The sequence below is a fragment of the Zootoca vivipara genome, chromosome 2, assembly GCF_963506605.1.
Source record: "Zootoca vivipara chromosome 2, rZooViv1.1, whole genome shotgun sequence".
Lineage (NCBI taxonomy): Eukaryota > Metazoa > Chordata > Lepidosauria > Squamata > Lacertidae > Zootoca > Zootoca vivipara.
In genome coordinates this window covers 66,876,042-67,126,691 of record NC_083277.1, presented here as the reverse complement: position 1 = coordinate 67,126,691, position 250,650 = coordinate 66,876,042, and the positions used below count along the sequence as shown (strand labels likewise).

General features: G+C 42.5%; 3 protein-coding genes across 6 annotated transcripts; 1 reads left to right on the top strand and 2 right to left on the bottom strand.

Annotated features, from left to right (window-relative positions):
* Nucleotides 1-18,705: 18,705 nt before the first annotated feature.
* On the top strand, nucleotides 18,706-34,359 carry SMAD5 (SMAD family member 5). 4 transcript variants are annotated; one of them, XM_035105497.2, is made up of 7 exons: nucleotides 18,706-18,793; nucleotides 21,023-21,553; nucleotides 22,606-22,857; nucleotides 26,448-26,567; nucleotides 27,626-27,847; nucleotides 28,389-28,645; nucleotides 29,769-34,359. In XM_035105497.2, exons 2-7 carry the CDS (start codon nucleotides 21,151-21,153, stop codon nucleotides 29,910-29,912), a joined length of 1,398 nt encoding a protein of 465 aa, XP_034961388.1. In that variant the 5' UTR covers nucleotides 18,706-18,793; nucleotides 21,023-21,150; the 3' UTR covers nucleotides 29,913-34,359. The 4 variants fall into 4 exon arrangements, with proteins under 4 accessions (XP_034961388.1, XP_034961391.1, XP_034961389.1 ...); XM_035105500.2 differs by lacking the exon at nucleotides 18,706-18,793 and adding an exon at nucleotides 18,818-19,027; XM_035105498.2 differs by lacking the exon at nucleotides 18,706-18,793 and adding an exon at nucleotides 18,818-19,031.
* A 15,221-nt stretch (nucleotides 34,360-49,580) lies between these two features.
* Nucleotides 49,581-53,567, bottom strand: SMIM32 (small integral membrane protein 32). The gene has a single exon (XM_035108025.2). It carries the CDS (start codon nucleotides 52,268-52,270, stop codon nucleotides 51,950-51,952), a length of 321 nt encoding a protein of 106 aa, XP_034963916.1. The 5' UTR covers nucleotides 52,271-53,567; the 3' UTR covers nucleotides 49,581-51,949.
* Nucleotides 53,568-116,006: 62,439 nt separating this feature from the next.
* TRPC7 (transient receptor potential cation channel subfamily C member 7) lies at nucleotides 116,007-218,055 on the bottom strand. The gene is made up of 12 exons (XM_060271662.1): nucleotides 217,293-218,055; nucleotides 179,866-180,048; nucleotides 153,991-154,155; nucleotides 148,637-148,853; nucleotides 144,181-144,414; nucleotides 139,838-140,102; nucleotides 134,320-134,515; nucleotides 132,601-132,822; nucleotides 128,359-128,436; nucleotides 122,174-122,227; nucleotides 117,507-117,582; nucleotides 116,007-116,692 (listed from the first exon to the last, which is right to left on the bottom strand). The coding sequence occupies exons 1-12, from the start codon at nucleotides 218,043-218,045 to the stop codon at nucleotides 116,550-116,552; spliced, it is 2,586 nt and encodes an 861-aa protein (XP_060127645.1). The 5' UTR covers nucleotides 218,046-218,055; the 3' UTR covers nucleotides 116,007-116,549.
* Nucleotides 218,056-250,650: the final 32,595 nt, after the last annotated feature.

Below are 250,650 nucleotides of genomic sequence, written 5' to 3'. Positions count from 1 at the left end.
GAAGGCTTAATTGCCTCATTTCAAAGCAGGGAACATCAGGGCTGAATAGGGCATTTAATGACTACCCTGCTTGATCATGTGCTGCACAAACGTAATAAGTTGTATCCACGATCCAGACTCCTAATTACAATGGAAATGTGTTAAAAGCCCAAACTGCATCAATTAGAGCATTAGCTGCTACTATAACCTCAGTGTGCAGTGCAGCTCATTGTGGGCCTCTCACAATCTCTCAGGCTCACCAGAGATATATAATTACAACACATCCTTACCTTTTAAGCTTCCCGATGAGATATTTTCTGCTTGGAATGAGCGCCTGCCAACACGCCTCTTGAAATTTCCTGAGGAAGTCGTTAAAGGAGCGCGATGGAAATGGGGCCAATTTGTAAGGCAAAAGAAATCGTGCTCTTGCTTTCAGAAAATCCGGTGGCATCAAAGGAAATCTTAAGAGACGGATCCCCCAAATGTTCTGCCAACACAATCCTCATAAGAGCAAGTAGGGTGGGGCACGTTCTAAATTAGAGGCATCTGTTCTGTTCCTACGTGCCTGGGTCAGTTGGGGAAGAGAAAGGGATCAGGCAAACAGGAAGAAAGCATTTATATAGAAAACAGAGCCATGGCATCTCATTTACAGATAAGAAACTAAGCAGCAGAGCAAGTCCAAGGCATTTTGCAGCCTGAGGGGAGAAGGTAGGATGATAAGATGCCCCTCTCCCCAACAAATTTCATGTACAGAAACTAGCTGGACTGGCAATTCATCCGTACTTCAACACTGCCAAAGGGACAGCATCCTCTCCTGTATCCGAGAGGGAGCATATGGATATAAGAAGGCATCATTTTTCATACTGATCCATGTTCAGCACATGCAGCGCTGTTTCCGTTCTGCTGCAGGTCAGCTTCCAATAAAAAATGTTACGTTATTCATCTTGCTGTCCACCGTGGCAGAATTTTATGTAAGTAATTACATAATTAAGTATGGAATACAGTGGTACCTCGAGTTACAAGCACCTCAGGTTACAAACGCTTCAGGTTACAAACTCCGCTAACCTGGAAGAGTTACCTCGAGTTGAGAACTTTGCCCCAGGATAAGAATAGAAATCATGTGCCGGCGGCACAGCGGCAGCAGGAGGCCCCATTAGCGAAAGCATGCCTATAGTTAAGAACAGTTTCAGGTTAAGAACGGACCTCCGGAACAAATTAAGTTCGTAACTAGAGGTACCACTGTAATTACATTGTTCGACAACATTGCTTTCAATGAAAAGCCCATTCATTTCAATGCAAAGAAAACACAATGCAAATGTGGGGAGAGGACTGATCCACGGTGAATATTGACTGTGTTCACTGGACTGAATTCCATTGCAGACATGGGACAAATAAGCCAATGTTGGCAAATTTTGATCCCATTTCTGTTTCCAGAGGAACTCTCCCAAACCCATGGAGCGGCAAACTAGTTCTTAAACTAGTTTAAGTACAGAGGAGACTGTGTGTGGCACGTACAGCTCTGTCCTCAAAACTATGCCACTATTCCACAAACACAGCCAACATCTATAATCCACCAAAGCCATTTATCACGTATAACAGCTGCCTCATTCTGTCCAAATCAACACAAATGCAAACACAACACGCTGGCTAATAACTGGTAGTGGATATATAATAAATTACAATGTCATTCAAAATATACTAATACGCAACTTCAAAATAATGTATATATCATACAGTACATCTCACAAAATATACAACTGACTGTAAGTTGTTGCATATATAGGAGTCAAATGAGGAGTCAAACAAGTCAATGAATGGCGAGGAACGCCAAGCCGTCTCTCAAAAGAAGACGTCCTATAAAAGTATCAAAGGAAGTCGTCTCTCAGAAATTTAAAAGGAAGCCTCATGAGGACAGTGTGTCCGGAATAGTTTACTGTTTCGGAATAAAGTCTTCATCAGTGAATAATTATCAATGAATTTTTGTTCATACTAGTGGGAATCTTGCTAGTGGATCAGTGCTATCCAGCTCACTATCCAGTGAGCACTGATCCAGCTCCCTATCACTGGATAGTGAGCTGGATAGCACTGATCCACTGAGACTTCCTTTTAAGGTATCAGAAGGTTGTGGACTCTGCTTAAGAACCTCCAGTGAAGAAGAGGTTGGATGGCCATCTGTCATGGATGCTTTAGTTGAGATTCCTGCATTGCAGATATTGGATTGGATGACTCTTGGAGACCCTTCCAACTCCATGATTCTAGTGGTTAGAAGATGAGACTAGGACCCGGAGGACTACGGTTGATATCCCTACTCAACCATGAAGCTCATTGTGTAACCTTGAGCCAATCACCATCCCTCAGCTTAATCTACCTCACATGGTAGTTGTGAGGATGAAAGGGGGAGGAAGCGTGTCACCTTGAACTCCGCGTAGGTGAGTTTAAACTTTTATTGATGAAAATTAAACTCTTCAGCATAATTAAGTCTGTCATGATATTAACACGTATTTTCATTTTAGGCAGGCTAAATCATTTTGATTACTGACACAGCACTCCCTGTCGAGAATCCCAGCAAAACAATTTCTGCATAGGTCTACACCACACATTTCATTAAAGTGTGTATCCAGGGAATTCCCCTCCCCCCCAAAAAAGTACATAATCATAAAAGGACATCGTTTTTATTCATCAAACTAACGAAACAAAAACATCACTATTTTTTAAAAATTAACAACCAAACTTTACTTTAAAAATACAATCTTAAGTGAGACACAAATTACTATCTTTTTTTCTTTTTTGCTGCAGTACGCAAAGATGCATTAAATTTTCATGATCTTTATTTTTAACCAGATAATGAGCTAACCCAAATTGACCAAAACTCATTATGGTTTCTACATCCTCCTGCTCTGAAATATGAGACTTCACTCACCAGGTGTTGTAGACTTAAATTCCTCAAGCACATCATTGTAATTAACTGAGGAAGCCAATTCTTGTTCAATGTACAAAATCAAGAGAGAGTTGGGAGGCTGCTGGGACGTTGAACTTCTTAGTTTGTTTTTTTACATGTCCTAGTTTTGAAAAGGCTCTTTCTCATGAATAGCCTGCAACAAATAAAACTGCAAAGCACTGAATAGATTTATAAAAGGCCTGGAAAATGGAAGACCAATCTGATTCCGTTAGCCCAGTAGTTTGGGACTACAACTCCAATCATCCCTAGCTAACAGGACCAGTGGTCAGGGATGATGGGAATTGTAGTCCCAAAACAGCTGGAGGACAAGGCTTGGCCACCACTGCTCAGCCAATCCAGCCACACTCTGGTGGTGTTCGTAAAGCTACTTTAAGAACAAACCCGTCATAACACCAAAGCAATCTGGGGTTAAACTCATCCAAGGACACTTCAAACTTGTTGCCAATGATTCTCATATCATCCCTGCCGGTATCTAAGCTTAGCATTTTTTAAAAGATCTCCAGACAAAGAGAGGGAAATCACGCAAGGGGATCCCCCCCCCATTTTTCATTCAACGATGGAAGAATGGAGGCAGGGAAATGACAAGTCAGACAAATAAGGACAAGGAAGAGGCGAAGAGGCAAAAAGCTAACAAAACAGCCACAGCAAGTAGTCATGAAGCCAGAACAGGAGATTTTTCCTGCTGACAAAAAGCCCCATGCCAAACTGGGCTGATCTGGAGAGCTGAGGGACAGCTGGCTCCTCCTCCTCCTTGCTTGTGCAGCATGAAAGTACCCCTTGATCCCTACAAATCTCTCTCCATAAAAGGTGACGAGTGGAGCTTGAACGGAGGCAGATCCATGAGACTAATCCAGATTTGCACTTGTCCCGTGCCTAGAAACCACAGGCCCAAGATAGTTTCCCATTGGTTCTGTGCCTCCTAGGCACAGGTCTGAGCAGTTTTTCCCCTGCTTGCGCCCAGAAAACCCACTCTTTGGCACTAAATCAGAGCAAACATCGATGGTGATTCAGCAGCAAAGATAGGGCTTCCCTGGGGGAAAGCAGTGGGCCAAGGGCAAGTTTGGATGAGCCCAGAGACAGATGCAGGCAGAAGGAAAAGGCTGGAGTGAATCTGCAGCTTCTGCCTGTGTCTGACTCTGGAAGTAGCCTCCTTCCTTACTGGTAGCGCTGAAACCAACCACCCCACCACTGCTTCTGAGACAGATACAGACAGAAGCTACAGATCCATTCCAGCCTTGAGTTTCTGCCTGCATCTCTCTCTGTCTGCTTCTCTTCTCCTCCTTTCTTCCCTTGCCTCTCCCGCACCACTGTGGGTCATGGCAGCTGAGACAACCAGGTTGCCATTCCGTACTCTCTCCTCTTTGCCACATTTCCCGTTTTTCGGTACCCGCCTATGAATTTATAGCTTGTTGCTCTGTTGCTCAGGTTGCAAAATATTTCACTCTCTCAGTGCATCCTACACAATGATGCTATTGTAGTCCAAGTTTATCCAATAACTTTCCCTTTCTTAAACCTTTTATTCTCCTGTTCACTTGGATACTTGTCTGTGCTATGGGAAGACACACAGGGGAGCAACCAGTTACATCAAGTCGATCATTCCAGAGGTGCTCAACTAGATATTTACTGAGACATAGCAAAAGGATATGAATAAGCACCATTGTTTTGGAAGTGGTACATGACAGGAAACATTTTCTTCAAAGGGACATTTGACCTATAATGAAGAATGAAGCAATTAGATTCAAATACTGTACAAATAGGAGTAAGAGTTAGACTGCAATGCTAGCCACACTTACTAGGAGTAAGTCTCAATGAAGAGAGTAAGATTCATTTCCAATTAGAAATGCACAGGATTATGCTCCAAGGCTGAAATATAGCACAGAGCCCTTGTTTGTAAGAATCAATAGGGCCCAGAGAACCTTTTCTACCTCAGTCTCTCTTCTAGAAAGAGAACTGGCTTCATAATTGCTCACTGGGTTATGCTAATATGGTATTTACAATGTGTGTCCCATTATTAACATTTTAAAGAGTTTGGAAATGCTGTTCTGACAAATTAAATTTGTGCTGGCATCCAATGATTTTTCTAAAGAATCATTAGATACGACTCACTGCACATTTTTAGAGGACTGGGGAAAATAAAAGGAAATTTGCGGGAGAAATTAAGACACAATACAGGCTCCTTTATTAAATCACATGGTACCTGGTTTAGGAACTTGCAACGCTAATTTGTCTAACATTTCTCTTTCGGCTGCCTAATCATTATAGAAACTTTTCAAAGGCTCTATTAGTAGACAGGAATGTCAGGTTCCTTTTTTAATTCCTCTAATTTTCCCTTATGAATTTATATTTACCCAGGGAAGAATTTGTAAAGGTTTTTTTAACCACTAATCACACGCTCCAATATTTGTGACATTTGACTGACATAATGCATTACAGTGGTACCTTGGGTTAAGAACTTAATTCATTCTGGAGGTCCGTTCTTAACCTGAAACTGTTCTTAACCTGAGGTACCACTTTAGCTAATGGTGTTGCCGCGCTGCCGCCGCCGCCGCACAATTTCTGTTCTCATCCTGAAGGAAAATTCTTAACCTGAGGTACTATTTCTGGGTTAGTGGACTCTGTAACCTGAAGCGTCTTTAACCTGAAGCGTACCACTGTACTGAAATGCTCCAACTAATATAGGTGGTTGAAGTAGATCAGAGTGCAAGGAAAGGAGGCCTATGGTCCTCCAGATGTTGTTAGACTCCAACTCCCATCATCCCCAAGCTGCATGGTCAATGGGCAGGGATGAAGGGATGGAGGGAGAACATCTGGTTCTGCAAGCCTGCTTAATAAATGGTACTTTCCCCTTAGAAGGATAATGGGTATTGCTGTTAGCTTATATTTCAGACACAGATTAAGAACTTGCTCACACAATGGCTTGAGCTACTTGGGTGAGAGCATTCTACTGCTGACCATTAAAGACCAGAATGACTTCCCATTCCAGTCCCATTCAACTCTAACCATAGATTAACCCTTGTCTTCGCTCGCCTATCTCTTTCTGCTTCTCACAGTGCTGAAAATTATGGGGTTTGGCTTTCCGTAATAATTGTATACATAACTTTGACTTCGGATGGCAGCAGAACTATTGGGTACCGGTATATTTTATTTCAACAACAATCTGTGGAAGTACCAAGCATAATTTGGTCTAATCCTTTTTTTTAAAAAGGATGTTTGACTTAGTTCTAGTCCAAGGAGAGTTGGTGTCAAACCTTTGCATCATCTCTGTGCTTTGCCTCCACAAAAGGTCCAAATATGCAGGAAAACGCTCCAGCCAAGGTGATTTTCTAACCCCATCGAGATAATTGCATTTAGTTTTATGTCTTCACTCTTCTTCTGAGAAAGCACAGACCTTCTGACTCTAGAAATTGCAAATGACAAATTTTTAAAATGAAAGGGCATTAAAGGACAATTTCTCCTTTAAGAGAGCACATAAGCCCGTGAAGGTCCAAAGGTAATTGTGAAATGTAGTCCAAAGGAACATTCCTAATTACACTTGGCATTTCAGATTAGCTGACTCTTGCTAAACCAATGACATAATTTGTGGCAGTGGCTGTAAAATGTTGACTGTAAACAAAAGCGCATTATGCTTTTTTATCATTCTGACTCAATCAAGAAAAGAGAAAGGGGGGAGATTTGATATGACTCAGCATCAAAGTTATTTGGTATATCAAACAAATTATGCCCACAGATTGTTGTTGAAATAAAATATACCCAATAGTTTCGCTGTGGTGCAAAGTCAAAGTCATGTATACAATGATTATGGTAAGGACAAAAGTTCATCTAGTACAGCATCCCACTTCCCACAGGAGCTGACTTCAGAAAGTCCAAAAGCAGAGCCTGAAAGCAATGGTCCTTTTCTGGAAAGCTCCAGGTGTGGTCTGAATGCTCAAGTCACTGAGTATTCTCCAAATATTTGTTATCTGTATTTGTATGATAGATGTGTTCAGTTTGAGAATATCTGAAGCTAGAGAAATGCTACTGAGTGACAGAGAGGAGGTGGAACTGCTCAATACCTACTTTGCCTCTGTCTTCACCCAAAATTAAACCAATGCCCAACCTGGTGGTAAGAGAATAAATGATGCATGCAGGGCTGGTGCTAGGGTTTTTCGCGCCCTAGGTATGCTTTGCCTGGATCAGAGGAGATGGAGAGGAGAAATGATAGGCATTTTCAAAGATCCAAAGGCTGTCATATGGAAGATACAGCAAGCTTGTTTTCTCCTGTTCTGGAGGCTAGGACCTGAACCAATGGCTTCCAGTTACAAGAAAGGAGATTCCAAGGAAACATCAAGAAGAACTTCTGCCTGCTGTTGCGAGCGGGAGGGACAAGCGGCGAAGGGGGGAAGCAGTACGATTTCGGGCTGCTCCTTCCTCCCCCGCCCCTCAGCTGCTGTTGGAGGCAGAGGGGGGGGAGCAGTCCGATTTGGGGCTGCTCCTCCCTCTGCCGCCGCTGGGAGCCATGGCTCTGGCAGCAGAGGCATCCGTCCGCAGGGCCGTCTTAAGCACCTTTGGCGCCCTGGCGCCATGGTGCGCCGGATCCCTCCGCCGCCCCCGCCGTCCCATTTTCCAGCGCAACGGGTGGGTGGGCTCAGTGCGCAGCGCGGGCGCCGAGGGCGCTGCTGTGTGGCGGAGCAGCCGGCGGGCTGGCACGGCTGCGTGGCACCCCCCCCCCCGGTGGGCCGGCGCTGTGTCGCCCTGCGCCACCCAGCCTGGCCGTAGAGCCGGCCCTGTCCCTCTGCTCGAGGGATCCCGCTGCCGTCCAATGTCTTCTCTCCATAAGATGCACAGACATTTTCCATTCGTTTTTAGGATGGAAAAAGTGTGTCTTATGGAGTGAAAAATATGGTACATTGTGTGTATAAAGCTTCGCTTGCTCGAGGTGATTCATTCCTCCCCCAGCAGCTCCTGTGTCAGAGGCCACTTTGTTCAGGAGAGGCCATGGGCTATGGTGGTGGTGGTGGGGGGCGGCAGGAAAAATGCATTGCAAAAATGGCCTTCTGATAATAACACAACTTTTGGATACCGCCCATTATGCCTAGATGCCTTTTTCAGATTTCCTCTCAGCACAAAATAAAGCCACTGAAAATACATTTTTGAATGGAAGGGGTGTGTGTGTGTGTGTGTGTGTGTGTGTAGAAAGGAGCTTCTTAACACCTTCTTTATGTCACTATATATTAAATGCCCTCCCCCAAATGTTTTCATTCTGCCAGGTATACAACATGTTTTAAATCCTGCCAACCTGAGATCTGAGTTTGGGCAACTGGGTTATTAGCAAGACATATCCTTCAGGTGAGACAGACTCACTGGTGAGAGAAACATAAACAGATGTGGAATTTGGCACTTGAAACCGAAAGGCAGTTCGTAATTAAGTAATGTTGGCACAAAAACCATGGCTGAGGATATTGCTTCTCATGAAAGAACAACTATTCTGTTCTGGTGCCACACCCAGTACAGGCCTTAATGAGCCCAAGCATCAGAAACATTCTTCTCAGGTATTTGTGGTTCCTAAAAAGAATTGTTATTTCTAATATTTATAGGAATAAAAACTCTTTACATGCCACATATCATATACATTAATTGCACCCTCGTATCTGAGCTCTTCAGAACCACCTAAAACCGAGGTTGAGCCACTCAAGATTTCCTGGGCCTTAGTCAAAGGCATTTCATAGAGCAGCAGTTGACTCATAAGCCCTAAAATGGTAGTAATATTCGTTAGGTCCACTGATTTAGAAATATTAATAGCACTTGAAATGTTCTCTCCTATTCCAAAGTCCATGATTGCAAATTACAGTGGTACCTCATGTTGCGTACGGGATCCATTCTGGAGCCCCGTATGCAACATGAGCAGTACGCAACATGAAGTGCTGCATCTGCGCATGTGCGCGGTATGATTTGGCGCTTCTGCGCATGCGTATGACGTTATTCATCGCATCTGCGCATGCGCAAACCTATTCTGGTACTTCTGGGTTCAGCGCATACATATCCCGTGTCGTACGCGACCCACAGCATTCATAACAAGAGGTATGACTGTACTGTAACTTGTTCAGCAGAGTTGTCACATACCGTAACCAGCCTTTGATAACTTTGACCATCTTCCAGTCTCTAAGGCTATGTACATGTTGTTAGGTTGTTCTTTTTCTCAGTTCAGATCAAAGCTGGTTTGAGGGGAAATGCAGCATTTCATAAGAAATGACAGGATACATATGGGTGGGTTGTGGTTAATGTTACGTTCACATAGCTTCCCCAACCAGGGGTGGGAGTACACCGCGTGCAGAGTAAATGGAAATGTGTACACAGCTGAAGTCTGCAATACTTACTTACCTAGGAGCAAGCCGCATTGAACTCAATACTTACTGCTGAATAAACATGTATGGGATTGAGGGATTTTCAATATGACTGGCAGCAAAGTATCCAGGATTTTAGCCCTACCTGGAGACACAAAAAAATTGAACCTGGGACCTTGTGCATGCAAACCACGTGCTTTGTCACTGAGCTACAGCCTTCATGCCTAAGCAGCAGCATTGGGGAACAAAAGTGTCCATGAGCAGAGCCGTATTAAGCATATGCAGTGCCAGGGTACAAAGATCCACTTGGCACCCCCACCCCAGGTTCCCCAGAGTTGTCAACCTTTTTTTAGGGAGCTGACGCCACACTTCTCTCTGCTCAGGAAAAGAGAACAGGATCACAAGGAGCCCAGCGCAACAAACCAGCCCGAGGCCTTGGTGTCTGCATCTGAGTGAAGCAGTGTGTGCTGGGCGGGCCTCTCCACGGCCCTACGCCAATCCCAGATGCACAGGAGGGCAGAGCCGGCCGCCGCCTCAGCACCTCGCTTGCCCCTGAACTTGCAGCGCAGAGCCACCTGCAGCAGAAGAGCCCACCACAGCGCTCCGACTGACAGGCGGGCTCTTCAACTCTTGGGCCCCAGACTCTCGGCCTGGCGCCCCTGAGAGCCTGGCGCCCGGGTGCCCCACACCCCTGTCGCCTATAGTTAAGATGGCCCTGTCTATGAGGGTAGGTACAGCTGTAGATGAATAGAAAACAACCTTATGCCTTGCTGCAGTGTGAACAGTAGACAGGATCTGGGACAAAATAATAAATATCTTATTAAGATATTTTATAAACAATTTTTTTAAAGGCCATCTTTATGTGTACCAGCCTTGAGCAAAGCCCAGAAACAGGCTTGGGGGGTGGCATTCTATGCAGTTTGGTGCATCAGCAACACGCAGGAAAATCTAATGAGTGTTACTGAGTTCACTGCATACACACACAACAACAAAATCCAACATTGCATGTTTGTCTACAAGTACAAACACCCAAACCCCACCCACATTCCACTCTGGAACTGCTGAAGTGGCATGCAGAGAAGTGCTACAATAATTATAGTTTATAACTCTTCTGTATATTAATCTGGCATCTGAGATCTAATCACATGGTTTCGAAGGCTATATTTTCCCAGGGTATTTGAACATGGTGCAGCATTCCGGAATGTACTCTTCTGTTGGGCCTTCTTGTGGTTTGCACTACTTATGGGCCAACGTGATGCTGTCTTTTTATCAAACCTCTTTGCTTCTCTAAGAGCACCCTACTTCTTCTTTTTTGAAATGATTTTTATTTGATTTTGCAAACGTCATTTTGTAACAATCCGAATGCATATCCATATATAGAGATTACTCTGAATCTCGAGGTGTCCCCCCCCCATCCCCTTCATGGATCCTATTGTCAACATTTACAACTGCATATTATTCCATAGTCTATATTTTATATCAATCCATATTGTCCATAATGTTTGTTACATTGTTGTTGTTGTTTAGTCGTTTAGTCATGTCCGACTCTTCGTGACCCCATGGACCAGAGCACGCCAGACACTCCTGTCTTCCACTGCCTCCCACAGTTTGGTCAAACTCATGTTAGTAGCTTTGAGAACACTGTTCAACCACAGGGCCGTCTTAAGCATATCCGGAGCCGTGGTGCAAAGCTCCCTCCGGTGCCACCCCCCCCCCTGTTTCCCAGAGTTTTTTTAAGGGAGGACGGCGCTGCTGGCGGAGCTGGAGGAGGCAGGCAGCGGCTGGAGGGCGGCTCCTTCAGCGGGGAAGAGGCGGAGGCTGGACGCAGTGCTTCCTGGCTCAGCTGGCCGCTTTGTGCCATGGTGACCACGGCAGACGGAGGCTCTGGGCACGGCACTGCTTCAGCATTGCATGGTGGAGGCGGGTGAGGGCAGCGAGCTGATGCCAGGAGACACCACGTCCAGCCTCGGCCTCTTCCCTGGTGCCCTCCAGAACTTGATGCCCTGACGCCCCGCACCACTAGCCTCTATGGGTATGCCGCCCCTGCTTTTGAGAAGATTATAAGGCACATATTAAATCCTCTCTCCTCTACAGAGGTAAACTTGTCTCATAACCTGCCTTACAATAGTGTCTGTCTATGACCATGGCTGATATAATTTGGAATCAGAGGGTTGTGAAGTGTACATTTAATTTAATGAAGTTAAATAACTATCCAGACAATGGTTCTATTTTATAAATCTAAACTGGGGGAAGTCTTGCCAATAAATCCCAAGGTGTGTCCATATCTTAAATTCTGTATTTAGTCTGAGTTTTGGCAGACGAGGGCCTTAGCTAGATTAAACAGAAAACCACAATGCCGATTAAACCTACTGACTACATACTACAGCCAAAAATCTTTGTCTAAGCTTCTTTAAAACAGACATGTTCCCCAAGACAGATGGGAATTTGCTGTTTTCTGTAAACTGTAGCTTGATCCAAAAAAATGTATAATGCAAAGGTTCCTAAAAGCAACAGAACATTCTCAAGTCTCCACCCTAAGGGGAGGAGGGTTTTCCCCCCAGAAAGATCCCAGAAATGTCATTTGAACAATTTCAAGCTCTTTTGTATTGTCCAAACACAAAATTCTGGTACATCAACTTAGGGATGACCACTTATTTTTTAACTGATTGCATGCTAAAGTGAGGGGTGATTATGGCACTGGCTGGGAACCAATTCTCATCTAACTTGAGGACATTCTGCTTTGAGCTGACCCAGAAAGGTGTGAGAGGGCTGAGGTGGGTTGCTGAATAACCTTGCAAGTGACAATTTGTTGAGAATGATGTATATGAAGACAACAATGTGTCTTCAATTTTAAAATAGAGGTGCTTCATTAGAGGGAAGGAGGCAATGGCATCTCAGCAGTGGTAGGTTTCTTTGCTTTTACAACTGTGCCATACTGTATGTGCATTTCTTACAACTACACGGCCTGGAAAAGTAATCCCTCCCTTTCTGCCCCTTTCTCCTCAGCCAACCAAAGGAGTGAAGCATGAATACTAGACTGGAGAACTTGGGTCAACACCTCCATTCTCTTCCACACCAGAGGCATTTGGGAACAATCTTCCATCATTTCCACAAGCGAAAAAGAAAGCTCTACCCCTCAGATAACTTTTCATTTTGTAATATAATTACGGCTTTCCTGGCCATCACAAACAGAATGAGGTTGGATGCACTGTGTAGGGTATATGTTTTAGAGAGAAAGAAGCTTGCTCTCATGCTCAGAAAAATAACTTAGCCACAAACACATAGATTAACAAATGACACATTGCATTAAAATAACAGGATATAAATGTTCTGAAATAAATAACTAGATGTTCATCATATGCTTGCGTCCACATATCACTGTCCATGCAACAAATATGTAGAGAACAGTCAACATTTTTGCATGAGGTGGGAAGCCAGTGTGATGTTTGGCTATGCTTAGGGAGTCTTGAATTCAAATCCTTATGCAGACAGACATGAGGCCCACACTAAATGGTATTGAGCAAATTCAGCTTAAAATACCGTGCAGGAGGTGTTTAAGGATAAAATGGGATAGCCCTCTATCCAATCTTGAGCTCTTTTCAGCAATGGTAGGGTCAACTGTGGTTCATTTTTAAAAGGCAGGGGTCCAAAGGCATGCACACAAAGTCCTGTGTGCACACAGGGGGTGGCTGTTCTTTCCTTCTGGTAGCAGTGCGCCCCATTTCGGCATTGAAAAGGAGTAGTTAAAAAGCCCCCGTGTATGTCTAGAACAGCATATGCAACACTCTGGATTCCAGATTACATATTGCAAAGCTTCTTGCTTCATCGCCCGCACTAATAGAAACTGATACGTAATGAAAAAAAGCAACGAGTTTGGTACAACCACATAGTGACTTTCTTATAGCTTCAAAGACATTAACACCTTGGAAAATCGTTGAAAGATCTTTGTGTTATGAACATTATAGTTCAGATTCTCCTCCTCCCTTGCCATGCTGAAGATTGACACCCATTGACACCCATTGAAGCTTTGTGATCAGTGATAACTGCTGATAACATAACTGCTGATAACTGAACTGAGCTGTACAGATGTTTACCGTATATGTGGTTTACAGCTCAGTCAAAGAACACAGAAAGAGATTCATGGTATTAAGGCTAAAGTACAAGTAGAGCTACATACAAAGTGATAGGAATAATTTCCCCCCATTTTTTGTGATCTTCAGTAAACCAGTCATTTCCCTTATATCTATCTATTAAGTGAAAATGCCTCCTAGAGTTATAATTCACAACTTGCAAAGTGTTCGAATATCACTTGATTAATACACTTGAAAAATTGCTTCATTATGATAATACATCCAGTACATCAGTGACAGAAGTCTGACCTGTAATAGCATTTGTAGTGGAAATCACGCTTGCAAAACTTAGGTGGGTTTCCCATCTCTCCCCCCCCCCAATTTTCCATTACACTGACAATCTGTTTCCTCTTAAAGCACAAGTAATGTGATGTAGCTCACTTAAAAGCAAAAATATCATCGGCCTTATAAACAAAATGTAAGCATTCTCCAACATAATATTATAATAAACTCATGGCATTCTGGTTAAAATTAAATTAATTAACTATTTTAAATACAGAACTTCCATCTAGTCACTTCTATGATATTTAAATAAAAAATGTTGTCACATAGGGGAAATGAATGTTATGAAGAGTACAGAGGAGAGGGCAAACAAGTACACAAACAACGATCAGATGGGCTGGGAGGAGAAACCCTCTTTGCTAATATATGTTGGATGCTGCAACAAATGTCATACCTTTCAATCTTCTTAATCAACTCATATGCATTTACAGTCCTAAAAAAAACGAAGCATAACTTGGGTTCCCATCTCATATTAGTTTTCATTTCAATATTTATCTGTGGAATATAACATGAGCCTATAATTTTATCACACTGCTTCAGCTAGTTTTATCAGGAATATTTGTGTGAGATTTTTTTAAAAAAAAATCAAAAGCTTCTTGTGACAATGCAGTTATATACTGTTAGCACTTCCTCTGCTTGGCCAGTGATTATTGGCAAGGTTGAAGGCTTTGTCTGCCAAATTTGTATCCCTATTGATGGACCAGCAAGCTTGAGCCTGCTAGGAACTGTCATCCTTAACAGAGGGTTTTGTTCTTTTCTCATCAGACAATGGTCTCTACGCTATTTATGAGGCAGTGTCTCTGTGTTCTGGGTCAATGGATTTTGAACACTGACAAATCCAGAATGTCTTTTTTTCATTCTTTATATTGCTGGTCTTCTCTGAGGTATGTTAGAAGGCTTACCTTTTGCCAACAATCTCTGTATTTCCTCACCTTTAAAATGTAGGTGTGCTTGTGTCTGATCAGCACCCAGCTCTGCTGTGTGTTCCCCACAATTCTGTGAAAATGCTTAGAAATAATAATGTTTTGGTCTTTGCTGGTTTGACATGTTTTGCAAATGTATCCATCTTGTTTCAAAGATCCTAATACCTTTTAAATGTATTGTTGCATGCCACGAATCTCTGAGTGGTTGTGAGATTCCAGGGGTTCCAGGCATGCATTAAAAAGGGTAAAGGGGCCCCTGACCATCAGGTCCAGTTGTGTCCGACTCTGGGGTTGCGGCGCTCATCTTGCTCTATAGGCCGAGGGAGCCGGCGTTTGTCCGCAGACAGCTTCAAGGTCATGTGGCCAGCATGACAAAGCTGCTTCTGGCGAACCAGAGCAGTGCATTGAAACGCCGTTTACCTTCCCGCCGGAGCGGTCCCTATTTATCTACTTGCACTTTGATGTGCTTTCGAACTGCTAGGTGGGCAGGAGCTTGGACCGAGCAACGGGAGCTCACCCCGTTGCAGGGATTCGAACCGTTGACCTTCTGATCAGCAAGCCCTAGACTCTGTGGTTTAACCCACAGCGCATTAACACCCCCCAAAAGGGTCTTGTTTCTTCCATAGCATAGCCTTGCATTCAAACAGAAATAAACCATTGTGCTGCCTCTCTGCTTTCCATCTTTCTGTTTTTCCTCTCGGTGACATCACACTCCTTTACTCTAAATAACAATGTAAACAGTACATAAAATTCAAAACCACATGGCATGTGGTATGGCTAAACTTCTAAGTAAAAGGTATGGAGTCGGTATTGTCTGAAAATCATACTTGGGGCCTCTTCCATGGGATCTATTTCCGTGTCCATACAGGTAGAGAGAATAATTGATTTCTTTTAGAGAGGGAGGAATCAATGCACTCTGCATAATGGCACACTTTCCTAAATAAGAGGCTGTACAGTACAAGCACCTACTGCAACAAAAACTTCTGTTATGGAAATTACGGGGGGGGCACATCTTTAAAGTTGTTAAATGTTACAAATATTATGCATAGATGTATCCTTTCGACTTGACAGCTCAAGGAAGTTACCTAGCTTTAAAAATCATATAAAATCAACTCCTTGCCAGTTCCCTCCATTCCAAAGCTATTTAGCCCTTGAAAGTGGGACTCCAGGAAGTGCCCAGAGGTGACAATTGCTGAGCTGATTGCTGGCCAAGGAAAGCTTAATCCCATCACCAGACTTGCCAAGGGGTCCAGACATGCAAAGAAAGTTCTATTGTACTTTGGGTGGTGGGACTTCAGAGGTGTTTGCCTACGGCCCTATGCTAATCTTATACCTGGGTCTTGCCCTGACATATCTGCTTATGCTAATCTGGAACCAAGGACTTGTCTGGACATGTTTGCCAGGGTTGAGCTGGTGTGGCTCCTGTCTACCCCTCCCCTTTGGTGACATGTCAGTGATGTAAAGATGACGTATCTATCAATGATGCTGTGCGAACTGTACCTGGGGGGTGGTCTTGGACAACACCCCTTCTGTGATGTATGTATGATGCTTCTGGGGGTGGTCTTGGACTCCAGGGTGGGCAGTTTTAAATGTCTATATAAGGGCAGGCACACCTTTGTTCTATTTTCCTTCTCTTTTCTCTTGTGTGACTGAGAGGGTTGCAACAGTTCAATAAAGATCAAGCTTACTAGCTGTTTTACTTCTCAATATTCTCTGGTTGGCCTCTGTTTCCTCCTACCAATGGAGAACCAACAGAAGGACTCTATGAGGGCTCTTGTATCTTCTTCTTCTTCTTCTTCTTCTTCTTCTTCTTCTTCTTCTTCGATCACTCGTATCCGAGTAAAATTGTCTTCCATAAACATGGTTTTAACAATGGGTCCATAAGTGACTGTGGAGGCCAATTCTGGATCCACACGTCCTTCCACAGTGGGGACATTGGTTTCTGGGAGGGAGTTGATCACGGTGTGGATTTGCCAAGCGTGCCTTCCTCTTAGCATGTCTTAGGCATACTAAGAGGAAGGCTCTTGTATACCCCATAAGGGAATAAGGGCAGATTTTGTTTATAACACTTCCAAACAAACTGCAGCTACCGGTATACCAAGTAAAAAATATTACCAGCCACCACTGTCTGGCACTTGTTGCTGACTTTTCACAAGCCAGGGTTGTTATGCTTGTGAAGCTGTGCCACACACACAATGCTATTTAGAAAAAGAGGTACCAGAAATATAAATGTATATGCAGGTGCCAAAATCCCAAAGGAGCAGAAAAGAGTATTTATGTATGTGACCACAGTTGTGCAGATGTTATTGGCCCAGAGATGGAAAAAGGACAAAGTCCCAACCAGAGAACAATGACAGATTAAATTGATGGATTACGCTGAAATGTCAAAAATGACTGGATGAATCAGAAATCAGGAAGACCAAAATTTTAATAAGGGAATGGGGGGAATTTATCATTTACCTTAAAAAACATTGTAAATAGTTTAAATCGTTAGTAAGATCTGAATAACACGATTTCTGGTCGGGACAAGGAGCCGAGAGGAGCCAGGATTCAGCCCTTTGGAGAGAGTCTGGATTCTCACAGGAAATAGGGGTATTTGCAAGGGTGCCACAACCCACTGAAAACCCCAAAGTATTGTTTTGGGGACTGGGTATCCAGCAGTGCCGAAGAGAGGTCTCTCCGCCATCCGAAAGCCTCAATCGGGGACAAGAAGTCCAGCAAGATTGAGGCGCTGGCACGGGTCAACATTTTCTACCTGTGAGCAACACAGTCTCGAGTCTCCACGGCTCAGCGACCGGTTCTCAAGTAAAATTTTGTATCAAATTGGATTTAAGAGGTTAGTTAAAATATTTTAATTGGAATTAAAATTCGGAGGACAATGGGGTAAAAAAGGAGGTCAACCCCGACTGTGATTAATTGTATATATACAGCAATTTCACAAAGCGATAAATGGGAGTTAATTAAATCCTACAATGGAACAGTGTGGATTTGGGATTTTTTGCATATGTCTAAGTGAGAAAAGAAGACGGACTGGTTTCAGTGGTTTTTTTTTAATTAGTGAGTTATTTCTTTGTTGAACTTTGGAAACCTGCTGGAGGAGGAACTTTCCTTTTACTTTCACTTTATTAGAACTAAATACACTGTAAAAAAATTCCTTCCAGTAGCACCTTAGAGACCAACTAAGTTTGTCATTGGTATTAGAACTCCAAAAAATACATTGTAAAACTTTCCAAACTGATAACAGAGTTGCCTTGCAAGCAGCAATAGACTTGTATTAACATAGTAGCAAGATTTCCTGAGGAACTTGGGCACTAAACAGAATTTTATTTTTGCAGTATTCTTGGAACGTCAGTAAAAAACGGAGGAGACTATTGTGTTACAGTATCAGTGGCTTGCCTCCATTCTTGCCATTTGTAAAGGATTTGATTATAAAAGATGCAGGAGGAAAGGATTAATACAGGCATCCCCAAACTGCGGCCCTCCAGATGTTTTGGCCTACAACTCCCATGATCCCTAGCTAACAGGACCAGTGGTCGGGGAAGATGGGAATTGTAGTCCAAAACATCTGGAGGGCCGAAGTTTGGGGATGCCTGGATTAATAGGACCCACAAAGGGGAGGAGGGAGATTCACTGGAATCTTGTCCTTCTGTTTTATGTTGTATGTTTGCGATTGTAAAACTTTAATTAAAAAACCAAATGAATAAATTTAATATAAATGCATATGCAACTGCGAGTACTGATCTAAACAAAGCGCTCAAGGTGAATCGCCTGTTGCTTTCAAACGTTATCTGTCCAAAAGCGTGCGGCGGCAGCTGCCCAGCTCTCGAAGCGCCCTCGACCTTCTTCTTCCCAACACCGGCGAGAGGGCGTCGGTGCTGACAGACGCCCGCGACCCCTCCTCCGCCCTCCCGCGTCGCGGAGCAGCGAAAGCCAGCCGCTTCTGAACCCACCCACCCGCGCCCAACTAGAGCGAGCTCCCGCCCTCCCATCCTCGCACACCACTGGCTGAAGGCGGCTGAGTGGCAGCGCAGGCCTAGCCAGCCAGCGCTTGCCTCTTTCTGGTCACGTGAGCTCTTTGCTCTCGTAAGCCTGCCCGGCTCCTCCTCCTCCTCTTCTTCCCCCCTCCCTCCCCTCCTCCTACCCGACCGTGGTCCCCTCGGCTTGGGGCTTCTCGTGCCCTCCTTCGCCGCTCGTCGGGCGGTAAGTAGGTTCATTGGAGTGACGGGTTGGGGTGTGTGTGGAGGCAGGAGGAGCCTTCGTTCCTTCCGCTCTCTCCCTCTCTCCCCTCCCCCCTTAACTCTGCTTCCGCGGAGGGTTCTTCTCGCTTCAAGCGCGACGGGCTGGAGACCACAGTTGGGTTGGGGAGAAGGCGGCGGCGGAGGCTCCCTTTGTGTGTATGCGCGCGCGCAAGGGAAGCAAGAGAAGAGCCTCCTCGTGAGTAAGCAAACAAGCAAGCCGGCAGATTCTAAGCACTCCCTTTCCAATCCCCCCCCCCCCCACGGGTGGGAATTGGAAGCTGGGGCCTGCCTCCAGCCTGGCTGCGCGGCCCTGTGCTAATACCAAACAGGACTACGTTATGTGGGGCTGCTGCAACGTAGAAAATGGTTTGGGGGGGGGTGCGTGCATTGGCTGGAGCTTTTTCTGCAGCAAATGGGGTGCAAAGCATGCTCCAGGCCTGTGCTTGGAAGTTTAGGTGGGGACTCTATCGCGACTGAATGGATTTCCGTTCTCTTTCCTCCAGACAAACACATACCCCACGTTTTTCCACATGCAATGGTTTTTTGTTTCTGGGTACAGGCGTGTGAGCCCCAAAAGTGCACCCCTAGGACCGAGGCATCTTGTTCTCCTGTGGAAAGCTTACAGGAAGGCTGGATGTTGGCTGGGGAAATTGCTGCGTCGCTTTACCCCTTGGGTCCTGCATTTGGTTTGTTGTGGTAATGCGATAGGAGGAGCAGCCAATATGGTGTCCTCCAGATGTTGGACTCCAACTCCCAGCAGTCCCAGCCAGCGTGGCCAGTGTTCAGAAGTGGTGGGAGGTGTGTACTCCAGCAACGTCTGGAGGGCATATTGCTCATATGCAGTGTATGCTTGGGATTGGCAGCAGCCCTGGCACCCATATCAGTTTTCTTAACTAAGGAAGCATGGTAAGCGATACAGGTGAGTGCTGCTTCTGGGTGCACTTTGTGTGCATCTTGTCTAGGCATGCAAACTTCAGTCCTGCTTCTGGAGAGATGAAGGTGACAGACTGCAGATGTTGGATAGTGGCTTCCTTCTGATGAGGAAGGGAGCACAGTGCTTTGCTGTGTTCCCTTGCCTAGCAGAACAGGTAACTGCTGTTCCTATGTGTTTTTTCATATGTAGCAAGGTAGCTAACAGAGAAGCACCTAGCTTTCCTTTGCTGAGTATTACCGATTTTTGGGGTGGGGTGGGGGTGGGATTGAAAATGTTCCAGAGCAGGCTAGCTGTTTTGACTTGCTATGGTTTATCAGAAGTCCCAAAGACAATATTTGGCAGTTTCTGTAGCAGAACCGGAACTCACTTTGTTATTGACATCCTTTTTCTTTGTTTAGTGCTTGCTTTTTGCCAGCTGCCTATTGTCTGTGTCTGTACTTGTTGAGTATTCTTCTGGGATTTTATGAGGTCTTATCAACATGTTGCCACAGCACACTAGTTCCGTTTGTCATCATTACTCCCCTTTTATAATTTTTTATTTTTTTTAGTTGCAGTTGGTCCTTGTTGGTAATATAAAAGGAGCAATTTGTTACTGTTACCTGTGTAATATAACTGTTTTGAAGCAACGAGCTATTGGCATTTATTCCAACATGTCTCTTAATATATGGTACATTTCTTTGGGTTTGACACGGGACTTAAAACACAAAAGGCGAACAGAAGTGACTTTTAAACTGGCTCTTTCACATTGTACTGTACTAGTTCTGTTGCATAGTGCTTAGTTTTTAATTAAGTCTTGCATGGAACCCTATTAATGGCAAGTGTTCTTCTGAACCACCAATGTATTGAAGCTTTCCTCCTAATAGATGTAACTGTCCTAATAAGGGAAATCAATCTTTGGGTTGGTTTCAGACTTCCAGCACAGTCTTGACCATGACTACTCAGAGCTAAGATATGCTGAATTTGGTGGGCTCACTCCCAGCTAAGTGGGGTTAGGACTGCAGTCTTATTCGTGCTTAGAGAAATCATGACTTAACTTAATTTCAGTGGGTCTCCTGTAAGCATGACTGAAGTAGATACAACCCTTTTGGCTTGTATGTAGTGTGAAAATGGGAAATATTAAAAACCAATTGCTGAATCTACTTTATAGTGTGTGATATAAATGGAACAGCCTTTAAAAGTTCCTGGTTAGCATATATCTCTTTGCCTTAGTCTCTGGTAAGATGGCAACAACTAATGGATTGTAATTATTTCTAACAGGCCTAAGAAGAAACTTCACTGGATTAAAGAAAAAAACTCAGTTGCTGCTGTACAACAGCAGCTACCCAGCTGCTGTTGTGCCTGAGAATCTTCAGTTTAGTTCCAAAACTTGCTTGAACACTTGTCAAATGACGTCAATGGCCAGCCTGTTCTCTTTTACTAGCCCAGCTGTAAAGCGTCTTTTGGGCTGGAAACAAGGCGATGAAGAGGAAAAATGGGCAGAAAAAGCAGTTGATGCTCTGGTTAAAAAACTGAAAAAGAAAAAAGGAGCCATGGAGGAGCTGGAGAAAGCACTGAGCAGTCCTGGACAACCTAGTAAATGTGTTACTATTCCTCGTTCGTTAGATGGGCGACTTCAAGTTTCTCACCGCAAAGGCCTTCCTCATGTTATTTACTGTCGTGTTTGGCGTTGGCCTGACCTGCAGAGTCATCACGAGCTGAAGCCGTTGGACGTTTGCGAATTTCCTTTTGGATCTAAGCAGAAGGAAGTCTGCATCAATCCATATCATTACAAAAGGGTAGAGAGCCCAGGTGTGTTTGAATGTTATGGCATTGCTTTCATCACAAAGTGTTCAAACTGTAATGTGATTTACAGTGCATGTCTACTTAGAATTTAGTCCCATTGTGTTGAGTAAGACTTGACGCCCAGGTAAGCATGTATAGGTTTGCTGTCAGGTGAATATGGGGAATATTGGGGGAATCTGAACTGAGTATATAGTTTATTTTACAAAGTGGTTTTTATTTATTTATTTATTTAGTAAATTTGTATACTGCTCTTCATCCAAATATCATGGCAGCTCACAGCATAAAAATGCAGGTTAAAAACATAAAATACACAATAAAACCAAGAACAAACTAAACAAATACTCCCTCCCCCCAAATCCCCACATTTAAAAGGATAAAGGATGTTAATCAGCCAAAGGCCTGATTGAAGAGGAACATTTTAGTTTGGCACCTGATGTATAATGTGTATAATGAGGGCACCAGGTGAGCCACCCTGGGGAAGAGCATTCCACAAATAGGGAGCCACTGCAGAAAAGGCCCGTTCTTGTGTTTCCTACCCTCTGGACCTCTTGTGGAGGAGACCTACAAAGAAGGGCATCATGATGTTTGCAGGGTCCTGGTAGGCCCACATGGGGAGAGGCGGTCCTTGAGTTTTCTTTTGTCTTGGGGAACATTGATGCCATATGTCTACCTTGCATTGTCCATCTGTTAAACTCTATGCTTTTTGAAACATGATTTCTGATGATAAACGAAGAAGCAAGCTTTTTTGCTATGACCCTATCCATCCCTGGCATGTGGTCCCCCAGTGTGCTCAGACTGGAGTGTGCCCCATGGCCTGGAAAAGTTTTCCCACCCCTGCTGTTCACCATTTGTCAGTGAGAGGTACCTCTTGCCTTGTTGGATTGCTATGGGACATGCAACCAGATTTTTCCACTGTTTTGACAGTTTGTGCTTAAGGCACGTTCTTCTGCCTGCGTCTTCAGCACTTAGCACTTCTACTGCTGTAGGCAAACGGACGTCTTCAGGGCTGTTAACTAAAAACACTAATCTTAGGTTTATGTTGTTTTCTTGCTTTTCAGTTCTACCTCCAGTATTGGTGCCAAGGCATAGTGAATTCAACCCACAGCATAGCCTTCTGGTTCAGTTCAGGAACCTAAGTCACAACGAACCGCACATGCCACACAATGCTACTTTTCCAGATTCGTTCCAGCAGCCTAACAGCACTCCATTTCCCATCTCTCCAAGTAGTCCGTATCCACCTTCTCCAGGCGGCAGTACTTACCCAAATTCGCCAGCCAGTTCCGGACCTTCTAGTCCATTTCAGCTACCAGGTAAAAGCTTATCTGTGTGATGTTAATTGAAAAGTAAAACTTGTAGTATGAAGCCAGAGGGAGTTTGCATACACTTCTGATTTGAATGTGGAGTGGGACAGAAGACACAAGACGAAGAGTTTGGAGAAAGCATAAACCAGGGGTCAGCAAACTTTTTCAGCAGGGGGCCGGTTCACTGTCCCTCAGACCTTGTGGGGTGCCGGACTGTATTTTTTTTTGGGGGGGGGGTGAACGAATTCCTATGCCCCACAAATAACCTAGAGATGCATTTTAAATAAAAGCACACATTCTACTCATGTAAAAACACACTGATTCCTGGACTGTCCGCGGGCCAGATTTAGAAGGCGATTGGGCCAGATCCGGCACCCGGGCCTTAGTTTGCCTACCCATGGCATAAACCATTCTATTGTTATTTATTTAGTGTGACCCATGTGCATGGTGCTACACAAACAACGAGAGGAAATATCTCTGTCCCAGAGGCTTAACGTAGACAGAGACACTAGGGAGACAATTGAGGGAAAAGAGGGGGAATGGAATTGAGGCATGCATGAGAAGATTGTATGGTTATTGCAGTTGCATGTACTTGGGCTTTAGTTATGGAGAACATAGGAACTAGGAGGTTGTGCCTAAAGTGTTCATGGAAAAGGTGGGGCTTCTGAGAATGTGTTGTGTTTTGAATGTAGTAAAATAGGTGATATCATGGAAGCATTCTGAGAGGCGGTTCCTTGCATAAATGTGAGGGAGAAAAAGTTGTGTTGGTTGCTTCCTAGGTTGGCCAAGCATGGTGAAGCTGAATGAGTGGGTAACATATGTTTGTTGGGATATAAAAGCAAAAAGATCAGGTGATGGAAAGGTTTGGTGGGGTTTGAAAATAAAGGGTGAGAAATTTATGCTGGATCTAGGAATAAACAGGAAGGGAGTGTAGAAATTCAAGGAAGGGCATCACATGGTCAGAGAGGTGAATGTTTTCGATAACAGTTTTGGATAAAGGTTAGAGGACAAAGTCGAGGCAATAGAAAGTCAGGAAGTAGTAGATTTCCATAGTCTAGGCCAGGGGATCCCAAACTAAGACCCGGGGGCCGGATGCGGCCCAATAGCCTTCTAAATCCTGCCCACGGATGGTCCGGGAATCGACGTGTTTTTACATTAGTAGAATGTGTCCTTTTATTTAAAATGCATCTCTGAGTTATTTGTGGGGCATAGGAATCCGTTCATAATTTTTTTCCAAAATATAGTCCGGCCCCCCACAAGGTCTGGGGACAGTGAACCGGCCCCCTGCTGAAAAAGTTTGCTGACTCCTGGTCTAGGCAAAACCAGAGCCTGCACATTAGTTGAGGATTCCCATGAATGGTTTCTCCACAAACTCATGGGTGCCTTTGAAATTTGTTAGTGTTAGTATTGAATACCAGTGGATATGAACTGCTAAAACTGGTGTGGGGAACCTTTCAGCCTCCAGATGTCAGTTAACTACAAGTCCCATCATCCCTGGCCATTGTCCATGTTGGGGGTGGGATTGATGGGAATTGTAATTCAGTAACATGTGAAGGAAGCGGGTGGTGCTGTGGTTAAGCCACAGAGCCTAGGGCTTGCCGATCAGAAGGTCGGCGGTTTGAATCCCCATGACGGGGTGAGCTCCCGTTGTTCGGTCCCTGCTCCTGCCAACCTAGCAGTTCGAAAGCACGTCAAAGTGCAAGTAGATAAATAGGTAAACGGTGTTTCCGTGTGCTGCTCTGGTTCGCCAGATGCGGCTTAGTCATGCTGGCCAGCTCCTTTGGCCAATAAAGTGAGATGAGCGCCGCAACCCCAGATTCGTAATAATAATAATAATAATAATAATGTTGGTTTGTTGTATATGCACTGTAATGTATGTCTCTTGGAAGCACCCCCCCCCCCAAAAAAAACCTTCAGAAAATAAAATAAAGTCCAGAGCATGGACCAGAATTTTTGCTGAGGTGACAGAGAAGGACGACTCTTGTTTGCTTGTTTATTCTGTAATGTTTCAAAGGGAGCACTAACATTGCAGAGCAGTGATACACTGAATTGCCAATTGTGTGGTAAAGGAAAAGAGAAGTCAAAGAGAAACCCAAGGAGGGCTTGAGAGGAACGATAAGAAGTTTTGCCTCCACATATTGAACTTTAGATGTTGACAAAACATCCAAACCGAAATATGAAAAGTACTTGGAGATGTGAGCTTGGATGAAGGGAGGAAGTTCAGGGTAATGATGAAGTGGTACTGAAACTTATGGAATGGGATAAGCTCACCTGGTGAGAAGGTGGGGGGGGGACAGCAAGAGAGCCAAAAAGCAAATCCAAGAGGAAGTGTCTCCCCATATGTAGAGATCAAAATGATTACCGTATACAGGTGAAGAGATAACTGGGGACTTAGGGCAAGAGTCGTCAGCTATATATCACATGCTGCAGAGATGACTAAGACTGCAGAGATAACTGAATTGGTAGGCTATTTTTTTGGCAAGGGCAGTTTTTGAAAGTGCTGGGAGGAAAAGCAAGTTGAAGTAAGTTGAGAGCAGAATTGGAGAGAAATTTAAGGGTGGGGATGCAAAGAGGCATATTTCAGGAGTTTGGAGATGGAGGTAAATTGGGCAGGAATTGACAAGGGAAGATGGGTCAAGGTGTGTGAGATTTTGTTTGTTTTAGAATAGGAGAAAAACAGGGAAGTTACCGCAATTGGGAGTTATAGGCGCGATGGAGGTACAACAGTGCCACTTCAGACTGCGATATGGGGATCGGAAGCATAAATGATCCTCCACATTAAACCTCAAGCATGCTCACACACACATGAAGCATATAGGGAGGGGAAGACCAGATGGGGAGTCCTCTTTTTGGCTTTACAGTGCAATCCTAACCAGAAAAGAGAAGGGCAGGGAACTAGGGAGTGGTAAATCACTGCAATGGCAAATTTGGAAGCAACATCTTATAGGTGGTTCTAAATACGCTGATTTTTGTTTGATCCCATTGATGTTGGTGACACTGCTTCCAAGCATTTTTAGTTAATAGTCTCAGCGTGAGAACCTGACCAAGGCTGCCCTCCTGATGATGATCACTAGAGCAGGAAGAAGGAGACGGGCAAGACTTACTGGTTAGGTTGTGGCCCAGAGGGCTATAGAGTGGGGAAAGCACATGTGCACATAGGGGAAAGAAACACAGACAAACTGGTCAACCAACTACAGTGGTACCTTGGGTTAAGAACTTAATTCCTTCTGGAGGTCTGTTCCTAACCTGAAACTGTTCTTAACCTGAGGTACCACTTTAGCAAATGGGGCCTCGCGCCGCCACTGCACGATTTCTGTTCTCATCCTGAAGCAAAGTTCTTAATCCGAGGTACTATTTCTGGGTTAGCGGAGTCTGTAACCTGAAGCATCTGTAACCTGAGGTACCACTTTAGAAAGCAGTTTATTTATAGAGAAAGATTTCAATGGAAGCAGAAAAATGGAAGGTGGAGAGTGAGGAGGTAGTAAGGAAGGATGACACTGAAGTGGGAGGAAGAATTGATTTTGTAGGGGTAACAGGAGCTGTGATTAGGCTGGATTAAATGTTCTCACTTTGTTCAAATTTCCTATTTTTCTTTATAGCAGATACACCACCACCAGCATATATGCCTCCTGAAGATCAAATGGGGCAAGATAATTCACAGTCTATGGACACAAGCAATAATATGATCTCTCAGATAATGCCAAATATTTCCAGTAGAGGTGAGGTGAACAATGCATTTTGTAGACTTGTTAATATTTTGCAGTTGAAATGCTATAGAGAAGAGAATAGCCTAACCATCAAAAGTGATTCCCCCCCCCCAGCTGCCACTTATCCCTGCCCCTTAAAAGCACTTTGGCACTGAAGGCTTTGGATGGCAGCATCCAATTTTGCTTTCCAGCCATGGGTAATTGTGTTATGGGTTGAGGATATTGGTGTTTGAGGGTTGGATATGTAGTGAGTTTGCATGGATGTGGACAGAGCAGGACCAGAGGGACCTTTATAGGTGGAGCAAAAACACACAAATTTGGTTTCAAGAAACATGGTTATTCATTTATTACCGTACTTTTTCGTGTATAAGACTAAGTTTTGTTTTGTTTTTTACCAAAATTAATGTTTAAAGGGGGGGGTCTTATACACAGGGGCAATCTCCCCCCATTTCCTTAATTTTGAGTCCCCCAAAATAAGGGGGGGATCTTATACACAGAAAAATACAGTAAATTTGTAGCCTGCCCTTCCTCCCAAAGGAGCCCAGGGTTGGACCAAGTTATCAGCATTTCAGAGTAAACTACTGCATGTATTGAATATTTCAGTGTTCAGTGAACAACCAGTCAGGCAAACTAATAACTTTTAATTGTGTATATATAAATACTGTCTTTGTTTCTAAGTGTGAGCACTTTAAATGGCCACGTTCTTGAAACTCCATTCTTTATGGACTTGAGCTGTGGCCTAAAGAAATAAGTAATTCAGCATGACTAAAACAAATTATTTTCCATGAAGTCCTAAGTTGGCGTATTGTAGTGCTTGTGAACATGAGCTGGCGATCTCTGGTCCACAGCTCAGCTATGCTATGCCACTGTCATCAGAGACTTGGTTCCCCATCTTTCTTGTGGGACTAGCTTACTCAGCAGAGCTGTTGGAATATTTTGGAGGGGGGTATCCTTGAAACTCTTTGAGCTTCGAGGAATAAAGGCATCAATACTATTAACTGTACGGGAGAGACTGTTGCTTTAGGTGTTATTGAAATATTGAAATCCCTATGTTTTTCTTTTGTTCATAGATGTTCAACCTGTGGCCTATGAAGAGCCCAAGCACTGGTGTTCAATTGTGTATTATGAATTAAACAATCGAGTTGGGGAGGCATTTCTTGCATCTTCCACTAGTATTTTAGTAGATGGTTTTACAGATCCTTCTAATAACAAGAACAGGTTCTGCTTAGGTTTGCTCTCCAATGTCAATCGCAACTCAACAATTGAGAACACCAGGAGACACATTGGAAAAGGTAATATAGAAACGTGCTTTGTATGATCGTAAGAAACCTTCATTCACCTAACTTAGTCATGTTCATTAATTTCAGTGGGTCTACTATGAGTAAAATGTAGCTGAATACCACCTAATGTTTCTAAAAGAAGCATTTTCAGTGAACAAATCTCCATACCCACATATAGCGTGATTCTACAGATTGCACACCAAAGACAAATCAAGCAGCCTTCTGATCAGATGCTTTGATCTAACCTGCCAAATGGCTCATGATTCTGAATAACAGTTTCCTAGTAATAGAATTCCAGCAATATTTAGGTAATCTCAGTTAAAAAAATTATTTGTTGAGGAATCTTATTTTTTGATTCCTGGAAGAAGGACATCTAGTGGCTGATAACATATTCAGTGGTAGAAATGCAAGTATACTCTGATGTGTTAGAATAACTGGAAACCATTCCTACTGGAGCCTTTTAAAAATAGGAACTCGGCTAGACTTTCTGACATCTGTAACATTTCTGCAAATAACCCTGTTAAATGTGTTTCTCACACTCCCCTGGCTCTAGGTGTCCATCTCTACTATGTTGGTGGTGAAGTCTATGCCGAATGCCTGAGTGACAGCAGCATATTTGTACAGAGTCGGAATTGCAACTACCACCATGGATTTCACCCTACAACTGTCTGCAAAATTCCTAGCGGCTGCAGCCTGAAAATTTTTAACAATCAGGAATTTGCTCAGCTTCTAGCGCAGTCGGTCAATCATGGATTTGAGGCAGTATACGAGCTCACCAAAATGTGCACAATTCGGATGAGTTTTGTGAAGGTAAGGTGTGTGTGTGTGTGTGTGTGTGTGTGTGTGTGTACACCTACTATAACTTGTGTGTTTGAGTGATTTTTTAAGTATATTCCCCAGGACGATAACTTCAATGGAAAAATCAAACTTCTGTGGCTTTGAGGGCTTCTTCCCCATATGTAATCTAGAAAAGTCACAGAAGTAACCCACCGTCCCTCAGAATGGGGAATGATGCGGAGGTAGTTTGGATGCATTATTACAGATGACTCCCCATTTATGCAGGGGTTCTGTTCTGGGGCCCCACACATAGGCACAAAATTGTGTAAAACAGGGAGCACCCTAGAGCAGTGGTCCTCAACCTTGGGCCTCCAGATGTTTTTGGCCTACAACTCCCATGATCCCTAGCTAGCAGGACCAGTGGTCAGGGATGATGGGAATTGTAGTCTCAAAACATCTGGAGGCCCAAGGTTGAGGACCACTGCCCTAGAGAGTCCTCCTCAACTAAGGTCCCTTCCACCTCTCCAGCTTGTGTGAGCCGGATGGGCAACAGAGCTTGCACAGCTTCCTCCACACGTCAGCTGGGCCGGTTAACTGAGTAGCGCATCAGCTGGGCCAGCTCTGCTGCCTCTCTGGCTTGGGGGAGCCAAAGGGACTGTGGGGCTTGGCTGACCAGGTGACCATGTTTCCGGGTACCGCTTCTGGTTGCATGCGAATAGAATGTGCATAAATGGGGAGGTGCCTGTATTTCAAAAAACATGTCCTCCTTGCCGGTGTAACAGGCTCTGAAGCAGGTGTCAGTTGGAGAGATGCATTCTCTCAATCGTCATTTGCAGGCCTTTCCAATAGGATAAGGCTTAGTTTGAATAAACCGTCAGTCTTCTCCATCTGCAAAACCTAGTAGGCAACGTATACTGGGAATCCTACTGAACAGTAGGATTTTTTCTGTGGGAGGAATAGAAGCATATGGTATCCAGTCATCCCTCAATAAACCTGTACAGTATTCCCTTTTCTCTGATGCGTCACACTTCTTCTTTTTTTGGGGGGGGGTGTTACTCATTTTTAAATTTCTAATCAATTTACTAGACTAATCAACACTGGCTGTTTTAAGAGCGATTCTTGGATATACACTAAATGTCTGCCCATTTTTTTGTAGGGATGGGGAGCGGAATATCATCGGCAAGATGTTACAAGCACTCCTTGCTGGATAGAAATCCATCTTCATGGGCCTCTGCAGTGGCTGGATAAAGTACTCACCCAGATGGGATCCCCTCTTAATCCCATCTCTTCTGTTTCATAGTGCCAAAGAAGTTTTTTCAGCCATAACTTTAGTGACCATTTTCTAATTCTACAGACACTTCCAGTGTGGATACTGTAAGAACATACTACACATTAGCTTTCTTCTACCAGTGACCAATTCCAATGTTTTTTATCGCTCTTCCTTTGAGTTTTTGATATTAAGGCAACAGCCAAGTTGGGAAGAAAACATAATTCAGGATTTTATTTTTCCTTGATACGCATATTTAATAATCATCAACTCCACTGAAAATATTTTTATGTGTCTTCTAGGAACACATTTTTGAACTGGTTCTTTTTTTTCCGGGGGGGGGGGGAATAGCATTTATCTTTTTCCTAAATTTGTTTATTTCCAGTTTACAAGTTTTTAATGTTGTATAATGGGTAATGTCCATAAACAAAGCTAGCTTTATTACACCCAAGATTGCCTTTAGCTTGAGTAAATAATGTGACTTAAGTATATACATGTTAAAAACACGTTACAGATAGCGGTATTAGAATGCATTACTGCAAGTTCTGTGGTAAATACGGTTTTATCTATACCCCAGTTCAATTTAATACTGCCTTTACAGTGCAATCGTATGCATGTATACTCTGGAACTTACTCCCAGACAAGTGTAAATAAGATGCTGTCTTTAGTCATTGTTCTTAAACATTTGATTTCAAGACACTCTGTTTTGCTTAGACTAGTCAGTATTTTCCCTTGACTTACATTCATGCTGTGGGCTAGACCTTGAAAAAGTGTAGCTTTTTAGGAAATCCACATTTTTTTAAAGTGCAAAACAGTGCCATTTTCTAGGTAACGTTGCGAGGCATGGTTCACCTTTCCCTTTTATTTTGCCTCTCTGTAGCTGGTATCCTGGAGGCTTCCTAATGTCACTGCTGGTTTTAATACCCCCCCCCCCCCGGTATTAATTACAACTTTACATTTATAACCAGAATATCAGGACTCTCACTTTGCTAAGTGATGCAAAATGTTTGCCTTTTAGATTACTGAGGCAGACCAGGCCTTTGATAACAAAAATATCATTGCCATTTGGTGCCTGGAGCCTCATAGGAGAATACAACACACCAGCTCTCCAGCATCATCTATCACATGAATTGTCAGTTTTATGGCATTTTGTTAATAAGCCTACTAAAGGGCTCTAACTGATGCAGAGATGAATGGTAGGATTTTGGTGAATATGGAGATGAATATGGAAGTCCTCCTTTCTTAAGAGGCTACTGTTTGTGTCCATTCAGGCATATTTCTTCATCAGTACAAGCGGGGGGTGGGCAGATGTATGCCTAGGTAACCAGCCATTACCAGTGCAGTTAATCTGATAAAGATGAAGTAAGTCTGAAGTGTGTTTGTTTATGTCCAGCAGCCACGCTCTGCTAGCAGAAATTTACCCCTAGCCTTCAGTTACTTGGTCTCCCTCAGAGTAAGTGTGGTAAGTAAGCAAATGGTTACACTTACTTCAGTGCTAACTTGTGGAAGTTCTCCCTTCCCTCAGCAAACCCAAGAAGGCCTGTATTCTTTTGCCATGTATTTTCGTTTGCTTTAGGATGCTAAAGCCAACGCTAAGTACCATACTAAATGCATTGACTTCTGAAGATGTAGTCTACCAAAATTAGTTCCCCAGTGACAGCAGTTAAAGCTACTCTTTCTCAATGGGATCTACCCGTTTCTAGTCATATGTTGATTCTACCCAAACTACAGGTGGTGGTGGTTGCCTTCGTTTTAAAGCTTAGCATTCTCAGGATGCTGAAGCCTTTACCCAGAATTGATGGTGACAGAAAGCAATTTCTAGTTCCTATGGCTCTGAAGATAGCCTTTTAGCTTACAGAGTTTGTAGGATTTCCAGTGAAGGTCGAGGCTTTGATGCCCTTGGCTTCCCACTGAAACAGAATAAAAGGATGCAAATCCGAAGTCTGGCTTTACTGGGATGGGATATGTTTTTTTCCCTAGCCAGCTTTTGATCAAGATGTGATGTCTGGCTATTCCTTTGGCTATAGCTGGTGGAGGGGATATTGTAGACTGTCTTCCTTGGTGGGATTTCTCAGGGGAACAAAATCTAGAGAGAGTAAATGGAGCAGGCTAGGTAAGCTGTGATCTGGGATTCTTGCAGAAAACATTGGTTGGCTGTGATCTAATCCAGCAAAGCACTTCTTATGTTAAGTGAGTGTATACTTGAGATCACTGAACACAGATAAATTATTCCATAACAGTTGAGACATCAGAGTATGTATTTCTGCTTTGTAAATTTTAAAACCAAGATGGGGGAAAATAGGCCACACAAGACTGAAGTTGACTTCTCCCAAGTTTAAAAGATCAGATATTTTAAAGACTCCTGGAATTGCTTCCCTGATCACATAGATAAGCTATCTGTAGTCTCTGGTGAGAGGAGTGTTAATCATGTTCCCACAACTCCTAAAGTGCTGGTAAGCTCAGTATTGGCCATAGTCACTGTCCTACTTTATCGTAGGAAGTGAACTCTTAATTGTGTATTCTATGGTGACATGTTTGTGAAGAAACTTTCAAAACTCTAGAAGACTATGAAGAGGCTACTTGGTTATTAGCAAATGTGATTGTGTGGAACATCTGGACATAACTTAGTCACGTTTGTAAATTTAAATGGATCTACTCTGAGTAAATCTTGGTTGAATGCCACCCATCAATGCCATGGAAATTGTGTTGTGCTTATATGGTAGTCCTGTCAGGGTCTTCAAGAGTTTACATATTATAATAAATACTTTAAAATTGCCTTAAAGGGAAAACAAATATGACTTTCACAAAGTTGCACCATTCTTTTGTATACATACTAGTTTCTACTTGATTTTCGAAGCAAAAAAACCCACCCTTTTCTAGTCTTTCTTTCTTTCTTTTTTTTAAAGAGAAGTAGATGGTCTTATTTTGTTGCCTTATATTTTAGTCAACTCCTTAACTTAAAACTACAGCCAATATTTGCCTTTGCTGGGCATGCTGCTAGCTAAGCAAGATCTGCTGGGGTCTTCTCCTGTGAAACCACACTGAAATTAACAGGAGCTGCACAGGGGGAATTGCTCCCCAGAAGTTGTAGTGGTTCCAGATGTTCTGTGCTTGCACTTGACCGCATTGCCTGTATAACACTAAAGACATTTCATTGAATTAAAAACAATAAATGATTTGCAAGTTAATTCTGGTGTCTTAAAAGATTTGGCCTTTGTAACTAACTTCCTGAAGATTCCTACTCTTTAAGCCATCTAAAAGCCTTAAGTATGTTTGCCAGGTACCAGTACTAACCAGACCTTCTGACTTTGCATGCAATCTGAGCAATATTACTCTGTGTATGTAGTAAAAAAATGTATGTATTGCACTTTTGAAGAGCAAGAATAGTACATAAATTGCTAGTGCATTTTTTGGGACTATTACCAGCAATAATATGAGTAAACTTGCTCCTGGTTTTCCCTTTATCCTTTGGAGGGACAAACTTTTTAAATGCTGATACATCATCTTGCAATTTTGTTGTGATTCTCCATCTCTAAGATTTACTTGTATATTCAGGTTGAGTTGCCAATTATTTAGTTCTGTTTCAGTGGATGTGTAGGTATCTGACATAGGTTTCACAACAAGTTGCCATGCTTGCATTATGGTGTATGTAAGAATGGGAGGAGATTTATTTGTTTCCAGATTTAGCTTGAGTCACGGTGTTCTCATTTTTGTAGAAACTGAGTGGGTTATCTCATTCTTGCAGTTTACCACTTTTTATGCCTATCACTGGCCTCTTTTGGCCATCTCTTTTTGGGGGAGAGTAAATGGCGGTGGATACCATCCAACCACCCATGGAGGATGTATGCTTTGACTTTGTTCTCAATAATGCTTCTGGTGGGTATTAAGAGGTACTAGACAAATTAACTTCAGCATGAATTGCAAGTTTTTATTGGAAAATTGATTTAACTATATTGTGCAAGATTGTTGTTGCATCTGGCTAGATTGCTAACTTGCTGAAGGGACCAAAATGTGCCTCAGGATTAATTTATTTTAAAAATTATAAAATGCTCTACTTTGTTTCTACTTTGTCTTCACAATATCTAAAGTTGGCTCCACAGCAAACATGGATGAATTCAGGTTTGAATCTTCTGGCTGAATTAAGAATTCCAGACATCCCACATCCAAAATTTCTGTTCTCTTGCGGCATCACACTTTCTACTCTTACAGATAATCTATGTAAAACGCTGTTTCACAAAAGTAACTATGTAACAGCCTTGTAATTTGAATATATTTTTTAAAAAACCATGCGTTTATTTCACAGTATTACTAATGTTTACCTGGTAAAAACAGACGGTCTTGTAGTCTGTGGCTGGAAAACATCTAAATATGTCAAACACTTTCTCCCTCAAGCTTTCTTCCTCCAGTTAATAAAAAGTTATTATTGCCTGAATTGTTGCTAGATAGCAGTATTTTAAAATAAAAACAACCTTTTTGGGCAGCACAATGTTTTGACCTGTCTCTGCCTGTATTGCAAATAATTCCTTAACTCTGGAATGGTGACATGTGGTGGGATAACGACAGGACTGCTCCCGAGGGCCCTCTTCAGTTAAGTGGAGTTCAGAAGGCACCGTTGTTTTCCAGATTGCTCTGGGCAATGAAATGGGACTGGGTGATGACCATTGCATCATTAGTGAACTGCCCAATTGAGCTTTTACACATGGCAATGGGGCTGGTTAGTATCCATCATCCATGGGTATTAGACAGCAGCCTGCTGTGTCCATTCCAAACTCTGTGCCATGTTGGAGCAGACCTTGGAAAAGCTATTGGAGCATTGTCTGTTCTATGTTTGTGGGATCAGTTGCAGATCTTGCAGCCTGAGAACAAGGGCAGGATGCTTGCAGGAATTAGACTAAGCAACCATGTGTTCTCTTGACCCTGCCCATACTGTGTCGTGAAATCTAGTGGGAAGCAGCTGATTTGGGTGGGTGCAGGAGTAGTTGTTCCCTTACTAGGAGGGTGTGATGCCCACCACTTTGAAGAAAGGGGTGGTATAGCCAATGTCCCTTTTGGGGGGCAAGGTGGTTGCAATGGTTGTGGTTGACCAACTGCAGGCGTATTTGGATACAGTGGGCTATCCAGACCCATTTCAGTCATGGGGTGAGATGTAGGCCTGGTTTTCCTGCTCTGACCTTTGCTTCAGAAAGAATTGCGGGGAGTGTACCCTCTTGATTCCCATTAATTTCTTTGCAGCTTTTGATGATATTGGTATCTTCCTGGAATGACTCAGTGTGTTGGAGGCACTGTATTGCATTGGTTCTTCTACTGCCTGCCATGTTGTTTTCAAAGAGTAGCATTAAAGGTGTACGTAAGTAAAACACAAGCCATAAAGCAATACTGGTGTAATACTCAAATCAGCAGGCACATGCAAAATGTCCCCATTCACAATTTTCTGCGGCATTTTCATCCTTGGCAGCCAGTTTTAGTGAAGCTTTATTTGTAAATTCCATGTAAATTCCATGTTAACAGCTTTTGACAGCTGTTCTGCTCAATTTAAAAACTGCAGTTTGTAGAACAAAACATAAAATGTTTGAGGTAGTCTTATTTATCTCTGTCTCTGCACGGCTATGTTGTAACAGGATACATTTCATGCCCAGTGATCAATAATTCTCTGCTCCCTGAGCAAAGGGGCTTTGAGCTGACACCTTTTTAAAAATAATAACAATGCAGAAGGGATGTTCCTGCCTTGGAAAATGAAAGTGAGCATATATAATGATATAGAAGCACTGATGAATGACTATGCATGGTAGAAAACTAGCAACCCTTCCATAGCTTTAGGTCTGGAATCAACGCTCAGCTCCTTGAATTAACAACAGGCATGTACATTTGGAGCAAAGGCTCGGACCCCAAAAGCTTCAAATGTGTAAATCAAAAGAATTTTGATGCACACATGGGGCCAGTCGTTCTTCCTGTCCAGGGGCAGCCCCCATGCCACGTGGTGTGCTGCTGAAGTGGGTATTCTGCCCAGAAGGGTGGGCGACTCATTTGCCAGAAGAAGCAATTTCCCTCTGCCTGCAGGCCAAAAAATTCTGGACTCTCACGCTGTGCAGAGGACACATCCCCACTGCTCATTAAAAACATGGCTTTCCCTCAAAGAATTGTAGGAACTGTAGTTTGCTAAGGGTGCTGAGAGCTGTGGCTCTGTGAACATTTTGTGGGGGTGGAAGCAATGTGCTTTAAATATATGGTGTGGATCGGACCTGTCCTGTCTGATGAAACGTGCTTTTCAGTGACCGCGCAGGAGAGTTCCTTTTGCACCAGCGCCTGCTGAAAAACTGGTTTGGTACACTTGCTTTGTTAGAGCTGGTGGTCTTCATTAGATGCATGGCAGAACTCTTAAAACTGGACTGTTACCATGTCAGGCTGCAGGTGGGTATGCCACTTTTGACTGCCTCCAAAAAATAATAATACAGTAGTACCTCAGGTTACAAATGCTTTGGGTTACAAACTCCACTAACCTGGAAGTAGTACCTCGAGTTGCAAATTTTGCCCCAGGATGAGAACGGAAATCGCGCGGCAGCAGGAGGCCCCATTAGCGAAAGCGCACCTCAGGTTAAGAACGGTTTGGGGTTAAGAACGGACCTCTGGAATGAATTAAGTTCGTAACCCGAGGTACCACCGTACAGAAAAGGATCCAGCACACCTGGAAGAGAGTTTCTTGCCATGATAGTTTTCTGCCCTGCATCCTGACCCACGAAAGTAGAACTCTTGCCACTTCTGCAGCCCATGTTAGTTGGAGTCTTTTGCCTTTGTTCAGAAATGTGGACAGGGCTACTTCAGCACCAGTGAATGGAAGCAAGCAAACCTGAGCTGTGCCCATGGATGTAAGGTACTGGGGCTTGTGGCTCCTGGTTGTTGTTTTTATGATAGCAATTTCTGTGCACAGATGCAAGTATGAGTCTCCAAGCAAATTAAGATGGGGGTTGGGGTCTCTCTTGCACTGTGATTAGCAGCACACTTGGCATCTCAGTTCATTTAAAATAAAGATTGCAAGAGGCAGGAGATTTGGTGTCCAGCTTAAAAGTCCTGGGGGTTGTGGCCCCCTGCTAACAGCACCTCTGGCTGTAGAAGAATAAATGTGTGAGCTTGTTTTCATCCCTACCAGCACCCATTGAATGCTCTCGGGCATCTCAATTTTGGCCAACGCTCACTTGTTTAAAGAAGGGGAGGGGAGTAATTTAAGGTGGAATTTCTGATGTGACAGCAAATCCCTTTGCACCCCACAGTGGGTGTTAACTCCTCAACACCCGGGTGGAAGTGCCATCAATCACAGGCACTTCATGTGAATTGAGTAAGTACAGCAAATCTAGAACGATTCCTACAGGAAGAGCGTTTTGTGTGGGTCTAAAATATTGAATTTCCCCTTTTAATGTGCCAGTTTCAGTAAGATTTGGAGCTGAGTTGACAAAATATTTACTGGGCTTCGTATTCATCTTGCTTAAGCCACGGTTGGCATATAAAACATTTTAAAAACGCAGCCTGTCGGTGAAACAGGGCTTGCTAGCAAATCAGTTTAATTGGGTTCTTAAATCATCCAACTTCAAGCGTATCCAAGGCATTTCAACTCTCTGGCAGTGCATATTTTTTTAAAAAAATATGAGGGTTTCAAATGCAATATTTATCTGAATTGTGAAGGGGAGTAGAAGAGTGGGTGTTTATGAAGCTCCAGACTCAACATTTTTGCTTAATTGGATTCTTTAGTTTTTTTTAGTACTCTTTTTTATTGGGGTAGCTTTTGTTAATAATTCTATCCCATAATAATAATTAGTCAAAAAAAATGCCTAGCCCTAGAGCAGCTAAAGTGAGTATATATATGCATGTAAACAAGTCAATGGGTAAGACCATCTCTCTCCCCTCCTCTACCTATTCTATTGACTTGGGGTGGGGTGGATGAGATATAACATGACCACTGGAACCTCTGAATAACCCATGGTCCAGTTTCAATGGTCTTATTGTACTGTGAAAGATACATTTTTAATCCAACCCAAAGTTTTAATGCAGAGACACCTGGAATTAAATTCCATTGAAATGAATGTGTTCAGGCTTGACTCACATGGATCTTTGATAGTCCACAGCAGTCATTTGCATGCATGTGTGGATTGCCTCATTCTTCCACGCTTTTCAATTGATACAGTTCACAAGTTCAGTTACCATTGATTAAAAGACTTCTATACGGCCCTTTGTCAATAATACCAGGGTGGTTGACAATGCAGTTCAATGCCAATATATTCAACACATTACAGTATAAGCAAATCCACAGTAGATCAGCCAGATACCACCCAGGCTCAATTATTTACTGCCCATAAATGTATGTATTGTACATGTGTGTATAAAGTACTATGTATAAAGTAGCCGAATGTAGCAGACTCCGTTGAAATTTTGTTTCATAAAATTTAAGCACTGTGTGATTGCAAAACAGACAAAAAACCTCAAAAGTGGTTTAGAAAAAAGATAAAATGATAAAATAGTCACTAAGGAAAATCAACAATAAATGTTTTTCGCAGGCGCCAAAATGAGTACATTGAAGGTGCCTGTCTGATATCAATAGGCAGGGAGTTCCAAAGATGCTGCCATTTTCATTTTGTGAGTCCATAAGCACTCAGATGCAGGCCATATCTCTGTTGATGGCAGAGCAGGGCTGCACTTTTAGCCCCAGCCCATCATCAGCTTTTCATGTACTATGCAAGTTTGTCTGCAGAGGAATTCAAATGCTGGAGCACCTACCCATTGGTTGTATACAGTCATACCTTGACATCCGAACGCTTCGACTTCCGAAGTTGACAACCCCCGGAAGTCCTTTCGCCGTGCATGCCTGGCGTGAGCATTCTGTGCTTGTGCAGAGCGGCGCGCACGCAGAAGTGCGAAATCGCGCTTCGCGCATGCGCCGTAGCAGCACTTCTACATCCGAAAACCTCGACTTACGAAGATGGCCGTGAAACGGATCGTCTTCGTAAGTCAAGGTACCACTGTATATGGAACTAGTTTTGCATGGTGCTTTGTGTTTTATAACAGTTTTGTTTGGTTTTGCTGCAGCCAGCCCTGGGACCTTATGGTAAAGGGTAGGTAAGAAATTGAATAAAATGACAAATAGATAAGTAACACATGAACAGGCTACAGTGCCACTGTGCATCCATAAGCCAGCACTTATTTTCATGTACTGTACATACATCCAGGACTGCATCCGCTTTGTTGCTTTTGGAAGGTTATTGAGCTTTCTCTGGTTGGCTTGCTTACAAGCTCTGAAATTTTTTTTGTTTCAAAAATAGCAGGTTTATCTGTGGAAGAAATGTCCTGGCATGTGTTCTTCAGAAACTGTTGGCATGAGTAATCAGCAAGCAGTGCTCTACTTATAGCATTGGGCTCTAATTTTAAGGAAGAAATGAAAATCTCCCAATTCTGTGATGCCACCAAAGGTGTCTTCTCCATCCATTTGCAAAAATAGAATCCTAAAAATTACTCAGGCAGTTCAACTCCGCTTGGCAATATTATTGAACATTGTGTTAGACTAACATTTGTACAGTATGTGATGGTGTTTGTCTGTGGGATTGCTGCAGGGTTGAGGCTCAGGGAAAGTTAAAACCATTTAAACATAGAATATTAAAACCAGTTGCAATCAAGAGGGTAAGGTGGGTATTTATAGCTATATCCCTGGGATTAATAGTTACCTCTTCTGCATACAATGAATTTACAGTACAGTGGTACCTTGGTTGTCGAACCTAATCTATTCTGGGAGTCCATTCAACTCCCGGAACCCTTCGAAAACCAAGGCACGGCTTCTGATTGGCTGAAGGAGCTTCCTGAACTCAAGCGGAAGCCACAATGGATGGTTGGCTTCCAAAAAAGTTCGCAAATGGGAACACTTCTGGGTTTGTGGCATTCGGGAGCCGATTTGTTCGGAAGCCAAGCCATTCAACAACCAAGGTACCGCTGTACTTCCTGTTGTATGTCTGTCAACATAAATATATTGGGTGGTTCTAGAGTTGCCTTTCTGCAGAGGGAAGGGTTCCTTCTGTTCTTACCGGAGATTGCACTCTAGTGGAGGCTCCTGAGGGAGAAAGGGATAGGAAGTGAGAATGCCCTGCAACCACCACCCTTTCACCATTGGTGGAATGGGCAGAAATGCCACCCCACTTCAGTGTGAGTGTCCCATGAATGGAGTTGCACTCAGCTGGAATGAGAACCAATAGTAGGAGGGAGGTGGCACCTTCCTGTTCTGCTTCAGGTGGCTAAACAGGTCAGGTCGCCTCTGCTAGTGTACCTCTCAGTTTACCCACTTCAGAACTGAGAAATAAGAGTGGTGAGTACAAGCCAAGGTAGCGACAAGTGCTCAACAGCTGTATTCTCCTTTGCATTGAGGGTAGAGGGACATTTGCCAGCCTAAGGTTGGGTTAAGCTAGGCTGATTTGGACCAGCAAATCCCATCAAACCTTGACCTGCCTACAATTCACACAGGGTAACTGTCTCCATTCTATCCTCCCGGCTCCCTTAAATAGGTTTGCTTATTGTGATCATGCATGCCCCATCCTTTCAATGCATTTGCATCATTCACGGTGACTCACAATGATTAAAAACAAAGCAATCCATTAAAAGAAGTAGAACAAAAGTGTAAGAACAGAGATCAGCTTGGTAAATAGCATTCTAAAATGATAGCCTACGACCATCATATCAAAAGCATGACAAATCTTTATCAGGAGTGTTTTAATCAGTTAACAGAAACCCTGGAAGAGCAGGGTGCCATGAATCTCATGGGGAAGGCATGCCACAATCTGAGAGTGGCCGCTGAGAAGGTCCTCTTAGCATGTTTCAGCCAGTGATGAGTGATGGAAAAGAAAGATCTTCCTGATAGATCTCAGGGAGTGGGCAGGCTGGTAGAGGAGGAGATGGACTCTCAAAGATCTTGCATGAGTCAAATATTTGTTTGTTTTTTAATTTGTATAATCTTAGCAGGGGCTTCTCATGTAGAGTAACTGCACTTGAGAATTTACCCTACACCACTGAGAACAGGTGCAATATGAACCTCTGAATGGGTATAATACATACTTTGGACCAACGGTAGCCAGCAAGATCTCCCTCTCCCTCTCCCTCTCCCTCTCCCTCTCCCTCTCCCCCCCCCTCTCTCCAGGTAAATGAGGAAAGTGGGTGATGGAGATAACTCAGGGACAGAACAAAATGGACAGCAACTGCATCCTGTCTTAGGGTTGGGCATCTAAGAACTAAAATGCATGAGTGCCATGTCTGATTGAAACCTTGCAGTCTTATTTACAAAATCAACAATTTGGCTCACAAATCTGTTGTAGCAAGATAACATTGGCGATTGATGCTGGCTAAATAATATGAATCTGTGTGGGATTAAATTAGCTGAGTCCACGTTTTTGCTTTAGATTTGTATCTACATTTTAATACATATAGACAAAATAAGATGCAACAAAGAAATTCATCATCCTCAATGCAGAATGGCGGCTATGTGGAGGTTATTCTATTTCTCATTGCATTTACTTGGGGCACCCTTTTTATTTTAAACATATTTTATGGGCTGGAGGAGGCAGATTATATCTTTACTCTCCAAGATAAGCCATTTTTTTTAAAAAAACAAAAAAACCTATGCTCCACTTTTTAGCTTTGAAATAAATATCCGTCTCATTTTAAATCATTTTCTTTCACTTAAGCAAAAGAAATATCCTCAAATAGGTAATTATTGTTGAGAAATGGGTGGATGAGGACATGCTTTTCATCTCTCTCCCTCTCTCCACTGTGGGTATTTTAACCAACCACCCAACCATCAAATACACACACACACACACACACACACACACACACCCCACATTTCTAAAATAGGCTTAACCAAGTAATTGAAACTCAAAGGAGTAAATGGCTTTAATTAGTAGACTGGCACCTATCCAAACTAGGGAGCTCTTTTCACAGCCTTTACATATTTACTCCTAGGCAGGTGGGGAAAGGATTGCAGCCTTGATAACTATAGCCCTGGTAAAGCATTAGCAAAGTGTGTAGGTTCTTATGTGTAGGTGTGGGTCATCTGTGGGGATAAACACACCAGCCTGTGGAGGGTGGTGCCCATTGGCGATGATAGGGCAGAAGTCTAGAAGGCCAAATGTAGGTGGAGCCTACATTTGTCTCCATTGCCCTCTGCTGAGTCCTACAAGAGTGAAATGGAGACTTAAGAAGGAGGGAGCAGACAAAGACCCCCTCCGGACTGGTTGCAAGTTAAGAAGGCAAGTGGACTAGGAGGAATCAAAGACTGAGGTTGGTGGGGCAGTGACGCATTTGCCCTAAAGGATTAGCTTCCACTGGCCCAAGCTCTGTCCACCTTCCATGCCTATTTTTGTCTCCCCCCAAGGAGCTGGAAGTCTGCACTGAGGAATTGCTTGTATATGTGGAGGCTCCCCGTGCATTTTGAAATCTGGAAAATCAGTGTGTTCCTCCCCACTGACCCTCTCCTACACTATAGTTTCCATGTTTGCTAACACCTGATGAGGGCAGCACTGGATTGTAACTTGATCTTGCTAAATTCAGCAGCCTGCATATAGTATATAACACTGTCTGCATCTGCATTGGAATTGTTTTCATAGCTTTTGAACTGTTTCATTTGTTATATCGCACTTCTTTTCTCCACTCTGGGCATCTTTGGGAGGAAGAGCAGAATATGAATTTAATCCATCAAAAATAATAGTAAAATTAATGTTATGATGTGCACCTGAAACTCAGATGCTGTACCCTAGATATAAAGAGCTGGCAAGTCAAGCCATTTGATCTATCCAAGTGCTTGTGTCTATGGCTCAGAGGAAGCCTCTGAGCAAGATCTGATAATGTGACTTGGTCACGGTGCACTTGAAGAGCACAGGCTGTGTGTGTGCACCAATTCCATGGTGTGAATCAGTAGAGAGTTCTGTGAGTGCTTTGCTTCATTGTCACAGCCCATGCAGATGTGTGAGTCATTACTTAATGTTGCTGTACTGTTCAAGGAATGAGCCCAAGATATGAGCCAATCTCCTCTGATTGATCCGTCTGGCTCCTGGAGCCATATGGTTTATGCAGGGTTGTTAAGTGCCAAGAATCCTGGATCTGATAAATGCATTTAAGGATAGAAGCAACAGGTAACTTGGCTGAGAAGGTAAGGTATAAGGAGATGGTAGTTTGAGTAGCAGGATTTTGGAACTTCATCATTGGTACTTAACACCCATTACTGAGACAGGAATTCATACCTTTTTCTGAACAACTGTGATTTATGCTTAGGACCATGGGAGTAGAATTGAAGAGGGCAAAGCTGTTTTAGTGCAGATAATTCTGAACTTTCAAACAAGGCAGCCTATGGGATTCAATGAAATGGGAATCTCAATCATGATGAGGGCTGGCCCTACCGTTAGGTAGAGGGAGGCAGCAGATGTTGGGGTTGAGGAGCTGCAGTGAGCTGGTGGAGGGCAAAGCTGTCTCGAGGACAAAGCTGTCTTCCATTCACCCTCTAAGCCAGTGGTTCCCAACAGGTGGTCCGGGGACCCCCAGGGGTCCGCGAGCTATGCCAGAGGGGTCCGCAAGATGCTATTAGAATAAAAAAATATATTAAATATATTTCGTATGATAACAGATTTTTTGTTTTGGCCGCTTCCTGCATGAGCAGAGTCTAGCACAAAACTAGAATTAGATAGAGGCATTAGTTCTGCTGTATGCCGCAAGGACTACAAGAAACTTGGAGATAAGGCAATGAAAAAGATCCTTCCATTTGCAACCACATATCGGTGTGAGCAAGCATTTTCTTCCATGTGTTTCATGAAAAACAAATATAGGAATCGGCTCGACATGCGGTCGGATTTCAGAGTGAAAGTTTCAAGTTTGGAACCTAATATTTCAGAAATAATGGACTCAAAGGACAGATTTAACTCATCTCATTAAGAACTGAAAATTAAAACTAACTGTATACTGATGGAGTACTCTGTTGTAACTGTAAAAACGTATAAATATAAAATATAAAAAGACTTAATTTGGCTCTCACTTTTTAATTTTAGGATTAGGAATTAATGGGGGTCCTTGTCACAATAGCGGTTCGATGAGGGGTCCTCGAGAAAATTTTGTTGGGAACTCCTGCTCTAAGCTGATATGCTGTCCTTGAGAGGATGTTTTCCTGCCACCAGTATTGAAATAAGATTTAACCGCCCTACTGGTTGGCTTCTGTGGAGCGGGGATTGTGGCAACTGTGGAGCGGGGATTGTGGCAACTTGAGTTTTGCTTCAGGCAACCAAATGTCTTGGGCTAGTCCTGATCATGAAAATAAAAAGCCAATGGGCTATTGCTGGCATGGGTCCCATTGATTTCAACGGGTCTGCTCTAAGCATGGTCTACATCTCAGCCCAATCCATTCTTTCACTTTCTGTGCTATAATGATAACAAGACTAATGTGATGATTATTATTTTTTTAATATTGTAAAAATGTTAGTATATAGATGACTATTAACTTCATTTTAATGAAAAGAAATTGCCATTAAAATCAATGGGATTAAAGCAGGTTTTAATGACAGTTGTTTCCTATTAAGTAGGCTTAAAATTGCCTGCAGACAACATATCCTTGACTTATTAGGGGTTAAATATATAGTAACCATTAGCAAAGGATTCTGTTTTCTGTGTCTCCATTTGAATTTGCTTAAAATCACCACCTTGCACTGAGATGGGGGACTGCAGTATGGGCTCTTCATAGTCTAATGAAAATGGTTCTCTTAGAATGGAGAGGTGATGCACAGAAATCCCGATGAAATAATTCAGTGGATTTGTTTTGGTTCCACACTATGATCTCATCATCTCTTAAGATAATTGCATTTGTACCAAAGGGTGCATAAAAGTATTGCTCTAGATATTGGTAGAACAAACAAAAGGTTACAAGCACCAAATTTCCACAGCTAATTTGCATTATGGGTTTGAGGAAAGCAATAACTGAAACTGTACTGGAAATTTAAGTGCTTAATCCAGCTTTATTTCAATACATTAATCTAGCTCCAACGACTATTGGCCACAGGAAATGGCTATAAAATATCACTAAACCAAAGCGTGCTCTGGTCCATGGGGTCACGAAGAGTCGGACATGACTAAATGACTAAACAACAACAAAACCAAAGCTTGTACCTAAAGAATGTAGTTTCTGATGCATAGATGGCATACAATACCAATAGCCATTCAGAGCTGAAAGTTTTGCCTTCTGTGCTGGCTAGGCATGCTGTTCTGGGTTTTCAGGGCTATGTGGGGAGGCAAGAAATAGGTAGCCAGGAATCACATCAATTTGGTTACCTTTGGAGGGCAAGAACACTGGAGACAGAGCATGTTTATGCAAGCTGAGTGGAGGCATACAGACAGAAGATCCAAAATCCTTTATCTCCTGCAAAGCACCCAGCTATGGCTTATTGTCTTGCCTTACCCGGGACAGTCCTTTGTTTGAAGGCATCCTCTGAAGAGCTGTCTGGTCCAAGTATGGCTTAAAGGTAAGAGGGAGGTTTAGGCCAGGGCCTTGAAGGTGCCTGTCAGCAGTTAGTGCCTGGACAGCAGACCATCTAAATTCACGGTACCTTGCCAGTACCTTGCCAAATAAACACAAGTAAAATACAATTATCTTTGTTTCCCATTCCCAAACAATGCAAAATCTCGCCATAACTGAGAGTTAAGTAAGACATACAAAAAACCCAACAAATTTTAGGTCAGTTTAGATAGTTTGGGGTGTAGCAGTTTTAATGTGCTGCTGGAGTACGATCTCTAAAGATAAAGAACAACTGAAAATGGCTGGCCTGTGGCCTTCCAGGTGTTGTACTAAAACTCCCACCAGCCCCAGCCAGCTTGGGCAATGGTCAAGGATGATAGGACTTGTTATCCAGCAACATCTAGAGGGCCACAGGTTAGGGACCCCTGGCAGATTCAGGTATATCACCTCACCTCAATGAGGTCTTGGATTTCTGTACAGTTTTCCAACCAAAAGGAACAGCCTCTTTGGTTAACATTAATTCCCTGAAGTAAAGAGTGTTGCTGTAGTAAATGAGTTGAAGTCTTCTTCATGTTACCTTTAAATATCGTCCACAATGCCCCCTGATATAGCACTTAGCGCATGTAGCGATCAGGGGTACAATTCAAGCACTGTTCTAGGTCTGCATTTTTGTTTTATTGCACTGTAAGAAACCAGAAGAACCTTGCCTTTGTCACTGAAGAGCATAACTTTTGAGCACCGCCACAAATGTTTTGTTTATTTCCTCTTCTTTTTGCACTACAGTCTTTGAGGTTTCAAAGCACAAATAACTAGGTATCGAAATAGACCCACTTTTCACAGGATCATTAAAAAGGAAGTCCTTCATCAAGACAGCATCCAACAGAGCACTGCTGTGTGTTGTGATGGCGAAGAGCTAAAATCCTCCTCCATTTCAATGGGGCCACCCACTCCTATATAAATACCAGGTCCCACTGTACAATGTATCTCTGCAGGAAAGCGGAACTCTTCCTCTGGTTCAGTTTCTCCAGCTGCTAGTCATTGAAATCTGCTTTTGTAAAAGTTGGAAGGCAAGGAACACCCCCCCAAATGACCCCACTGACAATTGATTCTCCCCCTCTCTATTTTTAACATTCAGTAAAACGTTTACCAAAAGCACCTTTTTGTATAAGTCATTAAATGAAGGGGAAAATACTGAAATCTCGAAGGTACATTTTGAAGCTGCATTTTTGGACAATGGCTTTCCCTGCTTCAGAAGAGGTTGTCAGCCAGTTTCTGATGTGTAGGGTTTCCTGTTTCACTAACTGATCATTATTGGATCATGTGGTTAAAGATATACTCCTTCTTAAAGAGTCTGTTTAATTCATCCAGTACATCTAATTATTATCATCTTTGAAAGCTTTTCCACCTGAGATCCTTTAACACAGCCTTTCAACAACCTGTTGCCCTTCAGGTGTTTTTGGACTACAACTCCCATCACCTATCTGGAGGGCAGCAGGGTGGCCAAGGCTACTTTAACAGGGGCCCTGAAGTTGCGGCTTCCTAAGCACAAAACATATCCACTCAGGGCCTCAGCTGTGCCTCTCTAATTGCATCTTGGGTGATTGAGAAGTGACAGTGTGTGACACACCTACCTATTTGCAATTCTGCTTCTGTTATTTCCCCCTTTCCTCCCCTGCATAATCACTGCAATAATGTATTTTTGCTTAAAGCTACAAAGGCCAGAATAGCACCACTGAGTCTAAAACTGCACAGACATCCTTTATAATAGAAATAGCTTAAAAGCTGTGACCCAGGAGAAAGAAAATATACAAAAGACCAGAGATTTAGTTATTTCCTTACATTTCTATCCATCTTTTTCCTGTTATGGAACATATATTTGCTTTCCAGGAGGTCTCCCATCCGACCACTGACCAAATCCAGCCTTGCGTATATGCTTTCATACCCATTTGTCGTATGAATGTTAAAAGGTAAAGGGACCCCTGACCATTAGGTCCAGTCGTGACCGACTCTGGGGTTGCGCGCTCATCTCGCATTATTGGCCGAGGGAGCCGGCGTATATCTTCCAGGTCATGTGGCCAGCATGACAAAGCCGCTTCTGGCAAACCAGAGCAGCACATGGAAACGCCGTTTACCTTCCCGCTGTAGCGGTTCCTATTTATCTACTTGCACTCTGATGTGCTTTCGAACTGCTAGGTTGGCAGGAGCTGGGACCAAGCAACAGGAGCTCACCCCGTCACAGGGATTCAAACCGCCAACCTTCTGATCAGCAAGCCCTAGGCTCAGTGATTTAGCCCACAGCACCACCTGTTACCTGCTGTTAAATCAGGGAAAATATTGCTACACACCATCCCAATCTCAGAGTGGTGAGAGATTCCAGGGGTTCCAGGGGTTCCTTTTGGAAATGAGGCACAGTGAATACTGTGGTGTCTTTATTATATATGGTTTATTTATGCATATATACAACCTGAGCTTACAATGGAGGGGTTCACAAAAGTGTCTCCTTTCTCCTATAGCCACAGCCTTGGACTCAAACATAAATCAGCTGTGGCTTTTCCTCTTTCTTTCCATCCTCTCTAGCTTTTCAGCTGGCTGCCTTTCTTCTCTGTGACATCATTCCCCCCACCTCTACTCTAAACTCTGGCTTTATCTGTTGAGGGAGGGAAGTCCCCCACCCATTGGCTGCCTCTCACAAGCTCTTTGATGCTTAGTTCTCTTAATGGCCCATCACCTAGAAGGGCTGAATCCAGAGTAGTCCAGTACTTGGCTTAACACCCAAACCTTAATTAAATTCTGACACTTAATGGTTCCAGGAATTTAGAGGAGCCTGGCACCCACAAACTTATTAACTGTAGGCTACATTGCAGGATGATGTGAGGTTGATATCATGCCGGACAGTCCTTATACTATCAAAACTCAGGCACTCACTGTTGTTAAATTTCTGGCGAAGATCACATAACTCTGTTGTGCCTTGGTTTCCAAATGGCTCAAGGTAAAATATGGAACACAAAAGTCAGTGGTGCATCAACACACAACCAGTCTGGCTTTTTGTTGATTCAGCCCAAGGCTACATTTATGTCGGAACTCACTAGCCATTATGTCATTGCTGATTTCAATAGCACTACTATGATATTGATTCCCACAAGATCATGGCTATGCGAAAGAGAGAGAGAACAAATGTGCACACACACCAAAACAGAGAGAGAGAGAATATGCTGTCATGCCCAGCACTAGAGCCTCCTCTGCCTTCCTGTTCCCCTCCAGTCCTCCCCTCAAAATCTGTTCCCCATCCTAGAGCAGATTTGGGTGGTACATGGGGGGGGGAGCAGCACTATGTGCGTGGAAGATTGTATATAAACCTGTTGTTTTACAACAGTGGCCATCCTGCTGTCTCTAGGAAGTCTACAAGGAGATGAAGGCAAAATTTTTAATCTGGTCCATCCTAAGAAAGCAAGATGAAGAGAGAGAGCTCACAGATGCAGTGATAATGTTTTCATTGGCCTCTGGGAACCTCTGACATGTTATTTCATGTCCCCAATGCATTGGTGCCATTTCTTTTCCCCATTGCAATGGTTGAAGCATCGAAGGGGAAGTGAAAATGCAACAACCCACAGAAGTTGCTCAGGCAGGCCATTTAGCTAGTCATTTTGTCTCTTATGTTCTTACTGTAAGTGCTAAACTACCTTGATTTATACAGGTAGCTGTTATTGCCCAAAAATGTCAAGTAAATTTTTTATTTTTTTATTTGCATAGCTTCTGTTGATGGTTTACTTTTAAAAAAATTAAAAAGAGTACAATACATATATTTGTATTGTGCAAATTTACTATTGCATCAGTGTAAACTACTCTAGACTATTTTTTATTGGTGTGTTCAGAATTATGACCCTAGTGTCTTAAGTCAGAGGTGATTTAACTCCATGTTTAGGCTGAGTGAAATCTTGGTTGATGATTTAATGGACATCCTATACAGAATGATAGCTTGGAAGTCAAACCATTATTAAATAAGTGAGAACATAAAAAAATAGAAGCTTGTTCTGTGTCTGCAACTACCAAGATGTATAAACAATGGAACAGCCTGCAAGGCTTTTCAGATCCCACCCCCCCCCCCAATCTTAACACACAGATCAGCAAATGCAAACACATTTTAAGGCACACACTTTTAGCATCTTACACAGTTTGGTTTTTCTCTGAGTTTAGCTCATCACTGTTGATCCTTAGTAGCAGCAGAATTCAAACCAACACTTCCAGAATATATTCAAGCCTTTCTGCCTGAAATCCTTTATCTGAGTATGCCTAGAAGGAATCTCTTATACATGCAAACTGTTACTCTCTGCAGAACACTATCTTTATATAGTTCCCAGAATCAACAGCAAACCTGACACCTGTGTGTCTTGTGGAAAAAGTAGAATTCCTCACCACTGCAGTGCTTGCGAGTGAGAAAAGCCATACAAAATGCTCCCTTATTTTCTAAAATATATTACTATTGCTCAATAAATGGTGATCTGCGGCAATCCTAGATTAGTTGCCAGCTTGTTGAGGTCTAGATTTGATTTAAACCCTCTGCACTTGTATGTATGTTGTCATTTTGATGTGTAGACCGACATATCCAACAGACACACCCACTGACATTCTTATCACTGTAGCCTCCTCAATCGCTAAGGAGCAACACAGGCACAAGAAGCTGTAACAATTGTACTTGCATCTTATGTTTGTGCTGCTTGATATGCTTATCACATATATTGATTTCACACTGGAATAGCTGAATTGACACCCCATGTGTACTACGTCAGCGTATTGAAATGTGCTCATTCATGTCCATGTCTTGGCAAGGATCTTTGAATCCTAGTGATAACAGGTCATCAAAATGCAGGTTTATGTTAGAATACTTGAGGTTACAGATCAAAGCCCGAAATAACTCCAGTGCCCTCCACGGTGCTGATGAGCAAGTTAAAAACTCACTTGTGGTTTGTGATGGAAGCAACCTATCTATCAGCTAGTTATAGCAGTTATATGACCACTGACGAGTAGGCTGGTCTGTTTTAATAATAATCTTGTGCCTTAATCCTGGAACAAAAAAGGGGCCGGGGTGTAATCCTAAACCTATTTAGCTGGGAGTTAGCGCTACAGAATGCAGTGGGGCTTTCCTCTTGCGCTGACATGGTTAGAATTGTAGCCTTAATAGTACTGAATTAACCAGTTTAATATGTTTTTTTTCTTTCTATTTTTTGAATTTTGCACCAGTGGCTTAACGTTCTCCCTCTCTTTCCTTAAAAAAACACACCTCACTAGGTGACAACATACTTATTAGTCATCCTCCTCCAGTTCATTTCAATTCTTAATTGAGTAATTTTATGCCCTTGTAAACATTTAACCATTATTAGTTTAAAGTCGCAGATCTTTTCCTTGGCTTAACAAGGAAAAGGGCAACATATGTAAGATAAAAAGTCTGAACAGACTTAGGGGGAAATGTGTTTGTGCAGTGAAACAAACTGCAAAAAGTTATGGAATTCCCCCTTTTCTTTAGTTAGTTAGACAGTGGTGGATAGTCATGGTTTGTGGGTTTTATATTTTATTCCTTGGAGGCCTTATCTGTCTCATTGGTTTGACATGCTTGAGCTCAAGTTGCCTTGCTCAACACCTTGCAGAATAATGCAGAGAATAACGATACAAACCTAATTATAACCTCAAAATTTAACACCATAGACAAAGGTTCAGTAATGCCAGTTGATGTAACCATAGCAGGCATCCAGCCAGACCTGAGATTTCAGAATGGGCTCTCTCTGCCCCCTCCCCCACATATGAATACTAGAGAGTTCTGGGTGAATGGAAAAAAACCCCCTAATTTCCTTGGCGGAGAGCTGCTAAGAATATAGTTGTATCCAATGTTGGTCCTACTTGAGTAGACCCATTGGATCCATTAATTTCAATTGGTCTACTCTGAGTAGGACTATCACTTGCTACCATGGGCATAGCCATGGACAGTAGCCCCCCAAATCAAGTAAATAAATAAAAAATACTTAACTAACCAGTTGCATCACAGATAACTTGGTTCTGTTAAATCTTGCCTACGTTCATGCTGGCTACCACCCATGTTTCACAAGCATAGTCAGTAATGCCATCGCCAGAGGGTAACTGCATGTCTTTGTAATCAGTGCAAGCATCACTATATGAAAACTGAACTTTGTCAATGTTGAAATTTGCATTCAGGCTTTTAAGCTGCAGTCTGAAATACCGTGGTCTGTGTACCTTGAGATACATCACAACACCTTACTCATATAAATCCACATTAGCTCTTTTTATTTACATCCATTTGTTTGCCATGCCTCAGACAGTCCACGTTATTATCTCTTCCCTCACCACCCGCCTTCGGACAATGTTTCCTCTTGCTTGCTTTAAGAAAAATCATATTTATATGTGGCAGGATTTTGCCCGGGGGCAAATGAAAACAGGATGCCATTATACAGTGCGCTGGGTTCACAAGACCCTTGTACTGTATATCGCAACAAAGCTCATATCAGACTTTCTCTCTCTCTCCCCCTCCCCAATTTCCTAAGTCTGAGGATTAAACAGCTTGCGTTTTCCACGGGCTCCTCGCTTCTCTCAGCGACCTGTCGTAAGGTAGAGAGGCGAAAAAAGAATTCTTCAGCTGGCAGTTAATGAAAAGTACAATGATGGTCACCGCCAGGAGCAGGAAGAAGAACAGGACGATGTAAGTCACCAGATCCGGCTTATTGATCTCGCCTTCTTTTAACGCCCGGGCGGTCGACATGTAAAGAGCCGACGAGCTGACGGGTCTCTGGGTGCTCCCGACGTAGGGCGTGTTGGTCTGCATGAGGAGGTGAGGGTCAGTCATGCTGGTGGAATTGAGAAATTGCCCATACATTGTCCTGTTCAGAGCTCTTCCTTAGGGCACATCAGGGAAGTCACCGGGTGGGCTTTTCGTGTTTGCTTTTCAAGCCAGGCAGCCACTTTCTGTTCTGGGGAAAGGGTCGGGTTATTTCCTTTAAAAATATTCCATGAAGATCGCATAAGGCAAGAGCCAGGCTCAATCAGAGGCAACAAGTTTCTCTCGCCTCTCAATCTTCTTGCTGCCCTTCCTTCTCGGTTCGTCTCGAGAGGACCGGTCGCGTGGAGAGGCGGAAGTTGGCAACTCCAGCAGGAAAAGCCCGACCTGCCCGGGGAGGCCAAGACCCAAGAAGCGGCGGAGGTAAATCTCTCTCCCCGGCCCGCCAAACAGAGGCAGGCGATCACTCACTTGCTCCGAAGGGAAGTGGTCCTAGATCCCCGCAGGGCTTTCCAAGGAGAGTTGCCCCCAAGATCATGACAAATCCACGTCCGCCAGAAGAAGCGACTTCTTCCTTGACATCTTTTTGGCGGTCCGGCGACGGTTCCCTTCCTTGCTGTGGAGCGAGGGCTTCTCTGGAGCATCGGTTGGCTTCTGGGCGAATCCTAAGCCGAAAGTGTTTTCTTTTTTTGGAGGGTGGGTGCTGATGGAAGGAAAATACAAATCGGGAACTTCTGACTCCCCCCGCACTCCGCCGCGAAGGAAGCCTTTCCCTTTGATCCTCCCGCTAGGCTGGGGTGAGGAAACGGAGCCCCAGACGGATTTCCAGACGTGACTTTCTCTCCCCAGTCTCTCCGCGGAGACTGGACTGTCTGCGGCAGCGCCGCTCGGGGAAAGAACTGCACGCGCGCGTCGCCTCTTTCCGGGGTCTGCGATATTTTGCAGGGAGGCTCGGTGTTACAAAGGCAAGAAGAAACAGGTCCGCGCCATCTGGCTTTGGAGAGGCTGCTTTGGGGACGAGAGAGAAGATAAGCAGACAAACGAATCAATCAATAAACCTCCACAGAAGAATCCAGGCAACTCGGCGTGCTGGGAGATTTTCCTTCTCTGCCCTCGACTTTCTGCTCTTGCGCAAGGGACTCTCCGCGGGACGCAAGACGCGTCTCTCTTCCCTCGGGAGTCCCGGCCATGAGCGCGCTCATTCTGTGTCGTCGGATTGGCTTGTTGGAGGGGAATCAGCCCCTGGCTCTCCACCAGCCTCTCTCCCGCGCTCCGCCTCACGTCGAGCCATCCGATAAGCAGCGCTAAGCCTTCCGTGGAACGCATCGCACAACTTCGAACACATGAAAGGGGTGGCGTCACCTTTAGACCTCCAAGGCGGGTCACAACAATGTGGACAATAATAATAATAATAATAATAATAATAATAATAATAATAATAATGCGAGATTGTAATCAGTTGAAGCCATTTCCAATCCATGGAATTGATAGTGGCTCCTAATTAGAGAGCTAGGAGTTCGAATCGCCACTCGCCCAGGAAGCTCGCTGGGTGACCTTGTTTGGGCCAGTCACTGCCTCTCAGCCTAAGGGTTGTTGTGGGGATTAAATGGGGGGGGGGGAGAGGGGAGAACCAGGTTTGCTTCCTTGAGCTCCTTGGAAGGAAAATGTGGGATATAAATGTAATTGAGCGAGCGCGCACACACACGGAGGGGGGCGGGGAGAGAGAGAGCTTTCCACAAAAGCTATAGCTACAACAATGGTGTCGTGTGCACCTCTATGGGGAGGGAACTGTTGCTTAGAGAGGACACAGAAGCCCCCCCCCCCAAATGATAAAACACTAAGAAAAAGCATTGGGGAGAAGGCTTAACAAACTCCACCAAAGTTTCCCTTCCAGCCAGGATAATACCCTACTCCCAAGCCTCGAATAGCCACTCTGCATCTTTGCTCTTCTCTGCACAGCTCAAAGCACTTGACACAACTTCACTCAGTTATTCTTCACTCAGTTATCCACACTTTGTTGTTGTTGTTTAGTCGTGTCCGACTCTTCGTGACCCCATGGACCATAGCACGCCAGGCACTCCTGTCTTGCACTGCCTCCCGCAGTTTGGTCAAACTCATGTTCGTAGCTTCGAGAACACTGTCCAACCATCTCGTCCTCTGTCGTCCCCTTCTCTTAGTGCCCTCAATCTTTCCCAACATCAGGGTCTTTTCCAGGGAGTCTTCTCTTCTCATGAGGTGGCCAGAGTATTTATCCACACAGTACTGTATACCGTATTTAGACTGGGGCAGGGGGCTTGCCTCCTGGCCATCCAGAAAGGTCAGAAGTGCTCTGCAACTTCAGCCAGGGTATATCTGGACTCCTAAACCACAAACTACAGCCAATGAGATTTAAAGGAGAGTGTGGAATAGAGGCTAAGTGACTGAGCTAAGAAGAAGGAAATCCCCAGAGTAAAGGCCTGCATTGTGGGGAAAGAGACAGTTCTGGCCTCAGGAGGATGGGTAATGGGTGGAGGGACATGAGAAAGGAGAGCAGCTAGAGCAGGGTTGTCAAACTTTTTGTGCCAGTCTGCACATTTGGAAATTTGGAGGAAGCGCCGTGGGTGCCAGTCACAAAACAATCACCCAGGACACACAACACAAAACAAAATGGCTGCCACATCTGAAAAGAGCAGAAAAAAAAGAGATGGCTACATTGTGATGTGGGCATATCCACCCAGCCCCCAAACAATGGGGGAAAGGTACCTACGTCAGCTACTTACAATGCTTGGTCTCTTTGCATCTCTTCAGAATGGATGGGAAGGTGGGTGTACAATCCTGACAGCCACTGAAATGTGGGCATGGTTCAATGTTTGAGAGGCCTTGTCAGTGCAAAGAGAGCAGGAAGAAGAGCACTTTCTCTTGCATCGTGGGGTTTCCAGGTATTATTTCCTGAGACCTTTTGTGGGTACCATAGGAGCTGCTGGTGAACATACTGGTTCCCGCAGCTGCCATGTTGGTGACTGCAGAGCTAGAGTCATGCCACCCAGCTGAATCCCACCAGTGTCTAAGTTTTCAGACTACAGGTGCATAGAACTCTTCATCAGATTTATTTATTATTAATTATTTTTTTGAATAATTTTGGTGATCAGGAGGTGTTTGGGTGGAAAACTGCCTGTCTCCCCCTTCTTACTCTTGGTACCCAGTGGCAGGGGGTGCCTTGAGGGGAGAGGGAAGGGTGGAGGGAAACCCAGACACAAAAATGGAACCTTTTGACTGCTGGACTCCTTGGGCTACCCCAGTGGCAGGGGGGGGGCTCAGAGGGGGACAGCATGAAGAAGGAGAAGGATTGTGTTAATATTATAAGAATAAGATTCTGAATTGGATTAGAAAACCCGCCATAACTATGTAAAGAGGTTGGGAAATCCAGGAGGAGGAGAGTCGTGGAAGCCATTAATATTTTTCCTTTTTCCTTTTTTTTTCCTTTCCTTCCCCCCCCCCTTTTTATATTTTTGTTTTTTTCCCCCCTTTTTCCTTGTTTTTCTTTTTTCCAGTACAGTGAAGAAATAGCTGGGGGATAAGCCAATCCCCAGAGATCCTCCGCCTTTGTCCTCTCAGTGGCAGGGGGGGGGATGAGGGGGGAGGAAGCTTAAAATGGACCCCTTTGTTCCCCAATACCCATGGGTCTCACTGGTGGCAGAGGTGGGCTTGTGGGTGGAGGGAAAATGAAGGGACAGAGTTTATGTTGTATACTTTGTATGTGTTTTCTTTTCCTAAAAATTAATAAAAATTATTATTTTTTTTAAAAAAAGAACTCTTCATCAGATTTAACCTTTTATGTGCTTCTTCCCCAAGTGGGAAAAAGAAGACTTTACCAATAGGAAAACCTAATCTCGGTATTATGTATATATAAAAAGAGAAGAACATTGTTCTACTACTCACTAATGTTTCACTATACCTGCTTCCTTGCCTGCATACTTTACAGTAGAAAAAAAGGTAAAGAACCAGAACTGGATGGTGTCTCTTAGGAGAATCCTAGCTCTACCCCCATAATAATACTAGAAAATATGCTACTGTGAGCGAGCCGGAGGAATCTATCCCTTGCGATCCTGCCAGTAAATCTGTCATGCACATATGCATATAGCAAAAAGCAAGTCGTTCTGCCCTTTGCTAGCAAACATTGTATTAAAGCTCTGAAGTCCTTTGCTTGCCCTACAGCTATGCCAATTTAGACAAACTCATAGTCATTAAATGGAACTTGTTCATTGTTGTGGTTTAGCCACCAAACCGCATTCTGGGATAAAAATGAGAGTCGTGAATTACAACGAACCTGTCTGAACAGAATATACAAAGCATATTAATCTCTTTCTGACATGTTCTTGCCACCTACCTATTTATGATATACAAGCTGATGAGAAGCCTTTAAGCATGCCAGATATAACTTGGGGTAATGCCAATAAATTGCCAGCTTAATTTCAGAAAGCTTAATTGACCATAAAAAAACATCTAAATGAAAAGGAGTAAAATTTAAAAAACACAGAAACAGAAAAAAAAACACCAGGAGCTTCTTTTTGGCTTAGAGTAGCTAGTAGGATTTTTTTGAGAGGGGTATTTCCATGTAGTTTGTTAATGATGATGCTGTAAACCTGTGGGGGGGGGAACCCCACCCATTGTGGAATTTGTGATATGGTGCCCAAGTTGGATGGCTTTAAAAAGGGATGATACACTTTCATGGAGGATAAGGCTATAAATGGCTACTAGCCATGATGGCTATAACCAACCCCAGGATGAGAACCTCCTAATACAGTCGTACCTCGGATTACGAACTCCACAAACCCAGAAATATTTCCGTCACGTGCGTGGTTTGCGCATGCTCAAAATGGCACTTCGGTTTACGACCATTTCGGGTTACAAACTGCATCCCAGAACGGATCGTGTTCATAACCCGAGGTACCACTGTACCAGTTTCTATTTGAGGCTTTCCAGGAGTGCCTGGTTCAAACAATGTAAGAAATAGGATACTGGGTTAGAGAAGTCTTTGGACTGATCCAGCAGGACTTTCCTTATGCTTTTAGCTTGTAAGCATTACCAGGGTTTCAGGACTTAGATCATATCATGGGATGGGGCAATTTAACCCTTCATTCCTCAATGTGGTCCCGAACAATAAAACTGGCTATAAAAGTGTACTGGGCATATTTCTTTATTTTTTTAATCACTTGACTCCAAAAAGACATCAAAATTGATGTTAGGCTCCTCAGAGGAGGGAATGCAATGTTCAATGTACCACAATCAATAAGATCCTCTCTCTCTAGCTGCCCACCAATGAGATTTCACCCTCAGCAGAGCGTCATTACAGCAAAGTGTTGCTTTCTGTTATTTAAGAAGTTTCACCTGTGCAAGAGGTGAGAGACCGGGGGTGGGGGGAGGGGGAGAGGCAGGGGAAAAAAACCATATATGCTGAGAATGTGACCAGGTTGTATGGATAAAGATCTCATTAGAAATCATTTGAATCTCTTTCAGATAGATAGATATGGGGTAGGTGTAAAATGAACTCTGGTAGATATTGGACTCTGGGTCTGGTAACTGCCTGGATGGGAGATCAGGTGGTCTCCACTCAGACATCACCTTGAATCTCATCCTAGGAGGGGCTGGGATGGACTTAAGAATACCTAGCTCTGTGCCGGATTTAGACCTTAACAAATAAGTTTCTTATACTCTCTCCTTCCAAGGAAATTGGCTTGCACAGCACTCCCCAGAATGCCTTACTGTTCAGGGAAGTGGAAAACACAATGCAGGCTTGCCAGTATGTGTCGTCTGCTAAGTTTGTCTTCGGTGGCTGGGTGAACTGCTTAGTTCATTCTGCAGTTAGATGTGATAATTCATGTGAAGGAAGGGGGAAAAAACCCCTCAGTGATAAGGTTACCACCACATTACTACCTCATAAAAATGCTTGCAAAGCGAGCTCCTTTAAATGGATGAACTCACTTGACTACTCTTCATTGCTTTGCTACTTCTGCTGCTGTGAGGGGGAAATATGCAATCTTTGGAAGTACCAGTACAGATAAATAGCTAAGCTGGGAATTGAATGCAGCCATCCATACACACAAGTATTTCTGGAGCAGGTCTGCCGCCCTAAGGACTTGTGAGGCTCAAATGCTCCTCTTGCAGACAAGATGCTTCAAGGCGCTATTGATTGAAACCTGCTATTATATATTTTCCCACAGGCTTTCTATTAAAGCGGATGCCTGACACCATGTTTATCAGCCACAGTTTTAACTTTCAGCTGCATACCACACACTTTGGGTTCTTAGAGGAGATGTCATGCATAAACAAAGCTGGGAGGAGATAAATTGACTTGGCAAGGAGAGGGATTTCTTGTGATGCTTTCATGCTAAGGACTAAGTTTTGATTAAACTCTTGGCTGAGCCAGACCCATGACTCTTATTTTAAGCAAGTGGCATGAATTTGCAACATTAGAAATGGTTACAGAGAAGGGGCATTGTTTGTGCCATGTAGCGCCCGTAAAGCTCTGGGACTCCATCTCCGGCCTTTATAGTTAAAAGCTTTTGGGTGGCAGGAATAAGGCAAGATCTCCACCAAAGACAATTTCAGAGCTGTTACCAGGGTCATCCCAAGTTACTTTGGCACCTGGGGTAGAAAATTCCACAAGCACTGCCATGCATACAGAGTCCTGATAGCTGTTGTTATCGGGAAATCAGGAAACAAAAACAAAACAATAACTAATAGTTTTCCGCCCTTTCACAATGCCCTAAATCAGCTGGCTGAGATGGCTGCTTCACTATGCCAAATGATAGGACAGGCCGACTAGTGGTCTGGGACCTGGGTCACTGTAAGGAAGCTCATGCTTGTATCAACTTCCAGAAAAATGTGTTTGGATTGGGGAAAGGAAGGAGTTTTCTAAAAGGTGGCCGGCTGCCTCCACGCTTGGAAAGTAGCTATGGACCCCATTGGACTTGCTCAGTGGGACACACATGTAAAACAAAACATTTTCCATCCCCCATAATACATCAATATAGCCCTACATACATGCATGAACGTGGAAAAGATGCCTATAAAGCCACCAAATTATCCTGATGCTATGCCAAGTTTATTACATGGGCGGAGTTCCCCTAATGAGCCCTGAAGAAGAACTTCTGCTTGTGCAACAGGGCTCCCCCCCATGTCCATTAGCCCCACAAAATTGGATCTGTGAGGTCTGGAGAACCCCTAGAACAGCGCCTAAGATTTCAGATTAAAACTGCAGAGTGGAAGGAAAGGAGGACCTTTCTCTGCCTCCCCACTTCCAGCTACTCTCTGAAAACTGGAGAAGAGACCCTCTTAAGAATATTAGGGGGGTGGGCAGGGGAAGGACTCGACCTTGTGAAAAATGAACATAATATTTCAGCTGCAGTTCATTCATTTTCAGCTTTGTATTCTCGTTATAAAAAAGCCATGCCTAGACATTCGGTTGTTGCGCCCATAACCTAGGTTTAAGGTGCCATTTAGGTCCTAGCTTTCATATCTCAGTTTCTAACATTGCCCCCTCTGTGTCAAATAACTGGGGTCAAATAAGTGTTGTTTACTTTTTATGAGACATGGAAGATGGATCTCCCTCAGGAGGTTCTGGACTCTCCTTCCTTGGAGGTTTCTAAGCAGAGGTTGGATGGCCATCTGTCATGGATGCTTTCGATGAGTTTCCTACATTGCAGGGAGTTGCACTAGAAAGATGACCTTTGGGGTCCCTTCCAGCTCTATGATTCTATTTTCTTCTGCTTCAGCAATGTTTCATTTTCATTTTATGTAACCATATTTTGTAAAAGTTATAAGGACTGTAAATAAAACATGTTCTATCTACAGGCAAACCATTTAAATAGCTACTTTTCTACCTGTAGGGCAGGGGAGGGCACAGGAAGGAAACAAGGTCAGAAAGGGGCCATGGTCAGAAAATGGTTGGGAAACACTGCTCTACATTGTTGGACTCTGAGTATATTTTGCTTGCAAATCAAGGTTTGCCAGGTTGTGGCTCCATCTGCACTGTAAACTTGCCGTGGCAGAGTGTGCTCTAATCTGATCATCTGAGCATGGGGTAAAACCAATCAAGAACCACTTTGCTGCATATTCAGCGCTGCTAACCATGAACCTAGCAGCTCACCGACATCACTCTAAAATGTTTATGTGAATTGCACCAAATAAGGACCCGCACTTCGCTGGACTCAGCAATTGCGTGTGCACAGTGCACGCTTTGTTGTTTTTAAAAACCACTTTTGTCCATTTGAGGAAGAAAAGCATGTTTGTGCTAGGTCCTGGCCGGTTAACATCGCCCAAGTGAAATACGCAAAGAAAGAAAGAGATATTAAATGAATTGCATTAATAGTTTTCCATTTGAGTAAGTTAAAGAAGAAACGCTGTTTCCCACAGGGAGCTATTATTTATTATTGTTCCCAACGTGAGTAGAAAATCCATTTGCTGGTAAAGCGAGAGAAGGGGCTGGCAGGGGGAATGTTAATCTGTGGACTTTTCCCCATCACTCCGCTACTTTATGGACCTGTCTCCACCATGTTGGCAGGAGTAATAAATCGAAGGGTGGGAGTGGCAGTTCATCTTTGTCCTTGTAAGCAAAGCCTCTTGCAAAAACTGGAAGACACATTTCCTTAGAAAAACCTCACAAATACTGAATGGGTTTTCTAGTGGTTCAAACACATTTATTTCTTTATCAGTGGCAGAAAATTGGGCATGGGGTTCTTTTGCAGGCAAAGGTGGACACCTGCCTTTAATCATCCACGGCTCTTTCCTAAACATATTGTTTGGAAATATCTTTTTTAAAGGTTTTTTTTCTAGTCTAGAGCTGTTAAAAATCCCAACAGTGAAGTCCTGGGCACCTCTGTTCAGAAGTAAGACCTACTGTACTTGAGTTCAGTGGGACTTACTCCCATGTAAGTAGGTGTAGGATTACAGCTTGCAGGGGGGGGAGGGCTGTTGGAACAGAAGACCAACTGTAGATGAGCCAGAGCCAGTAACATGCAGAGCTGCCCCCTGATTGGCAAATTATAAGAGCGGCAGATGGTGATTGGTTCAAGACAGACTGAGGATGCTAGGGCGATGCCTCATTTGGCACTCATGGACCACCCTCCACTGATAGAGCATTTAGATCAGGCTTCCTCAACCTCAGCCCTCCGGATGTTTTGAGACTACAATTCCCATCATCCCTGACCACTGTCCTGCTAGCTAGGGATCATGGGAGTTGTAGGCCAAAAACATCTGGAGGGCCAAGGTTGAGGAAGCCTGATTTAAATACACACATCTCTATATATTACAGCCCAGCTAGTGATGTCCAACAATTCAGATGGCCCTTGTGGGAAAATAAGAGCATATGGATTGCCTTCTTATAGATTTTCTGGGCAGCCGGCAGCATGTGAACCGCCATGTGCAAGAATACCTTCTGGGAGTATGTGCAAACTTGGAATCTGTCTCACCACCACTTCCAGTTCTACAAACACAAGTGATTTGTGCTGCTGCCTGCAAGCACTGGGTGTAGCTCCCCAACCCCTCACTCTGGCCAGGAGCCTTTTCTTTGTTGGAGACATTTCTTATTCCAGTCTTCAATGAACAGCAGGCAACAAAGATTTATAAGCAATAAAACAACATGATAAAATCAACACAGTAAAAATGAACAGAGCAGCCAGAGCAACAGTGTGGAAACTTGATCTAAAAATGCCTGGGCAAAAAGAAAAGGGGGGGGAGGGGAGGGGTATTTACCTGGTTTCAAATTTGACACCAGGCAAGCCACTGTGGAGAATCAGGGCATGGCAATTGGAAGGACACAGATCACTAACTGCCCCACCTCTGAAGGCTTTACTCCTCTACTGCCACCACTTCCAGTCTGGCCTAGGCCAGCCATTTAAGGGAACCCCACTTTATGTTCCCTCTAACCTCAAGTAGAAGTGAAACCTGGAGGTTCAAGGCATATGCTGATGAGGGGAAACAGAGAAAGCATCCAACTTTCCTGTCCCTCACCAGAACCTTCTCTGTAAAACCCATGGAATATGCACACAGCCCGATGAAGTCAAATGATCTAGACATGTGCGGGGAAATATCCCTTTGAGACTGCCACAAATGCACAGAGAACCCCAACAGCTAATATTAAGTGGTTTTGTTAAAAGGTTTAAGAAAGCTCAAGGGGAAAGGAAGCAATTCAAGCCTACCTGTCCTATTGCAGGTACTTATACACAGGCTTCTGGTCTCGTATGTAAGATAGTGGCATTGAAGGTCAGATGGAGATTGCAGGATGAAGGACTGTTGGCAGCAGGTGGTCTCTCATTGACAGGTGATCGTGGCTGTTACCCAGAAATATTTCCCCCTTTCCTGCTTGATGGAATCATTCCACAGTTGTGTACTGAAGGGGAGATGTGGCACCTCCATCTAGTCAAGATGGAGGACCAGAATACTGAGTAATGTTCAAGTGATGGGCTGGTTCAGGGCAGGACACTGTTGAGGGCAGGGAACCATTTAGGGCTTTTAAAGATTGAAACCAGCATTTTCGGTTGCACCTAGACATGACCTGAGAGTCAATGTTCAAATCAATAATCTAGCCACTGTCTTTTGAACCTATTGAAAAGTCAAAGGCAACATACAATTTTGTGGTGATTCAAACAGGACCCCAGCCTTTTGTCTGCATGATTCAAACAGGACCCTAGCCTTTTGTTGGACTAGATGACCCTTGGGGTCCCTTCCAACTCTATAATTGTATGACTCTAGGATAAGGTATGCCTTCAGACCTCATTTGGGGCCAGTACATACTATTTCTTAAGTTTACGTTGCCACGAATAAATGATTTTACCCATTGTGCCCTTGAAATATTTCCCCATGCTAATGTACATCTAGAACAGGGGTGTCAAACTCAAATTCATCGGGGGCCGCATCAGCAGTTTGGTCACCCTCAAAGGGCCGGTTGTGTCTGTAGGACTATGTGTCCACTCTTTATTATCATAAATTATTGTCACTGCATTCAATTATTACTGTTTTTTGTAATAATGTAAGCTCATTCCCGCCCCCACGCGGATCACATTCCTGCGTCGTGGCGCGTGTGTGGGAGGGGATGTAAACGAGGGAAATTTGAACAAAAGGTGGGGATCGACGGCTTCCGGGGGGGGGGGCTCAACTAAACCTTCGGCAGGAAGGAGAAAGCCACTGCTGGGATTAAAAACCTGCAGATGGAAAGAGGGCTTCCCTCTCCCGCCCTGCGCACACCCAAACCCCGCTAGGCAGGATGCCACACGCTGCAACCCACCCCATGCTTTGGAGAGGGGCAGGAACATGCGGTGCAGCACCAACTCCCTGCTTTGCTTTTGCATCCTCCCTCCTCAGCGCCAGAGTCCCTTCCCCTCGCGCTGAGGGAGGGCAGCGGATTTCCCGAGGAGGAAGGCGGCGGCAGCCCCAGCGGACGTGCATCTTCGCCTCAGAGCTGCTCTTCCCCCCACCCGCGCTGTTGTCGTCTTCGCCGCCGCCTCTCCCTACCGGGACTGCAGGCAGAGGAGGCTTGAAAACCTCCCCCCCCAAAAAAATTCCCCTCCCACCTACTCAAACCGCGAGACGACTCCATCTGGAGCCCTACATCACGAGGTGCTGAGAGGTGGCGGCGACAGAGCGGGAAGAGCAGGAACCCATGCCGTCGTCGCCGCCTCCCTCCCGGCCGCCCCCCAGGGAGCAGCTCCACCGGAACTGAGAAGCCAAAGGGCGGCTCGGGGGTGGGGGGCAGAGCAAAAGCCAGGCACCCTCCCGAGTGTCTATGAGGAGAAAACGGGGGAAGAGGGAAGAGAAACCCGGCTCCATTAAGAGAGCGACTGTTGCGCTTCGCCTACTTCCCCCTCAGGCTCACTCTGCGTCCCTTTCGCCCGCTCGCTCGCCCACCTCCCGGATGCAGCCGAGTAGAGGAAGGGAAGCGGCGGGCGGCGGCTCCCCAGTGCCGCCTCACTCGTTCTCGGAGACAACAGCAAAGCCTGCAAAAAAAAAATCCAGCGCTGCTCCGTCCCGGCACCAACTTTGCCGGCAGCGCCTGTAGGGCTTTCCTACCTCCTCGGCGGGCTTCCTCCTCCTCCTCCTGCATCTCACTTCCCCGTCTGGCCGCTGTGCCACCGCCTCCCTCAGCCTCATTCGAAATTGAAATTCCCTGGCCAAGGCAATCAGCGCGGCTCCACCGCCCCGGCCTCCGCCTGCAGCCCCGCCCCCGGTTTTGACCCTTGGCCAATCGCAGGCTCCAGAACTACTGTCAGCGGTTATTGTCGGCGGCGGCTACGCGGGCCACATGACGAGGTCTGGCGGGCCGGATTAGGCCCCCGGGCCTTGTGTTTGACACCCGTGATCTAGAAGAAAGCAAAAACGCACAACACAGAGAATACTGTATCTGTTTACTATCCAATGTTATTGTTGCTTGGCAGAGAAATGTTTGGCAGCGGGGAACATTTTTCTAATTCTGGAGATATGATTCTCTATTTTTTTCCACGAGGAAGTTAGATCCTGTTCTCCTGGGGCATATACAACACTGCTATGCTATATTAAAATTTTATAGCATAGATTATTAAAGGATGAGCCAATATTGCTGAGAATAGCCACCGTGGGGCCTTTAACTTTGAGGAATAGGGAAATTACTGATCTGTGGCTATCTTCTAAATAATTTTTGTAAGAGGAAATCTTGTGTCATTGTTGTTGCTTTTAAAATGGCTTCTTCCTTTAAGCTAAACAAATCAAATTGCTATGAATACACAAATCAACCGTTGAAGCACTGAGTCAGGCAGAAAGCCTTTTTAATTGAATGGCCTAGTAATTAGCATGGTGTTTGTTTGTGGGTTAAATATAGTAAGCTCTATCAACCACAGTCCCAAATGGCTGCCTGGTGATCTCTGCGCAAATATGACTCCTACCCCAGATGCACTGGATAACCAGTTCCCTAAATTTCCATAACAGCTTTGGGAGTGGATTCTGATGTAGTAGTCATAAGAATTTTTAGCATCTACATAACTCTTCTGAGAGTTCAAAGAACAGTATGCAGACCACATTAGTAATCTTTACAACAACCTTGTAAGGCTTTGCAGATGGGTGCCCTCTGAGCTAAGGGCTGAGTCAATTGCCTAATGCTAGTTAATGACTTCACTTCCTGATTTGCCCTCTTGTAACTGTTGTTGTTGTTTAGTCATTTAGTCGTGTCCGACTCTTTGTGACCCCATGGACCATAGCATGCCAGGCTCTCCTGTCTTCCACTGCCTCCCGCAGTTTGGTCAAACTCATGTTCGTAGCTTCGAGAAGACTGTCCAACCATCTCGTCCTCTGTTGTCCCCTTCTCCTAGTGCCCTCAATCTTTCCCAACATCAGGGTCTTTTCCAGGGAGTCTTCTCTTCTCATGAGGTGGCCAAAGTATTGGAGCCTCAGCTTCAGGATCTGTCCTTCCAGTGAGCACTCAGGGCTGATTTCCTTCAGAATGGATAGGTTTGATCTTCTTGCAGTCCATGGGACTCTCAAGAGTCTCCTCCAGCACCATAATTCAAAAGCATCAATTCTTCGGCCAAATGGCTGCCTGGTGATCTCTGCGCAAATATGACATCAATGCCTTGTCGTGGCGAAGGGGCTTGAGTAACTCTTGTAACTACTATGTGCCAATTGTTGATTTTGGTTTGATGATTTACTTAAAAATCAATGGGCAAAATTCAGTTCCAATTGCCCATTCATCTCCCTCAGCCTCCAGGCCAATAGTTGAGGAACAATTGCAGAGATTTCAGAAAAGTCAGATATTATTATTATTATTATTATTATTATTATTATTATTATTATTATTGCATTAGAAGAAAAAGGATTTATTTTTTGGTATCTGGAATTCTAGCTGAATAATGACAATGTTGTGTGGTGCCATGCCAAAATATCTGGGGGAAATCCCAGCAACTGTACCACTACCGGTATAACTGGTAAGTACAGAAAGGACCTAAAGCATGGGTGGGGCAGACTAAGGCCCGGGGGCTGGATCTGGGCCAAATAATAATAATAATAAAAATAAATTATTATTATTTATACCCCGCCCATCTGGCTGGGCTTCCCCTGCCACTCTGGGCAGCTTCCAACAAACATTAAAATACATCAAATATCACAGATTTAAAACTTCCCTAAACAGGGCTGCCTTTAGGTATTTTCTAAATGTCAGGTACCGGTAGTTGTTTATCTCTCTGACCTCTGATGGGAGGGTGTTCCACAGGGCGGGTGCCACTACTGAGAAGGCCCTCTGCCTGGTTCCCTGTAGCTTTGCTTCCCCCGCAGTGAGGGAACCGCCAGAAGGCCCTTGGCGCTGGACCTCAGTGTCCGGGCAGAACGATGGGGGTGGAGATGCTCCTTCAGGTATACCGGACCGAGGCTGTTTAGGGCTTTAAAGGTCAGCACCAACACTTTGAATTGTGCTCAGAAATGTACTGGGAGCCAATGTAGGTCTTTCAAGACCGGTGTTATGTGGTCTCAGTGGCCACTCCCAGTCACCAGTCTAGCTGCCGCATTCTGGATTAGTTGTAGTTTCTGGGTCACCTTCAAAAGTAGCCCCACATAGAGCGCATTGCAGTAATCCAAGAAAGAGATAACCGCTTGGTTATCCGGCCCGCAGATGGTCCGGGAATCAGCGTGTTTTTACATGAGTAGAATGTGTCCTTTTATTTAAAATGCATCTCTGGGTTATTTGTGGGGCCTGCCTGGTGTTTTTGCATGAGTAGAATGTGTGCTTTTATTTAAAATGCATCTCTGGGTTATTTGTGGGGCATAGGAATTCATTCTCCACCCCCCTTCAAAATATAGTCTGGGCCCCACAAGGTCTGAGTGACAGTGGACCGGCCCCCTGCTGAAAAGGTTTGCTGACCCCTGACCTAAAGCCTACCCAGTAGATCCATTGGAATTAATGGACCTCAGTTAGTCATGCCCATTAATTTCAATAGCTCTAATACTGGTAGGACTAGCAAGGGATACAACCCAGTATTAGCAATGCTGAGCTAGACACGCCAATGTTCTGACAGGAGGCAGCTCATATGTTCCTAAGAGAAAGTTAGGTCATGTTAGGCGGTCACCTCAGACAGAGCATTTGGGGTGTTGTGAAAGGGAAGACTTGGCTGGCCTTGCGTATTGTGCACCATGGCAGGCTGGGTGGGGGCAGGGAGAACATCCGTAGCTGCTCTACCTCAGCTAAATGCCTCTGGAAGTCCCGATTACCCCTCATGTGAGGGTTTATTTATGCAGGTAGGCCGGCTGCAGCAATGCTCTCAGCTGACTCTGGGGCAAGATGCATTGTGTTTGGATGGCTTCTGAATGGAGGATTTAAGACCCAAAAGCGTGTGTTTACTGGAAGCAAAAACATTAAGCGAGAGTTTATTTTAAATCAAAGCCACGCTGCAGCCCAGCCGGGATCTCTCCTTTGGCCTGCCTTTCCTGGAAGCCACAAGGCATGTGGGAAAGGGGCAGTGTGGGCCCACACAATTGATTCCCTTTCATGCATCCATGTCACCCGTTTCAATAAACTTGGAGAAAGGAAGCAGGTGGTTTCAGATCAAAAAGCTGCCAGTTGCCTATTACTGTATGGTATTAAAACTGTGGATGGTGCCCAGGTGCCTGTAGGAAGTCAATTTAGACACGTAATTGCTCTGGCAAATTCATAATTGAGGGCAGCTCAGAATAGAAGCCCCCCTCAGAAGCAGGTGACGGTAGTATCCGCCTGAATACCACTTGCTGGGAATCACAAATCGGGAAAGTGCTGTTGTGCCGATGTCCTCCTTGTGGGCTTTCCGTAGGCATTTGCTTGACACTGTGAGAACAGGATGCTGGACAATGACGAGCCTTTGGTCCGATCTACTAGCGGGACTCTTCTTACATTAAAAGGTAAAGGAACCCCTGACCATTAGGTCCAGTCATGGACGACTCTGGGGTTGTGGCGCTCATCTCACTTTATTGGCCGAGGGAGCCGGCGTACAGCTTACGGGTCATGTGGACAGCATGAATAAGCCACTTCTGGTGAACCAGAGCAGCACACGGAAACACCGTTTACCTTCCTGCCAGAGCAGTATCTATTTATCTACTTGCACTTTGACGTGCTTTTCAACTGCTAGGTTGGCAGGAGCAGGAACCGAGCAATGGGAGCTCACCCCGTCGCGGGGATTCGAACCGCCAACCTTCTGATCAGCAAGCCCTAGGCTCAGTGATTTAACCCACAGCGCCACCTGCGCCACCCGCGTCTTCTTACATTGCACACACACACACACAAACCCACCTCACACCACTATGGAGCTTTGTAAAATCAGGGGTGGCTTGCACAATTTTTTTGTCTCTGCCCCACCACTTTCCCTTCCCTTGGAATTATCTTATTCCAAGCAGGGTTCGCTGGAGGCCTTGACCCTTGGCACCTAAACACACCCATGCTTTGCCCCATGTGCTAGGATGCCAGGGGAACAAAATTCGTATGGACTCAAGAGCCCTAAAGAATCACGTTTCCCAGACTTCCTGTGCGTGCAACAGCAACAGCTTTGGATTCAGGGCGAGGCAGGCAGTTCCCCTGCACAGGGTGCCGAACCAAAGGGGGTGCAAAATTGAGATGATCCATAATTGAGAAGATCCATTTTGGCCTTGTACAAGGGCGCCATATTACCAAAGTTTTCTAAAGTCCATCCCTAATTGGAGGAGCCAGAGTGGGATGGGATAGAAAGTGAGATAGACAGGGGGGTTGGTGGCAATAGACTACAGCTGTGCTACCATTGGGCAAGTAGCGCAGCAGGTGCCAGCAGTTTCCAGCTTCAGTGGCACAGAAGATGGCAAACCCTGAAAGCAGAGGAGCAACATCTCAAGCAGAGCAAATGGGCTTTTCAACATCCTTCTAGGTGTGTACTTGCCTTCCAGGTTTTTTTTTGGGGGGGGGAGCCTGCATGATAAATGGTCCCTAGTTCCCACTCAATACCTGCCAGTTTTTGGCAACTCCTAGATCTGCTTATTATACTGTAGCCACAATGTTGGTCACAATGTTAGCAAAACGACCCTTGCCATCTATAGCTGCAATCCTAACCCGCTGGATTCAATAGGACTTACTTTTGAGTAGACGTGGTTAGGACTGCACTGTAAGTTGCTTACTTAATCATTTCTCATGGGACTGTAGGTGATCCATTGAATGCAGTTCTACTCCGAATGGGAAACAGAAGACAGCAGGTTGATTAGAAAGGAGTGGACGTTATTGCTGTCAATGGTGGAGCCGAACTTTTAGTAATGAAGCTGGTTGGATATCTGAAGGCAAAACATTTGTGTGAACACAATTTCAGTGGTTGCTGATGTCTGGTGCCAACTAACAATAATTTCTTTACATGCAAATCTTCTCCTCTGTGCCATTCTACAGTATCTCCCATTTGCCGTTTGCCTCTCTAAGCTTCACTTGCTTTATTGTGGCAATGATTGCCTGCCCAGCATTGCCAATTACTTCTGTCAATTAGATTCTGAAGTACATTCTCACTAAACTCAACTTGCATCTTGCTCGCAAACATTACTGCAGCTTTTCTTTCTAATAGAATTCTGGGTTGGATTGTTTCCGTCACATTAATATGCAGCTCCTGGAGTGATTGCCGAGCTTTTCCTAGCAGTGCATGCAGGAACATTTAAAAAGCACTCTATGACAAAAGAAGTTAACCACAATACACAGCTTCTTGTGCCACCACAATGAATATGCAGCAAATGGTAGGTGGCCACAGGACTCAGGGAGGCTGGCAGAGTCCTTGATTTCCATCAAAGAATTTGTTTTCATGTTCAGGCGCTTCAAAGGTGGTAGTTTTCTGTGTTTTTTTGGTACCTTTGTTTGTTTTCAGACACCACTGCCATGACTGGCTCCAGGTTTGAGGGGCTCTCAGAAAAATACCCACTTGTGGCTCCCCCACACACATCAGTGAAACCCCTCCTGTGTAAAAGAGGGTATACTTGACAGCGTTTGCAGCTGGGGAATGCCATTTTAATTTCTCACCAGGCCACTAAAGTGCTTGGGAAATTAAAATGGTGACCCTGACACCTGGAATTGATAAGAACAAGGGAACATTAATTTTCAAAAGGACTCAACATAGAAGTTAGGTGTGGTCCCTGCTAGAGTTCTGGGAGTCTGAACAACTACCCAAAGATGGTCTGTGCCTGACTCCTCTGCCACCTCTGGGAAAACAGATTGTTTATCTATCATTTATTTTATAGCATCTCACATTATATCCATCTCAAGGCAGGGCATAATGTGCAGGAGTACTCGTAAAAGTATTGACAAGGTGGTCTAAAGGCTGCAATACTGACCACCTCAAAGGTACTATTTTTATTTTATCTACATTTATATTTCCACAGAGAGACACACAGAATCCTGTCCCCATGCAGAATTGGGAGGGGCTGGACTTTAATGAGTCTGTCCATCCTTACTTCAGAGCTTCCCCATGTATTTCTAGCCAAGACTCTGCAAAGCAGGAGTGTTGTGGCCTCTGGCTTCTTCTTGGAGACCATGGAAAGTTATTTCTAAACAGACTCGGTAGAGAGTACTCACTATGTGGACCTGAAGCCATTATAAGGCAACTCATCTCCATCATTTTTCCCCCAGAACATATTCAAACCTATACTTGTGGGTTGTTGTTGTTGTTGTTGTTGTTGTTGTTTCTGAAGACTCAAAGAATGGGCAAGATAGCAAGGACAATCATCTACAAGGGATGAATGGTGGATATTTAATGGGTTTGGATTTTTTTAGTGAGGAAAGGCAAAATAACATACACAAAGCCTAGGGGAGAGAAAACTGCTGTCTGGCTCCAGTGAAAAATATAGAACTAGGAATGTCAAAGTAATCATAAAAAATACCGTTTGTAAGGATAGCCATGGACACAAAGCAATTTACAATGGCATATCCTGTGAAGATTGATGCTGTGCATTAGTACATGTGGATTGGGTGGTGGTGACAACAATGTGTGGAGGTTCTGTGAAAAGGCAGAGGTTAAACTAGATTATTCTATGATCCAATAGGTACAAACTGTTATTGTAAATTGCAAACCTCTTGAGCAAAACAGCCTTGCTTTTATTTATTTTCCTATTTCAAAATAGCATTGCAAAAAAAAAGAGATCCTACATCAGATCCTTTTGAAACAAACATTGTAAAGGACTTTGGAAACATGGTGTTGTTTTGTTGTTAGGATGTAGCTGCTAGAACTCTGTTTCTCTGATTTATAAAGTATCGGCTCCAATATTGAATCAAAGAGCCCCTCTTCGTAGCCTGTGCAATTATTTAGAAATGGCAGAAAGCCATCGTGAAATGGCTCACATTGTTATGTGTGAATTATTTCTATCTCCTTGTGCCTAAACTTTCGAATGGATTTGGCTAAGCAAATTGATTGCAAAAGAAAACATCCCAGAAGCTATGAGGTGAAGTCACCTAACCCATTCCACTAGTGGAAGCCACTGCATGGACTTCTACTAGCGCCATGAGGAATCCTCCCTCTCTTTGTCCCTTGCACCGCCTGTGTCTTCTCCAACTGCATTCTGAATGGCTGGGAGAACCCCAATAGCAGTGCATGCAGGAAGCACTGTGTTGAATTGAACTCTAATAGCCATCCTAGTTTAAGATGGCAATCTGCCTTCCCTGCTGAGCTATGAGCCAGTCCTTGGCTTGCTCCCTTCACCATCCTCTTACTGATTTTCTCAAGTCTGGGGATGCAAGTGTATCAGGAACCCATTGCTTGTGATATTTGGGAAATAGACTTGGACTGAATAGACTGTAATTCTGGCAAATCATTCTGACAGACTTGGCAATGCTCAACTCCATTCTGAAAAGTGAGTCATTTTGAAGGGCTGTGTTTCTTCAGGAAGCTCCCATTTCCACCTTGTTCAGAATGCAGTTTTTACATGTAACTGCCTTTGATATAGTATGTATGTACCTATCACAGGGCCAGGAAGATTACGGGAAGAAATGACACACCATGACACATCTTCAGTTGCCTTTCTTCCTCACTGACTAGTAGTGCCGACTTGAGCAGACAGCAGTGGTGCAATGATATATAATGATAGCTGGAACTGGTAAAATAAATCCTTTGTTTAACAAATGTCAAAATACTTGAAGTTCTCCGTTTCTGACTTTCTCCCTCACTTCCTTCCTCCTGAGTTTCCAACCCCTTCTCAAGCATTATTCTTCCATGTGACTAATTACCTTGAACTTTCTGCTTCGTGATATGGTACCGCTATATGTTCAATTAGTTCACATTTTTGATAGCACCAGATATTAAGAAGATCACATTCTGAAGCTTTAAAACCTCAATAATTCATTGCCCCTCCAATAATAGAATTATAGAGTTGGGAGGGGCCTCAAATATCTTCTTGCACCAAACCCTGCCGATACAGAAAATCGCTGCTATAGCATCCCTGACAGGTGGGCATTCAGCTTCTGCTTGACAACCTCTGATGAAGGAAAACCCAACATGTTCCTAAGCATTCTGTCCCAGCACCAGCCTGAATTCTTTTTCTTGTAACATGAACCTATTGGATTGGGTCATGCCCTCTGGATCAACAGAAAACATATGTGCAGCATCAACTGTGTGAAAGCTCTTCAAGTACTTGTAAGATGGCGATCATGTCTTTTATCTGGGCTAAACATAACCCAATCCCTTTAAATTTTCCTCATAGGAAACATTTTCAGTTTTAAAAGTCAGTATAGGAACATAGGAAGCTGCATTATACTGAGTCAGACCAGTGGTTCATCTAGCTCAGACTTTGTCTCTACACTGATTGTCAGTGGCTTTCTAGGGTTTCAGACTGGGGTCCCTCCCAGCACTTAACTGGAGATGTTGGAGTTCAAAATCAGGACCTTCTGCATACAAAAACAGTTGCTCTGCCGCTGAGTTGCAGCTTTCTAAAAGCGATCTACTGCGCTAGATTTTTGTTGTTGCTCCTTGCTGTATTTCACACTTGGATGGGCCATTCACAGTTCATTACTGAAAAAAGCTCTTGCTTCTGCTGCCAATATCATCACCCCTCATGCTTCTGTGCCTGGCTCTAAAGAGATTAAAACCTATCTCCTGCCTGAGCATATTTACTCTCTTTTCTTTGGAGGAATATAATGCAGTCATGCTCGTTAGAAATACGTATTAAAGGAGCAAGGGGGAAAGGCCGCTACGAGAGCTAGGGGAAAGAAATGTCTTTCTCTGAAGAATATTTAGCCCAGCAACGATGACTCAAGAAAATCCAAATGGTGCCTTTCATGGCTGCATGAAAAATAATAAACCCCAATAGCTGGTAATAGCTGGCTACCTCTTAATAGTACTCCAAAGTCTGCCCTCTGAGCTGACCCACCTTACCCTGCCCAACTCCAGAGCTATATCTGTTAAAGCTAAGGAAAAAATTACATGCACTCCATGACTCGATTGCACAAATGCAAATTATATTATAAACATTTATCAGCCAGTCCTTGGGTTGTGGAATGCTCTCCTCAAGAGGTTCACTGGCTAGAGATGTGAAGGCCTGTGGGAAAAAAGCAGTTTTTTAAAAATAAAAAAGGCACCCTCCCCATCTTTCTGTGTGTCCCCATTTTTTTCTGGGTCTTCACATCTCTATGCCTGGCAGCTTTTAAGTGCCAGGTGCATTCCTGTTTTCCAAAAAGACACATTCTTGTTTCCCCTTCCAAATTTGATATCCCATGATGAAGTGACATCTGTCAACAAAGAGGTCCACATATCTTACATATGCACCCGAGATATCTGATGTAGGGAACAGCAATAAACCTCCCTACCTTGTCCAAAAGTTCTCTTCCTCACCTCCTTCAATTAGCTTTCCTCTAATTCTGGTTGTTGGTAGTGTGAATTGCTAGTCTCCTTAGACACATATTCAACACCGACCAACTTAATGCTCTTCTTCCCTGGTGCTCCACAGTTGAGCTGATAAAGGTGGTTTAAAATGTTCTGCAAAACCATCTGGCATCATTTCAGAGAAAATGTGGGATTGTATATATGCACAGTGGGACAGATATAATTACATCCTGTAGTCTTTAATATTTTAATGTTTTCATTTCATGGATCAGTTTTATGCCGCCTTACTAAGAAGTCTGGTTTTAGAGGGTGTTATCTATGCACCACTTCCCTAGCTTTGTTCAGAGCATGCCATCCATTTCCGAAAGCTGGTTTTGTAAGGGTGTGCATTTTTCATAATGATTTTTGTGTTGCATCCTTAAGATGGATTTTCAGAACTCAGTGCTGCATATAAAGAAGGTGTTGCCTGCATTCACTTGAGGAATAATAATAATAATAATAATAATAATAATAATAATAATAAAACAACCACAATCTATTGTTCAGTTTTAAATGGATGTTTTGTGCTCTGAAGTTTTCAATACCTTTCTGAACATTTCAGCACACATATGCTTCAGAAAGGAAATGCTGATTGACTTACGGAGATAAATGCACAACAGACATCTTTTCTCTATATCTGAGGTACCCTTTTAGATGTTTCTCCTAGCCATCCCTTTGCTTGAGAACTCCTGCTGAGTGCTGGAGATCCTTCCTACTGAGTGGTGCCATGTGGGAAAGATCTACACAAGACTCCCTGCATTTTTTTTAAAAAAGTTAACATTAGATTTACATCCCAACTTTCTTCCAAGACTGGCCACATGGGTCTGCAGCAGCATGGCAGCTGCTCCTGTCCAATGGTACCTGAACTATATTCATAAATGGGCACCTACTGAAGTCCAGAGCCAAGGGCCTTCTGGAGGTTCCCTCGCTGTTAGAAGCGAAGTTACAGGCAACCAGGCAGAGGGCCTTCTTGGTAGTGGCGCCCACCCTGTGGAACGCCCTCCCATCGGATGTCAGCAATAAGCAACTATCTTACTTTTAAAAGACATCTGAAGGCAGCCCTGTTTAGGGAAGTTTTTAATGTTTGATGTTCTATTGTGTTTTTAATATTCGGTTGGAAGCCACCCAGTGTGGCTGGGGAAACCTAGCCAGATGGGTAGGATATAAATAATAAATTATTATTATAAATATTATTATTACTGTATTTTTCCATGTATAAGACTAGGTTTTGTTTTTGTTTTTTACCAAAAAATTAGGTTTAACATTGGGGCTCGTCTTATACACAGGTAGTGTTGAGGAGGTGTTTTCTTAATTTGGAGTCCCCAAAAATAGTTGGCATCTTATACACGAAAAAATACATACAGTATATACCAGTACATTTTCAAATGTTTGCGTGTTAATTCCTCCTGCACACTCACATTCTTCATCATTTGTACACACCCATGCATGCACAGTATTCCCATTTACTCTCACACAATTCACATTCAACACTCATATATTCAAATTAAGCACCTTTTATTCTCATGCTATATTAATACATATGCACAATGTTGACATACACAGATACATCTCAAGGTGACCTGCTGATCAGCTATCTCAGAGTGCTAGCTACTTCACCCATGGCTGAACCACTTCCCATTAAAAAGATGCCTTACATTTGGACAGATTTTTAAAAAGAATATAAGCAGCATTTAAAAATTATAAAAGGTTATTAGGTGTTTTTTTAAAAAATAAATAAAGATGAACTCAAAGTAACTTATAGAAACAAACATTAAAAACAAGTATAAAGACAAGTTAAAATGCTCACCAGTAGTTTCATATTACTTCAGTAGCTCAACCAATCACCGGGCCTGCTTATTTCAATCAACAGACTCCACAGCTTTTACAACAAACAATAGCTATGGAGGTTTCAAAGGCAAAGGTTTTTTTTTTTGTCCATTTAATTTGATTTTTCACCTCCCCTTCCAGGTCAGCATGCTCTTTAATGGATATGTTTGGCATGTTCATTTGTGTGGCCATGACAAACAACCTCACATATGATCCAAAGCAGGCTTTGACTTTGAGAAAAAATGATGCAAACTCCTTTATTGCCCTCAGAGATGAGTCACCCAGGGATAATGTGAATTGTGTGCTATGGCAGGGCGCCTGTAGGTCTCCAGCAGCTAAGCACATCTGCTCAGCAATTCAAACTGCAATATCTTCTTATTTGTTTGGAGGTTCTAGCAGGGGAGCGCAGCTATCGTATACCCTTGACCGAAGAACGGTACACTCCTTCTATCTGGGAAGGTCGTCCTCTTCCACCGAGCGCGCAGCTTCGGGAGGGTCGCACATGGAGCGGTGAGGGAGGAAGGGGACACCCGCCTAGCCAGCCAGATCAGCCGAATCAACCCTGGCGATCAATGGGGTGACAGATGTCGCAGCCAGATCGCCCTCACATCTTCAAACCAGTTGGCCCCGGCCCTCCATCTTGCCCCGATTGATACCGGCACTGAATGGCCCCCTGTAACCATCAATGAAATTACTAGCCTTATCCATTCTCTTAAATCTGGGAAAGCTCCGGGTGCGGACAATATCACACCAGAAATACTTAAGGCAAATGTTGAATGGTGGGCCCCTGTGCTAGCTGCCGTGTTTACCAGCATAAATGAAGCGGCTCTTATCCCCGAGGACTGGGGTTTAGCAATTATCATTCCAATATTCAAGAAAGGGAACAGAACCGAGCCTGCAAATTACAGACCAATCAGTTTACTAAGTATTATCAGTAAACTGTATGCCGCCCATCTACGTGTTAAATTAGTGGAGTGGATGGAACGAGAGCATATTCTAGCAGAAGTCCAAGCTGGTTTTAGAACTAAGAGGTCAACTATAGACCAGGCATTGATCCTCCAACATCTGGCGGACAAATACTCTAGAAAAGGGGGGTCCCTTTATACAGCTTTTATAGATTTCAAATCCGCCTTTGATCTAATTCCTAGGGACAGACTCTGGGAAAAGCTTGGCGCCACAAACATTGATAAACGCTTATTGTGTCTTATTCGTGGGTTATATGAAAACACCAGGGTCAGGGTAAGGTGCGACCGTTTGGGCCACCTAACCAAAGAAATCCAAACCCACCATGGGGTAAAACAGGGGTGCGTCCTTGCACCAATTTTATTTAATTTTTACATAAACTCTCTAGCAGAAAATATGTTGATGGAAAATGCCCACCCCCCCAAATTGGCAGGTATCCCCCTTCCAGTACTCTTATATGCGGACGACGCAGTTCTACTTTCCTTTTCCTGCGTTGGTTTAAGGAAACTCCTGAGATCCCTTGCTAACTATTGTAAAACTGAACAACTTACAATAAATTACAGCAAATCTAAAATCATGGTGTTTTCAAAAAAAAGAAGGAAACACAAATGGAGAATTGATAGCCAACCCATTGATCAGGTGGAAACCTATAAATATCTGGGTATAATGTTTCAGGAAAGGGGCTCATGGCATCATCAGATGAAAAATGCCATTGCCAACGCAGGAAGGACCACCAAAGCCCTAACAAGATTCTTCTATGGGAAAGGGGGTCAATATGTTCCAGCAGCCTCCCAAGTCTTTGTCACAAAAATACTCCCTCAACTTACCTATGGTTCCCAGGTTTGCACTTTTAAAAATCTCGCGCCGGTCGAGGCATTCCAAACCAAATTTTATCGCTGTCTATTGGGGATCCCCCCCTGTGTAGCCAATATAGCTGTCCGACTGGAAGTCGGACAATTATCCATCAATGCACGGCTGTGGATAGCAAAGATCCATTTCTGGCTAAAACTTATCTTCTTCCCGGCCGGGTTGGCACATTTAACATTGTTAGACTCCTACCACTCTACCTGGAAAGCCTCCCTGTTTGAAAAGATAAGAAGCCTGGGACTCTCCCCGCAAATCTTAATTGCGGCAGGATACGAGAGAGCCAGGACTTTAATTCGCCAGCGAATCTGGGACGTAGAATTACAATGCCACATGAGTGAAATGACTAAATATTCTGTAATAAGGGACCATGGGAGAGGTTTCGCCCCAGCAAGCTATCTGTCTGAAATTCAGATCCCCAAATACAGACGATCTTTTACCCTTGTCAGATTCAATGTTCTCCCTTCTGCCTTACTACAGGGCAGATTTGAGGGTAAACCATATACTGCACGGGTCTGCCCTTGCGGCTCTATGGAAGTAGAAACTGCCTCACATGTACTTTTACGCTGTCGTTTGTATGACGATATACGTTTGACTTTTATTACACCTGTCTTGCAAAAGTCCATGAAAGAATCTGATCATCATAGTCTAAAACTACTGCTAGAGGACAAGAATTCCAAGACTACATTAAATGTAGCTAAATTTTGCTTTTCCGCAATCAATCGCAGGAAGCAAGTGATATCCCATAATGACCCAACCCCTAAATGTCAACTACAGGGAGTCCGTTAAGAAGTGATTTTAATTTTTGTATTTAAATCCTCGTTATTTTCACACTGCCTTTTGCATTTTGTTATGCTTTGTGCTGATCTGTATTATTGTATGTGTTGATGCTGGTCTGCGACCGTATTAATAAATTCATTCATTCATTCTTATTTGGGGCTGGGGACACTATGCTCCTACTCTAGAATCCCACAGAACAGTAGCATAAAAACCAGCAAGGCTATGTTTCTTTCTCCGATCCAAACACTTGAGTACGCCACGGAATACATGTTCTGCTCTTAGTCACTTGCATGAAGTATAGTGTCCAGATCAAGGGAAGTAAAAGTACCACTCTATTCTGCCTTGGTCAGAGCACATCTGGAAAACTGTCAGCCTGGGAAAGAGGAGTCTAAGTGGAGATATGACAGTCACAAATACAGTGGTACCTCGGTTTAAGTACACAATTGGTTCCGGATGTCTGTACTTAACCTGAAGCGAACTTTCCCATTGAAAGTAATGGAAAGTGGATTAATCCGTTCCAGATGGGTCTGCAGAGTACTCAACCTGAAGCGTACTTAACCTGAAGTATGAGTGTAATTGGTTCTGGAAGTCCGTACTTAACCTGAAGCGTACTTAACCTGAAGTGAACTTTCCCATTGAAAGTAATGGAAAGTGGATTAATCCATTCCAGACGGGTCCGCGGAGCACTTAAACTGAAAGTACTCAAACCAAAGTGTACTTAAACCGAGGTATCTAAAGGGCTGTCACATGGGAGATGAAGCAAGCTTGCTTTCTCCTGCTCTGAAGGGTAGGACCTGCACCAATGAATTCAAATTATGAGAAGGAAGATTCTGACTAGCCATCAGAAATAACTTTCTGACAGTAAGTGCTGCTTGACAGTGTAATGGTCTCCCTCAGAATGTTGTGGACTCTCCTTCATTGGAGGTTTCTAAGCAGAGGTTGGATGGTCATCTGCCATGTATAATCTAGTTGAGAGTCCTGCATTGCACGGGGTTGGATTAGATGACCCCCGGAACCCCTTCCAGCTCTACAATTCTATGAGTGTTCTAGAATTGGGAAAGTATGGCCTTGCTTTGGTTGATCGTCTCTCCTAAGGCAGCAGGTGGAAGAAGGAACTTGGCTGTTTTTCTCTGCACCTGTGAGATGCCAACCACGGACCCTGACACCTTTTTCTTGTTTATCAAGAGTTAATTTGAAGTTTATTTGTATTACCAAGGAAAATGTAGACAAGCATTCTTTCATATTGAGGGCCTCCAGTGGTTGGAGGGAGAGAGGCTGGGGAAGCATTAAATCTGATTTGTATTGCCCAAGGTTTGCCTTCAACCCAGTGGTGTAGAAGCTGTGACCTTACAAATGTTGTTGGACCCCAAATCCCATCAGCCCAGCCAGCATGGTCAGGAATGGTGGAATTACAGTCCAGCAACATCTGGAGAGCCACAGATTGCCTATCCCTGCTTTAGTCCTGCTCCTGTGTTACATTGTTGTAATGGCTGTTTCCTTCTTGATTTCTTTTGAGGATCACCAGGGTGGGGGGAGGGGGGAGTCAGGTAGTAATGGGAGAGGGTGGGTTGTTGGATAAGATAGAAGACTTGTCCTGAGTACTGAAACAACTAGGAATAGTCTTGTTACCTTTAAATGTTGGACCTTGGCTTGTCCTTATCTTTTTTTAGTGAAATGGCAATATGCTCTAGCAAAGCAACAGCTTATGTACAAATTCATATTTTGTGCTCCATAACAACCTGAAGTATCAGGTTTCTGTGTGAAGCAAAAATAGGACCTAGGGCTTAGAAATGTAAATATTTGCATGCAGAGAACAGTCTGTTTTTCCTCCTGCTCTTTCATAGGTTGAACAGAACGCCGAAAAAATAAATCAATGTTCTTTATGCTTGTCGACTGGTTTTCAAAGGTTCTCTAAACTAATTTGGACTCTGTGCATTCCATGGTGTTTCTTTCTGTGCACTGTGACAAATTTTGAAATTAGCAGTTTAGGCTGAAATCTCTTGTCAGGTTCAGAGGTTCCCAGGTCAAGCAGGGGGTGTGGGATTGCAATCCTATGGAGTTAGACTCTTATGGAGTTCTCGGTGCTCTAATTATGGGACAAGTGTTTTTGGTTTTACAAACGTGTCCCCAAATTCTTCCCAAATCTGTCACTTTAGAACAGAGTTTCACAGAATGCAGTACTGTACTCCATTGTGGAATAATTTGCCTGGAATAACTCCAGTCCATTGGTCCTGTTTTGTCATCCCTCAGAGATGACTCATATAATTTCTCAATGTGAAAGTTCCCTCAACACTACAGAGTGCATGGCTTTGCCTCCTCTGCACATGGTAAAGGATTTGTGAACCAGGACTCTCATGTGACATCATGTGCCCCCCTCCCAATTTCAGCCACCCTTCTTCCCAATTAAGGGGATAGAAGAAGCATGGAAGATCACAAATACGGATGAACGGTGTGCCACAGACTCACTTGGGAAAGGGCCATAGTGGAAGAACATCTTCTTTGCATGCAGAAGGTCCCAGAAGGACCCTGGCATTTCTGAGTAGGGCTGGGAAAGATTCCTTGTCTGAAACCTTGGTGGGAATGACGAGCATCCATGCACCTCTGACCCACTCAGGTGGGCAGCAGGGATGCTGCTGTTGGGATGGCAGCTCTGCAGCACTGACAGTCACTGCTGACAGTACTGACCTAGATGAACCAATTGTCTGACTCAGGATAAGGCATCTTCCTATGTTCCTATACACACTCTGCCTCACTTCTTAGTTTATTTAAAATATTTCTCTCCTGCCGTTTAGGGTGGCGCTGTGGTGTAAACCACTGAGCCTTGGGCTTGCCAATCAGATTGTCGGTGGTTTGAATCCCCGCGGCGGGGTGAGCTCCCATTGTTCGGTCCCAGCTCCTGCCAACCTAGCAGTTCGAAAGCACGTCAAAGTGCAAGTAGATAAATAGGTACCACTCCAGCAGGAAGATAAATGGCATTTCCGTGTGCTGCTCTGGTTTCAGGCTGGCCCCATGACCCGGAAAAACTGTCTGCGGACAAACATTGGCTCCCTCGACCAGTAAAGCAAGATGAGCGCCACAACCCCAGAGTCATTCACGACTGGACTTAACTGTCAGGGGTACTTTACCTTTACCTTACCCTCACAAGGCAGTTTTCTTCTTCTTAACTGTCAGGGGTACTTTACCTTTACCTTACCCTCACAAGGCAGTTTTCTTCTTCTTCCTCCTTCTCCTCCTCCTCATCATCATAATGCAGGAGGAATAAAATACCCTATCAATCTCACTAAGTTATTAGATGCAGTCGTTCAAAGCTGGAGCATGTGCAGATGTGCTAACTAAGATGATCAAGGGTTTAGGAGTCAAGCCTTATGAAGAACGCTTTAAGGAGCTAGATATGTTTAGCCTGGAAAAGAGGAGACTGAGAGAAGATATGATAGCCATTTTCAAATATCTTAAGAGCTGTCACATGGAAGATGGAGCAACCTTGTTTTCTCCTGCTCTTGAAGGTATGACTCTGAGCCAATGGATTCAAGTTACAAGAAAGGAGATTCTGGCCCAACATCAGGGGAAACTTTCTGACTGTATGAGCTGTTTGACAGTGGAACAGACTTCCTTGGAAGGTGGTGGAGTCTCCTTCACTGGATGTTTTTAAGCAAAGGTTGGATGGCCATCTGTCATGGATGTTTTAGTTGCGATTCCTGCATTGCAGGGTGTTCGACTAGATGATCAACTGTACAATTCTCTGATTCTATGATAAGCACAGCACATTGAAATATGCCAAACGCAGACTTTGAATAAAATATGTCTTAAATAGTCTTTTGATGGGGCCATAATTATTTTCCCAGGAAGGAAGTTCCAAAGGTTTGGGGATACTACTAAAATGGCCCTATCACTGGTATCCACCACTCTATAACAGCATTCACTAGCTGGCTAGAGAGCAAGGCCTCTCATGAGGATCTTAAATCTTGGGAAGGTTTATATCACTGCAGGTGTCCCATCAGATAATCTAGTCCCAAGCTATTTAAGCCAAAACCCAGTACTTTTGAGTTGGGCATAGAAATGAGTAGGCAGCCAAGGTAACTATTGCAGTTTTGTTGTACATGTAAGGTATCCTACAACCAGAGATTAATAAGGCCTGGAATGACATTTGGGAAGCTGAACATTACATGATTTTCCATTGTCTGAGACATAAAGACATAGCCATCATGTTTAATTTCCTTAGTCTCAATAAAGTGTGTTTAAAGGGTAAAAACATGTTTCTACAAGTATGTTTCAAATTAAAAAGTCTCCAGTTGCTGCCAATTCACACTTATGGTAAGCATTCTTCATTCCATTGAGTTCTTTGACATTTGATTTTGCAAAGCATGTAATTGAAAACTCTACCTTTTTACTCATTGCCGAAGCTTGAAGCCGCACAAGTTAATGCTGAATTATTTTTAGTATATATTTAAGTTTATTCACGCTGAAAGGTGGCACTTATCCTTTGTAATTTTAGAGCAGCGATTTGAATAAAAACATGAGTATAGTTCCACTTTGAATGCCACGTGACAGGTGGGAGCAACATTTGATCTATTCTGAGATGACAAAATATATGTGTGTGTTGTTTTTTTAAAAAACATACCTATAGACTCAAGTATCCAATTTAGATTTCTGAGGCCTCATGCATGGGTTGGAGTGCAAATGTTTATTTCTGTGCACAGTCCCAGGCCAAATGTTTTGCCCATAATGCAGTTGGTACCTGGCTGAGCCCTTCATCCGTCACCCACAGCCACCTGCAATGCCTGCCTGCCAGTATGTTTTCCTCAGGCCAGGAATGAGAGTGGCAGTGGAGGAGAAGTGTTTTGCAGCCTCTGAGCTTGAAGCTGGACCAGGCAGCAGTAGCTGGTCGATGGCAGCAGCATCCCATTGGTGTGTGTGCATGTGAGAGGAAGGGGGAGGGAAGGAGGCAGTCTTTGCGTTGCATGTAAGAGTGAAATATGCCATTTGTGTGCATGTGGATGAAAGGAAACGAGGCAGCTTCTCTTTGGGTGTGTTTGTGGGAGGAATGTACTTTAACTGTCATGGGGGGGGGGCCCTTCGCAACCTGCAACAAGGTCTTGGTACTGATGTTATCTTCTTCAGTGGAGTTGTTCCAGTTCATCACACCTTTACAAGGTGTGCTTGTTGTTGTTGTTGTTGTTGTTTAGTCGTTTAGTCGTGTCCGACTCTTCGTGACCCCATGGACCAGAGCATGCCAGGCACTCCTGTCTTGTACTGCCTCCCGCAGTTTGGTCAAACTCATGTTCGTAGCTTCGAGAACACTGTCTAACCATCTCGTCCTCTGTCGTCCCCTTCTCCTAGTGCCCTCAATCTTTCCCAACATCAGGGTCTTTTCCAGGGAGTCTTCTCTTCTCATGAGGTGGCCAGAGTATTGGAGCCTCAGCTTCACGATCTGTCCTTCCAGTGAGCACTCAGGGCTGATTTCCTTCAGAATGGATAGGTTTTATCTTTTTGCAGTCCATGAGACTCTCAAGACTCTCCTCCAGCACCAAAATTCAAGAGCATCAATTCTTCGGCGATCAGCCTTCTTTATGGTCCAGCTCTCACTTCCATACATCACTACTGGGAAACCCATAGCTTAAACTATATGGACCTTTGTCGGCAAGGTGATGTCTCTGCGTTTTAAGATGCTGTCTAGGTTTGTCATTGCTTTTCTCCCAAGAAGCAGGCGTCTTTTAATTTCGTGACTGCTGTCACCATCTGCAGTGATTAAGGAGCCCAAGAAAGTAAAAGGTGTGCTACTGGCTCTCAAACTTTAGGATTGTTGAAATATGTACAGCAAATTTTTTTTATCAATTTGAGTTGTGCAACTTAAATTGGATCTACTAGACCCAAACTATTTAAGCAACATGGACTAAAGTTGCTCCTAGGGCCACTCTGGGATTAAGGGCCCTGAAGCATAAGCTTCAATAGTTTCATAGTAGATCTGCTCCTCATTCCCATGCAAACACACACAAGGAAGCTGTGGAGCAAGGTGTGGGAAGGAATTTGGCTTGAGGGGAGGAGTCCCGTGGGCCAGTAAGAGAAGCCCAAAGGCTGCATTTGGCTCCCAGGCCTGAGGCACACCAACCCTGCTTTAGGACCTGAGGTCCTAAAGCCACCTAAGGCTTATAATCAGCCAGCCCTGATTTTTGGCTTTCTACCAAGCAGATGATTGATAATCTTGGATCAAGAGCCAATGCAGAAATCCCAAGCCATGTTTGGATGTGCTGCTTCTTGATGGAATGTCAAGTGGCACCCAGTACCCAAATACACATAGTTCATCGTCAACAATGTTTGTGCCAATGGAACTCATTCAGTTTAGTATACTGTACTGTACATTTGTGCCAAGAAAAACCTTCTGTAGTGTTTATAGGAAACACATCTGAAGAAGGATAGCTCTGGGCATCTGGTTTTCTTAGACAGAAGAGGCTCCCTCTTTTTCTCCCTTCACAATCTGTTCACTCAACCACTTTCTTCTATCATAAGGCACAACATAATTCCACCCAGCCTTCATCCTCCCTCCCTCCTTAGATGTACAATCCCATAAGCAAGTTGGGATAAGGTATATATACCCTGTCCAAACTTGCTTATGGGATTGCTACTACAAAATGAAATGTTAAACATATTTCCTAAAAACCGGGCTCTGTTAGGATGTTGTTTGCTGTCTCTAATGCCAACTTTTCAGCAACTGCAGCACTGAGAGGCTTATCACTGTAGGGAGATTTCACTGTTAATGGAATTAGGTACAGGCAGGTTGTAATCAAAGGCAGGTTGTGATAAAGACAATAATTTATTGGAATGAAACTTGGGAACGGAGAGAGGGAAGTTAGCTTCACTTCCCATCTTAATTACAAGATTTGGCTCTCATTTGGATTTTTTTCAATGAAGAAGCAGAAGCAGAAAAAGCTCCAAGAGAGTTTAATATTGGGTTGTTTATTGTTATCAGTAGAGAACAGGAAAGTAAAGAAATTGGTTATGTAAATGAGAGAGGCATTTTATGAATTCTCCTGCTAGAGATGGATGTGGGGGCTATTGTGCCCAGCTTATTTTCATTCCAGCTTTGTTCTAGTTCTATACCTATTTACTTTTAAGTCAAAGAAGATTATTATGTTTTTCTCTCAAGATTTTATTCCTAGGGAGCCTTTTAAAAAAAGAGCAGATCTTTTAATTTTTCACAGAGATGTCTTAATATTTCAGTTTTAGACAATAAGAAAATGATTGCATATATGAGTTGTTCTCTGTACAGATTGAACATGTTAAAATATGTTTAATCTGTACAGAGACCTGTGGGTATAGGGTGATATATGAATTGTTTGTTTCTTGTTTAAAATGTAAGGTTTGGACAGAATAATGAAATGGATGTTCTCTCAGTTGCTAGAAGGTATAGGCTTACACTATTTCTTATTGTAATCAATGATATGTTGGCTGGACTTGATATAATTCATATGCTTCTAAACTACTCCACCCTTTGTGTACTTATACCCAGCAAGAAATAGCTAAAATACTAGTCAAGTTCACACACTATGTGTTCATCATGTAATGGCAGCAATGCTGAGTGACGTATTGCAGGTGTGAAATGCCTGTCATTGACTAAACACTACAGATAGAGCATTCATATATATCTTGAAATCACTTTGCACACATGCCCCCCCCCCCAAAAAAAGAAGGAAGTTCAAAGATTCATTTTCACGCTGGCTGAGCGTTGAGTTATTGAGGGATATGACATCGTAGTGCACAGGCATGTCCGAATCAGGCTGTGAATATCCACCATGCATGACCTTAGGCTTGTTCACAGGTTATGCTGAACACAGGTAGGAGCTGTCCCTACATGTGTGCAAATATTTGTGTGAAAGAGTGTACAGTTGTTAATTTGTACAGCTTGGCTATCATGGACAGAAGTACACAGACTGTCTAATTGTTGTGTGTTTTGTGTGAATAACTACAAAGGGAGTAAAGGTAAGATGGAGAATACAGAGTGCATGCGTCCTGACTGCCAGATCCTGCTCAGTGTCACTTCAGCCTTTTTGAAGAGAAAGCACTGCTCTTGTCCCTTGAAATAGCAAACTTCAAGTTTTGAAGGAGTAAAACTTCAGCTCCTTATCATTTCTGCAGATTTGCAGCTTTCTCTAATACTGGAAAACTTGTTGTATTTTTCCTTGCCTCTGATTCTTTTTCCTGAGGCTCTGGCAACTGCTACATAGAAATTCAAACACCTCCCTCTGGCAAAGACAGACACTCTTTGAGGCCGAAGGCAACCTAATCAGCAGTGACCTTCCCAGGCTGTAAATGAATAGGGTTGCTATTTGGCAGTGTGTGCCTAGGAGTGGGAACAGCAATGCAGGGACAATACAGTTCATGCAGGACCCACCAACTCAGTGGCCCCCCAATACTGCCACACCTGTACAGTGAATTCAGGCTTGATGTAAGGTATACCTGCAGTCCTAAACAAAGGGAATTCCAAGTAGATGTATTTAACCTCAACTGAACATACCATACATGTGTTCCTCATAAACATACCCAGCCAATTGTTTTCAGATTCCTTCAGATTAGTGGCTGATGATGTGTTCCCCCAGCTTCCCATTTCCAATTTGGAAGCTGCTTTGCATTTCGATCCACCCCCTTTGTAATGCTTCACGCTCAGAGAAAAAAAAGGGCCAGGTACTGATTTTGAATTCTATATGAGGAAAAACAACAACACATGAAGCAATTTAATGGAATCAGTATACAGTAATGGAAACTGAGATGGAAGTTAACATTCATGGCATATTATTTAAGGCCATTGTAGAAATCTGTACTCTGGGGTTAACAACAACAACAACCCTGAGAGAAATGAAAGCGGGGGGGAAATCAAACCAGCCTTTCCCAACTTAGTGCCCTCCAGCTGTTTTAGATGATAAGTCACATCAGTTGTGCTGGTTTGGGATGGTGAGAATTGTAGTCCAAAAATCTCTGGAGGGCACCAGGTTGGGAAAGGCTCAGTTTTCTAGTGGTGCTTTTTAAATTAATGCTTCCTTGCCTTCAATACCTACCTCCTATTCCTCTTCCCGACTTCCGAGAAGGATTTAAATACAGATGAAGATAAACCATCTCTCCAGAATTGCCTCATCCAACAAACAGGAGAAATTTATATAGCACCAATACCCTGCTGTGTTTGCTTCTCTACAGGGTGGAGTTGTAGTCCCGTTAATTATCTTTGGGAAAACACACTAGTCTTAGTTGTCCATAAATAATTGGGCTCTTTATTCACAAGCTCAGTGCTGCATTTAGAGTTAGTTGTAAGGCTAGAAAGAAAACAAAGGAGGAAGTGGTGCTGAGATCATAGAATTACAGAGCTGGAAGGTTGGTCATCTAGCCCAACCTCTTGCAATGCAGGGATATGTAGCTGGCCCATACGGGGATCAAACCCGCAACCTTGGCATCATCAGCACCACACTGTAACCAACTGAGCCAACTGGGATAGGAATGGTGCTAAGGCAAATCCATTCCATTCTGAATGGCCACTGCACATATGGACAATTTAGACATATGGACAATTTTAGACATATGGACAATTTAGATAACATGAGCATACCTCATGTCATGAAAGGGGGATGTTGGCCATGTGGGATACTCAAATGATGCAGAACATTCACGCATTATGAAATTGGCATGGGATCCAGCGTTGCCGTAGCAACTGTTGCCACCACGGTACATTGTTATAATCAATTTTAATACTGTATTAAAAATCGATTGACAAAGCAATTGAGATATTTCAATCCAAAGTGCCACATTTTCTTAAATATCTTTCTGGTCATTGAAAATTCTCCATGACCACACATTTAATAATAATAATAATAAATTATTTATACCCCGCCCATCTGGCCGGGTCCCCCCCCTGCCACTCTGGGTGGCTTCCAACACACATTAAAATACATTAAAATATCAGAGATTAAAAACTTCCCTAAAGAGGGCTGCCTTTAGGTATTTTCTAAATGTCAGGTAGCTGTTTTTCTCTTTGACATCTAATGGGAAGGCGTTCCACAGGGTGGGAGCCACTACCGAGAAGGCCCCCTGCCTGGTTCCCTGTAGCTTTGCTTCTCGCAGTGAGGGAACCGCCAGAGGGCCCTCGGCGGTTTTAATTTAGAAGATTATATATGGCTTGAAGAACATAGACATTTCTTTTTTCAGACATCTTCACCTCAGGACAAGTAAAAACCATCTGTCTTTCTTGAGGAAGCAGAGAGAGTTCCAGTGCATAGCCCAACTTGAAACACAGCAGTTGGGTGTGGGCTGGTCACACTTGCAGGCCAAGGCCATATACCTTTTGCTTCACTGGTGGCCACCTGGCATCATACTGTGATTTCTGTAAAAGAGTGTGGCTGGGTTTATTTCTACTTTTCATCGGATCACAGCAAGCTGGCTATATCTAATGTGCCTGGTCCCACAGTGCAACCCAGATTCACCATGAAGAACCCTACCCACAGAACCCATTCCAATATTAGGAAGTAAAGTTCTGGCTCTTTTTTAAAAAAAAGTTATGGAAGTTTTGCCTTTTCCAAAAATGCCAGTCTTATGAGGAGTTGCTTAGGCATTTAGGGGATGACAGCCACTCTCTAGGGAACAATGTCTACCACATAAGGCTAGTTACAGGTAGCCGTCATAGCTGCCAAGTTATCCCTTTTTTACAGGGATTTTCCCTTATGCTGAATAGGCTTCCTCGCGAGAAAAGGGAAAACTTGGCAGCTATGCGGTAGCCGTATTGGTCTGACACAGTCAAAACAAAATAAAAAAATCCTTCCAGTAGTACCTTAGAGACCAACTAAGTTTGTCATAGGGACACTGTAATAGGGATACAGGATTCTTATCTCATTATACATGATAAAGCTTTCTTTAGCACCTCAACCCTTGCTTTTCCCTGCAAGACCAATTACAGTCATTAACAGTCATCTACGGGTTCACCACTCCTATCAGTCAATCACCCATTCCCACCACCCTTCTGAGTAATACATAAGGGTCTGGTGACTTCTGTTTCAGTGTATCTGAAGAAGTGTGCATGCACACGAAAGCTCATACCTATGACAAACTTAGTTGGTTTCTAAGGTGCTACTGGAAGGATTTTTAAAATTTTGTTTTACCACATAAGGATCACTGATAACATTGCACAAGTTTGTACAGCTCACTTTTTTGGGGGGTAAAATATCATATCTGATTTTTTTGCACAGTCCACATCAGATACAAATGATGTAACATTGGAATAAGTGCACACCTATTATTTCAGTAGACAAAGGGTATTTTTGTGAACACCACAGAAGACATGCAGCCCTCTGCTATGCTTAGAGCAGCAGAGCAAGTTAAGAACACAAGAGGAGTCTTGCTGGATCAGGCCAAAGGCCCATCTAGTCCAGCATCCTGTTCTCAGTGACCAACCGGATCAAGCAGGACCTGAATGCAACTCATTTCTAAAATTCAATACTTTTGGAAGCAATGGTGGGGGTGAACTGTGGGTGGAGGAGAAATAGAGGGAACTTTATAATCTGGGACCTTACCGAATAATAGAACTATGCTTTGCCAAAGATGACAATGCCGGATATTTTTAGAAGTATGGTGGGCAGTATCCAGAGCCCTCGCAGGCGGCTCTATCAGCCGACAGCCTTAAAGAAAGGCATGCTCCTTTGGGTACTTGTAGGATTACCAATACATCCAAGTGGGATTTCTGACAACCCCTCAACGTGCCTACTTGAGATTGCCCATTGTCTAATATGCCTGGATGAAATGTGGGGAAGCGTCGAGAAGCTTTCGTAGAAGGAAGGAAACTTGATTGAACGTGATCAATTCTCTTGAATTTCACATGCTGTGAATTATGAATAGAGTGAGCTGAACTGTCTGAACAGAAACAGATGGGGAGAGAAGATGATTAATCGAAACATTAGCGAAGCAAGCAGCCTTGTGAATTTGCTAGTGTTGTTTATTGCGAATGTTGAATACTAAAAATGGGATGGTGCAGCAGATGGATGCTGAACTGCAGAGGAATGGGTGTGAAAGGTTAAGACAAAGGACACTTTGCAAGCAGGGAGAAGGTTTAAATGCAGATGCCTACGGAATCCTACCATGAATGGAATTACAGAAATATGTATTGGAAGTTTGCAAACTTCTGTAACTGTCGTCACAAAAGGAGCAAATATAGTGACTGTATTTGTGGGCACATGCTCTATTTTAGATTCTGGCAAAGTACTCATTACTCATTAGCAAGGGGAGAGGAAGAATTTGAGTGTGATCCACTATATTCAGCAATAATTTTTCAAGTGTGGAAATGGGGTGGTTAAAGAGTGCTTCGAAGTGCACATAAAACATGGTCTCTCCACTGCTACCCCATCCTTTCTTCAAGTGAGATGCAGGCCTCACTAGGACCTTCTTAAAATTAGTTTTTATTGTGAGTTTTCGTGTGTTACAAAACAAACAATTAAACAGGGAAAAGTAACATGTGGTGTCTCCACTTTCAATTCATAGTATCTTTTTCAATGAAAGTAGATGGAATGCTTTGCTGGAACTCCCATCTTAAATAGTATTCTCTTCCCTTAGGGCACTTTCAGACTGTCAGCAATTTGTGGGCAGGATTCAAGCACATTCCAGGAAAGTTAAGTTGGTGCTGTTGAAGTAGATTAAAGTGCTCTGTCACTGTAACACAACTAATCCACTTTAAAAAGGAAAAAAGACCTTTTTGCAGCTTGGAAAGTGATGCAGAAATGCTTTGAAAAGTACGGGATGAATGAATGAGTAGCAGGAGGATGTATAAACACCCTGCAAGCAAATCAGGATGAATGCTGATTGTTGTATAACCTCCCTGCAAATAGATCGGAAAGATCATCAATAAAGGCTGGATATAATCTGATTTCTGCGCAAGCTTTGTGCAAGCAAACCAGGAGAATGGTCAGCCAATAGATGTCCTAGAGGAGCTCTTAGTGATGTAACAGCATGGAATATTTTTCAAGTATTTCAGATCTGCCAGTTGGAAGAATTCCTTCTTCTTCTTCCTCCTCACCCCTGGGATGGCTGCTTCAAAGGTACAGACTGTCGGGCAACTTTAGAAGAAGGCAACCCAGAGGAACAAACCCAGAAATAATACAAAACAGCAGTGCAAATGGGCTGAGGAAGAATATTTGGTTATTTTGTTTTTTTTAGACTAGAGCACCTGTATTCAAACAATTATATTTCAGGACATAATTCTGTCTGCACATGACTATGCACATGACTAGCCAATAGGACTGCAGAGCTGCTGGGAAAATGGGGATTCCAGAAGCTGAGCACCAACAAGCAAAGATTGCAAGCTTCAGCATCAATCAACTTAGAGCAGGCATCCCCAAACTGCGGCCCTCCAGATGTTTTGGCCTACAACTCCCATGACCCCTAGCTAACAGGACCAGTGGTAGGGGAAGATGGGAATTGTAGTCCAAAACATCTGGAGGGCCGAAGTTTGGGGATGCCTGACTTAGAGGCAGGAAGAATTGAAGGTGGGCCAAGGCAGACCTCATTCAATTCCTTAACTAGAGGCCCAGTCTAAGCTAAGTGTAAGACATTCTTGCAAATATGTTGTGTGCATGTGCAGTGGCAGGGAGGCATAATGGAAACAGGCAAAGTCCTCAGCTTGAAGATCTTGAGGTGCATGTGGTGTGTTCATGGCTGCTGCAGAGTGAGGGAATTGAGTTTCCAATGGCTATGGAAAAAAAGCTAGAAGGCATTGAAAACTCTTTCCCAGGTCTCTATCAGCAATGTATGCTCCACACATGTGTGCAAGTTTTAAAGATGAAGCTTATCAAGAAGATTTTGCTCTATGCATTATTATTACTTTTTGCCTTAGTAAATGCATAAATACTGAAATGTCAGAACTCCAGAGGTGTGGTGTGGTCATTTTCTGGAAATAAAAATTGCTACAAAAACTAGAGGATTGAAAAATCATTAACAATCCAGTGTATCATAGCTCTGAATCTCAGAAAGGGAGGGGGGAATGAATTTAACAGAACCCAGACAAGGGGTGAAATTAAGGTTGACCTACTCCAGATGAACCAGTAGGTGGCACTTGAAGATTCCTTTAAACATCGAGGTCTCTGACAGGTCTTCAGCCTTAAAATATAAAAACAGCAAGGTATCATGCTTTCATGAGCACCACAGAAGGTGAAACAAATGGTCAGCCATGAACATGGTGTACCGTAGGATACAGAGGGGAGTTCATTTCTATGAAATCAGAATGCCGGGCTGATCTTCCTTTGTGTAGGAGAAAATGGCAGAGAGCAACTGCTGTGGAGAATGATTAAGAAATATTTATCGCGATGAAATTCAGCTCCTATATCCACTTCAGTGTGAATGAGAAAGCATATTTTAATAGTGTGTGTGTGTGTGTGTGTGTGTGCGCGTGTGTGTGCGTGCACGTGCGAATTGATTCCAAAGACATGCCACCAATTAGACTACTAGTCTGTGCAAATGATGCTAAACAACAGTGTGATCTGGCAATCCTGGCATATGAATAATACCTTTGTCTTACTCATCTGAAGTCCTATTCATGTATAATGTTTTAAAGTGATAACCAAAAAAGTTCCATGTGAATACAACAGTGCATTTCCAGACCTGTGTATCATACAGATAGAAGCCTTTCAGACATTCTAAAACTGAATCTGCGTAGGGAAGTGGGGCTCTGTGTGCTAGTCCTGTGCCAGCCCCCCACCCCACCCCCACTGCTTGCCTTAAAAACTTCGTTCATGCTATTTTATAAGTATTCTGTTAATTTGTTTTGTTGTACTCATTTGAAAACTGGTTTTCAGCTGCAGATCGCATCACTACATGCTTTTCATATACATTTCTCAGTCAATGGACAATCCTCTTTATTTTTACCAGAATTAACTTCAGAAGAAAGAAAGAGGTATTTCCCCCTCCCCTTCGAAATGTGGCAGATTAGCCGTTCTATTTTGTTCAAAAATACTGCACACCAAGGTTAAATCATCCTACCTAGATGGATCCCTTCTTTGCCTTGCCAATTATGACTTTCAAAATATGTTTTATGCTGATAAAGCTTCTTGTCAATTTTGCTTTATTAAGGAAAGCAGTGCTGACACAGGTACTTTCAAATGCACAATATGCTCCATCTTCTTGCTATAAATAGACTCCAGGTTTGTCCCCCCCCCAACTTTAAAAGGAGTTATATGTTGATTATCTAACTAGTTGTGGGAGCATTAATATGGCTGCACAGAGGAGCAATTTGCTGTTTTAAAACTAGTAAAGCCCGCAGATTCAGTATACATTATTATAGCACTTAATATTGTGCAACTCAAAGAAAGAAACAAAATATCCCCTGCCAATAGCTGACCATGAGGAAACAGAGAGACAAAAAACAGAGAGAAGAGGGAAGTGACAAGTAAAATAAGATAACCAGGAAATTTCTGTTTGTGAAAACTGCGCAGAATGAAGGAAACAAATGACATGAAGATTCTTGCTGTAACATTTGACGCGCGAGGGTCAAAAGCGTAATTTGCATTAGTATAAAAGAGGGGTGCATGGTGGACTGAAGAATCTGGAGACCAAATGTGGCCCCCATGGCTCTCTGGCCCTCAGGACTCTCAGGTGACATGCCATTTCCAGTCATATACACACTCTCCCTTGGCCACATACCTCACAGAATTGCTTTGTACCACCCTCAAGTGATTCCCCCTGTCTGGCCCATGTCTTTGAACTCTGACAATGCAGAATAACACTGCATGCTTGGCCAATTGAGATAAACAGTTCGGAAGCCATGCTTCCACCACTGATGAAGACTGAGGTGACAGAGGTGCACAATGTTCATTTACCCTTCTGGGCAGACTTTGTGACCTTCTATTGGGCTAAAGAAAGAAAAAATACCACTGGTCCGAATGGGAGTGTTACGAGCCCCATGGAGACTTCTTGGCAGGGCTTGTCAGAAAGGGAGGGGCGAGTCTGGATGCCAGGGCTTGGGTTGTGTGTTGTGTGGAGAGCCTTCCACTTCAGTGTCATCTGATACCCCCTACGGCATAGATGCCAAGTCTCCCGTATTCCCCGGGAAATCCCTGTTTTTCCAGCTGTTCCTAGCTGAAAAAACTGATTTTTTTTGTTTTCCCCTGGTTTATTCTGGCGCGACGGCCATTTTGGAACTGGGCGGAGCATGCTCAGAAGCGACTTTTGATGCTGCTCTGCCCAGTTCCAAAATGGCTGCAGTGCGACTTCTGGTGCGACGGCCATTTTGGAACTGGGCAAAGCAGCATCAAAAGTCACTTCTGAGCATGCTCCGCCCAGTTCCAAAATGGTGTCAGTGCTACTTCAGGTCTGCTACTTCCGCCCGGTCCCTTATTTCTCTGACAGCAACTTGGCAGGTATGCTACGGTGGCAGCAAAACCACTTGACATGACTCCATCACTGCCTCCTGCCAGCGAAGTGCTTCCCACACCCTGGGGAGGCACCTGAGACCAGTTTGGACAGCTGGCCATGTTAAGTCCATCTCTGCTGCCAAGGATACAATGATGACTGTGACAGTGTGAGCAGACCCAGCCTCCTCGCAGGAGTGCTTGCTTGCCCGCTTGCCCAGTCCTGAGGCTTGGGGCGACAACCGGGCGTACGACGTTGTGTGCCCCCTCTTCAAATGGAGACCTGGAGGGGGCATGTCAAGGGCTGGGGCAACATCTTAGCTCATGCCTAGCCATGCGCCTTACAGCTCTGCTGCGAACAGTTGAACCACATAATCAATAGCTTGATTGATTATGGAGATTGCAGTGAATTTTGGAATAAAGCCACTGGGCAATAACAGAGCTGAGAGTGGGAGCCAGGGCAGGGAGGGGAAATAAATACACCAGTCTTAACACCTCTGGTCAAAAGGGGTATGTGTATCAAGGGAATGGGGGGTGGGAGGGCTTTGTACCAAGCAGACTCAAAGATGCCCCCTCAAATATGCCCCCTCCTGGCACCATTCAAGCTCTGATGGTGGTGGAGGGACTGCCAGGGAAGTTTTTACAGCTGCAACAAGGAGACTTCATTGAGCAGACTTTTTGCAATGTCCTATGGCACCTGGTATGCATTCCAGGTCTATAGGATGGCAGGCAGGCAGGCAGGCAGGCAGGCAGGCAGGCAGATAGATGATTTAGACACACACACACACACACACACACACACACACACAGAGAGAGAGAGAGAGAGAGAGAGAGAGAGAGAGAGAGAGAGAGAGAGAGATTCATTTATTACAGTAACTGCAGTAATTTATTACATTTGCACATTTGCACACTCTTACTGGAGGCCCTTACAAGAAAGACTATGGCTGTCCAGTACTGCGGCATACTTAACAGGATACATATTACTTCTTAGACTAGCTGTCATTGGCATTCTCTTCATGCCTCTAATTTGAGTGGGTTCATTATTAAATGGGTGACCTTTGCTGAACATATTGTCAAAAGTGATGGCTGTGGCTTGTAGACGCCTGACTAGAAATGTTGTACACAGAGCCTCACCTTGTTACTCAGAGAGAGCAGAGGTTTACGAGTATATCCCTCGTAAATCCCACTATTTATTCTGTCACATTAAAGCAGAGCAGAACCCAATCTTTCTGGAACGGTTTTCAAAGGCTTGGGAGAGATTGCACCATCAGATTTCTAGTGCACTGAATGGATAGCGTATCTATTTGTTTATTTCGCATCAGTTGGGCTTCAACTGGTTTCTTGTTAATTTGTTGTTAATTGCACATTGCTGTGATTGATTTTACACTTGCTTACTTTGCATTATAAGCTGATCATTAAATGGTGATAATAAAATACAATGTTTTATTCATAGTTATTGTTTCTCTTGGTACCATTAATGTATGCCCTTAGTTCCCTCCCCCCAGTGGGTGAGGATTTCTTATTTTTTTTAAAGCAACCATTGCCAGAATGTATCTTCAAACGACAAATGATATTTGATGCAGGTTTGGGCTAATGGGAATCCAACGTGATCTGAAGTGTTTAATCACCAGGGATATGACAGCTGCTAAAAAGGATTAATATTTGGTATCCAAATCTTATCTCTTGGGGGAGAATCATAAATCTGGAATCTAGAAAATATATCTCATTTAATGGAGATTTAGCAAAGAATAAATTGTGCTCCCAGAATAAAACTGCTCTTCTGCTCAAGCAACCTCTTATTGTGGAGTATCTTAATCTGTGGCTCATGGATGGAAGCAAGGCACACTGTTAGGTTGTCCTAAGGCAACAGAAAAAGAAAAAGTAGGTTATGTAAATTGAATACTGATGCTTGTATCAGCAAGGGGGCATTGCTAGGTGTTTTAAAACAGTCAACGGACGCAGGTCCATGGCACAAATTTGCATTATTATTATTTTTGCATATGCTGACATATAATTGCCTCTGAGCAAATTAAGATGGTGGTGGGTAACTGGGGTCTCACTGTCCTCTGCAGTACACCCAGGGGTGTATAAGTAAATTAAATTAAATGGGAGGGGAAAGGACAGGAGATTTGGGACCCAGCCCAAATGGTACTTAGGCTGCATATGTCACCTCCTGACTTCTCCTCTGTCTTAGAATTCAATTTGTCCTGATAATGGTATCTGTTAATGGCTATGGTCCGGATCAGATGGGGATTTTTTCCTAGCTTGTTTGACACTAGGGCATGGGGCAGGGACCCATATGCTCCACACACCCAGCTTTAAGAGGTCTCGGGGACAGTAGCTTAGGTCAAGCTTGGTTTGGAGGCCTTGGTACATGCTTGCTCAAAGTGGGTTGCATGAGCTAGCTTAAGCTGTCTGCAGCCTTATACCTGTATGTCATGTCAATATCCATCTGGAATCTGTACTTTAATGAAGTTGTGGCCTGATTTTCCAGCTCTCTGTGCCCATTCACCTGGGTAAAGCTTTGCAAGAAACATTTCTTTTAAAGTTCAAAAGGAAACACTGACAGAGCTTTAGCTAAAGATCTACTCCAGTAATTTTATTTTTTTCTTAACATGATGATCTAAGTATATTTGTGATTTATTTTCATTCTTGAGCTGATGAAAAAGGCAAACCTTTCTGTTGACTAGGCAAAACATCCCCTGTCTAACAACATCCTGTCAGAGTGAAGATAATTTTAATGCTAGGTCAGTAGGCTCTCACTAATTAAAAGAAACATTCAGTGCTTGCTTTTAGGATACCTTCCAAGAAAGAAAAGATGTTTTAAGCAGGATTGCTTTCTCCTGCTCAGCTAGTGTGCTATCAGATCAGCATAAATCACAGAATCATAGAAGTGTGTGTATGTGTGTGGCAGCCCTACTATTAGACAGACTGAGGAAGCTGGCCCAGGCTGCAGATTTTGGGCGTCAAGAAAGGGCAACAAAGTCTATGGCTGCATACACCCCCTACATTTTAAACATATTTTAAAAACAAAGAATTATGGGGAGTAGCTTGCTATGGGTGCTGAGAATTGTACCTTTGTGAGGGGTAAACCGCAGTTCCTAGAATTCTCTGCGGAAAAACATGTGCTTTAAGTAGATGGTGTGTATGCAGCCTACTACTATGATATTTGGCTACCAGGGAGGGGAAGAGGTGCTTGTGGGATTTTCAGGTACCAGACTATCTTGGCTGGCCTTGGGTCTGCTGTACCTTGACTTGGTGGTGCTGGAGGGGCATCATTTGCTGCTTTGACTTAGGCAGCAAGATGTCTTGAGCATGTGGGGCTAGGGAGCCAGATAAGAGGAGAAGATGAAAAAGGAGACAGATGTAAGAATGATTATTCTTAACCATCTCAAATAGGATTGTTTTTAATGACCTAAAATAGGATATCATACTAGGAAACCAATTACTGTCGGAAAATAGAGCGCAAACAGCAGATTGCAACACAGCCGTGGGTAATGTTAATCTGACAGGTGCCGCTCCACTACAACACAGTAGAAGGCAATTTGCAGTGAGGAAACTTTTGCAACATTTACGTTTCATCAGAGTTTTTATCATGTTACTGAACTAATCTCAGCTCTGGGAACTGGTAGGAGTAGAAGTAGCTGATGCCAGGGGACGGGTAATTATGGACTCCTACAGTTGACGCAGGTGGCGCTGTGGGTTAAACCACAGAGCCTAGGGCTTGCAGATCAGAAGGTCGCTGATTTGAACCCCCACGACAGGGTGAGCTCCCGTTGCTCAGTCCCAGCTCCTGCCAACCTAGCAGTTTGAAAGCACCTCAAAGTGCAAGTAGATAAATAGGTACTGCTACAGCAGGAAGGTAAATGGTGTTTCCGTGTGCTGCTCTGGTTTGCCAGAAGCGGCTTTGTCATGCTGGCCACATGACCTGGAAGTTGTACACCGGCTCCCTTGGCCAGTAAAGCGAGATGAGCGTCGCAACCCCAGAGTCGGTCACAACTGGACCTAATGGTCAGGGGTCCCTTTACCTTTACAGTTGACACACGTTCCTGATCTGCAGTGGAAAAACAGCCACCAGGCGAACATTATGCCTGGCTCTATGACATCAGGTCCCATGGTTTGTTCTTGGCTACAGCTCATGGTCAGCGATGACAGAGCTTAACCATGAGTTCAAATTCAGATGGCAGATTAAACCAAATCTTGGCTTAGCCCAGTGAAGAGCTGCAGAGGAGCCAAGCAGTTGCAAGCTCCCCACGAGCCTGCGCCATTACACAATCTTGCAAAAGCATTGCTTTGCTTATGGAAGCGTGTAAAGAGCAAAGAAAAGCAATTGTGAGCTTTCTAGGGAAACGATGAATAAAAGATGACGAAGGCCTGATTCTTAATGAGGTGCTAAAACTGTTAGTCCAAGAGCCCATGTTGAGATGGCTGATCACCTCATTGAGTAGGGAAGGCTTGGCTAGTTGAACATCTCTGAAAAATCATGACTTCCCAGGCAGCCCGGGTACTTAGCTATTGGAGTGCTTCAGTGGTAAGCTGAATAAAGATGTGGCTGTCCAAAGGACCGGATACATCTTCATAAGCATTGTGACACAGGATAAACATTACAGACCTCTCCTACCGGTAGATATTATCAATGAATTGACCTGTCTTGGTATTCACAATGGAAACTACCTCAAAGGTTGTTAGAGGAAGTAAAGGCTACAAACATAATTTTATAAAAAGAACTGCAGAACCACAATATCTGAAATCTGAGACCTGATGGAGCTGGCAGTTCTACCTTGCCATGTTGAGACATTGTTGCTGTTGCAAAGGTCAGAGCAGACCAATCTCTTGTATAATTGGACAGTTTAAGTGGCAGCCTCCACTGCTTAGATTTTTTTTAATTATTAAGTGGCATATACTGTACATGCTTTTAAATAAACAGACATATTGCTAGGAGTGTATGTCTTGTCACTGTGCTCTTCTATGTTTAATAGTTTCTTCCGTGTGGTATATTTTGTTAGTCTTTTGCTTACCAGTGCTAACTGATTATGATAACTTCTCCCTATAAAGCCCATTTCCCCTTGTAATTTACTTCCATTAATAGCACTTTCTTACCATCAAGAGTGGAGGTCTTTATCACATAGTCCTGAATTCTTAGTCTTCTCACTCAGAGCCTAGACTGTTAGAAGGAAAAAGAATAATAAAGCAGAGACAGGCTGATAAGGATTTATGTAGGAGGTTCTTTCCCCAGTCCCTTTGACTTTCCCCTTTCTTCCTTTAGCTTTGTGCAATAAATGCCACCAGCACAAAAAGTTCCCTTCGTTTTTACTCAGTGTCTTTATCACTCTCTCTTTTCCACTTGTTTCGTTGAAGGAAGAAGGGACAGGTTGTTTCATGCTGCCAGTGATTGGTCTGTGGAGTTTGGGGAAATGCTTTTGCTTTTCTCAGGCAGATCCAGCCTCCATTGTATCCATTTCCATTAGTTCCTTTCTTTAGGAAGAAAGCATCTTCTGCAGTGTCATTCTCTTGCGTTTCCTCTTCAATGGGTGATTCTGCAACTTGACAGGAATTCTTTTTTCTCGCCAGATAAGCTTTTGTTAAGCCTTTTGGTTCTCTGTGTTACCTCATCTATGAGCCCATCACTCACAAGATCCACATTTGGATCTAGCCATATTCTCAATGCTCTTGAGTTCTCAATCTGGGAAAAATGGAATTCTAAGGCCTCTTTCACTGATCTCTGTAGATGATACCAGCAGATGCTAAAAACCTGGCATGTGATCTATTGAGATTTATTAGACATCAGTGGTGTCATGCAGGTTGTTGTTTTGTAAATATGAGGTGCCATATCTTGATATCAGTGCCGAGGGTCCCACCCAGGGGTGCTATGTCCCATTTCACTCTCTCCCCAAATGGATGCAATCTTGCCCCACATGGGCGCTGCTGGCAGAGACAGTGGGACAGGCCTATAGAACTGCCACCTAGGGGTTTTTACTGCCTGAGGCAGCAGTCTCACCCTGCCTAGTGGCTGGGCCAGTTCTGGTGCTATCACAAAATGGCTGCCATGGGCAACAGGGAAAAAAAAGGTGACAGTATTCCATACCAGCAAGTAATGTCACCAAAAAATCCTGGTGTTGTATGCCAGCTGAACCTGCCAGTCAGGCCTGGCGATGCTTTTGCCAAGCAAATTCCTTGCCTAGTGACCAATAGTCATTGTTTAACTACACAGGAAGTCTAAATCCAAATCTATCTTGTTGAGTTCCATGCGAGACTGAGGCTGTGTACACATCATACCTACCCCCCTACCCCCAATTGCGGGAATTGTAGTTTACAGAGCTACGATTCGCTTGACAAACTACAGTTCCCAGGGTACTTTGGAGGGAAGTGTACTTCAGATGTATGGTGTCAATGTAGCTTTACTTTCAGACAAGTCCATGTAGCTTTGCAGCCTACATAAATGTAAAATGTAAAAAATCACAATAAATAATATTTAGAATTTCACACACAAAAAGTAATCCTCTGTCAGGGAAATCCTGACGTTGGTGAGAGTTACCCAGGAAACCAAGTAATTGTCATGGAAACTGAGCACCTGTTTCTGTTGGCAACAGCAAGTTGCTACGGTTTTGGGGAAGTGTTAACAGTTTTGAAGTATATTGTATTTATGCTATAAGTTTCAGGGATCAGATAAACTTTGACAGATATCAGTATTCAACTCCTTACTAGATCAGAACTCTTGTTTTTAGTACCTTGCCTGAATTAAGGCACCAGCTTCAGCTATCAGTGTGTACGTTGATGTGAAAGTCTTGAGGTGTCCTTCTGCACACACATGAGTTTATATTGATTATTGTGTCTTTGCTGATAACAATGATTAAAAAATTATAGTTCCCGTATAATAATAATAATAATAATAATAATAATAATAATAATAATAATAATAAATTTATACCCCGCCCATCTGGCTGGGTTTCCCCAGCCACTCTGGGCGGCTTCCAACAAAATATTAAAATACAATGGTCTGTTAAACATTAAAAGCTTCCCTAAACAGGGCTGCCTTCAGATGACTTCTAAAAGTCTGAAAGTTTCCAAGATTTCTACAATTGGGAATATCACGAGTGATATCCAATATAAGCCCTAAACAGAAGTGGAAGTGTGGGGGGCCTGGGGAGCAAGAGTGCTTTAGGGTTGGGGAGGGCTGGTGGGCAGGGCCGTCTTAAGTATAGTGGCACCCTGGCGCCATGGTGCGACGGATCCCGCCCCGCCCCGCCCCGTTTCCCAGCACAGCTCCGTGGCGGGCGGGCGGGCGCAGCTCTGTGGCAGGCTGGCGCCCTGCCGCCCTGCGCCACCCAGCCTGACCGTAGGGCCGGCCCTGCTGGTGGGGAAGAAAGCCAGGAATTTAACCAGCTCAATCTGAGGCAGAGAAGAATTGGGGAGCTTTCAAAGCACACTGCTTCTTTCAAGCAGGTTTTTATAAGCCCCACATTTCTTATCCGAGGCCTTTGCTGGCATCTCTAACTTTTGTGCAGCAGGGGATGAAATCAAAGGCAGAAGCTGGCTTCTACATGCACGCTGGATCCCCGGTCCCCTCAACAGTTTGCTGGGTTGATGTTGATGTACTTGTGCAGGGGTAGCCAACGTGTTCCTCTGTGATTTCCATTATTTTGACCATTGGCCATGCTGGCTGGGTGGCTAGTGAATTACTTTGACACACATAGAAAACAAGTAATGCATAAGTTAATACATTTCAGGGTTTGCATTCATGGTTGTAATTTGTTGATTTTGCATCCTAATTACTAGCAAAACCCCACAAAAATGTATAATGGTTTATAAAATAATCATATTCTTGAAGTGCCCAATGGCATTTTGTTGTATTCTTCAGGAAGTAAATTAGACATTCAAATACTGTAGTGAATTACATTTTTTTTATATAAAAAAGCTAACATTCAATTACTTTTATCTAGCAGAAACAGATGTTTGAAATAGTATATAATACCTTGAGTTATAATTGCCTGTGTTTCAGGTCTAATCTATTAATACACCGTTAGTCCAGATGAATGTATTTCTGTTGCTCAAGATTACGTTGGGTTTTCATGTTCAGTGAAATTCAAAGGGGTGGATCTATTTAGTAATCATTTCATGACTGCTCGATAAGAAATGGGAAATGTTTTGGATTTTTAAAGTATTTTATGTGGGATATAAAATTGTAGGTAAAGTGATGAATGGTGGGAGGGAACTCTCTAAAAATGGTTTGACAGATATATTTAAATTGTTCGCTTCGAGTTATACTTTGGGCCAATTCCAATTACATTTTCTGAAGTGGATAGAAGTTTATGCACTATCCCAAATGATAATTCTAACCCAGGCAGTAATTTCATTACATGAGAGAAAAAGTATTGACCTTTGAAGATTGATTTCTCAAACTACAATGTAAGAACATTCCAAATTATTTAAAAAATGAATTTAACAATAAGGGGTTTAAAAAGTATTGCATTAACTTTGAATGCGACTTCCAGCTTGGCATGCAACCTAATTGTAATTCATGTTTACAGGGAAGTAAGTACCACTGTCTTCATTGGGGCTTTTCTCTGGGGGAGCCAGAATACACATTCACTTGAAAGTTCCCTTCAATGAACTAGGACTTATTTCTGAGTGAATGAATAGGCTCAGGCTGCATATGATCCCTTGAGTTTGTTTTTAGAAGACACATGTAAACTCTACTCCTTTCAAGCATTTCAGGACCATAGTAATGTGAATGAACTAGCATTTGCCAAGATACAATCCCCCCCCCACTACAATTCCCATTGTTCTTTGGGAGAAGCCATGACAATTAAATTGATTTCAGGTTGCTTTAAATGAGTGGCAAATGTGCAGGCTGAAGGAACAAGTTATATGTTTTTCTTTGTATAACATCTCATAAATACTACATCCTTTCTTTTGTTATGGAAGGTCTTGCCCCTACACCAAATCCTGGCACTTGGGCAGAGGTGCAGCAATCCTTCCCGCCCCCAACTTTTTCATTATCCTATAGGGCAGGCATGTCCAAATCTGCAGAGACTGTGATCTTCTACCAGTATAATAAAACTGGCAGTGAGCTACCCATTGTCTTTTCCCATGGTTGTTGAGCTTCTTTTTTAAGGGGGGAGACCAGGGTTGTTGAGCTTTAGCGCCGGGGTGGGGCGTATCACGATTGCTTAGGAAAAACCAGGCAATCTCTTTTTTAACTCCTGCGATCAACCTGGACAACCCCGGTGATTTACCTGTTGATCGCGGTCGACCGGTTGGACATTGCTGCTATAGGGTTTTCCTGAAATCCAGACACTGGAAACAGGGCATTTAGCCTGCAACCTCAGGAATGATTTTGTAGCATGTTCAGCAGCAGATGGCTGTGCTGAAGCACAGCGGGATGGAGAGGAGTGGGTGAATGGCAGGGTGCAAATGTGCTGGTGTAGCCAACCCAGTGCTCCTGCCCATGTGTTCGCACCACGCCAACCTTCCTCTCTCTGCCCTGGTGTGCTTCAGTGACCCAACCAGCCAGAGGTCAGCTGAGTGGCACAGCCCCACCAAGCTGCTTCCTGCTGAGCATGTTGAATGTACAACGAGCTTTACAAGATCCCTATTCTTTCTTTGAGACTGGTGACAAAACAGAAGCACCGGTGCTGAAGAATATAACTTTCCGTCTTCTTTCTTTGATTGCATCCTTTGCCAGTCTTTATTTCCAATTTCTTTTACAGTCCCAGTGACATCTCAGTTTGCACACTTGCCAGAACAATGAAAAACTTGCACTTCCAGCATCCAGGGATGTGTGGGTGGCGGCCTGACATCCCACTTCCCACAATTTCCACTGCTATTAATGTGCAGAGGGAATTAATAAACACTCTTTTCCTTCTTACACCAAACTGTCTGATGCTACAAGCAGTGACAATTGGGACACAGCAATTAAAGTTAAAGCAACATTTTATAGCTCACAAATAGGCAGATCAGTGGTGCATCTGGTAGACCCTGGACTTGGTCTTGTTTGGTGGTTGGAGGGTTTAGATGGCGATGTGTATTACTTCAGTTGTAAAGTGCACAGTTTTCCATCTCCCCCTTCACCATTCCATCCTTTACGACCCTAACTCGTAAAGTTAGGTTAGAGGGAAATGAATTCTCCCATGTCTGATAACTTTTCTGGTTGCTCCTCAGCTGTGCTTTGCAAAAATCTGATCTTACCCACTGAACTTAAACTTGGTTAAGCAAAACCTCTCTTGGGGTTTTCCATGCATCAGATAGTATCTGATTCAGTAGGTAAGATCAGATTTTCTCAAGGCATAGCTGTGGATCAAAAAGAAAAGCTTTCAGACCCAGGTGAATTAACCTGTACACAAGATAATCAAAATAAAGGTCAAGTGAAAGTGTGGATGTGCCTATATTCACTAGCTGATGTACAGTAAAAAGCATAAGTTGCAAGTGTTTTGCAATGGCTGAGACTTAAGGGAATCATCAACAGCAACAACTAAGAGAAATGCAGGACAGGGGACACATGGAAAGCTACCATGCCAGATCAGACTATTGTTCATCTAGGTAAAAAAGGTAAAGGCAAGGGACCCCTGGATGGTTAAGTCCAGGCAAAGGTGACTATGGGATTGCGGCGCTCATCTCACTTCAGGCTGAGGGAGCCGGCATTTGTCTACAGACAGCTTTCCGGGTCATGTGGCCAGCATGACTTAACCGCTTCTGGCACAACGGGACACCATGATGGAAACCAGAGTGCACGGAAATGCCGTTTACCTTCCCACCACAGTGGTACCTATTTATCTACTTGCACTGGTGTGCTTTCGAACTGCCAGGTTGGCAGAAGCTGGGACAGAGCAACGGGAGTTCACCCCGTTATGGGGATTTGAACCACAGACCTTCTGATCAGCAAGCCCAAGAGGCTCAGTGGTTTCACAACGCCACCCACTCCCCTAATGTTCACCTAGCCCACACTGGCTGAGGCTCTCTACAATACCAGTCACAGCAGGGTCTTCTCCATCATTTGCTAGCTGATCCTTTTAAAAGGAGATGCCAGGGACTGAACTTCTGCATGCTACAGTCCATCCCCTTTGAAGGTCAAGAGGTTATTGCTTGTGGCTTCAAGCAGAACCAAATAAGAAAACCAAGAAATACCTTCTGGCTTCCAGCTCCAGAAGTGTCTGTGGGATAAGCAACTCCAGACCATCTCTCACCTCTTTCCGCTTACTATGTTTGGTTCCCCCCACAGAGCACCCCTTTCTGCATTATTCACATTCTCAACTGTCCTTGCATTTGCGAGGGCTTCACAGTTCATCCACATACCTTGACAAGAATCTCAGGGGGGTCGTTTCAGAATCAGGCTTCTGTAGCTTGCTTGTCAATTATCTGGCAGAAACACATTTCATAGGAAGGAGGTCAGAGCAGCTTCACACATAATACGGCAGCAGTGACAGCAGTATGGCATAAGTGACATGTATCCACTATACAGTACATACTTTCTGTGTCATACGCGGAAGGGGCATTCCCCCCTCCGCATGGTGACATGTATAAATTCTATGTGCATTTGAAGGGCACCACAAGCAGATGCTCAGCTTTCCTCTCTGTATACCACACAGGAAGTGCAAATCACATATGCACCGGATGATGCTACTTTTATGTACCATGCAAAGCAGTCCATAGCCCCACACAGAGGAAGCAAAACGCTCACTTGAATCTGGGACATATTGCACCTGTTTGCACAGGGACTCCCATTTGGGTCATTTGGGTGAAGCATATGTTATGTAGTGAAGCTCAGTGGCATGCAAACCACCCAGCTGTAATATGGCACACAGCTCATAGGCAGAAGTCAATTGGCAGGGTCATCTATATTGGCATCAGAAGTAGCTTCAGTAGTAGAAAATCCAAATAGTAAAATATACCAATGAACTAGATGTTTTGAAAGGGGCCTTGCTGAGGAGGGCTGCACTGAGGAAGAATGGTGTGAGTCACCCCCTCCTCCTGATCCTGAATCTTCCCAGCAGCAACAGGACAATATAGATTTGGAATAGTGGTTTGCAGAGGGACATAGTTCAGAAGGCAGAAACTGGGAAATGCTGGATGGGTAACAGCTAGGAGAAGAAACACTGGAGGAGAGAGGGTTAACAGATTCACAGTCTCTGGAAAGCATTCACACACACCCCTCTCCAAAGTCACAGAGAGCTCAGAAAGTGGCAGAATAGAAGCACAGAAAGCACAGAGTCCAAGGATATGCAGATGGAAGCTCAGTTAGACAAGAGTCATATGGCAACTCTGGCATGGCGACTCATTTGTGCACACCTGAGTACCATGTTTGAAGGTGGCTGTGGGCAGGAGAAAGCACATCAGCACAGTCCTCAGGGGTCATGATAACTGCCTCTCAGCTCCGGCTGCTGTCATGCATACAGAAGCTGCCATGCACGAGATGGTTGTGTTACATGGCCCTACACCTGTTCCTAAATATAAGCTTATCAAACACCTGCCAAGGCCACTGTATTGTGGAATTTGACAGTTTAAGAGGTTCTGTCACTGCTCAGTCTCTAATGATAGTTGATGCTCCACTGGGCTGCAATCTTTAAGTGTTCACAGGTAGTAAGGAATGAAACTAAAGCTCTCGTAACCTTGCATGTTAAAGGACTTAAGATGATCCCCAGGGATGACAGTGGTGTTTTAGATATTTCTAGTTAATAGAGTGTCTGCAGCATTGTAACTGCTACTATAGATATTTCATTTCTCTCTCCCACCAAAATAATAATAATAATAATAATAATAATAATAATAATAATAATAATAATAATAAACACAGGTGTTTAGAGCAGGAAAGGGCCACTGGGAAACAAAAAGGAGACATGAGCATGCTGGAGCGAACAGAAAGGTTTGCAGAAGTACAAAAAAATTGGCAGGGGAGAGGAAAACCCTAGAGGGGCAACCCCATCATAGAATCTTATAATTGGCAGGGATCCTGAGGACTATCTATTCCAGCCCCTTGCAATGCAGAAATATGGGGATTGAACTGGCAACCTTGGCATGATCAGCACCAGTGCCAGATTTATGTATAAGCTAAACAAGCTTACCCCACTCTCTTGGGCCCCCCTCAAAAAATTAAAGGAAAAAACCTGAATGTCCATTTCCAAAATATAAGATATAAAACAAATGAAATAAAACCTACATACAACAACAGTGTTTTGTGTTGTGTAGGCTCCTATTTGCTATGTGCAAATGGCTTTAGATACCTATTAGGTCCAGGAATTACCATACAGCATATATTCAACACACAAAAAAGCGACAATTTGTGGTTGACAGCTGGACATATTAAGGGCCCCATTACCTTCAGTAGCTTAGGGCCTCATCAAATCTGAATCTGGCCCTGATCAGCACCATGCTCTAACCAACTGAGGCCATGCTCAGAGGCCATGGGATATTGAAGAGGAATTCAATGTAGTGTTAAGTAGGTAGATCACTCCATCAGCACAAGCATTGCTTCTTGCCTGATGGAATGACCTGACCTCCCCCCTCCCCCGCATGTTGTGTTCTAGGAGTTCTCCCTACCCCTCCCACAAGCCAGCTGGGAGCACAGGAGGCATGGGGAGAACAGCCCCATTGCACCAGCAGAAGTCCTTGTGTGGGCTTCTGCTGGTAGGACTTGTTAGTTGAATCCAGCTCTATGTCTTGTGGAACCTTAAAAACTTAACTTTTTTATTGCTGTGTAATAAATTATACGGACTGTTGAGAGTCTCTTGGGGGTGGGGGGATAGAAAACCAAGGCGGGAGGGGAAATGGAATGAATATTCTGGTTGCTTGGTAGGAAACCTCAACAGACGCTGTTCACATTGGAACACTTCAGTAGTTATCAGAAAACCTATTAGGCTGCAGGCATCTTTATGTTCGTATCAAGAGAAGCCTCTGGGGATTGGAATAGCTGCTCTCAAATCCAGCGCCCAGGCAGAAGACAGATAATGATTGCTTCATGAAAATGTCTCAAGTTCCTGCCCTGTTGTGTGATCATCATATAGAAAAGCATTTTCCCAACAGGAAGGTTCTTTTTAAACCTGGAGGGAGATAAATGAGGGAGAGGGAAGCATGAGTTGAAGGTGGAACCAGTGGGAGGGTAATGGAGAAGCGAAACACTCAGTCTCTTGCTACCAGGGCTCAGGGCTCCTGCCTTTGTTTTTGAATAAATTCTGTACTGCCCTTTCCAGGGTGGTGTACAAATACCTAATAAAAATGCTTAAAAGAATTCATTGCTTTTAAAGCAGTGCTCAAATTACAGGAGATCCAGAGTTTGCCCCTATACCTTTTGTGGTGGCACCCTTACCTACTGTTTTTGAAGGCTATTGGGGCCGCAATGTGACTCATGTTGCAAGGAATCATGGGACAATAATTTGAGTGCTGCTTTTCAGGATAACGAAAGATCAGTCAGTAGAGCATGAGACTCTTTATCTCAGGGTTGTGGGTTTGAGCCCCACATTGGGCAAAAGATCCGGGGGTTGAACTAGATTGGGTTGCTTTCCAACTCTACAGCTTTATGATTCTACGGAATGTGATACAATTTAAAGTTCACCAAACAAAAGCTACTTCTTGTCATCAGAGAAAAAACTTCATCTATTCCCTTAGAAAACAGGGTTGCCTACACAGGGTTCCTACTGGTCTCCCACCCAAGCACGGATCAAGTCCATGACAGCCTACCTTCAGCAGTCTGGACCATTCAGGACTGTTCTTTTTGCCCATCACTACTTGACCCACATTAAAAGGCTCTCAGAACTTCTCATCTGCCATCATGAGGAAACTGCTTGGTGCAGCTACGCGTGGAATGAAAATGTCAAAAATCAATTCTTGATTATTTTTTTAACTTACTTTTGCTGCTGTGCGATCATCTAAAGTGCTTCTAATTAGTGGTCAGATAACTATTGCTTCGTGCATTAAAGCTTGTTTTCTATATTGCCTAATTAACCTATGAGGAACCTGACAAGAGTTCAGCGTAGAGTGAAGCATTTTGTGTGATGTGGCTTGTGTTCCCCTTTCACAGAACAGCCACACTAGCTGCTCAGAGCTGGATTATTGACTCGTGAGCACAGCCTGCAGGCTATGAGATAGAATAGATGGAAAATATACTAAATTGACAACCTGGTGATTTCTTATGTTTTCAGGCAGATCTTTTCTTGTTTAAATGTGCTACTATTTCTGATGATGATGATGATGATGATGATAATATGAGTACAAGAATACAGTAGAAGTAATCTGACAGCACAGAAACATAATAATAAAACAAAAGACATTTTTCTTCCAACAGGCTTTCCCAGCTGGATAAATTAATCTTTTCTGTGAGTGTTTTTTTTTATTGTTTTGGTTTTGCACAAGAGACTAGTTGTCTGATTATTTGGATCCCGAACATGACATTATTTATTCCATCTAAAGAAATCACCACAGAAGTCAAGGCAGTTACTAATCCACAAGTTCTCCCAAACCAAAGGTTTGTGAACTCCAAGTCAATGATGGTCAAAAGTCAGCGTACTTCTTTCTAGTTTTGTAGGAAGCACCAGGTATTTGATCAGCTCTTTCCTTTGTGTAATATGGAAAGCAAGTTTCTGAGTCAGGTATTGCTAAGACGTGTCACACACAAGAGATAGACCACCCACAATTCTGCATTGAAGGAAATTGGCTCTCAGTCTAAATAATGTCACACCATGGTGTCATCTATCTGGGAAGTTTCTTGATTGATCTGAGAGGAATGACATGTTCCTTTGACAATACTCTGAGATGTAGTAAAAGCCCTGCCAAATGGAAGTTGCTGGAAGCAGGCTCAGCCAGTGATCTGAAAAATCCAAATATTGGAGATCCACATCTAAAGCTATCTGCTTCAGGAGATAAGTGCAGATACCCCCCCAGAGCGCTCTCTCTCTCTCTCTCTCTCTCTCTCTCTCTCTCTCTCTCTCTCTCTCACACACACACACACACACACACACACACACACACACACACACACAGAGAGAGAGAGAGACACACACCCGAGTTTTCTGCTTTCCTTGGCAGGATGGGCACCTAAATGATGTAAGGCTGAAAAGAGGACCCCCCGCCCCACACAATTCCTAGAATTCAGGTCAGCAGGGAGAGCCATTGGGTAGATACAGGAGGCAAATCCCATTTGGAATAAGATTGTCATTCTGTTAAGGTTTGCAATCAGAGCAAGAGAAGGCAGTGATAACACACTCTTCAACCACTGCCACCGCCAATATGGGCAATATTCATGCATTTTCATTCACCATCTGGGATGATGAACCTGTGACACTCCATATGCTTTTGAACTCCAACACCCATAGTGTGCAGTGCTATTTTTCTAGAAAAAAGAGGGGTGCCTGAACTTACCATGAACGCCTCCCTTTTTCTCTTATAACAGCAATGGTGCCCACCTGGGGGGTGCCGGAACTGAGTTGTGGAGAGTTCCTGAAAAAAAGCCCTGGATACGTGTCTCTCCGCCATAAATTTTAATGGGTCCTTCCTGCTTTACTTCTACATTCTCATTCTCTCTCCCTGTCAAACAAACACACACACATTCACTTCCCTCCCTTATTAGTCTTGTTATCAGGCTGCATCTCCTCAGCCAGAAAAATCTCCTTCTCTGGGATGCTGTGAATTAGCATCAGCTTCGCTTCCTAGTAGTAAGCATGCATAAGGTCGTCTTGATATTCCTGGTAATCAATTTAATGGGGTGATGGTTCTTATTTGAAGATTGCATATTCTTATTTAGCATAAATCTTCCCTAGAAATTTGCCAGCTACTCTTAGCCCCACATGATGCCTGCCTCTCCCTTTTTATGGAGAATGTTAATAAATGATGCTTTACAGTTGCTTTAGCAACGCCTGATGCTCCCTTAAATCTTCGCCACATCTTTTGATTAGGCTGGCATGTTTGGCACACTGAATGGCATTCATCATTCGCATAGGTTTAAAACACAGCCCTGGTCTTGGACGTCTGCATGCTATCAAGCTCTAATCGAGCCACAGTACATTTCTCTTTAGGCCAAATGTCATGCAAATGTTTCTTTTTTAACTTACACACATCAGCAAACACCACTAAGGTTTCTTCATCACCGTGTCTTTCAGGGCCTGGAATCTGTGACTAAAATACATTTAATAACAACAGCCTGATGAAAAGTTTACCTTGACTTACAGCCCTAAAAATTAAAGTGTGGGAAAGCTACTGAGTCAAACAGGGTGATTTTTCTTTTTTGGAGGGTGTGGGGTTACTGACCTTTCATTCTTAGCCAAAACACCCCTAAGCTCATTCAAATTGTAGTTATAAACCCCCATCCCCCCCCCAGCATTTGGAACCCTTCAGTTTCTTAGATACTCCCCCCCCCAAATTGCTTCAATAATAAAGTGTAGCAGAAACAGAACAATTAAATTCACAAGCACAGGGGTGCTTGATTCCAACACCCTCCTCTTTTGATTTCCCCCTTGTATTTCAGACCAGGGTTCAACATCATGAGTGCAGAGCAGGTGCTGTACTGCAAGCATGTGCCCCAATGTGCTGGATGGTGCAAGGCAGGGCGGGTGGGGTCAGGGCCCTGCTGTTGTCCTCACAGGATTGTCAGTTGCACGAGGAGGAATGCCCAAACAGGGCTCTTGTGAAATGCTTCCCTAAGCACCCTGCTTTGATCCAGCACATCTGCTAAAGTTAGCTTTTAAATTCCATGCTAAATTTGGGCCCGAGAAGTAGTGGAATGTTGACAACTGCTCTGGCATCTTCACATTCGGTCTGGGCAAACAAAGAAGTCACTGTATAGATTTAATCCCCCTTCCCCATTTTGGGGGTGGGCATGGGGGTAAACAGACCCCAAACACAGATCCATAAAAATCTAGCAACAGCCAGCCAGCATCTGTCTGCCTTTCTTCCTTTTTTTAGTTTTCAGCTAGCAAACCGGAGACAAAGCATGTATTCTGTTACCCACTCCATCTCTGAGGATATTTATAATGAGACTTTTTGTCACATTCTTCAGGCTAGATTGGGTTGGCTCAGCCAGATTCTTACGATGCAGTCTATGAAGAAAGGAGGTTTACTAAGAGGAAAGGGGGCAAAGGTTGGGAAGGAAAAGATGCCTGCTAGAAAGATAGGGCTACCAGGTATTTCAGGACCAGTGCATTCTTCATCGAAACACACCCTCGCTGTAAAAATATATAAAATTTTTTTAAAATTGTCCAGTAGCACCTCAGAGACCAACTAAGCTTGCTCTTGGTATAAGCTTTCGTGTGCATGCACACTTCTTCAGATACCCTTGCTGTAAGTAAGGATAGGGAAATAAATTTGATTCCATGTGCATTTGGAGGCAAATCTATCAAATTTGCACTTTCCAAAACAATGGTGGGGTTGATGTTGCCAGCGTTCATGTCGCATTTGTAGAGCAGAGTTGGTCTGCCAATGGGCCTGGTGCCTGAAGCCAGCTCTCCATAGAGCACACCCCTGGGGATCCTGTCATCTTCCATTCTATGGACATGACCAAGTCAGTGTAGACATCACTGAAACAGGAGTGAGACTATGAGTTCAAGCAAGAGTGCCAGGTAGTTTAATAAAAAGCTAGATTTTGTGCTACAATTGGAACCTGCTGGCTTTTTAAAAAAGTTTTTATCAATATCACACTCAATACACAAGAAAATATTCTGAGGTAATTTTATTTTGTTGTCATTGTTTTAGGTAAAAATATTACAGTATACAAGATAAAATTATTAAAGGTAAAAATACATTATTCGATTTTTTTGTCTCTCTCTAAACAGTTATGCCTACAGTACACATTTTTTTATTTTTTTATTTTTTTAAACAAATATAGCTATTAATCTATTAGGCTATCTGTGTTCTCATCTGGCACTTAAAAACAGGTCACAGGTCACCTTCAGGTTCTGCTTATTATTAATCATTATTATTAGCTGAAATCTAATGTAATTGTATAGGTGCATCTTGTAAACAAATAGTACAGCTTTCTGGTACCATATAGTAGCAAGGTGTGCTTTGACCAACTGAAATCATACTTCTGCCATCAAAGAAACAAGCAGCTGAGTTACCAGTTCCAAGAATGTAGTTTAATTAATACTTACTTCCACTTGGAAGAGTGCAGTATGAAGATGCCACTACTGAGGACTGTAAACATTTAATTTTGAAAAAACAACCACCACCTTTTGAAGTGAATAAATTGCAGCAAACTGCTTTGCTAAGAAATTTCACATTTTGTTGGAATGTCTGATGGGGATCACAATGCGATCAGAGGTGCTGCTCATTTATGATTCTTTGACGGCAAATTTCACGAGCTCACATTTATTCTATGGCTTTCTATTCAAGACTCGCTCAATAGTAGGCATGTTGATTTTGAAGCTGGCCTCGCTAAGTTTCATAGAGTTCACTTCCAAGTACGTGTGTATGGGTTACACTCACCATTTTCCTTTGACTTAGACCAAGGGCCCTCCAGAAGATTTGAATTATAACACCCATCTTCCCTGGCCACTGGCCATGCTAACTGGGATGAATGGGAGCTTTTATTTATTAATTTGCAGTCCAAAACATCTGGAAGGCACCACATTAGCTATTGCTGACTGAAACCATTTTTGATATATGGTCTAGGATCTGGGAGGCGAGGATTCAAATCCACACTCAGTCATGAAGCCCATTGGGTGAGTTTGGGCCAGTTACTATCTCTCAGCCTAAGCCACTTCACTGGGTTGTTGTGAGGATAAAATGGAATGTGAAGGAGAAGTGTGGATGCCACCTTGAACTCTTTGGGGAAAGGTGGGATATAATAATAAACACCCCAATCTTTGCCTCAGGCAGCAAAATATCTCGGGCCAGTGGCCCTGTGCATGGCCAATCGAAACTCCACACCATGATAGTCAGATGACTTTGTTATGTAAGTCAAAGCATTTCCCTATGTCCCAGGTGGCTCTCTTCCAATGCAACTTGCTACTCTGGGTCAGGTGGCAGTACAAACAAGAAGCCCTTTGTTTCCTTCTATAGTTGCACCACTGTTGATACAGCCTACAGAAACTGGGTGAAATGACGATATGGAGCTCTTTCTCTTGTGTTGCCATGTCCTTTAGTCTCAGCAAGCTCACTGGCCGAGGGGATATTCTTCCACCGATGCTGCTGCCCTCCACTTTCACCCAGATACAAAGAAAGGTGAAAGGCAGGAAGCAGGAACAAAACCCACTGCTTCCCCACTGCCCTTGATCAGCTGGCATAGAAACCTCACTGCAACCCAATGGGGGCAAAGCAGGTAGGGCCCCAGGTGAGGACTGTTTGGCCATTTGGCCAAGGAGTGGACCTGAGGGAAGCCTTCCTGCTCCATTGGCTCCACCCTCTGGCCTAGCCCATGTCTTAGCCTGCATCCCCATTTGCCAATCTGGGATGCAGGCTAGGATATGGCTTCTGATATGGGGCACATGCCCCGCCCCCTATCTGGAAGGAGCTCCGATGCTGCGATTCCCTTGTTGGGGCCTTGGAGGAGCCTCTGCCATCCCGCAATGCTGCCGCACCTGAAAGGGTGAGTGGACTTATTGCAAAAATGGTTTCTCAGTTGATTGGGCTATGGTACCTGTAAGGTACCTGTAAGGTAAAGAGGAAAAAAATGCCTTTTAGCACAAATGAAAGAGTTGACTGGAAACAGATAAGCAACGAGGCATGTTCAGAACCATCCCGTTCCTGCCTGCATGGCTATCTCTCACCCACTAGTGTGGATGAAGATATGCCCCTAAGTATGGGAAGTCAACGGCAACTCTGCATGCATGTACAACTGAAGAGCAGCAGTGTATGGGTGCTAAGGCTTTACTACTTACCTGGCCTCTGTCCGGCTGAGCTGTTGCAGTGTCCCAGGAGATGGGGAAGGGTGCAGTGGTGGCAAAGTCACTGTGGTGCAAACACGCTGGCAGGATTGGCTCAAACTGGTGCATTTACACAGCCTTACTGCCTCACCCTACTCCATCTCTGTATGGTGTAGCAGCTCAGCCAGCCAGAGGTCAGGTAGGAGGAAGAGCTACACCACTAGGCTGCAGTGGAAGGGTAATGTTTAGGTAGTGCTAGCAGTCATTGGATGGACTGCACCTCCCCCCCTCTGATTCACACCTCACCCCATGTCGTTTTATACCATTTCCCCTCCTAAACCTAGGCTTCAACTTGAACTAACACCTGTTGGGGAGAGAAAAACAAATGGCACAGAGGAGAATTGGTGGGTGCAGAAGAGCTACACACTTACCTTCCCACACCACAGTCATGTTATCTCAGCAAATAAAGAGTTTTGGAACCTGTGTCTGCCAAGATAAAATGCAGCTCTGCCCCGGGGTGAGATTTGAACTTAAGGACTTTCCAGCCCAGTAGGGACACTCAAGTAAAATATATCAATTCTCAGTTTTGTCAAACACCTTTTTTTTTTGGCACCTTCTTTCGCTCTTGTTTCCTCCTGATGCTTCCGATCCCCATTCAACGTATGCTGACACATCGCAATGGAGGACCTGGCTTGTTTCCAGTTTTCAAAAGTTGCTTTGGGTATCTAGAACAACCAAGCTTGTCTTCTCAAGTTTATGCATCTATATCCGATGTCAAAAGGCTTGATTTTATACGAAAAGGTCACCTTTATATCATAAAGGAATTAATTGATCATTGGCTTCACCCAATAAACCAAACAAATGCACAGTCCCCATAAAACAATTGATAATCTGCAAAAGATACAGTTTTCGATGCTCCTCTCTTGCACAGTTTCTGCTCCTTTAGAATGCTGGTTGAAATAAATAAAAAAGTTTTTTTTTCATTTGTCTGCCCTCAAATGTCCTTATTTAAGCTCTTTCCAAACTTGTCACTTAGCTGCTGTATTAGGCTTGCCAACTCTCCTGTTGCTTGTGACTTTTCTTCAAGAAGTTCATAGCGGAGACTTGAAATGTCTTGCTTAATCTCCTTAAGTTCTCCTAAAAACAACAACAACAAGGTAGGGGGGAGAGTTATTATTAACTGGAATAGATAACTATAACAGCCGACAATTCAGTTGCCCTTTACATCCTTCTTCCTCTCTCTTGTAAATTCCGCTTTTGTGGAGGAGTTTTGTGCCACTGATCTCCCCTCTCTCCCTGTGAGTGGAAAATCTGCAGTCATGGGACAGTTGAACACATCTAATGTTGCATGTAAGACCCCAACTGGGTTGAGACCCTGTGAGTACCCTATGATGACTACTTCAAAAGGGTAGAGCAGTGTTTGACCATAATGAACTTAATTCCAATTATTGTTAAGCATATATTGTCAAATCCATAGCTTTCTCAGAGGTGCTGAATTTTAGGAAACAGCAGCACTTGCATGTGAAGTTGGTGGATCTCATTCTTGTTGGGAATCCTGTGTGTTGGGCCCAGAATGGACATTATATCCTTCAGATTTCCTGATATCTGCCTCTGCATATCACAACTGAGTATTCTCATGCACTGGAAACGAATTAGCTTTGGCACCTACAACTAAGCAGCACAAGCCTGTTGCTATTTCCAGCATAAAAAGAAGAAATGCAAGACAGGAATGTTGTACTTAGGTGACCTCGGAGATGTCAGAAATTTCAGACAACATATTTTCCCCTTGCACCATGTTTGTTTGCCTTTGTGCATATGAGAGAAGCCGCCTCAGAAAGTGATTCATGCAAGATTCAACTGGGAAGTGAATGTGCTGCTACAAAAGCTGTTAAAAACATTACATGATTCTGACAAGGTTCACAACAATAATGGTAAGTTTGAAAGAACTTGCCTTCATTAACTTCATCATTCTCTCGATCCACCTGAGCCTTTAGGACATATCGTTTAATAAGTCTCTTCATTATTTTCTGAAAATTCAATTAAAAAGTTTAGTGGATTGATGTTATCTGACCACATCCCTACAAATACAAGAATCACATATCAGTACAGAGTTTGACACACAGTATAATTAATTTCAGTGGGTTGGATCCAATGGTGAAAATTCATCTACTGATGAAAACTTCTTTGATTCAGTGGAGTTTCTGTGAGTGGAAAGGGAGGAGGCAATTTTCATTAATTCCCCTTTCCCTCTCCAATCTCCTGCATCCCTCCCTCTACTCCAGGAGGTTGTGTGCCCTCTGAAGCATCATGGGAGGTAGCACAGGAGGCTGTAGGAGAAATGGGTAGATTTGCTAAAATCTATGGGACAAATGAAAAGGAAGAGAAGGTGGAAGGCCTCCTCTGGATCAAAGAGCCTTCAGTCAGTGGAGGGAGACAACTGGATGCTACCCAGGAAGTATAGGCAAACTAACCCTTTTGTTGAATAGTGGTCTAGAAGTTTGAGCTTCATTTTTTAAAATTGTAATATATATTCACTTGCTATGAGGTGTTCACATTGTAAAATGTGAAAGATGAACAGCAGCATGTGCAAATCATGAGTGCTGCTTTTATACTTTTCTGGATTGGCACAGTTGTCGCCACCTCCCTGGTTGCTTCTGTACAGTGATGTCAATATCTTCTGCCACCCAAAAAGATGTGGGGAGGGCTGTAGCTCAGTGGTAGAAAATATGCATTATATGTAAAACATGTCAACATCAATCCACCAGCATCTTTTGGTAGAGATGTGAAAGGCTCCTTTCTGAAGGGCTACTGCCAGTTAGTATATCGAGTTAGATGCAAGCAGTTTCCTATGTTCACATTTTGCTATAGATTTGGCTAACTGTTTATGTTGATCCAATCTGGGTGTCAGAATGGTTACACTTTCCATTTTTAAGTTCGGAATAGAGTAGTTGCTTTGGAAGGCGATAATCAGGCATCTCCACAACGTGACCAGAAGAAGACAGAATGGTTAGTTGATATGCCCTAATGACACTGGGACTAGTTACAGGTAGGTAGCCGTGTTGGTCTGAGTCGAAGCAAAATAAAAAAATTCCTTCAGTAGCACCTTAAAGACCAACTAAGTTTTTATTTTGGTATGAGCTTTCGTGTGCATGCACACTTCTTCAGATACCATGCACACGAAAGCTCATACCAAAATAAAAACTTAGTTGGTCTTTAAGGTGCTACTGAAGGAATTTTTTTTATTTTGACACTGGAACTGTTATCTGAGCATCCGTAGAGGTGGGAGGAACCATGCCATTCCGCACAACATTATACTGCAATCAGCATTTACATTCCTTAAATAAATAAATACTTTCATGGTATTACCACTGAAGCCAATGGGATTATTTCAGAGTAAGTAATTTAAGAACTGTGTCTATTGCATCCACGAAGGGCCCACTTAAGAATTGCAATATTCACATTTCTAACACTAGAGTAAATTCCTGACAAATTGTCAGCTAAAGAAAAAGCAGGGAGCCCATAATTTGTGTGTGATTTGCCATAGACACTGGGTGGATTCAAATGAAGGAATGGGAATCAATTTACTTGGCAAAAGACACTACACAGAACTGTATCAGGGAGATACTGTTGCCTTCCATGAAATCTTAATTTTGCAATCTCTTCATTCAAGTATTAAAACCTGCAAAGAGAAAACAGGAAGTAGCACCACACGATTGAGAGAAGCATTAGACATGGGCAAGAATGGTTTTAGGGAAAAATGTGAGAGATGCATATATTATTTAACTTTTTTTTTTTTAAAAAAAGTCTTTCCACTTTCAATGACAACAGAAAGACAAATTAACAACAACCATATATTAAAATAAAATGCTATTCAGAAGCAATAAATGACATAGCTTGTAATGACAGCAAAACAATATCATGCGTGTCTACTAAGAAGTAGGCCCCACTGAGTCCAATCTGGGTACTGGGATTAAAGCCTGAAAGAGCACAATGATAACTAGATAACTAGATTGATATTCCAAACTAGAATATGCTTGCAATCCATAATACCATTAACAGTTCAATCATATACGTCTCCTCAGAAGCTCCATTGACTTCAATGGGATTTTCTTCCAAGTTACTGTATATATCATTACTATAGCCTTGTGAAGGAGTAGGGGAGGCAGCAAATTGTAAGATTACAATCATAATCAAAAGGAGTTGGTCCAATTTTAAAAGGAATCTTTTGTAGAGAAATGATATTAATATACCTGTCAAATGCTACAAGTTTTAGTTGAGCACTTTCCTTCTCCTTTGACAGCTAGTCATTTAATTGGTTAAATTTAAATCCACACATCACTCAGAAAATATTCAGAAAGCCACTTCATGATTTCCCCTTTTCCTTTTCTCTTGAGAAGGTACTTCAAAAGCAAATAGTTTCAGAATGGAAAGTGTTCTCTTTACTTTCAAGTCTAGCCACTAAACTTTGTCCTCAGTTTAAAATATTCAACCTAATTATAGGGTTGCAGCCCCAGAAATTAGGTACCTTCATTTTCTTAGTGTGCAGGATATGTGGGGCTTCGACAGGCTAAGTCATAGTAACTGTTCTCCTACCCCTGCAATAGTACAGCCTCCAATGCTACATAAAAATCTCTCCCTCCTCTTTCCAAACTGTAAAGGAAGGGTAATTCTCAGGCAGCAGAAATGTACAAAATGAACCGGAGTTGCAAAACTTTAAACTGGGTGGTAACCATTTGCCATAAGTGCCATAAACATATGGAATCAATCACCTTATGGATTGGCAAAATTATTTTGCACTTTTGTGTTTGGTATAACAGGATAGCACACCTAAATCTCAACTTATTTACTCAGGTTATTGGCACAATTTTGGAGAAAGCAGCCTGCGTTTCTTTTAAGATACGAGCAGGGTCCATCCAAAGCTAAGCTCTTTTAGGTCCCAATTATTTTAATAGGGGACTAAGGTCCAAGCGCAAATCCCCTCCCTGGAAATAAATGATTAATTAAGAATTTGATTTCTTGACCCTTGTTCTCCAAGCATCTCCACTTTCATCTCATAATCCAAGATTTGCCACCCCAAATATTTGGGGTAACTCATCTTCAGTGTTACAGATTATTTACTTTGTTCATGACTGACTGGTGCAATGTGGGGACCTCTTCTCCAGCAGGCTAAAAGCTGATTGCACCCATTCATTGATTGCATTATCTTGTGAACAACCCTGAGATCTTTTCATGATGGGAGGCATATAAATCTAATAAATTAATAAAATAAAATAAAAGGTATCTGATAAAGGGTCCCTGTCACAGCTGTGACATAATTCCCATGAGTGTCTTTGAATTATGGGAAATGAACAAAAATGAAAAAGTATTAATGTCAAAATCTCAGCAGATTGTCACCTCCAGGAAAGCCACTGAAGAATATTTACTTATCTGTTCAAGTTATATCGTTCCTTTCCTGCCGGAGTCAAATACTTCAGAACAACAATCTACACTTCACCTTGTTCTCCAGATAGTTCTGTGCCTAACGTTTCTGATGAAATATAAATCTTGTGTTTCAAAGCAACTACCCCAATCTAACAAGGGCTGTCGTCACATCAAGGTATTTCTGGATACCCCTGATACCCTTAAAGTATTCTGCTATGTTTGCATGCATAGTGTTCCAGGTTCAAACACAGAAACACAGTTCAGAGAGCGCCATTCATTTCTTGTAAGTTTGAAGACAGATCACTAGTAGCCCCCTCTCCCCATCTTTCAGGAGTATGGGCTTTGCAGGACGGGGGCCTCCTAAGTTTGTTCTGGAGAAGCAAGGCGCAGCCGCTCAGGTGAGGCCACTTGGTAACTCACTGCACCTGGTGGCAAGAGCCAGGGAGGGATATAAGCTCGGCATTTCCCTAGGCCCTTTGCCACACCAACGCGTTCTCTACTTTGCTGCATCTGGCCCCTTGCCTTTCACCTTCGTGACTCCTGCCTCCTGACCTTTGGATCCTTGCCTTTGTGACTCCTTGCTTCTCAACCTTTGGACCCTCACCTTCCTGACTCCCTTCTTCTCTTCAGACCCTTGACTTCACGACTCCTGGCTGCTTGATCCTCAGCCCCATTGCCACCCAGACTCTTGGCCCTGCTCCCGCATCACCATCTTGCCCCTGGTCCTGACGTCCTCAGCCGGGGCTTCAACCACCCGCCGACCAGACTGTGACACCATCTATTGACAGGTAGCCATCACTGTCAACATGTGGTTGCCAACTATAGCTTGGATACTAAGGTAAGTCAACCTAAGTAAGTTCATAAGGGGAGTGTTACTATCCTGCTCATTTATATTATGAGTGAATCAACAATGATTTGACATTACAGTGCAATTGTTTCAACATATGTTCTTCTTTGAAGGTAAGGAAAAACATGAACTACCAGGAAATCTATTCTAAAAAACAAACCTTTCCTTGTTCAGTCAAAGAGATATATAGAGAATACTGACAAAATACTTGGAACCAATAAAAAGAGTGAAACCTGTATATATCATGCATATACAGTTTGCATAATAAATGGAGATATATTATGCAATGTGGCATGTAGAAAAGAGACAGGGTTACTTCTGGAAGAATACATGAGGTACAATACACATACTATGTGCTGGAGATGACCATGATGGTAGAATCCATTGGGAAGAAGTGTTGCCACCTGAGAAAACATAAATTGAGGAAGAAGTTTTGGGAAAGTGGGGAAATAAATGAATCCCAAAGGAAATACTACTTTTAAAGGAGGAGGCTAAGGAGTGGGGTGCAGAGCAGGAAAACAGGGAAACCGCATGCAGAAAAGCCACCATCTCCTTGTCATTCACAACAACCTAACACACCTTTTACCACAGTATTTACAACATTGCCCAATAAGAGTTGAATGCCTGGAATTTCATTTACTATGTAGTTGTATTTATTAATGTGGTTGATATTAAGATCATAGAGTATTTACTATGTCCATCAAACTAACACTTTAAATAATAAATAAATAACTTAAATGAATAAATAAATATTGACTATTATAAATGCAACCATGCCTGGCTTTCCTTCCATGTGTTCAGCAGTATTTGTAATTCTGACACAACATATTTTTGTAGGCTTTGATCAGTTAATTTTTCTTTCTTGGGTTATCAACAAACATAGTCACACATATAGCACCCTTGTTTTAATGGGTAATCTTCAAACCTCTAGATGTTTTACATATTGACGGGCAGTCTTCAACTGAATTTGTAAGTACATGATTATTATTTCTATTCAATAGATCCATCAGACAACCTAGCACCTTTCAGGGTCCACTTCACAAGCCATTCCATTAGCTAAAAGATTGTCACAACATGGTTGTAAAGATCATAATTCTGACAGCAGTTTTCTGGAAATGTCATGTACAATCATACCTCAGGTTGTGAACACTGCGGGTTGCACGTTTTTGGGTTGCGCTCTGCGCCGAACCTGGAAGTACCGGAAGGGGTTACTTCTGGGTTTTGGCGCTTGCGCACGCACAGAAGTACAAAAATGACACCACGTGCATGCACAGAAGTGCTATATTGTGTCACGCGCGTGCACAGATGCAGCACTGTGGGTTGCGAATGTGCCTCCCGCACGGATCGTGTTCGCAACCTGAGGTATGCCTGTATAGGTGTAACTGTAATACATGCAGAACACATTTTTTTTTGTACAACACAATTCTGCATTTTAACTTATACAGTATAACACTAAGCAAAATAAGAATCAGAAGATATGAGCTTTCTGTTTAAATAGCCGTCTAATGGTAACACAATCTTTGTGGAGCATAGATTACAAGTAAATTGATGTGTCGATAAGACAAACTGTCCATTCTGGCTCACACAGAAGGGCATCCTTCCTTTAAGATGGTGTTTGTCACATGGCTCTTAATATATATAAAAAATATGCTCCTAGATTAAATAAGTGGCATCTTTATAGTCGATTCAAAAATTTCATAGATTAATTTAACTGATTAAATTAACCCTAATAAACATTGCCAAATGTGTCTAGCAGAGGGGGATAATCTCTTTTAGCCCAATAGCTGGATTTGTACCTGAGGGCAAAAAAGGGGCATGCTGGAGGCAAGGTGTGTGGGGAGAGGGGGTCTATAGGGTATTATTTCAAAGCAGATAGCTGTTATCTATTAGGCAGCTTTGTTTTCCTTTGGAAGTGACTGCACTGGCATTTTTGTAGTATTTGTTCTATATAAGACAAAGAGATCCTATTCCATATGTGATCCTGGAGGAAGGTCCTGAATGTTCGAAGTGCCAATGGTTTTCCCTTAGTTGGGATGCAGAGAATACTTCCTCCAAGCTCTCGTTCAAAAGTGGAAAGAGATTCCAAAGTTAATTAGTTCCCTTTGATCAGAAATAAACAGAATGATCACCCAGCAGCCCATAGTAGCCTTTGTGTTTATGCATTTATTTATCCTCCTCCTCCTCCTCCTCCTCCTCCTCCTCCTCCTCCTCCTCCTCCTCCTCCTCCTCCTCCTCCTCCTCCTCTATAGCACAGCTGCTCTTGTGAAACTCCTTTTCAACAGGGTTCACCTGGAAAAACTGCTCCAAAATGGAATCTTCTCTATAACTCGTGGATAAACTAAGAGGATTTGACATGTGAAAAAGAGTGCAAGGAAGGAAAACTAAAGTCATCGAATGAGAGCAATGAATGATGCAGCTATTTGCTCAAGATTCTTAAGCATAACCCTATTCTGGGACAGAATTTGCTGTTCTTTAAGCAAATCCCTACAGGGGTGTCTGTTCTGGGAAAGACAGGAGATTGGAGAACATGGGGGAAAGGCAGACTATACGTGGCTTTGCCTCATGTTTTGTTGTATTTTCCATATTTCGTACTGGTTCTGATACATACCCACGGGGGGAAAAGAACATATTACCTCAATATTTCACATTAAACAGCTTGAAATATTAAAACATCAAACACCAAAGTAACTTTTGGATGTATAGATACACACACTAGCATGTGGGTTATTATCAAGAGATCGTTCGAGTGCAACCACATTCTGCGGTCCTATTATTACTGTTCCCACCTTGGTATCACAGCGCCTGTATTTCTGCACTTTCATTAACTTCCACATGGCAGAGATGCATCACTTTAAAAAGCTAACTAGACAGAACCGAGCAGGGAGTCATATTAGTAATTACATTACACTATCCCGTTGTAGCTGAAAATAATTACTGGCCAGACAACAGAATTGATCGCTGCTGCTTGTTCTCTCTTTTGTCTAAGTATGCTTGTCCAGTGTGTTATGCTTCCTATTATTATTACTTTGTTATTATTCCTCTGGGCAGAATCTTGACGTTTTAAATAATGTATCTTTTGGAACCGAGCCTGGTAAGAGCATTATAGAAAGCAGAGAAAAAATGTTATTGCAGCTGTCTCTTTTCCGGTATGATGATGGTGATGGTGATGATAATGCCTCTGGCTTCAATACTCTTAGGTGGGTCTCCACCTATCATGTACTATAATTACTCCCTTTTGAAAAGAATAATTTATACTGCACAATTACTCTGAGCTTAACATGATTCATGCAGAAGGTGACATGGCTTTTGTAGTTTGGGCTGATTTCGTTGTTTTAAACCTTTTTTGGGGGGTGTTTCAAATGAGATACACTTAGCATGGAGATTGAACTCAAGAGAACAAGGGAGGGTGACTGGTCCCCCCCCCAAAAAAAGTGTGTTTGAACTTTGTTCTTTTAGCAGAGTAGGATATGGTCAAAAAACATTTAACATCTGTTTGTGAATGTAAGGTTAGTGCAGGCATCCCCAAACTTCGGCCCTCCAGATGTTTTGGATTACAATTCCCATCATCCCTGACCACTGGTCCTGTTAGCTAGGGATCATGGGAGTTGTAGGCCAAAACATCTGGAGGGCTGCAGTTTGGGGATGCCTGGGTTAGTGTGTATCCTGATACAATTTGTGGGTCACCTTTCTAGGTTCGACCCTAAACTATGAAATGCAGCTATTAGATAAACCGTCTTTTATGGGTATGTACAGCCACTGCATGTCTATCTGCTTCCTGCAAGCATTTGCTGTTTTGATTCTCTTAAATATCTGGTACCACTTAGCTCATCTTCACATATTCTACATTTTGCCCAGAAGTACACCGAGCTGGCAAAGCCCACAAGTGCAGCACCAGCGTGAAAGAAATTTCCTGTTGCTTCACATGTTTGTAGGTACAAGGGGGATGGACTGGGATTGTCCCCTCCCTACCTCACATAAGGCAATGGGTTTAGGACAATGGCAGGGAGAATTGATGGGTGGAAAAGCGTCCTTAACCCTTTCCACTCTCTCCAATTATCACATGTATATTCTGCTCCTTGCCAACAATTTTAAATATGTTTGGAAGGACAGATGGCCAGAAAAAAAATGTTGTAAGGGGCCAATGCAGAGAGGTGATTTTTTTTTGGGGGGGGATATTCTTCCCAGGGAAGATAGGTCTCCCAATGCCTGCTAGTCATGATGGTTATATAAAAGCTCCAGGTTTAGTGATGACATACCACTGAATGCTTGGGGAGCAACCAGAAGGTAGGGTGACTACCTTCATATCTTGCATATCTGTGGCTGCTGGACTAGGTGGACTTTTGATCCATCCAGCAGTAGTGCATGGGATGTGTGTGAAGGCCAACTCAGACTTCCAGTAATCTTGGCATCACCATGACTCACCTTGCCCTGAACTAGTGAGCAGCAGTAGTACCACCACTGTATGGTATGTATGGAGGGCAGCACTACCCCTCCAACCATTCCCCCTTCAGTGATGTTCCTGGATCCATCAATGCTCCATCTTTTGCACAAAGCAATTAAACTAGAACTTTCTTCCGCATTCACTTCCCTTAAATCTGTCCCGTGTAGTCTGTTTTTCAAGGTGTTGTCTTCCAACTCCATTTTTTTCCTGCTTGCAGTGATGTTCCCAACCTGATCTCGTGAAACTTCATCCTTGGACCTGATTTAGTGAAGATTCCAGTTGCCAAATATCCACTCCTGACTGCCGGCCACATGGCCTGTCATCCTGGTTTGGCCCAGAAGCAAGTCAGTTCTATCTTTCTCAAGTTTTTCCCTCATAGCTCAAAATTCTGGCTCGGCTTTTGGGGAGCTTCTTTTGAAAAACATTATCTGTTCAAGACCATCTGGAGCCAGAATGGTAAATGACTTAATAGCTGGCATTGGTAGAGAGCCATGCATCACTTTCCACTATGATTGACTAAAGCCTCATGCAGATGAGTAAATTATAAGGCTAGAAGTAAAAGACCTACAAAGAGCCTTGATGGATCAGAGCAAAGGTCCCTTTAGACCAGCATCCTTGTATTGACCAGACAGACACATCTGGGAAGCTTCTGATATTCTGCCTTTGATCACATAAAGGTTCCATTTTGCTATCACACCAAATAATCAATGATACCCCCCCCCCATGAATTTGTCTAATCCTTTAAAAAGCAATCTTAAGCTAGTAGCAAGTCTAGCATCAGCAGGGTCTAAAAATGGTTTGTGGCATCTATTTGTCTTCCCCTCACTTTCTTTTCTAGGGTGGTAGGGCAGCGGTGTAAAGCACAAGTGCGGATGCAGCTACCTGTCATCCTCATTTCCTCAGGATGCATTTGGTTCTGTAATTCCAGTACAGTAGTTAATTGCACTGCAAGGGCAATTCTGTCTGAAGGAAAGGAGCAATTCTAACCAGGCATTACTAGAGACCCCTAGCAGAGTGTGGCAGAGGAACACTGCTCCATTCTAACTCATTACCAGCAGCATGAATCAGGGGTTAGGATTGCTCTGGTAAACTTTTGCAAATTTTGCAACAAAAGAAGTTTATTTTGCAATGAGTCTAGATTGTTCTTCTATCATTTCCATCCTGATTATTATTTTGCAACACAGTCCACTGAATTTCAGTTAATATACCAGAGGCTACAAACAGATCAGAACAAATCCAAAACATTTAGCATTATATAAAGAACAAAACAATTATGTGAATGAGAGCTTGTGGAAGTGATTCTCTTATTAATATCAAAAGAGATTGCTTATTCCATGTAATTTCCAAAATAAAACACTGCAGTCCTTTCTTACTGTGTTTTAATGTACAGTACAGTATTATATAACTAATATACCTGAGGTGTTTTGAATGGTACTGTGCAACCTAACATTTTAACATTTTGCTTGATTTGCTGTATCGTGGGAATTAAATAGACAGTTATATGAGCTTGATATTAAATGAATGGTCACCTCTAGACCCTCAGACATGCATAGATATACAATCCATTAGATTGGGATAACTGAGGGTGTCATATCTGCTGCTAGTACTTGTACACCATAAAATGTAATATAGTCTGCATTGCCTTGGAATGGCCTTTAAGTTGACTTTTGTGCTTTTTCATGAATGAAGATCATCTACAAATTACTAAGGTTGAAATCTTAGGCATAGTTACTAGGAAGGAAGGGTATGTTAAAGCTTAAAGAGTAACACATTTGTTATGGCATAAGCTTTCGTATCCCACTTATGAAGTCTACCAATCCCACTTATGAAGTCTACCAAAACATATCCCACTTATGAAGTCTACCAAAACATATCCCATAAGAAATTTCATAAGATGTCACAAGACCCTTTGTTTATTTTTCGAGAAACTGATGTGACTATTGCTCTGGAAACAGCTAAAGATTGGTTTCCTTCTAAGAGGACATGTGTAGGATCAAAGTGTAGACCACAAACATGTAAGCAAACCCTCTTCTGACATATTTATCTTTTCCTATGCCACATCTTTCTTTCTTTCTTTTTTTGTATTGTCATTACCTGGTATCTTGTGGGCTTGTTGTAGGCATTCTTCACAGTAAAGTCTGAATTTTGAGTACTGGACTCGAAACGGACTTTCTGAAATGTACAAATGTAGAGCACATCACCAATGAAGAAATGTTCTTATGAAAGCAGTAGAAGTGAAGTTCTAAGAAAAGGATGGCTAATAACACCTTGCAAGGGGTGAGCTGCATGGTGCAAAGAAAAGCCCTGATATTATTTCATCCGAAGACAAAGTCTTGTATTTCAGATGACTTAGCTTCCTTTTGCTTTGTGCTTCTGGCAATTCACACTTTTACAACAGTTGAGAAACTGTTGAATGCATAGCACTTTGTGAAAATAGACTCTGGTCCTAGTGTTTAAGTGAGGTATGAACTCTTCAAACATACAGTTTCTCATACAAGCCACTGTTTAATGATTGTAGGGACATCAGTGTAGATTTCAATAGAAGGGTATTGGAAAACATTCACCCACTCAGTGTGGCCTTGTACAATTGAAATCTGAAATCCTTTACCTACCTGCACTGCCCCCCCCTTCGCATATGAATTGTGTGAAGGAGAAACATGCTCAGTAAGGGGCTGTGGGGCCATACTGTTGGCCCTTCCAAAGAGATCGTGTGTTTCATCAGGCCCAGCCCCTAGGCCCCACAATAGACAGCTGTTGTTATAAAGTTTCTGGGCTGGTGTTGGTTTGTTTATTATTTTGAGTATTTATATACTGCTTAATACTGAGAATTGCTAAGCGGTATACAAAGAATAAGAACAAGTAAAATTCATCCCAGAAACAAAACACTACTTTAAAATGCCCGGTGGAGTAAGAAATTATTTGTTGTGCTTGAAATTCAGGAAAGAGGATGCCTGCCAAATCTCAGTCAAGCAGAGGGTTCCACAGGCTTGGATCTGAAGATCTCTGTGATTGTGCAGGGATATAAGGGATCAGGTGTCCCTTAGGAGATCATGGACACACATTGTTAAGGGTTTTCTAAATTAATATGAGAACATTGGACCTGGCACGGGAACATATGGGCAGCCAGTGCAAGCATTTGAGCATAGGAGTTATGTGCTGGCAGTAGTCTATCCTCATCAAACTGGTGCATCTTGAACCAGCTGGAACTTCTGCACCAGGCACCAGGGTACCCCACATGATGCAAGGAGTGCATTGCACTGCAGCTTTCATATCTAATGACCTCTCCCCCCCCTTTTTTTTATGGTGATGACTTATTGTAGATAATGGGATGACGTGAAAATGGAAAAGAGAAAAACCCATTTCCTCTCTGCCTTTGTGACTTTTCTTTACTTCAAGGATATATATTAAGGTGGAGGTTTAAGTAGATTACGTAAGGTACTTTACAGATGGGTGAAATTCATAAAGCGAAGGGTTATTCCAGAATTGGTATCACAGTTGGCTGCACCTAGGAATGAAAGGATCCTCCTTGTTCCATCCCATAACTACCCTGGAGATTTGCACATTCAGGTGTTCTGCTCCACCACCTTTTGCTGACCTGCTGCAAATTCCTTTTCAGTTCTACCAGAACTAAATAAGGTATTTGATTATGTCCCCTCATCTGTTTTTTTCTTCCCACCCAGTGTGCATTATTATGTTGCTGGCTGGCTGTTTACCTTTCCTTCATTAGACACATTGCTGGTTAACAGCCCAGAATGCTAAATAGTTGGGGCTTTCTGCTTCATGAAACACCTAGTGAAATTCTCTCTCTCTCTCTCTCTGTATATGCCCAGTACAACCAGTAGTGTAGTGGAGCAGGGACAGGCAGGGACAAAGTGCAACCACTTATTTCAGAGCATAAATTATGTGGTTTATTCATTTATTTCCAACAATAATCCCTTTCTATGCTGTCTGTAGATACAGAGGCTTCTGGGACATGTGTAGGGTGCCTAGTTATTTCCCACAAACTGCTAGCAATAATTCTATTGGGCCACTCGGTTTTATGGGTGGGGGATTTCCCAGAATATATCCAACAGTCCCTATGGCTCTACAGCATAGGAGGAAATCAGTAGGGGGGGGGGTGAGCTGACATTCAAAGAAGCTTGCCCTTCATTATTGATTTTCCACTGAGGGGAAAAAATCACTGTTTTAGCTGATTGGATGGCCTTGGAAAGGAGCTTGAAAATCCTTTGAAGCCACTTTTTCAGCTGATTATGCTCTGAAGGATCTACAGTATAAAGCTCTTTAAATATGCAGTATTCTCCTCATGCATCAGAAACAGAAAATTACAGAAATGGTAATCTATCCCTACCATATTTTGTTCTTTTTGTACAATGGAGCTTGAGATGCTCTGTTGCTTACTTGGTTTAGATGTCACATATTCTTTAGTGTGTATCCAAATTCTCTTTCTGGTTCCTTCCCCTAACACAGTGGTTCCCGAAGCTTTATGTAACCTACTGTTGTAATAAAACTGCAAAACAACAACACTACAGTGGATATGGTCCTGTTTCTCACCCCCTCCAGATAATCTTTTCAGTTGATAACGGTGAAGGACACCCTGCCGATACAGCTGCTGTGTTCAGGGGGAGGCTTATACAGAGATGAAACTTACATCGGTAAATGACTGGAAGTCTATTTTGACATAGTCTAGTTTATTGGATTTTACTTTGGTTTATTTTTGTTTAGTTAGAAAGTATAAGAAAAGAGTATGGAGCTTAAATCAATATTTAATGGTATAATTATTTAAGGTTATTATTATTAGTTTTACCTTTTCTTTGTACATGTATTTAAGATTGTGTATGATATCCTTGGATGTTAATTAATAAAAAAATAAAAATAAAAATAAAATAAAATACTGTAAAATAAAAAGATTTAGATGGCTTAGACAGCTACATTCCCCAGGTTGTTTCCCCCCCCCTTTCACCTGGGACACTGCTATAGAAGCATTCAATGCACAGGACGGATTGAGAAAACAAAAGAGCAGGGAAGACAAGCACCCATCTATAGAAACAGACCTGACTGCCTCTGTTAGGAACATTCTGGAAAAAGGAAGGAGCAGCGGAGCAGGACCCAAGGTTTCATGGAGGTTGTGGAATGGACTGAGAGACACAACTGGAAACCTTGCTGCATTCTCCGTGACATCAGCTTGAGAGGGTTTTTGAATTTGGAATTGGTCAGCGGGGTGTGGGGAGAGAACTGACTTTCTTTTGGAAAATAGCTCAGTTTGCCAAGGCCAGTTCCAAATTAAGCCGAAAGGAGCTAATTCATCACTAAAAAGAGCAGTTTCTATGTAACTGATATTACTGTAATTATTTGCAAGTTTTCTTCATCAAACCCCTGGGGAAGGTTGTGCAGGTTCAAAGCCTATGAGGTTTTGAAAGTCATGGTCTGAGTGAACACCTGCAGTTTAATTTTGTGGGGTGGAGGGGGGGGGGAAAGAGAGCGCAATGATTATTTTGCTGCTGAGAAAAACTATACATTGGGATGTGGGGGTCAGGTCACTGTAATAAAATTCTCTTGTTCAAGCACCAGTTGGAAGTTTTGTCTCTACCCAGCCATGCTCCACTCCACCCCCAGCTTCATAAACTTTGGACAAAGAACCAGCAATAGGATGACATTCTTGAATAGCAGCTGATGAGTCTGGCTATAGCACAGTGCAGCCGCATGACCAGGAAAGCTGTCTGTGGACAAACGCCGGCTCCATCGGCCTGAAGCGAGATGAGTGCCGCACCCCATAGTCGCCTTTGACTGGACCTTAATCATCCAGGGGTCCTTTGCTGCCTGTTCTCCTTGTTGCACAATTGCTTTTTCTATGACTCTGCAGAGCAAACACAAGCCACACCAATGCACAGGGAGACTGTGGATGTGTTTTAGCTTTAGCAGGCACGAGAGCAGGCTTCCTCAAACTCGGCCCTCCAGATGTTTTGAGACTACAATTCCCATCATCCCTGACCACTGGTCCTGCTAGCTAGGGATCATGGGAGTTGAAGGCCAAAAACATCTGGAGGGCCGAGTCTGAGGAAGCCTGCACTAGAGTGACGCTCTCTCATATTGTGACACATTTCCATAAAGGCTGGCCGCCACATTTTTAAAGCAGTGTTCTTCAGCTTAGGGTTCCCAGATGTTGGCAGACTTCCATCAAACATGACCATTGGCTAAGCTGCCTGACGGCAATGAGAGCTGTCATCCGGCAAGATCTGGGGACTCAACGTTGAACACTGGTTTAAACAAAATGATTAAATGAAGGGATGAATGAACAACCCCCTACCCGCAACTTTTGTTAGAAATAAAAGGACATACCCTTAGCTTGGAATTCAGCATGCCCATCTCGAGATCATTTTCACAGTTTTTGGCCTTGGATTTGCAGAGTTTTATGAGGCACATTTTAATTCTCATTATGAGATAATAAAACGACTTAGGGCTTGGCACTAGGTTAAAAGGAGCAGGTAGAGTCCTTCCCTCATCAAAATAGGAAAGCCAAAGCTTGGCACGCGCAAACTTCCATTCGACATCTGCATCCTCCTGCAAAAGGAACAAAGCGGGGGGGGGGGGGTGCTTTTTAAAAGATGGCAAAATTACCATTTCAGAAGACAACTCAGTTTATATCATTCCACAGATGGGCAATACCTTTGTTGGGACCAACCAAAATGTCACAAAAGCGCAGCAAGCTTTTGATTCTCCAGATGTCTTCCTCATCAAGATTTTTTTTAAAATAAAAAAAATACTAAGCAGGGTGTACATGCTTTTAAATAAATAAGGGAGGGTGGGATGTACAAAACCTAGGCTTATCTTGGAGGCATGAGGTTGTTTATAGACTCAGTCCCAGATGGAGATTGCAGGCTGAATTAGTCCCTCCCAGGAACTACAGATGTCAGGTCACACACCTAGGAATTCTGGGATAAAGAAGCAATGGTTGCCCCTCATCCCTGTAAGTTAAAGTCTAGCTTGCAAACCAGATTTTTTCCCGAACTTTAAACAAAACACACAGGCTAGAATGGTCTTGAAAAGGTGCTTTTTAAAAAGCACTTTCGATTTTGATCTCCTTTCACAGGTGCCAAAATGTTTTGTCCTGAAGTCAACCACCTGTAAAATTGCTGCTTATAACTTCCTTTTGCAATTAGCCATGAATCAAATGCACTACAGAAATATCCAATTCTTAGGCATTTGATCCACTTCAGATTCTCACATAGCAGTTTGGACATCTCATCCCTTCTGGTAGGATTATAATCAAACCTCCCCCCCCCCACCACCACCTTGATATGGCCTTATTCCTATAATGTGGTTCTTCTTCAGACGTAGGATGTGCAAACAAGTTCATTTCTCAGTTTAAAAAATTCACCGCCACATGACTGTCAAAGGAGCCAAGACACAAATAACAATTGTGGGAGGGCAATTCAAGGTGAGCACTGCCTGTTTTCATCTAAATGGCATCTTTCTTCTGTCTTTCCACTTGTACCTTCGGATCTTCAGATTAATTATTGTTTGCTGAGTGAAAACCAAAAAGCTATCAGCGTCGGTAAGAGAATGTGGCACCTGCTGACAGTCCATTCTTAAATCTGTACCATGATAAATGCAGGATGCTTACTGAGTTTTTTTTAAAAACCTCTCTTCTGGTGTAATGTTGTGTTTTGCAGGGAACCAGATATAACTACATTACAAAGAAGTAGCTGCAAACAATCATCCTATTTTATGGTTAGTAGGCTGGGGGCAGGTTTAGCCATATTGTACCCAACTGCAGTGCCCCATCATCCAAACCCAGATTAGAAATGTTTCCTCAAGTGATCTTGAAATCATTTGCAAATTAAATAGAGGAAACCCACTGGCTAGAAATAGATTTTGCCCTTAGAGAAAGCAAAGGCCACAGTGACGGAACTGGGCTCCTTCGGGAGGAAGAGTGGGATAGAAATTTAATAAATAAAAATAAAAGAAATGGCCAAGTGGGGAAAAGGGATGATCTTTCTTTTCATAATATACAATCGCCAATTAAATTTGCTACACCATCACATTTGTTTGCCTTACCTCAATTTCCTGATAGGAATTGTTGATCATGGCTATTAACATGTTGAGGAGCACAACCACCATGGTGACGTTATAAACTCCATAGAGCACATATCCAATGTTCTCAATAAACTTGTGGTCGTACTTCAGCACCACTGATATTACCTCAGACAAACCAAATATGGACCAGAATAAGGTTTTAAAACTTTCTTCTACCCTAAAGACAAAAAAGAGAGAGACTTTAGTCCTCCATAGATAGGTTGTCTCCATTTTATCAGAGGAGCTGCTATCTGTCACTGCAAGTACAACTAGGCAATATCCTCTGAAGTGATAAAGATGCATGATGTTCTAAGAGGCTAAGAACTGACAAACAATATTGGCTGATTTTCCTATTTCCAATTTTAGTCTGGATCTGGACTATGCATCCATACAGCATTTCAATATTTCTATTGGCAATTCACTAAATCCTCTGCGGATCACTGATTAAATATGAACTGAACACACCTTCCCCCCACATCTTACCTTATGCATGAGAACACAAGCTGCATAGCCAAGGCGCAGTTATTTTATTTTGTTTATTTAAAACATGTACACTATGTGAGGAATTCATTTCTGTTTTCCAGATGGAACCATCTGCCCACTTCTCTCCCCACATGGTGTTCTGAGGAGTCTCCTGATTCCCTGAGATGATAAGATCTAACCGAAGGGTGAGAATCCTTAGGCCCCAGCCTAAGAATGTGTCCTTGAACTGTGATGATGCCTTCTGCTCACCCAGATAAACGGAGAGATGTATACTTACTTTTGTGTACCTTCCTATACACAGGTAGGCATCACACCTATTGCTTGGCATTACTCTACAGCAAATGAGCCAAACTAATGAGTATTATTGCACCCTTACGCTGCTTTTCCTTTTAACAGTTGAAGGGTTTTGAAAACTACCTATAAAGAACTGTAAAACACTTGTTCATATAAGCAGAGGCATGGCTTCTGTTCTTCCATTAAGCAGAACATTTCCCAGTAATAATACATTTTATAAATGTTTGAAGGTTGTCATCTAAATCACTTAGCCAACTGAAATAAAAAACCTTGACCCCAGCAGTATCCCTCTATTAACCTTTTATTTTAATTTGGAAGGGTGCCACTATTTTTCCAAGCCCTCCCAGCAGTGTTAATATATTAGTGTCAAATCTGCTGTTTCCCCCCACAACTTAAGCATTAACCTCTGTTTTGGTATGCTGCCATATTTCCCTTGAAAGTCTCATTGTTATGCAGGCATTGTGAGTCTGTCACCACAATGGTCCGAGACATATTAACTGAATGAGGTAGAACAGAAAATGGCACCCTCTTCCCAAATCAAAGTGCTTTCTGTCCAAAGCCTGCCAAATTATTTTGGCACTTGAGGTAATAAAATAAAATTAAAATTAAAAAATAATAATAATAAGCCCTCACATCTCTTCCCCCAGCCACTTCTTGGCAGTAAAAATATATAATAATAATAATAATAATAATAATAATAATAATAATAATAAATAATGTAACAACAACAACAACAACAACTGATGATTTGTTGCCCTTTCATAATTTCTAAACATAGCTGCTTGAAATGGCAGTCTGAGGTTGTGGGAAACCTATGTTTAAGTTGTACCGGTACCACTTCATGAGGCAGGTGGAGGTTCACATGGAGAAGTCTACCACCAGCACCCCAGTTGGACAGCAAACTGAGGACATGACACAACTGCAGCATATGAGAAGTTGGCCTCAAGCGCAAGAAAGATGGGAAGTTACATGGACTGATACATGGACTCTTTAGACAAAACTATTTATTTGAATGTCTGACCACCAGATGCCCTCCCCCTCTTTCCCCTCCTGCCCCTTCCATGTGTGCACAGAACACAACATTTTGATTGATTAGGAAATATTTTGTGTTGTTTGACTGTATTTGCTTTTGTTTCCCTTTGGAAAATTCAACAAAACCTCCCCGATTAGTTAGGTCTTTCATCCCAAAGCTGTCATCCACATAAACTACTAGATGTCAGAAAGGAAGGGTTTTGGTTGCTGGATTTTGATCTTCCTGAGATCCAGTTCAAGGTTTTCTATAGTTTTTATGGAGGCACATTCATATGGAGCCTACTTTCTATAGTGACACAGGTCAGGGGCTCAGAGTTTGTCTGTTCCCTGCTATAGGCTTCACCCTGTCACACCGACTTCCTCTTCCCCCACCCAACCCAGCTTTGATCCCACTACCTTCACCCCTTCTGACTCAACAGGAAACAGGTCTGACCAGCATCCTAAGGATCCACTGACACCTGCCCCCCCCTACTGTGATTGGCCAGATTGTGGTGGTGGTGGCAGCTCCACATGGCAGCGAGAAGTTTGGATTGCTCCACAAGCCATGCTTAGAGTAAACCCACTGAAATTAGTGGCAGTTGAGTTTGCTAACTTAAGCCCCGTAGATTTCAGTGGGTCTGTTCTAAGCACGGCTGAGTCTGGATCGAACCTGTTACGTTTGGCACCGTGGTAATGATAAGATACCCTCCTTCTTTGGGATTGAACAGATATTTATCCACTTTACAGAAGGATAAACTGCAGAATGGGGGAAGTGAAGTGAATGATTCAAATTTATCCAGTGAATTAAATCCGCAAGCCGAGTCTGAAGCCTGCTGGCTGCTTCCCTCTTGATGCAATATACACAATCTCCCTTACTACAAGGCATCTACATACATATCTGGCTCCGGAGGGAGATGGGATTTTTCCATTACTACACATCACAAGCTCAACAGAGGATATTATGTTCTTTCATCAAACAAAGAATTAACACCACATAGTAATATGTGACATTAAAACCATGCAGGGAAAAAATGTGACAGACAGCTGAGCTGCATGCTGACTTCTTCCTGTTTCTGTAAGCATGAGGCTTATTTCTAGGAGGACACATCACTTATGTAAATCTCTCCTGCATAATTTCTCTCCTGTCTGAAAAAAGCATTAAGGTATCTTCCCAGATGAATATTTTTGCCTTAAAAATTTAAGTGTTGTATATATCCAGAATGCAGGGGTGGGTAAGATCGTGGGACTGAGCCTGTCTCCGTATTTGAGACACATTCTCTGTGGAATCTAACCTTTCTCCAAAATATGCTACATATCTATGTGCAGGGATAATAAATGGTGCAGCCCCAAAAGATCTGGTCCACATGCTTCTTCTGACAGGCTTTCAGCTGATGTATTGGGGGTGTTTTGGTGCTACAGCAATCTGACATGAGAACCAACTCTTGCTCAAGCAATTCTGCTAGTTAACTAGCCTCAGTGGCGGAGCTTCATGCTCCGTGGGTGGAGAGCAGGCGGGGGTGTGGCTGGTGCGCATCCCGGGGGCGTGGTGCATGTCCTGGGGGCATGGTGCGCCACCTGCAGGGGCGTGGCATGCACCCCGGGGGCGTGTTGCGCTGCCTGCGGGGGTGTGGTGCCCAGCGGGGGAGGGGCAGCCACAATGGTACCCCACCAGGATTGTGGTGCCGGGGGCGGTGCGCTCCCCGCCCCCTTCTTCCTCTGCCAGTGACTAGCCCACAGCTAAAGGCCTTTAAGTTAGCTCCTCCCTATATCTATATACTAGGGGCTGCACCTTTGCTTGCTTTGCTCACCCTTGGCACCTATTCTACCCCCTAGACACTGCCAACTTTACCCTAGACCAGGCATGTCAAACCTGCGGCCCTCCAGATGTTTTGGCCTACAACTCCCATGATCCCTAGCTAGCAGGACCAGTGGTTGGGGAAGATGGGAATTGTAGTCCAAAACATCTGGAGGCCCGCAGGTTTGACATGCCTGCCCTAGACCTTGCCACCCCCCCAAGACCTCATTGATCACCCCACATTAACCCTTTAGACCTCCTGCTTTCCACCTTATGCCACCGCAGCAAAGCAAGTTGACGAGTCAGAACTCCACTTGTGATTTGGAATGGGCATTAGAACGGATTATTTCCCATAAAATTGGGAAACATGCCATATTGTTTCTTAGCACACTCTGAGATTACGATCCTCACACACTCGAAACTGTGAGCCAGGGTTGGAATTCAAAGGCAACTTGTGCTCAGCTTGTAATGGACTTGCGATTTCTAGACTGGGGGATTTCATTCTCCCTGTTTCCAAAATTGGCATCATCACTAATGGAAATGTGTAAAATAGGATTATTACTTGCAGCCATGTGACAGTGACCGCTGCATTCCTTTACATTTAATCTCTCAAAGACAAGGAATTCAATTCAGCATAAATTCAAATGTAAATTGCATCTATCTTTTTTTAAAAAATGGTGAATTGATGCACTAAGAAGTGAAATACTGACAGTTGCAACCTGAAATCTGCTATCTTGTAGAGCTTCTTTAGGCCACAGACTTTAATTACAGGATTAGATACTATTTTTCACTTCCAACATCTGTCAAAGGATGTGTGCACTTGAGAGCAGAATTAAGGGCATACAGGCAGTTGAAAATCGAATGATTCATTCTGCTTGACTGAGCTACAAAGCTTTATATTCATGTATATTGTTAAGATGGTACCCAAATAGCACATAGCATTGGGTGGCATAATGAATATGGAAATAGCAGAGGTCAAGTCCAAATAGCCTCAAATCTAGGACTTTTTAAGAGGTTTTTTTTTTAATGCCCACTCCTGCTTCAGATGTTGGCTCTCAGGAAAGTTGTAGAAAAACATGTTCAATACACTGATAACACTCATCCCGGTATCATCAGCATACGGAGAACCTTGAGCTGCAAAGTCCCTAAGGATTCCTCAACTGCCAGGATTGTCTGGGGTTTGAAAAGAGAATATTAGGGAATGTTTGCTGATAATTCTTGTGATTCAGCTACTCAAAGCTGCATAGCACCCTATAAGGAGAAGGGGACGACAGAGGATGAGATGGTTGGACAGTGTTCTCAAAGCCATGAACATGAGTTTGACCAAACTGCGGGAGGCAGTGGAAGACAGGAGTGCCTGGCGTGCTCTGGTCCATGGGGTCACGAAGAGTCGGACACGACTAAACGACTAAACAACAACAATAATAATAATACAGAAGACAAGCGAAGAGAAATGGCTTGGGGAAGAGAGGGGCAAACATAGTAAATCAGTGGTTACACCCCCCCCCCAAGCATCATACTTCAAGTCAGGGCTTTTTTCCAGCCAGAACTCACCAGGACTCAGTTCTGGCACATCTCAGGTGGGCACCATTGCCATTCTAAGAGAATGAGGAAGGAGTTCATGGTGAGTTCTGGCACCTATTTTTTCTAGAAAAATAGCCCTGCTTAAAGCAAAGGGCGTGATGTGTCATCTGCATTGATCAACCACCAAAGTAAACAGTACTCATGTTCTTAAATGTGGCACTTTTGCATAAAGTCTATTTTACTACTTCCAATTATTACACAGCATAGTCCAGCGCTTGACCTATCAAAGTGGCATGTAGTTTCACGCAACCTGTGGTTCTGTAGAGAACATATACAAAGGCAATCTGGAGAGAAAGCCAGTTGCATCACAAACTGCCCTGAAGAGATACTCACGTCGTAAATGCTGGGTTATATTTTGCACCAAGGTAGTAGGAGTAAAGGTTGAACATTCCAATCATGAAGGCGAGAAACACCATGATGAAAATAACCATGAATTTGAAGATGTCTTTCACAGTCCTTCCCAAAGAGATCTGGAGAGGACCAAAACTTTCATTGGCTGGGAGGATGTATGCAATCCGGGAGAAGCTGAGTACCACTGCGATTGCATATAGTCCTTCTGATATGATCTGAGGATCTGAGGGAAGCCACTTGCTCCTGGCTAAAATGAAACACAAGAGGTGATATATATTGTTAATGCGAACAGAACTAAGGTTTAAGGGGAGGGTGAGAGGACCCTGCACATTGCAGTAGGAAGTCCCAAGATATGCTTTCTTTCACCAGGGGTTTCCTTTGGATTTCCTAGATACTACTGTCTTCCCTTCTTACCCACTTCACTTTACCCTCCCAGTTTCTTCTATTACCTTTCATTACTGCAGTAGTTCATCTGCAAGATTTCCAGAACAAAACCGTGGGCTTCGGCCAAAGCAGAGGCACACTAAAGAATAACCATTAAACTAGAAGACTTCTGAAGGCCACCCTCTACAGTGGTACCTCGGGTTAAGAACTTAATTCGTTCTGGAGGTCCATTCTTAACCTGAAACTGTTCTTAACCTGAGGTACCACTTTAGCTAATGGGGCCTCACGCCGCCACCACATGATTTCTGTTCTCATCCTGAGGTAAAGTTCTTAACCCGAGGTACTACTTCTGGGTTAGCGGAGTCTGTAACCTGAAGCATCTGTAACCCGAGGTACCACTGTATAGGGAAGTTTTTAATGCTTAATGTCTCATTGTGTTTTTATGTTTTGTTGGAAGTTGCCCAGAGTGGCTGCAGCAACCCTGTCACAGGGGCCGAGTACAAATAATAAAAACATTATTATTATTATTACTATTATTATTAACAACTAGTATCACACTTCAGAAGATCAAGTTGCAGCCTCAACTGGCTGTGTCACAACACCATAATCTAGACCATAATCTTAGAAGATGTCTAAAAGTATATATAAGAACACAGGATATTGCCTTGCAGTAATAATAATAATAATAATAATAATAATAATAATAATAATAATAATAATATATTATTTGTACCCCACCCATCTGGCTGGGTTTCCCCAGCCACTCTGGGCGGCTTCCAACAAAAAATTTAAATACATTAAAATGTCACACATTAAAATCTTCCTTGAACAGGGCTGCCTTCAGATGTCTTCTAAATGTCAGGTAGTTCTTTATCTCTTTGACATCTGATATCAAGTCAGACCACTAGTCTGTCTAACTCAGTACTCTCTATAGCAGACATGCCAATGGCAGTTAAGACTGTGACAAATGTGCACTATCAGGGCCGGCCTGGGCTGGCCCAAGACACCTTGCTGATTGAGGCAAAGGACAAGATGGTACTCCCCGCCCCATTCTACAGATTTACTGGCAACAGAATCTTACTCCAACACTGCCAATGGGATAGTGTCCTCCATCACACCTGAGGCAGAAGGTTAAGAGTTTTTTGGGGGGGAGGGGGGGAAACTATATATCTCTACTCTCGTAACACTGAGGACTAGGTGGCAGGAGCGGCGGAGATCAGGAAGAACAGTCAAGGTGCTGCCGCCATTGCTCCCAACATCTGCCGCATGAATCCATCACCTCACACTGCCTAATGGTAGGGATGGCCCTAGATCAGGGATACAGGGAAATCACAGCAGATCAGCCACGAGGTTAGAAACAGAGAGAAAGGATGGGCTCTTTTTATCAGCTACCAGAATGAAAAAAACATTGCAGATGACATTCCCCCTATAACTTACAGTGGTACCTCTAGTTACGAACTTAATTCATTCCGGAGGTCCGTTCTTAACCTGAAACTGTTCTTAACTAGAGGCGCGCTTTTGCTAATGGGGCCTCCTCCTGCTGCTGCACCACCGGCACATGATTTGGGGCAAAGTTCTCAACTCGAGGTAACTCTTCCAGGTTAGCAGAGTTTGTAACCTGAAGCGTTTATAACCTGAGGCTTTTGTAACTCGAGGTACCACCACATTCCAATTTATATTATCTTTTTCCTTTACTTAATTTTTTCTTAATCTAGTGTAGTATTTAGAGGCTTCTGTTGTCATTTTCTTTCACTTAAATTTAGCAAATATATTTACAAAAAGAAATGAGGAAACTCAGCCATCCAATACTATGATTATTCAGAACAAAGGGGCTGACTGAACTATTACAAACAGACAGACAGACAGACAGACAGACAGACAGACACACACACACACACACACACACACACACACCCATTGTCTGAATTTCTATTTTTATGGTAACTAGTTTGATATTTTAGTATTTCCATTTTTGTGTAGAATTCTGTGAATCACATTACAGGAAAATCCTTTCTTGCTGGTTCACTTTGTTCTTCGGAATAACGCTGATTACACAGTAGCTCCACAAGAGGGAGCACTTACCCCACAATATGTAATAGCAGAAAGGTAAAATGGTCTAGCAGTGTCAAAAAAGAATATACTGTAATCCAGTGTTTCTCAACCTTTTTTGGGCCACGGCACACTTGTTCCGTGAAAAAAATCACGAGGCACACCACCATTAAAAAAGTTAAAAAATTTAATTATATTATAATTATGACTGTAAGAAACACTTGCCAAATATTGCTTTCCGGCGGGTTAGTGCTGTGTATTAGTGGCCGCCAGGCACGTGACAATGCAAATCGCCCTTCTCGTCGCCGCACGTCGCGGCACACCAGCCAGCGTCTCGCGGCACACTAGTGTGCCGCGGAACAGTGGTTGAGAAACGCTGCTGTAATCCATATGCATGCCCTGCTTAGTGACTGCTTTACTATGTATGTGCGCAAAGTTTATCCTGACAAATTTTCTTAGGGAAAATGTAAACTATTTCCAAATGTTCTGCATCTGGGTGTTATAAGAAATCAGCGTTGCTCTTCTAAATTCAATAAAAGTACATTGTATCACATCACATCTGAATATTATTTCCCGGCTTCCCTGTTCTGCAGGTCTTTTTCAGGCAACTGTAACAACAGAGCCCGGAACATGTATGGCTCAAAATTATGGCAACTTTGTGTGACAGAAGAAAAACATTTCAGTCTACTTTTGGTGACCTGGTCCTGAAACAACTACAATCCTGTTTCTACAATTGATGACAAAAATGCATTAACGCATCAAAATCTAAAACTCTAGAATGGATTATGGAGGCCCAAACAGATTCTGCTGTGCATTCCAAAGATGTATATTGGAATATAGGGGTTGAGATCAGGCAAAACCCAGGGACGCCTGCACACAAATCACCCCTTACATTTAAGGAGGCACTATTTAAGGAGACACAATTTGCAAGACTGAGGGGTGTAGTGCTTAACTCTCCACTTTCCCCTGCAACCTCCCAGGTGCTCTCCCCACCCCCATGAAAGCTCTGCATGCATATTTGATATATCAGACAGGGAAAACAGCTTGGAAAGCAGGGAAAAAAATAAGGTTAAGCATTCCCCTCTTTGTACCTGCATGCTTTTGCCTGCAAATCACCACCATCACTTTTACAGCACAGACATGCTGCTGGGTTTCCAAATGCATGTTGGCCACTGATCATTCAGTTTTGGCCTCACTTGTATTTCCTCATCTGGAGGAATCTGTCTCAATACATTTTGACAACAAGCTCACAGTGTGGGAATGGTGCCTTGAATTGGGATTTCAGTTTTGCAAATCCTGATTCTGGAAATTGCCATCTGCCATCAGACCAGACAAAACTTTGATATATTTTTGTTTTAACCTAGTGCCCTTTTACTAAGGAGCTGCTGGCAGCCAGTGATAACTTTAGCCAAATGTTTCTTTTCCTTTTCCCCCTTTGAGAAATACTAAGGGGTCCTACCCTAGCAGTGAGTCATATGCCATGGCTTCCCCAGGAGTTTCACCTGCTAAATGTACATACATATTATCAAGATGTGAATGCCTCGTTCGCTAGGCCTCTTTTTCTTTGGGAACACAAAGCAGATCCCTTCATCTGTAGGTTACCTTTTGTCTGGTGAACCTCGACAATGCAGAGGTTCTTCTCCTGTGCGGCCTTGAAGTTGTTCATACAACTGCGTTCAGTTTGATCTCCATACAAATCTAGAATTTCATTTTAGAGCAGGCTTGTCTGATTCTGTATTAGTCGTTTTAACAAACGGGCTCAATTGGACACATCTAATGAATAATTTGCAAACATCCCCTGACGTTCAGGAGAAAAACTTTGCTGCTTCTGCCTCTGGTAAAAACCTGAGCCGGAGCAACAAAAAACATATTAAGTAACAACCCTCTCTTACCATATGTGAAGTAGGCAACCTGAGGAGGAAGGGTGACGTTATTGAGGTCATCAACGGGAACATACAGGTCCACGTATTGTTGTGCTTCTGATGCTTTGAGAAAAGCCATGAATCTGGCAGTGAAAGAAGCTACAAAGATCGACAGCATCCCAAAATCCAGCAGGTTCCAAAGATGCATGACGTATTCCCGCGGGCCTTCTTCCCAGATTTCTTTGCATTCGGACCATATCATACCTGGGGTGGGGGGGAGGGGAGGGCAGACAAACTTGGCATCATGTCATCAGCAAGATTGGCAAAGTTGTGTCCCTCAAAATCCTCAGTCATGCCCTCAATGCCCAGGCAGCAGACGTTGCATTAAACTTGCAAAAACACTGTCTCTCTGCCCCTCTCCTCTGAGCAACATGGCAAAGGCAGCATTTCTTCAGCTCCACGCAAAATGTGGTCCCTCCTGGAATGCAAAAGCCTAGTGGCCAGAGCAATCTATGTTCTCTTATAGCTGCCCTTCCCAATATTCACTGACTCTCAGTATAATAAATCACAATCATCATCAACAACAATAGTTCTGTCAAGTGCTCAAAGCACTTTATGTACATTTTATAGCTGAAATCCCCACAATAACCCTGTAAGAGAAGTTTCCTAACTATCACTGTTAATCTCGCCAGGTTCATAAACTCTACCAATTTGATAGGAAAGCCCCTAAACAAAAATGGGGAAAAGAATGGAAATACGTTAAAGATTACCTTTGTAATGAAGGAATAGATTCCAGATGGGTGATTTGCTTTAAATAAGTTCGTACAAATTTATTAGAGCTAGTATATGTATGGGAAAAATTGAAATATGAAATAAGGAATTGGTTATATAAGAGGAAAGCATAGTTGATGTTTCTTGTAAATAGGGAACTGATATGGAAAACTGGGAAGTTTATTTAGTTTTATGTTTGTTTGTGGTTTTCTTTTTTTGTTCCTTTATTTTTTTCTTTTATTAGTTTTCCTTCTAATTTTGTATAGTTTTGTATAATTTTGAATTTGTGTTGTGTTGTGTTGATTTATGTTACTTCTGTTTGCTTTGTTACTTATGTTATTTTTGTTGCTTTGTATTTTATGTTATGTACTAAATAAAGATATTTTTAATATTAAAAAAAACAACCCTGTAAGAGAAGTTAAATTAGGGTGCCATATTTCAAGAAGTAAAATCTGGACATTTGCCGATTCCCCCAAATTCTCCCCAGATGCTAATTCCATCACTGGAATCCTGGACAGGTCCAGGAAAATCTGAACGTATGGCAATGCTAAGTTAAGTGGTGGTGGCTGGCCTAAGGCCACCTAGTGAGTTCATGGCAGAGGAAAAATTCAAACCAAGGACCTCACCCAGACTTCCTTTTGTGCCACATTTCTAGGCACAGGCCCATGCTTTAAAATGCCATGTCTGAGCACTTGGGTTGTTGTTTTGCCCCTGGCATTTCCCCCACAAAAGACTAGTCTATACTGCTGAGTCAGAGTAACTGGCAATCCTCGGAAAACCCAGATTGCTGTTTATTCTGATTTTGGGTCAAAGCATGGGTTTTCCTGAGGAAAGAGGCAGGTAAGAAAAAAGACGAAATGCTCAGACATGGAGCTTTAAAGTGTGGACCTGTGATTAGAAAGTGTGGGGCAAAAGATGGCTCGTAGCCACTATGCTACACCAATATCAACCAGGAGAAATCTTGCAGCTTGATCACCTATGGGAACTGTAGTAATTCATTATTTTCCACCCAAAACTCAGCTAAGAAGAATTCTTAATGTCCCAATACCAGTTTTCACATCAAATGCAGTTTTTTTTCATTGAAATTCAGTTCACTCTGCTCAATTCCAAATATTATCATCCTGACTGAGTGCGGTTTCATTTTTGATGTAATTGAGAAAATAATTGGGAGGAAACCAGAAAAAAAAGTGTAGCAAGATATAAAATGTTATATTCTTTATCTAGGCTGCAGAGAGAGCTTGCACAGGTGGTGGGCAGTTCTTCTCAGAGAACAGTAGTGAAAATGGAATATATATTGGGGTGTGCGGAGAGGACAAACAAATAACCTGAATTTTCTTCACTTGTCATGCACCTGTTACCTAAAAAAGCATTCCTTTTTCAAAATACAGATCTTCTGGGAGGCATTTTAATATGATTTTTTAAAAAAATTCATACTGTCATTCATGAATTTTTTACAGCTTGTCGCTTATTCACTTTCCCAAATCTAATATCCCACACAACTGTTGTTTAACGCACTTTCATTTGGGATGCACAAAGACTGCATATCTTTATTTGCACTGTAAATGAGCAGGCTTAGAGCCAGGAGATTCCATTGCCTGAAGGACGGTATCGGCTTTTGACAAATAGAACTCAGCTCCAATCTTCAAGGCAGAATTTGGAGCACCTCTGCAAGGGTGGGTTCCTTGGTTTCACAGAACCATTTCAGCCTGGGGCAACCCAGGGAAAAACACGGGCCCACCTGCTGCCATGTCAGGTACAGTGCAGCAGATGTAGAAATTCAATTCAGGTATGCAAGCAGGTCCTGAGCGCTGCAGCCCTTTCTTCCTGCAGTTTCCAGGAGCTGGGATTCAGAAGCATGCTGCCTCCAACAGTAGAGGGGGAACAGAGTCATTGTGGTTAGTAGCCATGCAGCAGAGCAGAGTAGTAGAGCAGGTTCAATCCCCAGCATTGCCAGGGAGCTCTGAGAGAAACCCAGATTTTAAATTCTGCAGAGCCACTGCTAGTCTGTGTGCATAAAACTGAGCTACATGGTCTGACTAAGTATGAAGCTAATTCCTATCTTCCTAAGGAGGTACCCAGCACTTGCTATTCCCAATGGGACCTTTTCTCTCATTGCTAGCAGCAGGTGTATAAACAGCCTCAGCCCAGTATACCTGAAGGAGCATCTCCACCCCCATTGTTCAGCCCAGACACTGAGGTCCAGCACCGAGGGCCTTCTGGTGGTTCCCTCACTGTGAGAAGTGAGGTCACAGGGAACCAGGCACAGGGCCTTCTCAGTAGTGGTGCCTGCCCTGTGGTACGCCCTCCCCTCAGATGTCAAGGAAATAAACAACTACCTGACTATTAGAAGATATCTGAAGGCAGCCCTGTTTGGGGAAGTTTTTTATGCTTGATGTTTTATTGTGTTTTTAATATTCTGTTGGGAGCCACCCAGAGTGGCTGGGAAAACCCAGCCGGATGGGTGGGGTAACAACAACAACAACAACAACAACAACAACAACAACAACATTTTTTAGGAGGGTGGATTCTGGTTGGGTCCATTGCAGGGGCAAAGAGCTACACTTCCTGCCAATACACAGTGGACCTAATCCAGTTTGGGCTTCTCCATATCACATCTAGTATTTATTTATAAAAAATACCACATCAAACCACAAGTGGTTTGACCTTCAGCCTAAGAAAGTGAAACGGCACCCAGTAAAGCAGCTGGGTGGGTGGGTGGGGGGCTTTGTGCATTGTTTCTCCCATGTAAACTTTGTTCTCTCGTGTCAGTGCTATCTGCTATGATCTTACTGATTTTCTCAGACTGCCATATAATTCACTGGGGAATTATAAGATCCATGCATTGGCACAATTTGGCTTGGAAAGATCAGGTGTATTATACAAGACCACCAAGGCTGTTTGGAAAAAGTAGAGACAGTCTTAGTGTTTGAGTTCCAAGATAATTTGCTTACCAATGGATAGCAAGAGAGAGGGCAGTTAATCATGTAGGCAAATGTTTTCTCCCCCATAGGACTTCAAGAACCGCTCAAAACAAATGCAACTGAGCTCAGCTACACTGTTTGTTATCAGCCCTCGAAAACATTCATAAAGCTGTATCAGAATTGGCAAGCTATTAAACAGAATGGTATAACTTCCTAGAAGCGTTTTAAATGAGAAAATCAAACAACGCTCTTCTAGAAAGTCGGATAAAAATAAATAAGTGAATAAACCCAACATCATTATTCCAGAGCGTCTGGAGCAGGAGTGATTAAGATTTCTCTGATTATGAGCGGGGTACCAAAATCTTCACATGGATACACAGACAGGGCAGATACCAATTCACTTCTTTAGCCGACAGCCTCACCACTGGTTCTTCATGCCTTCCTCGTAATTCCTGTTGGCAATAGTCTTTTTTTAAACACCAAGGATGGGGAATCTGAACCCCTCCTAGATGCTGTTGGCCTCCAACTCCCATTAGCCCAACTCCCATTAGCTCCCATTAGGCCAATGGTCAAAGAGGGTGGTAGCTGTAGCTCGACAACATCTGCAGGACACTACTTAGGTATCTCTGATGTAATGTTACTGTCAGGGGATGAAAGATTCCACAGAGAAGGCCCCTTTCAGAGGCATCTCTGAGCTCCAGCTTTTAGCCCTGACTTTTCTCTCTGCTCTTCACCTCCACCGGTCTGGGTCCCCTTGACCTATGAGAACAATAGGTGATAGCATTTCCACTTACCTAGAACCCATTTCATGATGAGCATTTCTGTCCATGAGAACTGTGTCGTTTTTACTCTAAATATTTGTTTGGGATGATCCATGGCAGTTTCATTGGGAAGCAGTTTGACTCCTTCAAATCGGTCTGAGGCATTCACCACTAAGAGTCCAAGGAAAATGGTGAAAGAAACGGCGTGCGCCACAAACTTCATGAAGGGGCTCCGGAGTGTCTGTCCCAGCTGAAGACAAAGGACATACAAAGGCATGAAGTTGACTACAACATTTATTAGATATGAAAAGCAAGGCTTTCTTTAGGTTTACATGTCACAATTTCAATGCCCGAAGGCGTTATTTAATAGCAAGGCATAGATTTCAGTGGCATCTACTTCTAAGTAATGGATTTGAAACACAAATACTTTACTTCCAGGTATTCTAACACAGTTACATGTGAAATTTCCAAAATAAGGGTCACACAGAAAGTTGTACCTCCTGGGACCTAAAAGTAGGGTTGCCATATTTCAAAAGGTTAACATATGAGCTTTTTTGGGGGGGGCAAAGTTGTTGGGTTGTTTTTAGCTTGGGGGGGGGGCAAAGTAGCAATTTATTTGCCATTTTTAAGCTATTTTTATTTTAAAAAGTGTCAAAAATGGCACTGCTGCCATGGGCTGCCATACGTCTGGACATTTTCCCCTGGACATTTTCCCCCAGACATCTTTTCAGATTTCTGCCCAGACACTGCTAAAGAGAGCTGGATTCTGGATATGTCCAGGAAGTCACAAATGTGTGGCAACCCTATTAAAAGTATATATTAGAAGCCCTGAATCTAACAAAATAAAGAATGTTAACGCATTCAGTACACTGAAAAGTCCAACAAAAATGCTAAAACAATATGGCATCAGTGTGCCAAAAATGGACACACATGCATTTGTTCCATGCACATCTCCCACCTGGGTGATGAACCAATGAAATTGCTTTAGGTGAACACCCTAAAAAGCTGGATTAAAAAACCTATCAAACATAATTAAGCAATAATGCCAGAAGCTTCATCCCTAAACACTACATATGTGATCAATAATCCATGCATTCTGCCCACATCATGTGGAAAGGGAGTTGTGAGAAGGGTGGGTTTGATTTTAAGAGCAAACACAGTGGGTGGACTGGGCTGGCTAATTCCTCCTACTGTCTCTTCTGTATTTCTCAACAGGTACAAATGCCCCTGCACATTTTCCTCCTCAGTGAAACTTTAATATTAGAAGTGAGGTCACATGGGAAAAGGAAGGAAGGGTCATAGCTCAGAGGTAGAACATCTGCCTTGCACACAGAAGGTCCCAGCATCAATCCCTGGCATCTCCAGGTAGAGATGGGAGAGAAACCTGCCTGAAACCCTGGAGAATCACTGACAGTCAGTCTGGACAGTACTGAGCTACATGGACTAATGGTCTGGCTTCATATAAGGCAGCTTCCTTGGGGAGAGAGATTGCAGGTTACTAAGCCATGGACAAATGAGAGGACCTTATAGTCCTCACCCAAGTGTCCCTTTTTGCTGGCCTCCTATCTCTCTCTCTGTATGTGAATGGGGCATATCTAGGATAAAACAAATTGATCCATGGCTGTTTTATCTACTTTGGTCCTTGCCCACTCCACCATATTGTAACAAATTTTCACTATGAAGTTTCAACATTTTAAAGTTTCAACTTTGCCAATAAACCCTTACAACAATGTAAATGTTCAAGAGAGAAATATTATCTTTTAAAAAGAAGAAGAAAGAGAGAAAGAAATAAAAGACTACAGTACAAACAAATTTACAAACTTGTCACACTTCTGAAAAACCTAGGGGACATCATAAAGTCTTAAATGGTTTTCTCCAAATGTAAGATCAAAATCTGTTATCTTTATGCCAATATTTCCAAAGTGCTTCTATATTCACTTTAATCATATAAACAAAGGATTCTTTGAAGCCAGAACATCTCTTTTAAAGCTTAAAGCACACACAGATACTTTTGCCAGACCTGAAACTTAGCTTCCACAAGACTAACATAGCAAATTCACAAAATGTTGATATAATTGGAAGCACATTTTTTGCATAAACAACTCAGCATAAAGGTCCAAACACCTATGGATCGATATTCTCATATTGAGTACAGAAAATACTGTCCTGAGGAAAGTTTTTGAGAATTTTATATTACGTATAGGCTGGTTAATATTTAAAAAAACACCTTTCCTCTCATTTCAACACTGCTGGCCGTGAAAAGCCTGAAGGAACCCCCAAACTACCCTGCTTCCCCTATTTTAAGACGTAGTCATAAAATAAGCCATAGCAAGATTTTTAAGCATTCAAGGAATATAAGCCATACCCCGAAAATAAGACATAGTGATAGGCGCAGCAGCAATGCCACCCGCGGCAGGAGGAGGAGGAAAAAAATAAGACATCCCCGGAAAATAAGCCATAGTGGTGTTGTTGTTTTGAGGAAAAATAAATATAAGACGGTGACTTATTTTCGAAGAAACATGGTATAACATACATCCCTTTCTCCCTACAGCACACAACTTGTAAAATGTAAAACACCTCACTGAGATTTACCAAGCCCCGACATTATCTGCCTTTAGGCACCTGTTTAAATTAAGACTAAGGAGGCCTTTGGTTGAATAATCTTTCTTGAATGGGTATAACTATGGTGCTTTGTTTTGGTTTTGGTTTTACAGTTTTCAGCTTTCTAGACTTTTCAGGTCCTATCTTAACTATTTTTATTTTGACAGTGGTTTACTGCATCTTGTGGTTTTGTTTTTATGTTATTGGAAATTTTAGTGTTGCGAGACAGCTTTATTCATATTTTTAAAAATAATAATCAGGGTGTGAGGGGTGTGTGTGTGCCCTTTTAGTAGCCACAACTGAAACTTCCCCATTTAGTGTGGGGAGGAAAAGTAGTTTTGCTTTTTTAACCTCATCTCCCTGTCCTAATACCTACTTTGTAGATATTACAAGCTGTTGTTGGGGGCTCAAGCAGGCTGTTTCTGCTTCTCCATATTCCTTTGCTCCCAAATTATAACCCTTAACATTCTGTAGCTTAGATGCTGTCAGGATCCTTTAGGCCAGGCATAGGCAAACTCGGCCCTCCAGATATTTTGGAACTACAATTCCCACCATCCCTGACCACTGGTCCTGTTAGCTAGGGATGATGGGAGTTGTAGTCCCAAAACATCTGGAGGGCCAAGTTTGCCTATGCCTACTTTAGGCTCTGGATGGCACTGTCAAGCTCTTTATTGGACATTTTTTTAAAAAAAACAACATTTAATTTACAAATGAATGCACTTTCATATACCTGGGGTGTGCCCTTAGTGTGCGGAGTCCGCTACCTTATTTTTTTTGAATATTTCACTTCCAAAATGATAGGCATGGGACCACTTGGCTTTAGTATTGAGAGGGTATGGTGATGATACTTGCAGTGTGAACACTAATTGTGAAAAGTCAATCCAGTGATTAGAATTTATTCTAGCCAAGGTACTCTGGCTTCTTAGTTCATAACATTTGTTCTGCAGTATCTACCTACAACAATATAGGGAAGAACTGCTACTTTGCCCTAATGACTTTTTGCGTGTGTATGTGGTGGTGGTGGGGATAACATTGACACCATTTGTCTAAGCAGCTATATGCAGAAGCAGCACATCTCTGGATTTGTGGAATCTGACACATGTCTACTCAGAATGCCCATTGACTTCAGTGGGAATTGTAGGTAAGTAGACACTGGATTGCAGCCTAAACCAGAAGACCCAGGTGTACCTTACACAATCAAAGTATTGCATGCATTGTCGCTGACATAAGATGGCATAGAAACTCTTTTTCATATAACTGCTCTTCTCCAGTGATGTCGAAAAAATCCATGTTCTATCAGGGCTGCATCAATATTTTATTTTCTTTGTTAGTCTGATGAAAGCTGTAGAAATCGTCCTTGGAATGACAGCTTTCAAAACTTCATAAAAATATAATTTGTAGAAAGATAAATAATGCAGAACCTCAGACCTTCGGAATCATATCAACGCTTATTCCTTTTCCAAAACCTAATATTTTGGAGATCTCTCTAACTCATGTCTGTTCAGCTGGTGCTTGGGCATGAGTGGGTTAGCAGGTTTCAGTTACTGCCTGATTTTTGTTTCTGTTTTTTTTCCATTTTGTTAAATGCAAACTATGCCTGTGTGATTACGACACCCAAAATGTTGCCTTCCAGATGCAGTCTGGCTCTAACTCCCATCAGAGGCGGTTTTAGGGCACCGCTGGGTGCTGCCCTGCAGGAGGCACCAAAACAATGCTGTAGAACAGAGTGCGAGAGGCACAAGGGAGGGAGGCACATTGAATTTTAGCATAGCACAGGGTGCCACTGAAATTCAAGACCCCAAAGCATAGCTGCCAAGTCTCCCGTATTCCGGGGGAAAACCCCATTTTCCCAGCTGTTCTCAGCTGAAAAAACGGATTTTTTTGTTCCCCCCCGGTTTATTCTGGCGTGGTGGCCATTTTGGAACTGGGCGGAGCATGCTCAGAAGCGACTTTTGATGCTGCTCTGCCCAGTTTCAAAATGGCTGCAGTGCGACTTCTGGCGTGGCGGCCATTTTGGAACTGGGCAGAGCAGCATCAAAAGTCGCTTCTGAGCATGCTCCGCCCAGTTCCAAAATGGCGGCAGCGCTACTTCCGTTCTGCTATTTCCGGTCCGATCCCTTATTTTTCCGGCAGGAACTTGGCAGGTATGCCCCAAAGTCTGCCACCGCTCCCATTAACCTCATGATCAGGGATCATGCGAGCTGTATTCCGGTAACATCTGGAGGGCACCATGTTACCTACAGTGCCTTACAGTGTCACCTTCTTCATGTGACAGTTCCCTTAAATGTACTGCATGTGGCAGCTCAGGTTGATAGCAGTAATTAGGCCTAAGGGAGAGATACGAAACCTGCAGTCATCTATTTGTTTGGCTACTCAGCCTAAGGGGATATGCCTGTAGTAACAGCAGAAACAAGGTTTCTTAGCTGCTCCTTCTAAAATTGCATTCACACACGACCCCTAATAACTAGTAAAATTGGCATTACGCCATCCCTTATTTCCTATTTTCATTTGTGCTTTCCCCACCTGTCTCTAAATAGTGTTCTTCTCCTTCTCATCTCTAACACTTTGGGGAACAAATTTCAAAACAATTTCGGAGCTGGCTGGCTGGTTTCTTCCTATCCCTCTGTCACCCCACAGGAAACCCCTGAGACTTCCTTCTAGCCCTCTTGCAATTGCAATGTCAATATTTGTTTGTGGTCTTAGTTAAGCATCTGCACTGGCATCGAGCCCCACAGGAACAGTGTGTAAATAATGATAAACAAACATGCACCTTAACCAATCTGTACCTTGCTGCAGGGAGCGATCCAGTATGCTATGGCAAGGAATGGAAGGCCGATGGAGACTCCAAAAACAGCCAAGAATTTCACAGCCATGGACTGCTGGCGTAAGCCTGAGAGGTTTTCATACCACATGGTGAGCAACTGCTGCTGACAGTTGGGATGGGCAACAAACTGCAAGAGGAAAAATGAATGTAAGCATCGCCTGAAGAATATAAGAGCTGAGCAAGAAAGCAGGATGAGTCCTCTGACCACAGGGGTGACAAAGCTGTAAATATACAGAGAAACAGAGCCCTTTTTAAACATTCAAAGCTTGTAGCAAAGGCAGAGAACAAATCCCTGGAAAACTGAGAGATTAGGCCCATTCATTTAACACTCATCACCTATGTCTTATCAGACAAAACATTGCTTGTTCCAAAAGTTTAAATCTAGGGTACTCCCAGACTGGAGTTTATTGTGGAACAGTATTCTTCATCCATACAAGTTTTTTGCAGCATCCACATAGCATTGTTAGCAACAAATTGCCAGTTACCTCCACTCCCCCAATTTAATTCTGATAAACCCTTTTTGCAGAAAATCCAACAAGTTATTTTTTTAAAAAAACCCAACCTGTTGGCAATAATCCATTTGGAACATATGCAGCATCTACAATGACTTGTAAGCACCTCCACTATCTCTGCAGATTCTTCTCTTATATCCAAAAGTGATCAGTGTCAATAGCAACAGTTTAAATTGCCATCTCAGGATATATTCACCGTTCAAAAAGCCACAGTCCAAAAAAACACAAGTACTAAAGTATTCCCATTATGACTGTATTTTCAGCTGCAATCCTGCTGTGTTCAGCTTTCAAAACACACTAAAACATCTCTTGTAGTGCTTCGCGGAAGAAGTCTGGTGTGAATGCTAATGTCAAGGAAGTTATCTTAGAAAGCTTTGTTGAAAAGCATCTAGATGACTAATGGCCATCACTCCATATCGCTGTAGTAAAATTCAGAAATTTCATTAGTTATGAATGCCTTTCCTTTTTTGTTTCCCGAATCCACTTTCAATTTTATTGATGGCTCCGTAGTCTGGTATTATAAGAGATGCACTTTCTGCATCTGGCATCTTCATTATACACTTTTCAGGTAAAGCTGAATGCAAGTCTCTTTACCCACCATATTTTTGTGATTTTAAGTCATTCTAAGTTGTAACCCATGCTGGGATCCCAGGGTTATAGGCAGGTAATAAACCAAAACACTACTACTGCTCTTCCTCCTCCTCTTAATTTCTACCAGTAATCAACTCAAAAGAGCAACATAGCCTGTAAGCAGAGAATGCACAGATTCATTAGCATGGAAGTCCCAAAATAGCTCACAAATTTTGCTAATAGAGCTGCAGGATGTGACCAGAATTTGAAGGGTTGAAAGGTGTCTAGAGTCCTGCCTTTCTATGGTCACTACTGGCATGCCTAGAACCTTGTCCTTATGGGACCAGTTCCGGGGCTTTCAATAAGGAGGACTTGGAGAATATCTAGTAAAATATGGACAGAGGTCTATTGTTTTTATTCTGAGCTCATAATGCTGCCTTCTAAGAAGCTTGCGAAAGTCTACAATGCTGTGGTAGAAAGAATATTGCATCATTGTCAGAACATAATCATGGTTGTCATCGTCATTTTATTTGTACGCCACCTTTCCACAGTTAAAACAATGCTCAAGGCGGCTTACAATATGAAAAGATTTACATAATTTCAAATGTAGCAAAGTAGTCATAAAAATAAATAAAACACATTAAAAACTACATAACCAAACTGAACAGTTTCCACATAAAAATAAATCTACGAAAAAGTTAACATCAGTAATATCAGCAACAACAGCAAAAACTCCCAACAAAACTTCCCCCAAAATATCCCTGTCCTTATGAGGCTTGTCAGGCCTCGCCCTGGGCCAGGTGGAGAGAGGCAGGAACAGGGCTCTCATTGACACAAATGGACTTCATTGACACAAATACACAATTACATTGGGGGCACTTGAAATCAAATTATAAGAGGCTGCTCCAGTTTAGTGAGACATTCACAGAAAGCAGTTCATCAAGTGTGTTGCCCCTCTGGTTTCACTATGCCATTTGTACCAGTTTGTGGTGAAACTGGTATATCCAAAAGGTTACGAAGTAAATACCATGGTACCTTGGTTCTCAAACTTAATCCATTCTGGAAGTCCGTTCCAAAACCAAAGCGTCCCAAAACCAAGGCATGCTTTCCCATAAAAAGTGATGCAAAATGGATTGTTCCGTTCCAGACTTTTAAAAACAACCCCTAAAACAGCAATTTAACATGAATTTTACTATCTAACCAGACCACTGATCCATAAAATGAAAGCAATAAACAATGTACTACAGTCACACAATCAATCAATCAATCAGTAGCAGAACTGGGTTCCACGCAGTCACACAAAAAAAGAGCTGCAAAAGCAAAAACACAAAAAAGGGAGCAAAAACAGACAGACCTCAGCATAACACTCAAAACGGAAGTGTGGCACTCAAAACAGAAGCGTAACACTAAAAATGGAGCACAATCGGCTTCCGGGAAAAGTTTGCAAAATGGAACACTTACTTCTGGGTTTGTAGTGTTTGGGCTCCAAGCAGTTTGAGAACCAATGCGTTTGAGAACCAAGGGACCACTGTAACTAGAAATGAATGGGCACAGTCTACACACTCCCTCCTACATCCCCCAGCACCTATTTTTTTGCAGGCATGTAAAATATATACACCTTATTTTCCCAGAGAATATAGCAGTTGTTGTGTACTTGCAGCTCAGTCTACTCTTTGGGTTCCTACGGCAGTGTATCTTTTGGATTATGTTTTTCTTCCCAACACATAGGTTGGGTGGGACAAGAGTTAGGGGACAAATGAGAGCACAGTGGGAAGCTTGAAACCACAGTTGACCAGCCCTTGGCATTGGTCCCTAGTATCTCTCTGTCTAATATTTTCATTGGAACTTCAGAGTGTGGTGCTGATGTCAGCGTGCGCATAACTGTACCTCTTTTGTCCAGCACCAGATACAACTCATTTTCTTTGCCGGAAGAAGAACCATCATAAAAACCTCTGCGTGCTTTTCATTTTTCTTGTAGGCACAATGCAGACAATTAAATCAGCATTTAATCAAACCAATGCCAAAGGCAGTTAGAGTCCAAAATGTTTTGAACAAAGCAAACGAACTGCTTATTAGTTTAAATGTTAAAGCTCCTCCTGGAGGGGATATGACATCTCGCATTTAGGAATCATTAAATATTGTCTAATTTGAGCTCCAAAAGCAAGCTGAGGGTGTATATCTACAGCTGGAGAACTGTGAATGTCATTAAAACAGAGCATGACCTATATAACAATATAGAACAATGCAACAGAATAGTTATTATGTAATAGGGTTGAAAGAGATTACTTAATTGTAAGTAGTCTTCCATGAGCAATGGACAAGCTGTCTAGCAGCATAAGGCTAGGTGACTAGCTAACCATCAGCTGGGCTAGTACTTTCCCACAGGAATTGGACCACATTTGGTCCAGTGGAAATGATTATTGAAATATTTATTGATTTTTTTAGTGCTGTTATTTATTGATTACCTGGTATACAATTTCCTTTGAAGGAAGCTGGAATCTATATGAGTGTCTTATTTATTCAAGGAAGGAAATACAGGATTTCCAGCTAGGATGTAGGGGTTGGAGGGTACCTACAGTGAAGAATCAACAGGTAAGTGTGGTGCTTAACCCTGTCCTTGCCAGCTGATTCTGTCTGCAAATCTGACTGCAAATCACCTCTCTTTTAGACTCCATACCTTGCAAGCAGTGAGCCTAGGTCACCATCATCTCTGTTAATGTTTTTAAGCTGTAAAATTATGGGTTTTCCCTCAAAAAGGAAAGCCCAGGCTAACTAACAGCATCATACAAACACAATTTTATGAAAAAGCAGCCAAGCAATACAAACAATAAAAATGCTGCAATCAGCTAATAGAGCTGCATAGTCAATGCACAGGAAAAAATAGTTCTATATCAAATTCAATAAGATTAAATCAATAAGCGAGGGGATCTCTCTCTCTCTCTCTCTCCCCCCCCCTCTGGCACAACCCACCATTTATATAACTCCACCAGTCCATGATGTTAATGGGCACAAGTCCACCCTAAATACTAGCAGAATGTAGGAGAAGAATCAGGCACACCCTAATTAATAGCAAATCTCTATGTGGGACAAGAAGCTACAGTTAGAACTGGATATGGAATAACTGATTGGTTCAAAATTGGGAAAGGAGTATGACAAGGTTGTATATTGTCTCCCTGCTTATTTAACTTATATGCAGAATTCATCATGTGAAAGACTGGACTGGATGAATCCCAAACCGGAAATAAGATTGCCGGAAGAAATATCAACAACCTCAGATATGCAGATGACACAACCTTGATGGCAGAAAGTGAGGAGGAATTAAAGAACCTTTTAATGAGGGTGAAAGAGGAGAGCTCAAAATGTGGTCTGAAGCTCAACATCAAAAAAACTAAGATCATGGCCACTGGTCCCATCACCTCCTGGCAAATAGAAGGGGAAGAAATGGAGGCAGTGAGAGATTTTACTTTCTTGGGCTCCTTGATCACTGCAGATGGTGACAACAGTCACGAAATTAGAAGATGCCTGCTTCTTGGGAGAAAAGCAATGACAGCATCTTAAAAAGCAGAGACATCACCTTGCCGACAAAGGTCCGTATAGTTAAAGCTATGGTTTTCCCAGTAGTGATGTATGGAAGTGAGAGCTGGACCATAAAGAAGGCTGATTGCCGAAGAATTGATGCTTTTGAATTATGGTGCTGGAGGAGACTCCTGAGAGTCCCATGGACTGCAAGAAGATCAAACCTATCCATTCTGAAGGAAATCAGCCCTGAGTGCTCACTGGAAGGACAGATCCTGAAGCTGAGGCTCCAATACTTTGGCCACCTCATGAGAAGAGAAGACTCCCTGGAAAAGACCCTGATGTTGGGAAAGATTGAGGGCACTAGGAGAAGGGGACGACACAGGGCAAGGTGGTTGGGCAGTGTTCTCGAAGCCACCAACATGAGTCTGACCAAACTGCCGGAGGCAGTGGAAGACAGGAGTGCCTGGCGTGCTATGGTCCATGGGGTCACGAAGAGTCGGACACAACTAAACGACTAAACAACAAGCAAAAAATAATGAGAGCCACCATAGCAGAAAAAAAACTTTTCATGTAAAACCTGCCCACCCATCAAAGGCCAATAGAGAGGGACTGCTCTCTGCTACTCTCATTCTAACAGACAAACTTCTGGAGGCAATTGCCTCCGGTGGTTGTTGTAACCACCAATGAAACATTTCAGTCTGTCTCTACCACTCATGGGGCTTGATGCTCCAGGTAAAGGTAAAGGTAAAGGGACCCCTGACCATTAGGTCCAGTCGCAGACGACTCTGGGGTTGTGGCGCTCATCTCGCTTTACTGGCCGAGGGAGCCGGCGTACAGCTTCCAGGTCATGTGACCAGCATGACTAAGCTGCTTCTGGTGAACCAGAGCAGTGCACGGAAATGCCGTTTACCTTTCCACCAGAGCGGTATCTATTTATCTACTTGCACTTTGACGTGCTTTCGAACTGCTAGGTTGGCAGGAGCTGGGACCGAACAATGGGAGCTCACCCTGTCGTGGGGGTTTGAACCACCGACCTTCTGATCGGCAAGCTCTAGGCTCTGTGGTTTACTCAAATGTCACATAACTGGAAAGACTGCCCCTGCTCTTCAGTTGGATGTGGGGCAAGGCAGAAGTGGCCTTGAGGGGCAGCATTTCCCTCCGTGCTCCCCAAGAGGTTTGCTCCCTGATTTTGTTACTTCTGCAAATGGAACCACAATTATGCCCTGATAATGTCAAGTTCTCCCCTCATAACACCAAGCCATTAAACTGTTCACAGATTCTCTCAGAAATAAATGACAGGATCACTTGTCCAGTGATATGCATAACATACGAGATACATGAGCCCGGGGGATATAATTTTTGCTGACATTCAGAAGGTATATACTTCTTAATTCTTTCTTCCATAAAGTTGGGATCATTCTCCAATCTAGTTGAACACAAATGAAATTGCCTGGTATCAAAGCATGGTTTCCTAATGACAAATCCACCGCAGCTTCACAAAGGATTTTTTATTAGAAGAGATAAAGCTTCTTCAGTTTACACATTTTACCCCAGAGTGACTCCATCTCTGCACCACATATAATGTGACTGACTGCTAATAATCTTTCGACATGATTAAAGATAAAGATAATGAAAAGGAGAGATAAAGAAAATGTTATTAACATAGTTCATTGTATTTTGTGAGAAAGCAAAAGGAGATTAAGGCTCTTCAAGAGGAAATATATATTATTATTTTTTAAAGGAAAAAGTGTTCAGAGACACAAGCCCCAGGGAGAGTATGACACATCTCTATATAAATGATATCTCAGGGGGAGAAAAAGACACTGAACACTAGAGAACAACAGCAAATCTAACTTGTGAATTTATTGCAGTGAATTTATTGTACATTGGTAGAAAAATAAAACAGTAGCATTTATGGTGTGAGGTTTCAAATGATTATAGACTCTTGTGGGTATATGATTGAGTGCCATAAAAATCAATAGAGGTTTAGGCACTGATTTCAAAGGAATGATTATCTCTGAACCTGGACATAACTGTGACTGTCTGATAAAGGTAGCATCCTGATGACAGACTTATTGACAGCTGATTTAGCAGCAAAATATTAAGCTTGAAGGGACATCAAGGAAGAGACAGCTAAGTAGCAGAGAAGCTTCACACTATATTATACTACCTACGCTGGAATATGGCAGGTGTGGGCAACATTTGGGCCTTCAAATGTTCCTGAATTAATAGTAATAATAACAATACTGAGCTATCCCCCCCAAAAAAAGTGAAACTCAAAGTGACTTACAAAATGAACATTTAATAAGAATAAGAATAACAATAATAATAAATTTTTATTTGTATCCCACCCTCCCTGGCCAAGGCCAGGCTCAGAGCGGCTAACATCATAAAAACAACACAATAAGCATGAAAACAGACATCAATTAATTAAAATACACCCTCCCATCAGATGTCAAAGAGAAAAACAGCTACCAGATTTTTAGAAGACATCTGAAGGCAGCCCTATTTAGGGAGGCGTTTAATGTTTAATAGATTATTGTATTTTATTTTTCTGTCAAAATTTCAGGACAGAGCCAAAGATGATCCATTGCTACCAGTTGTTGTACCCTCCCAAGTAGTGATATCTTCTTTTATCTAAAATTTTTTTATAATGGTTGAAATGGTTTATATTTATTGCTTATATTTTAGATTGTATTTTGGATTGTTTTATGTATATATGTGTATGCTGGTCGAGAACCGTAACAATAAACTAAACTAAACTTTTTCTGTTGGAAGCCACCCAGAGTATAATAATAATAATATGTTGTTGTTGTTGTTGTTGTTGTTTGTTGTTATCATTATTATAAAATCCAGGCAGGTGGCAATTATCAGGTTGGAATTGAGAGTGGTTAATAATATAATAAAAACAAGTGGAGCACATTTGATTTTCTTTTTAATGTCAAGTCCCGTTCCCCCCCCCAAAAAAATCTTAATTTGCCTCCCATCAATGGTGGTGAGAAGGGTGAATTAACTATGCCAGCTTCGGAACTGGGGAAGTTCTGCAGCTGGTTTGGGGTGTGCTGGGTATGGATAAATGATAAATTCAATTCTGTTCGCACTTAGGTAGGTGAACCCACCTATTTCATACTTTCTGAAAGAATTTGTGAACCCAAAGGCTGCCCTCCTTTGAAATTCACACTTCTCCATATTCTGCATGCACTTATCCAGCCAAGTAATGTGTATACAAATGCATAGACCAGGGCATTGTGTTCAACCTCCCCCCCCCCAAAAAAAAATATATATTAGTGAAAACAACACACAAAAATGCATTATATCTGAAGAAATTGCTTTGCAAAAATGTGTGTATTAGGTGAAATGGCATCAAATAATGTGTAAATTAGGAGAAATTTGCATCCAAATGCTGACAAATTTCCATGACGGCTTTTTAAAAACAGCAAAACAAAGCTTCAAACTGATGTTGAAAAGTTTGGGAGAATGTTAAACCAGGAGAAATTGAAACTGAGACCTTTGCCCTGGCAAATGTGAAAGCCTTTTGATTTTGTGGATGGAAACCTCCTCCCACCTGCCTGAAACTCATTCATCCCAATAAACCCTTCTTCCCTTCCCCGCTGCTAGAGCACTGAGAGCAGAGGACCAAAAAGAAATGTGGCCAAACCCAGGCAAGTAGGTACTTATTATTAACCGACATGAATGGTAAGCATACCAACAAATGCAGTGAATCACAGTAGAATAGGCACATCTATTTATAGTTGCAGGGCTTCATTAAATTGGAGGCCCCTAGTCATTGCTAACTGAATTTGAGAGTACAAGCTATTCTCAACATGCCGCATGTTCCAATAATTATTGTAATAGAGAAATAATTGATTGCATTTGGCAGCATAGTACTCAAAGACCGGTTCTGTTATAATTCATCATATATTTTAATCTACTTTAACACTAGTAGTATGTAGGAACAGCTAAGGCAAAAACTACTATGAAATGGAAAGTGAGAAGGGATTTTCGTCAGATCTATGTTTATTAAAATTCAATGAAACACATTTTCTTCACAAAACAAAGGTTGGCGGTTTACTAGACTGGAGTAAAATCAGAAGGGACTGAAAAGTTTAATACAAATTTAGGCTCTGGGAGTCAACCCCTTTCCCCATTGTTTTCTCCTTTTTAAAGAATGAGCCAGTAACCTGTTGCAAAACTGAGAAGTATTAACTATAGGATCTTCGAATAATTACTTTATTTAGCTATTTCCCTTTCCTAGAAACTGACATCAAGAAAATGTGAAAAGAGGCTGTTAATGGCTTACAGTGGTACCTCGGTTTATGAACACAATTGGTTCCGGAAGTCTGTTCATAAACTGAAACGTTCATAAACTGAAGCGAACTTCCCCATTGAAAGTAATGGAAAGTGGATTAATCCGTTCCAGACGGGTCCTCGGAGTACTCAACCTGAAGCGTACTTAACCCGAAGCATGGGTGTAATTGGTTTCTGGAAGTCTGTTCATAAACTGAAGCGTTCATAAACTGAAGCGAACTTTCCCATTGAAAGTAATGGAAAGTGAATTAATCCATCCCAGATGGGTCCGCGGTGTTCGTAAACCAAAAGTTCGTAAACTGAGGTGTTCGTAAACCGAGGTTCCACTGTATTTAGAATGCAGCATACAAAGGGACACTATCAAGAAAACATCAAAACGAAAGTCTTCATATTATGGTGAAGACCTTCTTGCAAAAAGACAGGAAGGAAGGAAGGAAGTCAACCACTGTGGCTGCAATCCTATGCGCATGCACCATAACTATGAGCACACAGCATTTTATTGTGCAAAATTGTCATGGTTAAAAACTGCAGACTATATGCTGTAGAGAACAGGGGTAAATATGGCTGGCCTTGCTTTGGCACATCAAGAAAGAGGACACATTTCTCATCTTCCTTTCACTCTGCAGGCATAGTCATAACTTTAAGTGTTCCATAACTTTAAGCCACCATCTCACACAGACTTCATTGTGCTTTTTGCTCCCTGTTGTCCAACTTTTGAATACCCGATGTTTTTATTGCCTTTGTAGCCCACACACAGCCTGAGCACATTATTTATCCCTTTTATGTAAGATGGCAAATTTTGCATGCTTCGAGTTGTCAGTCTGTTTTACTTCATAACCTTCACGAGCAAATATGAACAAAAGTTTCCTCTAGATTTATAAGAGCTTTTGAATTTTAAGAGAAACTGATAGGTGTTAGCATCAAGAAAAGGAACAATGCACAAACATTGGACAGGCCAGGGTTAAATAATGCCACAGTTGGCCTCACCTTAAGAATGTTAACCACAGTTCATCAGTTCAGTGGGTTACTTTTCTTGCCTTTGCCCTCACTCAATGAAGCACGGCCCCAGTGAGATCCAACGATTGGCCAGTGGCATTTTTAGTCAATAAAACAGCAAGCGAACAAAGTTCAAAATGCTGCAGCTGAGCTCTGACTTCATTTTTGTATTTTACTGACTGACTGGCAATGCCTTGCCCTTACATAACATGGAGGGCATGGCGAAGGCATTCCAGGAGGTTCAAGGAAAATGCTGTTCTGAAAAAGTCTGGAAGGTTCCGTGAGATTTGACCAAGTTCCAGAATGTTCTTGGAGGCTACTGAAAAATTAGCCCACATACTTTCCTGAAGTGATCTACTTCATTCTGTTTTCCCTTTTATGGCATAAATGAACAATGTGATACCATTCTTAAAATGTTTACATGTATATATATTGCAATTTATTTTATTTTTTATTGTATTGTTTGCTACTTTGTTGTTTGCCATCCTAAGGTCCCTTGAGGGGAAAGGTGGGGCATTTTGCAAACAGACAAATGAATTAATTGATATCACAGTCACCCACACTCATATACACTACCTGTTGAACAGGCAGAAATGTTTTACATTTTCGTATTATACCCTCCTCCTGCTGAATATTCACACCACAGTGGCCATCCAGTTTAGTGTTGGTAGCAAAAGAATTGAGGATGAATAACTTGAGTGACACCACTGCTGTGGAGTGCTCTCTCTCCACCTTCAAAGTTTTGGGGTGCCAGGTGAAGCCCCTTGTGTTCTCCCCAACATTTAACATTCCATGGTTTTACTTCTTAAAAGATTACTTTTTGTCTTCTGCTTGCTGGCTCAGTGTTGTTTACTGATTTTATGTTGGCGTATGGCTTTATGCTGCTTTTCATTAATTTTGTGTTGACATTGCTTTTACAAATTGTTTTTGGAGCTATTGACCAAGTTTCTATTTTACTGATATTAATCTACAAATTGCTTAGAGAAAGTCAGAAATGCTTACAGAAATAAAGCAATAGCTGAGAAGGGTAGTCCATGACAGGGTTGGGGTTCTCCAAACATACACAGTGCCTCAGATATTTGCCTGGTTTGCCCACCCTTATGTTTGACCCTGAGTTAGGTAAATATACAAGATTTGGAATCTCACCCTCCATTAACTCTTAATGCCAGAATGTTTCCCTTCTGCTTCTTGTATTCACATTAATTTAGCATCACAGTATGAAAAGAACATACTTTAAAGGGTTTGCTGCTCCTGGAGAAATATATGTAGACTAAATTGGGAGCAGCCCAGGTCACACACTCCGCAAGAGCCACTAATTGGTTTCATTAATCCTTTTAACTTTAGTAATCAATTTTTTTTAATCTGTGGTCTGTCTGGGTTGCCATTTTATTTCAATAGCTTTCTCCATACCCTATAAGGCAATGAACTCTTGTATGAGCAGTGAAGAAAAAGGAAGCTTAAGAATTCAAATAAAATGAATCACATGTGAATAACATGCTAAATGAGATATCCATGCCAGTGAGGACATTGTGATTATTTATGTCGACTCTGAAAAGAAAGGCAAGAAAGCACAAAGGGTGCAGAGCAATGCAAGGAAATTACAATACAGTTGTTGAAAAGTTTTAATTGTGCGGCAGGTACTTGGAACAGGATGAATGAAGGCTGAGAGTTTCTGCTAGGGAGACTGACAAGCTAAGAACGAGTGTCGGAGTCACATGCTTAGAGAGTTCGCACAGGAAACTGACCCAAAGGCATAGGAAGAAAGAAGTGGGGCATGGCTGAATATAGTTTGAAGTACTGTGGATATCTGAAGGAGAACTGGGGCCAGTGGCACACTTGGGGGTCCCAAATTTCAGCAGCACCCTGTGAAGTGCGAAAATTCAGCACTTTTCATGCGCCATTCTAAATAATAGTTGCAGTGTCCCTGCCAGCACCCCCGAAGCTCTGCACCCAATGCGAATGAACGCCTAAGGCTGCCTCTGTTGGGTCCTTGTTCTGTGAAGAAAATGAGAGGAACAAACCTCTGCACTTTGTAGCATCTGAACGTTGCCTACCAACTGGAGCTTAAACAGAAGGGTATGGGCATTTGTTCCCAAAATATTCATTTTTGCCTTTCCCCCAGTATTTTTGTACAGTGGTACCTCTGGTTAAGAACTTAATTCGTTCCGGAGGTCCGTTCTTAACCTGAAATTGTCCCTAACCTGAGGCACCACTTTAGCTAATGGGGCCTCCCGCTGCCGCCGCACGATTTCTGTTATCATACTGAAGCAAAGTTCTTAACCCAAGGTACTATTTCTGGGTTAATGGAATCTGTAACCTGAAGCATTTGTAACCCGAGGTACCACTGTATTGGGTCAGATGCTAGCCAAGATGGCTGTGCACAACATCCAGTATCAAAGGCCTCTGAACATCAGTTTCCGGGATCAGGAGTGGGGAGAATGTTCTTGTGTTTATGACACGCTTGTGGGCTTCCTATAGGCATTTTGCTGGCCCCTCTGAGGACAGAATGGTACATAAGAAGGATCTTTGGTCTGATCCAATAGGGCTCATTATATGTTACTGCTATTTATTAGTTGTTGTTTTTAAAATGTTCTCTGTTTATCTTTACCAAGATACCTGAATTTGCTTCCTTACCCTCCTGGCTGCAGCAACTGTATTCTGTTTCACAGAGAACTGATTTCTTTTCGTATGCCTGGCCTCTCCTTGGCCACTGTATTTTCTTTCACTTTTGCAGCTACCTCTTCCTGTCATGCAAACTGAGATAAGAGACTTGAAGCAGAAGTGACTAACTAAACACCCTCCCCACCCAATAAATGAGCCAGTCCTCCAACATGCTGAGAGAGGAGGAGAGGAAAAGAGGTTTCCATGTGGGATGGGGGAGGTTCAAGCATCTTGAGTGTGTGACCAATGCAGTGAAAAATCCAAATTTAATGGAGCAGGCAGCCGTCCGCTTGGAGCATCTTCCCAATCTTAATTATTAATAATGAAATTATGGGAGGGGGGATGTTTCCTGAATCAGCTCTGTATTTTAAATAGAATTTGCAAAGCCATCTGGAGAACTGTTTAAATTTTATTAATTTTTTTTCTCCCCAAAACCAATTTATGTGCCTAGTTGTTAATTAAACTGAGAGGAGGTGCTGTGCCTTTCATGGCGAGGAAAGAATTGTACTGGCAGCTGTGGGAAGCTGGAGCTGGGCTCTGGGGAGCTGCAATTTGGTGGCATAGAAAGAGGTGCACTTGACGTCGAACGAAGGTGATGAATGGTTCGCCTCCTAAGGAGGACTACTGGCTTCATACTGGGCTATATTAAACGAAAAGTGCTGGGGAGGGGGAAAGCACATTTTCATTACAAAATGGCTTGCGCCTTTCATACTTACAACATAAATTCAAGGTATTCCATAATGCGTTTAACTGATTTTAATCTTGCATTTTCATTTTGCTGTAACCCAGTCTGGAAGGAAATCCAATAAATAATATAATCATCCCCACCACAATTTTATGTTCAGTTCTGGCTCCAGTTTTTGGGGGGTGGGGCTTGGGTAGTGCTGCTGTTAAGAATTTTTAGACTCTGGACTTGTTTTATTGAAGGGCGTGCTTCTTTAGATGTTAATGTGTATCATTTCACTTACCACTTAAATGTGGTAAGCTAGTTCTGCTGCAGGGGGGGGGGCTTCCTGTTCATTCTACTGAATGGGGCCCCAGACCTGTACTATACAGAATGTAGCTCTCTGTTTGAAGAGCTGTCCAATCCAAATCCAGTTTAAAGATAAGGAAGAAGGCAGCTGGCACCACTGCCTCCAGTCAAGGTGTCATGCGTTGGCCTCTCTTCTCCATCCTATAACTGTTTACATGCCCCCTCTCTGCCCAGGAGCCCAATTGCTCATTGCTTTCAATGAGAGAGTTTAAAGCTTTCCTATTGAGAACTGGAACAGCTGAAGCCACATCTCTCATTGCTGAAAGAATGCCCCTTGTGGGGCGGCATTCCAGTCACAGTTAAATGCTAGCCAGAATCTCTACTGACCAACCCTCCTGGCCTGGTGTCTGATGTACAGTACAAGCATCTGAAGGAAGGTAGGGAGGGAGACTCCACGCTTGCAGAACACATGATCCAGAACCCTGGGCAACCAGGGGTTCAAGATCACATTCCAGATCGCCTTTCTGTCAGATGTCTGCACTGCACACACACACACACACACACACACACACACACACACACGCCATTAGGAGGGGCTACTCATCATAGCCCAGGCACCCCCAAACTTCGGCCCTCCAGATGTTTTGGACTACAATTCCCATCTTCCCCAACCACTGGTCCTGTTAGCTAGGGAATCATGGGAATTGTAGGCCAAAACATCTGGAGGGCCGCAGTTTGGGGATGCCTGTCATAGCCCCATGTGTGTTCTTCTGATCCATGAGTAGAACACTCAAGTAGGGCTAGAATGTTGGAGGTAGGCCCTTGGCGAGAAGATTGTTTGAAGTTCATTGTGGGCTTTTTCTTCTGTTTCCATTATCTGACACAACAGCAACTTTTGACGGCGTGTATAAAAAGCTGCCCCAGTGCTACTCCTTGACAAGAACCACAACAACAACAGCAACAAAAATCACTTTCTTATCCGTACAGATAAGATGTACCCACAGTCTCAAGGTGTTTGTTTTGTTTTGTTGTTTTATTTTGTTTTGCAGTTATGGCTGCATGAAAAGGCAAGATGAAAGTACAGATTTCGTCTACAAAGGTCAGATTATTTATTTTAGTAATATTTGTGATGTTTTTCCCTTGGTGTTTTATAAAGATAGAGGCCATGTTGCAGGATACTTCATCTACTCACTATAGTACTGGAGCTACTTGCATTCTGAGAAAAGCAAAATAATAATAATTCATAGCTTGGACTTTGTTATTTTAAACCTTTGCTTATCTATATACTACTACTGAATATGTGGGAAGTAATCAGAGCCTGCCTTGATTCTATATATATAGTGGTTCAATGGCAGTATCATACCCATTGATGTTAATCTGAGGCATGGTTATTGGAAATGCGTGTGCATATGTGTGTAAATGTGTGTGTACACACTGGTCTGTTGTCATTCTGGTGACAGACTGCAGGGTGAGGAAAGCAATGGAGACAGGTAGCTTGTGGGGTGAGTGAGCAGGGCTTACAGTGGGGCAGTTTGAGCAACAAGGTAAGGTAAGGTAAAGGACCCCTGGATGGTTAAGTCCAGTCAAAGTCGACTATGGGGTTGTGGTGCTCATCTTGCTTTCAAGCTGAGGGAGTCAGCGTTTGTTCACAGACAGCTTTCCGGGTCATGTGGCCAGCATGACTAAACTGCTTCTTGTGCAACGGAACACCGTGACAGAAGCTAGAGCACACAAAAATGCTGTTTACATTCCCGCTGCCGCAGCGGTACCTATTTATCTATTTGCACTGGTGTGCTTTCAAACTGCTAGGTTGGCAGAAGCTGGGAGCTCACCCTGTCGCAGGGATTCGAACCGCCGGCTTTCTGATTGGCAAGCCCCAAAGGCCCAGTGGTTTAGACCACAGCACCACCTGCCTGGCGATGAGCAACAAGGGCAGTGTGGTGGCACAGGTGAGCTGTTGAGATTGGCAAGGAGTAAGGGGAGGGGCATACAGGAGGGGGCTTGGGCAAGGAGTAAGGGAGGGCTTTGATGAGGAGTAAGGAGTAAGAATAAGGGGAATGGGAGAGGCTTTGGGGCCAGAGGGTTGGTGGGAGAGTAGTGGGGATGGCAAGTGAAGCAAGCTGAGTGTATGTATGTATGTATGTATGTATGTATGTATGTATGTATGTATTTGTATGCATTCTATGAAATATATAATACTGATCCTTTTATATGTGGGATTCTCCACTATCATTTAGAGTGCTAAATTCTAAAGCACAGAACACTCACCAGTAAATCTACTTTGTTTTCCAAGAATTTGATAAAGTAAGTAATAAAGAGATGCTAATAAGCTCCTACAGCAAGTAGATATCTATGGAATAAACAAATATGGTCATGGGGTGTGTGTGTGTGAGAGAGAGAGTATTGACGTAAGTAGAACAGTTTCTGCTGATTTGAACGCACATTGTGTCAAGCCCCTCTTAGTGTTTCCAGAAGATTAAAATACTAAAAACAAAACAGAATGCCACTCTCTTGTTTTGCTCTAATCTTTTGAAATTCAAGGCTGTTGGAAGCCACACAGAATGCAGAGCCTGAAATTAAAGAAATATTACATCAAAACAGCAGCATCCAGTACAATTCTATGCATGTTGACATAGAAATGAGTTCCACGGACTTCAATACTGCAGCCTTTAGATTTTTTTAAAAAAAATATTTAACAAAATTTATATGCTGCTTGATTGAAAGAAAACCTCTAAGCAGTTTAATTTTATATCATATTTTTCCAGCCTCAACAGGTGGGTAAATGGATAGAGAGAACAAATAAAAAGAGTATGCAACTGGGCACAAGACTGAGTTCAGACCACAATTTGATGCTTTGGAAAATGGCTTGTGTATAGGTCCAAGCCACCTCATAGCATCAGCTTGGGATTCATCCGAGTCTATTTCATTCCCATGATTTCACCACTGGGAATTTTTTAAAAAGTTTTCCCTCCTTTTGACAGAAGTGGGGGGGGGGCAATCTACAGGCCTACTAACTCGTCCAGAGTGGATATGGCCTGCCAAATTATAGGCTAATAGTTCCAGAAGCCTTTGTGCTTTGCATATTTTTTTTTAAAAAAATTAAACTTCTACAGCATTTGAATTTGTGTGTGGAATTGGGTGGAATTTGCCAACAAGGGTGCCCCTCCTAATGGCATGACTTTCTGCCAAATTTCAGGATAGCTTCAGTTGATTTTCATGTACAGTGGTACCTCGGTTTATGAACACAATTGGTTCCGGAAGTCTGTTCATAAACTGAAGCGTTCATAAACTGAAGCGAACTTTCCCATTGAAAGTAATGGAAAGTGGATTAATCCGTTCCAGACGGTTCGGCGGCGTACTCAACCTGAAGCGTACTTAACCCGAAGCATGGTGGAACTGGTTCCGGAAGTCTGTCCATAAACTGAAGCGTTCATAAACTGAAGCGAACTTTCCTATTGAAAGTAATGGAAAGTGAATTAATCCGTTCCAGATAGGTCTGCGGCGTTCGTAAACCAAAAATTCATAAACCGAGATGTTCATAAACCGAGGTTCCACTGTACTGTAGAGGCATCCATTTAAGACTTGGCGTAGGTGGAAAATGAATTATTTTGTATCCTCTAGTGTTTTGTGAGCAACTAATATTTCACCTTCCAGCTTAGAAACATTGTTATTCACTTTTAGCAGATGTTTGTCTGCAGCATTATTTTAAATGTATACATCATTGAAGTGCCACAAAGTTCCACTTTGTTTTGTGTTACCTCACAGAGATCGTACTTCACCTCTGGCAAGCCACCCATGCTGTTTTGCCTCAGGATTTGAGATTTGTCTGAGTCCATTGCACACCCCTAACAGACAGGTGTAAGTCATGGTTTGGCCAGACCTCTGCACGCAGGAAGACTAACACAGAGATGGTTTCCCAGCCCATCTTCCTCTTTAATGCAAGTTGCTCTCTTGATCTTGCAGAGGATGTTTTCACTGCACAGCACGCAACAGTTGACTGCAACTGATTGCCAGTGGCTATAGGGAAAAATCTTGAAATGAAGCCCAAGTAACTCCAAAATGCTCTGAAGATCAGAAAGGGGGAAGGGATCTTAGAGATCTTTAATTCAATGATTATCAGGTGGAATATCATCAGTTTTAAAGGCCTCTTTCTTAGCAGTGCTGCCTGGATCAGACAGCTTTTGCTGGAGGAAGCATTAACGACTAAGGAGGCTAGAATGTTACATAATAAAAGAGGTATAATAAAAGTTATATAATAAAAGAGGTAAGATACAAAATACGGTGATACACACAGCTGTTATTCTGTGAATGGAAGGGAGGAGAGAAAATGACCCTACTTTATACGTGTTCCCACGTAAAATTCTGTCTGAGCCTGCAAAAGTATTGGAACAAACATATTGCGTTGTTTACGTTTGTTCCTGTAACTTCCTACTAAAATCCTGCAACCTTTTAATACCGCAAATGCTCTGGGTTGTCTGGTTGTTATTTTCCTTCCTCCCCCACCACTATAGCACAAGACTGCTCCCCCAGATGGCAATAATGTGGGGAAGCATTGCTGAACAATTAATGTGTGGATGGCCCAGTTTAATACCCACCACTTTTGCTGCATCCATGGTATGTTGAAGAATACACCTAAGGTAGGTAAAAAGAATCCCCACTAGATCAGAGAAGCCCCCCACTTTCCCACTTCTTGAGCCACTTCTGGCACCTCTGATGATGTTGTTCTGTCCCCCAACCCTTTGAGGCAGATTTTTTTGGAGGGGGGGACAAATGGAGCTGCAGCAGCAAGGGTGAATCAGTGGAATTGATTCCAGCCCTTCTGTTCTTCTCTCCTGGATCCAAAAGCCTTCTGTGAATAAAATAACACCACTGGATATTTTACTCAGATGAAGCATTGGATGGTTGCTTAATCTACTGCTTACACCAGTAAGAGCCTGGCAATGGGTTTGCACACACAGGTTGTTAAGACCACTCGTACATCACAAACTCATTAAGCTCATGGAATGCATAATGGCAAAAAAAGTAGTGTGAGTCACTGAAATTTGCATTTCAAATACGAGAAACTCTCACTGAATAGAATATTCCATAAACTTAGCGTACACACTGATTATGGAATCCAGGTGCAGCTGTTCTTAAAGAAATTCTGGGAGTGGCCTTGCCACCTACTTTCCCCATTCCTTTTCTCCTTTGAAATGGGGTGTTAGAAGGGGGATAGGGGAGAGAAGAGGGGAATAAGAGGGGAAAGAACTTTTGTCCTTTCCACTGAAATCTGTTCCACTTGCAAATGAGCATAATTGGATATCACCATAGATAAACAGATTAGATAGATAGGTAGGTAGGTAGGTAGATAGAGATGATAGATGATAGATAGATAGATAGATAGATAGATGATAGATAGAGATGATATATAGAAACATGATAACCTAGTTCACTGAGTTAGTGGGACCAATGGTGTTTGGTAATTTCCTGTGAAATTTGGAGAAGGGGCACATGGATTTGACACACTATATTCAAAGAAGTGTGGTCAGCAATGATCGTACAAATTTTTGCAAATTGCTCAGACAGCCTTTTTTTCAGTAAAAGGTGGGGTAGAAATGCCTCATAGAAATAAAATAAGCAAATTGACCTGATCTAGCAAGAGCACACATGGATGCTGCTCTCGCACACTGCACAGGTTAACATCAAATATTAGCCATACTCAGAGTAGATCTATGAAAATCAGTTGACTTAAATAGCAAGTTCATGGATTTCTCTAACTATGACTTAGCTTGTTGTCACCCCAAATCCAGAACAGGATCTATGTACAAAACCTGGCTTCAACGGGTATTTTATCCATGCTGGGTTGAGGTGATGTTTATCACCATAAGCAATGCAGTTTATTGAATGGCATTTTTTATTTATGCCAGCTGACTTAATTATGACATTTCTTTTGATATCCCTGAAAGCCTCTGGAGTCCTTAAGAACATTTGTGAAAATAAGCAATGGAATGAATGGGACAACACAAGATATGAATCAATGCAGATTGTGGCTGGAATATTAAATAGATTGGTTCCCATGGAAATTCAGGATGACAGATTTGTATGAGCTAGTGGAGTATTCAGGTAGCTCTAAGCTACATTGTGCAGCTCTATTCACATCTGCAAAAGAAGAGAAATATTCACTCAGTCAAATATGGGCTACCTATGATCTGGCATTTGGACATTGAAGATTTTCCTTTTGGTGAATTAGTTCCAGCAAACTAATAAATTAAGATAAAAGGATGGGACTAAGTGATGTTTGCAACATAACAAGTCTATATTTCTTGAAGAAAAAGAAAAACTCTTGAACAGGAGCATGAGACCTGTGGAATTTTTTTAAAAATTGCTTAGGCTGAGTCTGAAATTCTGGCTGCTGAACCAATGAAAGTGCAGATATGTTTTAGAAAATGGATTATTTAATGATATTTGATTTCTGAGTACACTGCCCCAGAAGCCATGTTTTGAATGAAGACAGAGTTTAGAAAATTTCAAAACAAAATAAACCAATTTAGCCACTTTGGGTTTATAAGGGGAATCAGGGTATAGATGAATTAAATAAATAAGACTAAGGGCTGGTTGAAATGTGTGGAAAATATCAATGGCCCAAAGAGTTTCTGGTAAGCAGACAATAACAGTAGTGGCGAGAGAAATATATTGTTTGGTCGAATTTCACATCAACCAAATGTCCTACTTTCTTTGTTGCTGCAGTTACACAAATGCCTCTGTGGAAGTTTTGAATCAGATACTACTTAGTCTTGAATTGAAAATCAAATGCATTTTTTTCAAATTAATTTATATTTATTCTGAATGAAATTTGATACCATTTTTCCTTATCTAAGCTAGAGAGAGGGAGACTTTGATATTGAGGTAGGAAGGGTTGGTGTATTCAGGCAAGCAGTCATTCAGATCCTTTTCAGAACAGGACAGTGATATACAAGGACTGCTTTATGTGACTATCTATATATATATATATCTCAGGTGGTTTTTCTGCAGTGGTCACCTCACAAATCAGGTGATAATGCTTTAAAACATATGCACGCACGCACGTGCGCGCGTGCGCACACACACACAGGAAAAACAAAAAACCCCAAAAAACCTTCCAGTAGCACCTTAGAGACCAACTAAGTTTGTCATAGGTATGAGCTTTTGTGTGCATGCACACTTCTTCAGATACACTGAAAATGGAAGATCTGTCATAGCATGGGTAAAAGTTATCAGATCTACATGGTGAACCAACTTCATGGCTGTCATAAAATGTGTACTGCTCTTTAATAGCACAACAAACACCATGAACACACACACACACCCCAATTTCCTTTGATATTGCAACTGCTGAGCCGGCAGAACAGAAAAAGCAGGCATATTTTATGAAGGAACGCTTTCACTACTGATGTGCCTTTCAAGGCAAGCCTGATAAACAACTGATGGGAGAAATGAACTGAAAAGAGAATATGACTTAGCCAGCATTTCGGCAACATTTAGACCCATGCCCAAAGTTCTTTGTACTCAAGGGATTGTTTAATAATTGGTGAGAAACAGTGCATGAAAGAACACAAGGCCGAATAATTCTGTGAAAGTTGTACCCACAGTTCCAAAATGCTCATTGTTTCTTAGCCTCTTACGTCCGCTATAGTTGATTCTTTTGATAGTAAGGTTATTTCCCCAAATGGGAATGGTCAGGGAACACCAGTGGATTGTGGGAGAAACCATCACTGGTAAACCGTAAAACATGTGCCACTTGGTAAAATATTTCTGTCCATTACAAGGCCGTCCATTTGACAGCATGCAGTAAGAGCACCCAAATGCATTGGGGCCAGACTGAATGGCATTCATTCGAGCTTTATATTGGGCCCCCATTTCTCTGCCTATAGGAGGTTCTTGTCAACGTTCATATGGAGGAGAAAGTGCCCACAAATGGATGCTTCTCATTCACCCTGCTACCAAACACTTCTGAAATGAAGTTAGTCTTTTTTTGATGGCCAGCCTATTAGTACCGGTATAGTGAATTTTCACACCACTGGGAGCATGGCCACTGCATCACTATTTAGTTGCAAGGCATCAGCCAACATACTATGAGCTATGTAGGCAATTATATAGAAGACCAGTCCAAAGGGAAAAGATAAAGTCTCTGCATTGGGAAAGTGTGAGACAAATATGCCCCCCCCCAAAAAAACCCAAAAAACAAAACAAAACCAGGCCCTGTTTTAGTTGGAGTGGTGCTGTGCAATTTGCTTAGCTTAAGATATGATCCAATCCTATTTGCATATCTCTTAAGATTTGGTTCCTATTTTTGCAAGCATATCCCACAGTTCCTTGTCTGAGTCAGCTTTGCTTTTAATACCAGCAGCGATTGCCACTGCTCATTAGGCAAAGCAACCAGCCATCTAAAAAAGTGTATTAGCTAGAGTCATGTGCTATCAACTGGCCACCTAGGAAAACACACAAGCCAAAGCTCCGTTATCCATAGCATCCTGCAATGTTGCAACAACAGTGAAAGTAACCCAGAAGGTGATGGACACCGAGCTGAGTGTGCGAAGCATCAATATGTGAGCACCCAGGTACAGTTCTGTGATGGGATGGGATGAATCATCTCGGAAAAAGCACTGCTATATAATGGCAGCTCACATGTAATACGGTAGGTTGTTCAAGTTCCTGAGAATGTGTTTTGGGCATTAAAGTCCTTACACACCCAGTACATAACCTTTAAAAAGGTATCAGCATCCATCCAGGAAGCAATGCAGAGTATCTCCATACAGTTAACAAATAAAACAACAACAACAACAACAACAACAATCATTATTATTAGTTGTATGTATTAGACGCTTTCTGCACAAAAAGGGAGCCAAAAGCAACTCACAAAGTGAAACCAACATTAAAAACATTATAAACACTTTGACAGAGTTATGGCTATGAAACTTCCAGTTAGTTTCTTAAAGGGTTCAGAACTGAATCAGTGTGATTCCTATAGGTGTTTTGCTACCCATAACAAATGTTGCAGCAAGGGGTGGGCTCAGGAAAACTTTTAATGATTGCTACCTGCAGAGACACCACCTTGCCGACAAAGGTCCGTATAGTTAAAGCTATGGTTTTCCCAGTAGTGATGTATGGAAGTGAGAGCTGGACCATAAAGAAGGCTGATCGCCGAAGAATTGATGCTTTTGAATTATGGTGCTGGAGGAGATTCTTGAGAGTCCCATGGACCTCAAGAAGATCAAACCTATCCATTCTGAAGGAAATCAGCCCTGAGTGCTCACTGGAAGGACAGATCATCAAGCTGAGGCTACAATACTTTGGCCACCTCATGAGAAGAGAAGACTCCCTGGAAAAGACCCTGATGTTGAGAAAGATTGAGGGCACAAGGAGAAGGGGACGACGGAGGGCGAGATGGTTGGACAGTGTTCTCGAAGCCACCAACATGAGTCTGACCAAACTGCGGGAGGCAGTGGAAGACAGGAGTGCCTGGCATGCTCTGGTCCATGGGGTCACGAGGAGTCGCGCACGACTAAACGACTAAACAACAAAACCTGCACAATAATTTGAAAATTAATTTGTAAGACTAATAAGAAGAATTATTTGTCTTGGAACACATTCTCCTATCTACTCCCTTCACCCAGCAGCCCACTTTCTAATCCACCCTTTTCCTCTGAATGTCTAGGACTTGCCAAATGAGTGGTTGAATCAAGATCAGAGCAGGCATAAAGGGAGAGTTCAATTATCACACAGCGGCGCTAGTACTTGTGAATCCCGGTTCGTTCATTTCCCCAACCCTCTCCATCCCCTCTCCCTGCCGATGTTTCAAAGCAACACTACCTCAAATCCTAAAACGGGGATGATGAATAAACGCAGGATCTCTCTGGGAGAATTAAAATGGAGGACCCTGCAGTATTAGAGTCTGAACTAATTGCTTTGATAACAGGAAGGGACCGTCTCTGGCCACAGCTGTCGAGAGGCAGAACTAAGCAGGTGGTGGGAGTTGGAGGAAAAGGAGGGAACAGATGTTAGCTACAAAATTTGGAACATCTCTACAGTCCACTTACAGTATCCCAATTTCCATCACAGTACATTGTACAAATAATTAATCTGAACCACCCAGGCCTAGGAAAGAAAGAAATTATCTATTTGCATAGCTCATGCTCGCAACGGAGAACCATTGATAATACCCTGACTAGAACAAAGTAATTTCCCATGCTTTTAACAGGCTGTTGCTTTCCCTCTCTTGGCCACTTTTATTCTCAGTTTTCCCTTTTAGCAGAGGCAAAATAATGCTGTGGCCGTTTCACAAGGACAAAGTTCTGATGGGTTTTTTTTTTGTTCCCTTGAAAGTCGGAGAATAAATTGGGCAAGCATTTAAAAAAAATGAGGGAAGCTTCCTAGGTGAAAAATGCCAGGCTTTCATTCACATAGCACTTGTCCACAATAAAAAAGAGAGAGTTTATAATGATTCTGCTAGGGGTCAAGCTATACATTAAATTTCTGGCTGCTTTCCCTTTTTTCAGAAAAAGCAGTCACCTGGGAGCCCAATTCAGGCTCGGATAATGGTGGGAGGGGGAGGGGAGGGGGGAGAGGATAGGATTAACCCTTCCTAATCAATTATTTCCTGCCAAAATTCACACCAAATTGTTATTTGCCCAGCACAGAAAGGGTTAAATTATTATTTCCCCACTGCACTGCCATCCTGATCTGAACTGGGTCCTGACACACAGCTGCTTTCTTCCTTTTCTAGTTTTTGAGAAAAGCAGTCAGCACTAAGAATGGTTGTGTGTGTGTGTGTGTGTGTGTGTGTGTGTGTGTTTAACATACCAGGTGACTTGACTCTAAAACAAAGCAGGTTTTCTTGCATCATCCATCTATTTCTTTCCATTTCTCCTCCCTCCCCCTCTCTTGGCATGCTCTGCCAGTTTCAGATGAAATTATTTGCAAATGGTTTTATTCTGAGAAATGGAGTGGTGATCCCTTTCTCCTCTGCCAAATCTATATAGTCTAGGAAGCCAGAAGCATATTTTGTTGCACAAATGGACCACATTATAGCTAGTACTTAGGCCCCAAAGCAATGCAGCATTGAACTGAAAGAGATTTTTTCACAGTTACGGTAGGAAGCAAGGTGAATCCATTCATTTAGGCCAGGGATGGGCAATTCAATCATTTTTGCAATCTGATTTGCAATCTGAATCCCCATAAGCTTGTTCTACCTTATTTCTGCATTAATCTACTGCTCTTAATTAAATTAAATTAATTGCAAAATTAAATATGTATTATTAAACACATTTTCTCTCAAAATGCACATTTTCCCATAAGTTCTCAAACCATGATCTATGTCAGTACATTTGGAACATGTGAAGAAAGGTGATGGGTAATAGAGTTCCCCTGGTCCATTTGGGCCAGAATTCACAAAAATCAAATTCATCAAGCAGCCTAGGTCAGGCTTAGCATTGTATACATATACGTAGATTGAATTAATAAGGGTCAAATTTAACACCACGCTAGGATGAACATTCCATCTGTGCAAGCATTTCCACTTGCCAAACGGAATGATCCCTCCTCTCCTCCCATCACATGCTATTTTGGGGGTTTCCTGACCCCCCCCCCCAGTCAATTTCAGGGAGTGAATTCCCTCCAGTCCATATTTTTAAAAATAACAATACTCTGTCTGTAATGTTAGGCTGATTCTTCACTGTACACTATAAGTCTTGGACTTGTATATAATGGGGGGGGGAGCTTTTTCCTTCCAAGGGTTGCATTCTTTCCTGGGCAATCTTCTGGTGGGTGGCGCCAGAGGCAAAAGTGAGCAGGGCAATAAAGGTGAATTTATAATTTACAGAATGCTTGTTTCTTCCCACTCTCCTCTCCATCCTCTGTCCAGGCAAGCACAAGCATTGTCAGAGTTGAAGGACACATTCCAGCCGGGCAAAAATGCTCAGGAAGGGTTCAAATCAGGGAACTGAGGGCTGTGGCATGGCCAGATGAGAGTCCCAAGGATCAAACACAGAAGCCTCAGGTCACCCCTGTTGTGAAAGAAGAAGACAAATGCCAAAAGCCGGGCATTTACCTGCTCCAGGGTTCGGCAGCACACACTTTCATGGCTATTACTCTCCCCTACTGCCCTTCGCTCTTCCTTATTTGCCAACATTGCTTTCAGTTTCCCCTTCAGTTTTGTATGTGTGTGAAAGCTTTGGACTGAAATCCATATAGTAATTCCACTGGTTTATCAGTTTGTATTTGGCTTTCAAACAGAAAAAGGAAAGAAAAAAGACAACAACAAAGCGGCTCATGGGATGCTTACCTTTTTGACCTCGTATTTAATGGCCAGCTTGATTCTGCTCAGACTTGGGCGATGATGCTCAGACCATGTTTGCATGTTCACATCTCCATTCAGAATAGCCTCCACTTCTTCTGTGTCCCTGCAGAGATCCAGCACACCCACCACAAAATCCTTGCATTGCATAGATAACTTCCTATAATCATTCTAATGAAACAGAGAAAAACAAATGTTTTAAACATCGCAGCTTGAATTTACTTGGTTCTACAGCCACCTACAACTTGAAGGCCACAATATATCTGTGTACAAACATAATGTGTGTCATCTGATGAAGCGCTTGCATGAGGACATATGAATGGGGTTCTTACTGTCTGACTATTGTACTCCCCTGGGCCCCTGAAAAGTTTTGTCTTAGGTTCAGAAGACCCCCAAAAGCGCAGCTGTCACCAACCTAGTGACCTCCAGATGTTTGAGAGGCTCCTACAATGTTCTACAACTTCCATCAGCCCCTGCCAGCATTGACCCGGCTCACCAAAATGCCACCCCACATTATTTTCCCATTGAAACTGGATTTATTGGGTTGTATCCAACACTGCCAGACCCTCCAAGTGTCCCTACTTTCGAGGGACGTCCCTGATTAAGAGAAGCCAGCCCAGTTTTTTATTTGATCCCGGAATGTCCCACTTTTCCTTAGGATATCCTCATTTTCATCGGAGAAATGTTGGAGGGTGTGGAGTTATCTGACCCCCCCAAACCATCTGAAGGCAATCCTGTATAGGGAAGATTTTAAAGGTTTCATTATGGTTTTTATATATCTTGGAAGCTGCCCAGAGTGGCTGGGGCAACCCAGTAAGATGTGTGGGGTATAAATAGTAAAATTATCATTATGGAATGGGACGCTCCTATTTTCACCAGAGAAATGTTGGAGGGTATGCACTGCGTGAGCAGCACTCACTTATTTTCCACCCAACCCTGTGGAACAAATTTTGAGAGTCTGGTGGAGGCTGCAGGAGAGAGGAGGTGCAAGTTCCATTGCACAAGTGGATTTCTGCTGTGTTAGTGGAACAGCAGTGTTGGATAAAACCCAATGTTTCTGCAGAAAATCCAATGAGTAAAAATATCCATAGAAATTGTAAACCTGATTTACACTGGGATTGAGGGGTGGGAATATGAGATAGCCTTTTGATAAGAATGATTTTGTATGAATGTTGTGAAACACTTGTATGCATTAGCAGCACCAAGGCCACAATAAGGCGACTTGTAGGAACATCTTTCTCCCTAGTAGGTGTGTTAAGGGTGGCATCCCTATTCATGAGCAGGGGTCAGGGTGATAAGCATTAGCTTATGATCCTTGCAGCATGAAGTGGTACACTCTAGTAAATGTGTTCGATTCATCATCTGTGGTTTACATGATCTCTTACTTTTGAAGCAAAAAAAAATCCTTCAGTAGCACCTTAAAGACCAACTAAGTTTTTATTTTGGTATGAGCTTTCGTGTGCATGCACACCAAAATAAAAACTTAGTTGGTCTTTAAGGTGCTACTGAAGGAATTTTTTTATTTTGCTTCGACTCAGACCAACACGGCTACCTACCTGTAACTCTTACTTTTGAGAAAGCAACATTCTGCACCTGAAATTACTTGAAAGGACCAGGAATGTTTGCTTCTGCAGGCACACAGATATCTACCACTATTTTTTTCTCTAGAAGGTACAAATATTTTACAAAGAAGAGTGGTAAACTATTAACAGTGTATACAATAAAAAGTTTGATCCTATGAATCAATGCTTCATTGCATGTTACTTTGATTCATTTTTTTCAAAAAGCAGACAGTGAAAGAGTTACGGAAACAAGTCACAACCAGGCTTCCCTGTTCCAAACTATGATTGCAACAAATACAAAGCACATAATTATTATACGAGACAATCTGCATACAGATGTAGAGAATGTAGCGAGAATCAAAATTGCCCAAATATGTTACAGGTGTTAAAGAACCATATTGTGGAAAGGTCAAACTGCCTCTTCAATATGTGCTAGTCTCAAGTCTGTTCTGCAAATGTAAAGTCTTCTATATTGCAAATGACAAAGGTTTCCTGTTTATGACTAGCAATCATAATGGTCAGCATTGCTTTAGAGCATGATACAAATGGTTAATTCAAATTAAACAGTTGCATAAACTCATATAATCATAGAGCTGGAAGGGACCACGAGGGTCATCTAGTCCAACCCTCTGCAATGCAGGAATCTCAGCTAAAGCATCCATGACAGATGGCCATCCAACCTCTGCATGGTAGCCAAAAAATCCTTTGATGAAAATAAAAGAATGTGAGAACAAAGATCATTAGAATGGCATGATGATGTATAATAAAGATTCTACACAATAATCCTTTGAGGGAATAATCTAGGCTTCAATGCTATCCTACACACACTTATCTGGGAATAAGTTCCACTGCAGGCAATAGGGCTTACTTCTGAGTAGATACATAGGGGAATGCACTGTTCATTTTTATTTTAAAAAAATATCTCCTAAAAGATTTCTCAGGCATAAAGGCGTTGAACAGAATTTTCTTGCAAACGCAGTTGTTTTGGACTCTTAATCTAAGCAATTCTCTCTCTCTCTCTCTCTCTCTCTCTCTCTCTCTCTCTCTCTCTCCATCATCATCATCATCATCATCATCATCAAAGTTGATAGTCCAATCAGCAGAAGCAGTGGAATGTTTGGATCATCACTACATAGATATGTGGCTTCTGACTGGCCAGACGTTCCCTGCCAGGCCATTGGTGTTAGTGGCCAATTAACAGCCACATTCTAGCACAAGGTGACCTCTGCCTCATGATGCTCACTGGCAAGGACACAGAGCACACACCCTTCTCCACATGTGACCATTCAGACCAGGTGTCCCCTCCCTATGAGTAATCTGCTTATGAGCCACCACTGCACATGGGGATGTAAAACCCTAAACTGGAGACTGAGTAAACACAATGACATTCAAGCAAGATTAAAGTTAATGTTGACGCAATGACAAAACCCTGATAGATGGTCCCAAACCAGCAAATACAAATGGCAGTCACAATATAATCTCTCACAGCCTCGAGAGATCTTTTCAAATTAGCTTTGATGAGTTAATTAAATTCAGAGGCTCACATAATTAGGCAATCAACCAAAACCTAAGACAGCTAAACCTGTTTGTTGATGAGGTCATGAGTTGCTTTTCCTTACACTTTTCTGGATTCTTTGGAAGTCTTTCCAAATGTCTGAAAGAGTACACTCTTTCAGAGGGTACCATTACACTCTTTCAGAGGGTACCATTCCTTAAAAAATCTGCTTTGTATTTCCTTGTGTTGAGACCGGGTATATTTTAGTTGTTGCTGCCAGTATCTAAATTCACGGTTATTTCTTGGTTTCTAATTCACTGATGTTCTGCATCAATACACTTCTTCGGTCTAAATCTAGCTTCTTTTTCTATCCAGTTGTAGTATGCAGTGAAATGCTTGGGTGAACTTTCATGCTGTTTCAGATTGTCACTCAAGTGTTGGTCCTAGTACCCCAAAGTAAAGCACTGCCAGTGGCAGAGCCGCCATTTGGAAATGTTTTGCAAGAGAAGCAAAAGCCTTGCTGGTACTCTCACAGTAGACAAGTCATCACCTAGTCACCTTCTCACCATTGTCTAAAACACTTTCAGCATAAACTTTCAAGAAATGATGCTTCTTCTCATCAAGAGGAAAAGCCACATCCTTGATTTCACTTGGCTGATTGGAAGTCACTATATCTACAAATGCAGGGTGCCTTACTTTTGGCCACAATGCAGGATCAGAAGTACTACTACAGTACTGATACCGTAGGTGTAGCAGTTCAGAGTCCCTTTTCTTTTATTATTTCAAGAGGCCTCCCATTGGAGGCAGAGCTCCCGCCATCTTCTGCATTAATCAAAACTAGATCATCTACCCTGTCCTCCTTGAGCACTCCCACATTCAAACTATCACTGGTTCAAGAATCCACTTCTTCAGAAGGCTGAAGGATCTTCTTCATGCTACCTGCATCTTTATGCAGCTGCCTCTGTTACTCTGTTTTGTGTTTTGTGTTCTGAAGCCCGGACAAATTTTTAGAAGACCTTTTCACAAATCCCCAGTCAATGCACTATGTAGGTAGCATCAAGCTCACTTGTGCTACAAAACTGGTTGGCATTCAAAGCAGTTGCCAGATTGTTCATCTGGTTACTACCACTATATTTGATGCAACAGTAATTTTCAAAGTTTAAGTTTGAAATTCTTTAAGTTTAAAGAAAAGGCCACAAGGGAAGAACACTGAAGAAGTTACAGCTTGGGCAACTGTAGTATATAGTGAGACTGTTCCTTAAATACTAGCTATACCACTTCAACAGAGGGCCTACTTCTTGCAGGTGAGGAGGGAGTGTGGTGCTCAGGATGGAGAGCTTTCAGCAGGAGTCATTTTGTTTGTGTGCTGAACATAATAATGAATAAAGGCCTACAGCTCCATGAGAGTCATCCTTTGAGAGCCACCCACACCATTGGAATTCTAGAACTGCAGCAGGAGTGCCCTGGAAGCAGAGCAGCAAACAGGAAGTACAGTAGCTTAATCTGGGTCATTTTCATAGACATTGCTACGGAGAAGCTGGGGAGTAGCAGGCCTCCTTTGAAGAGGCCCTGAGTCTCCTGAGCCTCTGTGGTGACCAAAATACCCCAAGGATGTTGGAAAAACAGAAACCTCCCAATTTGTCCCCATTCCTGCCCATTTAGCACATTTGAACCCACTGCTGTGGAGGGATGCATTGTAAAATGCAAAACCCCGAGTCTCTTGGAAGTATTGGCACAAGGCTATAACTTTGCATTGGCACAGCAGGACCTAGTTCTATTTGCCTGGGATGGCAGCCCTGAACGTTAAGCCAATCCTTAATTATCATGGAAAACGGGGTGTGAGAATGTTGATAGATGCTAAAAAAATTCTCTATTTATAAACTCACAAGACTTCAAAATATCACTCGGAGCCACATGTTTGCATCATTTGACTAGGAATAATGTGAAGTAGCTCAGAGCATCTCCCCTTGCCTGCAATTTCTTAGAGCATCCAGCTTTATAAATAATGCTGAGTGGTTTATTAAATTTGACAGTATTTCTGCAGGGAGAGTTGATAAAGATCACGAAAGGGCATGTGAGACAGAAAAGTGCCAAGGAACAAAGTGTTGTTATGCCATCCAAGAGATCAGCCTTAAGACCCTGCAGGCCCTCAGCTTCTTAAGTAACATCTGAAAATACAGCTTAGGACAACATTACATGAAACAAGCAAGCATGGATATTGTAAAGCTACAGAGGTGTTTCTGCTGATGTGAATGCAAATATATACTGCATCACAAGGATTGCATAATGTATCTGAACCAAGTGAGTGGAAGCTTTATGCATACTCTGCATGATCTGCAGGCAACCATGATGGTGGCAGAAACCACGCTGCTCTTAGCCAGTGTGCATAGTAAATAGAGTGGAGACCCAGGTTCAAATCCTTGTTCAGCCACACAGGGCCACCCCAAGACATTTTGCTGCTGGGTGCAAAGGACAAGGTAGACATTTCGCTTACAGAAGCTGAGTAGATTGGTCGCTGAATCTTATTTCACCAGCACTCCCTGCCTCTCATCATTTGCCACCTAAAGCAGCCTCCTCCCCCTGCCTAATGGTAGTGTTAGCCCTCAAGTTCACTTGGCATCTTTAGGCTAGCCACTCTCTGTCATCCTAACCTACCTCAGAGGGTTGTTGTAAGGATAAAATAGAGGATGTGAACAGCTCTGAGTTTCTGGAAGGAAGGACATGATAAAAATGTAACGAAGAACATCATTTTGAGTGCAAAGTACTGGCTAACAGTATAATCTTAACCATGCCTCCCTGGAAGCAAGTCCTGTTGAATTCAGTGGGGCTTACTCTCAAGTAAGTGGCATTAGGCTTGAAGCCTAAGTTAGAAATTCAGGTCTGATGGAAATGCACAAAAGTTACGGTACTTCAGTTCTGGGCAAGTCTGCTTGCCAGACAAATCAACTTACAATCACAGAAATAAGGTGAGTCCTTCTATAAAGAAGTAGGGTCCTGACTTGTTGCCAATTGTGAGCTTGCGGAGGCAGGAGGGGAGGGGATGGGGAGAGGACAAAAAAAATTGTGGAAGCCATAAATTGTAGACTCACTTCTAAGACCGATATTGCAGGCTGAATAAGTGTTTGCCAGGTGCCACAGATAAACAGGCCACCCACCTGGGGTTCTGCAATAAAGGAGCAATGGCTTTACCCTATTTTTTTTTAAAAAAAGTAGAAAGCCATGTTATGTTTTGAAAACAGACACATCAAAACACATTGATAGTTTTAATGAAGATTCAGATCTGTATGTGCTTCAAGTCCAGCAGAAGCAGAGGTTAGGTGGTGTATGTTTTGGACTAACCGGAGGAAAACTTACAATGTTTCTGATTACTATTATTTACTATAGAACAGGATCCACACAGCAGAAACAATCAGAACATTGTTTTCTTGTGCAAAATGTACAATATCAATTTTACAAAACTCAGCCATAATGAAAGGTTTTCAAATTAGTCATTTCCTGCTCCTTTTGACCCCCTTTTGCATGTGGAGATAAAAACGCCTAATTTTGCTGTTTGGAGAAAGCGACTGGCACTTGCCATTCATTGCAATTTAGCTGAGTACCTTGTAATTATCTGCTGATTATGTTCTAAATGAACTCTGTAATGCCTTTACATCTGTTCAAAGCCGCACACATTTTCTCGATTCAGAAGGAGCTGAAGGAACGTTGCTACTTAATATCGGTTAGAAGGAATACAATGAGAACAGCCAGCCTACCTTGGCTAATTAATGAAAGAAAACCTGCTTTAAAAAATTAGATAACTTAATGGATTGAGAGGCTGTCAGTGGAAACAGTGAGAGAAAAATGGCACACTTGCTCTTGACAGCTGCTTTCTTCTGAGATGTGGCAGAAATCTAGCAGTGGGAGGTTGGGCTCTAAGAGTCATACACTCCTGCATTAGATTAGAAAGAAGAGCGTACACTTTGCCAGTCACAGACTCTCTCTTTTTTGTGTTCCACTGACTAGACATAAATCTGCGGAAATCTGCAGGCAGCAATTCTTAAGTGTGGAGTCAGTGTGATATGCACTTCCTTTACATAAGAAGAGCAAAGGGTGTGTGGGGGTGTGTGTGTGTGAAATTCACAGCAGTAGTCACCCATGATAATTCTATCCTCTTTGGTTTGCTGAGTGGTAGCACTTAGTATTTTAAAGTGTCATCAGTCCAACTTAGCAAGGAAATCTAAGCATGGAAGCAGTCTTCATTTCTACTGAATTTGGACTCATTTGAGACTGGGGGGGGGCTCTCTTTTCCAACACAGAAAGCATTTTACGGCCTTTTGTGCCCAGGACCCCACGAGGAAGAGTCAATACATGAGTTTGGCTTACTGGGTAGCATGCAAGAAGGAAGGAGCAGGTCCTGTTGCTTTCTTCCTAAAGTTTCACATAGGTTGTCAAGTTCTGACCCAACTACCCCTGCAAATACTTTTGAATAAATAAATACAGGCCTTCTCCTTTCTTCGCACCAGTTGGTCTCACTAGGTGGTGTGGTAGCAGCTACTGGCCACAATGTATTTCTGTTTTGAGCAGGGATGCTACAGAGGAAAGCTTCAGACAGCCATTTTCACCTCCCAGCATCCCACATGGGCCCAGAAATGCATCACTCTGGGATCCAAAGATGGTAGGTGTGACTGTTGGGGTCTTTGCTCTGCAACACACACCCTCTCTTAAAATAATGGCAGTTACTGATGGAGTGTGGGGTTTTGGGGGGGGTTGGCCGAGACCCCCCAGACCTGTGGCCCATTATCTGGCTCTAAAGGCACCACTGAATGCTAGTGCAAGGGGAAAAAATAACGTTTATCTTGACTTCCTTGCCAATTTCCCAAAGAAACACATCGTTTCAAATATCTCAAGTGCTTATAAATATTTGCCAAACTGCCTTAAGATGAAATATGTGGAGTATGCTTGGCCAAATTGGATTTCCTTCCACTTATTTATTTTGCCTATGAGTTGCCATATGTTTGGAAAGCAGTCAAGTACTGAGTCTGCCTGCAGGAGAATGGGCAAGAGTAGAAAACTGCTCTGCATAAGGCAAGAGAGGATTGGGAGAGCACTGATCATTTTTGTTACATGAATATCTACCTTCAACTATGAAGGTCATTTCTGAAGTTACAGGTACAACACCATTACTGGCCCCAACAACATCAAACATACCATCTCAGGCTATTTAATTGCTTATCTTCTAACATTGTGTATGCCATCAAATGCCAACAGTGCCCTTCAGCTCTCTATATTGGACAAACAGGCCAAACCCTACGCCAAAGGATAAAGGGACATAAATCTGACATCAGGAATCACAAGACAGAGAAACCAGTAGGAGAACACTTCAATCTCCCAGGACATTATATACAACAGACATCCCCAAACTTCGGCCCTCCAGATGTTTTGGACTACAATTCCCATCATCCCTGATCACTGGTCCTCTTAGCTAGGGATCATGGGAGTTGTAGGCCAAAACATCTGGAGGGCCGCAGTTTGGGGATGCCTGCTATACAATATCTCAAAGTAGCTGTTTATTACAAAAGAATTTCAGAAGCAGACTAGAAAGAGAAGTTGCTGAATTGCAACTTATTACCAAACTTAAAACCATGGAGAGACCTGGTCTGAATAAAGACATTGGATTCTTATCTCTATACATGATAAAGTTATCTTTAGCCATCTCACCCATTGCTTTTTCCTGTAAGACCAATTGCAGTCGTTAACAGTCGTCAACAGGTTTACCACACCTATTAGCCAATCACCCATTCCCACCACCCTTCTGAGTAATACCCCTCCCCACCCTCTCACTATATATAAGGGTCTGGTGACTTCTGTTTCAGTGTATCTGAAGAAGTGTGCATGCACATGAAAGCTCATACCTATGACAAACTTAGTTGGTCTCTAAGGTGCTACTGGAAGGAATTTTTTTTATTTTGTTTCGGTCATTTGTGAAGTCTAGCAGGCTGGAGAGCAGAAGCAAGCCATGATATTTAAGGTAGGTAGGGTGAAAATGCCTGTTGTCTTTGTTTTCTTGCCAGGGATACTGGAGTGGCTTGCCGGTTCCTTCTCCAGGTGGAAGAAGTAGTGATGTATGGAAGTGAGAGCTGGACCATAAAGAAGGCTGATTGCCGAAGAATTGATGCTTTTGAATTATGGTGCTGGAGGAGACTCTTGAGAGTCCCATGGACTGCAAGAAGATCAAACCTATCCATTCTGAAGGAAATCAGCCCCGAGTGCTCACTGGAAGGACAGATCGTCAAGCTGAGGCTACAATACTTTGGCCACCTCATGAGAAGAGAAGACTCCCTGGAAAAGACCCTGATGTTGGGAAAGCTGTAGGGCACAAGGAGAAGGGGACGACAGATGACGAGATGGCTGGACAGTGTTCTTGAAGCTACAAACATGAGTTTGACCAAACTGCGGGAGGCAGTGCAAGACAGGAGTGCTTGGTGTGCTATGGTCCATGGGGTCACGAAGAGTCGGACACGACTAAACGACTAAACAACAACAAGGGTGAAAATGCTTGCTAACTTGTAGGTGGGGTAGGACAATTATTCAAAGCAGGGATGTTCAATCATGCAGACAGCTGCCAGATAGACTTAGATCGCGGTTTGCTCTCTACCACTGTAAGTCTTGTCTTTTCTGCTATGCCCCCAACCTCCAGACAAAAATAGGAAAGGGGTATGTTAGTTGGTGAGCACCCACCACCAGGATTCTGGGCAGGAAATGCCACTCCAATTACCATTTGCTAACAAGGCTTGTTCCAGGGTGCACAGAGGCTGGGCAAATTGCCATTTGCTCATCCACCCAGTGGGCTTACTGTGATGGTGTACTGGGTACCAGCACTGACACAATCCATAGTGGGCACCTATGAGCCGCCAATTGTTTTGGCATTCCCTGCATTGAATTGTTCTGGGACATAGTGATGATGTCAAAATGGAACGTTCCTATCTGTCTGCTTCTCTATAATTAGGAGACACAGAACAGAGACTGGTGGACAGATGCAGGCAATCACAACCAGCAACTGCTTACCTGCATCAGGCTTATTTGCCAGTGACAAGGAGGCCTGCTGTTGGAGCTTTCATTGGCTGAAATGACCCACAACATACTCTGTGTAACCAACATGCACTCTCAGATACACCCAACTTTTTTGGTGCGTATGGCAATCACTGGGTCCAGGTAACAGCCCTACTTTCACTTTACAGAAAATATTGAAATGTAATTAGACCAGCTATCCCAGTGGCAGAAAAAGAAGCCTTGTACTTTCACCTTCCATATTTTCAGCCTTAATTTCCATTTTAATTATATTTCTCGGTGTTTCTGAGATCATTTGAAAATACTGCTGACAACTGTTGAAACTATATTCTCCATATGTATTCTCTGTATCTACTCTGAACGTGCTGAATGCAAAGCGGATTGGAAAAACTTTTTCCTCCAAATTTTATAGATAATTTGAAGGTCCTGTTGTTCCTGCCTGTCTAAGCAGGAGGAAGCCAAGAGAAGAAAAGATTTGTTTACAGTACTATATTTATAGAACCGCCCTAAAAAAGAAGTTCTTTGGGCAGCTCACAAAACAGAACACATTAACATATAGTTTTTATTGTTTTATATTGTAACAAATTATTTTTAAAAAACAAAAAAACCCTGAAATCAAGTTAAAACACTTTTAAAGACACAATTTAATACCCAAAGGCCCAGACTGTGAACCATAAGGGATTAGATAAATTGGATGAATAGAAAAGTATTTACCTGGAACTGAAAATGCTATTAAGATGACTCCAGGTGAACTTCTGCTAGTCCTTCATTCATCCTTTCTTTTTATATCACCCTTCAGTGGTGGTTCCTAGGGTGGTGCCTAGTTTATTATTAAAATCTCTTTAGAAGCACTTTTATCATTTCGGTCCTGCATAAAGACTTTTGGGGGCAGGGCGGGCAGCCGCTATGGCGCCCCTGGGATCGCGCTGCCCGGGACGCCCCGCCCCCACCGCCCCTATCTTCCTGCGCCCCTGGGTTTATGGTCTGTATTTTGTTTTATGTGATTTCATGCATTCTGTGCCCTTCCCTGTACCCTTCCCTGGTGTCTCTTGAGATGCAGAGCAGGTGACATGCATTCTAAGCCACTCCTCCCTTAAGCAACTGCCCTTGAGATGCTGTTGTTCTGCAACTCCTACCAAGCTGGACCATTACCCATGCTAACTGGGGCTAATGGGAGTCCAGAAACCTCTGAAGAGAACCTGGTTGTTCTAAATATAAGCATCCTAAAATAACAGGAGTTTTTTGTAGCTCCTATAAGCTTCAAACAAAAAGTAAAACTACATTCTAAAATGTCAATAATTCTATTAGATTTCTAAACATATTCAACACCTCACCATTCTTATACACACAACAGAGAGGAATATCTTGAGGTTTATGAGGCAGTTTTATAATGAAAGCCACTTCTTGGTTGTTAAGGTGTTTGTCACCACACCACTCTAATCTGAATTGGCTTTCAATTCCACATCACAACTAATCCACATGCCTTTGATTCTCCGGCTAATTAGAATGCTTTTCTCTCTCATAGATATCTCCAAGCATATTTGTGTGCTTATGCTAAAACACCTGTTTTTAGCCGATAAACAACAGAGTCTCTGGATATCAAGCTTAAGCTGCGTAGAGTGCATTAGGCAAGCACTCTAGTATGTAAAGATCGGAAAAAATATCCACATTCATTGAGCATAATTCATTTTGCACCTCATGCACATTATACCATTAAAAGAGCACAAAGCGGGAGTGTTGTCCCCTTGGGGCCTTGTATCATCCATTCTGCTAACTGTCAGGACTTCCTGGGTTGTTTTCAAGATACACAGGAACATCCACCTTTCTTTAAAAAGGAAAGAAAAGTGTGCCTCTTGGTAGTGAATAAATGCCTAGAGAAAAAGATTAATGATTCACCTGAGTTATAGAAGCACAGTGATTTAATAGGAATTGTGGCTAAGTTTGCAGGATAATATATGACTCTCCAACTTAACAGTAGCTCAGGGATGGGGAACCTGACTTACAGCCAGTCAGCCCCAGCCAGCATGGCCAATGGTCAGGGGAGATGAACGTTGTAGCCCAACCACACCAGGAAGGACACAGGTAGGTAGTCATTACATGATTTGTCATTCCAGATGATTCACACGTGCACATATATGAACATATTTATCCTATATTTCATGATGAAATATGCTTTGATAGCTTTGATTCTGAGTTGCAGCCACGAACTGCTTCCATAAAAGAAAAAGATTATATCCAGGAAGATGTTGTGTAACATGAAAACTATTTGCAGTATTTGATCTGTGGCAGTTGATTAAGACCATCAGAGGATCAAAATAAGAGTAGACATGTGTGAAGTCATGTTCAGAGCAAAACTGGTAGTGGTACAGTCAAACCTCGGTTCCCAAACACCTCTGTTTTGGAACATTTCAGCTCCCGAACGCCACAAACCCGGAAGTAAGTGTTCCAGTTTTCAAATGGTTTTCGGAAGCCAAACATCCAACGCGGCTTCCCCTTGAGTGCAGGAAGCTCCTGCAGCCAATCAGAAGCAGCGTCTTGTTTTTTGAACCTTTCAGAAGCTGAACAGGATTCCAGAACAGACTATGTTTGACAACCAAGGTTTGACTGTACTGAAAATGTTCCCTCAACACATGTGCCACCATATTGCATATATTAGTGGTCAGTTGTAGAAGGCACTTAAAAGTTCAGTGTGTGAATTGTGTATCAGTCACTACACCACTTAAATCCAACCTTGGATTTCAATATGCAACTAAGGATGCAATCTTATACACACTTGCCTGGGAATAAGTCCAATTATTGGCCTCCCTTTCTCAATTCTAAAGAAGTCTACTTCTTGCCTGAGACTGCAACAGAGACAAATGACACACTAGGCAGCAAATGGTTCTCTAAACTATGCTGATATATATTTTTCTGCAATGAATCTTGCTTTCAAAAGTGACCATTTTAATTTCATAACCTCAAGTCCCTGAACCTTGCATGGAGGAAAAAGGCCCTTCATATACAGCTCATCTCTTAACAGAATCCACAGTCCATAGACTTTCAAGGAAAAAAAATGATTAGTTTTATTCCAATCCTGATATAGCTGGTGATATATTTATAGCTGTAACAAAACATTTCATCCCTGTAACGAATTTTCAGAGTCTGAAATAGCATTCTGTTTTTCCACTGGGAAAAATATACAGAGTTCAGAAGAGTAGTTCACTGGCTTGACAGTATTGATGTTTCACTGATATAAAGGTAAAGGTAAAGGGACCCCTGACCATTAGGTCCAGTCGTGACCGACTCTGGGGTTGCGCGCTCATCTCGCATTATTGGCCGAGGGAGCCGGCGTATAGCTTCCAGGTCATGTGGCCAGCATGACAAAGCCGCTTCTGGCAAACCAGAGCAGCACATGGAAACGCCGTTTACCTTCCCGCTGTAGCGGTTCCTATTTATCTACTTGCATTTTGACGTGCTTTCGAACTGCTAGGTTGGCAGGAGCTGGGACCAAGCAACGGGAGCTCACCCCGTCACAGGGATTCGAACCGCCGACCTTCTGATCAGCAAGCCCTAGGCACTGATATAGGTCGGAGTAAATAAAACACAATCAGTATTTAAATGAGTTCAATAGAGCTAAGCTATACACTTACAATTAAATTAGGCATGGGTGCCAGCTCATGACATTTTGCTGTCGGAAAGAAGAGCCAAAATAAAACAGTTTCCGCTGCACCCCACTAGGCTCAACATTTTTTAAAAAAGACTTGTTGTACCACTCAGACACCAATACCTGCCTTCATCCTCCACTCTTGGTGCCACCTGAATATGTCAGCTTTCATTTATTTCTGATTCTCCCTTTTCCAAGTTTAACTTAAATTCTTCATGTTTTCGCATCAGCTAGCATTTTTAAAAAAGTCCTCTTGGGAATTCACCAGTATTTTAATACTAATTTATCCTAATACACATTTGTATATAGCATGTTGGGCAGGTAGTTTATATGATGTATCTTGGGACTCAGCTACACTAGGCAAATACATTGTTATAACTGTGTTATAAACATGTGGCACCAGGTGGTGCTGTAGAGCAATAATCTGTTGCCAATGGAATTTTCAATAAAGAGCTCTTATGTTTCTTACTGTAGCGTTTCTTTCACCTGTATAGATCCAGCCCAGGTATGTTATTTTAACCACTATATTCACTTTAATGCACACTTTTACCCTAGTATGTGCGTTGTTCTGCACATCAAGTTGGCTGGAGAACAAAAATTTGGAGAAGCATGGATTTTGAAAGAGGGTTGCATTTCAGTTTGAGTATTTCTCTAGGAAGTGCGAGTTAGGTAGGTTCATCTTAAAATGTGAACTGAACCAAATTTATCCCCCACCACTGCACCTGAGGCAGCTCATCTCTCCTTCCTGCATGGGCGACCTGACTCTGACTATGTACTTAGTTCACTGCCAAACAGGGACGTACCTAGGGGTTGGTGAAACTGGCCCCCAAATCACCCCAGAAATATGAGTAAAGTTGCTGGTTTAGACAAGAACTGGGAGCTCAGCAGTAGGAAAAATGGAAAGCTAGTATGAAGGTAGACCACTGGAGAGTATGGACTATATGACGTATGTGTGTGCAGAAATGAACCACACCGTTGTGGTGAGATCAAAAGCTATCCATCCATATCACACTGCGGCACAAAGAAGTGTGAATATTTTTTGCCCTTCCTCCCAGTGTCGGAGGAACCCTCCCTGGCACCCGGGGCGGGATGCGAGGGGCAGGGCTAACCGCCCGGCAGCACATGCACGATGTCCATATGCCCGTACGGATGCCCATATGGATGGCATGCACGAATGGTAGCCTGTACGGACGCTGCACGAGCTGTGCCGATACTGACTGCACACATGCTCTTGGCTGCTCTACACCTGGGGGGAGGCAGCAGGCCATCTTGTCAGCACCCGCACCCCCAGAGTGGTACCCGGGGCAGACCGCCTCCTCCACTCCCCCTTCGTACACCCTTGCTTCCTCCTCACCCCACCCTCACTTGGGTTGTGTAAAATGTAGTGATTTCTAATGTGGCTATTGTGGTAAAGTGATTTTTCAGGGGGCCACTGATACAGCTCCTTGCCAAAGGTTCAAAGGGCCCTAGGTACACCTCTGCTGCCAAACAGTAACTAGCATCCTTTGCACCTTTTGAAAATGAAGCCAAAGAATATTGTGTGATGATAGAGTGTATCTTCCCTGCCTTCAGTGTACCCAGGTAACATCAAAAAGATATACAATTCCCCAACTCTTCATGACCAATGCCACCCCTTGCCTGGTCGCAGTGACAATTTCAATATTGTCATGACTTCATAGCCAGGGAGTCTACAGCACGTAAGGGCCCGGAGATGTTCTCCTAAACAGAGTATACCCTGGAGAAGATTTGGATGGAGATATTTCACTGCTCTGTGATGCAAGCTTGGATGGTAACATTTCAGACAGCCTTACTCAACACTTACAGTGGGCAGCAACAGTCTAATTAGCCAAAATCAGATTCATAGCAAAAAACGATTCTAAACGGGGATTTGCTCCAAATCCTTCTTGCCATGAAGGAGTAGCGGCTTCTTCTTCAACTGTCAAGGGAGGGGGCGCCACAGTCTCTAGGTTGAACTGTTCTCTTAGAAAGGCCTTCCAAGAAATTCAATAGTACCACTCTGTACTGCAAAATCCATTGCTTTTTGTCCTAGGTCAAGCAGTTTACCAAGGTAAATCAATAAAGTTGTGTTTCATCACTATGAGACATTGCCTGCAAACTTAGATACTTCATTTCTTTTTGGAATGTAGAAATGTAGTCTAAGCATTATTTGTGACTATCAGTTCAGCATGTGGTTCTGTGGGCAATAGTTTGCATGTTAGAAAAAACTTTGTAACTGTAATGCAGGGGTAGCCACCATGACGCCCTCCAGATTTTGCTGTGACCCCCAACAACCCCCACCATTGACCATTCTGACTGGAGCTGGAGTCCATCATCATTTGGAGGGCACCATGTTGTAAGAAAAGTTCAGCAATGATACAGGTCCTATGAGGGCTGTACAATTTCATTCCTTGGAGATTTTTTCAGTCAAAAATTGGAAAGAGATCTGTTGGGAATGCATTGACATTTTAGAGCACGGAAGAGGATTTCATGAACCAGTGGGTCCTGCTATTTTGATTGGTTGCTATTTATTACTTTGCCAATTAGCTTTTAAAAAAAGAATAATACATGTGCATTAGATTTATAGGATAAAGTCCTGTCAAGAAGCAGAAATCAACTAAGCATACGAAGCTTTATCTAAGAGCTAAACTTTTTTTTCTTTGCAAAAGAGGCTCATCTGCTTCAGCTCCAATATTTTGTTTGCTTTGAGAGGTAGTCGCTAGAGCTGCAAACCCAACAGCCACAACTTAGCAGAGTAGCTCCATCCAATTGGAAGTGATGGGCAATGTCCCATATTCTTCCTTTGCCTTGTGCTTTTGCGGGCATCTGGCAATAGGCACACAGGGAACCATGTGCTGCTCATATCTACATTTTCAGGAAAGCCTGCAGCTGAGCACTGCTCCCCAAGGCCCTCATGAACTTATCCTTCCATCTGTCCTATATGAACAGGATGACACGGGGAACATTCTTCTAACATTATACTCCTTTGCTCTGCCTTCGAGAATGCTTCAGAGTATGAAGCTGAGGAAAGAAATGAGCATGATCTTACTGACACAAGGAAATCTGTCTATTGTCACAGCCTGGAAGGAAGAGAACGAGTGTAGCTCTTTGAGAAGGACTGAGCACAGAAAACGAATGTGCACTTATCTTTTCCCTTCATGATTCAATGGCGATTAAACTCCTGATTTAGTATCTGACTTTTTAACAGTGGCATCTAAACAAAAGAGCTTTCACTCCTGATTACTGTATATATAAAGTATAATTAATTTCTGATAAGGGATTATGTTTTTGTGGCCACTCAAGCTCCTTTCATTCAAGTGCCTACAACATAATGGCATTGCCCACAGTGTAGTGCTGCAGCGTAACATGTTGGTCTGTGTGGTTGTGATGTATGCAAGAATAAGAGACCTACAATGTATTTATAAGTTGTTCATCAGAATCTTGAATATGCCCAAAGAATAACACACTATCAACCTATAGGCAGTATTTGAAGTATAGCCCATCTCATCCTTAGGGCTTGGGGTAATGGACATACCGTACATCCACAGAATCATAAAACTGTAGAGTTGTCAGGGACCCTGAGACTCATCTAGTCCAATTCCCTGCAATACAGGAATCTCAACTAAATAATACATGACAAACCTCTGCTTAAAAAGCTCCAAGGAAGGAGAGTCCAATGCCTCTCATGGGAGTCTGTTCTACTGTAAAACAGCTCTTACTCAGAATCTCCTGTCTTGTAAGTTAAATCCATTGGTTTGGGTCCTGGCTTCTGGAACAGGAGAAAACAAGCTTGCTCCATCCCGCATGTGACAGCCCTTTAGAAATTTGAAGATGGCTGTATTATCTCCTCTCAGTCTCCTCTTTACCAGTGTAAACATAACCATTTCCCTCAACTGTTTCTCATAAGGCCTAGTTTCCAGACTCTTGATCATCTTAGTCACTGTAATCTGCACACATTCCAGCTTCTTAATATCCTTCTTAAATAGTGGTGTCCAGAACTGGACACAGTACACCAGGTGTGGTCTGACCAAGGCAGAACAGAGTGGAGTATAACGTCCCTTGATCAGCGCACTATACTTCTGTTGGTGCAGACTAGAATAGCCAGGAGAATGCCACTACCTGGTATCGCTAATTGTGTACAATTTGATGTGTCATAACAGAGATTGCGGTCTCCAGCCAAAGTCAGTTATGATTCTATAAATTCTATATACAGGTCCATAAATAGTGGCCATCAAACAATGGCTAGATAGTGAAGATTTTGGAATACAGGTGTAGATGATGATGATGAATATTTGTAAACCACCCTATACCAAAAGATCTCAGGGCAGTTCACAATATAAAATTACAATATTAAAACCACAAGATACATAATAAAAATAAGAACAAAGACAACCCAATAATCCCTCTTTCCACGACAACCATTTCACAACAGGTATTATAATTGTTGTTTAGTCATTTAGTCGTTTCTGACTCTTCGTGACCCCATGGACCATAGCACGCCAGGCATTCCTGTCTTCCACTACCTCCCGCAGTTTGGTCAGACTCATGTTCGTAGCTTCAAGAACACTGTCCAACCATCTTGCCCTCTGTCATCCCCTTCTCCTTCTGCCCTCAATCTTTCCCAACATCAGGGTCTTTTCCAGGGAGTCTTCTCTTATCATGAGGTGGCCAAAGTATTGGAGCCTCAGCTTCAGGATCTGTCCTTCCAGTGAGCACTCAGGACTGATTGCCTAAATCATCATCATGATTGTCCATCGCACAGACCCCAGCCATAGAAAAGAGTTTGGGTGTTAGCATGGATACTACATAAGTCAGATGAGGATGAGGAAAAAAGACAATCCACTGTAGCCATAGGAGTAAAGTGTGCCTTTCAAGCTATTTCCCCCCAACAAAAATGGGGGCATCTTGCTATAAAAAGTACCGTAGTCAACCTAATCACAGGGACATGAACAGAGACTGAGAGTCAGGCTGGAACCCACAGAACACATGTATCTCATGAGTATGAAACCCAGATTGCTGAAATGATTATTAGTACTTTTATTAATAATTAAATTTATAAAGCACCCTTCAGTAAAAGACCACAAGGCGGTTGGCAACATAGAACATAACAAAAAATGCCAATATACAAAACCATATCTATGCAATACAAAAATAAATACATAAATAAACCAGTTATAGAAACCCAATTCTAATACTAAATACTTGATAAAATGCAGATTCTCATAACCTAATCACCTCAGTTACCTAATAAGAGTTATTACCTAATCACCTCAGTTACAATTATAATATATATCTAATGGTCACAGCTTAAAAGTAAGGACTGGAAAATCAGTAGCAGGGTATCTAAAGTACAAAAGCAGTGTAAAAGAATACAATCTTCTCTCTACACAAAAGTAGCCCTTAATTCCTATCCCTCACAGAAAAGGATAGATTCACCCAGCTCTCACCTGGGAACTTTCCTTCTCTGTCCCAGCCTCTTACCCTGGAATAACTTCACTACCCTGCATCTCACTCAGGGCCCTTCCACCACCGACCCGCCACGGTCATGTTGGTGCTGTCCTTGGCTTCAATGGCATCCCAGAAGGGGAGACACCCAAGGCTAAAACCTTGTGATGTTTCCCCCTTGAGGAGACTCCCACCGGCATTGGCTTCACACTGGGCAGCCCACTGCCTGCCTACTAACCAAAGGCATACAGATCAAATGCCACAAAAGAACTTCACCATCATTTCACATTGTCTCAAACACAATGCTTCACTTGATAGATAGCTAATCTATCAAATATCCAGCAATCAAGTTATGACAAATCATGTGCTGTGGGTACTTATGTGAACCATCAGCCCCCTTTTTTCAAGTATTCTTCCCCAAACAGTATGGACCTTATGTCAAGGTGCCTAAACTTTGGCTCTCCTCATGTTTCTGGACTATACCCCACTATTGGCCATACAAGCTGGAGCTAAAGAGAGTCTAACAACCTCTGGAGTGTCACGGGCGAGCTACCTCTACTTTATGCAAACCCCCTTTAACTGCCTGACAGTAGAATCCTATATGCACCCTCTACAATGTTCAATGGGATTTACTCCTGGGTAACTGAGTATAGGATTTCAGTCTGAATTAGCTCGAGAATGACAGTAGGATCAAAGTCGAAGGAGACCTTCACGAGTCCTGCATTCAATTGATAAATCTCTCTGCTAGATAACCCACCATTGCAGAGTACTTCAAAACTCTCAGGAAAACGTTTCATCCCAAGCTATTACCTGTGGTTGCTAGGCTCTGTAGTGAGTGAAATTGGTGCCCATTATGCCTCAGCATTAAGATACCATTCACTGAATGAAGCCTTATTCAAGCCTAAGTGTGGCAAGGATGTTCTTCTATCTTGGTGGGAGCAGCAAAGCAAATTGGAAAGCAGATGGAAAACCACCAGCCACCCAAATGCACAGGGGGGGGGGAGAGTTAGCACAGAGAGCAGCCAGCAATCAAATGCTGTGCCCAGCCAAGCTATTTGTGCCAATACTCAACTCTCCAGGAAATAAAAAGCACAATATTTCTAACATAAAAGTGTCTGCTAAAACAGAGCAGTTTCTTTTTCTGAATCACCCTCCAGCTACATGACATTCATTTGCGAGGCAATGTCTGCTGAGAGACAAACTATTATTTTTCTTTTTTAATCTGAAAAAAACTACATTAAGAGAAAGTTATTGATTTGCAAGATTTGGTAAAATGCATTTCAGAACCCCCCCCTCTCTTTCTGTCTCTGACCATGGTAGCTGGGTGAGATTTTAATAACTGCTTTCAGTACAGCATGTCCAATGTATCGAGCACATGAAATCTTGTTTATTTTGTGCGTTGCTCTCAGGTTGGACCCAGCCACACTTTCAAAGCACAAGATGGGGGAGAACCCACAAATTATCCTTATCCTTAGCAAACTGCATTCTGTCCCAGCAAGATTCACTGGGCTAAAAGAGACTCCTGACCCACCCCAGGACTACAACAAGCCTTTCCAGGATATGTGCCCCACTCCTGCCCTGGGGCACTCTCTAAGATTGTAACAGCATGTTAAATAGATTCTCAGGTAACCCCATTGCTTATTTCTGTCCAGCATGAAAGCCAAAGAAATTTGCCTATGAGGGATATCAGCAATCATGGCAAGACATAACCCATGGTTCCTGGTGTCAAGGACACTGCTGGGCATGCTTGCAGCAGGATCTGAAGATGCCATAAAGCAAACAAACCAAAACACAGCCCTCCAGATGTTTTGGGACTACAACGCCTATCATCCCTAGTTACAGGACCAGTAGTCAGGGATGATGGGAATTGTAGTCCCAAAACATCTGGAGGGCCCAGTTTGGGGATGCCTGCCACAAAGTATGGGAAATGTAATTCCCATGGCTTCTACATTTCCCATGGCATTTTTTTTGCACCTATCTTACATTCTTATCCCACCTTTCAACCAAGCACCTCAAAGTGGGGGACTCCAGTTTATCTTCCTAACAACCCTACAAGGTTAGGTTATACCAGGCATCCCCAAACTTTGGCCCTCCAGATGTTTTGGACTACAATTCCCATCTTCCCCAACCACTGGTCCTGTTAGCTAGGGATCATGGGAGTTGTAGGCCAAAACATCTGGAGGGCCGCAGTTTGGGGATGCCTGGGTTAGACTAAGTTAGACTGGGTTAGACTTGGCAGTGATCTGCCAAGGTCATTTTTGTGAGCTTTATGGCTGAGTAGGAGTACAAAGATTTAAAAACCAAGTAAGTAATTCAATTCAAACAGAATAAAAGTCAAGATGGTCTTTTATTGACAAAGGTCTACAAATGTGCTCATCTGTTTATGAAATAAAGATCCTAAAATAAGAGTGGCTTGCTAAACAAGTCATGCTCAACACATGGCTTGCCATTGTATCCCATAAAAAGGGGCCAGTTTTCAAAGCATAGGAATAAAGAATAAACAAAGCTGAATATTTTCCTGAATTCAAAACAAATAACTACTTTCCAATATGAGTTATTATATTGCATGTTGTGTTGCTCTTAAATTCTATTTATGTTCTGTCAGTACTGTAAAACAATTTCCCAGATTTTCTTCAACCATTCTGTATTTCACGCCGCCTCCAATGATAACAGCAGTGCACAGCCTCACCTGCTTTTATGAAGTTGGTAGCAACTATAAGTCTACCCATTTGTTTCTGCTTTTAAATAACAGTGAATTGCTTTGGGATTTGCTGTAAGCTGATAATTTGTAATATGTTATATCTCAGCAGTTCCATAAGGTACAACCACTATGTTCCATAAGGTTCTAACACTCTGTGTTAGGAAATGAAATGAATGCAGCTACAGAAATGCCATCCCATTTCACCCCATATAAATTGGTATGGGCATTCATCTTAACTTATTTTTACTTCAACATTTTGTATTCATAAATCCTATATTTCCTTTAATGGTTACATTTATATCTTGTCTTATCTCTACATAGCCCAAGGCAGCACACACAGTTCACCCTCCCATTTTATTCTCACAACAAGCCTATGAAGTACAATAAGCCAAGAGATAATGATTGAACCCCAAATCAACCAGTGAGCTTCATTGCAGAGAGAGGATTTTAATCTGGGTCTCCCAAGTAGTCAGAGATTCTTAACCGTTTCATTTTAAGAACTATGCTATGATGGCTTTAATGAACATTTTCAGCTATGTGCTACTGATCTTTTTCAGTACAAGACTTTTGCAGAAGGTTTGTGGTGTATTCTGTCCCACCCCCACACCACAATCAATATAAAAAGTCTGACTGAATTGAACAGTTTTTTAACAAGGTTTTGTACAGCAAAAGTGCTTGAGCCTCAGTGGTAAAATGAACTGTTCCAGTAAGTATCTGTCGCACTTAAAAATGAACATCCCTCAACCAAGGAGCTCATACTGACAAAATTAGATTATTAAACTGTGCACTGATAAAACATCTGGTATATATTGGCAGGAAACATCGCCATAACATGCCTCCCATGGCCAGGTGGTATTGAAGTAAAATTGCATGAAGGCTCATTGAAAAGTGTTCTTTATTTTTGTTACCATTAGCTAGAATGCATACTCATAAAGAAGTCTTTTATAAACGTGCCCTCCATCCCACATTCCATCCTCCATGTTTCAGAGCTTTCCCTTGTCACAGTTTTTGACCTTCACATGTTCAGTTCCTTCTTTTAGCCCTTTACCTTATAAAAGGGAAGAGTGTATGTTATTTATTAGCATTAGATCAGGAGTCTGGAAAATTGTGCAGTTTGCTTATGGGCTCAGTAAACTGTACACCTGTGGATGGATAAGTTCAGGAGAAAATGACAACTTTCTCATATGATTAGGAAAAGACATAACTTCAGAGGCATAAATAAATGTACGTTTTCTTATGTGCTGCACCAGGTGTTTGGCTCCACTTGTGAATCATTTGGGAAGGCTTCAGGGAAAGTTTCCTTTACCCCTTCAATCATCATTTTCTAAAATGTATTTTTGCCAGCTTTAAGTTCCATTCATTCTAGTGAAATGTTACCTTGGTCATTGCAGAGCCAAAGATGGCAGGACCCAAGTGGAAGAAGTCTCTAAAACAGGGGAACTTCCAGCCCTCCAGACTCCAGCCCCCATCAGCTCCAGTCACCATGGACAGCGGATTCAAGGATAATGGGAGTTGTAGTCTAGCAACATCCAAAGAACTACAGGATCCCCACCTATGCGCTAAAGGTTGCTATCAAGCATTCATGGTGGATTAGAATGAGCATTCTGCTCTTTACTTGAACTGGGCATTCAACAGAAATTACTTTAAGACAGAAAGTAGAAGGTATGCATATGCATTGATGAGAAATGCCAAGACAGGGGTCGAATTAACTACATGAACAAGCCAAGATTTACAGTCCTATTCTCAGCTTAATAACTAATCTGAGCCAAACCTTATAATGAAAGGAAAGGAAATCCATCATCATAGATTAGTGGTAGAGCACATGCTCTACATACATAATATCCCAGATTCACACAAAAAGGCTCTCAGATTGCTGAAAAATGCCTCCGCCTGAAATCCAGTGGGTTGTTGCCTGCTAGGGTAGGTGTTCCAGGTCCAGACAGACAGAAAGATCCAGCCTGACAATTTCTCCCCTTCTCCCACAATTATACCAGTTCTCTGACAAAATCTTAACTTTCCATATCAGAAAGCATTTAGCGTGGTTTGACAGCCTGGAATTTAGAGTCTGCTCCTTCTCCGCTTCTCTCCCTGCCTGGTCCAAGTTTGGTCAAAGTACGGAAATATCACATTTTCAGAAAATGGATTTTGCCATAATGCAGAATAATGCTTGCCCTTGAATTTTGCACATATCCCTATATTGCTGAGGACTGTAGTAATTAAGAAACAGCTAATTTATAATACATTGACAGAGTGTTTGCTTCCTAGACCAGTGAGTAAAACAGCACATGGAAGCATGTGGGAAATCAATTACTGCAGGAAATGTTTTTGTACAATATTAAATAGCATATTTGCTGAATGATATGTGAAAGTATCTCAGCTTCAATCAAATCCACATTCTTTAAATTTATATGCAAGATTCATTTTCCTGCAAATTATTCACCTCTCTTTCAGTGTGTCATGGAGAATCAATAATTAGGCACATATTTTCCCCCATAGTGGGTGGAAATCATATGCATGTAAAAAAATCTGGTCTGCCTAGTTTTTCTGCGGAAAGTCATACCTCAGGGGTGTTCACATTTGCAAATCAATATCCATTCCAGAAGACAGAAGAGTGGGAGGGAGAAGCTTCTGAAGACATTGTGGGAGAAGAAAACAGGTGGCTGAGGACTCAGGAACTTAATGGGACCTTAGGGAGGTTGTTCCTTACAATGGAATAGGGTACAGTGACAGTCCTTGGTATAATACAGCCTCCCACAATGGAAAAGAAGAGTTTATGAAGATTATTATTATTGATTAGATTTCTTTTAATTCATTTAGACTCTAGAAGTCCCATGGTGGATCTGTAAGAGAAGGTAGTCTTTCAGATATTTGGGGTGTTAGTGTTAGGATTTTAGCTATCCTTAGCTGCTATAGCAAGGACTAGTGTGATTAGTTTAAATCACATGAGTGTCTGAGAGAGTGTGGGAACGGAAGTCTGTCTTATCTCTTCCGTCTGAGTGTTGTTTATTGTATGTTACTTTCACTTCTGTCGTGTCGCAGTTCTATACTGTTGTTCAGAGAACACAGACGTGAGTTATGAAGTCTCTGTATATAGATTGTAAATAAAGTAGTTTAGAACTACCGATGAGTCTTTCTTCTAGCTACAAGATGCTGGAAGACCTGTATGCTCTTTTCATGAGGAAAGGGTCTCATATTACTGGCGTTCTGGACTGAAGAGACATGCCAGCCAGAGAGGGCCAGCCAGAGAGGAAAGATGCTCTGGAGTATTGGGGAGTATGCCGTAACCCCCAGAGTGTTTTTCCAACAGTTAGTTGTTAGGGCTTTAAATACTAACATGAGCACTTTTTGTATTGGGCCTGGAAACAAACTGGTAATTGGCAATAGGCATGCTGAATTCTATGACACTTACATATACTGTAAGGTAAAAGGTAACCCCTGGACAGTTAAGGACCCCTGGACAGTAAAGTCCAGTCAAAGGCGACTATGGGATCGCGGTGCTCATCTCGCTTTTCAGGCTGAGGGAGCCGCCGTTTGTCCACAGACAACTTTCCAGGTCATGTGGCCAGCATGACTAAACCGCTTCTGGTGCAACAGAAACACCGTGATGAGTGGTAGAGCGCACGGAAATGCTGTTTACCTTCCCACCACAGCGGATGGTGCTGTGGTCTAAACCACTGAGCCTCTTGGACTTGCTGATTGGAAGGTCAGCAGTTTGAATCTGCTCAACAGTGGTGAGCTCCAGTGGTGAACAGTGCCGCTTGGCTGACCGGAGCAGCACCCCCTGGGGGTGGGGCATTGCTCCACAGCATGCATGTGTTCTGACGCATGCGTCCTGACATCACGACGTGTGTGCCAGGATGAGCCAGGAAGGACTGCACATGTCCGCACATGTGCAGTCCGTCCGGGTTGGCACTGCTGCTCTGCTCGGCCGGCACGCTCTGAAGCAGAGCAAGCTACGGAGCGGTTTGACGACGACGCCCAGCAACCCGCTCCGTAGCACGCTCTGCTTCTTCCTGCTCAGGCGGAGGTGGCAAGGGGCGGGCCAGGGGCCGGGGGTGCTGCCTCTGCGTGCTGCCCCTGCGCTGCCCCCACCAGAGTGGAGCTAGGGGTGGCCCGCCCCTTTCGCCCCTCCCTTGCTATGCACCTGGTGAGCTCCTGTTGCTTTGTCTTAGCTTCTGCCAACCTAGCAGTTCAAAAGCACACCAGTGCAAGTAGATACAGGGCCGGCCCTATGTGCAGGCTGGGTGGTACAGGGCATCACGGCGCCGGCCCGCCAGGAGGGTGCTGTGAGCTGCGCCCACCCGCTGGCCGGTCAGTCCGCCGCGCAGCTGCGTCCATGGCAACCGCTGCCCTCCCACCGCGCAGCGGCGCCCACCCGCCCACTGTGCTGGGAAACGGGGCGGGAGGGCGCCGGAGGGATCCGGCGCACCACGGTGCCAGGGGTGCTTAAGACGGCTCTGAGTAGATAAATATATGCACTTGGACTAGGTGTACCTTTCATAGCTCTTACAAGCTGGTTAGTGACTCAGAATTGAGGGGAAAGTTAGAATATTCATTTTTAAAAAAATGTAAAATACTTTTATTCCCATTCTTCTGGTGCAAAACCACCACTAAGACCAACTTCCAATGTTTAAAATGTACAGCTTTATATATATATAAAAAAATATAAATCAACCTACTTAAGAGGCAGGTTCAATAAAAACCACTACTGTGTATAGCAAAAAGCCTGCCAGAATAATAAAAAAGTTGTCAATACCGGTAGCTGGCAAAAATGGAGAGAAAGAGGTAATATGATTACCCTACTTGCAACATTTGCAACATTTGTACCTAGATGTTGCATAGTAAGGGGTGGAGGGAGGGTCTTGTGGGGGAGGCACAACTTTGGAGAGAAATGGTGAGGCCAGTTGCAAGAGGCTGTTCACTCAGATGCCAAAAGATGAAACTAGAAAACTAGACTGGAAGACAGTGGTGTCAGAATGGTGAGGCAAGGCAGTCTAGAACCAGAACATATAAGGTATATTTGCTACCTGGGATGAACTTTGCTCAGAGGAAGTTCTAGGAAACAGAAACCAAAGTAATTAACCACAGTCAGGAGGGGAGGGGCAATGAAAAGAAAAGAAAAATTCTCTCCCCCCACCCACAAGCAATGCAAAGGTTTAATAAGCAGAGCTCAACTCATTGACATTCTGTGGTTCTGCTCTGCTTGTGGCACAAAGCCTTTTACAAATATATCATTTCTTCTCTTCACAGAGCTTCCTAACATTTATTTTATTTTTAATTGTAAAGAAAAGAATTGAAAGTCTGCCCCATTTGTGCTTACAGCAGCAGAGGGGTCTTCCATCTGACAAGCTGAATTGCTTGTGCTGACAGAAGGTTCGCCATCGTGCTGAGTTGAATTCCTCCCTGTATCTCCTTGGTTGTCATAATCTTTATGGTTTGTCATGTCTTTATGGTTTGTCATGTCTCGAAGCTATGAACATGAGTTTGACCAAACTGCGGGAGGCAGTGGAAGACAGGAGTGCCTGCCGTGCTCTGGTCCATGGGGTCACGAGGAGTCGGACACGACTAAACGACTAAACAACAACAAGTCTTTATATGGTTGTCATGTCTTTATATTCCAAAACTGTTTCCCTGAATGGTCATTATAAATTACCTGGACATAATATTTATTGAATTCTCTATGTATCCCCATTTCATCATCTGACCTGCTGAGACAACTTCAGGTTTTTGGTGTAGTTTTTTTATTATATCATCAGCTTGTGGAAGCTCTCTTGGAAGCAATACACAGTATATAATTAAATACCTCCAGGAAGCCTACAATTTACCCATAGTCTCTTTTTCCTCAAACCAATATTTGCAGCCACCAGGGAGTTTGGTTCCAATCATAAAATCATTTGCTCTCAAGTAATCTTGTTAAAGTCAGTGAAGCCATTCGGCAGTCTAAAAACTTTGAAAACACAAAGGATTGCAATCCTCCTCACAGTTCATCTGCCCAAATCCCACACATAGACTTCAGGCCCTTGCATGCAATGGATGATGAAGGTACACCAAATAACCCGTTTAGCCCAGTGGGAGTTCAATTGGGTGTCAGGCTGTAGGACCTTACTTAGCAGACCACCACATGGAAGCCAGGCATAAATGTGGCTGGCATTCAATACTTATTTATCCTGCATGCCTGTTTCTGCTCACTATTCCTCTGACCCTGCCTTGCTGAGACTATTCATTGCCTGACATAAGGATTTAGCTCACTTTATGAACACTGAAACTGCACTGTAAAGAATTTTGGACCATGTGTTAACAGCCACGATAGAAAAAGGAGGTTGGACTTCAGAAGGTGAAAGCCACTTGAGGTTCAACTAACAGGACAATCTTAATCACATCTACTCAGTATTCAGTATCTTACTCCCAGGGAAGTAAAGTTAGGATTGCATCCTAAATGTAATTAAGATCAAGAGCTGCTTATGAGCTTATGCTAGCATACATTCCTGATGGTCGAAACAAAATAATAAAAAAATTCCTTCCAGTAGCACTTTAGAGACCAACTAAGTTTGTCATTGGTATGAGCTTTCATGTGCTTGCACACCATTCCTGATGGTGGCATTTATAAACAGTGTAGACTCCACTCTGCTGGTGTGGGTTTGGAGAAGTAGCACGTACTAATGAGTGTGACTTGAAATCTTATAATAACATTTCTGACTGGTGAAACCGCATCCTGTTCCTCTGTGATTCTGTAATTGAATTTGCTTAGATTACTAAATGGAATGCTATGGATGTTGCTTTCTTTATCACAAGGACTCAAAGTGATCTTGAAACTGAATGCCCCTTGGCGTAGGGGGAAGGCCCTGTACTCAGTACAATAATAGATTTAGGTAGGTAACAAACAAGGAGAGGCATATTGCCGCTCAGAAATAAGAAGAATGCATGATTCAATTTCTGTTCGGCATTCTGTAGTTTATTTCTGGGTTTTCATTAAGAAGCACTAAGGTTTGACATTTTGTATGACATTATTCACAAGGGCATTGCCGCCAGAATGCTTGCTAAAAATATAGTCACCTGAAGAGATGATCAATGAGCATCCAACCATTTTATACTTAATGTTTATTTCACTTCCTTATTTACGAAATGAGCCGCCTGCTTGCTGTTGGAGGGGGGTGAAGGAAATCTCCATATTCTTTCATACGAAGGTGACAATTTATACCACTTGCATTGGGTCAAATTGTGTTCTTACTCCTCAGTGAAAAATTTCCATGCTCTTATCGAATATGTAATCAACTTACTCATGCAAGAAACATATTCAGGAACTCTGTTGATTATTGAGACAAGGAGGCTTGTACCTGAGAATGGAATTTGTCTTTTCTGGTTAAAGATGAGAATTTGCTGCTCTTAAATTAAATAGAACAAGGCATTTCTAAGCTGAATCAGAGAACAAATGCCTGGATATTTTTTTACCAAGTTGCTGTATAATTTTCATTTGCTACATGGCTGTCAGCTGCTCTGAAATGCACCTGCCGAATGATATTGTGACACACAGGTCAAAGTAATTATATATTTCTAAATGTTACGTTTAGGGTTCAACCCCTCCTAAATCAAAACTTAATTCATTTCAGTGGGATATGTGTAGGAGGAACTGCATTTCATGGACTGTAACTTTGGTGTCTTTGAGAACATGTTACTTGACTTTCTGAACTTGCAATTGGAAGTGCACCACATCATTCTAAAATTGTTTAAAGGTAAAGGGACCCCTGACCATTAGGTCCAGTCGTGACCGACTCTGGGGTTGCAGCGCTCATCTCGCTTGACTGGCCAAGGGAGCCGGCGTACAGCTTCCAGGTCATGTGGCCAGCATGACTAAGCCGCTTCTGGCGAACCAGAGCAGCACACGGAAACACCGTTTACCTTCCCGCCAGAGCGGTACCTATTTATCTACTTGCACTTTGAGGTGCTTTCGAACTGCTAGGTTGGCAGGATAAAAATTGTTTATTTGATCTTAAATCAGTCTTGCTGTGAGTTTGATCAGGACTTCAAGAAGAATTCACTTACAGAAATTAAGACACTTCTGTCTGATGCTTTAAAATAACCATTACCCTTTTTAATGGGTTTTTTAAAAAAAATAACCATTAAAATCTGTCTGATGCTTTTTAAAATAACCATAGCCCTTTGAATTAGAAAGCTTCCCTCTGTAAATTGGGATACATGGCCATCCTAGATGCCCTGAAGACTTTGGGTCCATTGGATCCCAAGTCCATAGATACCCTGAGAGACCTGATCCTCAGGCCTTTCAGCTATACTAGCAAGTTACTGCAGCAGTAGAAAAATACAAGACAACTGCCCTAGCTGGTATGAAAATTCAAGAAGCAAGGAGTGGGGTGTTATTTACAGGTAGGCAGTCGTGTTGGTCTGACGTAGTTGAGACAAAAAAACAACAACAACCTTCCAGTAGCACCTTAGAGACCAACTAAGTTTGTCATAGGTATGAGCTTTCGTGTGCATGCACACTTCTTCAGATACACTGAAACAGAAGTCACCAGACCCTTATGTATAGCTAGAGGGTGGGGAGGGGTATTACTCAGAAGGGTGGTGGGAATGGGTGATTGGCTGATAGGAGTGGTAAACCTGTTGATGACTGTTAATGACTGCAATTGGTCTTGCAGGAAAAAGCAAGGAGTGAGATGGCTGAGGAAAGCTTTATCATGTATAATGAGCTAAGAATCCAATGTCCTTATTCAGACCAGGTCTCTCCATGGTTTTCTTAAATCTATTTATTAATTTTCCCCAATTAAAACACAATTATATCACATCAATTATTTCCATTATTTCAAATTATACAAATACATATCAATTAAACCAAATATTATGCCGAATCATAAAAAATTTTGGCTTCCCATGCTTCAAAATCTGGGGATTCTAGATAACTGTCTGCACTGCCGTCTTTATTCTGATGTCCAAATCTTCAAACTCATAGTCCATAATAATCCCAATCTTTTCCAACAATCCCTCTAGATGTTTTCTTTCTTTCAATTTTACCACAGCTGCTGAGATAAGCATCAAACGAGATTTAACACATATTCATTCTCCTGTGTGAATTTTGTCCAGTCCGACCTCCCCATGAATTTCTCTTTATCTGGAGTGCCTCTCCTGCTGCGTCGGCCGTCCAGCGCAGACAAGCGCCATCTTGCATGACTCAGATCGTTTTCCACCTTCTTCGCAAACTTCTTAAACTGTCCATCTATTGCAAAATTACAGGTTTATCAGGAAAGGCACAGCCGGTTCAAATTATGCACAGTCTCTTAGCAGATTTTTGGCTCTCCTTGCCCTTTAGCTGCACTTTGCTTCAGACCGCTGTTCAAATTCAATGTGCGTCACACCTCGTAAATCCACCTGACAGCTCCAGGCACACTCCAACAACATACCCGATTGGGGAGGTTTTTCCTCTAACAGCTTTACGCAAACAGCTGCTAAAAACATACTAAATAGCAATCCTCTAATTATATAAAGTCCGATAATCACACAGGTCGTTTCCATTTCTCATTTGTTCCAAATACCAGGGCAGTCCGTCCGGGAAGGTGGTAAGTACCTCTTAAAGTATATATATATTAAAAAATCACTGCCCTTTTCGTTCCGTCCCAATCTTTCTTCTTGATGAAATACTCCCTCAACTCCTCTCGCTCAACAGCTGAAAGTTCCTTGGCAGTATCTTCTCCCCCTTCTTTTGAAGCATGTCCATGAATTTAATTCCAATTATCCTCTTTAATCATGGAGATCTCGCTCACACAGGGTGGCCTCCAGGAGTTCTGGCCCCTATGGGTGCTCGGCCCAGGCCCCCACCCACCCCTCAAAGAGTCGGGGTGGGTTAGGGGGCATCCGTGGGCCAGCGGCCCCCCGTCAAAACCCGGGGGTGGGGAGACTGCTATTACTCCCCTAGCAGCCGCCAAATTCCCCATGAAGGTTGGAGAGGTGGAACAGGGTCAGCCATCTTCCGCCACGAGCGAAACCGGAAGCCGGTCTCTCCATGGTTTTCAGCTTGGTAATGAGTTGCAATTCAGCAACTTCTCTTTCTAGTCTTTTGGGTGTGGCATGTGAATTGGTGAATATCTACATGCATCTCAAATCTGTCTTTTAGATTATCAGATGTGGGATTTTAAAACTAATTTGATATTGAATATTCTGCAGGCAGATTTATCTTTCCCTGCTATGGCTCCATTCAGGGGTGATGTTATGTCCTTACAATCATATTGTTGTAAGACCCATCAATTGCTGAAAGGCTGATCTGTAATATTTTAGAGCAAGAGTTTGTAGCTGGCTGGACTCTAAGGATGCTTAAGGTGATATATGGGATTTTCCCCCCCCCCCAATTAAAATAGATGCCCTCCCCAGTAGTGTTTATTGGTCAGAACATTGACCATCAACTCACTCAAGATGAACCCTGGCCCAAAGCAGAGGCAAAATGAATCAGTATTCCGTATATCTTAGGTTGACAACTAGTTAGAAAAGAATCAATAAAGCAACTATTTCTCAAAGTCTTCTTGCTTAGAGAATCAGTCTTTCAAAAAATTTCCATTATATTTTGCATACATGACTTCTCTCTGTCTACTTCTTTCATTTTTATGGGTTTGTTTTATAGTGTATTTTAATTATTATGTATTTCTATAGTTTTGCACAGTTGGTGTTTTTTTAAAAAAAATTAGAAGTGTATTTTGGCAGTTAGTAATATAAACCACTGAGCCTAGGGCTTGCTGATCAGAAGGTCGGCGGTTCGAATCCCTGTGACGGGGTGAGCTCCCGTTGCTTGGTCCCAGCTCCTGCCAACCTAGCAGTTCGAAAGCACATCAAAATGCAAGTAGATAAATAGGAACCGCTACAGCGAGAAGGTATTTTTTTTTATTTTTTTTATAAATACTTTTTTATTAAATTTTCCAATTAAAAAAAAACAATTCAATTATTTCAATTATATCCAATTATACATATACATATCAATTAAGCCAAATATTATGCCAAATCCTTAAAACAATTTTTTTCGACTCCCCATGCTCCAAAGTCCTGGGATTTTAAGCAGCTGTTAACATTGCCATCCTAATCCTATTGTCAAAATCTTGCTGTTATCCATCATAGTCCCAATCTTTTCAATAATCCTTCTAGATGTTTTCCTCTCTCTTTTATCTTTCGTCGCAGCTTCTGAGATAAGCATCAAACAAGATTTAACACTGTCCATTTTTCCTGTGTGGATTTTTTATCCAGTCCAACCTCCCCATAAATCTCTCTTAGTCCAGTATGCCTTTCTTGCCACATCAACAGTCCGACACAAACCAGCGCCATTTTAGGAATCTCGGATTCTATGCACTCTTCTTCCAAACTTCTTATAGATTTTGCACGAGTCCAGCTTTTGGCGTGGAACAGCTGTTTCACATTATGTATAACCTCTTATGATTGACTTACAGCCTTCCTCGTCCTTCAGCTGGTCCCCGCACTCCGAGACTCCCGTTTGGCTGCTACTATCCATCAATTTTCACATACGCCACAACTCAGCGCCATCTTGAGTGCCTCGGGATATACCTTCTTCTTCCAAACTGATTATGAACTTAGCGAGAGAACAGCTTTTTAGCGAGGGGCCGTAATTGATTTATAGCTTTCCTCACCTTTCTGCTGAACCCTGCAGTCCGAGACTCCGATTAAACCACAATTAGCTCTCAGATTCCAAAGACGCCACAGCTCGTAAATCCCACTCGTCAGCGGCATTCAGGCAATACTGATAAACGTTCCGGGGAGGGAGGGTTTCCAGTTAAAAAAAACATTTTCTAAAATCATACCAGATGATAATCCTCTATTTAAATAAGATCCAATTCCACACAGTTCATTTCCATTTCTCATTTGTCTGAAATAGTCAGGCAGTCCGTCCAGGAAAGTTATATGTACGTCTTAAAATATAAAAGTAGAAAGTTCACTTCCCTTTTCGTTCCGCCCCAGTCATTCTTTTCTCTTGATAAAATACTCTCTCGGCTCTTCTCACTCAGAAGCTGATAAAGTCCTGGCAGTATCTTCCTCCCTTTCCTTTGAAGCATGTCCATGGTTTTAAATCTAATTATTCTTCTTACTCATGGCGTTCGTGCTCGCATGGGCGGCCTCCAGGAGTGCCGGCTCCCATGAGTGCTTAGCCCAGTCCCCCCCACCCCTTCAGGAGTCGGGGTGGGTTAAGGGGCACCCGCGGGCCAGCGGCCCCCCCCGTCACCCCCGGGGGGGTCAGGGGACTGCCTTACTCCCCTGGCAGCCGCCAAAATTCCTCATGGGAGTCGGGAGCGATGGTACGGGTCAGCCATAACTCCCACGAGCACGAGCGGAAGTCCGCTACAGCGAGAAGGTAAACGGCGTTTCCATGTGCTGCTCTGGTTCCCCAGAAGCGGCATTGTCATGCTGGTCACATGACCTGGAAGCTATACGCCGGCTCCCTCGGCCAATAATGCGAGATGAGCGCGCAACCCCAGAGTCGGTCACGACTGGACCTAATGGTCAGGGGTCCCTTTACCTTTACCTTTAATATATTACTAAGCAAATAAAGTATTAATAATAAATATAGTAATTGTTAATCATTTGATTGTTAATATAGTATTAATAATATATAAATTATAAATAAAGAGCAATAGTATTCATGGACATAGTTCTAGCTGGAAATCCTACACAGTATTGTACTGATTTCTCAATTAAGTATTGACGGTATTGACACCTATGCTCATTGGAAGAAACATGGCTGGGTAATCAATATCTAATTTGAGGTGAATGTCTATTGCATAATATATTTTACTGTTATTTTCCCTACCAGCAGTCAACATGTCCGCCACATATAACTGCAGAATTCCTTGCAATTCAGACCCCTGTTTCTGATGATTACACATTTTCTGAAACTCATTTCTTATCTGGATCGATTATTATTTTTTAAAACACCTCTGGCAGCCAGAGGCATGCTAACAGAAATATGGGTGCATTCAAAGCAAATGCTATTCCTACTGCAATCAACAATTCTAGATACTTGGTGGTTTCCTTTCCAAAAGGAAGGCAGTACAGCTGTCATATTGATTCTTGCCTCTAGCAGCGATCAGGACCATTTTTTATCCCGCTTCCTTCCAAACTCCCAGGTACTGAAGTCACAGAGGTTGGAACCAATACATCAGCTGTGCTGACATCTTGACACACTCAAAAAAGAAAGGGCTTTTTCTTTTCTTTTTCAGAGCTGTTCTCCCGGCCCCCAAAAACTTCTGCAAAGACTTAATGTGCAGAGGAACCATGTCAGTGGTTTTTTGTTTGTTTGTTTAAAGGCAGCAGGTGGATTTCAGTGGCAGGGAAAAGAGGGTGAAGGAACTGTAGGCTCCCATGACTATAGGATTTCTGATACCTACAGAGGGTTACCTATTGATGGTACCTGACTCCAGGTTTCACCAGAGCCAATGTATCCATTGAACAGAAGGCCTGGACTGTGCACAGTCTCCCAGGAACCCAAAAGCAAAACGGATAAAGAGCTTGGAAGGTATGGCATCATGGTACTTCAGAAACTGAAACGACTACATTCCCAAAAACAGACATTGGGGAACAGGATAGTAAATCAATGGGGATTAAGCATCAGACTGTGACCATTTCAAGCACCCGCTGAGAAACCATAGCTAGAACTCTACCCTTCTTAACAGAAGCATGAATAATGCCAGTAAGATTTGAGATACTATGTTTGAAACTAGTTTTTCAGGATTTTGTTCTAATGTAAAAATATGTTGGGTTCTAATAGGGATGGCTCCTTCATGGATCACTGCCTCGTGTGCTCACTGGAAGGACAGATCCTGAAGCTGAGGCTCCAATACTTTGGACACCTCATGAGAAGAGAAGACTCCATGGAAAATACCTTAATGCTGGGAAAGATTGAGGGCACAAGGAGAAAGGGATGACAGAGGACGAGATGATTGGACAGTGTTCTCGAAGCTACCAACATGAGTTTGACCAAACTGCGGGTGGCAGTGCAAGACAGGAGTGCCTGGCATGCTCTGGTCCATGGGGTCACGAAGAGTCGGACATGACTAAATGACTAAGCAACAACAACAACAATAGGGATGGGGGGATATTTGTTTCATTTACATTTTGAAATGCACAGGCCTCATCCGTTGGCCAAAATTATAGGATGGAACAGAGCCATGATTTTAAGTGTAGGCAAAGCTGGCACGGAATGGAAACATCCACAAATTCTAACAACCTGCCAAGCAGAACCAAGAAGGGTTCTCGTTTCCACATTCTGGTGATCATTGCTAAATGAGTGACCCAAATCAAATTGATTCATGTTTCTTTCATTCATACTGTAAAACCATCATAATATGATCTAGACTGAAATAAGATTCCTTTATAACAACTTCTAGAACGTTATCCTGAGCTCGCTGAGCCCAGGGAGGACAAATAGCTGATAGTTTAATTCTTTATTTACAAAGCGCACATTTATGGTAGCTCTTAAGATGCACAGAACACACACACTTCCAACAGCTAAATAGTTGGCATCCCCTCCCCAGGCTTCTGCTCCAAGCTGGACCATGCCTCTGTCCAAACTTAAGTAGTATCCTCATCTGACATGATGCAGGCAAGCAACCAGCATGGAAGTTGCTGCTGAGCCTTCCTCTTTAAGCCCAACCTGGTCCTGGGGGACAGCAGGGAAAGGGATGGATGGGATTCCACCCCCACCCCTCCGGCCCCTTTTCTTCATCCCCTTCTGGTGCATCCTGCCCTTCTTCCCTTGTCTCCCGCTGCTACGACTCTTCCCTGTCCTCCAGCCCCAGCCTTTGCCTTGTGTCCCACACCTCCTCTTCCGTCCCTGACTGCTCAGACTCTTCCTTTTCCTCCAGCCCTAGCTGCTTCTTTTCAAGAGGAACAAAACCATACAAATCACTACCCCCTTCCCCTGGACCAGCCTCTGACCCCGCTTCCTCTGCCACACATTCCTTGGAGTCCTGCCAGTCCCTGATACATGTGCTTTCTCAAATGGTCAGACAGGAGATACCTTTAATGTGTGTATGCATTTAAGGTGTCATGTCTTTTCTTTATCAGATAGAAGCTGCAGGGACCCAATCAGAGATGTGTGTGTGTGCATGTATGTATGTATGAAAATAATTTTAACCCTTTCCCTCCATGGTGCCATCCTACACCCCTCTGAATTTGCCACTTTGGCCTTAATAGCAGCTCTCTTCTAAGGATGAAGAGCTGTTTGGGAAGGGATTTTCACTGGGCTCTCAGCACGTGAAGAACAGATCATTTCCCTCCACTGCCCACCGTGGTTCTGATCCTAATCCACCCCCAACCTCATGGCTGCAATTTGAAAAACAAAATGTGGATATTTTAAACGCATACATTTAACATATAGTTTAGTTTGGTCTTACATTTTCTTTGTAAACTCTATGTTGTGTGTGTGTGTGTGTGTGAGAGAGAGAGAGAGAGAGAGAGAGAGTGAGAGAGAGAGAGAGAGAAAGAGAGAGAGTTGGAAGGGGAGAAAAGATTTTCATCTTGTATTACCTTAAATTCTGTCTCAATGTTGGCTAGTCTTGCCAGTTCGTTGCTTAGCTCTAAAGCGGTAAGAACAGGATCTTCACTAGATAGAGCCAAATAAGCAGCACTTGCTAATCCTTTGTAGGCATTCATTCTCGACCGCGAATGACTGAACGAATCTTTCCTTTGCTTCTCAAAGCATTCATTGCACTTACAGAAGTAGTCATGGGGCCTTTCTATCCGTGCCCCTTTCAGTAGCAATATATGAACAATTTCATATTCCTGGCAATGAGCAGCAAGTATGATAGGAGTAATGTCATGGGAAAAGCGCGTTCCATCTTCATCATAAGCGTAAAAATCGTCGTCTCGTAGCTCTTGCTCAAGGGGGCTGAGAGTGAGACGCTGTCCTTGTGCAAAGGCCGGGTGGTTCAATATTGCTTCCACAATACGCACATATCCTTTGCTGATGGCTAACAAGAGTGCATCCCCAACGCGAGCCAGATTCTCCTTCTTCAGAAGAAGTTCAGTGACTTCCAGGTGTTCATTGCCCACTGCCAGCTGCAGAGCATTTTGTCCCATGTAATCAACACAGTTGAAGTTCAAAGTTTTGGATTCCTCCAGCATTTTCCGTACCACCGGGATGTTCCCATATTCTGCTGAATCCAAGAAGCGCTCTTCCTCAGGTGTCAAGCTGGTGCCCTTCTCATTGAACATGTAGGCTGGGCCTCGGGTGGCCTGCCTCCTCCCTTTCTCCCGGAGGGTGGTGTGCCGTCGATGCATGATTTTCAAATATGTGGTTTTTCAAGCCTGGGTGGAAAGAACAGAATATAGTGGGTTTCTAAAAGGCAAATGTTGTCTGTCTATCCATCTATTGATTACCTTGTGCTCGATCTGACTTTTATTTCCCAGTGATATCCATAAAAGGGTTCAGCAGAAAGTCTTAGGTCCTTAGCTCTGCTATTGAAACACATGTTTGTCATAGTCAGAATAAACCCCTTGAAATTAATGAGCATAACTAACAGGTCTATTCATTTCAGTGGGTCTACTCTAAGTTGGGTGAAACCAAAAGAACCTAAAGGTTTCTGAGACTGAAAGTAGGATTAGTTTAGTTGGCACCAGTTGGAGATTTCATTTAAGGTTAATTGCTGGGGGATGGTGGGAGATTTTTGAGAGCAGAGTTAAGGAAGGCTGTGTTAAACCTTTCCTCCTCAAGTACTACAGTTCCTGTGAAAAATGGTCCACCCTGTCCAACTTTAAAATAAAAATAATAATTCCATGTTGTAACTACTAACTATGCAATTAAAGTGAAATCTAGTTTGAGCTTAACTTCAACTGGATCATATCCATTATTTTAAATCATAAAGTTTCATCTAAAGCAGGCACACAAATGCTTGTCAACATGACATGTCTTAAAAGGATTTACCTGCATCTTAATACACTGACCTGTAATGAATATTGGTCATACTTATAGGGTGAAGTACAGATTTGATTGTTGCTGCAGTTATGAAGTGGCCGTTAAAGGATCATGTGTATATCTGGGTTTGTTTCACTGAGATTTTCCTTTTTAAGCAGAATTTTACTATCACAGCACACTTTAATTACATAGAAACTTGGGATTTGGATTCAGAGCTCAATAAAGTCAAAAATAATGTTTGGATTTTGGATGACACCTTCAAAGGCTCACACAAAGTGGAATTCAACACAGTAAATTATATGGTCAGTAATTCAATACTACTTGGAATCATTCCAGGGGCAATTAAGTACTGATGAAAGAAGGGCACAAGATTCAATAATTTATGGCAACATTCTTTTCCAGGTTCTCAGCAGTTTTACAATATATCGTTTGAAAACTGAAACTGTAATAGTAATATATAAGCCACGTCGCTTCTCTGAAGTCATTAATCTCCCTAATAGATTCCTACATCTGAACGTATATTCTCCGCTGAGATCTCATGTCACAATTTAAAACCAAAGATTGCAAAAGGTCACCTATTAAGAAGATTTCCTTCCTGGAGAATCCCTAGGGATCTCTGAAACATCGCATCAAAATGCAGGTGTTCACTGAGTGCTCAAGTGTGATTTAGATGATAAATGGCTAGGTAGCTCCAGTGGAATCCTGGAATTGCAAAAGTAATCATCAGGTGAAATTATATTGCTAATGAGAGAAAAGACCTGCTTTATATTATTTTAGTTGTTATTTTTCCTATATCTAGCACAGGAAAGCGGGTAGAGAACCAAATATGAATGAGCTACCTCTTTTCTGTGTCATGCTAGGTCCATGGTGGTAGAGCAGAGATGAAGTTGGGTGAGACTAAGACCTCCTGTTCTATTTTAAACACACACACACACACACACAAACACAAACACACACACACACCTTCCCTCTGATTAATTCGAATGGGAGGGAAATAAACCAAACCAGCTCTGAGGCTGAAGTACTTTGTCCTAAATTACTGGAGCATGTCAGGGGATCTTACAGCCTCTGGGATGCCCTCCCAGTGACCATAGGATCACAGGTTTGATGTCTAGGAAAAAGGGAATTATTTTCTTTTAAAAGCTTGATATAATTTAATTCTTTTAAAAAACAAGAACAAACCACAACCAGGATGGTTGAGAATATCTATCTTGTGTTATGGGATTATTTCAGACACACAGCTCCCTGGAAGCTGATAGAATAGTCAATTACCATACATTCGAGTTTTCCCTGACATTTTGACTATTCAGCAAAATTAGCCCTGACACCATTTTTACACCCGAAAACCAGGACATGTCAGGAATTTTCCTGACGTATGGCAAGCCTAATTTATGGTCCATTGTAGACATTGTCAAAGAGGTACAAACAAGAAGGTGTGCTCAGCACCCACCCCAAAGGGTCCAGACATATTAATTACTTTCCATAATCACATTTATTGTTAAACCAGGTCAACAGAGGTGGGAGGGGTAGGGAGGGAGGAATTTGATAGTAGCGAAATTTATTTTTGCCATCAGCACAGCCACTTCCCATTGAGAATTAAATGCCAATATTTATGGCTAGCTTTTCCAAAGCTTTGGGAGGCTCAGTTCCAATTACTTGTCAGATGCACTGGCTTTTTAGAACATTTCAGTAGCTTTCCAAATCGCAAAGGATGAACAGCAAAGCCAAACGAATTCAAAAGAGGCCTAACCATCTGAATCATGAGGGGTAATAGTGGTGGTGAGCTTTTAATGAAACAATGGCCAGGTGTGGACTTGAACAGAGCTGGAGCCAAGAACCAGCATGGCTGGACATGTACCAAGGGCCCAGACTTCAGCAATGACAAGGGCCTCCTGGACCTGCTGCAATGAGAAGGTACCCAGGACCTGAATAAGGTTGCATGCTTATTTTGTGTGACTGCAGACATGTGGGAAGCTATGGTTGTTGGGCATATAAAAGCAAATGACAGCCCCAGAGCTTAGGGGGAAACCTACATATGCTCCCAAACAAGGAGATTGCTAGAGCAGAATGTATGGAAACCATCCTGTTAAAGGGGTAATTTCTTCAATATGTGACTTTCACGGGAGCTGAGAAAAAGTTTGATTGAAATGAAGTGGGAAAAGCAGACAAGCAAAAGTTATGGTAAAAAATAAGTCAACAAGGACCAAGTCCACCATCTTGCAATTGCTGATCACTTTCCTGGTTTTGTATTACTTATTGATCGCTTCCTACTCTCTACAAGGAGAAATCCCACATTAGGCTATATTCCCACAATGTCTGCACACTAAAGCAGAAAAGCAGGGCTGCAGGCATGGGGCAGTAGTGCAGCAGAGCCATTCTCCGGACTGGGAACACTTAGCCGGAGGGGAGCAGGGCAATGGTTGGATTGGAGCTGCCCAGGTAGTGAGAGTGCTGGATTGGCCTCCCAGTGCACCTGGGCATACTCGACCTCACCATTGCCCCATTGCACCTCAAGGAAAATGGCAGCATTGCCATTGTTGGGACAGCACCATGCTGTACTGGCTACTCTTGCAACCAAGAGTCTTGTGGTACCTTCAAGACCAATATATTTATTAAATCATGGATGGGCAACCTCAGGCCCCCAGCCTACTTACAAAAACCCTCTGCAAGTGTTCAATTCAGACCTCTGTCAAGAACAACCAACCTGTCCCCGCTCTGGCGTTTTGCTGAGCGTAAAGAAAGATGGAGAAGGGGGTGGCAAAGAGAGAGAGAAATGGAGTGAAGCCAGCCATTTTTGGTTTGGGCCTCGCCTTATTCCTGACTTTTGCCTCACTGACAGCCAGCATGTGACCCCCATAAAAAGACAAGCCACAAATGAATATTGCCTTTATCGTATATAAAAAAGGTCCACTTCTTCATCAAAAGAATAAGGTCTAAAACTTTTTGGACTAGACTCAACTTCATGGAATGCATAAAATGTCATCTCAAGTTGGCAGGTATATACGGAAGATGATGTATATTATTACAGCTTGTGCTTAATGCGTTGCCTTTCTCTCTGACTTCACTGCTTATACACTCACACGGTGCCACACGCCTGGTACATGGCTGTAATATTTAATTTATTTTTCTACAGTTCTTCCATACATTTCTAAGCATTTGCCATACAAAACATCTGTTGTGTTCACCCTAGAGTGGTAAGGCAACATGAAGCTAAAATAATTCAAGCAAAATTGTTATTGAAATTGAACATTCAGGCTGAAAACCTGACCAGAACACACAGGTGATTATATCCCATTGGATGCTATGGGACTTCCTGCTGACTCCAAGAAAACATGCAAAGATTTATGCTATTACAGTATGTAGTGTAGCCCAACTACAGAGATGAATGAATTATGGCTCTAGCTCTAGCTAAAAGGGGGGGGGGAGTCTTCAAAAAGAAAATGATTATCTTAACTTTGAACACTTCCAGGCATAATGTTTGGCCATCAATTCATGTTCTATTAAAAATATATTTGAGTTGCCTTTGAATTATGACTGGAGATTAACAGGGCAAACTGAAAAGTCAGTGACAGGAGATCTACATGCTATTATGTTTTTTGTTTTTCAGTTCTTGCTCTGCCCTAGTTTGGGAACTAATCATATGTACAAAGTGAGCATGATGCATTCTTTTTTTTAAAAAAAAAACCCTAATTGTGACTTGATTGCACCTATCTTAACATTTTTGTTTAATGGTGCTTTGCATTTAAATTACACTGTATTTGCATATTTTATGAAGGCTGCTAGTGATCAATCTCATCAGACACAGCAATTAAGACAAGGTACTTTTCTAGGACTGGTGTATTGACATTTGATGGCACTGGTGAACAATATTGTGATAAACAGTACTCTCCCAATCCTGCTCTAGTCATATTTTGTTGCTAGAATAACATCAGTGCCATTTCTCAGGTTCAGTGAGGACTGCATAGCAGTCAGAATGTACAGTCTTTCACACAAGATGTGTGTGAATCTCCCTTGCTGCATAGGAACATAAAGTCCATTGATTATAATCTGACTTTTTTGATTAGCTTTGCCTAGGTCAAAGTTATTCACAAGTGAGGAGCTTCTATGTGAAGAGAGCATAGAGCTATATTCAGCATTAGTTCTACTAAGAATAGACTCATTGAAACTGAAGACTTAAGTGAGGCCACATTCACACCATCCATTTAAAGCACTATGACACCACTTTAAATTGTCATGGCTTCCCCTAAGAATCATGGGAGTTGTAGTTTATTAAGAGTGCTATGAGGGGACCCTATTCCCCTCCTGGAACTACAATTCCCAGACTTCCCTGGGAAGAGGAATTGACTGTTAATCCATTCTGAGTGTTCGTGTTCATCTCCTATTCTCCTATTCTCCTACAGAGAAGCCACATCCATAGATGTAAAGGTAGCATATATAGATTACACTATTGTGCCAAATTATGCATGCCTTTGACCAACTGATTTCAATGACACTTGCATGTGCATAATCCCCCCCAATAATTTTTTATACCTGAATGAACTAATCATCTTTATTATTATTATTATTATTATTATTATTATTATTATTATTAGTTTATTTATACCCCACCCATCTAGCTGGGTCTCCCCCGCTACTCTGGGCGGCTTCCAACAAATACCGAAATACATTAAAATATCACAGATTAAAAACTTCAATTTTAAAAAAATCAATTAGCAATTTGTAAATGTAGTTTTCAAATTGATAGCATACTAAAACAATTATAAATATGAAGTAAGATCATAGATGCTATGCCAGTCCTTATCCCTAAGCATATTAAATGAAAATAAAAGAGGGAAATGAACAGGGACTCTACATACTTCCTTGGTTGGACTCAATAGGGCTTGCTTCTGAACAGATGTGTTTGTTTCTACCACATGCCACTCATTCTAAATATTTGTTCCAGATCTGATCATGCATAAGCAAAGTTTCATGCCTAGTGTATATAATTTTTCTTTTTTGTTGTCCAACCTGATGTCCAGTCATTTCTTTATTGATGAAACTTGTTTGCACTTCAAGAACTCTAAAAAAACACCTATGGATTCAGTTTAGCCACAAAGCAGCTCCAGGGTTCCCTTTTTCACCATCATTTAGCATGGACTAAAACTGCAAGAATATAATTTTAGAATACGGTGATAGCAAGAGCAGCTTATATGGGTTGGTTTATCTTCCCCTTCTGCTTGTTGTTGCCAAAATGATGTGATTTTGAGAGAGACCCAAAGCACATGATCCAGATTGGCTTGTTGTATATTAGATCTCCATCACTGATCACTGACAGTGACACTGAACATGACTAAGTTAACCCATCTCTATACAAGGGTCCCTTTTGGGGTGGGGGTGGGGGGAGGGAATATGCTGTGCCACTTTTTCAGCTCTGCTGCTCCTGCCCTGCTGTCTCCATCAGTCCACCAGCCCCCTGCTGCTACTGCCACCATCTTCATTTCCGAGAGTGTCACAGAGACACTGTGCAACTATTTTTAAAAAGAAAAGAGTGGAGAAGTAAAAGGGATATTGCATTGACCAGCATGTAGGACAACCTGTGTGCATGTGGGACAAAATCATCATTTCTAGGTTGTCCCTTCTGCTGATGTATGTGCAAGAGAGTGAAAATGTAAATTCTACATTTCTCTGCTTCAGACAGAACCCAAGGAGCTTACATATCCACAAAAGCAAAAAGCAGCACATTGGTGCCTATTTCTTCACTGAAAGTGTATAATTTGCACACAAGTATCATAGCTCTTGTCATTGCACTACAATGTCAAATATCATTCAGGTTCTATTAAATAGGTCCTCGTGGAGTATGCTCCAAGAGATCCCAGGGACACAGCTGTGTGGGGGTAGAAATATGGGGGGGGTGCATGTATGTGGTGGTGAGTGAAAATGGTATGGAGAGAAGAGAGAAGAACAAGGTTGCCAAACATTCTAGCAAGCTAGAAGGGTCTTATCGCTGTTCAAACCCATTACCTTCCTAGTGTCACAACAGCCATTCAAACTCTTGTACCTCCGATATTGTATAGCTTCTAGGAATACGATTCAGTGTAAGTACTTTCAGACATACACACAAATATTGGCAATTGGGCCTAGGGTCAGCTTATCAGTAAATCCTGCAGAACAATGTACGTCCTGTTTCATTTGTCTAGCAATTATCCATCATGAAGAACATAGGCATACTATTTAAAGTAGTACATCGTAATAATTTTGCTTGGGCCTTCTGCAGTCGTGAAGGCAATGCCTTCAATGAAAGCACAGGAATTTTGGAAGAAAGCCAGTAGTAATCATGTGGCTGTTTCATATTCATTGACTTTGCAGGACTCATCAGTCCTTGGACAAATGTCACTGATTGATCTTCACCAAAGTCTATGTACATAGGAAATAAGATAAGATTCACAAATTAATCAATGTCGTACTTGCTATCAGAAACCCCATTAATTTCATTTCAGTCCTCCCCCTTTTTTGGCCTACCTACAGTTTGCCTGGCAGATACTTATTCTCATCCTTCTACAATGAATAACTGAGGTTTTACTTCATGCTTCAACCCTAGTTGAGAAACATCTTCGAGCTTGTTCGTGTTACACCTGGCCTTATTCCTCATAAACTATTTGAGAGCAACTTTCTACTCTTCATGCCCCCTTCCCCCTTTTGAAGCCTTCCACTCTTTACCATGAAGCCTTCAAAAACCATATGATTGGGATTCACATTGTACATTGAATCAATTGAGAATTATCCTGACTACTATTATACATCACTTTCACGTGCTCTTTCATTTTTCCTTGATTTTTTATAAGAGATATCATTTGGAACTGAACCTTTCACACACTTCTATTAAGTTATCATCATACCAATGAGTTGCGGGTGCAGAGTCAACAGCACTTTCCTGTTTGGCCTTCAAAATTTGCCATGAATGACCATGTAAGCATATAAGGTGCTTTGCACTCTGTACCGGTAACTGTGCACATTCCGTTACTTCCAGAGTGTGGGTGAATTCATGTACTGCATAAGCCCCACTAACAAAAATAGTAGTATCAACTTAGCAGTATGTTGTTATTCTGAAATGCTATACAAACAGCAATATCCAGAAGCTACTGTTCAAGCAATTCTTGTTCCTATGCAAACTATTGTAACTCTTCCAATATTTCTGCGTCATTTCACTGAAGGTTATAGCTGCCCATTTATTTCAGTTTGTTTTGCTCTCCTCCTTGGTTTAATTAATGATGTGCTCTGACAGCGTAAGACTTGATCTTAGGTTATCATAAATGGATCCTATTTGAGATCCAAGCTTTATATAGAAATTCCAAGATAAATTATTTCAGTTGGATCATTTTTTAAAAAAAAATACTGTCATTTCATATCTTATCCATCTACTATTTTTTAAAAAAATAAATAAATTAAATTCCTGTTTTAAAATTTAGAATTGATAATAAGAAAGAAAGAATAAGAAAGAAGAATAAGAAAGAATATAATTTAACCTACTCATTTAAACATATAGCAAAAATATTATCTATGCTACTGGGAATATGATTTTTTGTTGAAAATGTAGAGTCTTGTCTTCCTTAACAATTCCCTCCCCCCCCAAGTGACCAATATTAATTAAGCTGCTATAGTATGACTTCCTGAAAGTAATGTTAAATCTACACAAACTGAGTTTTGTGTGAAACTGGCCTTGGAAAATATATTTTTTCCTGAAAATCCTCCAAGTTTGCAAACTATCAGAGTACAAATAGTGTTTATTCAAACATTTTACTTTTTTTATAACAGTCACAGGAATTATGTTTTTCCAGTAGATGGCAGCATAATTTTGGCATTAAATAAATAAATATCCTTAATATTCACGATAAATGCTTTTGTAAACCCGTTTTTACTAGTCAACATCAGATTAATTAACTAACAATTTCCTTTTCTAAAACTTTGAAGGAAATACAATTAAATTAAGAACTGCACTTTTCTCCAGTCCTAAGCAGGTTATGGATAGCACTACATAATCACTCCTTATCCAGTGTACCTAGCACTGATTTTATTTTAGAAGTAAAAGCCCACATTGAAGAAACAGGGAAACAACCAGACATTGCTAAGAAGTGTCAAATTACCCTTTTGTGTTCTATGGAGAATAAATCTGCATTGTTAATCTACACAAAGTTAGGTTTCATTCAAACAAAGGGATCACAAGATTCCTTTATGAGAGAGAGAGAATTTGCACTTTAGAAGGCACGAGGAAATATTTCCCTGGGAATAATTAAAAACTGATTCAAGTTGCATTTCACCTTAAAAAACGACAGCAGCACGGACGCATCCCCTATGCCTTATACAAAAGCACCCCCCCCCCCCATCTTACATTTATCATCCAAGGCGTGGGATCCTTTCCCCTCTAGATGTCTGAAGTCCAAGGTTGAACGGCAGGCTCAGCGAGCTCCATGCTTGTCACTCCGGTCGGCGAATCTCTGTCCGTGGTGCTGAAAATGTTATTTAATCTGGGCAAGCGGGACCCTTCAGAGGCAGAAGCTGCAAGGTTGAGCGGCTCTGTCCCTCGTGCAGCAATAGTACGCTGAGCTATGGATAAACTGCAACATTGCTACCACCTTCGCTCGACGGAGGAAATTTCCCAGGGAACCTTAGGGATTTAACCGTGCCTGGCTGATGTGTGGTTTCCTTCTCTTCTTGCTCTTTTGCTGGCTGCTTTGGCAGTGAGAGAGCTTACCCTCCCACCCATCCTACTCGCCTGACCCAGACCTGCTCTATGTGTGCAGCGTCTATACCCATCTACACTCCTCTGTTTTCAATTATTATATAATGTATTTTTTTATAAAAAAAAGGTTTCCCCTCATTCAGTCTGGAATGATCCCTTACAGTTTTGTTTTGTTTTGCCTGGGAAATAAAAATAGGCATGCAGGGAAACATTCCTGTTAAGCATCACAGAAACATCAAAGGAAAATACCTGGTATGAAATGATACTTTGGCAGCCAACTGTGGCTTTACAGCACTCACACCTCCCATACAAGCTGCATTTAATGATTTTCTTGGGTATCTGAACCTTTCACAGCAATTTTCATTTCTTTCTTTTTTACTTTGCCCAATAGGATAGTTTAGGCTGCAAAGGTAAAAGCTAGTGATGAGACACACTCCTCTCTGGTCGTTCAACTCCAAGCCTCACAGGAGCAAAAAGAAAGAGTAATCTTAACAGAGGTGGATCTCCCACCCCAAATCTCAGAGCTGGCTCCAATTGTTGTCTCCAGACTTTGATGTTGAAACACCCATATCTGTCTCTCTAGGAGACCACATTCCATAAAGTCTAATTCACACCTGTCTAATTTCCCTTTCCCATCCCTCTCCTTTATCAAAATAAAACTACCTGACCACATATTCCCGTTTCCTAATCTTCCTTTGTCTTGTCAACCTATTAAATAACCTTGTAAGCCTATTCCTCATTATAGGGAAATTGATTTAGCGAAGGAGTAAGCAACATCCTTCTAAAGGTATGCTTGCCTTCACACATCTAATCCTCTGAGGATTTAAGGGCTTCCATGAGTTTATATGCAGAACACAATCTCCTCTTCATAACAGTGGCTACTTAGTATGCTGTAATACCGAAGGGGAGGAAGGCGAAGAATCAGGAACTCTTTCAAGCAAAGCAGAGCCACAAAAAGATGACAAGACTTTAAATGGCAACTTTTCAAGAGCATTATGGCTCTTTCTCTACATTCTGTGTGTCCCTCAATTATTTAATTGACTAACAATATGTTTTCATTGTCAGTTTCTGGGACTCATCCTAGAACCAACAGCACATTTTCAAGCATTTTTACAAAGTGTTAGGATTCCTCCAATCTCTCTCCCGCTGGAAAATTTGTTTTGGTGGGCAGCTTAGGCAATCCAGTAGCATAATGTAAAAGTGAAGGCTATAGCAAATCCAAGAAGGATCACTAGCAGTGCACCAAGTGGAAAGCATTGCCACCAGCAGCATCTCACCAGGAGTTGTTATGGCAGATGGTAATATTTTAAAATATGCACATATCTGGAACTAGTGCATGGTGTGTTGCATCTGTATCCATCTGTAATTTCATTGAGTTGGATCCAGAGTCACCCCTCTGTGAACAGAACTCCTTCTTCCATGCATGATGCAATCCAGTGGATTGCCCTCTATCCCTCAGCACCACCTCCAGTGTTGCTCTGGAGGGAAGCTCAGTGCTCCCAAGAACCTTTTCAGGGGGTACTAGTGGCTGCAGGAGGTAGGTTGAATTGTTTAAATTAAATAACCTCCACACTTCCTCCAGTGGAAGTGCCCCATAAGTAGAGTCTTCTGTATCCAGTCTTGTGTATTGTTTTTAGCTCCATGTTTAAATGCTGTGATGCGGGACAGATACGATGTCTTATTTTGCTAATGTTGGTTGGCCAAATTTTATTTCTATGTATTACAAATTATTTGATTCTAAATACAACAACAGTTACATTTGTTTCAAGCCACCATGCGTGAAAAGTGATGGAGGCTGCAATCCAAGGACTGCCCAAAGTTGGCAGTGGTGTAAACAGTCATACCTCGGTTTAAGTACACCTCGGTTTGAGTATTTTCACTTTAAGTACTCAGTTAAATCTTCCATATAATTATCATCATCTATAGATACTTTAATATAAATCAATAATCTAATAATTAGATGGTAATGATTACTTTTATCCTTAGTACTGCTGGAGATTTCCAGAAAGTTTATTATTATTATTATTAATCAGGGCAGGTAGGCACACAGTGTTCCTGATGCCAATGTTCTATTAGTCTGCAAGGGAAGATCACCCACTAACTCTAGAATGAGTTATGGCTGCCTTGTCTGAATCACAGGCCTGAAAATTCAGTTTTGACTATTAACACATATCAGATGGAGAGTAATTTATATGCTAATAGATTTTTTTAAAGGCACACAAAATGCTCAAAAAATAGATGAAATTATTTTTGTCATATTAGGATCTTATTCAAACCATATTTTATATTATGAAAATGTAGCATTGGATCAGTATGTGTTCTGAAGTACTAGTGCACTTGGGGATTTCCTTTAGGAATAGTATTCTAGTTATAGTCACAATGAGCTGAAATGAATGATAAATTTTTATAAGGAAATATTTTAAACACCACCCCAATTTCAGAACAGAACACCTGGCGGATAAAAAAAGCTCAAGAAACAGGCATCTTTTAATTTTGTGACTGCTGTCGCCATCTGCAGTGATCAAGGAGCCCAAGAATGTAAAATCTCTCACTGCCTCCATTTCTTCCCCTTCTATTTGCCAGGAGCTGATGGGACCAGTGGCCATGATCTTGGTTTTTTTGATGTTGAGCTTCAGACCATATTTTGCGCTCTCCTCTTTCACCCTCATTAAAAGCTTCTTTAATTCCTCCTCACTTTCTGCCATCAAGGTTGTGTCATCTGCATATCTGAGGTTGTTGATGTTTCTTCCGGCAATCTTAATTCCGGCTTGGGATTCATCTAGTCCAGCCTTTCACATGATGAATTCTGCATATAAGTTAAATAAGCAGGGAGACAATATACAACCTTGTTGTACTCCTTTCCCAATTTTGAACCAATCAGTTGTTCCGTATCCAGTTCTAACTGTAGCTTCTTGTCCCACATAGAGATTTCTCAGGAGACAGATGAGGTGATCAGGCACTCCCATTTCTTTAAGAACTTGCCATAGTTTGCTGTGGTCGACACAGTCAAAGGCTTTTGCATAGTCAATGAAGCAGAAGTAGATGTTTTTCTGGAACTCTCTAACTTTCTCCATAATCCAGCGCATGTTTGCTGTTCGGTCTCTGGTTCCTCTGCCCCTTCAAAATCCAGCTTGCACTTCTGGGAGTTCTCGGTCCACATACTGCCTAAGCCTGCCTTGTAGAATTTTAAGCATAACCTTGCTAGCGTGTGAAATGAGCGCAATTGTGCGGTAGTTGGAGCATTCTTTGGCACTGCCCTTCTTTGGGATTGGGATATAGACTGATCTTCTCCAATCCTCTGGCCATTGCTGAGTTTTCCAAACTTGCTGGCATATTGGGTGTAGCACCTTAACAGCATCATCTTTTAAAATTTTAAATAGTTCAGCTGCAATATCATCACTTCCACTGGCCTTGTTATTAGCAGTGCTTTCTAAGGCCCATTTGACTTCACTCTCCAAGATGTCTGGCTCAAGGTCAGCAACCACACTACCTGGGGTGTACGAGACCTCCATATCTTTCTGGTATAATTCCTCTGTATATTCTTGCCTCCTCTTCTTGATGTCTTCTGCTTCTGTTAGGTCCTTACCACTTTTGTCCTTTATTATGGTAATCTTTGTACAAAATGTCCCTTTCATATCTCCAATTTTCTTGAACAGATCTCTGGTTTCCCCCATTCTATTATTTTCCTCTATTTCTTTGCATTGCTCGTTTAAGAAGGCCCTCTTGTCTCTCCTTGCTATTTTTTTGGAAATCTGCATTCAGCTTCCTGTATCTTTCCCTATCTCCCTTGCATTTTGCTTGCCTCCTCTCCCCCGCTATTTGTAAGGCCTCATTGGACAGCCATTTTGCTTTCTTGCAGTTCCTTTTCCTTGGGATGGTTTTCGTTGCTGCCTCCTTTATAATGTTACGAGCCTCCATGCATAGTTCTTCAGGCACTCTGTCCACCAAATCTAAATCCTTAAACCTGTTCCTCACTTCCACTGTGTATTCATAAGGGATTTGATTTAGATTGTATCTTACTGGCCCAGTGGTTTTTCCTACTTTCTTCAGTTTAAGCTGGAATTTTGCTATAAGAAGCTGATGATCTGAGTTACAGTCAGCTCCAGGTCTTGTTTTTTTAAAATTTTGTTTCAACCCTTATATGTGTTGTTTATTGACCTGACTAAGGTCTTTGACACTGTAAATTGTAATGCCCTGCGGACTGTCCTGAAAATCAGCTACCCAGATAAATTTGTGAACATCATTCGGCTCCTCCATGATAATATGACAACAACAATCACATATAACGATGGCTCTCATAGTGAACTATTCACAGAAGGATCAGGCATTAAACAGGGATGTGTTATTGCTCCAACTCTATTGTTTTCATTGCCATGATCCTACACATTGTTGAAGGGAAACCCACCAGAGTAGAAATTATATATCGAACAGATGGAAAGCTCTTTAATTTGAGTAGGCTGAAAGCAAAGAGTAAGGTTACTATAACTTCCATAATAGAGCTTCAATATGCTGATGACAACGTTGTGTGTGCACACTCAGAGGATGACCTCCAAACCATCTTAAATATCTTCACAGAAGCTTATGAAAAGCTTGGCCTATCACTCAAAATCCAAAGTGCTGCACCAACAAGCACAAAGCAAACCCTCTGCAGCACCACCAATCTAATTCAAGAAAAATGTGAGCGCAGCTTTCTCCCGATTGAAGCACAAAGTGTTTGAGGACCAGGGCATTCACATGGAAACCAAAATGCTTGTTTACAAAGATATTGTACTACCAACCTTACTGTATGCTTGTGAAACATGGACCACTTATAAATGTAATCTCCAACTCCTTGAAGGATTCCATCACCAGTGTCTCCAAAAAATGCTACATATCACTTAGGAAGACAGGCAAACTAACAGCAGTGTACTGGAAAACAAAGATCACCAGTGTCGAAGCAATGATTTTTCAACATCAGCTTTGTTGGACTGGTCATGTTGTGTGGATGCCTGGTTATCATCTTCCAAAGGAATTACTCTATTCTGAACTTAAAAAATGGAAAGCATAATGCTTGTGGTCAACAAAAGAGGTTTAAAGACTCTCTCAAAGCAAATTGGAAAAATGTAGTATAAATACAGACAACTGGGAAACACTGGCCTGTGAGCACTCCAGTTGGAGAACAGCCTTTACCAAAGATGTCATGGACTTTGAAGGTGCTCAAACTCAGGATGAAAGGGAGAAACCAGCTAAGAGGAAGGCACATTTAACAAACCCTCATCATGATCAACTCCCGACCGGAAACCTATATGTCCCCACTGTGGAAGGAGGTGTGGATCCAGAATTGGCCTCCACAGTCACTTATGGACTCACTGGTAAGACCGTGTTCGTGGAAGACAATCTTACTTGGCTACAAGTCATCACCAAAGAAAGAAGAAAAGTTAGTTGGGATATAAATTACCAGTCTCTCTTCTGAAACTGGTGTATGTGCTGGGAAACCCAGCCAAATGGGTGTGGTATAAATAATAAATTATTAAATTGTTATTATTATAAAGATTTTTAAAAATGATTAATGTTGCTAATGTTGGAAGAACAAAACCACTGCTCAATTCCACTACGTGCTGCTACAAGTCAAAATCACTTTTTTTCCCATTTCACCCATTTAATATTTCCCCTTTCTTCCCCCCAAAAGCAGATGCAATGCACAGATTGCCAGATGGCTATTCTTTCTCTTGGGCATACAGTATATTAATTTACCTTCGAATTCTTCTTCATTTCCCCTCTGTGTTCTTTCTCTCCATTGCCTTTTCTCATCAGATGTTATGCCATGTTCCCAACAATCTCTTCTAATATGTTCCTAAAATCTCCAATCACTTAGGTCCCTTGGCGACTTTTTGTTCCCTCATTTGGGTTCCTCTTTGATTATACACTTAAAGAGTATATTACATATCTGGAGCGTATTTTCTCTCTGTAAGGCTGAGGTGGTGGCATAATGAATTCCTAACATTTAGACTGTTGAGATCATTCCTGCGTGGGTTAGCATGCCATAACCTTGTGTAAAACATCTAAATTAAGAGATAATACCGACCATCTTATTTATACATACAGGCGTTTATGAATACACACCACATTTCCTTCAAAGTGCTAAAGGCAACATAAAAGGCTTTTCCACCTCCATTTTATCATCACAACAGTCCTCTAAGGGAGGTTAGACTGTGTGTGAGAGAGACTGACTCAAGGTCATATAGTGAGCTTTGTGGCAGGGCAAGAACTAAAGTCCTTCCCCTCTAACCTGTGCATAGGCAAAATGCTGTTTTCCAGATGTTGTTGGGCTACCACCCTCATCACCCCTAACCATTGATCATGTTTGTCAGGGCTGATGACCCCAACAACTTATAGAAGGCATTACATTGCCCACCCCTGCTCTTATTACTACACGCTACACTGTCTCTCTTAATACCAAAATGTGACTCTGGTTACAATGTTTCCATTCAACATCTAAAACAGCCTTCCCCAACCAGGTGGCATCCAGAAATGTTGGACTACAACTCTATACCTCTGCTGGTATAGGCAATGGTCAGGCATGATGGGATCTGTGGTCCAAAACACTTGGAGGACATGGCCCTTCTAAAATAAAGTAACAGACAGAAGTTAGGAATTAGTTCCTCAATAAGGGTTCTTCCTGAATACGATGTTTGTAATCTAGCAGGGTAGGTAGACTGTTACAGAATATTTGTTTTGTAATTAGTGAATTCTTTTCAAAGTATAAAAGGTAAAGGTACCCCTGACTGTTAGGTCCAGTCGTGTTCGACTCTGTGGTTGTGGTGCTCATCTCGCTCTATAGGCCGAGGGAGCCGGCGTTTGTCCGCAGACAGCTTCCAGGTCATGTGGCCAGCATGACAAAGCTGCTTCTGGCGAACCAGAACAGCGCACGGAAACGCCGTTTACCTTCCCATCGGAGTGGTACCTATTTATCTACTTGCACCTTGACGTGCTTTCGAACTGCTAGGTTGGCAGAAGCAGGGACCAAGCAACGGGAGCTCACCCCATCACAGGGATTCGAACCGCTGACCTTCTGATCAGCAAGCCCTAGGCTCAGTGCTTTAGACCACAGCACCACCCTCTGTGTACAAATGTACAAAGTGCACAAATGACATTAACTGTATTTTCCTTTTTTAAAATTCTGTTATATCTTATTCATTAATTAAATAAAAGCACCCCCAATCTGCCAGAATTTCTATCTTGTCCCACAGCAGGTCTCCCATGTACACATGAGCTCTGGATAATAAGCTGCGGGTGTTTGCTCAACTAAGCCTGAGTAATAAATAGAACTCTTCAACTGGCAGTCTACAAAAGTTCATTTCTTTTGCTACGTATTCCTTTTACAGAGCTTTCTGATCTGCTTTATCTTTTAATCGTCAGCTTCTCCCTTTGTTCAAGTGGCCTACAGCACATTTGCTATAATTTTAAGGGGAAACTACTTTCTTCTACTTACTGTTCATTGAAGACTTCCCACTACAACTCCAGTTCCTGCGCTGGTGAGTAAAAGACAAAGAAAAAATATATTTTATGAGCTTCAAGCAGCCTGCAGCACACAATAAAGTTGATTGACATCCCAGAGCCATTCTTTCTCTTTTCATTTCTTTTTTTACCTTAAAAAATGTATGCATTTTAGCAAACGATTTTCTGAAAATCTTTCCATTGATGGCAAATGATATCAATGACCCGTAATAGTAGGGAGAAAATGAATTTCTGGGAAAACCGGAAACCAGTGTTCAAACACAGAAAGGTACATGACTCCTTCAGATGATCTGTCTATTATTCTGATTTTACACAAAGCTTGCCTGGAGGTTATACAGTGGAACCTCGGTTTATGAACACCTCGGTTTACGAATTTTTGGTTTACGAATGCCGCGGACCCATCTGGAATGGATTAATTCACTTTCCATTACTTTCAATGGGAAAGTTCGCTTCAGTTTATGAACGCTTCAGTTTATGAACAGACTTCTGGAACCAATTACACCCATGCTTCGGGTTAAGTACGCTTCAGGTTGAGTACTCCGCGGACCTGTCTGGAACGGATTAATCCACTTTCCATTACTTTCAATGGGAAAGTTTGCTTCAGTTTATGAACGCTTCAGTTTATGAACAGACTTCCGGAACCAATTGTGTTCATAAACCAACGTACCACTGTACTACCGTGTTTCTCCAAAAATAAGACACCGTCTTATATTTATTTTTCCTCAAAAAAACACACGGTGGCTTATTTTCAGGGGATGTCTTATTTTTTAATTAAGTATAGTACAGTTTAATCTACAAGGTTAAACTGCCTATCACTATGGCTTATTTTCGGGGTATGGCTTATTTTTTTTGGAGAAACACGGTATGTCCTTTCTTTATCTATCGGTCATCCTGATTTGTTTGCGTGGAGGCTACACATTATTACTTGGTTTTTATTTTCATGCTTTAATAAGGTTCTTTTTTTAATTTTCATGCTTTTCACTTCCTTGCTTGATTGCCAAAATCAGTCCTGCTTGGGTCAGGCACAGCAGCAAGATGGAAGGGACAATCCATCTGTCAATCACATGAAGTCTTTATGACATCACTTGTCAAAGGTGGCCGATGGGGGTAAGGGGAGATAAAGATCTGACTCCCCATGCCTGAAACCCCAAGATTATAGCTCGCAATAATGCATTAGTACAGTATTTTGTTTGTTTTTATTAGGTGCAGATATAGGAAGCTGCTTTATAATGAGCCAGATCATTGATCTATCTATCTCATTATTGCTACACTCTTTGACAGCAGCTTTCCAGAGTTCATAAAGATTATTCCCTGCTTACCTAGAGTTGCAAAGCTTTGTCACTGAGCAATGACTGTTTGCCTGAACATGTGAGCTGTAAAACCTAAAACAGGGCATGGATGCAAACTCCGCCCCCAACATTCCTTGGCTCATAGCAGTGGTGGTTGGTTCCTATAGGAACTGGTAGGATGGAAGGTGAGGAGACCAACTGTAAATGACAAACAAAGCCAACAAATTATATTGTTCCTCACCGTCCTCCCTGCTGAGTTCAAGGAGGAACACTAAGACTTAGGAGCAGGAAGCTGGTAGGTAGTTCTATCCCCATGGCTTGTTGTAAGTAAGAACCAAGACGGCGGGCAGATAGGAGCTGCCTGAAAGCAGACTGGGATTGGGTGGGGGGCAGTGTCCCATTAGCTCTAATAGGCTGGTCTCCTCTGGTGCACAGATGGCTCCTCAGACATTTGTGCAATTAGCACAAAGAAGAGTTCAAGCATGTCTGATTGTTCAGAAACCCCAATAAGACAAGGTCCCCCTTGTGGAAGGGTTTCTAAGCACAGACAATTAAACATGCTTAAAACTCTCTGACGCAAAGCCTTTTAGCCAAGGAACCTTAGGGGTGGGGTTTTTCTGCACTTCCCTGCCTGCACCCTTGGCAAATGCCTGAACACAGTTTATGCTAAAACAAAGTTTTACACTTCGAAATAAATGTGTTCATTAATTTAGCTTCAAGGATTGCTTACTAATTCTCAATGGTGCAAATTTGCAACTGCCTCACGTTGAAAGTAAGCACCTGTTTCTCTATTGCACTTGGAACATATGATACTCTAAGAGATTATTACCTTTCAAAGAGTACCTTGAGTAATGTACCATCTGCACAGTTGTCTTTCAAGACAAAGAGAAAAACACATGCCAGACATCCAGTTAAATTCTCATATATCAAAAGTTATAGGCATCCAGAGATTGTGAATCCATTTTGTTGTGTATTTTGCCTGTTGCTCTTCATAGTAATACCCCAATAACAGTTTATCAATTCCTGATGGGATGTGCTTTTGTTACTCCTCTCTCAAAATGAGTGTTCTCTCTCTCTCTCTCTCTCTCTCTCTCTCTCTCTCTCTCTCTCTCTCTCTCTCTCCTCTCTCTCTCTCTCTGTGTGTGTGTGTGTCTGTGTGTGTCTGTGTGTGTCTGTGTGTCTGTGTTAGTTTTAAGTTTTAGGATAATTTTGGTTGGGAAATAGTCATACCACTGTAAATGTTGATCTTCTTATAAGAGTGCAATCCTAACCATGGCTAGTCCAACACTGGATTCATTGCAGTTTGTTGACGGGGTGAGTGGAGTTAGGATTGGAACCTAAGTGTTGTAAAACTGTCTAAGACCAGAAGTGGCCATGCTGAAGAGTAACTCTCTCTGATATAGACCTGCTGCCCCTAATCCTACACATCTGTGACTATGACTATTTATAACACACACACACACACACACACACACACACACACACACACACACACTGGACTTATGTTCCTAGAACTATGTTTGTATGGAGATTCCTGCTTAAATGACACCCTCTCTATGTACTGTGCCATCACTGCCTTTCCCCTCTTTCCGTGCTCATATGTTCACTACTCATTGATGCAACCATTAGAAAACTGTTTCCACTCACAAATCCCCCATACTCGATTGAGACACTTAGTTCTGCTCAGCAGGATATGAAATTGAATAAGAAGTGGTTAGAATGTAAAGTATAAGCTGGTCTATGCGGACTCCAAGGCTTCCTCAGGGGTGGTACTTCCTGTCCATGCCATGGCACCCTTTATTAAAAAGAAGTTGAGTCATTTGACTAACTCTCTTATGGTTTGAGGACAAATATTTATCTGAAGGAAGGGTCTTGGCTGTTGAGGGGATAAATATGATCTGGTAGCTTAAGTAATGCTGGCTGTTGCTGTTGTTCTCTTGGGTTTGGGGACTCTGTTGTTTTAGTGGTTTCAAGGATTTGTTTTATAATAATAATAAAAATTGGTGGCACAGTCCTTTTGCAAGCCATGGCTGCAGTGATCTCAGCCCTTAATGTTTGGGGGGAGGGGGAGAAAGACACCCACTCTCCCTGCTCCTAATCATACAAAGTGCTAGCAAAATAAAACACTCATTCCATGCAACCACATGCTGATGCTGGAAGATTTACCATTTGCAAATTGCTCCTACTTGGAATATAAAAAGTGGGTCAAGAGTTACTTCTTCCCAGAGTAAATGTTGTTGTTTCAATTAAAGAAATGCATCTACATAAATGTAAAGAATGGGTAGAAAATAAATATCGTTGAATGCCCTCTCTTTTTTGCTCCTCGGCATGTCTGCCTCTCAGATTTAATTTGGCACATTAGTTTCCATTTTTATTATTTCCCCCATCATGAATATCTACTTAACAGTATTGGTAAAAGTCCCACTCCTGGAACAGCTTCCCTTCAACTCAGCCTAATGGGACTGTCATTTGAGTGCAGTCATGTGGGCACTAATTCTTTTCCAAAAATATATCAACAAGGCTTCAGTGTGACTTCCCAGAATGCGCAGCATCTGTCAGAATATAGAGAAGGAATAATAATTATGAAATCCTAAGTAAGTATGTTGTGCTTGTGGTGTATGTATGCATTTCTGCTGTTATCTAGCCCATATCTACTAGCAGCCTAGGGGCATCATTGTCAGCCTACTGATGTAGTCTAGAAAGGAAGGCAACACAAGACCTAGGATAGATTTGCCTGAGCTGTAGATTCAACCAAGCTTGCAAGCCACCCTCAACAGCAAGGACAATTGCACTTCTCAGAGAGCAGAGTTGGTACCACAGGTGAAAGCAGGCCAACAGAACCAAGCCTTGGACTGTTGAGGCCTACCATGTCTCAGAGAGGAAGACCAATTGGCAGGACACAGGGCAATCCTTGTTTGCCCTTGCCAGAGAGGATGACTAAAGTCTGGACTGACAGTGGTAATGGCCTTTCGGGATTGAGCTCATCCCACCACCACCAAACCAGAGCTCCTGCAATCTTGCCATCACTATGTCTTGACCCACCCCGGTGAGCACATTGCCATCATTAGAACAACATTACTGCTGTTCCACCCCTTCACTTCACAGCTGGTACTAGGCAGCTTGAGATGGGGCCACCATTTGCTGCTCCATTGAGACAGCAAAATGTAGAGTGACAGTCCTGGATGAAGCCTGTCCTTGGCACTTTTCCTTCTCCACTCTTTGTCCTTGGTCTTTGTTTTCTTTCCTGTGCTAACTACCGGTAGTTGACCCTACCTAGTTTCATCAGCTGTCCTAGCTCAGTCAGATGCTACTGCTGGGTATGAGAGTTACATTGCTGTATGAGGAAGAGGGGGGGAGGGAGGGAGGGGGCTTGCACAAACATGGCTAACTGAGTTAGCACATCATGAGTTGCTAGACAAGGGCACAGACAATTAGCTTTCAACAACTGCTTGATGTCAAACATAAGCACGTAAGATGATAAACCAACTTTTTGCATGATCAAAGCAGAACAACAAAAGAGTGGTGGGGAGACAAAGGCTGGAAGTCAGAAAGAGATTGCAAGAGTGAAGAGGACATGGGACAAGGAAGGGGAGTGCAGGGGAGAACAGACACAGTCTAATTACAGTCCGCACCATTATAGGCATAGCTCATCATTGTAGATCCCAAATACTATTTGTATGGATTGAATCCTAACCATGACTACATCAAGCTGACTAGTTGGTAGCTACCTAGGTCTTCTTTTTCCACTTTCTGAAGGTGGGGACAACATTAGTCCACTTCCAGTTTGCAGGGGTCTCACCAGTTCTCCAAGAATTCTCAAAGATTACAGATGTGTTTGAAATTCACTGTTTGTGAAAGCTATGAAAAGGGTTGCACACATTATGTTGGTGAGAATTTATTTATTTATCCCAGCAAGTTTTGTCTCCAAAGGTTTCTTCCCTCCTCCTGCAATTTACTGTAAAAAGTTCCAGACCAGCAAGATTCAATTTATTCAAAGTGGATTCATGTATGCATTCCTGAGGTGATGTCAGCGTTATCTGTTAAAGCAAACTGGCACTAAAGGTGAACTTCCTTTGTGTAATTAATAACCCTGTAAGGACAAAATCAAATGCACACATCTACTTAAGATGCTCCAGAAGTGAAATAGAAAAACAAGCTTAGTGGTTGTACTTTATAACATGCACTCTCATTAAGTCAGCTACAATTGTTCTGCACTGACACCATAGGACTTTTGCAATGAGCAAGGTCAGGGGGGACTGCAAAGATGCCTTTTGTGTCAATATAATGACCCTTAAGGCTGCTGTAAGAGTTTGACTGACAACAGAGTTTAAAGTCTAGGTAATTCCCGGAAACACTGAGAGCACAATGCTATTCTAGGCAGCAACAGACCCTAGCATTTTACACTCCAGCACTTCTATTTCCACTTCATGTGCTATTCATGACGACCAGTCACAACCTCAAACCTGCCCCATTGTATAAAACCCATTGCTTACATTTGAATCAATAAACCTGCCATATGACCATTAGTCTATCCATGCCATATGTTTTTTTCTCTAATCTGCATTAATCCCTAGCATCTTTGTACTATTACCTGAGACCCTTTGGCTGAAGTTCTCAGGGACTGAACCTAGGCTGTTCTGTATACACACAGCATGTGTCTTCTCAATATCCTCAACCACACACTGTACTAACGTTGTATACTAAACACTATATTGCCACTTCGCACCTACCTTCCTTCCTTCCCTCCCCCAGCAAGAGCTCCTAGGATGAGTCACAATAAAAGATGCAATACAATGAACCTCATATAATCAATAAATAGCAGAACAACAGAACCACAAGGCAAACATAATAAAACACAGCAGATAAAAACTTTTACAGCAGCCTAAAATGTTATAAAAGTCTGGGGGAATAAAAAAAAAAGTTCTTCACCAAAATGGCATCCACGAAAGTGCCAGGTGGCTTCCCTAGCGAGACCGTTCTCCAGAACTGAAACGATTCCTACATTGTCTTCTGCTTTCTGCTTTCTGAGTATCGTAAGTCCTTGCGTGCCTGCCAGCATCCTCAGCAATTTGCACATCACATTGTCCTTTGTCTTCCTTCAGTTTCATCAGCTCTGCATCAGCTGCCGCTAGCAATAGGAAAACTGAAATCAGAATGCGCTTGAGTAAAACCAGAGAAAGTGTTTTCAAGAATGCTCAGAAGTCTTCTCAAGAATGCTCAGAAATAAATTTGAATCAGGTGTTGGTTTTTGAATTTTAGTTAAAAGAAAAAAGATATGGTGTGATAAAATGAGAATTTACTGGATGCCAAGATCCAGATTTGGGGCAAGAACTCTTTGGCAAGATAGCTCCAGCAGAGATTTAGGATCACAAAACATGCAGCAATGCAAAGCCTGGAATATAGGCTGTTAGTCCTTTAAAATATCCTCTTCTAAGTTTCCCACTTCCTTAACATAGAAAGAGACTACACATTTGGTAAGTTAAAAATGGTTTCCTTACAAACTCTTCAAAGGTCAGATTCATATGCTTTCCCATGCAACAGCAAGAAAAGACAGATAGTACAACTTCAGTTTCAAAAATGTTTCTAAATTATTTGGATAGAAAAACAAAAATGGCTTGCTAAAGCCACATGGTCTAAATGCCCTCAACATTCCAGATCTACCCTGCCTCTGGTCAGCTTAGTACAGGCCTTTTTTCTGCAGAAAAAACCAACAACTGTGTTTGGGCTTCTTGATGGTTGTTTCATGAGCTTTTTGCCATTTTATCTCTTCCTTTGTCATGTTGTCCCACCCCACCCTGCCACTTCTTTCTTCATTGAAATAAATGAAGTGCACACCCTAATGCAATGCCCTGCATATCATAGCTGCCAAGTTTTCCCTTTTCTCGCGAGGAAGCCTATTCAGCATAAGGGAAAATCCCTGTAAAAAAGGGATAACTTGGCAGCTATGCTGCATATGCCTGTGACTAATTCATTTCTCATTAAGATACAAGCAACGTTGAAATTCTGCGCTATCACTACAGGATGCCTATATTATCATTTTACAAAACTCTCAATAGCTAGAGAGACTTTGAGATAGAAACACTTTCAAATTTACAATCTACACACCAGAGTTAATTCTGAAGCAGATTAATTCACCAGAGGTTGTAGCACCAATATTTACAGTAATAATAAAAAATATGCAAAAAGTACTCACCATTCCAAATGCACTTCAGTCAAGCTCTTAGTGTAACATTTGCATAGCCTTTGAAGTGCACTCTCTTTTGCTGCCGATTAGGACACCCAATTCTGCTTATTTTTCTCATTCATTTGCTTTATTTTTCCCTTTCTGGTTTCAGATTGTGCATCCTCTATATAAATTAAATCATAGCTTGCAATACATTGGTAGTGATTGCCATATTTGCTGCACCCAGGCCTAACGTGGTGTTAGGTGATAGTTTCAAGCCAAGGTCTCCCAACCTATAACACCAAGTCAAAAACTCTCATTTCCTACCTCAATCTATTTAAGCAAGCTTCTCCCCCTGACCTTGAGAAACTGGTGTAATATTTGAATAGAAGTTGTTTGGGATGATCATGGCTTTCTTCCGGGATTATCATCTGCAAAACAGGTGTATCTTCTATCTAGGCTAACCCTGGGTCAGCCATCAGTTTTGCCAATGTTTCCTGACTTCTGAGATCCATTCAAAGCACCATATTCATCCTTCATTTTATTTTGTTTTTCAAGTAAAAATAGTAAACCTGTTCTAGCCATTGTATAAGGAAGTGTCTTGGTGATGTCACAGGCAGTGACGGCCACGTTGTGCTCTATAATTGCCAGTGTTTGCTTCAGCTTTTAAAATCATTCCCCTCCCAAACCCAGGGCTTGATATTGAACTTGGAGAGAAATTGAATATGATGGGGGCAGTTCCAGAGCTTCATTGCTCCACAAATGCTATGGTGATGCATTCTCCTTAATCTTGAATAGATGCAGAAGAAAATAGGGTTCCTGCATCTTTAATAGTGGAGTAGAAGGTGTTGTGGAGGCTAGAAGTGATGGAATTACCTGTTCTGCACAATTATTAAAGGTACTGGAGTTCTATCCTCTTTTGCATCTGACATCCTACTCTAATAGAATACTTGGTGTCTTCTTCCTATTTCTTCCAACTTTCATATCTAAAACTGCTCAGGGCATGAGCATGCATTATATTTTCTGTGTATTGAACTAGCAGGGGGTTGTGAGTGAGAGATTTTAAACTTGTAGATGATTATGTATTTATTTGTATTACAATTAAAATGTGGGTTGTGCCAAATGTTCACCCGTTTCCATTTCCAGGATGAAACTAGTGCTTTTGTGGGGAGGGCTGAATAAACAATTCTCCAAATCTCCTTTAATTAGTGAGACTATTCACCATTTTCAATTCTACGTAAAGGTAAAGGTAAAGGGACCCCTGACCATTTGGTCTAGTCGTGACCGACTCTGGGGTTGCGCGCTCATCTCGCATTATTGGCCGAGGGAGCCGGCGTATAGCTTCCAGGTCATGTGGCCAGCATGACAAAGCCGCTTCTGGCAAACCAGAGCAGCACATGGAAATGCCGTTTACCTTCCCGCTGTAGCGGTTCCTATTTATCTACTTGCATTTTGATGTGCTTTCGAACTGCTAGGTTGGCAGGAGCTGGGACCAAGCAACGGGAGCTCACCCCGTCACAGGGATTTGAACCGCCAACCTTCTGATCAGCAAGCCCTAGGCTCAGTAATTTAACCCACAGCGTCACCACCATTTATTTCCCCATCTACTGTACTTCTATGCTTTTTTTAAACCACTAGTTCAGTCTTAGTGAACCAATCAGGATCACATAGCTGCCATTATGGTGACCCTGACAATCACAGATTACACAAGATGATGTTCCGGTACAAGAAAGCTTTGTGGCCAGTCAGATTTGACTTCAAGTGGACATCACTGAGGGCAAAAAACCTGACAGAGACACAGGGCAGTGTTTCCTGTGCTAGTCACATGGATGATCCTAAACAATCACAAAACCTCAAATGATGCCTATTCAGGGCAATGCTTTCTGATTTAGGCAAACACTTTCATTCCTGTTTTATACCCATCCCTGAAAAGTTCCTTAAATGAAAATAGTCACAAAAATTGCTTTTGGCACAGCTCTACTTAAAATAAACCAAGAGCATTCTTACATTCCAGGTTCCTTCGCAATATTTTTCTTTACAGCATTGGACTTTCCTTTCGCTTCCAGGCATATCTGCAACTGAGCGACCTTTCGGCTTTGGTCCAGCCGCTTCATCAGCTCTGAATCTACTTGTACTTGTCATCTGCTCTTCCTCAGTAGCATGTTGGATGCCTTCCGACCTGAGGGGCTCATCTTCCAGCGTCATAACTTTTATATGCCTATTGTCTTTGTCCATGGAGTTTTCTTGGCAGGGATACTGGAGTGGCTTGCCGGTTCCTGCTCCAGGTGGATCATATTTAGTCAAAACTCTCCACTATGGCCTGTCCATCTTGGGTGGCCCTGCACGGCATAGCTCATAGCTTTTCTGAGTTATTCAAGCCCCTTCGCCACGACAAGGCAGTGATCCATGAAGGAGTGATCCATAAAAAGGAGAAAAAGATATGCAAAACATGCAGTTTATAAAGACATGACAAATTGATGGAACTTTCCTTTCCCCCTGTTTTGATTTCTAAGCATAAAATATAAATATGCAATTGGCACACTGCAATAAAATGTTGTGGTGGAGTGCTTCTGTGCAATGTCCCAGTTCACACCATTCTATTTTTCCTCTTTTCTTCCCCCACTCCAATACTGTAATGATCAGTCACGGGGTGCCAGCTTCAACAAAATATTGGGGGGGGATTAAGTAAGACCTGCCCCACATAATCAACCACGACACAGCATGCACATACCATTTGAATGGCAAGGTCCATCAACTGTAGGGGGGGCTGACCCCCTCAAATATTTCATGGGGGCAGAGGGACCTCAGCCCCTAGGAGTTGACTCCTATGGTTAGTTATTCTAGGCTCAGTGAGTATGTTCAGTTCTCCTTGGACTGCTCAAGGGTTTCCCCTCTACATTTTTGTTCTTTGTGGGTTGAGGCAGACATACTGGTACCCAGTCCAAGCTACTGGTACCCAGTCCATACATACCAGTCTCTCTTCTGGTACCCAGTCCAAGCTATATTAAAATCTTGGGTTTTTCCATTGTTTTACAAGAGCAGATTTGTGAACCAGGCAAGAAGCTATCTTCTTGGAGGGGTTGTGTGTCTAAAGTGCTTTAAGGTTTTAACATAATCAAGTAGTATATAAGTTTTGTTAAAAAATAAAATAAATCAAAGTTGGTCTGAAAGTTGGAAATGGTAACATAGGAATGCCATTGTTGCATTATATACTAGAGGAGTATCTGCAAAGTTCTCCAACTGGAGCGTTCACAGGCCAGTGTTTCCCAGTTGTCAGTGCTTATACTACAATTTTTAAGATTTGCCTTGAGACAGTCTTTAAACCTCTTTTGTTGACCACCAGCATTACGCTTTCCATTTTTAAGTTCGGAATAGAGTAGTTGCTTTGGAAGATGATCATCAGGCACCTGCACATTACAAGAATAATGACTTAATCAAACATTGTTGTTGTAAAAATGTGGCCCTGTCTATTGGATTTCAGTTTGATCACCTCTGTACATAACATGACCCAACTAAACTCCATTAGACAGTGTCACATTTTTATAAATTAAGCTTGCATGTCTCTGGATTATATCCAGTATCAGTCATACTCAGGTTAGACCCATTAAAATTAATGGACACAACTAACTTAGGCCCATTAATTTCAATGGATCTATTCTGAGGGTAACTTAGTAGGGTTCAACTCCTTGACTCCCATTTTTATTCTTCAGTGTTGAAATGGCTAGGAAATCCATTTCTTCGACAAAGCACAGTTCCACAGTACTGCAATTTATCAAAAGAGCTGAAGAAACAGTCTCTCTCTTATTCAAGATCTTCAGAATACCAATGAGATTGCAGGTTATCTTAACATCTCTGTAGTGTTGTGCCTGATATTTTCCTTGTACCCAGTGTAAAGCTTAGCCTGTGGTGGGATAGTCAGGATACATGTGAATACACAGCCCTGGGCTACACTTTCAACCCACCAATGTTGATACCTGGGGTTAGGGGTTAGGATGAAGTGTAGGCCATCTGTGCTGGCAGAGAGGAGTGCCACTGATAGGAGGGCTCCAGTGCAGCAAAGGCCTGACCTCCACCCAAACCAGCTGGTGGTAGCTGGCTGGCTTAGGACCCCCAAAATAGGATGCTCTCGGGAGGCGGGAGCTGGACCTTGGCTGTCTATGGATCCATCATAGCTTGCACCAGACCAGTTGTTGGAAAGTGTCCCCACCCTCACCTGCCTGGAGCTGGTACAGCAGCCCCCACAAAAGCCAACCCACCTTCTGTCACGACTGGAGTGATGTCGTCACTTCACTAATCTCCGGGCAAAGTTAACACTGATCCACTAGTACTCCAAAACAGCAGGTTAAGACTGAACAACAGTGACAACAAGCAACATGAAATGAAAAATAAGGCATGTTAACCCATGAGAATTTGAAAGTACAAAGGATATTGAGCATTTTATGTTGCCTAAGGGCCAGGTTTTTTGGCTATGGCTTCAATGCAGGGAGGAGGGCTTATTTTATATAATTTTATAGAAACTACTGCAAAATCAGTTTGGCATATGCAGTAGGATATGTATGATGTGCAAGTTGCTATATTTTTGAACAGCCCAATGTTTAAGAAGCACATATCAGTCATATCCATTATTAACCAAGCAATATTATTAATAATAATAATATTGGTGTGTACACAAAGAAGCACTAAGGGTCTTGTTTAATTAGCACAAATATTTATGCTTGTGCTAACAAAATGAGGGCATTGAATACTGTCTAGTCCATTGATTTTAATGTTTCTGCTCCAGGTATAACTAATGTTGGATATTACTCCAACTATTTACAACGTATTTTTATTTTGTTTTACAAAAATACTACGATATTAACATAATTCCTCTCCCCAAAAAAACAATCCAAATATATTAATGCACAACATAATTTAAAATCACACGTAAGACAGGAAATAACATAAATGCAAACATTACACTGCATGTAAAATGTCACGCCAATCCAATCATCACGATTACATCCACTTCTTTCTTATTATCAGAGATATAATTGGTCAGAGAAAGTCCCATTCCCTCTTGAAGACCTGCATATAACAGGATATTGCACTGTGGACTCACTGGAAAACAGCAACGCTCTTGATTGTTAATATTTAAGATTACTATATGTTTCAGCAAATCACATGTTCTAGGAATAGGATGGCAGATGGCCTTGTGCTCGCAAGATTACAGCAATGAAAGCTTTATGGGTTGTAGCAATTTGAAAGGAGCACAGAAGGAAATGTGGAGCCTGAAGGCCATTTCTGCCCTTATCACAAGTTACAGATAATATATATTATGTTTACAAAGAGATGAATGATTATAACGTCTTGGATTTCCTCCTGATGCAATAAATGTTCAGATAGGAAGTAATATGGCACCTTACCAAGATCATTTTGAATGAGACTATTGTTAAATGGGATAGCCCCCAAGACTCATAAACCTCCCAGCTAGGATGGTTTTTTTTTTAATTAGAGTTTCCCAGGATCAGTGCATGGTTTATCAAATCACTAATAAACACAAGGCTCACTGTGTTCTCAGCTCTAATGCATATGAACTCCGGGCCAGGGCCAGTCGTTGTGCATAGTGTTGGATCCAGACTGTACAAAAGGGACTTAAATCAAGCAAAGGTTCCTATCAGAGTTTCCCACTCTAACGCCCAGCATAGCTGCCAAGTTATCCCTTTTTTTAAGGGATTTTCCCTTATGCTGAATAGGCTTCCTCGCGAGAAAAGGGAAAACTTGGCAGCTATGACGCCCAGTCCCATCTCTCAACACCATAACAGGTATACTAACCCTCCAGAGAAGATTTTTCACAGTATACTCCCAGAAGCCAACAAAGGTACTGTAGTGTCTGAGTCCAGTTCATCACAGGGTAGCATAGAGAAGAACCTCTGCATTCCACTTCTTTCTGCAAACCTTTGGCTATGCTCCGAATCTTTCACACAGATGTGGACCTACCACATCTTCTGTCCTACATCATCCTCTCCTTCTTTCTCTGTGGCATATAAAGCAGAAATAAACCCTCTCTGGTACGGAAGTCAGAGGAGGAATCTGTTGAAAATGGACTATCAAGCCCTTGCTTTGAAAGCCATTTACCTTAGTTCTCCACAATTAATTATTTTTAACTTGCACATATTATACATAAATAGATAAATAAATAAATAAATAAATAAATATGTAAATATGTAAATTGGTTTGCATATTCATGGGTGTATGCAGGTGCCTCTTTGCTTTTCTTGTTTCTGAAATGTTGTTTGTTGCCAAAGGCAACATATGCACTAAGATGGCGATTCTGACCATGTCTATCCAGAAGTAAATCGGACTGAATTAAAGGAGACTTACTCCCAGTGAAATGGGATTAGGATTTCAGCCACAATCCACTTTCTGCTTCCTAATGGAATGCATCATCCATTATTGTTCTTTTCACTGTCTCTCCAGAGGCTGGTCTGACTTTGACATTGGAGTTGTGTCAATGCCCCCTTATCTCCAGACCATCCATCTCACACGCTGAGGTTAAGAATAAATTGAGTATGTGTCTTGCTCTGTACATTGGACTGGTACCAAATGGAGACAGCCATTAAAGGCAGACTCAGTGTGAATGCTGAAGCCCTCCAGGACAACTGCTCCAGGGGTCTCCAAAACCAGACCACTGCAGCTTTGAAAGAGTCCACCTGTACAGTTGTTTTTCCTGTGAATTTTTCTTTATCCATAAAATGCTGGCTTCAAAACAGCTTTATCTGGAAAAACCTGATTATCTGATTACAGAACACTAAGTACTGGTTGGTTGGTTGGTTGGTTGGTTGGCTGGCTGGCTGATTGATCCACATATATCCTCCTCCCCCCCCCTTTGGCCCATTTGCTTGCCTTCTAGTATTTGTCCTGTCCCAAAGTGAAATGAGCACACCTGTTACTAAGTGTCAACATTGCTAATAATAATAACCTCTCAAGTGCTTCCTCAAACTTGGCAAAATGAAAATATGGGATATAGATTTCCTATGTGATCCATCTCCCAGTAATACTGGTGACAAAACTCCTATGGCTTTTAACGGAGCTGGATTGCAGTCTTGGCGGTTTACCTTTGTGCTTTCAGCACTGCAGTCAGAAGGAAAGGAAAAGAATTAATTCTTCACCTTTCCTTTCATCTAAATATGTCTGCTGGTGGCGACACAAATCACGGTTACTGTGAGTCAACTCTGGTGTTCAACAAGGGGGGAGGGAAATGGTGTGAGTTCAAAGTGTGGAGTGTGAAATGTGCATGACAAAAATAATGTCTAGGGCCTAAAATAGAGGGGGAACTTTCCCTGGGGGCACGCCTTGTTATGGCACTTATTTTCAAATCTCAAATTTACAATGGAGTATACGGTATAGGAATACTAGACAAAGAAATTCCAAGACCATTTATATATTAAAGTGTGTAAACACCAAAGATTCATTTGAGCACATGCTGAGACCCTGAACCTGTTTTCAGAGTTACTTCTGGAGAGGCATGTCCCCGAGCATGCAAAGGGTTTCTCACTTCTCATTGATTGCATTAGTTTCACACATATTTAAGAACAAAGAGAGGGGCTTCTAACTCACAATATATTTCTAAAGCCAGTTTAAAGTGAAATTAAGAACACAATAACTATGCAACTGCATAATTTATACTGTAGGTAGACAATATTTTTTCAAAATAAATAAATAAATGTGATGGATTACATGAGGGGTTTGTGGATCAAGAAATGCAGCAGCCCAATGTGCCTTATTGTGGCTGTTTGAATGATCTAGTCTTGCAAAGCAGTTTTTTCCAATGCAATGTTCCAAAATTGCCTAAGTAACTTGAATTCAACTTCTGATTCTATGCCAGGAGTGGGAAACCCTTTTGGGCAACATGCTGGTGATGAATGGATCCAGAGTCAAAAATGAGTAGAGCGATGAATACAAGTTTTACCTTTGTACTGGCTTTTCATACATCTCTCTCTGTCCTCCACCCAGAAAACAAGAGAAGTTATCAGAGTTCAATGATACATTCGAGCCAGGCAACAGCAAGGACAGTGGCCTAGGGGCCAGGAAGAGAGGCCATATTAGTTCTCTGGGCCTGAGGTTCCACACATCTACTGTATTTTGTGGAAACAACGGGAAATGTCACCCCTGTTGCTGAGGCAACAAAGGAAGCACTTCCTTTCCCCACAGCCTTCTGTAGCGAGCAACTTAACAGCCATTGTCCTGAAAACAGGACTCAACATTGTATCTCACAAAGGCTGGAAAACCTGCTGGAAAACCATTGCACTTGTGATGTGATAAATCAC

What these genes read in the sequence shown, in the direction of transcription:
- SMAD5 (XM_035105496.2), top strand. An exon ending in CAAAAGGGTAGAGAGCCCAG is followed by an intron (nt 21,554 to 22,605) that starts GTGTGTTTGAAT and finishes CTTGCTTTTCAG; the next exon opens with TTCTACCTCCAGTATTGGTG. An exon ending in TTCGGATGAGTTTTGTGAAG is followed by an intron (nt 28,646 to 29,768) that starts GTAAGGTGTGTG and finishes ATTTTTTTGTAG; the next exon opens with GGATGGGGAGCGGAATATCA.
- SMIM32 (XM_035108025.2), bottom strand. Translation starts at nt 52,270, where the DNA reads ATGTATGGGCAATTTCTCAATTCCACCAGCATGACTGACCCTCACCTC.
- TRPC7 (XM_060271662.1), bottom strand. Translation starts at nt 218,045, where the DNA reads ATGCATCGACGGCACACCACCCTCCGGGAGAAAGGGAGGAGGCAGGCC. An exon ending in TTAAATACGAGGTCAAAAAG is followed by an intron (nt 154,156 to 179,865) that starts GTAAGCATCCCA and finishes TTCCTCTTGCAG; the next exon opens with TTTGTTGCCCATCCCAACTG. An exon ending in TGCTGAATTCCAAGCTAAGG is followed by an intron (nt 128,437 to 132,600) that starts GTATGTCCTTTT and finishes TGTACATTTCAG; the next exon opens with AAAGTCCGTTTCGAGTCCAG.